The sequence below is a fragment of the Hemiscyllium ocellatum genome, chromosome 1, assembly GCF_020745735.1.
Source record: "Hemiscyllium ocellatum isolate sHemOce1 chromosome 1, sHemOce1.pat.X.cur, whole genome shotgun sequence".
Lineage (NCBI taxonomy): Eukaryota > Metazoa > Chordata > Chondrichthyes > Orectolobiformes > Hemiscylliidae > Hemiscyllium > Hemiscyllium ocellatum.
In genome coordinates this window covers 103,155,956-103,410,108 of record NC_083401.1, presented here as the reverse complement: position 1 = coordinate 103,410,108, position 254,153 = coordinate 103,155,956, and the positions used below count along the sequence as shown (strand labels likewise).

The 254,153-nt window shown below is 41.0% G+C and overlaps 1 protein-coding gene across 4 annotated transcripts; it reads left to right on the top strand.

Moving 5' to 3' along the window:
* Positions 1 to 91,215: 91,215 nt before the first annotated feature.
* slc30a9 (solute carrier family 30 member 9) lies at positions 91,216 to 240,310 on the top strand. Of its 4 annotated transcripts, XM_060824518.1 has the most exons (21): positions 91,216 to 91,394; positions 94,583 to 94,668; positions 99,316 to 99,411; positions 117,745 to 117,865; positions 129,903 to 130,094; positions 138,040 to 138,096; positions 145,098 to 145,197; positions 151,737 to 151,829; positions 159,586 to 159,668; positions 162,983 to 163,041; positions 169,819 to 169,886; positions 171,359 to 171,461; positions 179,046 to 179,101; positions 179,365 to 179,500; positions 185,147 to 185,186; positions 196,719 to 196,790; positions 208,567 to 208,674; positions 211,312 to 211,477; positions 228,032 to 228,161; positions 233,865 to 233,978; positions 237,923 to 240,310. In XM_060824518.1, exons 2-21 carry the CDS (start codon positions 94,657 to 94,659, stop codon positions 237,965 to 237,967), a joined length of 1,851 nt encoding a protein of 616 aa, XP_060680501.1. In that variant the 5' UTR covers positions 91,216 to 91,394; positions 94,583 to 94,656; the 3' UTR covers positions 237,968 to 240,310. The 4 variants fall into 4 exon arrangements, with proteins under 4 accessions (XP_060680501.1, XP_060680526.1, XP_060680509.1 ...); XM_060824543.1 differs by lacking the exon at positions 94,583 to 94,668; XM_060824526.1 differs by lacking the exon at positions 99,316 to 99,411.
* The last annotated feature ends 13,843 nt before the right edge of the window (positions 240,311 to 254,153 follow it).

Genomic DNA, 254,153 nt, shown 5'->3' with positions numbered 1-254,153 from the left:
GCAAGGCAACCACTAAGTTGAATCCACCAAGAACCTACTTTGAGTTCCCCGTTAAGGTTTTTTGATTGCTAGTTTTGTATTATGAACCTGTTATGATCATGTATTTGGTGTTTAATCATGTTAACAAGGCATTTAACAACCAATAAAAATGTCAATTGAGAACTTACCACTACTGAGCAAACTCTTGCCATGCCACTTGAGAAAAGTGTGCAAAATGATCTTGATGGTGATCACAGAACCTCTCGATAGATTCTACTGCTTATCTCACTGTGGCTCATGCTGTTCAGTGCCTGATAAGATTCCCCAGACTCCAGCTAAAATATCAGACATGTCTGAGAGTTGACTTTATGGCAGTTATGTAGCCAAACATTTTTATCTTGATTTTCTAACTGGAGTTGTTTTAAAATGATGCTTACCAAAGTGTTTACAAGACAGTGGTACATGATAAAATTCTATTGCTAAAGCACTAATGTCTAATGTCATTTTCTTTTCTGGATGTGGGTGTGATTGGCTGGGCAGCATTTGTTACCCAACCCTGATTTTCCTTGAAGGTTCAGGTGAGTTGCCTTGAGCTCTACATTTCATTTAGTGTAGGTGCACCCACAATGCGGTTAAGGACAGAGTGTGCAAGATTTTGATTTTTGGACACTAAAGGAACAGTGATATTTTTCCAGGTCAGGAGGATTTGTCCCGGAGAGGATTTTGTAGGTGGTGATGTTTCCAGGTGTTTATTGCCCTTGTTCTTTATAGATGATAGTGATTGTTGGTTTGGAAGGCAGTGTCGAAGGAGCTTTATTGAATTTCTGCAGTGCATCTTGAAGATGAAGCACTCATTCTGTGCTGGAGATGAAGGTAGGAAATGTTTGTAGACATAGGATCAAACAAGCAGGCTACTTTGTCCTGGATACTGTCAAGCTGCTTGAGTATTATTAGAGCTACACTCATCCAGGCATGTGGGGAGTATTCTGTTACGCTCCTGATTTGTACTCTGATGGCAGTCAGGCTTTGGGAGATAGGTGAGTTACTCGGTGCAGGATTCTTAGCCTTCGATGTGCAAGAGCTTGTATCCACAGTATTTACATGTCTAGTTCTGTTCATTCTTCTGGTTAATGGGAATCAATGGTATGTGAATAGTGAGTGCATCTGTGATGGTATTGCAATCGCATGATAAGGAGCAATGATTAAATTCTCTCTCATTGGGAATTGCCTGGCACTTGTGTAGTATGGATGTTACTATCCACTTCTTACCCCAAGCCTGGATATTATCTAGGTGTTGCTGCATGGATATAGATGACTTCAGTATCTCAAGGAACTACAAATGGTGCGGAACATTTACACAGTTGTTAGCAATCATTTTTGCTTCTGACTCTGATGAAGGAAAGGTCATCAATGAAGGAGCTGAACATAGAAAATAGGAGCAGGAATGGGCCATTTGGTCCTGAAATATTTTTGGAACTAGGATACTGCCTTTATTAATTCTTTGAGATTGCTGTAGCTGAGGTGAGTGACCTCCTACAACCACAAGCATCTTTCTTTTGTGGCATGTATGACTGATGGATTGTAATTTGGTTCATGGGCTAGCTGACAGCCTTGTTTGGTACTTGGCTGGATTTTGAATATCCATGTTGGATCTCCCAGCCTTCTGATGATGTCACAAAGCAGTTGCAGCTTTGCAAGGAAGCTCCTTATACACAAATCTTTTGACGTCAATTCACAGCCTTAAAATGTACTAAGTCAAATGTTCATGTCACTGAATACAACAAAGTATTTCTGGTGGTGTGTTCAATAGTTTTACTTGATTGTGTTTGGCAGTTTTCTTAAAAACTACCCTAATGAAAACAATCTCTGCACTACTAATTTATTCACATAACTTAAGTTCCTCATCCCTTGGACCTTTCTGGTAAAATTTTTTTGCACTTTTACCAATCCCGCATCATCATCTCTACAGTATAGTGCTATTAATCAGACACCTTGTGCTGGCCATAACTCAACAATTGCTTTATAAAGAGTTATCTTACAAGCTTTTGCATTCCAAGCTCGTGTGTGTGCGCGACTTCAAAGGCAGCAGTTGACTGATCGGACATCCAAGAGCACAAGCAGAGCAACACTCACTGGTAGTTGGGTGTGGAAATGAAAACCTATTGCACTCATGCGCACCTCACTCTGGAATTACCATAAGATGTAGGAGCAAAAGTAGGCCATTCGGCCCATTGAATTGTGGAGCAGAATCAATGAGATCATGCCTGATCTGATCATTCTTAACTCTGCTTCCTGGCTTTTTTCTTATAATTCTTGATTCCCTTGCTGATTTTTTTAAAAAAAATTGTTTTCTCCTTGAATAAACAATGAACCAGTCTCATTGGCAAAGCCTGCTGCAGTAAAGAAATTCCAGCCTCTGGCGACTGTCTGTGTGGAGTTTGCACATTCTCTCTGTGTGTGGGTTTCCTCCTGATGCTCTGGTTTCCCCCCACAGTCCAAAAATGTGTAGGTCAGGTGAATTGGCCATGCTAAATTGCCCATAGTGTTCGGTGCATTATCAGAGGGAAATGGGTCTGGGTGGGTTACTCTTCGGAAGGTCGGTGTGGAATTGTTGGGCTGAAGGGCCTGTTTCCACACTGTAGGGAATCTAGCCTAATCAAAAACCTAATCTAATTCCCCAGATTTACTGTTCTTAAAGAAGAACTCTGTCTTAAATATCGAGTGTGGTGCTGAAAAAGCACAACAGGTCAGGCCTCATCCGAGGAGCAGGAGAATCGAAGTTCGGGCAAAAGCCCTTCAGGAAACCCTGATGAAGGGCTTTTTGCCCGAAACATCGATTCACCTGCTCCTTAGATGCTGCCTGACCTGCTGTGTTTTTCCAGCACCATACTCTCAACTCCAGTTTCCAGCATCTGTAATCCTCACTTTTGCCCTCTGTCTTGAATGTAACAACCCTTATTCTAAGATCATGCCCTGTGGCCCTAGACTGCCCCACAAGGAGGAAACGCCTTTCTCCATCTACCTTGTCAAGCCGTTAAGAATTATGGGTGGTTCAATAAGCTCTATCCATTTAAATATACTCCACAAACACCATGGGTTCTTATTTATGAAGTACAATTTGCTAAGTATTTTTTTAATAATCAAGTGCCTTCTGAGAATGCAAATTATGTTATATCCACTGCTTCTCCTTTATCAATTTTGCTTGTTACTTTTTAAAGCATTCCAGCTAATTTGTAAGACTTGCTTTCCCCTTCATGAAACCACGCTGACTGTATTGTATTATGTATTTCTAAATGTTGTGATCGTACAGGCTTTAGAATAGACTGTAACATTTTCCCAATATCAAACAATAAGCTAACTGGTCAATATTTAAATTTTTTTTGAATTCCTTTCCTACTTAAATGAAGGTGTTACATTGACAATTTTACAACCAGCTGGGACTTTTTAAGAATTTAAGGATTCTTGGAAGATTATTACCAGTGCTTCTGATATCGCAGTAGCTGCTTCCTTTAATTCATCTTTATAGGATGTATCCCATCACTTTCAGGAAACTAAGTTTGGGCCAAGACTCTAACAAGCTAAGGAGCAAAATGGTTTTCACAAAACCCAATCAGTCAATTAGTTATTGCTGAGCAAATGCTGCTTGATAGCACTGTCACAAACCGCATCGCAATACTTTCCTGATGATTAAGAATGGATTAAAGGTGGGTTGGGGGATAATTGACCAGGTTGGATTTCACTTGAGAGTGTGGTGCTGGAAAAGCACATCAGGTTAGGCAGCAGCCGAGGAGCAGGAAAATCGACGTTTCGGCAAATGCTCTTCATCAGGAATGAGGCAGGAAGCCTCTGGGGTAGAGAGATAAATGGGAGGGGGTGGGGCTGGGGGGTAAGTTAGCTGAGTGTGTGATAGGTAGATGGATGTGGGGGTAAAGGTGATAGGTCGGAGGGGAGGCTGGAGCAGATAGATGGGAACGAAGATGGACAGGTGGACAGGTCCTCAGGACGATGCTGAGCTAGAAGGTTGGAACTGGGATAAGGTGGGGGGAGGGGAAATGAGGAAATTGGTGAAATCCGTATTGATGCCATGCGGTTGGAAGGCCCGAGGTCTAAGATGAGGCTTTCTTCCTCCAGGCATTGGGTGATTAGGGATTGGCGATGGAGGAGGCCCAGGACCTGCACGTCCTTGGTGGAGCGGGAGCGAGAGTTGAAGTGTTTGGCCACACGGTGGTGGGATTGGTTGGTGTGGGTGTCCTGGAGATGTTCTCTGAAGCGTTCTGCGAGTAGGCATCCTGTTTCCCCATGTAGAGGAGACCGCATCGGGAGAAACGGACACAATAAATGACATGTGGAAGTGCAGGTGAAACTTTGATGGATGTGGAAGGCTCCTTTGGGGCCTTGGACAGAGGAGAGGGGGGAGGTGTGGGTGCAGGTTTTGCAATTCCTGCGATGGCAGGGGAAGGTGCTGGGAGGGGAGGGTGAGTTATTGAGGGGTGTGGACCTGACTAGGTAGTCACGGAGGGAACAGTCTTTACGGAAAGCGGATAGGGATGTGGAGGGAAATATATCTCTGCTGGTGGGGTTTGTTTGGAGGTGGCAGAAATAATGGAGAATGATGTGATGTATACGGAGGTTGGTGGGGTGGAAAGTGAGATTCTGTCCTTGTTGCAGTTGGAGGAATGAGGTTTGAGGGAGGAGGTGTGGGAAATGGATGAGATGCGCTGGAGGGCATCATCAACCACATGGGAGGGGAAATTGCTGTCTTTAAAGAAGGACCCCATCTGGTGTGTTCTGTTGTGAAACTGGTCCTCCTGCAGGCAGAGGCGGAGGAATTGGGAATAAATGTTCACATTTTTGCAGGAGGCAGGGTCGGGGGAGGTGTAATCCAAATAGCTGTGGGAGTCGATGGGTTTGTAGAAAATGTCCGTGTTCAGTTGGTCACCGTTGATGGAGATGGAGAGGTCCAGGAAGGGGAGGGAGGTGTCAGAAATGGTCCAGGCGAGTTTAAGGTCGGGGTGTAATGTGTTGGTGAAGTTGAACTGTTCAACCTCTTCATGGGAGCACGAGATAGTGCCGATACAGTCATCAATGTAGGGGAGGGAGGTGGTGCGTAGTGTCAGTGTAACTCCGGAAGATATACTGTTCCATGTAGTCGACAAAGAGATAGGCATAGCTGGGCCCATGCGGGTGCCCGTGTCTACCCCTTTTGTCTTGAGGAAGTGGGAGGATTTGAAGGAGAAATTGTTGAGGGTTTTCTGGAGGAAGTGGGAGGATTTCAGTTGGTTTGGTTGACATGACATACCCAGACACTTTTCCATATTGCCATATGGCCAGGGGTCAACTATCTCTGGAGCACCAGTCTTCAATATTGTTGCCAGAGCCAACAGCACGTGCAGTTCATTCTGCCATCACTTGATATATGGAGTGAAGTACATTGGCTGCAGATTGGTTTCTGTGATGATGGGGACCTCTGGCTGAGGCTGAGATGGTTCTTGAACTCGACGTTTCTGGCTAATAACCAAAACGATTGCTGCAAATGAGTCAGCCTTTTACTCTGGTTTTGCTGATCTCTCCCATTTTGAGAATTAGGGTATTTAAGGAACATCCAGTCATGAATGGTGATAGACAATTAACAACCCACTGGGGAGTAGGCTCCACAAATATCTCCAGTCTTAATGATGGCATCCTAGGTGTATATACACAAAATAGACTGCAGTAATTCAAGAAAAGGTTCACCACTCCCTTATTTAGGGTAACTATGCATAGACAATAAATGTTGGCCGAGCTATCAGCACCTACATCCCAAGAATGAACTAAAAAAAAAATTCCCCTTCTAACAACAATTTCCCACCATTAAAATGACAGCCTTTGTGCCCCAAGAGAATTGTTTATTTCCTTTCTTTCCAAACCACATGTAGAGGAACTGATAAGCAGGAAATTTGCTTTCCATATGAAGTAGTGTGGTTCATGAGCTTTTTTTTTTGTGTGTGCTTTACCAAACTAAATAAATCATTGGAATAATGTCACATGAACAATCAAGGCATTGCAAGTGGGAACAGATTAGGCCATTCAATCCTTTATCATTTAACAAGGTCTTGCCTAACCTAATCCGCTGTTTTTAATGTGTAGAAATCAATCAATCTCTGCTTTGAACACAATGAATGACCAAGACTCCACAGTCCTTTGGGCTGAGATTTACAAAGATTGCCTGACCTGTGAGTGGAGAGTTACTCTTTCCCAACAATGAATTCTGACGATGTTTGTCCTGTGTCTAGATGCTACACTCCCCCACCTCAGCCAATAACTTTATTGAAGTAATCTAGAAATGTGGTGGTATATGGGAGGCCAATTTTGATGGTATTAAACAGAAACTTTCAAAGGTGACTGCGGGAGGCAATTCACAGGTAAAGTGGGAGGCCTTTAAAAATGAGCTAGTGAGACTTCAGAGACAGTATGCTCCTGCTAGCTCAAAGGGAAAGGCTGGTAAGGAATTCTGGATGATTAGAGAAATTGAGGCATTGGTCAAGTGAAAAGAAGGAAGTATATGTCAGGTATAGGTGGCTGGGATCGAGTAAATCCCTTGAGGAGTATAAGAGTCATAGGAGTATACTTAAGGAAATTAGGAAATAGCTTTAGAAAATAGAGTTAAAGAGAATCCAAAGGGATTCTATGAATGCATTAAGGGCAAAAGAGTAACTAGTGAGAGAATAGGGCTTCTTAAAGATCAATGGGGCCATTGCGGTGTGGGACCATGGTGAGGTGGGGGTGGTGTGCATGAGAGATGGGTAAGATATTAAATGAATATTTTGCATCTGTATTTATTGTGGGGAGGGACACAGAAGCTAGGAAACTTGGGGATATAAACAGTGGTGTCTTGAAAAGGTTTAATATTACAGAAGAGGAGGTACTGGAAGTCTTTAAACGCATAACGAAAGATAAATCTCCAGGACCTGATTAGGTGTTTCCCAGAACTTTGTGGGGAGCCAGGGAAGAGATTGATTGGACCCTTGCTGAGATATTTGCGCTATCAGTAGCCACAGGTGCCAGAAGACTACAGGGTGGCTAATGTGGTGCTATTATTTAAGAATAGTTATAAGGAAAAACCAGGGAATTGTAGATCGGTGAGCCTTAGGTGGGTGGTGTGTAAGTTGTTGGAAGGGATTCTATGGAAAAGAACTAAAAGCATTTGGAAAGGAAAGGATTGATTAAGGATAGTCAATGTGGTTTTATGCATGGGAAATCATACCTTACTAATTTGATTGAGTATTTTTGAAGAGGTGACAAGGTCGATGAAGGCAGAGCAGGAGATGTTGTCGATATGGACTTCAACAAAGTGGTCAACAAGGTTCCACGTGGTTGATTGGTTAGTAAGGTCTGATCACATGGGATCCGGGGGAGCTAGCCAATTGAATACAAAAATAAGAGACAAAGGGTGGTGGTAGTGGGTTGCCTTTCAGACTGGAGGCCTGTGACCAGTGGTGAGCCCCAAGAACCAGTGCTGGGTCCACTGCTTTTCATCAATTATATAAATGATTCAGATATCAACATATGAAGTATGTTTAATATGTTTGCAGATGAAACTAAATTGATGGTATTGTGGACAGTGAAGAAAAGTATCTCAGAGTACGAAGGGACCTTGATCAGGTGGGCCAATGGGCTGAGGAATGGCAGTTGGAGTTTTAATTTAGATAAACGTGAGGTGTTACATTTCGGTAAGGCAAACCAGGATAGGACTTATTGTGGTTAATGATAGGGCCATGGGGAGTGCTGCTGAACAAAGAAACCTAGGAGTGCAGGTGTATAGTTCCTTGAAAGTGGAGTCACAAGTAGCCAGGTTAGTGAAGAAGTTGTTTGGCACATTTGCCTTCATTGGTCAGTGCATTGAGTATAGGAGTTAGGACATCATGATGCAACCGTATAGATCATTAGTGAGGCCACTTTTAGAATACTGCATAGAATTCTGTTCATCTGCTATAGGAAGGATGTTATTAAACATAAGAGGTTACAGAAAAGATTTACAAGGATGCTGCTGGGACTAGACGGTTTAAGATAGGGAGAGGGTGAATAGGCTGGGACATTTTTCCTGTAGCGTCGGAGGCTGAGGAGTTACCTAGCCTAGGTCTTTTTCTTAGGGTGAGGGAGTCCAAAACTAGAGGACATAGGTTTAAGGTGAGAGGGAAAAGATTTAAAAGGGAACTGAGGGGTATCTTTTTCATGCAGACAGTGCTGCATGTATGGACTGAGCTGCCAGAGGAAATGGAGATGGGTACAATTACAACATTTAAATGTGCCCATGGGGATAGCCTCAACTGGGACCTTGGGTTCATGTCACACTCAAGGCGACCCCATTACATTGTATACTCGTGCTCACACATACACATACACGCACTCACACAGGCCCTCTCTCATATACAAGCTGTCTCTCATTTGCTCACACAAGTACCCTCTCACAGATGTAGACCCCATTACATTCAACGCCCAGTCTTTCACACCCACATGCTCACACTCACTTGGTCTCCCCTACACACACACCTAAATTTGTGGGGTGAATTTGTACTTATATTTTATTTTGCTCAAAAACTACATAAATCCATGTAAGATTCTGTAACTCCCACTTTAGAAATAGAATCAATCTGACCTAACATTGGGACAAAGACAAACTTCAGACCTTCAATACATTATCTGAGCAGAGATGATATCTATTGTTAAAAGCTCTCTTGAGAATGTAACTTTGAAGAAGTTCTGTGATTTACATATGAAGGAACCGAAGGAACAGTCATTCTAAAAGATGAAAGACTTAAGCTAAATTTGTTTAATATTTCGTTCCATGACACTGCAATCCTATCGCTATAAAGCCTGTGCCTTATGATTCTGCTCCATCTGATGAAGAAGCAGTGCTTTGAAAGCTAGTGCCTCCAAATAAACCTGTTGGACTATAACCTGGTGTTGTGTGATTTTTAACTTTGTCCACCCCTGTTCCGCACAGGCACCTCCACATCACAACATTTAAAAGACAACTAGATGGGTATATGAAGAAGAAGGATTGAGAGGGATATGGGCCAAATGCTGGTAAATGGGACTAGGTCAGATTGGGATGTCAGTACAATTTGGACTGAAGGTTCTGTTTCTGTGCTGTTTGATTCTATGACTCTATTGACTGGACGTGATTGGACCTAAGCTGTCTCTGGGTTCTGATTGCATAATTGGGAGCTGGACAACTGCGAGTGAAACCACAACACAGGATTACACGCATTGCTAAATAGCAGAAACAGCATTCTATAGACAGCTGTAGGCAGTCTTTTAACTAATGGATCACATCTACAGTCTTGCCATAACCAATCATAAATGGTAGTGGGCAGCTGGAATAAGCAACGGGAAGATGAATGTCCATGAACACCCCCTTCCTCAATGATAGTAAAAACCAATATATAAGTGCAAAGGAAAAGGGTGAAGCATTTTCAGCTATCTTTAGTCAGAGCTTCCCCACTATCACACATACCAGTCTTTTGGCAATTTGGTTCTTTCCATGTGAAACCATAGAATGACTCAGTGCACTGAATACAATAAAGGATATGGATCCAGTGGTAATGTTAATGAATTATGCTCCAGAATTAGTTGTACCTTTGCCAATTTGTTCCAGTACAGTTACAAAACTAGTATCCATATGCAAGTGTGGAAAATTGCCCAGATATGTGCCTGAAACATGGGAAAAATCTAAACTGTCCAATTACTGCTCCACCAGTCTACTCTTGATTATTAGCCAAGTGATTGAAGCAAGTTACATTGACACAACATAAATACAACAGATAGGGTGAATGACTGACCTTGACATATAGGAAGCTTTTGGCTGAGTGTGGTATCAAGGAACTCAGAGTAAAGTTGATCTAATTAGCAATCGGAAAACCTGGCAACAGGTAGAAGGCATTCCTGATCAAAGGAAGATAATTTAAATTGCTAGAGGCCAATCATCTCAGGCCTAGAACAACAGAATGGTGTATAGGCCCAACAACATTCATCAATATCCTTCCCTTCACCATAAGGTCTGAGATGTCCTGTTCTTTGCAAAATATTCAATTTCATTTACAGTTCCTTAGATACAAAACCAATCTTAGATACAACAAAACAACTTTCTGGCTTGGACTGCAAAGAAGCATGAATAATTTGTTCCACACAATTGACAGTCATAGAATCACAGAGATGAACAGCACGGAAACACTCCCTTCAGTCCAACCCGTCCAAGCCAACCAGGTATCCTAAATTAATCTAGTCCCATTTGCTAGAACTTGGCCCATATCACTCTAAACCTTTCCTATTCATATATCCATTCATATATCCAGTTAGGTCTGAAGGCTGATAAATCCCCGGGGCCTGATGGTCTCCATCCCAGGGTACTGAAGGAGGTGGCTCTAGAAATTGTGGATGCGTTGGTGATTATTTTCCAGAGTTCAATAGATTCAGGATCAGTTCCTGCAAATTGGAGGGTGGCTAATGTTGTACCACATTTTTAAGAAAGGAGTGAGACAGAAAGCAGGAAAATATAGACCAGTTAGTCTGACCTCAGTGGTGGGAAAGATGCTGGAGTCTATTATAAAGGATGAAATTATGACACATCTGGATAGTAGTAACAGGATAGGTCAGAGTCAGCATGGATTTATGAAGGGGAAATCATGTTTGACTAATCTTCTGGATTTTTTTGAGGATGTAACTCTGAAGATGGACGAGGGAGATCCAGTAGATGTAGTTTACCTGGACTTTCAGAAAGCTTTTGATAAAGTCCCACATAGGAGGTTAGTGAGCAAAATTAGGGCACATGGTATTGGGGGCAAAATACTGACTTGGATTGAAAATTGGTTGGCTGACAGGAAACAAAGAGTAGTGATAAACAGCTCCCTTTCGGAATGGCAGGCGGTGACCAGTGGGGTACCGCAAGGATCAGTGCTGGGACCGCAGCTTTTTACAATATATATTAATGATAAAGAAGATGGTATTAATAGTAACATTAGCAAATTTGCTGATAATACTAAGCTGGGTGGCAGGGTGAAATGTGAGGAGGATGTTAAGAAATTACAGGGTGACCTGGACAGGTTAGGTGAGTGGACAGATGCATGGCAGATGCATTTGAATGTGGATAAATGTATGGTTATCCATTTTGGTGGCAAGAACAGGAAGGCAGGTTACCACCTAAATGGAGTCAAATTAGGTAAAGGGGCAGTACAAAGAGATCTGGGTGTTCTGTTCTTGTACACCAGTCAATGAAGGCAAGCATGCAGGTACAGCAGGTAGTGAAGAAAGCTAATAGCATGCTGGCCTTCATAACAAGAGGGATTGAGTATAGAAGCAAAGAGATTCTTCTGCAGCTGTACAGAGTCCTGGTGAGACCGCACCTGGAATATTGTGTGCAGTTCTGGTCTCCAAATCTAAGGAAAGACATTCTGGCTATTGAGGGAGTGCAGCGTAGGTTCACAAGGTCAATTCCTGGAATGGTGGGACTATCTTATGTTGAAAGATTGGAGCAACTGGGCTTGTATACCCTTGAGTTTAGAAGACTGAGAGGGGATCTGATTGAGATGTTTAAGATTATTGGACACTCTGGAGGCAGGGAACATGTTTCCACTGATGGGTGAGTCACGAACCAGAGGACACAGCTTAAAAATAAGGGGTAGGCTATTTAGATTAGATTAGATTAGATTAGATTGCTTACAGTGTGGAAACAGGCCCTTCGGCCCAACAAGTCCACACCGATCCACCGAAGCGCAACCCACCCATAGGACAGAGATGAGGAGAAACCTCTTCACCCAGAGACTGGTGGGTGTGTGTAATGCTCTGCCCCATAAGGCAGTGGAAGCCCAGTCTCTGGATTCGTTTAAGAAAGAGTTGGATAGAGCTCTCAAGGATAATGGAATCAAGGGTTATGGAGATAAGGCAGGAACAGGATACTGATTGAGGATGATCAGCCATGATCATAATGAATGGTGGTGCAGGCTCGAAGGGCAGAATGGCCTACTCCTGCACCTATTGTCTATTATCTATTGTCATCCAGATCCCTTTTAAATGCTGTAATTGTACCACTTCCTATGCCAGCTCAGTCCATCGATGCACCACCCTTCATGTGAAAAAGCTGCCTCTCAGGTCTCTTTTATATCTTTTCCCTCTCATCGTAAACCCTTACCCTATGCCATCACCATGGGGAAAAACAACCTTGTTTACTTACCCTATCCATGCCCCTCATGATTTTACAAACCTCTATAAGGTCACCCGTCAGCCTTCGACGCTCCACGGAAAACAGCCCCAGCCTGTTCAGCCTCTCCCTATAGCTCCAACCCTCCAACCTTGGCAACATTCTGTTAAATCTTTTCTGAACACTTCCAAATTTCACAACATTCTTCCTAAAGAAGGGAAACCAGAATTGTACACAATATTCCAAAAGTGATCTAACCAGTTTCTTGTATAGCCGCAACATGACGTCCCAACTCCTATAGTCAATGTTCTGATCAATAAAGAAAAGCATACACTTTCATGCTACTATGAACCTGCACTCCAAAGTCTCTTTGTTCAGCAACACTCCCCAGGATCTTATCATTAAGTCCTGTCCTGATTTGCTTTCCCAAAATGCAGCACCTCACATTTATCTGAATTAGACTTCTTTTGCCACTCCTCAGCCCATTGGCCCATTTGATCGAGATCCCTTTGTATTCTGAGGTAACCTTATTCACTGTCCACTGCAGCTCCAATTTTGGTGTCATCTGCAAATTTACTGAACATTCCTCCTTTGTTAACATCTAAATCATTCTGTAAATGAGAAAAGCAGTGGACCCAGCACCGATCCTTATAGTACACCACTGGTCACCAGCCTCCAATCTGAGAAGCAACTACCCTTTGTCTTCTGCCTTTGAGCCTGTTCTGTATCCAAATGGCAGTTCTTCCTGTATTCCATGCGATCTCACCTTGCTAAGCATCTACCATGCGGAATCCTGTTGAATGCCTTGCTGAAGTCCATACAGATCACATCCACTGCTCGTCCTCATCAATCCTCACCATTACTTCTTCAAAAACCTCAATCAGTGACCATTTGTGGAACAAGAGAATCCAGTCAATCCCCATTGACATTCAATAACAGTACCATTGTTGAATTCCCACTATCAACATCCTTCGTATACCATTAACCAGATACTAAATTTTACCTCAAGAGGGTTGGTATGTAAAAGCAGCGGTGTGCTACTGAGATTTTATAAACCTCTGGTTAGGCCCCATTTAGAATACTGTGTCCAATTTTGGGCCCCACACCTCAGGAAGGACATACTAGCACTGGAGCGTGTGGAGATTCACATGCATGATCCCTGGAATGGTAGGCCGAACATATGATGAGCGGCTGATGATCCTGGGATTGTATTCATTAGAGTTTAAAAGGTTGAGGGGAGATCTGATAGAAACTTACAAGATAATGCATGGCTTAGAAAGGGTGGACGCTGGGAAATTGTTTCCGTCAGGCAGAGATACAGTGGGCACAGTCTTAGAATTAGAGGGGGTCAATTTAAAATGGAAATGAAGAGACACTTCTTCAGCCACTTCACAGTGGTGGGCCTGTGGAATTCATTGTCACGGAGAGCAGTGGAGGCCAGGACATTAAATGTCTTCAAAGCAGAGATTGATAAATTTTTAATCTCACAAGGAATTAAGGGATACGGAGTGAGTGTGGGTAAGTGGCGTTGAAATGCCCACCAGCCATGATTGAATGGCAGAGTGGACTCGAAAGGCCGAATGGCCTTACTTCCATTCCTAGGTCTTATAGTCTTATGGTCTAAATTGGACTAACCAGATAACTACTGCGACTACAGGAGCAGGTTGGAGGCAGGGTATTCTCTGATGTGTAACTGAGTTTATGATTCTCCAAAGCTTGTCCACCATTTATGAGACAGAAATCAGGAGTGTCATTAAATATTTCCCACTTGCCTGGATGAATGTAACTGCAACAACACTCAATATGTTCAACACCATTCAGGACAATTTAGCCAACCTAAAGTTGGTACCCCATCCATCATCTTAAATAATCACTCCCTTCACTTCCAATGCTCAGTCTTTGCAATGTGTACCATCTATAAGATAACCTGCAACAACATGTCAAAGTTTCTGTGATTGCATCTCCCAAATCTACAACATCTACTATCTAGAAAAACAAGAGCAGCAGTGATATTTGAACAGTTCCACCCTCAAGTTCCCCACCAAATCACAAAATGTGCTGACTCTGAATATGTTAGCATTCTCTCACCAGCATTGAGTTAAAAACCCATAATTTCCTGCTAAGTGTCAATAGGAAAGTACTTAGTTCAAGCAACTCAAGAAGGACCTTCTCAAGGACAATTATGAATGGGCAACAAATGCTGTCATGCCAGTTTTTCATAAATGGATAACAAAAAAACTCAACCTTTTGCAGCCCTCCCATCCACAAAATATCTGATTCTAGCCTCCTGTGCTAGAATTTCTCCATCACTGGTGCTCTGACCTTCAACTGGTTAAGCCTTAAGGTATAGAGTTTAAACTATAATCTCACATCCCTCCCACCCCATTTCATCAAATGCCGCCTATATTTCTGTCAGATAAGACTATTGTTGCATCAATTAGTGTGAATTTGAGCACAGATCTCAAAGGCGTAATGACAATGTCTAACCCACTGCACTACCCAGTGCCTGAGTATTTAACTTTTTATTTGTTTCAAACTCTCAAAGTTGAGCTTCATATTATAATAACATATCTATAAGAATATATTTCAAACAGTCACAGCAGAAAAGAAAATATGTCTCATGGGAACACTATCAACATATGAAGGCATTTATGAGAAGGAAATTTGGATGGCAAGGGAATATTGTCTGACAGATGGCATACAACTCTGTGGATGAATGATGGAATGACTTATGTAATCAACTGATTTATATTAGAACAGGGTGGAGTCTGTTGAAGAGGAAAGATGATAAGGTCTAACAGACAGTAGCATGAGTAAAATATATGTTATAATTTACAGCATCATAGTCCATTAATATACAACAGGACCTAAGACAAATTCTTTGATTGATCAATATGCAATAAAGATAATGCATTTGTTATGTTATTCACCATTTTTTAAAAAAAAGTCATGATTGATGTTTGTCATTATGCTCTTATGTCTGTAGGAATATGTAACTGCCTATTTGTAAAGCAGCCGCTAATTCAGTCACAACTGTCCTGCATTACAAGGCACCTCATACTGCGCATCATTAGATGCAAAAAAAATCTTACTCTGCCTTTAACCTGCACAAAAATTACATAGTGCTGCAGCCAGTTTAAAACAGATAGGAGTCTTGGTTGTTGGATTCAAGCCAATTCAAGCAATTTGATTTGACCTTCCATTTGGCATTTCTCTCTGTAACTTCTGGTTGCTGTTCTCATGTAGCAAGGAAATAAGGTTGCCAGTAATTTGACTCAAGCACAAATTTGAAAGGCAGAACTGTGTATCTAAGGTGTGTATAAATTCAAATTTAACACAATCTTTTGTTTGAATGACTCAAATTTTATAATTAGATTACATCACAAATTTGGGTTATGCTTTTAAGGTTCTTTCTGGTGCAAATACATTTCATGTGAACATTTCCATACTTGTTTAATGACTAGTTAAATTAATATTTATCAAATGTTTCCAACTATTGCAAAAGTACAAAAAAACTGATAAACAATATGGATAAATTATTATCATTGCCAACATCACAATTTCTTGCATGAGCAATCGATTGATTAAAAAATACTTTAAGTAATAAAATCATTCACGATAGTGCAATATATAATTGGGATTATCAAATTGCCCATCAAAGAAACAAAATCTATTTTTGGTATAAACAACACTTTTGAAACAATCAGCTGAAAATACAAAGGGAATCAATTTCAATGCATTGATTTTTTTTAACCTAACAAACTGGTTTTATTGATGTAGATTCAGATTCAGATTTTAAACAGTAACACTGGATTCTGTCCTGAAAATATGATGTCCTCTTGTGCATCCTAAGTTTTATTTGGTATACCATACTTTCAGCTTCCTGCAACCTAAACTCTCAAATTCTAAATCTAAATGTCTTTGAAGCTCTCCCCATCTTCCCTTCAAAACCTACCTCTTTGCCAAATATTTGGCATTTCATTTTAATATTTCTTTACGTGAATTGATGTCAAATTTTGTTTGGAAATAGTATTGTGCAGTTCCTTGGATTATTTAGATTTGTGAAAGGTGCTATAGAAATGCAAATTGTTGTAGACATCACTTCTGTTATTCTGATGTGAGGTGGATGTACAGTAACAGTGAAGACTTCCATCAGATAAATGGTGCTAAAATATTGATTGCTATAAACAAAATGAGTAACTTTTGCCAACAGTATGACTCATACCTTTGATTAAATATCATTCAGGCCTACTTTAACAGACTTAAAAACAGAAAACAAGAAAAAAGGCAGATTAAACTATGCTTAAACTAATTCAACTAAAAGTCAACATGTTCCTATGCTTCATTAAATGGTGTCTGCCAAAAAGATGGTGTAATCTGGTAAAAGAAATAATTTCATTATTAAACACAATCGACATTTTGTACCTCCAGTAACAAAGACTGCTGCCTAACAGTGTTGTCTTATAAAGCAATGCTTCATTCATTGATTATGTTGATATTAGAAAAATAATGTTTAATCAGCTAAATATACAACAGCCATGAAACCAAACAGTAGTGCCAACTTAATATTCCAATCCATTTTGAGTTTATAAATAATCCAGACATTTTCAGAAATGAAGAAGAGAAGTAAGTATGGTAATAGTGTAAGGGGTTTGGGGAAGAAATGAGAAAAGTCAATTAAAAAGAAAGTAGAATAATAATCATGGCAGATTCAGCTTTCCTGATATGTATTGGAATTAAAAAGTAGTTAAAGGGAATAAAGAAATGGAGTCTCTACATTAGGCACTGGACTCCTTTTAAATCCAATATCTAAAAAAGGCCTAAGGTTTGGGTAAGATTCACTATTTGATCTGGGAATGGGGAATGAAGCAGAACAGATTCAAGAAGTAAATATAGGCAAACATTTGGAAAATAGTGACCATAATATACTTTAAGGTGATGATAAGGACTTAAGTATAATAAAAATACAGGGAATTTTTCAGCACCATTCATAACTTCCCAGGTAATGAAATTATCCATGTTCAAATGCAGTTAAACTCGGACAATATCTTGCTTGGGCAAGTGACAAGTAACAGTCACATCAAATAAATGCCAGGCAATGACCGAGTGCAACAAGGGAAAATTGACACATTGCCCTTTGACATTACCATCACAGAATCCCTCACTATCAACATATGGGGTATTTCCATTGACCAGAAAATGAACTGAACCAGCTATATAAATACTGTGGTTGCAAGAGCAGGTTAGAGGCTGAGAATTCTGCAGCAAATAACTTAGCTCCTCACTCCCCAAACATTGTACACCATCTACAAGGCACAACTCAGAAGTGTGACGGAATATTCTTAATTTCAGCACAATCCAGCTTACATGGAACTACCACAAAGCAGCTTGTATGGAAATACCTATATTTGCAAATTCCTCTCCAATAGACACATGATTCTGACACGGCATATGTTAACAGTTTTCCATTTGCTGGGTGAAAATCCTGCAACTGACTAACAGCATTTCACGTTCCTCAACCACATGGACTGCAGCGGATTAAGGCCACCTCCTCAAAGGGCAAGTAGGGATCGGTAACAAATACTGTCCCAGCCAGTAATGATCCCTATTACTATAACTATTAACAAATCATGACGGTTTAATGTAACTGAGAACAAAACTTTGGGGATAATGCACCATAATATTGACTACCATTTTTATAACTGTTCATGAGTAATTGATAACTCAAGAATGTTTATGCATTTTCTACATGGATCCTGCCATTAACCTATCAGTAACCAACACCACTAATTTACAATATCTTCATCTTTTTCTTGATTCCTCATGTGACTCTCAGACTCCTGACATGCCCATTTTTCCCAGCACTGTCCTTCTCGACTCACAATGAAAAATAAATCCTTGATCTGGGACCTGTGAAACAGTTGGCCTTGGTGGTCTTGACAGTCATAGTCATTCATGTCTTGGCAGCAATTGCATCCTGGGATGAAGGAATGTCACAACTCTTTGAGAATGGCCTTGAAATGTATCTTCTTAGCTACTCATATTTGCAAAGTGAAGCAGCAAAGTCCAACTTACTTTATTTCATAAAGATAGATAACATATTGCTGGCCTTTATATCTAGAGGACTGGAGTATAAGGATGCAGAAGTTATGCTGCAGTTAGACCCCACTTAGATACTGTGTACAGACCTTAGATGTGATATATTGGCCTTGGAGGAGTACAACTTAAAAGGACTTGAATGATATTTGGACTTTGGAGGTTAAGTTATGAGGAGTGATTGGACAAATTAGGCCTGTTTTCTCAAGAATTTAGAAGATCTAGAGGTGATCTATTTGGAGTCTTCAAAACATTGGCAGGAACAGAGGGTAGGGAATGATAAACAATTTCCACTGGTTGGAGATTCTAGAACTAGGGCCATAGTCTGAGAATAAGGGCCAGACCATTCAGAAAAGATATTAGGAAGCACTTCCACACACAGAGGGTGGTAGAAGTTTGGAACTCACTTCCACAAATGGAGTGGATGCTAGCTCAGTTGTTAATTTTAATGAGATAGATACATTTTTGTTAAGCAAAGGTATTAAGGGATATGGGCCAAAGGCCTAAGGAGTTAGGCCAGGGATCAGCCATGGCCTCACTGAATGACCTACTCCTGTGTCATAAAGGGAGTGCTAGAATATTGCAGAGATGCTGTTGTCAAAAGGCAGAACATACTTCTTCTGACAGTCTGCGTGTTTATTCTTACTCTATTTTCTCTCTGTTAGCCAATTCTCATTCATGCAATATGCGCCTCTCAATTTAATGAACCCCACTTTTTTGCAACAACCTCATTTGTGGTACCCTTTCAAATATATTTTTTTAAATCAAAAACATTTCATCCACTGATCCCCCCCTTGTTTATCTTAACAGCATTATCCTAAAGAAAAGTCTAACAGATATGTCAAACGTGATTTCCAATTCATAAATTTAAATGGACCCGGCTTAATCATATTATGATTGGTTAAGTATTCTATTACTAGATTCTTCAGAATAAATTCTAGCATTTTGCCTACTACTGACGTTAGGCTTGCGGGCATGCAGGTCCCCATTCTCTCTCTTGCTTAATTTTTTTAAAACTCAGAATGTTAGATGTGATTCCAAAATTGGCTCCTTCTTCCATTAAAATTATAACAATAAGTCTTGGCAGTTAACTGTTAGTTATTATCTAACTAGTGCATTCTCCATGGCAATGTGTGTACCAATCATTGTCCACTTGATAAACAATCACAGTCTCTTCTGGTAGATGTGGAAATGTTATTCTCATTCACATTGTTTTCCAGTGAATGGCCTGATCTATACATGATATCATTAAATGAAACAGTAACATTTTTGGGATGGTTCCAGGAGGAGTGCAGCTTGACCTCCAGTCCATTCCTTTCATTAGAGTCATAACAACAGATCTTAACAGTTAACTGATAGTCAATATCCAAGTTGATACATTCTCCATGCAGCTGCCTCTACCAATCAGACTCCACTTGACAACCAATCAGGAGGAGGAGGTGAGGACCACAGATGTTGGAGATCAGAGTCGAGAGTGTGTTGCTAGAAAAGCACAGCAGGTCAGGCAGCATCCGAGAAACAGGAGAATCGACTTTTCGTGCATAAGCCCTTCATCATTTCTGATGAAGGCCTTATGCCCAAAACCTCGATTCTCCTGCTGCACAGGTGCTGCCTGACCTGGTGCGCTTTTCCAGCACCACACGCTTGACAACCAATCAGTTATGTCTTCTCACGCAATATAAAATGTTCTTTTCCTTCACATTGGTATTTTTGTGAATGTCTTGATGAATGCAAGACATAAAGCTCAACAAATGACCAACTGACTATTTGAAATAAATGTGTAGGTTCAGAGTGACAACAGTTCTATAATTTGAGATCATTAGATCATTAATAGAGAAGACAACGGAGCAATCTAAATTGTAATTCTAAATGGGAAGAAGGGTAACTTTAAAGAGATCGAAGGGGATCTAGCTTGGACAAAATGGAGCTGAAGGCAGCAGGAAAATCTGCAAAGGAACAAATACTGTTTTAATAACAGACAATTTGAAAAGGCATTTTGTGTTTCATGGAACTTAAGATGACAACTAATTCATAATTGTTGATGTTTTATCACAGAGATAAATCAAGACTTTTTTAAATGTGAGAATGATAGACTGCCTGAAAACTTGCTCTAAATAAAGTAGCTGAAAATGTAGAAGAGCTGAAACTGTTCACACAGTAGATTGATGAAGGACTTCTGCCCAAAACATTGATTCTCCTGCTCCTCGGATGCACCCTGATCTGCTGCGCTTTTCCAGCATCACATGCTTGACAACCAATCAGTAATGTCTTCTCACACAATATAAAATGCTCTTTTCCTTCACATTGGTGTTCTTGCGAATGTCCTGATGAACACAAGACATAAAGCTCAACAAATGAACAAGTGACTATTTGTAAGAAATGGCTAGGTTCAGAGTGACGACTGTTCTATAATTTGAGAAGAGATAGGAGCAATCTAAAGTTGTATTTCTAATTGCGAAGAGGGGTAACTTTAAAGGGATGGAAGGGGATCTAGCTTGGACAAAATGGAACTGAAGACAACAGGAAAATCTGCAAAGGAACAAATACTGTTTTAATAGACAATTTGAAAAGGCATTTTATGTTTCATGGAACTTAAGATGACAACTAATTTATAATTGTTGATGTTTTATCACAGAGATAAATCAAGACATTTTTTAAATGTAAGAAAGATAGTTTGCCTGAAAACTTGCTCTAAATAAAGTAGCTGAAAATGCAGAAGAGCTGAAACTGTTCACACAGTAGATTGACCATTTAATCATGCTTCTCGTTAGGCAGAAGTGTAACAAACATATTTGGGAAACACTAACTCATGCTGATAAAACAATTTTGCAATTAAACAGTAAGGGAGCCAAACAAAAGGAGCACGTTTAATTGCTTTCTTTTTGGCAGCAAGTGTCTGAAACATTAACTGACAAACAACAGGGAAAGTAACACAGTGCAAAAACACCAAGATTAATGGTTATGACCATAAATCAGCAACCTGATAGCAAACATAATAATTTTTGAATTTTTAATTTTTTTTTTATTTTTCCCCATTAAACTGGCAGGATTCTGTCTAATAAAACATTTTTGCAATATTGTTGTTGTTAATGACCATATTTCCATGTTGTATTTAGCAGCCAGGCATGGACAACTATTGTCACTTCCTATTTTTCACCAGTTGGAATGGGATTTGTTCAGTCCACCTGGAATAAGATTAAGAATTGGTTTCAGAAGATTTAACCCACAAAGGTGCCTTAAATTTTCTTACACTAAGCCTGCTACTTTAGTAGACTCTTATTTATAATTCTTTTCACATTTCTTCTGAATTTGTGAATTTGGCTTCACAAGTGAAGTTATTTATCATCATCAAACCAAAGAATGAAGTAGGAATTTTACAATAAACCAGTAATATAAATAATCCTTAAGAAAATAAAGAAAATTCTTGAAATACCTTTAAATTCTGCTGTCATAATACATTTTAATTATGTCCTTAGAATTGCTGCATTTAGAAATAATGCAGGATGGGAAGGACATTGTACAGCATCAATGATGAATTTAAAAGGAATTGAAGTTAAAGAGCAGTTACTGGAATGTATATAAACACATGCGTGCATGCATAGAAACATATGCACTGAAGTTCTTGCAGTACAAAATACACAAACACATGCATACATACATACACACATTAGGCAAGCGTACACAACAGAAAAACACTGACAACCACATGCATACCCAAACATACATAAGTTGATAAATACAAGCACATATCCATACACATACACATACACACAAACAGGCACAAATATATATACATATACACAAATGCTCATATACAAACATGCACAAGCACAGATCATTAGCTGCCACCACCAAAAAAAACCTATATTTAAATCACACTTTATCATCTAGTATCTCCAAAGGCACTTCATCCAAGAACAACAGACACTGAGTAGTACAAAGGAGATGGAGCAACAGAATATGGAAGAGTTACATTTTTGAGGAATTTTTAATGGTGGGGAAAGAGTTAATAAGATGGCAAAGTTTATGGATGGCACTCTGAATAAGGCCAAGATGCTAATAGCCATCCACATGTTTGATTCTAATTTATTTTTAGTAAAGCAACTACAAATACAAGAATACTATCACAAAACACAAACAGGATTTCTATCCTCCAAAGGGAAATAGCTATAATGTTTTAAAAATCTTGTTTTACTTCATGTCAAAACCTAGTCCTGCGCATTGGGTTCCTCAGGAGAATAATACAAAACAAGATATTTCTGTTGGTTAAATGTCATAAAAAGGACTGTGATACTTCTTTAACTTTAAAATAAAAGTTATACAATAATCTGTCAAACATATTTGTTTTAGAAAATTAGGGCCCAAGTGGAGACAAATCTATACCTTATTTAAAAATTAATAAAATTGTCTGATGTAATTGACAAAAGCAGGAAAAGTTTTTTAAAAATATATAAAATTCCTATGACAACTTCATGACTGAAGACTATGTTGTGGTTCTGTTCGCCGAGCTGGGAATTTGTGTTGCAGACGTTTCGTCCCCTGTCTAGGTGACATCCTCAGTGCTTGGGAGCCTCCTGTGAAGCGCTTCTATGATCTCATTTACATTTTGAACTGCCTGACCTGCAATTGCCAGTCCTAAAGTGAGCTTAAGGGGAGGGTTATGAAACTCAAAACAACAGAGGGAGAGGAGCCATTTTTTAACTGGCACCCATTGTCTACTTGGTACAATCTTAGGTGAAGAATTTTTAACCAGAAGTTTGAATAGAGTAAATGCAGAGCCTGGCCCACTTAACATTTTAGAATTTGAGTATGGACACAGATTTTCTGTAGGCTTGGCAAAATATGACTTGTGCACTCTTATTGTTTCCTAACTACACACTCAACTTTGCCTGGAAATTTTCTTTCTTCAAGTAGGGTTGGGGTTTGCAGCACAGTTTGCATGAAAGAGAGTGGATGCAGAGCTGGACAATTTAGAAGGTCTGCCACCTTTGTACAACAAAACAGCCCAGCTCGCAACTGTTTATAGGTCCTGTGAGAGACTTCCTTTAATATAGCTTGGTGTCTCCCATCAGATCCAGGGGACTTAGGAATTTTTTTTTTAATGAAGGACTCACAACATGTATTTGTACATCTGGGACTGAATTCTCACCTCCCAGTGGAGTTACGAAGTGAATTTCAAAACATTAGAACTTAGCTTTTTTTTAGCTAGAAAAGCAAATTTTCTCTGTTAACCCAGCTATTTTAATGAGAAGTTGTAAGAGGGTGAGAAAGGCTTGCATGCAAAATGTAGGAAACCTACAAGAAAATTATATGGTCCACTGACAAATATATAAATATGTATATATTTACAATACATATTAATGACGTTGATTAGGAAAGTGAATGTATTATTGCCAAGTTTGTGGATGACATAAAAATAGTTTGGAAGGCAAGTGCTGAGGATGACACAAAGAATCTGCAGAGAGGTATAGCTAGGTTAAGCAAATGGCCAAAAACTTGACAGATGATTTTTTATTACAGAAAATGTGAGATTATTCATTTTGGCAGGAATAATAGGGGAGCTGAATATTATTCAAATGGAGAAAGACTGCAGAAAGCTACAGAACAGGGAGATTTGGGAGTCCTCATCCATGAATTACAAAAAAACCTAGCATCCACGTTCAGTAGGTAGTAGGGAAGGCAAGAAGGTTGGCCTTTATTTCAAAGAGAATGAAGCATAAACATAAGGAGGATTTGATAAATATATAAAGGCACTAGTCAAGGTCATGGCTATAATACAGTGAACAATAATGGACTCCTGATCAATTGGAGGCAGTTCAGAGAAGGTTCACTAGGTATGGTGGGTATGGAGGGTCTGCCTTATGAGGAGAGGTTGAGTAGGTTGGACCGATATTCATTGAGGTTTAGAAGAATGAAAGAATGTAACATACAAGATTCTTAAATGGCCTGACTGAGTAGATGCAGAAAGATAATTTCCCCTAGTGGGAGAGTCTAGGATCAGGCATAATGTCAAGATAAAGGGCTGTATATTTTAGACAGAGTTGAAGATTTTGTCTCTCAGCAGGAAGCAAATCTGTGGAAAATTTTTATTGCAGAGGACTGTCAAGGCTGGGTCATTAAATATATTCAGGGCTGAGATAGACAGATTTTAATTCCTTTAGGGAATGAAGGATTATGTGGAAAAGGCAGGAAAGTGAACTTAAGATATGTCAGATCTACCAAAGTTTCATTAAATGGTGGAACTGATTCAATGGGCTGAATGGCCTACTTCTGCTGCTCTGTTCTACAGACTTGGTTTACAAGATGTGGGTGTTGTTGGCTCAGTCAATATTTATTCCCAACCCCTTTACGTTTTCTAAATAATTGATTTTGAGAGACCTATTTCTGCTTAATTAGTTCATGCAAAAATATCTTTTCTTTAATTCAGTGTAATAAAGGTCTCTCAAGCAACGTTTGATCCATATTGATTTTTATTTTGTTTATTAGAATAAAAGCCTGAAGAGATGACATCTTGTCCTTCAGTTCTTTCTGTCAGTCACTGTGAATGTGAAATTGATTTTTTTCTTCAGTTATCAGTCTCAGTGGGGATTGGAATTCTATATTATTATATCTAATTGACACATGGCATGACATTACACAGAAATTTCAAAGTGGAAAGTGGCCATTTGGCCTTACCCGACTTTGTTGGTTTCCTTTGCTCTGTATAATCAGTAATCCTAATTTCAAACGCTTTACCTCTTTCCACACAGCTTTACCCACCTTTCCATTAATCACGTGTCTCATCTAATTTTAAATGTTGACATGGGCTCCTGGTTTCAATAATCAACTCCATTCTACAATCTCACAGCCCTTCTAATATATTAAAAACAAAACTTGCTCTCTGCCCTAAATTACATGAATTTTAATTCAAATTGAAGGTCCCTTATTCCAAATCTGTAGTTCGCTAGAAACGGTCTGGGAGCAATTTTACTATGCACAGTGTGATAAATTGGGAGCTGTGTCAGAAGATTCTGTGACTCAGTCTTACCCCGGGAAAGTCTCCAGCTCATCAGTCCACTGTTTAAAAGCAAGCAGTCAATATGAAGTGCTCCCCACTGGAGCAGCCATCATCCATCTGCAAAGGCTACCAGTTGCATGAGGGCAGCAAACTGCAGCAGGCTAACAGAGCCAGAGGAGTCCAGGGAGTGGGTTACTGGCAGCAAAGAATAAAGTTGTGTTCCAGAGTCGTTGAATATCTATTGTCTATCTAATTTGGAAATGAGAGGTTTGGGTTAACACTCCATCCAAAATCTGGCAAATCCAATAATGCAGCAGTCCTTCAGTACTGCACTGCAATGTGAACCCCAAGTATTGCACTCAAGTCTTGGAGTGGAAATTAACCCAGAGCATTATGAGTCAGAAGTGAGAGTACAAACTGAATCATGGTTGTCAGGGCAATAAATGAAAGCTACATATACAAATGTAAAAAGACATTAGCAAGATTTGAGATTTGTTTCCTTTAAGGAGCGATGTGAATTGTGCTGTAGGACATTCTTAATAATTGCTGAATAAACACTCTGAGCAAGAACAGAACTGAAAATTAAAAGATTAAGTACAGTACCTTGTGGAATTTGAATGATTCCTATGACTGTTGGCACTATGAAAATAATAAATGCAGCTTGCGTTATGTAACATTCCAGCATGCCAAACCATATCAAAGCGCTTTGCACAATTAATTGCTTCTGGCATTAGCAACTAATGTAATATGGACAGAAACAACAGTCATGGTGCACTAGTGAATTTTTATAAGCTGTAAAGACAAAATCTGCTTTTAGGTCACATTGGTTGAGGGATAAATGTCGGTGAGACCTGTTGTTCCATTTGAATAGTGTCTAAGATGCTTAATCTAAACTTGAAACAATGCAAAGGACTACCATTTAGCATTCATTCACTTTACATGTTCGCATGTTTTTCTGATTCAGAGTCAAGAATTGGACCAACTTAAGGTAAACAGCTATAGATTTACCTACCACTGCTGAAAAATTTGAAGTTAACAATTAGCGAATGATGGAAGAACTGCTGCATTTACGGTTAGGTTTGGGAGGTGCTTTCAAGGCACCTTGACAAGTTGCTGCAGTGCATCTTGTAGATGATTGACACTGTAGCCACTGTACACTGATGATGGAAATACCTTAAGATGTAAGATATTGGTTGTTTGGGGCAGCACGGTGGCTCAGTGGTTAGCACTGCTACCTTGCAGCACCAGGAACCTGGGTTCGATTCCAGCCTTGGGTGACTGTCTGTGTGGGTTTCCTCCGGGTGCTCTGGTTTCCTTCCACAGTCTAAAGATTTGCAGGTTAGGTGAATTAGCCATGCTAAATTGCCCATAGTGTTCAGGACAGTGTAGGTTAGGTGCATTAGTCATGGGGAAATATCGAGGAATGGGTCTGGATGGGTTACTTTTCAGAGAGTTGGTGTGGACTTGCTGAGCCGAAGGGCCTGTTTCCACATTGTAGGAATTCTAATGTGGATAGATACCAATAAGTGGACTGTTTTGTGTCAAATTTATTATGTGCACTTTTCCAGGAAAATGGGCAGTATTCTCACTCCTTCCCTTTGCCATCTAGTTAGTGAAGAGGATCTGAGGAGTCAGGAAATGTGTTACTTGCTGCAAATTTCCAAGCTTCTTCAATGGACTCATTATCACGGCATTTGTTTAATTGCTCCAACTGAGATTCTGGTCAGTGATGATCACAACAGAGTGTTGATGGTTGGGTAGTTTGTGATGATCATGCCTTTGAAAGGCAAAGAGATGATCTTACCTTTGTTGGAGATAGTTATTGCTTGCCATTTTGTGATATGAATATTACTTGTTATTTATTAGCTTAAGTCTGAATGTTCCTAAAGTGTTGCTGCATATGTCTCATTAGCTCAGGAGTTGCAATTGGAAACAGAGAGCTGTGCAATCAGTGTGAATATCTCCACTCTGATCTTATGATGAAGCTCATTGCTGAAACAGCTAAGGATGATAGCAGCTTGGACTCTGTTTTGAAAAACTCAAGTAATCATATCCTTTGTTTTACATGATTGAATAGATGATTCAGCGCAGCCTTCTCAGAGGCACCCAGCATCACTGATGCCAGTCCATAGCCAATTCAAATTATTCTATGTGACTTCAAAATTGAATGAATTCACTGGATACTGCAAAGACCCTAGTCCTATCAGCATTATGGTTTTCTACTAAAAACTTGGGCTTTGAGCTCATCGTGCCCCTAGCTGAGCTGTACCAGTGCAACTGCAACTTTGACATCCAACTGATAATGTGGAAACTTTTCCAGGCATGTCCTATACATAAAATACATGACAAATTCAACCAAAAATCACCACTTTATCAATCTACGTTTTAAATGAACAATAGTGATTTAAATAGTGGGCACAGTGTGACAAACAATCAAGAGATCAATGGAAACTTAAAAAGGGAAACTTCTCAAAATTAAGTCAAAGTATTATTATGATGCACTCCATTTCAGTGGCAACTCCAGTCTCTAAAGGCCTATATTATGCAGGTGGATTCCACATTTTTTATCTCCATCGACTCTCAAACGTAGACATAACAATGGAAGAAGGGCAACAGTAAGGCAGAACTACGTGGCTTTGCACCCAGTCAACAAGCTCAAATATGTATTGCATGAAACTGCCACATGCAGCACTCTCCATCCCAGATGCTTGGTAGAACCCTATCAAGACTGCTCTTGATCATCAGTAAAGTGGTGGAAGGTGTCATCAAATGCGCTATCAAGCAGCACCTGCTCAGTGACACCCAGTTTGGGTTCAGCCAGGGCCACTCAGCTCCTGAACTCAATACAACTTTGGTTCAAACGTGGACAGAAGAGCTGAATTCCAAAGGTGAGGTGAGAGAGACAGCCCTTGGCATTAAGGAGCCATAGCCAAACTGGAGTCAAAGTGCCACAATTCACTTGGGTGCCATGTTGGAAATCAAGCCCTGCTATTCTCAAAGTTATAGAGTCATAGAGTCATACAGAAAGGAAACAGATCCTTTGGTCCAATCAGTCCATGCTAAACATAATCACAAAAATTAAATGTTTTACATTAAGTAACCAAAATTTACCCAAATTTTGCTGATTTCTAGACCTGGATTGATTAAAACAACACAGACCAGGTTTCTATATTTAACAAGAATTACTATTTTTTACAAGTAGTTAAACTCTAACTACAGGTTAGCATATAACAATAATATGTTAATCTCCTTAAACACCATCAGACATACGCTCATATGCACATGCACACCCACCTTGATCACAAGATTTGTTGGATTGGTCCTTTTTGCTCAGAAGGCTTCTTCACAGCCTTTCATTTCCAAATGCATCCATTGCTTTGTAATAAGTAGAGGGTGACTGGTTCACAAGGTTTCTGATTTTTCAAATAAAAGTCATAGCTCATTGCAATTGTTGAAAATAAGAAAACTATTCTTTTTTTCAGACTTAAAGTGGATTTTGACTGCAGAGAACAGAGAGATGGATCCTGAGCTGTCAGAGATCTGATCATATATCTGCCTCTTATTCCGAGCCCCAAGCTGGTTAGTTACCTAAGAACCAATTACGTGTTGGTAGTCAATAGGCCTTTGTCATCAATGACTTGTTACAAGTCCATAGATCAATCAACTTCTTGTTGCCACCCAAACCTCCATCTAAAATCAACCCTTGATTTCAATTTATCTGTAACCTAAACTTCAATTACTGCTTCTTTAACCGATTGTTTAAATAATGCTTGCCCTGAGTGTCAGACTACTTGCCTTCAAAATGTGTGGCAATCCTTGCAAATTAACAGTTTTAAAAGCAGTTCTAAAACATCAGTCTGCCATTTTAACAAGGCAAAATTAAAAAGCATGGTCTTTATAGACTGGAATCAGAGAAAAACTCTGCTACTGGGGCCATGCCGAGCATGAAAGAAGTTGGTTATGGTTGTTGAAGGTCAGTCATCTCAGCTTCAAGACATCTTCACAGTAGTGGAGAGTGTGGTGCTGAAAAAGCACAGCAGGTCAGGCAACATCTGAGGAGCAGGAACATTGATGTTTTGGGCAAACGCTCTTCATCAGTACATTATTTTTACCATAGTGTTCTAGTCCAAACTTCTTCAGCTGCTTTATCAATGACCTTCCTTACATCATAAGGTACAAATAGAAATGTTCTTCATTGATTGCATAATATTCTGCACCACTTGCAACTACTCATATACTTAAACAATCTAAATCTAAATGCAAAAGACCTGTACAATATCTAGGCTTGGACTGACAAATGCCAGGTAATGTTTGCACCACATAAATGCCAGACAGCACCCATCTCAACGAGAAAGAATCTAATCATTGTACTTTGATAATCAAAAATATTATCATCACTGAATCCTTCATTATCAACAGCCTGGGATTACTTTTGACCAGAAAATGAACTAGACTCACCATATAAATCCAGTGGCTACAACAACAGATCAGAGGTTAGGAGTGCTGCGGTGAGTGACTCATCTCTGACTTCTAAAAGCCTGTCCATTATCTACAAGGCACAAGTTGAAAGTGTGATGGAATACTCCTCTCTTACTTGGATCGGTGCTGCTTCAATAAAAGTTACGAAGGTCACCACCATCCATGACAAAGCAGCCCACATGACTGGCACCACATCCACAAATGTCTTGTCCCCTCCCACCACTGACAATCAGTAGGAGCAGTGTTTACCATTTACAAGGAGCACTGCAGAAATTCACTAAGGTTCCTGAAATAGCACCTTCCAAACTCATGACTGCTACCATCTAGAAGGACAAGAGTTGAAGACGCATGGGAACACCAGTGGCTATAGTATCCCTTCCAAAGCACTCACCATCCAAACTTGAAAATATATCACCATTCCTTCAGTGTCACTGGGCCAAAATTCTGGAAGTCCCTCCCGAACAGCATTGTGGGTGCACTTACACAAAACGGACTGCAAAGGTTCAAGAGAGCAGCTCACCAACACCTCAAGAACAACTAGCTAGCGATGCCCGCATCCCATGAATGAAAACCATAAATAGAAATTGCCTTAAAAACCACAAGCAGCTTCTATTGTGCTTTCAAAGACTCCAGCTAAGTTACACGTTTCCCTCTGGCACTAATTGACTTAAATTTTAAACAGCTTACTTATGTCACAGTTGCTCATATGTTCCATTATTGTTAAGGGCAGTACTCTCACCTCTATATTTGAGCTCTGTTGTTCTAGTTTGGACCAAAACTGTAATGAGGTCAGGAACTGACTTGTGGTAAGTATCAAACTAAATATGGTTGAGCTGGTTATTAGTGAGTAAATGCTGCTTGGTAGCATTGTTGTTTCCATTCTGATGCTTTGCTGATGATTGAGAGTAGTTTGCTGGGGCAGTAATTGGCTGTATTGGACTTGCCATGTTTTTGGTGGGCTGCAAAAACTGGACAATCTTCCCCATTTTTGGTACCAGTACTATGTTGTAGTCACACTAGAACCACTTGAGTAAGGGCACAACTAGTTTTGGAACTCAAGTTTTCAATACTACTGCAGTGATATTGTCAGGATCCACAACCTGTTCTGCATCCAATGTTCTCAATGGTTTATTGCTATTCCATGGAATGATAAATTGGCTGAAGACTTGCTGCTGTGATGATGTGTACCTCAAAATAAGTTGAGATGGATATTCACTGAACATTTCTGGCTGAAGATGATTGCAAATGCTTCAGCTTTTTCTTTTCGTTTGGTGTATTGCAGAGGGGTGAACTTCATAGGATGAACAGCCTTTTTTAACATTATACTTTTTCACAGTCTCACAAATGCAAAAAATAAAATTACTTTGTGGGTTTTGGTATCCACAGATATTTTGGCTCGACAATGATGTTCAGAAATTGCTTTGTGATTTCTTCAATTAATAAGCAAAAAGATAGAGCCAGTTTTTTAAAAATAAATATTTTTCTTGTAACCCAACCTAACTAAAGTTGAACAATGCTTACCACATGTCTTCATACATCTGAGGAAGGCATTCTCACTTCAAGTGATATCAACGATCTTAACTCTCCTTTTGTAAAATAGTCCATGAAAATATGTAAATTTACTTAATATTAGAGTCTGCAATTCATGAAATGTCACTGAATGTGTATAAATTTACTAAGCCATCTGTGTTGTGAGACCATTTTGTGATTAGCACATAAAGAAATAACCCCCACATCCAAAGCAAAAAATTTTGTATTCAGAAAATAGAACTCTGCTCTTCTAGATCAAAGAAGTCAGACTTCATAAAATAACTATGGCTTGGGATTTCAAATATCCAATTACCTTCAACCTGGAATTGAAAAATTACTTTGGTTTATCTACTGTTATGGTGCAGAAATGCTAATGCAGGCCTTAGAGGGCAGGTATATTTCCCCTGCTCATTTGACAAAATGTGAAACCCATTCAGTAAAATCCAATAAATGCAATAATCACAGTCTGCTGACACTAAAGAAAAAGGACTTTATTTGCTGTTTCTTTTATGCAGCAATTACAGGTCCCCATAGATTTCCAAATTGGATCAGCACAGTGAATTAGACTTGCCATTACCTGTGAATGTGAGCCTTTGGATCCATATTTGTTTTAGGTTCTGCTTAAATCAGCAAGAATGATAAATCTGATGGTGTAAAATTGGAAATGTCAAGGGCATTCTGCAATGGCAGCTGTAATTTATTGTGACCCATCTTTGTACATGCATTTTATTGCAAAATATGAGACAATGTTTGTTTCAATTTAAATTAAATTATCCTTTTCATTTTTTGTCGCTGTTGCTGTCACCACTGTCAGATTTTTATATAATTTTTATTTTAGAATTCCCGATTTGTTCATTGTTTATATGCCTTGTTCAAAAACATATACATTATTTAACAGTTCATTCCTCTACTGGCCAAAATGTATAAAATCTTTCAACACAATTTGAGGTAGTCACTGAACAAGAATTAGATTTCATCTTAGATAATTGTGAAATTATTTGCTCAAAAAATTAAATGAACAAATCAGTGCTTTAATATTTATGATTGTTCAAGTCTTAATATTAACAATACATTTTCAGCTTCATATCTGAGAGGCCCTCTCAAAACGTGATGTGAAATGAGGTCAGATATGTCAGAGTGATGCATGGGATAGTTCAAGAAACAGTGCCTTAGTGTGGAATGCAGTGAAGAATTGAACATGATCACTGTACATTAAGTATCATTAATCCATGACTTGCTTAAAAATATGGAATGCTACTGTGTCTTGCAAAACAAATACAGTGATTCATATTTGGAGAATTAAAACACTACACAGTACTGATGACCCAAGTGATAAAGCAGCAAAACCTACACTGTTTGTTTTAAAGTTGTTAAGAAAATAACAAAAATCCCATTATTAAGATTTGGAATCGAGTTTGTAAGAGTATTTTTAGGACCAAATGTGTTGAGGAAGGAGCATAATTAGTCATTGGCACTTTGTCAATGTCTTTATGAATAGTATGTTGGATTACATGAGGAACTAAGTCAAAAGCTGAAATTTTTGGACAGTTTATTTCATATACATTTTGTAATAGAAAGCTCTTCATAGCTGCCAAATAGTTTGAATAACAAATGAATTTTCCACACTTTATTCTTCAATGACTATGACATAATTGCAGTGAGCTGTAAAAGCATTCTTTTGGAGCATTCTGACATTTCAATAGAGGTGGACTGGAACTCAAAATATCAGTTCTGGCCGTATCAGTTTCTTAATCCTGTTCCTGAAACGGACCATTTTAGTGGAGGCAGGTTTGGGAACTGCAGATACTCATATTCATGTGGCTGACAGCGAATTAGAGGCTCTTTAAGATTAGGCTTGTTAAGGCTGTTTAGATTGAAGTGTATTTAATGGCTCCCCACAGACTATTACATCAAAGTAGAGGTCAACATCTATGGCAAGCCAACCTGTACACTTACTTCAGTTGCATTTCTCAGCTGGCTTGCATGGATGCTTCAGCATCGCTATCCTTATCTTCTTGGTGATAATGATTCTATTTCATTTGGACAAGGTGCTATCTTAAGTTACTACTTTATTTCAGAATCATAGAACTGTTACAGCATAGAAGGAACCATGATTTGGTCCATTGTGCTTGCACTGGTTTTATTACCTAGTGCCAATCTCCTGTTTTTCCCCATGTCCCTGCACACCATTTTAATCCATCTCTGCGTACCCCCTGCACTCTTATAGAAACAGGTGTGACCATGACACTTTCAGACCATCCTTTCATTATACTTTCCTTCAGCCCTTGGAGAATTGGCAAACTTGATTTTGGCGAGATGATTCTCTGTCATTTTCAATACCTCCTCTAGATTGATGACTTTGAAACGTAGGAGCAGGAGTAGACCATTCAGCCCCATGAGCCTGTTCCATCATTCAATGAGATGATAGCTGATCTGAGGCCTAAATCCATTTAACTGCCCTTGCCGCATAACTCTTATTACCTTTGCTTAACAAAAATGTATCTGTCTCAGATTTAAAATTAATGACTGATCCAATATCAACTGCTATTTGTGGAAGAGAGTTCCAAACTTCTACCATCCTTTATGTGTAGAAGTGTTATCTCTCCTGAATGGTCTGGTCTGCCCTAAAGTTCTAGAACCTCGAACCAGTGGAAATAGTTTAACTTTGTCTATCCTGACTTTTCCTTTTAATATCTTGAAGACTTTCACCAGATCCCTCTTTGACCTTTTAAATTCTAGAGTAAACAGGCCTAAATTTTTATAATCTCTCCTTGAGTTGTTTCTTCTGATTGAATCTGGAAGGTTTCACATTCTGTTGTAGCATTCTTAACTTTCTTCATAAGATTGCTGCTCTTGACAGAACATTGGAAATGTACAACTGTCTCCTTTGCTCCCATGTCACATCCAGATGATGAACATTCTTTAGAGTAGATAGAAACATTTGAAGTAGTTTGAAGTTTGGTTCCACTGTCAATTGTCTCTCCCAAACATCGACTGATTAAAATGTGCACAAGCAAAGACAAGAGGATTCATTCTCAATCTCAAATTGTTCTTGTTGCATAAGAGATGGTTAAGTTTTGTCTTGCTGACATCACACTGCTTGGTGACTTCATCATTGGCAGTGTAGTAGCTCCGTACTGGCATTGTCAGAATTATTTGTTCAATTCTGGTGTAAGCTGCTCCTTCTTCTATGGCCCAATACTACTGCATTTTCTTAGCAGTGAGTTTGTATAGTGGTTCACACACCTATGACAAAATAAATTAGAACCATGCTAAAAATACAACAAATAAAAGTAATATTTTCACACCTTTGATCACTGCCTCTGAGCAACTGTTCTCATCTGTTCCTCTATTCAGTGAGGTCATGGTTAATCTGTAAGTCTACATATCCACTTTTGTTTTGTATATGTGGATTTTAAAAAATCTTAATAACATCAATGGATCTGGCTGTGGCCAAGGAGAGTCCAAACTTCTTTGAGTCTTTGTGTAAAAATATTTCTTTAGTTAACAGACATCAATGATGTCATTAGTAACCAGAAATGTACCAATCTCTATCTTGAACTTAATGACTGAACTTCCACAGCCTACTGAGGTAGAGAAATCTAAAGACGTTCTCATAAAGCTATGCGGTAACAAGTTTCCTGGTCTGGATAGATTTCATCCTCGGGTCTTATAAGAATTGGCCAATGAGGCAGCAGTTTCATTGGTGTTCATTTTCCAAGATTCATTAAGTTCAGGAGAGGCTCCATCGGACTGGAATATAGCAGACATAAGCTCTCTATTCAATAAGGAGAGAGGCAGAAACAGGAAACTATATGCCAGTTAACTTGACATCTGCTGTGGGAAAAGTGTTGAAATTTATCACTAAAGAAGTTCCAGCTGGACATTAAGAAAATTTCAGATTAATTGGGGAGAGCCGGCATGGTTTGTAAAATATATCATGTTTAATTAGTTTATTAGAATTCTATGAAGGAGTGACATAAGCCATGATAAGGGGGAGCCTATAGACACTTAGATTTCCAGAAGGCACGTGATTAAAAGGTAAAGTACTTTAGCCGGACCTCTCCAATTTTGAAAGCTTCTATCTAATCTCCTCCTCAAGTGGAATAGCCAAAATATTTCCAATTTATCCTTAAAACAGAAGCTTCATAAACCTGGCACCATCTTGTAAATCACTTCTGCACTCTCCCTAATGCATTCACATCCTTCATATAGTATTCCACCCAGAACTGCTGACAACATTCCAGCTGAGATCTAAATACTGTCCTTTGTAAGTTCAGCATAACCTCCTTGCGTTTGTACTCTGCACCTCTATTAATTAAACTTAGTATACAGTCGACCCCCGTACCCCTGGGGCTTACATTCCAAGACCTACTGCAAAAGCCCAAACCCAGGGATGGGAGCGAACCCATTCATTTAAACTGGGAATTTTCCTTCCCAGCAGCTCCCCCTCCCTGGTTCTGGAAGGTTCACTGTAATATGTTTGGGCTGCGGAAAACGATTCCGCGGATATGGGGGTCGCCCTGTACTGTATGCTTTATTCACTGCTCTGTACGCTCAAGGTCACAGAGTCTTACAACACAGAAGGAGGCCCTTCATCACACCATATCTATGCCGATCAACAAACACCAAACTAAACTTAAACCCTTTTATCTTCAATTGGTGCCCTGGCATTTTAGGTGCTCATCCAGCTGGTTCTTAAATGTTGTAGTACATTCCATATTTCTACCACCCTCTGGGTGAATAAAATCTTTTTTAGATCCCCTCTAAACCATTTGCTCCTCACCTTAAATTTATGTTCTCTGATCTTAGACACATCCGCTATGGGCAGAAGAATCTCACAGTCTAGTCTGTTGATAAGTCTCATAATGTTTTACAACTCAATCAGTTACCACCACCACCACCATCTCCACCACACCCTCGCCCCAACCCCTTCCCAGCCTCCTTTGCTCCAAGGAAACCAACCCCAGCCTATCTTCATTACTGAGACTTCTCAACCCAGGCAGTATCCTACTCTTCAGTAAAATCATGATAATGTGACGGCCAGAATTAGATTATGTTTTCTACCCGTGGCCTAACCAATGTTTTATGAAGTTGTAAAGGCATCCTTAAATTTACATAGGGGTGATACGGTGACTCAGTGGTTAGCACTGCTGCTTCACAACTCCAGGGTCCCAGGTTCGACCCCAGCCTCGAGTAACTGTCTGTTTCGAGTTTGCACATTCTCCCCATGTCTGCGTGGGTTTCCTCCGGGTGCTCCGGTTTCCTCCCACAGTCCAAAGTTGTGCAGGTTAGGTGAATTGGCCATGCTAAATTGCCCGTAGTGTTAGGTGCATTAGTCAGAGGGAAGTGGGACTGGGTGGGTTACTCTTCGGAGGGTCGGTGTGGACTTGTTGGGCTGAAGGGCCTGTTTCCATGCTGTAGGGAATCTAACCTAATCATCTATATTCTATGCCTTAGCTAATGAAGATAAGCATCCCATGTGTTTTCTTCATCACTCTGTCTACCTGCACTGACACCTTCAGGGATCTGTGGACTTATACACCAAGATCCTTTTGTTCCTCAGTACCCCCTAAGGACCTACCATTCATTATGGATATCTTTGCCCTCTTAGACCCTGAAATGCATCATCTTGCGCTTAGCAGGATTAAATTCCATCTGCCTTTGCTCTACCAATTATAAAATCAACCCTCCACCATCACTCTTTGTCTCCTATTTGTACAAATCACAAATTCACCTGCACCTCCACACACATCATCTATTGCATCCGCTGCACCCGATGTGGCCTCCTCTATATTGGGGAGACGGGCCGCCTACTTGCGGAACACTTCAGGGAACACCTCTGGGACGCCCGGACCAACCAACCCAACCACCCCGTGGCTCAACACTTTAACTCTCCCTCCCACTCCACCAAGGACATGCAGGTCCTTGGATTCCTCCATCGCCAGAACGTAACAACACGACGGACGAAGAGCGCCTCATCTTCCGCCTGGGAACCCTCCAACCACAAGGGATGAACTCAGATTTCTCCAGTTTCCTCATTTCCCCTCCCCCGACCTTGTCTCAGTTGATTCCCTCGAACTCAGCACCGCCCTCCTAACCTGCAATCTTCTTCCTGACCTCTCCGCCCCCACCCCACTCCGGCCTATCACCCTCACCTTGACCTCCTTCCACCTATCACATCTCCATCGCCTCTCCCCCAAGTCCCTCCTCCCTACCTTTTATCTTAGCCTGCTGGACACACTTTCCTCATTCCTGATGAAGGGCTTGTGCCCGAAACGTCGAATTTCCTGTTCCTTGGATGCTGCCTGACCTGCTGCGCTTTAACCAGCAACACATTTTCAGCTCCTATTTGTAAGCCAATTATGGATCCGCTTATAGAGTCATAGAGAGGCATAGAGTTGTACAGCATGGAAACAGACCTTTCAGTCCAACTTGTATCTGCTGACCAGATATTCTAAATTAATCTCGTCCCATTTGCCAGCATTTGGCCCCGATCCCTCTCAACCTTTCCTATACTCATATACTCATCCAGATGTCTTTTAAATTTTGTAATTGTACCATCCTCCACCACTTTCTTGGTAGCCCGTTCCATACGTACACCATTGTTTGCGTGAATACGTTGCCCCTCAGGTCCCTTTTAAATCTTTCCCCTCTCACTTTAAACCTAAGCTCTGTAGTTTTGGATTCCCCTGACCTGGGCAAAAGACTTTGGCTATTTACCCTATCCATGCCCCACACGATTTTATGAACCTGTATAACGTCACCCCTCAGCCTCTGATGCTCAAGGGAAAATAGCACCAGCCTATTCAGCCTCTCCCTGTAGCTCAAACCTTTCAATCCCAACAACATTCTTGTAAATCGTTTCTGAACTCTTTCAAGTTTAACAGCATCTTTCCTAAAGCAGAGAGACCAGAATTGAATGCAGTTTTCCACAAGTGGCATAACCAATGTTCAGTACAACTGCAACATGATCTCCAAATTCCTATATTCACTACACTGACCAATAAAGGCAAGCATACCAAATGCTACTTCACTACCCTGTCTATCTGCAACTCTACTTTATCCAACTTGCCTTGGATCCTATTGGTTCAACCTTTGGACCAGCTTTCCATGTGGGACCTTGTCCAAAGGTCTTCCAAACATCCATGTAACATCAACTGCACTATCATCATGAATATATTTAGCCACCTTTTCAAGACACTAAATTATATTGAATGGTGGAGCAGCCTTGAGAGATTGAATGGTCTACTCCGACTCCTATCTTCTCTATTTCTATGGTTCTATGATCACGAATACATCTACTATCTCTGTAGCCATCTTTGTCATTCTTCTTAGGTGAAGGTCATTGCATTCCAGGGAATTATCAACATTCAGTGTCATTAATTTTCCAATAGTTTTTTTTTAGTAATAGTAATTTCTTTCAGCTCTACACTCTCACTAGACCCTTATACCTTAATTATCTTAGGGAGAGTTCTTGTGGATTCCTCTGTGAATACAGAGACAGAGACAAAGTACTTATTTTGGTACTCTGCCATTTCTTCATTTTCTATTATAAATTCTTCTGTTGCTGCCTGTAATGGACCCACATTTGTCTTTGCTAATCTTCTTTAAACACACTGTTAGAAGAATAAAACAAAACCTGAAGTGTATTTTTCAAATATATAAAAAGCAACTGAATAACTCAGAGAAAGAATGGGACCCATTAGGAAGCACGAAGGTAATGTGTGTGGACAAGGAAGACATTGACATATTTCGTTAATCAATGTGCAGATAGTATTCAAAGAATGCAATTTGATAGCCATTACAGAAACAGACCTGCAAGGTAACATGAGTTGCGACCAAACTTTTGAAGGGTACAGGGCACCTAGGAAGGCCAGGATGTTCGGAACAGGCAGAGTGGTGGCTTTGCTAGTTAATGGTGGCATTAGCACAATAGAGAGCGACGACCGAAGTTCACAAAACTGGGATGCAGAAAAAGTTTGGGTCGAGAAGACAAATAACAAAGGCAAGATGCCACTTGTAGGAGTGACGTATCGGCTCCTTAACAACAATCATACAGTTAGTGGGGGATAAAGGCTTTTCAGAAAAGCATGGAAACAATCCTGTGGAATTTAAGCAACATATTGTCTGGAAATGTTAGTTGAACAAAGTTAGACTAGTAGAACAGTTCATAGAATGCTTTCCTGATAGTTCTTATTGAACAGCACTTTCTAGGGCTGACCAGAAAATAGGCTTGACTAGATCTGTGATTGTACAAAGAGGGCTAGGATTAATGAATAATGTAATAAATACGCTCCTTAGTAGCAGTGACCATAATATGATTACATTTTATGTTGAGCTTGGGGGAGAGAGGTTTGGGTCTGAAACATTTTTTTTGGAATTAAAAGAATGGCATGGAAGCAGAGCTTGCTTAGAGGCAGAAAAACTGCAGAAGCTGGAAACCAAAATAGATGAACAGGAGGCTGGAAGAACACAGCAAACCAGGCAGCATCAGGAGATGCAGAAGTCAACATTTTGGACATAACCCTTCTTCGGGACTGGGGGTGGAGATTGGGGGAGGCAGAGACAGGTTGGTGAAATGGGGATAGGTGAAGACAGGTAGAGGGTACGACCTGGTTGGTCAGTGGGAGGAATGAATCCGGTTGGTGGAGGGAGCAGCGGAAGGGAGGGGGTGGGGCTGGGAAGGGAGTAAGGCAGTGGAGAGAGAGGTTATTTGAAATTGGAGAACTCAATGATGAGTCCTCCGGGCTGCAGGCTGCCCAGGCGGACGATGAGGTGTTGTTCCTTCAATAGGAGCTGTGGTTTATTTTGACAATGGAAGAGTCCAAGGATGGTCATGTTGGAATAGGAGTGGTTGGGGGAATTGAAATTGGCGGTGACAGGGAGGTCCGGTTGGCCACGGCGGACCTGGCTGTGATGCTCGGTGAGCCATTCCTGAGTTTATGTTTGGTCTCCTTGATGTAGAGAAGACCACATTGGGAGCACCTGATGTAGTAAACTCGGTTGGAAGAAAAGTAGGTGAACCTTGGTCTCACCTGGAAGGACTGTTTGGGGCCTTCGGTGGGGTGGAGGTGTGGTTTACTGGCAGGTTTTGCTTCTTTTCTGATTGCAGACGATTCAGTGGTAGAGGTGGTGTGAACCAAGAACTGTTGGAGGGAACGGTCCTTGCGGAAGGCAGAGAGTGGTGGGGAGGGGAAGATGTTCTTGGTGGTTGGGTCTATTTGGAGTTGGCAGAAGTATTTGAGGATGATGCTTTGGATTTGGAGACTGGTGGGGTGGGAGGTGAGGTCAAGGGAGACGCTGTCTTTATTGCGTTGGGGGATGCATTTAGAGCGGCAGAGCAGGGAATGGAGATGGTGTGGCGGATTCCTCCCAGTTCCTCCGCCTCCACCGCATCTGCTCAGATGCGGAGTCATTCCACTCGCGAGCATCCCAGATATCCACCGATTTTGAACAACATACTTTCCCTGCCTCTGTAATCCAAACAGTCCTCCACCGCAATATCGCCATCATGACCATCCTTTACCAAAACACATCACAGCTCCTATTGGACGAACAATACTTTATCTTCTGCCTGGACACCATACAGCCCGGAGGACTCAGCATTGAGTTCTCCAATTTCAAATAACCTCCCTCCCCATCCCCAACTTCCTTCCCATCAGAGAGACCAAGCGCGGGCTGAGGGATTGGTTTGCGGAGTATCTGCACTCTGTATGCTCCAATAAACATCACCTTGCAGTTGCCAGGCATCTCAACTCGTCCTCCCATTCTCTTGGTGATATGTCCATCCTGGGCCTCCTCAGGATTGATGAGCAACACTTCATATTCTGCCTCAGGAGCTTACAGCCCAATGGCCTTAACATAGAGTTGCCAGCTTCAAAATCTCCCCGCCTCCAATCTCATCCAATGTCCAGCCCTCCCTTTCCTCCCTACCCCCTTGACCTAACTGAACCTGTCCCTCTTCCTTCTCACCTATCTGCTTCACCCTTCCCACTGACCAATCACAATACCCCCCCGCCCACCTGCATCCACCTATCACCATCCCACCACCCAGCCCCTCCCACCTCAGTCCTGATGAAGGATCCTGACCCAAAATGTTGACTTGCCTGCTTCTCTGATGCTTTGCCTTTACAGCTGCATTTTTTATTGACCTAAATCAGTTCAGTGAGTGTGCAAAGATCTGTTAAATGGACTATAATGTGGGTAAAAGTGAAATTGTCCATTTTGGCAAGACGAGTAAAATGAAGCATATTTGTAAATGGTGAGAGATTACAGAGTTCTGATGTGCAGAGGGATCTGGGTGTCCTTGTGCATGAAGCACAAAAGACTTAGTATGTAAGTAAGTTCATAAGAAGGAAAGTTAATAGAATGTTATCACCTATTACAAGAGGAATTGAAAATAAAATTTGGGAGGTAATGCTTCAATTATATAGACTGCAGATGGGTCCACACCAGGAGTACTGTGAACAGTAGTGTTTACATGAATGAACGAAGGATGTAAATATATTGGAAGCTATTCTGAGAAGATTTACCAGACATTAACTTGGAATAGATACATTATATTATGAATAAAGTGGGCAAACTAGGGTATATCCACTAGTTGAAAAGAGTGAAGAGTTGCTTTGTGTGAACCATAATAAATCCTGAGGGCACCTTGACATAGAAGATGTGGAAAAGATGTTTTCTGTTCAGGTAGAATTCTGAACTCAGGGCCAAAGTTTAAGAATCAGGGCTCATTCATTTACAACAGAGAAGAGGCAAAATATTTTCTCTAAGAGGGTTATGAATCTTTGGAGATCTCTTCCTGAAACATTGCTCTAAGCAGAGTCCTTGAATATTTTTAATGCAGAGGTCAGTATATTCTTATTGAAAAAGTGGTGTATGGTTATTAGGGGTAGGCTGGAATGTGGATTTGAATTTACAATCAGAATAGCCATGATTGCGTTAAATGGTAAAACAGCATTGAGGGGCTGAGCAGCCTTTTCCTGTTCCTTGTTTGTATGTGTGTACAAGGCTATGGGCCACATGCTGGAAAATGGGATAAAAATAGATATATGCTAGATGATTGCTGTGGAACAATGGGCTGAAAGGCCTCTTTCCATGGTGTAACAACTCTATGGCTCTATATAGCCATATCTGGTGAATTATGCCTTGCAAACAATGTCCCAGACTCCTCCTCCACCATCATTCCTGGGTTTGTTCTGCCCCATCACTCAGACAGACTCAGCAGTGACTCAATAATATCATTGTTTGGCAGTACCACTCAGTTGGCAATAGCTACGACTGGTAATTCACCCATCCAAGACCGAGGATCACAGAACGATTCAGATGAATGATAGTGGAGCAGGGGTTGAGGATGGATAGCATGGGGAGAGGCATTGGCAGTGGCAGGAAGATGATCCTTGCTCACCATGTCACTCCTTTCCAGTGCAAGGGCATTTGGTCAGGAACTGAGAGCCTGAAATGAGGACACCCCCAGGGTATCCACCACAAACCTGAGAGGGTTTGTTTATTGAACTCCATGGGAGGAGTTTCTCCTGCCTGCCACTGGGTAGATAACAATTGCTGGCAGGATGAGTCCTTGAATTAGTTCCCTGTCCACCACCCTTCCACCTTATTTAATGACCCTCTGCTATCAAAGCCAACTTGGGAGAGGATATTAAATTCCTCGTCAAGTGTAGCTCAGTCACAGCACTACTGACCAGACTGGCCAAATCCTGAAGGGTATATCTGGAACTCTGCATCTACAGCAAGTGGTGAGGGAATCAATAAGAGGGAAAACCATTTGACCTTATCTTCCTCAATCGACTTATCACAAATGGATATTTGCATAGATATATCAGTAGGAGTGACCACTGCATGACCCTGATGCAGACCAAGTCCCACCTTCAGACTGAGGATGCCATTTATTGTCTTGCATTGCACCCCTACCATGCTAAATGAGATTGATGCAGAACTGTAGGCATCCACAGAGCACTATGGGCCATCAGCAGCAACATAATTTATTCAACAACAGTTTATAACATCATGGACCTGCATAACTCCACTCCATCATCAAACCAAGACAACTAACCCTGGTTCAGTGAAGAATGCAGCATTGCAACAGGCATAACTAAAAATGAGGTACCAACCTAATGAAGCTACAACTTAGACCACATGTATGCTAAACAGCTTAAGCATAATGCAATAGAGTAAGTCAAATGATTATCCAACTAATGGATTAAATTAAAGTTTTGGAGTCATGATATAGTGTTACCATTGCTGAATCTCCACCATCAAAATTCTAGAAGTCAGCATTGATCAGAAAATTTGCCTGAACAGCCACATTAATATTGTGACTAGAACAGCAGGTCAGAGACTGTGAATTTTATAATGAGTAACTCATCTGACTCCCCAAAGCCTATCCACATATTAACAGGCATATGTCAGGACTATGATGGAATACTCGTCATATATCCAAGTTGCTGCAGCTCCTAAAACACTCAAGAAGCTTAACATCATCCAGGACAAAGCAACCTATTTGATCAGTACTCATTCCACCTCCTTCAATATCCACTCCCGTCACCAGTGGCATACAATGCTATTTACAAAATGCATTACTGCACCTCGTCAAGAAACAGGGGTAAGTGATCGCTGAGTGGTATTATTGCTAGACTATTAATCTAGAGACCCAGGTAACATTCTGGAGAACTGGGTTTGAATCCCAACATGGCAGATGGTGAAATTTGAATCAATGTCAATTTGGAAATAAGCGTTTAATGATGACCATGACACCATTGCTGATTGTTGAGAAAAACCATCTAGTTCACTAATGTCTTTAGGGGAGGAAACAGCCATCCTTACCTGGTCTGGACTACATGTGACTCTAGAGCACAGCAGTGGGTTGGCTCTTAATTACCTTCTAGATAGGCAATAAGTGTTTGCTTAGCCAGCAACACCCTCATCCATGAATGAATTTTAAAAACCCTGTCAGCACCTTCCAGTATATGAGTTTCCAAACAGGACAAGGGCTACAGATACTTGAGACCTTCACCAACACCATCCTGATTTTGAACCATATTACCATTCTTTCATCATCACTCGATCAAAGTCCTGGACCCTCCTACCTAACAGCACTGTGGTGATGCAACATTAGATGGACTGCAGCAGTTCAAGAGGGTGGCTCATCACCACCTTTCAAAAGGCAATTAGAAATATGCTTCCAGCAATGTTAACATCCCATGAAAGACTCAAAAAATGGTAATTTGGTGGTGGGAGCTACATTATTTTCAATGAATTTATTATAAATATTATTGGCTTTAAAACTACAGATGTGGGAAAACTATCTTCAAGAACTATGGTATATTAGATATCATTGGTTTTAAAATTACACTGTGGAACAATAGACATCAATGTATAGCATGTTTATCTGTGATTTTTTTTTTCTCTGCTGTTTTGGCAGAGGCGTTAGCCACTCGTCATAAATTGGTTAATGTCTCCATTAAAAGCACTGAGAAATTTCAGATAAATTTGTTAAGCACTCATGCCTTTATCCTGCAGTGTAACTTCAAAACATTGATCTTCGCTATAGATTTTTCTTATTTCCATTAACAAAAGAGTGCAACTGGTGCATTTCACCACATATGTAGTAATTGAGGAATAGAGACTAATGAGAACACTTAAGAGTGCTGCTAAGAGTGAAGGATTTCCTGAGGGACTGTTGTAATTGGAGGCCAGACAGGGAGAAAAGATAGCGATATTTTGGAGAGACAGTAGTCCAGATGGAGTGTTAATCATGAAGTGCACTTATGGGTAGCATTATCCAGCTTGTTTTAATCTGAAAATGGAACGTTTTAGTACTTATGCAGCTTTATAGATTGTGCCTACATTGGTCAGATCATAAGACAGAGGAGTAGAAATAGACCATTCAGCCCATGACATCTCCTCCATCATTCAATTAGATCATGGCTAATTTGATAACTCTCAACTCCACTGTCCTGCCTTTCCCCCATTACCCTAGATTCGCTTAATTGATTAAAAATCTATCTATCCCAGCCTTGAATAAACTTAACAACCCAGCCTCACAGCCGTCAGTGGTAAAGAATTCCACAGATTCACCACCTGCTGACAAAAGATATTCCTCCTGATTTCTGTTTTATGCATGTCGTCGCTAATTTTGAGATTATGCCCTCAGGTCCTTGACTGTCCCATAAGGAGAAACATCCTTTCTGCACCCACCCTGTCAAGTCCTTAAAATCAACTCTCATTCTTCTAAATTCTAATGAATATAGGCCCAAACTACTCAACCACCTCTTGTTAGTTATCCTCTCCGTGCCCAGAATTAGTCTTGTGAGCCTTCTGTGGTCTGCCTCCAATGCCAGAATATTTTTCCTTAGCTAAGGAGCCCAAAACTGTTCATAGTATTCCAGCTGTTGTCTGACTAGTACTTTCTCCAGTTTTAACAAAGCCTCCCTACCTTTATACTCCACTGGTTTTCAAAGCAAACATTCCATTTGCTTTCCTTTCACCTGCTGAAATTGGATGCCAGCTCTTGTGATGCATTCGTGAGGACTCCCAAAACCATCTGTTCTGAAGCTTTCTTTAATCTTTCTCCATTTCAATAATACTCATAGAAAAATCCCTATAGTGTGGAAGGAGGCCGTTTGGCCCATTGAGTCCATGCCAACCCTCCAAAGAACATCTCTCCCAGACTCATCCCTACCCTATCCTTGTAACCCTGCATTTCCCATTGCTAATCCAACTAACCTTCACATCTTTGGACCATAGGAGGAAAACCATACAGACATGGAGAGAATTCTCAAACTCCACGCAAACAGTCACCCAAGTCTGGGATTGAACCCGGGTCCTGGTGCTGTGAGGTAGCAATGTTAACCATTGAGCCACCATGCCACACCAATAACGTTCAACTCCCCTATTCTTCCTGCTATAACCTGACATTTTCCCACATTGTATTCCATCTACCAAGTGTTTGCCACTGCCTTTACCTGTCCAAACACTTCAACAGACTCTTTATGTCATCTTCTCTACGTCTCTGTCTTCTATTAATTATATCAATCCGTACTTATTAGTGGTAATATATTGCCTCCAACACCATGGGTCTTATCTTATTAAGTAGCGTAATGTGTGGTACTTTATCAAATTTCTAAAACTCCAAATATATTATTTTAATCTTCCTTTGCATTTATCCTGCATTATGATAATATTCCTGCTAACCTGTGTCACCTACAACAATAATGCAGAAAATTAATAATTTTAATTTGGGGTCAGTGTCAATAAGTTGATTGCTTATTTGTCTGTTAATTTAAGATACTAATATGTGATTTTTCTTACTTTTATTCTGATACATGAAAGAACCTTAAGAATTACATTAGGTAATTCATTTTGTTATTTAAAAAGTACTTTCATCTATCTAAATAGCAGATAGCAAGCAAGCTTTGATTGAAATGTTGGTGAAAACACTGGCAATTTATATTTCAGCATAGTTTTATTTATTCTAAAGGCATGGAAAGGTATCCATTAATGTGTGGAGGAGACCTTAGAACTAGCCTCAAATCCATTTTGAAAGCCAAGTCTACAGTAGACGAACAAACCTGTTCATCGCTTAGATACAGTGGGATCTTTGTATATTTAAATGAAAAAGGATGAGTTTCTTGAGTGTAAAAAAAAACTCAGACTTTTGATAGCTCCTTTTATGTTGCTGGATTAAATCCTGAAATTCCCTTTCTAACAATTTTTTGGATCTCCCGACAGTCCAGGGACTGCAGTGATTCAGGAACATGGCTTGCCACTATTTTCTTCAGGGTGATTAGGAATAGGCAATAAATACTGATCTAGCTCACAATGCTCACATCACATGAATGATTTTAAAAATGTCCAATGCAGTACGGTATCAGTTAGAAGCATAAATTGGCACCAGTGAATCCAGCAATTAAATTCACAAAATTAAAGGATGAATTTTGCCAGGGGAATTAATTGCTATACAGAGTTTCCTGACATGCATTTCTGCAAATACATAAACTCTGTCCTTCCATAAACATAACAACTTGTATTTATCAAGTAACTTTAATGTAGCCACATGCCATGAAACAGGAAATGAATGAACCTGACCAGTGTGTGCAGGGAAGTTAGGGAATGTGATTGAAGTCACGCTTAGCAAGTTAAATTTTGAATGAGGTTTGAATAGGTAGCAAGGTAACAGTGTGAAGGTAGAATTCAGAGATCAGGCATGAGACCGCAGAGGATTTGATAGATGCCGATACTGATTTTAAGATTAACGTTGGGAGATAGGGAGCCAATAGAGATCAGCAGCAAGAGTATGCAGGAATTGGCAATGAACTAATAAGACCATAAGGCATAGGAGTGGAAGTAAGGCCATTCAGCCTTTTGAGTCCATTCCACTATTCAATCACGGCTGATGGGCATTTCAACACCACTTACCGCACTCTCCCCATATCCCTTAATTCCTTGTGAGATTAAGAATTTATCAATCTCTGCCTTGAAAGCATTTAACGTCCTGGCCTCCACTACTCTCTGTGGCAATGAATTCCACAGGCCCACCACTCTCTGGCTGAAGAGATGTCTCCTCATTTAAATAGACCCCCTCTTATTCTAAGGCTGTGTACACAGGTCTTAGTCTTCCCACCTGACGGAAACAAATTCCCAGCGTCCACCCTTTCCAAGCCATGCATTATCTTGTAAGTTTCTATTAGATTTCCCCTCAACCTTCTCAACTCTAATGAATACAATTCCAGGATCCTCAGCTGTTCATCGTATGTTAGGCCTACTATTCCAGGGATAATCTGTGTGAATCTCCACTGGACACACTACAGTACCAGTATGTCCTTCTTGAGTTGTGGGGCCCAAAACTGGACACAGTATTCTAAACAGGGCCTAACCAGAGCTTTATAAAGTCTCAATAGCACATCGCTGCTTTTACACTCCAACCCTTTTGAGATAAATGACAACATTACATTTGCTTTCTTAATCACGGACTCAACCTGCAAGTCAACCTTTAGAGAATCCTGGACTAGCACTCCCTGATCCCTTTGTACTTTGGCTTTATGAAGTTTCTCACTGTTTAGAAAATAGTCCATGCCTCTATTCTTTTTTCCAAAGTGCAAGACTTTGCACTTGCTCATGTGGAATTTCATCAGCCATTTCTTGGACCACTCTCCTAAACTGTCTAAATCTTTCTGCAACCTCCCCACCTCCTCAGAACTATCTGCCTGTCCACCTAACTTTGTATCATCGGTGAACTTCATCCAGTCCCTTCATCCAGATTATCAATACATAAAGTAAACAGTTGCGGCCCCATCACTCAACCCTGTGGGACACCATTTGTCACTAGCTGCCATTCTGAAAAAGAACCTTTTATCCCAACTCTCTGCCTTCTGTCAGAGACCCAACCCTCAATCCATGCCAGTAGCTCACCTCAAGCACCATCAGCCTTTCACCTTAGTCAGCAGCCTTCTGTGAGGCACCTTTTCAAAGGTCTTTTGGAAGTCTAGATAGATAACATCCACTGAGTTTCCTGGTCTAACCTTCTTGTTACCTCTTCAAAGAATTCTAACAGGTTTGTCAGGCACGATCTCCCTTTACTGACTTGTTCTAATCTGACCCTGCACTTCCAAGAATTTAGAAATCTCATCCTTAATGATGGATTCTAGGATTTTACCTACAACCAAGGTTAGGCTAATTGGCCTATAATTTTCTATCTTTTCTCATGATCCTTTCTTGAACAAGGGGCTACAACACTGATTTTTCAATCATCTAGGACTTTCCCTGACTTCAGTGATTTTTGAAAGATTACAATCAATACCTCTGCTATTAATTCAGGCATCTCCCTCAGAACTCTAGGATGTAGCCCATCGGGGCCAGGAGATTTATCAAGTTTTAGACCTTTCAGCTTTTCTAGTACTTTCTGTTTTGTAATGGCTACTATATTCAACTCTGCCCCTTGACTCTCTTTAATTGTTGAGATATTCCTCATGTCTCCCACTGTGAAGACTGACACAAAGTATTTATTAAGTTCTTCAGCTATTTCCTTATCTCCCATCACTAGCTTTCCAACATCAATTTGGAATGGACCGATTTCTACTTTTGCCTCTCTATGGCTTCTTATGTATTGAAAGAAACTTCTACTATCATTTCTAATAATACTAGCTAGCTTACCTTCATATTTGATCCCCTCCTTCCTTATTTCTTTCTTTGTTGTCTTCTGTTTTTGTAGTCTTCCCAATCTTCTGACTTCCCAGTGCCCTTGGCCACTTTATAGGCTCTCTCTATTTCTGTGATAAATTTCCTGACTTTTTGTCAGACATAGCTGTGTCCCCCCTCCCCCCAACCCCCGGATAATCTTTCTTTTCTTTGGGATGAACCTCTGTACTGTGTCCTCGATTACACCCAGAAACTCCTGCCATTGTTGCTCTCCTGTCTTCTCCACTAGGGTCTGCTTCCAGTTGATTTTTGTCAGTTCATCTTTCATGCCCCTGTAATTACCTTTATTTAACTGTAACACCATTACATCTGATTTTGCCTTCTCTCTTTCAAACTGCAAACTGAACTCTACCATATTATGATCGCTGTGTCTGAAGTGTTCCCTTACTTTAAGATCTTTTATAAAGTCTGGCTCTTTACATAAGTCCAGAATAGCCTGCTCCCTTGTGGGCTCCATCACAATCTGTTCCAAAAAGGCATCCTGTAAGCATTCCATGAATTCCCTTTCTTTGGATCCACCAGTAACATTATTCAGCCAGTCTATTTGCATAGTGAAGTCCCCCATGATCATCGTGACCTTTCCTTTTTGACATACCCTATCTATTTCCTGGTACATCTTGCGCCCCTGGTCCTGACCACTGCTGGGAGGTCTGTACATAACTCCCATTATGGTTTTTTTTGCCTTTGTAGTTCCTCAACTTCACCCACACAGACTCCACATCATCAGCCATAGATTTAATTTCATTCTTAACTAACCCCACCCCCTCTGCCCACCTCCTTGTCTTTTCGATAAGTTGTAAATGGATGTTTAACTGCCAGTCCTGAACACCTTGCAACCATGTCTGTAATGCCTACCACATCATAATCATTCACGATGATTTGTGCTGTTAATTCATCTACTTTGTTACTAATACTCCGAGCATTCAGGTAGAGCACCTTAATGCTAATTTTCTTTGCCTCATGATTTCCATCAGCTCTAGTAATATCTCCTAAGTTATCCTTCCTTTTTGCTTCATTCCTAGTCTGCCTCGAATTTAAACCCTGCACACATGCTAACCTGCTGCTTATTTTCCTACTTGACTCCATACTCCCTATTTTTTCCCTTTCTCTTCCCCCAAATCACAGGTTTAAGTTCTAGTGACCACCCTATTGTTCCTTTTCGCAAGAACACTGGTTCCAGATCGGTTCAGGTGAAGACCGTCCCATCGATACAGATCGCCCAGGTTCCAAAAGTGATGCCAACGTCCCATGAAATGAGATCCCTCTTTCCCACACCAATCTCTTAGCCACATGTTTACTTCCCTAATTTTCTTGTCCCTATGCCAATTATCACGTAGCTCGGGCAGTAATCCAGAGATTATGACCCTCGAGGACCTGATCTTCAATTTCCTTCCTAGTGTTTGATGGGGTTGACAGGTTTGAACAAGTTGTGACTTATGGAAGGTGGAGAGTAAGACGATGAAAGAAGACATTGGAGAGACTGAGTTTGCATATGACAAAAATATGGAGAAATGACTGTTGTTCCATGCCAGCTGTGAGGGGAATTGTAGCTGCTTCACAGGCCAATGGCCCATCACAAAGCACCTAACAAAAAAGGACTGTGAAGTTGAACACTATTTCTTTATTTTTTTTTCTGCCTTTGTGTTCTTCATTACATAGAACATAGAACATAGAACAATACAGCACAGAACAGGCCCTTCGGCCCACGATGTTGTGCCGAACATTTGTCCTAGCTTAAGCACCTATCCATGTACCTATCCAATTGCCGCTTAAAGGTCACCAATGATTCTGACTTTGCCACTCCCACAGGCAGCACATTCCATGCCCCCACCACTCTCTGGGTAAAGAACCTCCCCCGACATCCCCGCTATACCTTCCACCTTTCACCTTAAATTTATGTCCCCTTGTAACACTCTGTTGTACGCGGGGAAAATGTCTCTGACTGTCTACTCTATCTATTCCCCTGATCATCTTATAAACCTCTATCAAGTCACCCCTCATCCTTCTCCATTCCAATGAGAACTATCCTCGTACGACCTATTCTCTATTCCAGTCAATATCCTGGTAAATCTCCTCTGCACCCTCTCCAAGACTTCCACATCTTTCCTAAAATGAGGCGACCAGAACTACACACAGTGCTCCAAATGTGGCCTTACCAAGGTCTTGTACAGCTGCAGTATCACCTCACGACTCTTGAATTCAATCCCTCTGCTAATGAACGCTAATACGCCATAGGCCTTCTTACAAGCTCTATCCACCTGAGTGGCAACTTTCAAAGCTCTATGAACATAGACCCCAAGATCCCTCTGCTCCTCCACCTTACTAAGAACCCTACCGTTAATCCTGTATTCCACGTTCTTATTTGTCCTTCCAAAATGGACCACCACACATTTGACAGGGTTGAACTCCATCTGCCACTCCTCAGCCCAGCTCTGCATCATATCCAAGTCGCTTTGCAGCTGACAACAGCCCTCCTCACTATCCACAACTCCACCAATCTTCGTATTATCTGAAAATTTATTGACCCATCCTTCGACTCCCTCTTCCAAGTCATTAATAAAAATTACAAACGGCAGAGGACCCAGAACTGATCCCTGCGGAACTCCACTTGTAACTGGGCTGCAGGCTGAATATTTACCATCTACCACCACTGTCTGACTTCGACCAGTTAGCCAGTTCTCTATCCAACTGGCCAAACTTCCCACTATCCCATGCCTCCTGACTTTCCGCATAAGCCTACCATAGGGAACCTTATCAAATGCCTTGCTAAAATCCATGTACACCACATCCACAGATCTACCCTCATCCACATGCTTGGTCACCTCCTCAAAGAATTCAATAAAACTTTTAAGGCAAGACCTACCCTTCACAAATCCATGCTGCCTGTCCCTAATCAAGCAGTGTCTTTCCAGATACTCACAAATCCTATGCTGAAAATGTGTTGCTGGTTAAAGCACAGCAGGTTAGGCAGCATCCAAGGAACAGGAAATTCGACGTTTCGGGCCAGAGCCCTTCATCAGGAAGGGCAAGGGCTCTGGCCCGAAACGTCGAATTTCCTGTTCCTTGGATGCTGCCTAACCTGCTGTGCTTTAACCAGCAACACATTTTCAGCTCTGATCTCCAGCATCTGCAGACCTCACTTTTTACTCACAAATCCTATCCCTCAGTACCCTTTCCATTACTTTGCGTACCACCGAAGTAAGACTAACTGGCCTGTAATTCCTGGGGTTATCCCTATTCCCTTTTTTGAACAGAGGCACAACATTTGCCACTCTCCAGTCCCCTGGCACCACCCCTGTTGACAGTGAAGACGAAAAGATCATTGCCAACGGTTCTGCAATTTCCTCTCTTGCTTCCAACATAATCCTAGGATATATCCCGTCAGGCCCGGGGGACTTGTCTATCCTCAAGTTTTTCAAAATGCCAAACACATCTGTTTTGGTGTGTTTTTCTGTGTTATAAAATGGGGCTGGTGAGTGGCGACATTGTACACTACTTTTCACTGCATTTTGAAACAAAATACATGTGACAATAATTAAATAGATAGGTAGCTAAGTAAAAAATTCTGTAGTGGTGAGTTAGGGCTGAAAGCAGGCAATGTTATGGGAATGAAAGAAGTTTTGCTGAAGAATACAATGTTGGTCTGAAGGTCAGCTCTGTATTAAGCAGGGCAGCAGAGTTTTACACAGATCAGTTCAATCTAAATGAGTGACCCCAAAGTCGATGGATGATATTATTAGTAAGGGAGCATGGTTTCTGCAGAGACCAAAACATTCAAGCTTTCTCCCCAATATATAGTGAGAAACGGATACAGTGATCCAGGAATCTAGTCCTTCCTCCTGAACCAATTCTTCAAACACACATTCACCTGTTCTATTTTCCCATTCCTACACTCACCAGCACATGGACAACATCAGGAGTAAACTCAAAATGAAGAGCTACTCTACCAGCTCAATTCAATGTGTCTGTGTTTTTCAATCATACATTTTAAAATAGTTCTGCTCTACGAGTTTAGCACAAATATATTTGCAATCTGACTGAGACTGCTAATGCCATCTTGTGGCCACATTAAATAAAATCATTAGAAATACTGAACTTATTCAAAGCACTGGCCTCTGCTGGTAAAAGCAAAATGTACCTAAAACAAGCCAGATCAAAGATTTTCAAAGCTGTGCACCAGTATTATTCAGAATAAGTAGCTGGCATTATCAATCTTTTAAAGTTTCCATCAGAAACCACAAGTATGAAGTTTCAACATGTTTAGAGTTTGCAACTCTTTTGATATGTTTTGGCAAGTCCTCTTATAGAAATAATTGTTGACAATTACTCATGAGCATAAAGTTAAAAATCACACAACACCAAGTTGCAGTCCAACAGGTTTATTTGGAAACCACCTGATGAAAGAGCAGCGCTCTGAAAGCTAGTGCTTCCAAATAAACCTGTTGGACTATAACCTGGTGTTGTGTGATTTTTAACTTTGTCCACCCCAGTCCAACACCGGCTCTTCCAAATCACGATTCATTACTATAATTGTCTACCTCATAAATTCCGTGTCATTGGTCATGTGTTCTGTTGATCGTTGAATAGCTGATGAATATGATTCTAGAGCCACATCTCTGACCATTTATTTGTGGAATTGGTCCTTAGCCTCAAGATCATTCCTTTCTCAGGTTTCCTTTCCCTCTTACTGATGGGTGTTCTTGAAGAATTATGTCCCCTCACAAACAACGTTCCTCCAAGTTGGCTTATTCTGGGCGAGGGTCTCCCAGGTATTGTCGTCTGGGTTGCATTTCTTAAGGTGAGCCTTCAGGGCTTCTGTAGTACTGCCTTGATTCTTTTCTTACTTGACTGCCTTCATTGAGGAAGATGATTCAATTTGGCAATCAAAACTCGGGCATCCTAAGCACATGGACGCCCAGCAGAGTTGGTTTTGGATGATCACAAGCTTGATAGTGGTGCTGTTAGATGCTTTAAGGATGCTGATTTTAATGCCTGAGCTCCCAGCTGATCTGGAGAATCTGTCTCAATCAGCATTGATGGTACTTCTCAAAGGTCTTGAGGTGGTGTCCATATATAGTCCATATTTTGGCACTATTGGGAACTTATGTATTGATTATGATTTTCTGCCTAATCATTTTAATCAGAAATTTTGCAGCTGGAAAATTCACTTTTTCCTGACATATATCTCTGACATGCTTTCGCCTCAGTGGTCCATTTTTCTACACAATCTGGACTTGTATCAGATATGCGTGTTTGTGCAGCAGGAAGACGTTTACAGTTTGGAGATACAAACTTTTTTTAAAAAATCAATTCTCATCTTTCCTGAGTTAGGAACAAATTAAGTTTTTACTGTTTAATTTTGTTTTCAGTGTTGGTTCAAAATGCTTCACCTGATCGATGTGGGCAATGGCACCTCAGTTCCAAAAAATGACAAGCGTGGAAATATTGTCCAGAAGGAGAATCTTGCTAGTGAGTGATGAAGCGTCTACTTGCCTGCCTTAATATTTCATCATTATCCAGTCTTACTGCACTTATAATGCAGTTTGCTACTTTTCCAAGCATTGGAGAGAAACCAGATGGCAAAAATTCCCAACATGAAAATCAGACCAGGTACCTGATGGCATTCTCTCTGATTATCCATCTTGTCCAGAATTCCCCAAGATCTCAGGGAATGCTGTTTGGGCCGCATAGTGATTCCATTTTGTGATTTTCCATGATCATGCCAACTCACCTCAAACCCATACATTACTAACCCTCACTGCCTACTCATTCACTCACACCCCTCAATAATTTTCCTGCAGCTGGACCAATATTGGCAGCTGTACCATCCATCTTCGTCTCACTCTACCCCCAATTTCTCTTATTCCAGGCGAAAACAATCATAACAAGGCTGAAAGAGCTAACATATGTGTTGGGGTGTCCAATGTTCATTTCCTCGCCCCGAAGTCACTATGAGGAGATGATCATGGCAATGATCGGAGAAGAACAGGACCAAACTACTAAAGATGCTGTAATATCCGTGTCCTGGCACCAAGTAAGAAGCATTGTCCAATGCTGTACAGATCTTCTATTATTCCTACTAGGTATTTAACATGCCGCAACTTCTACCCTAATTTCACAACACTTTCCCTTTTATGTCTTGCACTTAAAACTGGCATGTCCACTTTTATGGGGAAGAGATCATGGATGCCTCAGGAAGTATCTACAAGACTACCTCACACAACATGCCCCTATCCAACCCTTGACCACCCAACTGCACCTCCACCAGCCCAGGCACTGACACCTCAATGGGTTCAGGTTGTAAGTTTGCTTGATGAGCTGGAAGGTTTGTTCTCAGACATATTGTCACCATGCTAGGTAACATCATCAGTTAGCCTCCGGTGAAGGGCTGGTGTCCTGTCCCACTTTCTATTTATGTGTCTTGGTCTGCTAAGATGGATGATATCATTTTTGGTTCTTTTTCTCAGGGGTTGGAAAATGGGATTGAGATTGATGTGTTTATTGAGGGAGTTCCAGTTAGAATGCCAGGCCTCTAGGAATTCCCATGAGTTTTTTGTTTAGCTTGTCCTAGGATCGATGTATTGTCTCAGTTGAAGTGGTGTCCTTCTTCGTCTGTGTGTAAGGATACTAGTGATAGCTGGTCATGTCTTTTGGTGGCTAGTTAGTGTTCGTGTATCCTGGTGGCTAGTTTCCTGCCTGTATGTCCGATGTAGTGTTTGTTGCAATCCTTACAGGGTATTTTGTAAATGGCATTTGTTTTGCCTGTTGTTGGTTCAGGGTCCTTTAAATTCATCAATAGCTGTTCATGTGTTCACAGGTTGTGGACTACCATGATGCCAAGGACTCAGAGTAGTCTGGTAGTTATCTTCGAGATGTCTTTAATATACGGTGGTGTCCACTGATTCTTAAACCACAGACCCAAACATGAAGACCCAAAACGCCCAGAGACTCTAGCCAGACTACCATACATCAAAGCCATCTCGGAGATGACTACCAGACTACTCCAACCCTTTGGCGTCATGGTAGCCCACAAACCCATCAACAGCTACTGATGAATCTAAAGGATCTTGTACCACCAACCAGCAAAACAAATGTCATTTACAAAATACCCTGAAAGGACTGCAACAAACACTGCATCGAACAGACAGGCAGGAAACTAGCCACCAAGATACACAAACACCAATTAGCCACCAAAAGACATGACCAGCTATCACTGGTATCCTTACACACAGACGAAGAAGGACACCATTTCGACTTGGACAGCACATCCATCCTAGGAGAAGGAAAACAGAGACACACGTGGAAATTCCTCGAGGACTGGCATTCAAACCGGAACTCTACTAATAAACACATTGATTTGGACCCCATTTACCAACCCCTGAAAAAAAAACAGAAATGATATCAACCACCTTAACAGACCAAGACACATAAATAGAAAGTGGGACAGAACACCAGTGCTTCACCAGGGGCTCACTGATGATATTACCGAGTGTGGTGATGAAACTTCTGAGAACAAACCTACCAACTCAGCGAGCAAACATACTACCTGAACCTCAACCTGAGCTATAAATGTTCTCAAAAATCACAAAACTCAAAGAGGATTTAACTAGGTTGGGGATGGGAACACTAGCTCAGCCCCAGGCAGGAGATAACCCCATGATAATATAAAATGAACAACTGCAGATGCTAATGGTCTTAAACACAAAAAAAACTAGAGAAACTCAGCTAGTCTGGCAGCATCTGTGGAGAAATGTTTAATGGTATTGCTCTTTGAGAGGCCTCACATTGCATTGACTTGCAGTGACCTCCATCTCAATGCAAGACATTGCCATGCCCACTCTGGGTGGCCACTTTCATCTCCATTGTGCACTTTTGTGATTGACAAGATGATGGAAAGCAACAACAACTAGTCCACATTCTAAATAAGAGTTGTATTGGCTTGAAACATTATCTTTGGTTTTCTCTTCACACATGCTGCCAGACCTAGAGTTTCTCCATCATTTTCTGTTTTGATAACCAATTTTCTTTCACTTCCTAGCCATTTTAGTTACTATTAGAGTGCAGCAAGCTAACATGGGCCTGCTTCCACTTCTAAACAGATCCACTCACTTACCCTTGTTTCCAACCAGAAGTTAACATCAAAATTGTAATGTAATTTTCTTCTGTATTAAATAGAACAACACAATTTGTGTTATTAAAAAATTTAAAACATTTTGTGAAGCCGTGGTTCTAAGTTTCTAATTACTCTCAGTGAATAACTTTTAGAATCATAGTCATAGCCAACTCTGGTCCAACTTGTTCATGCCAACCAGATACCCTAAACTAATCTAGTCCCATTTGCCAGCATTTGGCCCATATCCCTCTAAACCCTTCCTATTCAGATACCCTTCCAGAAGCCTTTTAAATGTTGCAATTGCACCAGCCTCCCCAGCAGCTCATTCCAAACACACGCCACTCTCTCTGTGAAAATGTTGCCTATAGGTCCCTTTTAAATCTTTCCCTTCTCACCTTAAACCTATGCCCTCTGATTTTGGACTCCCCTACCCTGGGGAAAAGACCTTGACTAATCACCATAATCATGCACATCCATTTGCTCAAATACTTTATGTAATCCTTAATATACAGTCTTAAAATGTAATTTTTTTCCAAAAGTAAGTTAATGAAAAAATGTAATGCATACCTTTATTGCTTGTATCTTCATCTCCTTAGCAAGAAAACATAACTTTATTAATTTTGCAATGAACTGTATCTTCAAATGGGGGTGCCCAGGGGTGCAGTTGCATAGTTCCTTGAGAACGGAGTCGCAGATTGAGAGGGTGGTAAAGAAAGCATTTGGCATGCTTGTCTTCATTAGTCATAATGTTAAATATAGAAGTTGGCATGTCATATTGTGGCAGTACAGGATATTGGTGAGGCCAGTTCTGGAATACTGCATACAATTCTAGTTGCCTTGGAAGAATATTGTTAAACTTGAGAGGGTGCAGAAAAGATTTACAAGGATGTTGCATGGAATGGAGCATATGTGCTATATGAAGAGGCTGAATAGGCTGGGGTGTTTTTCACTGGAGATCGGAGACTGAGGGGTGACTTTACATGAGGAGCATGGATAGGTAAATAGCCAAGGTCGTTTTCCTAGCATGGGGACAGGGGGTGTTCAAAACTGGAGGACATAGGTTTAATGTGAGAAGGAAAAAAATTAAAAAGGACTGAGGAGTAACTTTTTGATACAGAGGGTAGTGCATGTCTGGAACACACTGCCAACCGAAGTGATTGAGGTGAGTACAATTACAACAATCAAAGGCATCTGGGTGGGTTTATGAGTGGGAAGGGTTTAGAGGGGTATGGGCCAAATGCTAATAATTGGACTAGGTCATAATGGGATGTCTGATTGGTGTGGGTGAGTTGGACTGAGGATTTGTTTTCATGCTGTATGACTCTATGACTCCATGACTGTAATGTATTTTCCACTGGTTAATTTAAAACAATTCACTGAACTCAGTTTTAAGTATTTATTAATTTTGACATGGATGGCTAAGCTCCAAATATCTTTTTAGTGAATATTTAAGGTGAAAGGGTCAAGGATTCATTTTTTGACCTTTAATAAAAATTTTACTAGAGATTTCCAAGTCATGAAATTCTTATGTAAGGTCTTCTCAAGACTTTTTAATATGAATCTTGCACATAATTAAGTCCTTTGAAATTAGCTATCAATTTTATGTCTTCTTGATAAAAACAAAATAAATATTTCTTTTATGGTTCAGTGGCTAGAATTGTATATTACTCAAGTCATGCCATTACCAGATTCAGCTTCAGCATCACCATTTTGTTGCTAACTTCTCTGATCCCATGCTCCCATGAATAGAGATAGGATAATAATGTTACAGCACTGATTCTATGAACAACACACCTTCAAATGTGGTTTCTATCTAGCAGCGTGGGTTTGATGAATTTACTCAATATTTATTGATTTGGCAGTACAGTTGTGTAGGTTTGAATGACATTAGCAGAATATAGCTACCATAGACATTCTGGTTTTGTGAAGTTAGCTGAAGTTAGGATATCCAAACTGTCATATCTTGAGCTGACAACTGATCATGGATAGTAGTGACAGCCAACAAGAGTATTTTACTGAATAGTGAAAAAAAGGTATGTGGGAATCACCAACAAGGCTGGCATCTGTTGAGGAGAAAGTGAGTACTGCAGATGCTGGAGATCAGAGCTGAAAATGTGTTGTTGGAAAAGCGCAGCAGGTCAGGCAGCATCCAAGGAGCAGGAGAATAGACGTTTTGGGCATGAGCCCTTCTTCAGGAATCTGTTGTCCTTGAAGTGAGTAGCTTGTAGGCTGTTCTGTGTTAATCACATTAAACATAAGAAATAGAAGAAGGAGTAGGCCATTCACCCCTTCAAACCTGCTCACCATTCAACAAGATCATGGCTGATCCACTGTTGCTATGATGGGGAGGTGTAAAATGCATGGCCTTGGGCACTGGCTGGACATAAAAGGTGCCAGAAAGCCTGAATGAATCTCCTTCCATACAGAACCCTCAGGCTAGTTGTAACTGGTTTCCTTAAAACCATGTGACCTGTTTGATCTTAGTTTCCACTAATCTCTTAACCTGCTAGTTGGTTTAATTTAGTTTGGCAAATTTTCTGTCCAATTTCTCTAGCTGTGGGTCAATTTAGAATGTTTAAATGAAAATGCCCCTCATTCTGTAACTATTTTGCTAATTCAAGACTCCCCCACTAATGGAAACATTCTTTCAACGTCTACCCTGTCAAGAATATTGTATGTTTCAATAAGTTTGCCCCTTATTCTTTGAAACTTTAATGAATAAAGCCTTAATCAGTTTAGGCATTCTTGAGAAGTGAACCATTACATCCAGGAGTCAGTCTTCTGAATCTGTTCTAAACTGCCTCCAATACTAACACATACTTCTTTTATATATAAGGACCAAAGCTGTTCACAGTACTCCAGGTGAAGCCTCACCCCAAGCTGTACAGTTAGTAACAAGACATCCCTGTTTTTAAACTCCAGCATCCTTGTTGGTTTAAAATCAATTTTATTTCTTAAATAATTTCTGCACCTGCATGCTAGATTTTGGTTTTTCATGTACGCACATCCCTCTGCACTGCACAATTTTGGAATCTCTGCAGTTAAATCATAGTCTGGCTGCCTTGTTGCTGAGGCTCATATATTCCAGAACAAGTAAGGACAGTAGTATTCTTCCCTGAAAGGTATTAGTGAACCAAATGATTTTTACAGTCGTCAATATTGCTTATATATATATGCCATTAAACCAGCTTTTATTGAATTAAAATATCATCATCAGTTTTGGTAGAATTAAAACCATTCAAACCAGAACATCAAACTGGGGCTCTGAATTACTATACATTGATATAATACTGCTACCTTCACTTAATTACCTAAATGTAGCTATTGGAGAATGAACCACAAATTACCACATGATACTAAGATTTGTGCAAAGGTCAGAACTATGCACGATAGTCATAAAACAGGCCTTGTGATTGGAAAATCATTTCTGACTTAGAATGACAATGTTTAACATTAAAAAATGTATTGTTAAATATAGTATACAGGCCAAATTTTAAGTGTAACTACCACTTCAGATAAGAATTCTACAACAGGTAGAGAAAGAAAGAAATACTACAGGAGTACCTCAGGGTAGTATCCTGCATCCAACAATTTTCAGCTGTGGAGTTGACCATTCTTATGACAATAGTTTGGAATCCCAAAATATTATAGACATTTTTAGTTTTTAACTCCAAAATCTTTTTTTTTAAAAAGGGACTGCTATATAGTCAAGATTTTATATTGCCAATGTAAAATATTATTTGTGGGATCAAAGGAATGTAATACCTTTATGAAAGAAGTATCAAAACAGACTAGACAATAATTTCGAGAATACTCAAGGATGAGGGTTAAAAAGCCAATATCAACACTACTGGAGGTTACAAGTAGGACTGAATGCTCATATGTGTACCACCCTGGTGAAATTCGAGCTCCCAGATGAAGGGAGTAGAATTAGCTCCCCTTCTTTTCTCATCAATCTCCTCAGTTGGTTGCAAAGTAGTGATGGGAAACAAAGAACTGTCAGAGGAACATATTAGATACTTTGCATCAGCTTTTACAGTGGAAGACACCAGCTGCATACCAGAATTTCACTCAGGAGAAGGTGCTGGGGAGGCTGACAGGTCTGAAGGTTGACAAGCAACCTGGGTCTGATGGACTGTACCTCAGAATTTGGGCATTAGTGCATCATGTTAGTCGCTATTCCCTGGTTACCCTCATAGATGGGATAGATATGGAGGGATATGGACTGAACCCAGGGAAATGGCACTAGTTTAATTGTGAAAACTGGATGGCATGGACAGGTTGGACAGAAGGGCTTGTTTTCATGCTGTAAACCTCTATGGTTCTATGACTCTGTTGTGTTGTAGGGAAAGACATTCACTCACTCCAATTCTGCAAGCCTGTTGTTTAAAAAAAAAATTAATCAGGACAAAGGAACTTCAATCAGCCTACAAAGCTAAGAATCTCAAAAATATGAATGTTCAACTGTTAACGTCAATGTTATTTGAACCCCCACTACAATGGCGGTAATGTTTAACTAACTGCCCTTTGCGATTAGTTCAGGGATTGAACACTTTAAAAAAACTTTTATCCCTTTGGACTTACCTCTTATTTCTAATCTGTTTTTATATGTGTTTTGCTAGCATTTATTCTCGTGTAGTCATTAGTAGGTTCTTTCTTTTTGTCAATTTGAGAAAGTCTGTTTAAACTGGCTCCTTTTAAAACATATTCAGTTGGTGCTGGGAGAAAATTATTCAACAGGAAAGAGATTCTTTTTGAATTAACCTTGTTGAGACCATAAGACTTGGGAGTAGAATTAGGCCATTCAGCCCATCGAGTCTATTCACCATTTAATCATGGCTGATACGTTTTTCAACTGCATTCTCTGGCCTTCTCCCCATAACTCTTGATCTACTTGCCAATCAAAAACGTATCTTTCTCTCTCTTAAATATACTCAATTTCTTGGCCTCCACAGCCTTCTGTGTCAATCAGTTCCATAGATTCACCACTCACCTTTGTGACTCGTTTGATTTTAGATTCTACATATAGCTTTATATATAAATTGAAAATTAGTTGCTATTTACAGATAATGGCTCACCGTCCACCTTGTTTGACAATTAGCTACACTCGATAGAGTAAAATTCATACTGTTCAACAATTTGCATAGTCCTTTCTGTTCAGGTTCATTCATCTCTTGGCTCCTGCTGTAGGAGCACAGATTCCATTGTTATTTTCTGGATGTTTTTTATTCCAGTGGATGAATGTTACCATGAGGACAGTGGAGTAGATCGTAGGAAATAGGATGAACAACACAGCCAGGTGTGATGGATGACATATCTGCATGATTGAGCCTCCGAAATAGCAGTCATCCCACCAATTCACTTTGACTTCCCTGAAACCTCTTCTGAATTTGCTCTTGCTACTGAATAACAGTTGCAAAAATGTTATGTGCATTTGTCGATTGTGTCTGGTCTTGCTGGTAGGAATTCAATGCTAGTGCTATATTTTTCCCAGTAATCCCCTAAAGTTTGACTGAGGTCATCACTGATTCTGACAAAGATTTCACTACTCCTATAATGTTTATGAGCTCAGTGAGGTCTCTTCTGGCTGGAATGTGTGGCCTAACACAAAAGGTGGTGTTTTGGATGTTATATGCAAACATCCCATACTTGGGGTGTTTTCCAAAAGTTGTGTTGCAGTATTCTTCCTTTCCCCATACTTGACCCTGGTGACATCTGTGTTCAGTCTCTGGATCTTATGGAAAATAAATAACATGAAAGCATGGGAAGGGTTAAAGCATGAAGACCACCGGCAATCTGTGGTCTGTGGATGTCAGGATGGGATAAGAATAGTTGAATGCTCTTACACCAATTAGCAGAGTAAGATTAAGGCTGAAAGGTGAGATGAGATAACACAAGTAATAAAGCAATTTATTAAGTGTTATTATGTCTTATTATGACAGGATTGGAACCATAAATATTTGAGATTTGACATTAAAATATTTAATTAATAGTTAGTAGAGTCAGCTTGAGATAGGAGACTATTGTAATAGATGGAAGAGCTAAATATCTATCATGACAGATTAGTCTAGAATGGAAGATCACTGTAGCAGAGTTAGCAATAAATATCTAACCGTGACATTAGAATAACATTAAGTAGAATGTACAACTAAAGAGATGATGGGAACTAACATCATTGGTTTATTGTGTAGCTAGAGTGAGGTACTTTGATTAATATAGTTGGACATGCAGATAAGCTAACAGAAACATGATAAAAAAAAATAAAAATCCATGGACTCTGAGGTTCGTGGGCATTCGAGAATCTGCTTTCTCAGTGTCTCGGTTTCTTGTTTGCAAATAAAAGACCTACTTCCTGAAGTACTCTCTGGGTCTCCTGATGATTCTCTACATTTTCTCCACAACAAATTTGGTGCTGCAAGCAGTCGTGCAGAGAGCCACCTGGACAGAGGGCAGCAGTAACATGGCCTTCTTGGTCCGCCGGGGACACTCCCAAGACTGACAGAATAAGGGTACCCAACCAAAAAGAAGTTAGTGTTTTTGCTGTGAATTTGGACTATATTCTGTTGGCTTGAAGTGGTCCTTGGGGACTCAGAGGTACGGGAATCTGCCAGAGGGTCTCTCCGATCCAAGATCCAAAGGTGAAGAGTAAATTGCTGCTGAAGGAGACATGGAGAACTGGTCAAGAAAACTGCGCAGTGGGGCAAAGGGTGAGTAAGAATAGAACGTAGCAATTGTCTGAGTTAAAAAGTCCATGGTGGTGTATATAAGGCCCTATAGATAGATAGGGCAGAATAAATAAGGGGAAATTGTTTTACTGTAAGTGCTGATAGACCTGTTTAGAAAGCTGGTAGATTGGTAGTGGATGATTAAAAGAAAAATAGCAGAGCATAGTCATAGTGTAATAGTGTTACCCGACTGTTAAATGTTTTAGATAAGGCCTGTAGGATAATAGGACTTTTGGAAATGAACAAAGGGTCTGTTTAAATAAGGCTGTTCGCAGCAAGTGTGTGTGTGTGTGTGTGTGTGTGTGTGTGTGTGTGTGTGTGTGTGTGTGTGTGTGTGTGTGTGTGTGTGACAGAGAGTGAGAAAGAGCAACTGTAGCTTGCAGAATGTCTGTGTGTGTGTGTATGTGAGAGTGTGAGGGAGAGAGAGAAAGAGAGAGAGATTATAGGTTAATCATTCTGATCTGATTTGTGTGCATAATTGTTTGTTGGTGGTTAAGATCATAAGATCATAAGACATAGGAGTGGAAGTAAGGCCATTCGGCCCATCGAGTCCACTCCGCCATTCAATCATGGCTGATGGGAATTTCAACTCCACTTACCCGCATTCTCCCCATAGCCTTTAATTCCTTGTGACATCAAGAATTTATCAATCTCTGCCTTGAAAACATTTAGCGTCCTGACCTCCACTGTACTCCGCAACAATGACTTCCACAGGCCCACCACACTTTGGCTGAAGAAATGTCTCCGTATTTCTGTTCTGAATTTACCCCCTCTAATTTTAAGGCTGTGCCCACGGGTTCTAGTCTCTTCGCCTAACGGAAACAATTTCCTAGCGTCCACCCTTTCCAACCATGTATTATCTTGTAAGTTTCTATTAGATCTCCCCTCAATCTTCAGAACTCCAATAAATGTTTGTGTTTTGTTTCCCTGGAGCTCGAGATCCAGGGGTATTTTGATTTTATTTTGCACTATAAGAATTTAAGATAGTTTTTTTTTGAGAGAGAAATTTCTCAAGAAACCGTTAGTGATTGGTGCATTTTGAAGGTGCAGTGTTGGATTAGTTTAGGCTGAGTGAATGAGAATATGTTGTTTGTATTACCTAGCTGCAATTGAGGATGCTTAGAAATTGATAGTTTGGTAAGGGACAATTGCAAGTATAAAGTTAGGGGTTGCTTATACTATTGACAAAGCACTACTGGACTTGAATGGTATGAGGACTTGATTTATGAGAACAAAGTTTATACATTAGCTGGACTGAAATATATGTTAGAATGGATAAACAGACTGCAGTTGAGATACTGAGTAAGAAATTTCCAGTGGCAAGAAATGATATTGTAAAAAATAACTAAGGATTTATTGACTAAATGGCCAAAAGAAAGTAACTTTGATATACATATGTACAATGAGATGGAAGGACTAATTAAGAACTATAAGTCGAAAGCTAAATCTAAAAATAGAAACCAAACGAGGGATCAGGAGATGGAAATACTGAAACTTTTCAGGAAAGAGGGTGAGGAACTGAAGATAGCTTGTCAGGCACCTGTGGTGACTAGGGAAACTGCAGAAGAACAAGCTGAGCAGTTAAGGGAAACAGAAAAGCGGAATCAGCCCCCCTCTATACCCAAATGTGGAGGAGTTGAATAGACCTTCTCCCTACTCAAATTAAGAGGCATTGAAGCAGTGTCCAATAATAAAGGGAACAGTAGAAATAGAGGGGCAGTTAGAACGGGATGGAAGTGTGGAAGACAAAAATGAACTGAGTGAAAGAAGAGAAAGGGAAAAAAGGGATAGGCAGGAGCACATAGAAGCCATACAACGAGAGCAAGAAAAGCTGAAACATCAGATTAGCGTGCTGAGTGGGCTAAGGGAACAAAAAGCAATTGTGATACGAAAGAAGGGCTGAAGAGAAAAGCAGTGAAAGTGACGCAGAGCAAGCAGAAAGTGATGATAAGAGACAAGAAAAGAAAAAGGCCCCAGTACCTAAAGAATGGGAGAATTAGAAATAGCATCGGATTCAGAGCCCGAGGGGGATTTATTGAGAAGTAGTGTCGGGAAAGAGAAAAAAGTGCCAACAGGGAAGGATGCTACCGCTCCTTATAAAAGAGGGAAGAAACCCACAATACATTCCTTGGGGAACTCAGGATCTGGAAGAGCTGAAGAATGTGCTGCCCAGTTGGGAGCAGGAAAGTGGATCAGGGCTTTTGAAGATGAAACCACAGGGCGATTGCTGGCTATAGGAGACTTGAAGGCACTGCTGGTGAGGTTGGTAGGGCTCCCGGAGTTAAAGGAAATCATGGTCCAAGCCCACTTGAAAAATGCGGCAGACAATCTAGTGATTGACGGGGTCGGATTTGATTGAGTGAGACAAAATGGACCCCCAGGCTCTGAGAGGGGATCCACTGGGAGAAAGTGAAAACCTGGCTGCCTGCTTGGAGAAACAGGTAAAAAGTGGAGGCTGGAAACAGAGCAAGACATAGAGACTAATCAGTTGCTGACCACAATATTCTGAAATTCCATCATTGAGGCAATGCCCTCCCAAGTCAGGTCAATACTGGAGGAGGTGGTGGGTCTGACATCATCAATGAGCCACCAGGAATTTAGAGATCATGTAGCTCATATAGTTGAAAGGTTTCGAAAAGACAAAGAGAAACGGTCTGAACAGCAGGAGGAGGTGCAAAGGAAGCTGATGCAAATGTGGCTTGGAGAGCTTAAAAAGAAAGAAAAAGAGAAGGCTAAAAAGGTATTGCCAGTAAGAACCAACACAGTAATCAACACTGGCGTGAACTAAGTGCCGGGGCAAGGGGGGTCCTATCAGGTAGCCAGACAGGGGCCAGAAAATCTCATGCCAGCAATGGAGATTCTTAGAGAAGCTTTCTCTTGGATGACATAATGGCGACAGGGCAGATTTAAACAACAGCTTAAACAGAACTGGAGCTCCCAAGGACAGGGATGTAGGAATGGGGGATTAAGGTACATGATAAATAACCAGGCTCAAGAGTGGCTAGAAATGATGTACTGGGGATATCATCAACCAGGCCACTTTAGGAGGAATTGCCCTTATAGGGCCAGGCCCTCTCTGCCCTACAGCGAGCATAGACGGTGGGAATCCCTAGTGGCCACTTCCCAGACACCTACAGACCCAGCAAACCTGTTAACCCATCTGGGATGTGTTAGGGATGCCCTGAGAACCTGGGTGGGAAGGGGCACTACCCTGTAGTGGCATGGGAGGCTGATCAAGAACCAGTAATACAAGTTAATTTAGAAGGGCAGCAGACACACCAGTGATGATAGATACTGGAGCCACATATACTTGTGTACAGCCGCGGTATGCCTCTCACCTTCCCATGTCAAGTAAATTTGTTAAAATTGTAGGGTTCTCATGGAAATCACAGTTAACTCGATTTACAGCTCCAGTAAGATTAGAAGTGGAAGTTAGGGAGATAGTTCTGCCAATACTAGTGTCTGAAGAGACGCCAATTAATTTGTTAGGTAGGGATGCTTTACTACAGTTAGAGGTAAGATTGGAGTGCACACAGCAGGGCTTGGTCATAGAAAAGACCAATACACAATTAGTGATAGGGGATACAGCAAGTGATATTCAGGACATTTGGGGGATGTTGAAACAGAAGTGTTGACGATGTTGACTAAAGCAAGACCATCTAAGTCTGAGCTGCACTGTACAGTGATATTTGATGAGTCTTAGGGTGAGGTGATAGAGAGGCAGTGGCAGCAGGAAGTCACTACTCCACAACATTTGAGAAGTGAAGCAATAGTATGAGGGAGTGATCCTGCAAATAGAGAGAAATGCGTTCCTGGAAATGTGGTATAATGTAACCTTACTGGTAAATAAGGGATATCAATCTAAAGACTTAGGACCTATGGCCAGGCATGTAGAAACAGTTAAGGAATGGCACATGTTCACAACAGGGGTTTGGGAATCCGGGGATGGCAGCTACATTAAAATCCTGGCATGCTGCAATTTGACAGGGAATCCGAAGGAAGTCAAGGTAACACTCCAGCAGAGCACGCCAGTGACAGTGGAGGAAGGTGATCAATATGGTACTGAGCAATTGGATACATTACCAGCCACTTTGTGGTCACAGCATAATACAGATGTGGAGAGAATGAAATCAGATGGCTCAGTGGAAATAAGGTTGAAACCAGGAGCTGGGACAGTAGTAAAATTTCTGACAAATGAAGTTATCCCAAGGTTTGGTATACCGTTGGAAATTAGTTCAGATAATGGGTCTGCCTTCATTCAGAAAATAGTTAAGTTGGTGTTGCAATCTTTGAGAATCAAACAGAGGTTTGGGTGTGTGTATCATCCCTAGTCACAGGGTATGGTGGAAAGGATTAATGGGACATTGAAAGCCAAATTAAACAAGATCTGCGCAAGCACAAACCTTAATTGGGTTGATGCGCTGCCACTGGCACTAATAAGCTATCGCATGCAGACTAGTCACATGACTAATCTAACACCTCATGAGATGTTCACAGGTAGACCTATGCCAGTGCTCGGGTGGAGAGGTCCATATGAAGGGTCTAGCTTGGAGCAGTTAAGCTTAGAATTTAAGCAATATATGCAGCAGCTAACTATGATACATGAGACTATCCACCTGCAGGAAACACAAAGGGAACTGATACCTGTCACCGAGGAAGGACCTGTTAAACCAGGGGATTGGGTGTACATGCGGGTTTTTCGAAGACGCTGAAATGAGCTGAGGAGAGAGGGACCTTTCATAATGACTAAGGCATCACCTACTGCATTCCAAGTGGAAGGACGACACACATGGTACCACCTTAATCATTGTACTAAAGCTCTCCCACCAGCACAAACTAACTCTAACACTGAGGTAAGAGGAGTTGAGGCTGAGGAACTTGGACACGGGCAGGCCACACAGGAGGCTAGTACCCCTCAGCAGGGTTTGGAACAAGGGACAGGTAAAGATCTTGGGGATACTGATCATTCAAGAAATGATTGTGATGGAGATGTGGAACACAGTTCTCCTGGCAGCAGGGATGGGGAAGACATGGGGGTTGTCCCTGATATCCTCTTTCTGATGCCAGGTCTGCATACTCAGACTTGGAGGCCATTAACTTGGCAGACCTGGACTGGTAATGCCAGGGTCATTCAAGCTGGGAGGCAAAGATGTATTAGAAGAGCAGACCTTGCTGCCCTAATATTGGTACGTGCCCGTGACAATCACTGGTATCAATGGGCAAACTATACGGCTGTAATGATGGCTAGGCAGGACTGTTTATTGTGTACTATGGCAACCCCCTCATACTATATTGTCCCTATGCCTTATAACTCGACCACCCGTACTCAATGGAGTTTGCAGCACTCTAGCCGACCTCTTAATCCAGATGATTCATCAATTTACAGGCAACCCTATTGCCCGTTTTGGTGCCTCCTACTTCAGGCCTCTATGTTCTATCAGCAGGATGATGTGGGCAGGTAGCAACTCCAACAATGGTATGGCTATAGTACCCCGTGGTCCCCCAGTAAGACTAATTACACGTTCCCCGTGGCTGCTTTCAGGATACAGGAAGGGTTGAGTTTTGAATGCTTTAAGTGAAATTGCTGCACACCAGTAGGCTATTTTAAGGGTCTTTGCGGGAATAAGATTGAACTAGAGGTGGGCACCATATTTGGGAATGCTTTAAATGCTCAACGCGTCCCAGATACTTGGTGGCTATATGGTAAGAAAGGAGGGTTGCGCCCAACACTACCTGCTGACTGGAGTGGCAGCTGTGCCCGTGTAATGCTCCTACACAAGGTAGTTATATTGTCACACACGCAGCTTGATGCTACGCCACAGTCAGCTTTGCGCCGAACTAAGCAACAGTATGTCCCTGATCTGACAATTCCGACTGATAACATAGCATAGTCAAGAGGTATTCCTAATGAGTTTAAGGCCCGCAATGAGATTGACGCGGGCTGGGAGACTCTCATCCCAATGATGGGGTTAGTAAGGATGCTGAATGGATTAATTACATTTATTACAACCAGCAGAGATTTATCAATTATACTAACGATGCCCTTGTGGCCTTGGGAGAACAATTGGATGCTGCTACTAAAATGACATGGCAAAACAGACAGGCCTTAGATTGGATACTGGCAGAAAAAGGCGGGGTTTGTGTGATGTTTGGGGAATATTGCTGTACCTTTATACCTAACAACACTAGCCCTGGGGGATCTTTTACTAAGGTAAAAACAAGGACTGCAGATGCTGGAAATCAGGTTCTAGATTAGAGTGGTGCTGGAAAAGCAGAGCAGTTCAGGCAGCATCCGAGGAGCAGGAAAATCGATGTTTTACTAAAGCAATGGAAAAACTAAAGAATCTAAGACAGGAGCTAAAAGACAATGCGGGGTTTGGTCATCAGGCTTTCGATTGGCTGAATAATATATTAGGATCTTGGGGAGCATGGTTTGTTAAGATTGGTCTTATTGTAGGTGCGGTTTTGCTTGTTGTCGCCTTCGTCTTTTGTTGTGCTTTACCTTTTATTAAGTCCTTTTTAGTTTGTGTCACTACAGGGCAACTTGTGGTCATTTCAGCTACCCCAGGAAGCACTTACTCCTCTGATGGAACCCCACCGCTCTACTATTATGATCTGACAGCCATCACGGTGCAAGGAATATGTTCACGTGGGGATGTCGATGATACTTCTGAAGAATGTGCGGGTCCTAGATTGTGAGGGATCTTGGTCTTTTCTCCTATTCTGGTTATTGGAGGACAGGTTTTTTGGCCCAAGGGACCCCAGGAATGGAGGAAGAACCATTTATGTCTCAGACTCCGAAAATTATTTAGACCGTGTTGGGACCTATATTGTTTGTATAGGGCACAAGAGGGGCTGAGCTTATTGTCATCTTTCTCTAGGTGAGACCAGTAGGTCTCAAAGTGGGGGGGGGAATATGGAAAATAAAGAACATGAAAGCATGGGAAGGGTTAAAGAAAGAAGACCACTGGCAATCTGTGATCTGTGGATGGCAGGATGGGATAAGAATTGTGGAATGCTCTTACACCAATTAGCAAAGTAAGGTTAAGACTGAAAAGTCAATATGGCAAGATGAGATAACACAAGTAATAAAGCAATTTTCTCTGTTAAGTGTTATTATGACAGGTTTGGGACCATAAATATTTGGGACATGACATTAAATTATCTAATTAATAGTTAGTAGAGTCAGCTTGAGACAGGAGACTATTATAATTGATGGAATAGCTAAATATCTATCATGACAGGTTAGCCTAGAATGGAAGATCACTGTAGCAGAGTTAGCAATAAATATCTAACCGTGACATTAGAATAACATTAAGTAGAATGTACAACTAAAGAGATAATGGGAACTAACATCACTGGTTTATTGTGTAGCTAGAGTGAGGTACTTTGATGAATATAGTTGGACATGCTAATAAGCTAACAGAAACATGATAAAAAAAAATCCATGGACTCTGAGGTTTGTGGGCATTCAAGAATCTGCTTTCTCAGTATCACGGTTTTTTGTTTGCAAATAAAAGACTTACTTCTTGAAGAACTCTCTGCGTCTTCTGGTGATTCTCTACATTTTCTTCACAACAATCTCTACATACAATTTAGAATAACATTTGTCTGAAAATCACACATGGCACTTTCAAATGCTCAATCTGCTGATCCAAATACTGATCCAAGACAGGACTTGTTCTTGCTGAGCCTTCTCGAGTTTCAACTGTTCAATCATACACTGGCTATGGGTAGTGCAGAGGGTCCTATTCTGTAATCCACTGTCACCAGATGATCTCATTTACAGTATCTTTGCATGGCCTTGTAGTAACAAGTGTTGGTATGCTTGACCTTCTTTCGTTTCCTCATTTGCTGACTGTACAGATTAATTTTCTAGGGGGTCTGTTTAACTTACTGGGTTATAAGTCTGAGATTATTATCTAAATTAGTCAAATTAAGAGTATTGATTGTGGACAATTCTGCTCTGTAAGCTGTTGCCAAATTATGCAATACATCTCTTTTATAACATCACATTAGTCTGGGTCTAGTTGACCCTGAGTCAATCCCTGTTTTCCATCCTTATTAGATTCTCTACAGTGTAGAAACTCCCCTGTCCTGGAGAAAAGATCTTGGCTATTTACCTTATCCACGCCCCCCCGTGATTCTATAAACCTCCTACATTCTAGAGAAAACAATTTGCAGCATATCCAATCTCTTCTCGTAACTCAAACCCTCCAGTCTTGGTAACATCCCTGTAAATCCTTTTTATACCCTTTCCAGTTTAATAACATCCTTTTTATAGCAGGAAATAGAAGAAGTTTATAAAGTTAGAACAAAAACTCTACAGGTGGAAATGAGTGGGGAGATATTTAAACTTGGTCAGCTATAACGGTAACAAAAGATGCCACTGTGATCCCCTCTCCAGGATGATGATATACATCTTCAGCCATCTTTGGAAGTGCTAATTGAGCAAGAATACACACATCTTGGCTGTATGTGGTTTTCCCCACCGGAGACTGGCGGATGTGAGCATGGTGTTTTACAGGTCCATTCCAACAAATTTGATGGATTTGGGTGGAACAACCAGTGGAAGAAAGTGAGGACTGCAGATGCTGGAGATCAGAGTCAAAGATTGTGGTGCTGGAAAAGCACAGCCGGTTAGGCAGCATCTGAGAAGCAAGAGAGTCAACTTTTACAAGCCTAAGCTCTTGATCAGGAACAACCAATGGGTTGAGTACAGGGAGACAAACAGGAGCTCAGATTATTGCAACTCAGAGCACACACACCAACAGTTGTTGGTGGGGTTTTTTCCACAACTGGAAATGGGAGGTTAGGCCACTAGCCCGGAGAAAAGACCAGAAATCGGATATTGATGCCCCAGGAAAGTCATGGGGGAAACTGTATTGTACTGTATTAGAAATGGACTAAAACCAGCCACAATGCAGCCCTACACATTTTGGCAAAGGACTACTCCAGGACCATAAAATGGGGTGGTTTTAAAACAGAGAAGAAATACCCAGTATAACAACATACACCACTGATTGGTACTGGTGATGTTAGATATATTCCGAACCCTAGCTGCCAAAATGGTGCCTTTGCTAACTTCAGAAATTATACTTGTATTTGACTCTGGACTGGGCAGCATGGTGACTCAGTGGTTAGCACTGCTGCCTCACAGCGCCAGGGATCCAGGTTTGATTCCAGCCTCGGGCGACTGTCTGTGTGGAGTTTGTACATTCTCCCCATGTCTGTGTGAGTTTCCTTTGGGTACTCCGGTTTCCTCCCACAATCCAAAGATTTGCAGATCAGGTGAATTGGCCATGCTAAATTGCCCATAGTGTTAGGTGCATTAGTCAGAGGGAAATGGGTCTGGGTGGGTTACTCTTCGGATCGTCAGTGTGGACTTGTTGGGCTGAAAGGCATAAAAAGGATTTACAGGGATGTTACCAAGACTGGAGGGTTTGAGTTATGAGAAGAGATTGGATAGACTGCAAATTGTTTTCTCTAGAGTGTAGGAGGCTGCGGGATGAACTTATAGAGGTTTATAGAATCATGAGGGGCATGGATAAGGTAAATAGCCAAGATCTTTTCTCTAGGATAGGGGAGTTCAAAACTAGAGAGCAAAGGTTTAAGGTGAGAGGGGAAAAATTTCAATGGGACCTGAGAAGAAACTTCTTCGCACAGAGGGTGGTGCGTGTATGGAATGAACTGCCAGAGGAAGCAGTAGAAACAAGTATAATTACAACATTTAGACAGGTACATGGATAGGAAAAGTTTGGACGGATATGTGCCAAACACGGACCAATGGACCCAGTTCAGTTTCTGAAACTGGCTCAACATGGACAAGTTGGACTGAAGGGTCTGGTTCATGCTATATGACTCTAAGGTTATGACCTATGCTCAACCAAATTCCTCCCAAAAATTGTATTATCTCAATTACTCTTTTATCATAGAGTCATAGAAATGTACAGCATGGAAACATAACCTTCGGTCCAACTCATTCAAGGCCAACCAAATATTCTAAATTAATGTAATCACATTTGCCAGCATTTGTCCCATATCCCTCTAACATCTTCCTATTCATATACCCATCCAGATGTCTTTCACATGTTGTAATTCTACTCGTATCCACCACTTCTTTAGATTAGATTACTTATAGTGTGGAAACAGACCTTTTGGCCCAACAAGTCCACACCGACCCACCGAAGCACAACCCATCCATACCCCTACATTTACCCCCTACCTAACACTGCGGGCAATTTAGCATGGCCAATTCACCTGACCCGCACATCTTTGAACTGTGGGAGGAAACCGGAGCAAACCCACACAGACACGGGGAGAACATGCAAACTCCACACAATCAGTCGGCTGAGGCAGGAATTGAATCCGGGTCTCTGGCGCTGTGAGTCAGCAGTGCTAACCACCACCGTGCCACCCTAAGAAGAAGTACCAGTTCTTCTGGTAACTCATTCCATACAAGCACCACCCTCTGTGTGAAAACATTGTCCCTTAGGTCCCTTTAAATCTTTCCCCTCTCACCCTAGACCTATGGCCTCTAATTTTGGACTCCCCTATCCTGAAAAGTCAATTATGTGTGTGTTAGACCTCATCTCTGGCCGAGGCAATAGAGAGGATTGCAGATGCTGGAGATCAGACTCTAGATTAGAATAGTGCTGGAAATACACAGCAGGTCAGGCAGCATCTGAGGAGCAGGAAAATCATCATTTCGGGCAAAAGCCCTTCATCAGGAATGAAGGCAGGGTGCCTCCGGGTGGAAAGATAAATGGGAGGGGCTAGGGAGAAGGTAGCTGAAAATGTGTTGCTGGTTAAAGCACAGCAGGTCAGGCAGCATCCAAGGAACAGGAAATTCGACGTTTCGGGCATAAGCCCTTCATCAGGAATTCCTGATGAAGGGCTTATGCCCGAAACGTCGAATTTCCTGTTCCTTGGATGCTGTCTGACCTGCTGTGCTTTAACCAGCAATACATTTTCAGCTCTGATCTCCAGCATCTGCAGACTTCACTTTTTACTACTAGGGAGAAGGTAGCCAAGAGTACAATAAGTGGTTGGAAGTGAGGATGAAGGTGATAGGTCAGAGAGGAGGGTGGAGCAGATAGGTGGGAAGGAAGATTGGCAGGTAGGACAGGTCATGGGGATGATGCTGAACTGGAAGGTTGGAACTGGGGTTAGGTGGGGGGGAGAGGAAATGAGAAAACAAGTGATGTCCACATTGATGCCATGGGGTTGAAATGTTCTGAGGCGGAAGATGAGGCGTTCTTCCTCCAGGCATCGGATGGTAAGGGAGTGGTGGTGGAGGAGGCCCAGGACCTGCATGTCCTCCACAGAGTGGGAGGGGAGTTGAAATGTTGGGCCATGGGGTGGTATGGTTGCTTGGTGCGGGTGTCCTGGAGATGTTCCCTAAAGTGCTCTGTGAGAAGGTGTTCAATCTCCCCAATGTAAAGGAGACCGCATCGGGAGCAACGGATACAATTAATGACATTGATGGATGTGCAAGTGAAACTTTGATGGATGTGGAAGGCTCCTTTTGGGCCTTGTGTGGAGATGAGGTGGGAGGTGTGGACGCAGGTTTTGCAATTCCTGCGGTGGCAGGGGAAGGTGCCAGGAGGGGAGGGTGGGTTATTGGTGGGCTTAGACCTGACCAGGTAGTCACGGAGGGAAGTTTTTGCAGAAAGCGGAAAGGGGTGGGGATGGAAATATATCCCTGGTGGTGGGGTCTGTTTGGAGGTGGTGGAAATGTCAGTGGATGATGTGGTTTATGGGAAGGTTGTTAGGGGTGGAAGGTGAGGACCAGGGGGGTTCAGTCGTGTTGCAGTTGGAGGGGTGGGGTTTGAGGGCGGAGATGTGGGATGTGGATGAGATGCGTTGGAGGGCATCTTCAACCACGTGGGAAGGGAAATTGCTTTCTTTAAAGAAGGAGGCCATATGGTGTATTCTGTGGTGGAACTGGTTCTCCTGGGAGCAGATACGGCGGAGGATTTGGGAATACAGAATAGCTTTTGCAGGAGGTGGAGTCGGAAGAGGTGCAATCCAGGTAGCTAATTGCAAAACCTGCGCCCATACCTCTCCCCTCACCTCCATCCAACACCATCCTCATGACCTGTCCTACCTGCCAATCTTCTTTCCCTCCTATCCGCTCCATTCTCCTCTCTGACCTATCACCTCCATCCACCTTTTCTACTCTTGGTACCTTCTCCCCAGTTCCAGCCCCCTCCCCTTTATCTCTCCACTCTGCAGGCTCCCTGCTTTCATTCCTGATGAAGGGCCTTTGCCCAAAACGTCGATTTTCCTGCTCCTCAGATGCTACCTGACCTGCTGTATTTTTCCAGCACCACTCTCATCTATACTCACCTCCGGCCTGACATTTGTTAATCTATAATTAGGGTTGAGAAGTGGAATTTTGCATTTGCACAATCAGAGGTCTGTATGATTAAAATTTAGCCAACACAAAATGGCTAAAGGATAAAAATGGCCCAAGGAAAAACAACGATGACGATGGCTTTCTTTCATATTGTATGGAGTTGCAGCCCTGTATGATCAGGATGGACTGGTACTACAATGGTAGCAGAGGTTAATGACAATGTGCTTCTATTACCAGGATATTAGCAGAACTAGGAAAAATTAGCAGAAAACCAGGGATTGGGTGCAATGGAAAGTGCATGTGTGAGATATAAAGAGAATCACACGCCCCCTCTCCCCACTCTCTCCTATGTAGGGACTTGCTCCTCCACCACGTCTTGGTGGAAGCATCAGAATGACTGCCTTTGCAAAAGGGTTAGCTCTGTCTCTGGCTAGAGCACTGCAAAAGACATTTTCTTGGTGGGCTGTCTCTAACCATCCCTTTTGCTTCAAGTCTTCTGCACACCAAGGCCTGACTCTTCTGGCTGGAATTGGTGGGGCCAATCCCTGAGACTGATGCCTCAGAAGGTACATTAGAGCTGGTTCAGGATCCTGGTCTGGCTCAGTAACTGGGGCTGGTCTTGGGACAGGATTGGAATTTGGATTGGGTCTGGATTAATGACTGGTCCGGGATCTGAATCAGGACTCAGTTTAGGGTCCGCTTCCCCAGTTCCCCTAGAAGCACATGGAATTGGTAGCTGGTCCATTGGGCTTCGTATGCCTTTTACTGATTCATGTGGAACCATCCAGTTTTTCCTGTATCTGGCAAAATTATATACACAGACAGTTGACCTTGTCCACCACAGAGTGTGGACCTGAATATCTAGGAAACAGGAACGTTCCTGTTTGGAAAATTTGTAACATCACTCACTGCCCTATCTTGTACTCTATCTAATTCACCTTCCGATCAAAGTATGCCTTGCTTCACTTTTTCCTTTTCACCGTGCTGATGGCCACTGTTTTGTGTGCAGCCTGAACATTTCTAACAGAATGTTCAATTTTCTTTGGTAGAGGGCTTCAACTTTGAGCTCTATCAATTCCAGTTCTGTTATGGCCTGATACCTCTCATGGGCACCCAGCTATTAGAACAAGGTGAATGAATCCAATTGAACTAGAGGGGGAGTTCATTATGAGCATGAGGACAAAGGGTAAAACTAAAGCACCCTGTAAAAGCGTTTCCTTTGAATTCTGCTGATTTCACTTTAGGTTTTTGCAAAAAGGAATAGCTTTTTTTCCACCATTTGTACCCATTCAGCAAAGCTTTTGAATGGTATGCACAAAGGTGGGGATATAAGAATAAAGCTCCATAGTCAGGGACAATTCAAACTGTACCATGAATACTTAAATAACCTAGGGTACATTAACAACATAGATTCAATAATGTTCCAGGTCAAATTGTTTTGTTTGATGACTTTTCTCATCATCCCTTCAAGGGTAGGATTTATTCTCTCTACAATCCCATTGGATTTAGGATAATAGACAAAGTAGAATTTTTGGCTGATGCTAAATGTATTCATCACTGCCTCCATTACCTGGACTGTGAAATGTGTTCCCTGGTCCGAAACTATACTCTGGGTAAGACCGCATCTCATGAAAACATGTTGATTTCAGAGGTCTGCTGCAAATTTAGCAGCGTTTATTCAAGTAGGCAATGCCACAACCCATTTCCTAAAAATGTCCATTGTGACTAGGATATGCAGATATCCCAAGGTGGAGGTGGCTGATGTAGTCCATTTCTGTCAGTCCATCGTCCTGCTACTGTCCTACTATGTCTTCAATCTCCTTTACTAGCATTATTGAATCTATATTGTTAATGTATCGCACCTCTCGCGAATTCCTCAAATCATCTTGGGCACCAACTCTACAGCAGGCACCACAACCTTGAAATTAAGATAGAGTCCAAACTCTTAGCCTGCACTTAGGATATAGCAGTACAGTTATGGGACATTACCAAACATGCAAGGTGACAAAACTACACCACATATATGCACACCATATACTGGAGAAACTGGAGAAACTTGGCATCATCACCAGCAGAAGCTAAGCCCACCCTGGCACCACAATGGAAAACGTTATCACCACGGGGAAGTTGATCGTCAAATTATTGGACCACACATTTCAACTGGAAGAGATTGAAGTCCTTAGCAGGGGTCTCAATTTCTGCCCCACCACCAAAATAGACCCCATGATTGTTGCAACAGACGTGGAGGAATTCTTTCAAGATGCCAGTAGTGATCCCAGTGAGCCCACCGAGGAACCAGAACAGTAATCACAGGGATCCGTAGAGGAGCAACCAAAGAAGGAGTCAACTTGGACCTCACCACAGGGCCACTGCCCTGGGCTTGACATGCATTTGCAAACTGTCAGGAAATATATAAATACTAGATTCATCAGCTGTATCCACAAGGTAGAGCAGAACATCACCCAATTACAACACTACACCATCCATGCTCTCAAAACCAATCACAATATTGTCACCCAACCTGTAGATAGGAGGACCCATTGTCATTCAGAATAGAACAAACTACTGCAAAGAAGTGTACCGACAACTGAATAACCAGGAACACAACAAGCAACTACCAGCCAATCCGACCAAAGAGCACACCCGTGAACTGAACACATTGACCAGGACTTTGGATCCAGTCCTTCAGAGTTCCCTCCACAGCCTCATCCCATGTACTTCTCGTGTAGGTGTCTTCTACTACCTTCTGAAGATACACATACCAGGACGTCTCATCATATCAGGCAATGGGACCCTGTGTGAGAACCTCTCTGGCTATGTCGAAGGCAATTTGAAACCCATTGTACAGGGGACCCCCAGCTTCTGTCACGACACTACAGATTTCTTACAGAAACTCAGCACCCACAAAGCAGTCGAACCGCGAACATTCCTTGTCACAATGGACGTTTTAGCACTCTACACCAGCATCCCCCACAATGACGGCATCGTGGCAACAACCTTAGTACTCTTTATCAACAACTGTCAATCTCTGAGCATTGACCGACAACTCATCCGCTTTATTCTTGACCATAACATTTTCACCTTTGACAATCAGTTCTTCATACAGACACACAGAACAGCCATGGGGACCAAATTTACACCCCAACATGCCAACATTTTCATGCACAGGTTCGAACACGACTTCTTCTCTATACAGGACCTACAATTAACACTATACATCAGGTACTTTGATGACATTTTCTTCCTTCGACCCATGGTGAGGTGTCACTGAAACAACCACACAGTGATGTCAATGAGTTTCAACCCACCATTAAACTCACCATGGACTACTCTCTACTATCTGTCTCATTCTTGGACACATGCATCTCCATCAAGGATGGGCACCTCAGCACCTCACTCTACCCTAAATTCACTGATAACCTCAAGATGCTACACTTCTCCAGCTTCCACACGAAACATAGTAAAACAGCTATCCCCATGGACAAGCCCTATGCATACACAGGATCTGTTCAGAAGAGGAGGAACGTGATGGGCACTTGGAAGTACTCAAGGATGCCCTCATAAGAATGGGGTATGATGCTCAACTCATTGACTCCCACACTCAAACACGCACCCTCTCACAGATTTATACCCCTTTACACTTACACTTGCACACATACACACACTATCTCACAGATACTTATAACCCCAAACCCCACCCCCTCACCCACACATACTCACACATACACACACCAGTTTGTGGCACAGACAGTCTCACACAGGGCAGCTCACACCTTAAATGCATTATCTGGGCCGACATGACGCCAATTATTAAAGTTCACTTGAGAATGTAACTTTTAAAAAAGTTTTGCGATTTACCTATGAAAGAACTGAAACCAACATGGCCATTCTAAAAGATAAGAGACTTAACAAACAATCCAGGTCTTTTTCAATATATAATTTCAGATACAACACACTATAAACATTTGCTATAAATTCTGTGTCTTACAATCTTATACTCCACAACCACCTGATGAAGGAGCAGCGGTCCAAAAGCTAGTGCTTCCAATTAAATCTGTTGGACTATAACCTGGTTTTGTGTGATTTTGTATTTTTTTTCCCAAAAGCCCTAAATTGAAATCAGCAGAACACAAAGGAATGTAGTTCCAGAGTGCTGTATTCCCAGAACTCACCAAATATTTGGTCATCAACCTGTCAACCCAAAACCTAGCTGCTTAATATTAATATTATGTTAGAAGCACCCTTAATTGTTTCTGATTTGGAGATGCCGGTGTTGGACTGGGGTGTACAAAGTTAAAAATCACACAACACCAGGTTAAAGTCCAACAGGTTTAATTGGAAGCACACTAGCTTTCGGAGCGATGCTCCTTCATCAGGTGATTGTGGAGGGCTCGATCGTAACACAGAATTTATAGCAAAAAAGTGTGATGTAAATGAAATTATACATTGAAAAATTGATTGTCTGTTAAGCCTTTCATCTGTTAGAATACAGTGATAGTTTCACTTCTTTCATGTGTAAATCACCAAACATTATTTTTTAAATTGCATTCTCGGGTTAGCTGTTAACAATGGTGATAGTTAGACAATATGTTGAAGGTGTTGGCCCCCTGTGTTCTCTGTCTATGCCATGATGTTTAGATTGATTTTAATCTAAAAAATTAGATAACAGAGTTTTACATAAATTCATGCAGTTTTTGAGCTCAGAGTTCTACATGAATGCATGCAGTTTTTGCAATATTCAACATATTGCCTAGCTATCACCATTGTTAACAGCTAACCTGAGAATGCAATTTAAAAAAAAGCTTGGTGATTTACACATGAAAGAAGTGAAACTATCACTGTTTTCTAACAAATGAAAGGCTTAACAGACAATCAATTTTTCAAAGTATAATTTCAGTTATATCACACTGTAAATTTTTGCTATAAATCCTGTGTTACGATCGAGCCCTCCACTATCACCTGATGAAGGAGCGTCACTCCGAAAGCTAGTGTGCTTCCAATTAAACCTGTTGGACTATAATCTGGTGTTGTGTGATTTTTAACTTAATTGTTTCTAGGAGTCTGCTTTCATCCATCAATAAATCAATCATTGATTGCCCTCAACTGCTCTCTTGAAAATCCTCCCAAACTGTCAGAAACAACAAGCATAATCAAACACCTACATAAGTGCAAAGCTCTAGAAGCTATGACTGTTCCAGCTGAGATCTACAAGGCTGGAGGTCAGCACCTGGTCATGAAGCACACTGCACTCTTTTAGTCAATGTGGAAACAAGGAACTGCACACAGGAAACAAATACAGTTCCATTGTCCACTTGTATTTGATTTGATTTGCTTTATAATTGTCACATGTGAAAAGTTTTGTTTTGCATGCAGTACAAGCAGATTATAACATACAAAGATCGTAGGGTAATTGAACAGAGCAGGGAATACAAAGTGACGGCCACAAAGAAAATGCACAAAAAGCAAGATCAACATTAGATTTGAAATTTGAGAGGTCCGTTCTGAAATCTAATAACAGCTAGAAGAAGATGTTCTTGAATTTGTTGGTAATGTGTTTAAGCTTTGTATCTTCTGCCTGACAGAAGAGGTTGGAAGTGAATATAACTGGGGTTGGAAGAGTCATTGATTACATTGGCTGTGTTTCCAAGGCAGCAAGAAGTATGGATAGAGTCAATGGATGGAAGGTTGGCTTGCGTGATGGACTGGGCTCTGTTCACAATTCTCTGTAATTTCTTGTGGTCCTGGGTAGAACAGCTGCTGTACCAAACCATGAAGCATCCAGATACAATGTTTTCTATGGACATCTATAAAAGTTGGTGAGGGTCCTTATGGACATGCTGAATTTACTTAGTCTCCTGAGGAAGAGGAGGCGTTATTGCACCTTCTTAACTGTTGAATCAACGTGGGTGGTTCAGGACACATTATTGCTGATTGTCACATCTAGGAACTTGACAGTATCAGCCACCTCCACTTCAGCTCCATTGATGTAGATTGCCTCCTCCTTGCTTCCTGAAGTCGATGATCAGCTGTTTAGTTTTACTGACATTGAGGGAAAGATTATTTTTACACCATGACACCAAGCACTCTATCTCTTTCCTGTATTCTGTCTCGTCGCTGTTTGATATCTGGCCTACAACGATGGTGTCATCAGCAAACTTGTAAGATGGATGGAATTTGGCCTCACAGTCATGTGTACAGGGAATACAGTCAGGGGCTGAGAATGCATCCTTGCAGGGCACTGGTGTTGATGATTGTCATGGAGGAAATGCTGTTGCCTACCCTCACTTATTGCAGTCTGTGGGTCAGAAAGTCAAGGATTCCATTGCAGAGGGTGACCTAGGTCTTGGAATGTGGGGATTAGTTCTTTTGGGATTGTAGTGTTGAGGGCAGAACTGCAGTCAACAAGTGGAAGCCTGACATCCTTATTATTCCGATGTTCCAGGAATGAGTGTCGGGCTTACGAGATGGTAACTGCTGTGGACAGTATATGAGTAGAAATCTCCGAACCTACAACAATCACAGGGAAATCTCACTCCTCTCAATTGCCAGAAAAATTATGAAGCAATATCTCGAACATGGGGTGCTGTCCAGAGTCAGCCAAGTTTCTGAAAAGGTCGAGGAACTATTGATTCTGTGTTTGTGACTGAACAGCTGCAGGGATATCACAAGAACAGAAAATAGTCTTCAACTGCACAACCCCCTCAATTAAAAGCAAACTCTGAAGGCTTTCTTTAGAAATATATCAATTGTGAGTTATGGGAGAAGCTTGGTCAGGATTATTGCACATGCTACAAAAGCAAGCACGTATCAGAGATAGAAAAAAAAACAAAGTGTGGAAATCTCAATTCAGAAACCTGTCAAGAACACAATTGTCTATGATTTCCTGTTCAATGTAGAGGTGACCTTCTCAGTCCCCGACATATGTATCTGAATCCTACGCAACATCTTAAATGGCAAACACGATTGTCCTCACCTCATACATCAAATTAAAGCAGTAGCATTATAATTTGCAGCTATTGTTGATTGCCATAAAAATCTAAGTGGTTCATTAAATCTTTTCAGGAACGGAATCTGTCATCCTGACTTGGTTTAGTCTATATGTGGCTTCAGACCCACACGAATGTGGTTGGGTCTCAGTTGTCCTCTGGGCAATTAGCAATGAATAATAAATGCTGCTCAGTCAGCAATGCCTACAACTCATGAAGAAATTTTAAAAAATGTTGTGCACATACAATTTTAAGAATTATGCATTTTATTTGCTAGGCCTTTGTAACATGCACAGTCCTCAATTCTGGTTCATTCAGCCTGTACACCAATTCCTTAGGAATAATTTTAACCTAAGTAATCTGATGAGGGAACTTTTTTGGGGAATCCTGGTCCAATTTGATTGTGAGAGGGAAATGGCAAAGATAACCAATTAAATGCATGAGAAGTTTTCACTTGTGGTCATAGATGAGACTATTTTCCGAAGTGATTAATTCCACACTAAATACCACATGACATATACTCAACAAATGGCAGGGCATGAGGAAGCTCAGAGGAACACAGCAATCTTAGGAAGCTTGACTACAGGTCCCAGAAGGCAATAGGACAGATTAATAGGTTAGTTAAGAAGGCAAAATGGGATACTTGTCTTTGTCAGTTGTGACATAGATTATAAGAGCGGGGAGATTTATGTTGGAGCTATAGAAAATTTTTGATTTGGATTACAGTGTCCCCTTCTGGTCATCTCATTATCAGAAGGATTTGAGTGTATTGGAACAATTGTAGAGGAGGTTCACCAGGTGTTACTTGAGATAGAGCAGTTTTGTGATGAAGAAAGGCTGGATAAGCTCAGGTTGTCACTTAGGAGCTGAGAAGCCTGAGTAGGGAAATGGTTGAGGTACAAGATTATGTGGGGCTTGGACACGGTGTACAGAAAGCAGCTGTTTCCCTGATTTTCCCGAGGGTGCGTAATTGTAAAGTGAAAGGCAGGTTCAGAGGGATTTGAGGAAATTTCTTCTCACCAAGAAGATGGTGAGAATTTGGAATGCACTGCCTAGGACTGTGGTCAGGAGAGGAAACCTCACAATCTTTACAAAACTACCTAGATGAGCTCTTGAAATGTCATAACATTCAAGGCTGTGGGCCAAGTGATGGAAAGTAGGACTAGTGTAGATTTAGTTGGTGCAGATTCGATGGGCTGAAGGACTTCTTCTGTACTGTATGAATCTGCCAGTTTTGTCCACACACTGAATCAATCAATGTTTCTTTAATGATTTCTGACCCTCACTATATTATCAATGTTTCTGCAAATAACATTTCATCTTAATTCCAAAGCTATGCACACGGACTTTGCACATTTTTAAAAAAGTCTTTATTTTTTGCTATTTCTACAAAGAGTATGTTTCTCAGCATTTTAACTACTTTGTTGTGTACTGTTTCTTTGACATGCAGTAATGACTATCCATGAACCTTCCTAAACTGACGGCCATGAACCTGTAAATCAATTCATAATCTCCTACTTTGATTTCAAACAGGCCAGTTGTTGTTAGCATGCCTGTTTGCTTATCCAGTTATCCATTGTTCAATTATATCTCTTTACCTCCATTTTTCTGTCTCCAAATTCAATAAAATGCTCATATTTATGGAAATTGCCATAATCCATTTCTAGAACTTTCAATTTTGATTCATAAAACTTCGTTTAAATATTTCAACTTCAGCAGATTCAGCATTTGTCTCTGATTCAATGTGTTGCTGCAATCCTCAATCACACATTCATTACCTCTAGAGTCGACTATGTCAATGGACTCCTGGCTGGTCTCTGAGATAATATCTCCCAGTAAATTGAGACCACCCAAACTCTACAGCCTATGTCTTAATTTGGAACAAAACCAATTTCCATTTTCACCCTGTGTTTGCTGACCTACATTGAGGCCTTGTCAAGATTTGGAAATCAAGTGTTGCATTTTGTTGAGCTATCCAGTGCAATGTTACATTTCAGAAGCAATAAGATGGGGAAGTCAAGACTGAATGGAACCAAGAATTTTTTTCAGTAAAGGGGATTATGCCCTCTGAACAGCTGAGTTGCAGACTGTTAAAAGTATTGCAGAGCAGTGGTAATGCCCCTACCCCTGGACTGGGAGGCCTAGGTTGAAGTCCCACCTGCTCCAGTGGTGTGTAATACCACCTGTAAGCGGGTTGATTTCAAAAATGTTTAATTTAAAAAAGCTATAAGTACCAAGATCAGGAGAGAATGGAAAACATGCAGAGCCTACATACAGAAAGCAACCATCTCGCCCTCTCTCCACATCAGGAAAAATACATAAAATCAACAAAGCTTAAAAAACAATTTGTTCAAAGTCCCAATTTCACCACATCAAACAGTGAATTGAAGGATGACCTTTACCCCACATACAAGTGTATCAGCATTGCAAAAATCAAAAGGATTTTTGAGAAAAGATTTGTGAGAAAAGTCTAGACTTGATCTTCAGAATTTGTTTAAACTATATACATTCTTTGTCCAATGACAGTACATGTGTGAAAGCATTCATCTTTCTTAATAGTGATTAAGTGTATATGTGTTGACACTTTTGGACCAGTATTAGAATTAGGTTTTAATGTCATGTGTACTCAAGTACAGGGATACAGGAGTCTAGTGAAAAGTTGGAGAAAGTGAGGACTGCAGATGCTGGAGATGAGAGTTGAGAGGAAAAAAGATAAAGTATCGGTATAAAGTAGTAAATAGGAAATAAAGTTAAAAGTTACAAATTGTAGTCATCCTTTAGCCATGGGCCCACAGTTGCTCCAGCTGGACTTTCCCCACAAGGGCTCAATCTCTCTCATAAGTTGGGCTTGATCTCTTGATCCCCACACCTCTGAGCTGCTGTTGCATGACCAACCACCATCTGGGTTCACAAGCTGCCTCACCACAGATTGTCAGAGTGCTGTTTTGGTCTCCCAGCCACTACCACAATGCTGCCAACTATGAGTTCTGCCCGGGCACACTAACCACCTTGCAGCCGACTGCCAATGTCGCTACTCTGGGTTCCCAGCCGCTGCCATCACCACTGCTGCCTCCACAACTAAACTCCTTCCAGAAGGTAAGTAGAGATAAAAATATATTAAAAAAGCAAGAAGAAAGAAAAGTGGTCGGAGCCGACAAGCTGCGACTCAGGGGCCCTACTCCATCTTGCTCCAAATGTAACCAAATATAGTTTAGTTTGTCTTAATTATAAATCCTCTGGTTTCACAACTCTTGCTAAATAAGAATAAATTTATTATTACAACAAAGTCTTTTTTGTGACTAAAAGAACATTGTGTGAATAGCATTTATCATTAGTAGCAGTCAGTCAAACAAATTTGTCATCTTGATGATCTTATTGACATTTTACTCATTTTGTAGCATTTTGTAGAACAACATTGTATTCAGTTTGGTGACGAAATTCCTCCATGACCATGAAATCACACCTCTGTTATTCACTCCAACACCTCTTCCTTAGATGACTTTATCCTTTTGAATATACACTGTAAAGCCAAAGTCTTTGTCCCAGTTTTTGATGATCTCATCTAATATCTCCTTAAGTGGTTCCCTATCCTTTGCTGTATGATAATCCTCAGAAGCACTTAGGTTAGATTAGATTAGTTTCCCTACAGTGTGGAAACAGGTCCTTCGGCTCAACAAGTCAACACTGACTCTCTGAAGAGCAACCCACCCAGACCCATTCCCCTACACCTAACACTGCGGGCAATTTAGCATGGCCAATTCATCTAACCTGCACATCTTTGGATGGTGGGAGGAAACCAGAGCACCCGGAGGAAACCCACACAGACACAGGGAGAATGTGCAAACTCCAGACAGTTGCCTGAAGCTGGAATTGAACCTGGGTCTCTGGTGCTGTGAGGCAGCAGTGCTAGCCGCTGAGCTACCCTACCACCTGTGTTACACAAATATGTTGCTGTTCTTTTTATTCGTTCATAGAATATGGGTGATGCTGGCTGGCTAGCATTTATTGCTCGTCAGACATCGCTGTTGAGAAAGTGGTGTTGACGTGCCATCTTGAACAACCGTGGTTCACATGCTGTGGATTGATCCACAATGCAATTAGGGAGTGAATTCCAGGAATTTCACCCAGTAACATGAAAGAACAGTGATATATTTCTAAATCAAGATGTTGAAGGTTTTGGAGCAGAACTAGCTGTTGGTGGTGCTCCTATGTATCTGCTGCCTTTATCCCATTTGGAAGAGGTTGTTGGTTTTGAAGATACTGTCTAAGGTTCTTTGGCTTTGAATTTCTCCTTTGAATTTCTACACACTGCTACCAATGAGTGTTGGTGGTGGAGGGAGTGAACATTTGCTAATCAAGTGTGTTGCTTTGTCTTGGACGGTGTCAAGCTTCTTGAGTCTTTGAGCTGCACTCATCCAGGAAAGTGGGGAGTGTTCCATCACACTCCTGACTTGTGCCTTGTTGTTGGTGGATAGGCTTTGAGGGGACAAGAGATGAGTTATTGGCTGCAGTATTCCTAAACTCTGACCTGTTCTTGTAATCACAGGTGAATACAGTTGAGTTTCAGGTCAATGGTAATCTCCAGGATATTGATAGGGGACTCAGTGATAGTAACACCATTGAATGTCAAGGGGCTGTGGTTAGATTGTCTCTTACTGGAGATTATCATTGCCTGGCATTTGCATTTGCCATTTTCTCAATCCAAGCCTCAATAATGTCCAGACCTTGCTGCATTTGAACATGGACTGCTTCAGTGTCTGAGGAGTTGCGAATGGTGTAGAACATTGAGCAATCATTGAGCAAACCTTTCCACTTCTGACCTTATGATGGAGGGAAGGAAGTTGATGAAGTAGCTCAAGATGGTTAGGCCCAAGGCAGAACACTGAGGAACTCCTGCAGAGGTGTCCTGGAGCTAAGGTAACTAACTTTCAACAACCACAACCATCTTCCTATGTGCTTGGTATGTCTCCAAATAGCAAAGAAATTTTGTCCCCTGATTTCCAAAGATTTGCGTTTTGCCAGGGCTCCTTGATGCTCTGCTCAGTCAGATGCAGCCATTATGTCAAAGGCTGTCACTCTCACCTCACCTTTGGAATTCAGCTCTTTTGTCCATGTTTGAACCAAGGCTGTATTGAGGTCAGGAACTGTGTGGCCCAGGCGGATCCCAAACTTAGCATCATTGAAAAGTTGTTGCTGAGTAGGTGCTGCTTGATAGCACTGTTAATGACATCTTCCATCGCTTTACTGATGATCGAGAGCAGACTGATGGGGTGGTAACTAGATGGATTGGATTGTCCTGCTTTTTATGTTCAGGGTATACCTGGGCAATTTTGCACATTGCTGGGTAGATGCCAGTGTTATTGCTATACTGGAACAGCTTGGCTAGGAGTGCACAATGTTCTAGAGCACAAGTCTTCAGTCCTATCGCTATATGAAGGCCCATAGCCTTTGTTGTATTAAGGGCCTCCAAACGTTTCTTGATGTCAGGTGGAGTGATGCTGAGGACCACTGGTGGATCCTGATTGCGACTTCATCAAGACCCGGAGCATGCAAGCAGCTGGGGGCCAAAAGTGGTACCAACGTGTGACTCTAATAGGAGTGCTGGAGCAGCTAGTGGTGAGAGCGGGAGTAGACAGCCTGAGGTAGCCAGCAGTTAGAGCAGGAATAGCCAGCCTGGGGCAGCTGGCAGTGCAAATGGGAGCAGGGAGTCTGGGGCAGCCCGTGGTGAGAGCAAGAGTAGGCAGCTCATGGCAGTGGTAGAGGTGAGGTTGCGTCCTTGTGAGGAGTGTGAACCCAGTATGGCAGGCACTTATGGACTGTGATACTGAACTGTTAGCTGTGTTTCTTTGTTCTTTTACTTTTTAATAGGAAGGATTGTATTGTTCAACTTCTTAAATTTTGTTTTCCTTATTTTTCTGCTTTCTCCGATTCTGTACTTAGGTACTTTTATACCTAATGTGGCACTGTAAGAAGGGCTTGTGCCCGAGGCGTCGATTCTCCTGTTCCTTGGATGCTGCCTGACCTGCTGCGCTTTTCCAGCGGCACATTTTTGGCACTGTAAGTGGCAACTTGTAAACTTTTCACTGCACTCATGTGAGTACATGTGACAATAAACCTGACAATAAACCTAACTCAACTGCAGAATTGATCTGATCCATTGGTTGTGGAAACATTTAATTGTATATTACTTGTTGCTTATGTTGTTTTGCACACAAGTAGTCTTGTTTTGTAGCTTCATCAGCTTGACAGCTCTTTCTTAAATCTCCATTGAACCAGGGTTGATCCCTTTTAATAGTTGAGTGGAGTATATGCTGGGCTTTCAGGTTGTATTGGAGTTTGATTCTGCTGCTGATGGCTCACAGCATCACAAGGATACCCAGTTTTGAGTTGCTTGATCTGTTCAAAGTTTGTCCCATTTAGCATGATTAAACTGTCACATAACATGTTGGAAGGTATTCTCAATATGAAGGTCAGACTTTGTCTCCATGAGGACTGTGTGCTGGTCACTCTTAACAATACTACCATGGACAGGTGCATCTGCAGCTGGCAGATTGGTGAGGATGAGATGTAGTATGCTTTTTTCTCTCGTCAGTTCACCCCTCTTGTCACAGACCCTTTCTAGTAAATATGTCCTTTAGGACCCTGCAACTCGATCAATGTGCTACTGTCAAGTCATTCTGGGAGCTGGACATTGTAGTCCCCCACCCAGAGTATTTTCTGTGTGCTTGCCATCTTCAGTGCTTTCTCCAAGTAGTCTCCAAAATGGAGGACTAATTCATCAGTTGAAAGACAGTATGTAGTGATCTGCTTGCCTGTGGTTAACCTGATGCCAGGAGACTTTATGGGTTACAGGGTTGATGCTGAGGACTCCCAAAACAGCTTCCTCTTGACTGTCTACCACTGTGCTACCACCTGAGCTAGACTGTCCTGCCAGTGGCGGGAGGACATATTCAGGAATGATCATGGTGATGTCTGGAACATTGTTTGTAAAGTATGACTGAGAGACTGTCTATGCCTGCCTAGTCTGTGAGACAAAATGTAAGAGCAAATTAATGCAAATCTGTACTGAAAAGAACAATTGCTGGAGGACACAGCGGGTTAGGCAGCATCCATAGAGAGAGAGAGAGAGAGCAAGCCAACGTTTCGAGTCTAGATGAGTCTTCATCAGAGTTCCGATTATCTGTGATCTCCAGCAATTGTTTTCACTATTCTGTGAGGCAGCTCCCTCAAATTTGGCGCTCGTCCCTGCAAGTCTGTGTGTACAGTATTTATATCGCAGTACTTCAGTCCTCTGTTGTCAGCAATATCCATTCCGCCTAGCAATATCCATTGTCTGCCGATAGATGAAATCCCTCTTCAAACACGCGGTACTTTAATGTTGATGGATAATACTTCAACCCGGATCCCTTGCACCTTGAGCAATGAAGTCCGTTGTCCGGCAACCATCACCTGGGTGCTCAAAATGCTGCAACGCTAGACCCTCCAATCAGAGCTCACTACGCCATCGAGAGGCCGCCTGTTCCCATTGTGACGCAAAGAGAGGAGGGCTGTGATAGGCTGGCGGCGGAGCACTCTCGCGAGGTTCGGCTTCTCCGGGAGGGTGTTCCGCTGAAGTGGAGGCTGCTGGCAGGGAGGCGATGACAGGGCAGGCAATCAGTCAGGGGGAGAGTGCGCCATGAGCCGATTTAAAGAGGGACAAGCGGGTGTTACTTACTGGCAGGAACACGCAGACAGGTGAGCGGGCGAGACACACACACACAGGTTTGGAGGAGGAGGAGGAGGAGGGGGTTTCCAATATCAAGCGGTACGCCATTAAATAGTAAAGATGGGGCACGTCAGTGGATGGAGAGCTTCTGGCGGTTTGGGCTCGCGCTAGGCGGTTCGACTGATTCAAATGTTTAAACGCAACGGCCGGCGGCCCTCGAGCTGAAGGAGGAGGAGGTGGATCCGACCTCCCTCTATTTATTCTAGTCGGGTTCAGCGCACTCCGTCCGCGGAGAGATTGCCAGTGGTTTCTTGATTTCCCTGTTTCGTTTCGCAGAGGCGCTCAAGTACTTGCTACTGTCGGATTTACCTCCCTTTTTGTCTGTTTTTTTTAAAAAAAATCGCCACTGGAATGGCTAGACTACCAGCCCCGCACGCAGCGGCCTTAGCGCCGTGCCCTGAAATCCGCAGGAACCTTCTGAACTGGTAAACGTTAGAAAGGTTGACCAACTCCGGTCGGATGTCCGCAAGGCTTGATCATGTGACATCTCATCACCTGATATGGAAACACTGCATTTAGCTTTTTTATTAAAAAAGCATAAGTCTTTGAACCCTGTTAAGTCAGGCAGACCCCAAACGTAGGCACTGCACTTTGGATGCTGCCTGAACTGCTGTGCTCTTCCAGCACCACTAATCCAGAACTAAGTGTATTTAGTCAATCGGGACAGCATTGGACTAAGCATGAAAGCAAATAGCCCAAACGAAAACGGAGTTGATTAGATTTTGGCAAATCTCTAATGGTTGGAGTCATGACTATTATAAAAGGTAGATGGTTGTGGTTGCTGGTGATCACTTTTCTCAGCCCCAGCACGTCTCTACATGAGTTCCTCGGGCTAGTGTCCTCGGCCCCACCATCTCTAGCAGCTTCATCAATGACCCTCTGGCTGCCATGAGTCAGCTATCAGAATGTTTGAAGATTGCGCAATGTTCCATATCAATGCAGAAAGACCTGGAAATTTACAGGCTGTCAGAGGCAAGCAACATTACCTGGCAATGGTGCAGCACAATAACCATATCCATCCAAAAAAAAATCTAACCCTTCACATTTATCAGCATTTCAGTTGCTAAATGTCACATTGTCAACATCAATGGTGGGGAAAGGAGTGGGAAGAGGAAAAAGTGGTGTGCATGTGGAGTTTGTACATTCTTCCTGTGTCTGTGTGGGTTTCCTCCCACATTCCAAACTATGCATAGGAAAGTTGAATTTGGCAATTTAGCGTTGGCATAGTGTTAGGTGCATTAGGCAGGGGTAAGTGTAGGGAAATGAGTCTGGGTGGGCTATTCTTCAGAGGGTCAGTGTAGACTTGTTGGGCCACAGGGTCTGTTTCCACACTGTAGGCAATCTGGTCAATTCTAATGTGTGGTCACTGGCTTGATAAACAGCACTTCAAGAACACAGCTAACCACCATTTTTTTGTTTTGAGCAATTTGAAATGGGCAATAAATGTTTACTTAGCTAGCCATCTTCAATACATTTAAAAATTTAAATTGGACCATTCACTATCAACAGTTTGGTAAATCTTTGCACTCCTTCTATAGCCAGAGGATCTATTCTCTGATCAGCAGACCAAAACTCTAAACAATACTCCAGTTTTGGTCTCTCAAGGCCCTGTACAATTGCAACAAGATATCTCTGCACCTATGCTTGAATCTTCAACCTACTGTATCTGCATGCTTGCTTTAAGCGACTTGTACAAAGCCTTTTTGCATCTTTCCCCTTTCTCAATCTTTTGCCATTTAGATAGTAATATGCCTTCCTGTTTTTGCTACCAAAGTGGATAACCTCATTTCTCCACATTATATTTTGCCTGCCATCCAGTTTCTCTCTAACTCAATTGGTTCAAACAACACTGAAGCACCTCTGCATTCTCCTCACAGCTTGCTCTCATCCACCTTTGTGTCAACTGCAAACTTTTAATTACCTTCCATTAATGTATATTGTGAATAGCTGTGGTCCATGCAGTGTTCCTCTAATCACTGTTACCAGTTCAGGGAAAGACCTGTTTAATTCTACTCTGTTCCCTGTCAGTCAAACCAGTTCTCTGTCCATGCTAATTACCCTAAATCCCTTGTGCTTTCATTTCATGTTCTTAAGTTTTGTGCTTCCCAGGTAAGAATTCTCTATTTCCCCTGCTTTTCTACAAGCCTTTTCTTGGTCAATTTACCTATTTTCCTTGATGACCCTATTCCATTGACTTTGTTGAAAGCCCTCTGAAAATCCAAGTAAGCCACATCTGCTTTCTTCCCCCTTCAACTCTCCTAGTTACAAACATCTTCAAAATTGCAGCTGATTTTTCAAATGTGATTTCTCTTTTGTAAATTTATGCTGTGTCTGATCTTGTCACTTTTCTAAATAAGCAGTGTAGTGACTGACATTCACTTGTAACTAATAGTAATCATAACCTGCTATGAAGCAAAAGATGGGCTTTTGTTGAGATGGATTTGACAGCCCAGCTGATACTACATTTAACATGCTGTACCTGCTGGTCATGCCTAAACATGTTTTGGGGTCAGGTCTTACTTTGATGTATGTATGAATTGAGCTGTCAAAATTGCCTGAATAAACTGACATAAATGAAAAGCAGAAGTTGTTCAAATGAATCAGACCTTTTCTAATCAACCTGCTCAGGGTTGAACCCAGACATCCTGGTTTAGAGGTAGAGGCACTACCACCATTCTTTCACTGAGTTCGATTCCAGTCTCTGACGACTATCTGTGTGGAGTTTACACATTCTCCCTGTGTCAGTGTGGGTTTCCTCCCACAGTCCAAAGATGTGCAGGTTAGATGATAAATTGTCTGTAGTATTCAGGGATGTAGGTTAGGTGCATTAGTCAGGGGTAAGTGTAGAGTAATAAGGTAGTGGGTATGTGTCTGATTGGACTTGTTGGGCCAGATGTCCTGCTTCCACACTGTAGGGATTCTATGAAGCCTTCTCTTATTTTCCTATTTTACTTGACCCTATTCCATAGACACAGATAGATGAGGTTAGATAAGGAATATAAACTTTTAAGAATTAGGTTTTATGGTCTTGTGCACTCAACTTACAAAACTGTGTAGAAAACTTTTCTGGTGAGATGGTGCTGGAGTAGCATTTCTGAACTTGTCTCATCTGCTCTTTCCACTTTTTTTTGTTTTTCTTTTATCTTGCTAATTGAAGAGCTCGATTGTGGCAATAGCATTGGCAGTGAGTGATCCCAATGCAGACTCGAGTAGATCCAGGAGCATGGACTCATGGTGGCAGTGGTGAGTCTGGGTTCTCAGTAGTATCTGTGTCCAGCGCATGTTAATAGAGGTGGCGGAGAGTTTGGGTCCATTACAAGACCTGGTGGCAGCAGCAAGGTGGGCTCGTGGTAGTGACAGAGTTGAGTTTGGGTTGCCTGTGGCATTGGTGGGGTGCAGGTGAGATGACAAGAGTAACAACTTGCATTCCAATAGCAGCACTGTGAAGGGGACTCCTGCCTGGCCACCAGGTCCATGGTGGAGTACTTAACAAGAACAACTGTAAAGTTGAAGACTCTTTTTTTCTTTATTTCTTAATTTTTCTGCCTTTATGTTCTGTTTTGGTTTATTTTTGTTTTAAGATTGACATTATGCAACACCTTTCAATATTTTGTAACAGTAATACATGTAATATAAAATAAAATCCAGTGTAAGAATACAGGACTGCAATTAGAAGTGTATAAATGTGCCATTCTCTGCACCATCTTGGTTACACATTTGATTACGCACCTGGAATTAAAAGAAAAACAAAGAAAACACACACAAGTACAGCTCGATAAACTGCACCAGCATCTAATTAAGGAGTGCCTTAAATGTTCAATCTTTCTATGACCTTCCGTAGTAGCAACAGCAGCTAGAGATGAGCGATTAATTTTGGCCCAGCCAGCAACACCTGTGTGATGATCAGTGATCTAGGATGTTGAGATCGTGGTGCTGAAAAAGCACAGCAGGTCAGGCAGCATCCGTGGAGCAAGAAAATGAAGGGCTTTTGTCCGAAACATTGATTTTCCTGCTCCTCAGATGCTGCGTTACCTCTGCTTTTCCAGCACCACACTTTCTACTCTAATCTCCAGCATCTGCAGTCCTCACTTTCACCTAGTGATCTAGGATTTACTGCTTAGATGGATAGTGAAAACCGATTCAATGGCAACTTTCAAAAGAATGTTGTTTTTGTTACCTTTTGAAGGTAAAGGTAATTACAGGGTTACAGAGAGGAACAAGATTCATTATAAAAGAAACATTTTCAGAGACATTATTTACATTGTGTGCTGAATGACTACCTCTGCTATCTTAACAATTTCTCATCAACTTGTTCAGAAATCTTATTACCCAGCTCTGGAGCAAGTGGGGTTTTTAACTGGGCCTCCAGGTTTAGCGGTGGGGGCACTGCATCTCAGCATGCTGCTGGTACACTCTCATTCCATGTGAGATGATGATAATTCATCTTTACCTCTTGGTTTCTACACTTTCTTTGCAAGATATCTAATTATGAATCCACTACAGTTTCTATTAGATGTACTTTTTGACAGAAATATCTCATTTGAGCTGAATGTCAACTCACCCGTTGTCGCATTATAACTACTTTTCATGTGTCTCCATTGCATATCTTGCATCTGTCCCACCATATGTTTGACTAATGAAATGCCTTCCAATCTTCATATTCTCTCTTTTTCAATGCGCCCCAAATTCTGCTGTCTATCCAATTCGTCACTTAAGCTCTATCACTTCTGTCCTTGCTGGTGTATATTATTTGCCAGTCCCCTAATTTCTTGTTTAAACCTTTTTAAAATCTCACTGTTTTATTACTTAATGTCTTCCAGCTAAAATTGTTGAAACTTGAGATAAAGTATTTTAAAATATGCTTTGCTATTACAGGTGCTTTAAAAATGCAATTTTGATCAACCAAATCTCACAATGTATGCTGGTTTGATTATAGAACATTTTTTCCTTTAGTTCTGAATTTTTGATGTCATGTCGGATGTGTAGTTCCATTGATGTACTTTTAGAGTACATATGTGGACTGGGGTGGGTGATGGGGAGGGTGCGAGCGGTCTCTGGATTAACAGTAGTGCCCCCACCTCTGGGCTCGAAGAACTGGATTCAAGTCTCACCTATCGCAGGTTGAGACATGTCAGAACAGGTTGATTAGAAAGATCTAAATCAACGAACTGACAATCTTGAACAGTAGCACTGGTAGATTTGTTTTCCTCTCCTAAGCTGAACCACTCTTCCTTGATTGTTCACTATATCTTATTGCTATTTGTTTATCTGCTGACTAATTCCCTGTGGATTGTACTTCAACAATGGTTTATTACAGTGACTGCCATGATCCAGCAATGCACACAAGATTTTTAAATTTTTCTCATTACTTAACTGATTCTTTTGAATAATCATCACTTCTTCATAACACTTTTTAATTTGTTTATTGGCTCAGCCAGTAATCCTGCCCTTGCAGATAGAAAATCATAAAAGCAAAAGAAGTAGGAGTAGACTAGATGGTTTGTGCGAAGATTTGTAGCTCGGGTGCTTGTTGTTGTGGTTCTGTTCGCCGAGCTGGAAGTTTTTGTTGCAAACGTTTCGTCCCCTGGCTAGGCAACATCATCAGTGCTTTGGAGTCTCCTGCGAAGCGCTTCTTTGATGTTTCTTCCGGTATTTATAGTGGTCTGTCCTTGCCGCTTCCGGTTGTCAGTTTCAGCTGTCCGCTGTAGTGGTTGGTATATTGGGTCCAGGTCGATGTGTTTGTTGATGGAGTTTGTGGATGAATGCCATGCCTCTAGGAATTCCCTGGCTGTTCTCTGTCTGGCTTGCCCTATGATAGTAGTGTTGTCCCAGTCAAATTCATGTTGCTTGTTGTCTGTGTGTGTGTGGCTACTAGGGATAACTGGTCGTTTCGTTTCGTGGCTAGTTGATGTTCATGTATGCGGATTGTTAGCTGTCTTGCTGTTTGTCCTACATAGTGTTTTGTGCAGTCCTTGCATGATATTTTGTACGTTACATTAGTTTTGCTCATGTTGGGTATCGGGTCCTTCGTTCTAGTGAGTTGTTGTCTGAGCGTGGCTATTGGTTTGTGTGCCGTTATGAGTCCTAAGGGTCGCAGTAGTCTGGCTGTCAGTTCAGAAACGCTCCTGATGTATGGTAGTGTGGCTAGTCCTTTGGGTTGTGGCATGTCCTCGTTCCGTGGTCTTTCTCTTAGGCATCTTTTGATGAAGTTGCGCGGGTATCCGTTTTTGGCCATTCCTAGACGTGATAGTACAGAGAACACCGAACGGAGAATTCACCACAAGGGTATACAGGAAAGCAACACACACAGACCAAGTCCTAAACTATGAAAGTAACCACCCCAACACACACAAACGAAGCTGCATCAGGACACTATTCAAAAGGGCCACAACACACTGCAGCACACCAGAACTGCAAAAAGAAGAGGAACACCTATACAAGGAATTCACCAAAAACGGATACCCGAGCAACTTCATCAAAAGATGCCTAAGAGAAAGACCACGGAACGAGGACATGCCACAACCCAAAGGACTAGCCACGCTACCATACGTCAGGAGCGTTTCAGAACTGACAGCCAGACTACTGCGACCCTTAGGACTCATAACGGCACACAAACCAACAGCCACGCTCAGACAACAACTCACTAGAACGAAGGACCCGATACCCAACATGAGCAAAACTAATGTAATGTACAAAATACCATGCAAGGACTGCACAAAACACTATATAGGACAAACAGGAAGACAGCTAACAATCCGCATACATGAACATCAACTAGCCACAAAACGACATGACCAGCTATCCCTAGTAGCCACACACACAGACAACAAGCAACATGAATTTGACTGGGACAACACCACTATCATAGGGCAAGCCAAACAGAGAACAGCCAGGGAATTCCTAGAGGCATGGCATTCATCTACAAACTCCATCAACAAACACATTGACCTGGACCCAATATACCAACCACTATAGCGGACAGCTGAAACTGACAACCGGAAGCGGCAAGGACAGACCACTGTAAATACCGGAAGAAACATCAAAGAAGCGCTTCGCAGGAGGCTGCAAAGCACTGATGATGTCACCTAGCCAGGGGACAAAACGTTTGCAACAAAAACTTCCAGCTCGACGAACAGAACCACAACAGACTAGATGGCCATTGATCCTGCACTGCCATTCAATAAGATCATGGCTGATCTTTTTCATGGACTTGGCTCCACCTATTTGCTTACTCACCATATCCTTAATTCCTTTACTGTTCAAAAATCGCCTGCCTTTGCCTTAAAAGCATTGAGCAAGGTAGCCTCAACTGTTTCACTGAGCAGGAAATTCCACACATGCACAACGCTTGGGAGAAGTTCCTCTTTGGCTCAGTCCTTAATCTGCTCCTTGTTGTTTTGAGCTAAGACCTCTAGTTCTAGTTTCACCTGCCATTGGAAATAGCCTTCCTGCTTCTATCTTATCTGTTTCCTTCATAATTTTAAATTTTTCTATAACACTCCTGCCTTATTCAAGGTTAAGTTGTTGTCGCTAGTGAATGTGTTGCATCTCTTCATTGATTTTGTTCATACAGCAAGCTAAAAATAATTGAAATTATTTTTTTCAATTTGTATTTCTAAATCTGACTTTTTTTTTAAAAAATGAGAAAATCTGCATAATCTGTCTAGAAATTGTTACAAAACTTGATTTGAGTGCTATAATATAATTTGGTTGCTCCTTGTGTTTTGTCTTAACTTGCCATCTACTTAATCATCACCTGTATTATGAGCATTTCAAAGTATATTCTGGTCCTTCAGCTCTACAAACAATTGAAATTAAGTGTTTGCATAATTGTCAGGTGAAAATATAATAGATTAGAATTTCATTAATTTCACTTGCGCTTGCCCACAGATCTTTTGTGGATTATTTGCATTTGAGATTCTGGTCAACTGCCTGTCAAAAGTGTGTCCCACTTCCTACAGTATCTTTGGAATCAATGTTAGCAGGGTAAGCAATTATCTATTCTTTAATTAGATTAAATTGTAAATAAGTTGGAAAGTTGCAAGCTCTAATTTTAAATCTCATCAACACGACATTGAAGTCCTGATAAGGACGGAGAGGCCGAGTCTCTTTTTCTCTTGACTAAAAAGAAAATGCTGAGTTGTGAGGTGGTGAATGGTTTTAAAATTAAGGATTTTGATGGTTCACACAGAATGTTGTCTCTTGTTGGGGGGTGGGGGGGTGTAACTACTTAATTACTGCAATTGTTGAGAACATTTGCAGCTCGGGTTGAGCTGGAAGGTTTGTTTTCAGACGTTTCATCACCATGCTAGGCAACGTCATCGGTGAGCCTCTGTGAAATGCTGCTGCTCTGTCCCGCTTTCTATTTATATGTCTTGGTCTGTTAAGGTGGATGATATCATTTCCAGTTCTTTCTCTATGGTTGGTAAATGGTGTCCAAGTTGATGTGTTTATTGATAGAGTTCCGGTTTGAACGCCAGGCCTCGAGGAGTTCCCATGCGTCTCTTTGTTTAGCCTGTCCTAGGATGGATGTATTGTCCCGGTCAAAGTGGTGTCCTCCTTGGTTTGTGTGTGAGTATACTCGTGATGGTTGGTCATGTCTTTTGGTGGCTAGTTGGTGTTCATGTATCCTGGTGGCTAATTTTCTGCCTCTCTGTCTGATGTAGTGTTTGTTACAGCCTTTGCATGGTATTTTGTAAATGACATGCGTTTTGCTAGTTGTTTGTTTGTATAGGGTCTGTTAGGTTCTTGAGCCGCTGTTTGTGTGTTGGTACATTTGTGGGCTACCATGATGCTGAGGGTCAGAGTAGTTTGGTAGTCATTTCAGTGATGTAATGTGACTAGAGTTTCTGGGCACATTGTCTGCTTGCTTGGCTTTGCTCTTTAGGAATTGGTGGACTATGTTTATTGGGTGCCATTCTTCTTGTATAGGTATTTTTCTTAGGCTGTTCATAGTTCCTGGGTGCTGCAGTGTGTTGTGGCCTGATAGTGTCCTGATGCAGCTCCATTTGTGGGTGTTGAGATGATTGCATCTGTATTTAAGTATCTGGTCTGTGTGTGTTGCTTTCCTGTAGATGCCGACCTGAAGTTCTTCGTTAACTATTCGTTCCACTGTGACATCTAGGAAGAGGAGTCTGTTTTTCCTCCTCTTGTGAGTTTTATGCCAGTAAGGACATTGTTGGTTTCCTCTAATTTGTTCCATTTTGTAATGACCAGTGTCATCCTCGTAGCGGACCTAGTGTTTGGGTTGGATAGTGGGAGAACTGTTCATTTGAGTCTGTGCATAACTATATCTGCTAAGAAGCCTGATATTGGTGATCCCATGGGTATTCCATTGATTTTTGTTTGTCATTGAAGGTGAAGTGGGTAGTGAGGCACAGGTCTATGTTGCTTGATGTTGTCCTTGCTGATGAAGTTGGTGCTGTCTGGTATTTGTGTCCTAGGTTCCTCTCATAGTGTGGTCAGTGTTTCTTTGGCCAGGCTGATGTTAATTGATGTGAAAGGAGACCATTGTTTTGTCCTCTTCTACCTTAGTGTCTTTGGTGTTCAGGAATTCTAGGTATTTTAGTTTTCCGTGGAGTTCATTGGCTAGTCTGCATGTCGGTATTTCAAATAGAGGCTATGGGTCTGAGGGGAGCCCCTGGTTTGCGTACTTTAGTGCATAGAAACTGGGTGAGTTGGATCTATCCAGTTTCATTTTCTTGAAGATCTGTCTCGTTAATTTATTCTGATTTATGAAGTTTCTTCAATGTAGTTGAAGAAACTTCATGGTTTTCTAGCTGTGTGGTTTATTTAATTACTAGTTGCGCTTGAATTGTCGTCTTAACTGCTGCAACCTATGTGTTATTAGCCATTAGGCAGACTGATCAATAATTTGACCCACTACACTGAAGGAACAGCAATATATTTCCAAGTCAGGATGGTGAATGTTTTGGAGGGGAACTTGCAACTGTTAGTGTTCCCATGTATCTGCTGCATTTATCCATCTGTATGGTAGGATAGTTTGGAAGGTGCTATTTAAGGATCTTTGAATTTCTGGAGTGCATTGTAGACAGTACACATCTACAGAGTGTCAGTGAGAGTGAATTTGGTACCAAATCAAGCAGGCTGCTTTTGTCCTGGATTGAATCAAGCTTCTTGAGTGAAGTTGCAGCAGCCACTCATCCAGGCAAGTGGGAAGTACTCTATCACGCACCTCTGCCTTTTAAATAGTAAACAGACATTGAGGATTTAGCAGATGAGTTACTTGCACGATACGTGGTCTGTGACCTACAGTTGTCGCAGTTATATTCAAATGGCTAGTTCAGTTCATTTTCTAGTTAATGGTAACCCCAGAATGTAAATAGTGGGAGATTCAGTGATGGCAATAACATTGAATGTCAAGGGAAATGGTTAAATTGTCGTCTCATTAGAGAAGATCTTTGCCTGGCATTAGTGTGGCATGAATCAGACTTGCCACTTTTGGATAGAGGGGTGGATATTGTCTAGGTCTTGCTACATTTCAACATAGACTGCTCAAATATCTAAGGAGTCACAAATGTTGCTGATCTTCGCTAAACATCCCCTGCCCCATCTCTGATCTTATGGTGGGGGTAAGGTGATTGAAGCACCTGAAGACAGTTGAGTCTAGGGTGCTACCTTCGGGAATCCTGCAGAAATGTCTAGATCTGAGGTCACTGATGTCCCATTGCCACAACTGTCTTCCTACATGCCAGGTATGACTCCGACTACGGAGAGCTTTTGCCTGTTTCCCATTGATTCCACTTTTGCCAGCGCTCCTTAATGTGATATTCTATCAAATGCAGTACACGCACTACTCATCTCCTAGAATTCAGCCCTTTTGACCATGATAGAACCACGGCTGTCCTATGGTCAGGAGCTGGTGGCCCTGGTGGAACCCAAACTGGGTGACACTGAGCAGGTGCTGCTTGATAGTACTGTTGATAATTGTTCAAAAAATGATGAACATTTTGTAGAGACAATGTAATCATGCAGCACGGTGGCTCAGTGGTTAGCACTGCTGCCTCACAGTGCGAGGAACCTGGGTTTGATTCCTGCCTCGGGTGATTGTGTGGAGTTTGCACATTCTTCCTATGTCAGCATGGGTTTCTTCCCACAATCTAAAGATGTGCAGATTAGGTGAATTGGCCATGTTAAATTGCCCATAGTGTTCAGGGATGCCTAGGTTAGGTGCATTAGTCAGGGGTAAATGGAGAGTAATAGAGTAGGAGAATGGGTCTGGGTGGGTTACTCTTCAGAGGTTCGGTGTGGACTTGTTGAGCCTGAACGCCTGTTTTCACACTCTGGGGATTCTATGATGCAGTCAATGTACAAATATGTAGTGACTTAAAAATCATGATTGAGTCTTGGATTTCTCCTAATCAGAAACTATTTCCTCGTGGTTTCTGTTATAAGCAGCTCAGAATCAATTAGTTTTGTCTGCTTTGGTTTAGCTTGTTTGCTGTCAGTCAAAGACTGTCTTTGTTCCGTCCATTCCAAATTTTTGTCTTGATCTAAATAACAGTTAGACATTGAGAACTTGCAATTTCTTTCAGATTAGATTTGATAAAATTATTTAATTTAACTCAAATTTGATAGTATCTCACTGCACTTCACATTATTTAATTTCTGATCAACCATCTTTTTGGAAAATAATGGTCCCAAGTAATACTTTTAATTATATTCTTACCAATATTGGTTAATCTGAACATGTTAAATTCAACATATTTGGTTTCTTATCTTTATCTTTAATAGAAAAAATATCCTTCTAGCTCGGATCTCTTAAAATGCAATAATGGTTTCTTAAGTTGGCTAAAATGTGCAACGATAGTTTACACAATATAGCAAAACAACTAAGGTATTTTGTAAGAGAGAGCGAGAGGCTGACCAATCAAGGCTTGAGTTAACTAATTGAAAACGTGATTTAGGTTATAAATACTGGATTGTATTTCTGTTTTTAATCTATTCTGATCAATCTGTTCAGAGGTGTTATTACACACCTCTGGAGCTGGTATGTCTTGAAGTGTTAGGGACACTACCACAATACAACAAGTGCTTTAGGAGAAAGTTTCACCTGTGGCCCCTCATGGGTTTAAGCTCTACTGCTTGTGGAGGTGAATGGGCCAAGTAGTTGAGTTGGGGAAAAGAAAACAAGATCTGTTTGTCACATGACTGAGAGGTTTTCTAGGTGGGCTGACATTAAAAATTGAGTGAGAAATTAGAACAATTATTTTAGTCGTGTTGCTGGCACAGAAGTTTGCAAATGTGCACAATAGGAAGAATAATTAGCACAGTGCAGAATGTGGTAATATTTTAAGTATACAGTTTGGGAGACGAATTAGAGGGGAGACATTGGAAAGATTAAGTCCTGTGGTGGTAAGAGAATGTTAAGTTTTTTTGTTAAACGTATTTAAAAATATTTAACATCCCCTATTCTCCCTTTCCTGACTAGTTTGAGAGATCTCTTGCAATGGCACATTTTTTGCCTAACTGGAAAATTAGCATTTTTCGCTGCTTAGTAATGAAGTTTGCATAAATCAGTTAACCACAGCTATCAGTATAGTTGGAAGAAAATCTACCATTAGGTTGACTGTGTGTTCCCTGTCCTTTTTTGTACAGAATGTTTATGTAAATCCTCTAATTTACTTAAAGAATTGATCCACATTGTTGAGACGGAAACCGTATGGTCTCGTCTCCACGTGTTCGTTGGAAGGAGAGATCAAACCGGCTAGAGTTTGGAGCAAAAAACACCGTTTATTACAGAATCAAGACTGGCAAACTATACAACGAATTCAAAAGCATGCAAATTCGTTGGAGAAGGCGTTCTGTCTCTCCCTTCGGATCTGGTGCAGTTATACTTCGCGCTTCCTCAAGTTCCCGGTCAGTTTTCCCTCGTTCAGTCTTCTCATTGGTCGGTTCACCTGTCTGTGAAGGGATTAGTGTCTCTATTGGCTGCCCCGAGATACCTGTCCAGCTCCTGCTGTGCTGAACAATGGGCAGACATCCTGGGTTCAGCAGTTTCCGATCTTGTAAATTAAGAGTTTATTGTTTGGAAGGGTTTCCTCATTGCCATGCGTCTGGCTGTCTGGGCGTTCACAATAGTTCTTCATAGTTGAATATACAGGTATTATCATTTAACACAGGACCCGAATGAGTTTGACGTCAGCGGAGGCATTAGCAAGTACTTTATCAATCAAGTGTAGTATCGGTGCGATTTACACTATCCGATAGTTACCGGTTTCCTTTATTAACAATGAGATTGTAACAGGATGATCTGAAACTGACGGACATGTTCTAATCCCCAAGGAATGTGGCCTGCAGTGGCTGCGTTTACTTTACATGGCTGTGTTTTAGCTGGTACCTGACAGTGTCTGCTTTAATAATGGTGCTCCCCTCCCTAGCCCCAATGTAGGTACCCCGATAGCAGATTCTCCCCAACATTCCCTCCCTTGGCCTCGAAAGAGGCTACACCCCCTTATCCCGTAAGGAACGCAACCCCATGAGGCCACCGGTGTCCGGTGTTGTATCGACCAGACTCACCGGTTCTAAGGAGACAGTCATATGGGGATGAAGGGTGCCCTGAAAAACGCGCCGCTACACAATTAAGCAATAGATGGTCACAGCTGCATGCTAAGCTAAACTAATAGTTGAAGTAATTGAGGCAGTGTCTGCAGAAATAACGAAAAGCACAGGATTAGACAAGCATTGCAATAAGTCATTCAGAGCTGGCAAAATGTACGCGAGTGCGTTAGAATGAGTAAGCCGTTTAGTAAACGCAAGTCTGTAGTCCAAAGAGCCGGCAAATGTAAGTAGGTGTTGTAAGTTTGGAAAGGGAGTAGGAACAGCCTGGTACCAGCAGCTAGGTACCCGCTAGAGATGTGAAACCCAGTGTGAAACTGTACTGTGCCCCGGTGGTCCCGTAGATCAGTATGCTCCAGAGAGCAGCAGTGCTGTCCAACCATCCGACACGGATGCAAGCAGGCAGAAATCGCATCAAATGGAGACGAACGGAGGCCACGCGTTCCGATGTCAATGCGCGACTGTGCCTGTCTTAGGTTGTCCCTCGCCCGAGGGATCTTACCCGTCATTGGCTAACCAGTCGTGCTACATTGAGTAATCGACGCCGACATCCGTTTCACCACCCCAAGGACAGGCGTGGGCAGCTCAGTAGCATGGTCAGTGGCCTCCGAGGGTGGCTGAGGCCAGTCAGGAATACTGGACAGTCCGCAAAGGCCGCTTGCGAGAACAGGAGTGTCTCAACTGCTAAGGCACGCAGTACATCTCACCCACCCGCTGTTATGGAAGGATCAATTCACATATCCCCAATTTGATCGGGCAAAATAAATAAGTGGGGGCTCTTTGGACAACCAGGCTTCATTTAGCGTGCATGAAGATGAAAAGTTAGTCATGAGTACAACAGGATCAGACGAATTCGAAAGAAAGTCATTGAGGGAGCTGACACGCACTGGAGAGATAGCATCTACTACGCCCGAACCGCGAGCTCATGTAAAGGCGGTAGTAGACCAGTGGAGAGACTAACTGGCGGGTCCCCCATCGCCCGCCCTTAATGCAACCGGCCGTAAGCAAAAAACCCGGTATCATGGCTCACGAGCGGAAGTCGCATTACAGCATGTATTGGATATGTCCCTGTCTGTTTGTAGGAGGTCACACACAGGCTGTCGTGTTGTCGGAGTTGGTGGCAGCGGCGTCTCCTGGTGGAGCTCAACGTATGGGGGTCCGGTTGAAAAAGAATGATACCTCATCACCTTTAAATCAGTGAGATGGGGCTGTGGGAATGCAGTAAAAAGGAGTCCCCGCATCACCAGGGTGATATATGGCGGGGTCAGTCAGGAACTATGTGACTACTATGGGAAATAAAGTGTTGTGTTGTATGGGGTCTTTGGGGTGGCATGTCTGGGAGACCGGAATGGACGGGAGGCAGTCCCCAAAGTCTCCAGTCAGTACTCCTGAACATAAGGTCTGTGCTCATGTGGACTGTCAAATGCAACCAGGAAGAGTGTACTCAACCATTTGTGTAAGAGGAATGGGGGGGCAGATATAAAAAGACAATGGTGAAAATAATGAAGGTAGTGTGAAACCCTTAACCATTCTTATGAGTTGCGGACCTGTACGTGGCAGTATTTCAATGAAAAATATCCACAAAAAGGAGTCACATCAAAATAGAGAGAACTCTGTGTGAGGTAGAAGGAGTGGTTTCATGTAAGGGAAAGGGTACAACTTTACACCAAGGAAGTCAGAGGGATTCGTGATCTCAAATCAGAGAAAAAGGCTCCCCAGCACGGGCTGCTACAAAAGGCAGTCGAGGCAGGAGTAGCCAGATTATCCTATAGGTGTTTTAATGTTCATCGAATTACGAAGAGGCAGAAGAAAAATGTAAAAACGTAATCATGACACTGGCCCAGTGTCGGTGAGGTAATTGCGGGGAGCAGTCACGCAAACGGTGTCAAGTCGCAATATTCTGACAAAGTTAAAATTAAGTGTGCGCAGACTGTAGAAGACAATTAATAGGATAATCCGTGTCCATTTGAGCAGCAGCACTCCGCACACTGATACAAATGCAAGATAGTACGAGTGGCAGTTATGACTCGATGGGAATGTGTGTTAGCAGCTGCAGGAGCGCAGGCGCCTGTATGTTTTAAAACGCAATGTTTGAAGTGTAAAAACATTCGTCCAGGAGTTGTGTCGAAAAAAATAGAGTAAGTCCCTCGAGAGGGAAGTGGGATTGGTAATAGTGAGAAGGGAACTGCAATAGACTGCATAGGGGAAGGCCTACGGTACGCCTTGATACTGCGCGGTAAGGGGCGCAAGCAATTTTGATTTGCACCCCGGGGAACTGCCCGTGCTGGGGGCGCCCAACCAATGGGGTTGTCGTAGGACAATCGTTTGATGAGTCACCCATGGAGACCGTTTAGGATAAGGGTCATTAATGTGGAAATGATGAGGATCCCCATCACCTCTGTGGCAACAGGACAATAGAGCAGGTAAATTTCCACCGTGTGGTTAGGGAAGACACAGCGCAGGAGATCCCCCTAACCTCTCAGGGCGCGCAGCGTAAGCCTCAAGGCGGCCGGGACCCCGTCTAGCGGGCAGGGCGGGGATTTTCGCTCCCAGACACTTGGGTATGATATTAGAGCGAACCGCGACTGTGATTCGGAAAGTATGGGTAACATCAGAAAAAGGCGCCTACACAAGGGATAAAGACAAATGTAGACAAAAAGGAGGTTGAAGCACCAACTGAAGGGCACAATCCTATCCTGATGGCTATTTGCTCGCTCGCAGCGGAGTCCATGATAAAAAAGGTGGATCTCTTAAGATAAGGCTGAATGAAGAGTTTAGACAGCAAAGTAAAGTACAAGAAGAGCAAAGATATCAGTGAAATGGACCCATGTCGGGTCGTGTCAAGGTGGGGCTGCATGTTCCCATCTCAGTCTGCACCTCCCCGCGAGGTCCTGTCTCATCGAGTGATTTTAGGGATATATTAGGTTGTGCTGACCTGGAGCAATGAGAGAAGTGGTGCGTGTAGTGGCCTATGTGTTTCCAGCCAGCTCAGTATAAGATATGATGATGATGATTATGGAGAGGGGGCCTTTCTCACTGGGACCCTGATGAGTAAAGCAAAACTCTGGGCAATTAGGAGATTTGCGGTGGAACGAAGTTGGACTGTTTGCCTGGGGGGGCTTGTTTCCCTGAATGAGGGACAGAACGAGAGGTGCAAGTACAATCCTTGTATATGCAAGAACCTGCTTGTGTGAGGGGCCGTGTGCCCTAGCCGAAAGAGTGTGCGCAGGTGCTGCGGGCATGTTGGGAAGGAGAGAGAGAGAATTACAAAAGGCTGGTCAGACAGGTCAGGACAGAAATTGTCGGTGTAGCACTTTCCTCCGTTTAATACTTGTGGATTTGATTAGTTTGAGGGAAGTAACAGACTTTAAAAGATACCCCGGGAAAAGGATCATAAAGGAACCTGGTGACCCTGCCGTTCTCAGTGCGTACCTGTGCGTTGCAAAAGATATGAACAGATGAATTGGAGAGGACTACTCGCAGTTGAAGAGACTGAAGGATTTGGGCATGAGCTGAGTATTGATCCCTGTGGGAGGCGATTGTATGTATAATGCCTTCAAGCAAAAGGCGACGGCAAAGTGCTGCCGATAGTGTAGGTGCGGTGGAGGACAAAAGAGAGCGTTGGCCAGGAGTGTAACAGAAAAAAATGAAAGGCAGGCGTGAGCGCCCACAGTGCAACAGAGGAGTCGGGAACCTTTAAGTTTGCAGTGGCGGTGGCACCATTTAGTTTTTTGGAGACGACGTGACGAACCCTGGTAGGAAACCTCAGGGAGCATAAGACTTTGGAAAGAAGATGGGGCGCAGAGCACGGCAGTGGAAGCATAGTGAGTGAAATGCCCTAATGGAGAGATGAGGCCAGAAGATGAGTTACTGTGTCCTGGTAGAAAACCTCAGGGAGCTGAAAACCTTAAAAAGAGATGGAGCGTAAGGATCCGCGGATCTTCTATTCAGCAAGACCCAGTTGAATTCATGCAAGCTGAATGAAAGACAGAACTAAGACAACCTCAGATCCGGCGGTGAACATAAAGTGTGTGGGTTTGGGAGAAAACGATGAAGGGGCGTGACTATGGCGTGGGGAATGGGGAGCGGGGTTGTAGGATAGGGCAGTACAATCGGCAAGAGGAGTCTGTACGAGATTTCAATGGGAAGGTTTGGTACTGACTGGCAGTTTCAGGTTGCATGTTCAAAGCATTGGAGAGTGTAGCCTCAGACAGGTAGAGGCTACACTCTCAACCCCGCATGGTTGCCAATACCCGCTTTAGGGACTGGAAATGGCAGTGTCTGTGGCAGCAGTTGCTCAACCCTCCCTAGCCGCAAAGTTGAGGAGGGGGGGACAAGTAGCAGGAGGAAATTGCTTTAAATGAGCGTCCATAATGCTTTAGCGAAAGAAAAAATCTGTGGACTCGGGAGAAGAGATAAAAATGGGTCCGTGAGAGGGGGCAGAAAAATGTGGAGGGCATAGACGGAAGAAGGAGTAGGTGGGCCCCCCCTCGTTCTTGGCACTTTGTGAACACGAGGGGAAAAGGGATGGCCTAAACACCCATGTCGGCGGACAAAAAGATGAGTGAGCGGCCGCGAGGAAGAGAGATGGGCCAAGCACCCTGCTGTGTGCTGAGTAGCACGTCCTAGTTGGAGGCCTGAGGCCTGTGACCAGCGGGGGAAAAAGAGAGACAAAATAAGTGGGTTGGGGGATATTCGGGCAGTGGGACGGCCAAACACTGGACATACAAAACGTTGTAAATGAAAACGCACAATATGGCGATACGGCAATGCGCATGTTGTTGGTCGGGACGTTAGAGTTAGAAAGGTACAACCTGTCAGAGAAGATGTGGTTAGAGGCATGATTCATATCGACATCCCAGTAACTGAAGTGGACCTGTTCATCGAGTAATCCCATGAAGTAGGGCAATGACGCTTGAGAGACCCATCGGTGTAGTGGTGGCGCGGTAGTTGAGCTAATAGGGTGGCGGAACGTCCGCAGGCGAGCAGCCCCTTCTAGACTGTGCAATCCTGCCAAGAGTGAGCATTCGCGCCAAAAGCGAACGGGCACCGCCCCAACTGAGCGTTCGCGCCAAAAGTCAGCTGGCCCCGCCCAACCTGAGCCTTCGCGCCAAAAACAAGAAAGCCCTCCAAGAACTAAGGTGACCCGCCCAGAGAAGGGTGACCCGCCAAAACTAGGGTGAGCACGGGACACCCCGGGATTTACCGTCTTAGGATTCCACAACCGTAGTGTTATTAAAATAAAAAGCTCAACCATCCCTTCCTGCGCCGCCTCCCTACATTCAGGTATTCCTTTCCAAGTATAAGAGTAATTAAAAGTGATAGTGGGGGGACAAGCGGCATTTAATCCTAAAAATCAAGACGAGACTATGGAGAAAAATCCCAGACCGTTAAGTTATCAATCCCAAACCGCTAAGTGTAGAGAACAACACTCACGTACACCGACACCAGTAAAACTGCTTTCGGCTGCTGGGCGGCTTCCCACGGTCCCTGTCCGTCACTCAGGCTGTTGGTGCCGGTCCACTGTGCACCGAGACCTGGGATGAAACATTTGTTGCGACACCTCCGTTCGCCACATCTGTTAAAATCACTGCACTCACTCACTCAGTCCCTCTCTCACTGGGCCGGCCCCACACTGGTTTTCATCCACATACATGCCAACCCACGCATACTGTCGGTGTGTCCGTACTCTCGTCTCAGTCTGTCGCAGTCCCTTGTCCCCAGTTTTAGTGACATGTATCGAGGCATTACATCCTCGCAGAAACTGACAATCTGTGTGAAATCGTAGCCTAATACCGGTTTCTATTGTTTGCCGCACTGAATATTGCGGCGAGAGTAGGAGACTGTTTAAATCTTGGTCATTAGCGCCGTATCTGTGAAGGCCTCTTTTAGTCTCGTCAATATTAGGTCTTTTTGGGCGGGCGCTTGGTTAAACACTTGATCCAGTGCTGTCTTGTGCACTGTTACACTGTCCAGTAATAAACGGGCATGCCAAGTTACGTCTGTGCCAACCGTGAGGTGCCACCAGGGCACTCCGGGGCGTATTGGTCGACATTGGGTCATTTTTGGTGGTCCAAAGTTCAAGTTCCCCCATGACGGATCTCACCTGGTGGGTACCGCTTTAAACCCAGTGCGTTTTTCAAAAGCCTGACCTTCGCGTGGCAGACTTCTGCTCTTAACAACCGGTCTAAGGCAAACGCCTGTGCAGGTAAACCCTATCCAGGAGATGAGATCCGCCCTCTGTCCCCTTAGGATGCTAGCAGTGAGTGTGTCTATCGATAGTTATCGGAGTTAAAGTGCTTATTAAAAAGAGAAAGGATCCAATCAGTCAAGTGTGGTCAGCGCTGTATTAATTAATTTCAAAAAGCGTCCAGGCTCCGTAAGCCACGCTTTACCTTAACTCAAAAAACTGCGTCCAGGATCCGAAATCCACGCATTAACTTAACTCAAAAAAACTGCGCATTAACTTCAGGCTAGCCATGGATCAATTAGTCACTTTAGTACTGCGAAAACAGGCAGGTATTAGTGAAGAAGTGAGAAAATAGCTTACCAGTATGGACTCTGCAACGTTGCTGCCAAACTGATTTAAAAGTACTGTTTGTGTTGGTGAGGATCAGGGAGCAGACAAAGACTGTCTAACTAAAAATTTTACCTACTGGAAGTCTTTGCTTTAACAGGCGCTTCCTCCCCTTTTAAAAGTTCGGCCGAAAGTTTGTCTGCCCTCTGGTCCGCCAACGTGGCCAACTTGCGGTCGTCTCTTTCCCTTATCACGTCGGGCTCACCATCTGTTGAGACGGAAACCGTATGGTCTCGTCTCCACGTGTTCGTTGGAAGGAGAGATCAAACCGGCTAGAGTTTGGAGCAAAAAACACCGTTTATTACAGAATCAAGACTGGCAAACTATACAACGAATTCAAAAGCATGCAAATTCGTTGGAGAAGGCGTTCTGTCTCTCCCTTCGGATCTGGTGCAGTTATACTTCGCGCTTCCTCAAGTTCCCGGTCAGTTTTCCCTCGTTCGGTCTTCTCATTGGTCGGTTCACCTGTCTGTGAAGGGATTAGTGTCTCTATTGGCTGCCCCGAGATACCTGTCCAGCTCCTGCTGTGCTGAACAATGGGCAGACATCCTGGGTTCAGCAGTTCCCGATCTTGTAAATTAAGAGTTTATTGTTTGGAAGGGTTTCCTCATTGCCATGCGTCTGGCTGTCTGGGCGTTCACAATAGTTCTTCATAGTTGAATATACAGGTATTATCATTTAACACAGGACCCGAATGAGTTTGACGTCAGCAGAGGCATTAGCAAGTACTTTATCAATCAAGTGTAGTATCGGTGCGATTTACGCTATCCGATAGTTACCGGTTTCCTTTATTAACAATGAGATTGTAACAGGATGATCTGAAACTGACGGACATGTTCTAATCCCCAAGGAATGTGGCCTGCAGTGGCTGCGTTTACTTTACATGGCTGTGTTTTAGCTGGTACCTGACAGTGTCTGCTTTAATAATGGTGCTCCCCTCCCTAGCCCCAATGTAGGTACCCCGCTATCTGGCAGTGCCTCCCCTGCACCCATCTACCAGGCCGTAGTGCTACACCATTCACCTGATACGTCCACTTCCCAAACTTCTCGGCCGGAACGCACAGCATCTTCCTGTGCGACCCGTACTACGGTTTACGATTTTCCCTCTACATCCTGAACTATTATGGCTGTCACGAATTTGACTACCCCATCTCGCGAGGCCCCCTCCACTCTAACCTATTGCTACACTTTCCCTCACTGCATCTCCTGCACATTAAGCCTCGATTGACCTGGGGTGGGATACTTCGGTCGTTCGCGGTTATTTCTGTGTACATTTCTCAAGGCCCTGCCATTCCAGAAGTCCCAATGACTTCCCTCACCAGCCACTGGCTCTCACTACCAGCAGGACACCCCTGCTGTGGTGCGGTGATGCCTGCTGTTCTTGCCTTGAGCAGCGTACATGTGGTTTCGGTGCTTATTCTCTATGCTCCTCTCACCCGGTCAGTCAGCAACGTTACGTCTCTCCCCCACTCCTGCCCTATCCTAACCTCATACCCCGGGGATGCTTAGGTCGACAGTCTACGAACGCCTTCGCTCATTGGCAGCCTACATCAGAAACTACTGTGTGCCCCGACGACTCGCCTACGAAGGTCACATCACCCGACATCGCTGAACGAATTCGCCTCGCATCGACACTGACCAGCAGCAGGCCAGCACCCGGTAGGGTGACGACTGGTTAGCCAATGGCGGGTGGCCCCACACGGATGAGGGCACACCTAAACCAGGCTCAGTCTCAACTCGTGGCCCTGCTCTACACCACTCTCGATCCATGTCTGTGCCCTCTGATGTGCCGGTGAAGTTCTCTACTCTACATCACGACCGGGCCACAGTACACTGCGCTCTGATCACTGCCGAGCCTGACACAACTGCTAGCCACCTGAATTTACCTTTGGATGTTCCGTGGACTGCAGACCTAACTCCCGCACCGACACATCTCTACCTCTCCCTCCCGACCCCACCCCCTTGTTACCTCAACCCCATCACACCCCTTCTCCGTGGCTGACTTATCTGTCTTTCTTTGCAACCCTTGCAGGATCACTATCTCCAGGCTCACACTTCACTTTACAACTAAGGGAGGGCACGATGTACCCCTATACTATAAGGGGGTGTGGCCTCTTTCGAGGCCAAGGGAGGGAATGTTGGGGAGAATCTGCTATCGGGGTACCTACATTGGGGCTAGGGAGGGGAGCACCATTATTAAAGCAGACACTGTCAGGTACCAGCTAAAACACAGCCATGTAAAGTAAACGCAGCCACTGCAGGCCACATTCCTTGGGGATTAGAACATGTCCGTCAGTTTCAGATCATCCTGTTACAATCTCATTGTTAATAAAGGAAACCGGTAACTATCGGATAGTGTAAATCGCACCGATACTACACTTGATTGATAAAGTACTTGCTAATGCCTCCGCTGACGTCAAACTCATTCGGGTCCTGTGTTAAATGATAATACCTGTATATTCAACTATGAAGAACTATTGTGAACGCCCAGACAGCCAGACGCATGGCAATGAGGAAACCCTTCCAAACAATAAACTCTTAATTTACAAGATCGGAAACTGCTGAACCCAGGATGTCTGCCCATTGTTCAGCACAGCAGGAGCTGGACAGGTATCTCGGGGCAGCCAATAGAGACACTAATCCCTTCACAGACAGGTGAACCGACCAATGAGAAGACTGAACGAGGGAAAACTGACCGGGAACTTGAGGAAGCGCGAAGTATAACTGCACCAGATCCGAAGGGAGAGACAGAACGCCTTCTCCAACGAATTTGCATGCTTTTGAATTCGTTGTATAGTTTGCCAGTCTTGATTCTGTAATAAACGGTGTTTTTTGCTCCAAACTCTAGCCGGTTTGATCTCTCCTTCCAACGAACACGTGGAGACGAGACCATACGGTTTCCGTCTCAACAACATTTAGCCATACAGCAAATGGTAGCAATAAACTGCTTAAGGATTCCAAATAATTGGATAAAAATGAGTTAATTTTAATTTGATAGACTGTGCTTTTTTCGCCACAGAATTCTTAGGTGGTTGCTTTGTATTTCTTCACTCGGTTTCTTGCTATTGAGCTACTGTTAACAAAACAGTTATGGAAGTCATAAGAAATGAAAGAGGAACACAAGTAGGCCATCGAGCTTGCTCTGCCGTGACTACACTTGGGTTTCGACTTTTTCTTACCTGCTTCCCCATATTTCTTAGTTCCTTTGGAAAAATTAAGTATCTGCTGATCTAAGCTATAAATATTATCAGTGATCAAGCTCTACAGACTTGAGTAACAAATCCTTCACTCAAAGGGCTGTGAATCTTTGGAATTTCTCATCTCCGTTCTAAATGATTGATCCATTATCCTGAGACTGTCCTTCTTTGTTCTAGGATGAATATTTTTGGCATCTGTTCTGTCAAGCCTCTTTGGAATTGTGCATATTTTGATCATGTTGCTTTTTGCTCTAAATTGCAGAGAATATAGAATCCGGTTACTCAGCCTTTCTTATTGGACCATCCTCTCATCACAGGGACCAATCTAGCAAATGTTTGGTATACTGCCTGCAGTACAAGTATCTCTTTCCTCAAATATGAAGTGCAAAGTGCATACTATGTTCCAGTTTTGGTCTTGCCACAATACAATAATAGTATGATTTCTTTATTCTTCAAACCAATCCAATAGAGGTCAATGCACCATTTGTTTTCCTATTACCTGCTGCATCTGCTTGCTAACTTTTCTTTCCTTGTACAAATGTACCCAAGTCCTTCTGAACATGAGCATTTCATGTCTTTTGTTTAAAAAAAAATCTACTTATGACTAAAGAGGATAATCTTACACTTGTTCCAAGTTTTACTCCATCGTCCCCTGTGTAGTATACTTGGATTTCTGAAAAGTAATGGATAATTTGTCCATTCATTAACTTGTCTTTATCTCTTTTCAACTTTTCTGCATTGCCCTCATAGCTTGCATTCTGATGTCGCTATCAATCTCTGTAAACTTGGCCACGTTATTCCTACCCTTTTAAGTGATTCATGTAGATTGTAGATACCTGAGGTCTGCTGTTGATCCTTGAAGCACTAGTCACAGCTTGCCAACTTAAATTCTCCACTTACCCCTATTGTCTACTTCCTGTTGTTAATCAATCACTTTGTGCTAACCTATGACACAAGATAAAGTATGTCATCTTATTTAATGCCTTTTGGGGATCCAGGTACATTAGATAAAGGAGAACCAGTAATGTACATTCAGTTACATGTTCAAAAACTCTATTTTTACCCTCAAATTGTTTGCTTTTTGTGAAATAAGGTAATTCTTTTCTGATAATCTCCTGTTTTTCGAAATGTGTGAAGTCTTCTGAACAATAGATTTCAATACCTTTATTGACTGATATGAGGCTAAGTGGCCCATAGTTTCCTGTTTTCTCTATTCCTTTCTTGAATCATGGTGTTATATTCGTTAACTTCCATTCTGTTTGGAGAATGAGAATTTTGGAAAATTGAAGTTAGCACGATTGATTTTTGCAGTTAACTTAAGCTGTGGGTGATCAGGTCCTGGGGATTTCAGAATTTTAATCGCTCAAGTTTTTCTAACTTTTTGTTTCTAATTCCAATAATTTCTTTGCTCTTCAAAGCCTCTTGCTTACCGTCTTGTATGTAACTTTAATCTTCTACTGGGAAGATGGATACAAAATATTTCTGCTGTGTTTGTATAATTTCTTAATTTCCCTATGATAAGTTCTCCTGTCCCTTTCTAAGAGCCCAACTATTACTTCAACTACACCTTTGCTTTTTATGTATTTGTAAAATCTTTTGCTACTTGTTTGTATTTTTTCTACCTGGTTAATTAATGTTCTATTCATTTTTTGTAGTATTAGTGACAATATGTGGTCATTTAACCCTGTTTCCGTGGACTTCCTTTATTTAGCCTGCTTGCTTACAAGGTCTTTTGCCTACGCTTGAGCACTCAGACTTGAAGTCTCCAGCTTTTGGTTAGCAGCTGCCTCACAGCGCCAGATACCCGGGTACAATTCCTGCCTCAGGTGACTGACTGTGTGGAGTTTGCATATTCTCCCCGTGTCAGTGTGGGTTTCCTCCAGGTGCTCCGGTTTCCTCCCAGAGTCCAAAAACATGCAGGTTAGGTGAATTAGACATGCTAAATTGCCCGTAGTGTTAGGTGAAGGGGTAAATGTAGGGGAATGGGTCGCACTTCGGTGGGTCGGTGTGGACTTGTTGAGCTGAAGGGCCTGTTTCCACGCTGTAAGTAATCTAATCTAATTTCTTGTTTCTGCTCCTGCACCAAGTCAGCCGTGCATCTGTCACCTCTCCTTCCTAGCTCCTATCATGAGCTGGCATTAAATCCTTGGCTCCCCCTAGTGGAAGTAGTTGTGATGTAGGTAGCTCTGAACGTCAGCTTACTGGTGCATTGTCCAGCTTTAGCCACCAGATGGAGCCTTCAGGCAACTAACTTCGAGCAAGCAATTCTAATATTCTTTAGTGCTTTCATTAACTTTGCCTTTTAGACTTACACTTATTTTACTTTGAAGGTTAATTTTTTTAAAGACTAATTGCCTACAGTGTGGAAACAGGCCCTTCGACCCAACAAGTCCACACCAACCCTCCAAAGAGTAACCCACCCAGACCATTTCCCTCGAAGGCACTATGGGCAGTTTAGCATGGCCAATTCACCTAAACCTGCACATCTTTGTGACTGTGGGAGGAAACCCGCACAGATATGGGGAGAATGTGCAAACTCCCCACAGTTACCTGAGGCTGGAATCGAACCTGGGACCCTGGTATTGTGAGGCAGTAGTGCTAACCACTGAGTCAACGTGAATGTAGACACTTTGGAATGTACAGCATTTCACCCTAATGTTTTAACACTTGTTTTCTCTAGCAGATGTCTAAAATGTCTATTACTATGAATGTCTGGGGTTCTGTTTTAGCTCTACCTGGGCCTTGTAGTACCTGTTCTCAGTCTGATTGTGTCGAAACATCGTCCTTGTTAATTGTAAGAAAGTTCTGTATACATTTCATACTCATACTGTATGATCATGTACAGAATCTTGAAGTGAAACATTATAGTTTTATGTATTTTACATATGTGCCGCATGTGACCCATTGGGGAACATGATATAAGTATATATAAAGTACTTTACAATTAAAATTACTTTTTCCTTACAGGGAAACATCTCCCCTAAAAATTCTATGAACATGTTACTTGGACTAACACAGAAACCATGGCAGTCGCTGTGCAATTTCTATTTCCGGAAATATGCCTTTGGAGGCAGTCAAGGCCATTGCAGTGAGTCCAGCATGATTTCAGAATGCTCTTCGATATCTGTTCCAGTCCTTGTTTTTAACCATACCAGGTTTTTCTGTTTAATAGACCAGTGAGTTATACCTAACCAACTAAAATAGTTGTCTCACTGAGAACAGAATATAACAGTATATTTTTGTTGAAGTATTTTATTTAGAAACGTGTATTAAATTTAAACTCCTCCACCTTGATTATGTTAATGCATCATTGTTACAATCTGTTATTTTAAAATTTGACTTTGATTTCTTTCCAGGAAACTGCTTTTCAAGTTTTAATTTTGTAAAATATTAATAGTAATTTGCAGATGGTTATATCCAAACACCACAAAATCCAGTCAGACTCTGGCCCCCACCCACATTCTCTCTCTGATATATTGATGATCTAATCAGTGCAACTTGCCTCTCTTTGCCAGAATTGGAAAAGTTCATCGATTTTGCTTCCAGTTTCCACCCTGCCCTCATTTTCACCTGGTCTATTTCTGACTCCTTCCTTGACATCCGTTTCTATTTCTGGCAATAGATTGGCCATTAATATCTACAAATAAGCCCACCAACTCCCATAGTTACCTGGACTGCACATCTTTGCATGCTATTTTCTCGAAGATCTCCATTCCATTCTCCCAGTTCTTCCGTCTCTGTTGCATATGTTCAGATGAAGCCCACTTAGGTAAGGGAGCCTCTGAAATGTCTACCTTCCTCAACCAGGATTCCCCAGCACTTTATTGACAGGGTCCTCAACTGGGTGCGAACCATCTCCTGCACTTCTGCCCTCCCCCTCTCTGTTCCCTTCTGCAACAGCAATAGGGTTCCCCCTGTTCTTACCTACCACCCCACCAGCATCCTCATTCAGAAGATCTTCAGGCACCATTTCCACCAACTCTAGCGAGAAGCCACCACCAAACACCTATTTCTGTCCCCCGCTTTGTCCACCTTCTGAAGGACCATTCCTTCCTGGACACCCTGGTCCACTCATTCCCAACACTTCCCTGTAGCCCCAGTGGCACCTTTCCTTCAACCGACTAAGGTGTAGCACCTGTTGATCTGTCTCCAGTATCCAAGAGCCCAAATGTACTTTCCAGGTGAAGCAGCACTTCACCTGCACTTCCCACAATCTAGTCTACTGCATTTGCTGCTCACAATGTGGTCTCCTCTACACTGAAATATGAAGCCTAGACTGGGTGACCGCTTCACAGAACATCTATGTTCTGCCTGCAAAATAAACCCCATGCATCCAGTTGCCTGCCATCCTGTTCCCTAGTTGATGTCTCTGTCTCAGGCTCGCTGAAGTGTTCGAGCGAACTCAGCACAAGTTGGACGAACAATGTTTCATTTTCTGCTTGGATACCTCTGGACTCAGTAGTGATTTCAGTAATTTTAGGTCCTGAACTCTTCCAAGTCCCCTTACTCCACACACAGACCTTGTAATCACATAGGTGGCTTATGCACTACCTATTGTTTGTCACTAACAATCCTCATTAACAGCTATTCACCCTCCTAGCCAGATCATGACCAACTCCTTTATCTGTCCAACTATTCTTCTCTCTCTTTTGGGCTCTATCCCTACCTATTGTTTGCCTCCTATCCCTTTGGGCTCCTCCTTGCCCTCCTCACCCTCCTTTGCATATAAACCAAAATTTTCCAAGCTACCATCCGTTCTGAGGAAGGGCCACCAGACCTGAAACATGAACTTTGATTTTTCTTCGCAGATGCTGCCAGAGTTTATAAGCTTTTCCAGCAACTTTTGTTTTTGTTCAACATTTATTAGAGATCATTATTTGGGCTCTTAAAGGGCTTCACAGAGTAAGTGCTGACAGGATGTTTCCGCCATGGGTGGCTAGAGGGCCAGAGTGCATAGTCTCTCAATAAATGGCACCAATTTAAGACTGAGATGAGGAATTTCTTGAGGGTTGAGAGTCTGTAGAACTCCTTGCCACAGAGCTGTGGTGACAGAATCCTTGTGTGTATTTAGGCTGAGATAGATTCTTAATCAGAAGGGGGAATCAAGGGTTACAGGGAAAACACTGGAAAGTGGCCATGTGGGATGTCGGATCAGCAATCTTCGTATCTTCCAGGATCCAGGACTTGAAGAGGTACTCCTGTTCTTATTCCTAAACAATCATGTGTTTCTATTCGATATTCTTAAAAGCTTAGAGAACATTTACACTCCAGTTTTAAAATCCTTGTTTGCAACATAAATTTGAAGCCAAGGAACAACTTCATTCATTGAGATCTGGATTCTTTTGACCAGTCTGCAAACAAGGTGATTGGCAAAAGAATGAAAGGTGCAAACGTTTTTTTGAAAAACTACTTCTGATCTGAAACAAACTGGCTGAAAGGTTGGTGGAAGCAATGTTCTTAATTGTCGAAAACCTGCCATTGACTGATGGACTGAATGATTTTTCAGAGCCCTTCCTGATGAAGGGTTTTTGCCCGAAACATCAATTTTTCTGCTCTTCGGGTGCTGCCTGACCTGCTGTGCTTTTCCAGCACAACTCTAATCTAAACTCTGGTTTCCAGCATCTGCAGTCCTCACTTTTGCCTGCCTGAATGATTTTTCAGTACTGTTTAATTCTGTTTTGTCTTGTTTTTGATTGTCCTACAAGAGGAAATCATTTCTCTGAATTTAACCTCTAAATAACTTTATTTTACCAATTCATCAGATCACTACTTAAATTTCTAAACTCAAGAAAATGCAAATTGTTTATGCAGACTGTACATAATTTAGCCAATTCATCATGGTATAAATCTGATTCACTTGCACAGCAGCATCTTCCAAGCACCTTTCTCTTGAGTGCAGCATTTAAAGTGCATGTGATGCTCTAGATGATGTCTATGCAACTGAAATTTAACTTTATCTCCTTTGTGCTTGGCTCCCATGAGCTAAGTTCTAATATTGCCTGATTGGGAAGTCTAGAACAGGGAAAAAAAATTCAAAATAGACTGTAGAGTCTTCTCAGCATGAATAAGCCAATATGCCTAGAGTTATTCTCTCAGATATGCTTAAATATTTGGTGGAGAGATGTTAGCTAACTTTCGAAATATATAAACACAAAATTGTTAAAGTACAGATTTGAGACAGCCTAGGGAATCCCTTATGGACTCAGACCTGTAAGCCTTTCTCTTGGTTCATCCTGGAGATCGTACTCTTTTTGGAAGTCTGGAATAAAAAAACCCTCTTAGAGATTAGTTTAATTTTAGTAATCCTCTTTATTTACCAATACCATCACTGTTAGAACATAACACTGATGCCTAGAAGCTAAACTAACTAGCCTCTAATAACCTAGGACAGTAGGGTACCAGCTCTTCAAGTGTTCTAGCAGGCTACTCCGATATACTGATACAAAGTGGCTTGCTTTATACAAAAGTTTGGAAAAAAAATGCATGTTCTAAATTAGACATAACGGGGAAAGACTATTCATAAGGAAGAAAAGTTAATTGACAGATCTGTGTGCGCTAGACTGATCACTCCTACAGGCCTTGAGCTATCCATCAGGTGGGGAAAAACAAATCCAGCTGAGTTAGGCATCTGCTGGCGAGATAATTTCTTATAAAGAAGTACTAGTCTAAATTAAGATATCATAAGGTAACCTTGCACAGCTCACATGTCTGGTATCACTGTTTTACGAAATGGCTCCTTAGCAAGGAGGCCAAATTTTTGACCATAAATGGCTTCCCGACAGATTGTGTCAGAATCTCTTCAACGTTAGGTTTCAAATAATTTTAAGCAGGGAGCAGATTCCTGCTTTTATCTTGAGCACAGAATCATTCTGTACCTGAGGCTGAAATGTTACTGCAAGGTTGGATTTAAAATGATGAATTAGTCTTGAATTAAACATGCCTTCTTTTCAAGCTTGTGGTTCAGATTCAAATAAGACCTAAGATCTGGCTAGTTAGAATTGACAGTGGGGCAGTCATGGTCTGTAAAAACAGCAAGTAAGTTATAGCTTTATCACGATTACCTTTTGCAGAGTTTGCATTTCATAACCAGTAATGGCTACGCCAAAATCATCAAAAGTCTCAAAATGCAATTAAATTCAATCCATAGCAAGTAAACACGGTTAATTTTCTACTGGCTCCAACAGCCTCAGATCTAAAATGGGGTCTCTTTCTCTAGTGTCCTTTTTGAACTTTCAAGTCAGGGTTTTGTAACAGCAAAGACTTTTTTCTGTCTGCCCCACTTGTAAGGAGTAATAAGAATCCATTACAATTAACAGCATCTGACCGTTAATTACAAAGCTTTTGATAGTACAGAGTTTCGTTTCAGGGTCAGAATCAATCACTGTCCTTAATTTCACAAGGGAGTGGCTTTGAATGTTATCACTTGGTGTCCTGTTCACGCAGATTCACCGATGCTAAGGCAAATGTTCTTAATTGCCTCACAGCATCCTGTTACCACTTGGTGAGCCTAGATGTCCTTATCTTCTGCATTCCTTAAGTTCCCCCCTTCTGAGCCTGCCTGCCTGTCTAATTTCTAGTGCTGTAAATGTGTTCTATGATTCAGCATTATATTTTAGTCTGCATATTTAAAGACAAGCTTTAAGGCTATAGACTTTCTCAAAAGGAGTTAAAATACTGTGACCAATGCTGCTGCATTCTCTTCCTTTACTTCGGGATGGAAACCAGCAAGTTGTGGCATTGGGTTTCTCAATTATTTTTCGATCTTATCGAATCTAGAAAATTCCACACAATGTTTAATTTTTGTTGCCCTTCTATCCCTAATGTTTTATCCTCTCTAGTGTTAAAGCGGGTCAAATGAGTGTGAGGAACTTGGAATAATTCATCTTAAGAACTGGAAAGATGATGAAATCAACAGCTGACAAATCTCTTGAAGCTTGATGGCTTAGAAGGAGGTGGCATTGGAGGTGATGGATGCATTGGTTTTGATCTCCCAGAATTCCCCATGTCCCCATGTATTGGAAGGTAACAATGTACCCATTTTCCTCAAGAAAGGAGGCAGGAGTGAAGATGAACATCTACAGATTAGATAGGTTTTCTCTCCTATGGCTGCAAGACTGGAATCTATAGATCACAAAACTGTATTAACACTCTAATCATTATGAAGGGGACATTGTTTGACAAATACTAGATTGTTTATCAATATACTTAATGTGCAGGGGACATTGTACTAGTGTGGATAGAATATTGGCTATCCAACAGGAAACAGTATGAATAAATGGTTATTTTTTACTTGGCAAGATGTAACGTGATGAGCCTCTTGGATCAGTTTTGGGGCCTCAGCCTTTCATAATTTTATATCAATCAGTAAGGTAAAGGGACTGAAGATAGTTGCTAAATTTGTTGGTGAGACAAAGACAAGTAGGAATGCAAGCTGGAAAGAGGACATCAGGCTACTAAGGAATTGAGAGGTTAAATGAGTAGGTAAAGATCTGGTAAGCCGTATTCCCTAAACCTTTTGCCACTGCATGAACTTTTTGAGGGCCATGTGTAGCAACAGCTCCCAGAGCGGAAGCTATTCATTGGCACCACATTTGCCATGTGTAGAGCTTCCTGGTAACTATGCAGATGAGAAGGGCAGTTGCTGACAAATGGCATATAATATAGGAAAATCTGAAATTATCCATTCTCCCGGGGAGAATTTAGTATTTTATCTAAACTGGAAGGCATTGCAGAAATCTGAGGTGTGTAAGAATCCGTGTCATTGTGCATGAATTGCAAAACCTTAATATGCCGGTTCAACAGGTAATTAAGAAAACTGATAGAAAATTATCATTTATTGTGAAAGGAATTAAATCCAAAAATAGAGGTTATGCTTCAGCTATATAGGCAGTCACTAGGTTACGAATAGGTTCTATTCTTGAGTACTATCATAAGTCAATTGTGTGCAAGTTGGAACACCACTGTACAATATAAAATGGCTGCTTGTAAATGTAAGCAAAGGTTTGCATGCTGGGTGTTTTAATATTTATACACTCTTGTCAGGGATCATGCTCATAAGTATGAGCATTCAAACTCTAATGCTCATAAATCGGGCACCTCTGTACAGGGCATTGGTGAGTCCACATCTGCGTTATAATATGGGTCTCTTTATTCAAGTTAGGTTGCAAGTGCATTGGACGCATTAGAACGTAGAACATAGAAAAATACAGCGCAGTACAGGCCCTTCGACCCTCGATGTTGCGCCGACTGAAGCCTACCTAACCTACACTAGCCCAATAATCTCCATATGCTTATCCAATGCCCGCTTAAATGACCATAAAGAGGGAGAGTCCACCACTGCTACTGGCAGAGCATTCCATGAACTCTCAACCCGCTGAGTAAAGAATCTACCCCTAACATCTGTCCTATACCTACCAGCCCGTAATTTAAAGCTGTGTCCCCTAGTAACAGCTGACTCCATTAGCGGAAAAAGGTTCTCACTATCAACCCTATCTAAACCCCTAATCATCTTGTACACCTCTATCAGATCTCCCCTAAACCTTCTTTTCTCCAATGAGAACAGCCCCAAGTGCCTCAGCCTTTCCTCATACGATCTTCCTACCATGCCAGGCAACGTCCTGGTAAACCACCTCTGCACTCGTTCCAATGCCTCCACATCCTTCCTATAGTATGGCGACCAAAACTGCACACAATACTCCAGATGAGGCCGCACCAGAGTCTTCTACAACTGCAACATGACCTCAGGACTCCGGAACTCAATTCCTCTACCAATAAAGCCCAGTACACCATATGCCTTCTTCACAGCACTATTTATCTGGGTGGCAACTGCATTCCAGAAAACCTTTTACTAAATGCACAGCCTGAAATAGGTTGTGGATATAAGTTTGCTCGCTGAGCTTGGAGGTTCATTTCCAGATGTTTCATTACCTTACTAGGTAACATCTGCAGTGGCTTCATGTGAAGCAATGCTGAAAATTCCTGCTTTCTATTTATATGTTTGGGTTTCTTTGGGTTGGTAATGTTATTTCCTGTGGTGAAGTCACTTCCTGTTTTCTCAGAGGATGATAGGTGGGGTCTAACTCGATGTGTTTGTTCATAGAGTTCCGGTTGGAATGTCATGCTTCTTAGAATTCTCGTGCGTGTTTTTGTTTGGCTCATCCTAGGATGGATGTGTTGTCCTAGTCGAAGTGGTGTCCTTCCTCATCTGTATGTGAGGATAGTGAGAGAATGTCATGTCTTTTTGTGGCTAGTTGGTGTTCATGTATCATGGTGGCTAGTTTTCTGTCTGTTTGTTACAGTCCTTGCATGGTATTTTGTAAATTAAGTTAATTTTGCTCATTGTCTGTATAGGGTCTTTATAGCTGCTGTTTTAGTGTGTTGGTGGGTTTGTGAGCTCCCATGATGCCAAGGGGTCTGAATAGTCTGGCAGTCATTTCTGAGATGTCTTTGATGTAGGAGAGAGTGGCTAGGGTTTCTGGACGTGTTTTATCTGCTTGTTTGGGTTTGTTGCTGAGAAATCGGCGGACTGTGTTCAATAGGTACCCATTCATAAACCTACCAACAGACTAAAACAGCAGCTAATGAACTTAAAAGACCCCATACAGACAATGAGCAAAACTAACATCATTTACAAAATACTGTGCAAGGACCGTAACAAACACTACATTGGACAAACGGGCAGAAAACTAGCCACCAGGATACATGAACTCCAACTGGCCACAAAAAGACATGACCGTCTCTCGCTAGTATCCTCACCTACGGATGAGGAAGGACACCACTTCGACTGGGACAACACATCCATCCTAGGACAAGCCAAATAAAGACACGCACGAGAATTCCTAGAAGCATAGAGTTCCAGTTGGAATGCTATCAACAAACACATCGAGTTAGACCCCATCTACCACCCCGTGAGAAAAGGAACAGGAAGTGACTTCACCACAGGAAATAACATCACCAACCCAAACATGGAAAGCAGGAATTTTCAGCATTGCTTCGCATGAGGTCACTGAAGATGTTACCTAGTAAGGTAACGAAACATCTGGAAATGAACCTCCAAGCTCAGCGAGCAAACCTACATCCAAAACCTCAACCTGAGCTACAAATCTTCTCAGAACTTGCTGAAATAGGTTGTCATGAGGAATAGTTAGACAGGCTAGGTTTGTTTCCACTGGACTTTAGAGGAGTAAGAGAGAACTTGATTTGAAACATGCAAGATCCTTGATTGGGTGTATTAGTGAGAAGAAATGGAATCTTGATTAAGCAGGTCTGTGAAAGTTTAGGGGTAAGTCGTGGAGTAATCAGATCAGCCATGATGTTATTGAATGGTGAAGTACATTTGAGGACCAATAAGATATAGAGGCAGAATTGGGCCATTTGGCTCATTTGAGTCACCTCCCCCATTCAGTCAAGTGGCTTACTCATTTGTTGCATACCTTTTTAAAAGAAGTACTTCGAGGCAATGCAACTATATTAGGAGTACAGTAAATTGATTCCCTGAATGATGAGGGTTATTGTTGTTTGTGAACAGTGTGGTACCGAAGATGTTACAGGAAGATCTGAGATGCTGTGTGCATTGGAATTGTGTAGAATGTTATCTTGGTAAAGAGATTTGTCTGCATAATAGTGCCCACCAATTATTGGCACTTTGCAAAATTTCAAGTTGAAGATGCAAATTCATTCAATGTCGACTTGAAACTACCATTGCCATTTTCTAACTATGCACTCAAGTCCATATCCTGCCTTCAATTCATGCAACTGAAAGCATGGCAAATGGAAGCTCCTAACTGCTATGCAGTTTAAGGGGACCAGCATATCATGGTCACAGTTATCACAGTTTAAGTTTACCAGCTTGGATTCTAACCTGTGTTTTAGTGTTCTTAACTTTTGAACTGAATTTTTTTTTTGAGGTAATTTGGTCTTTTTTGCATCTCTTCTTACCAACTTGCATCCTTTTTGCTGAAGTCTGTAACCTGTATAACATTTCAAGTTTTTTTTTGTCAGTTCTGTTTTGTGCTTAACAAAGCTGAAAATGTGTTGCTGGAAAAGCGCAGCAGGTCAGGCAGCATCCAAGGAACAGGCATAAGCCCTTCTCCAGCATCTGCAGTCCTCATTTCTCCTTGTGCTTAACAAAGCCTTATTTTGACATTTCAGCACTCAAGTAATTTTACTTTGTGTTCTAACCTGTCTGCTTCACCTTTTTTTGTATCCCTGATGTATTCAGTATGATCCTGTAAATTCCAATGTTTATATTTGAATTACATTGTGTTCCTGTCTCTCTCAATTGTAAGTATAGTAATCATGTTACTGCACCAATAATCCAAAGAATGCACTTTTTAAATGATACCATGGCAGTTTGAGAATTATATTCTGCTTTTGTTTAAGCAGTTGGAGATAAGATAGTGTTATTGGCAAAATTACCATGAAGCTGTTAGTTTATCATAAAAACGTAATGAGAGAATGGTAGGATTGGGCAGAGTCAGTGTTAATGGAAGGGAAGGCTCTCTTGACAAACTTGAATTTTTTTGAGGCATGCTACTTGGAACACAAACAAGGGAAAACCAGTGGATGTGGTACATTTGAATTTTGATAAGGCTTTTGATTAGGCTCCACATAGGAGGTTAATATGAAATTGCAAAGCATGTGATTGGGGGGAAAGGTAGTATATATTTCGAATTGGTTAATGAATAGAAAGCAGAAAAGGAATAGTGTTCTCAGGATGGTGGGATATTACTAGTAGGTGTGGCAAGGATCAGTGGTAGGGCCATAGCTTTTCACAGTCTATATCAACGATTTGGATATGGTGATGACACAAAGCTAGGTTGGCGTATTAAGTTGAAGAAAATGCAAGGACATTGCAGGAGGCTAAGCAAATAAGCTAGATTGTGGCCGATGGAATATAACTTTGGAAGAGAAAACAGAACAGAATATTTCTTAAAAAGGTGGAGGTTCAGAAGTGCAGGTGACTAATGGGATTTTGGTGTCCTTGTCCAGGAGTCGCTAAAAGCCTGCAAGTGTGCAAGTACAGCAAGCAGTGACAAAGTGAAACAGCATGTTAACATTCATTTTGAGAAAATTTGAGAAGTAAAAGTGTCTTGCTAGGTTGTATAGTGCTTTGGTGTGACCGCACCTGGAATGATTTGTTTTGATTTCTTTATCCAAGGGAGGGTGTACTTGCTAGGAATGCAGTGAAAGTTCATTAGATCAATCATTCGGATTATCTTGAGGAGGTGTTAAGGAAACTGTGTGTCTGTATTCCTGAGAGCTTTGAAGAATGAGAAGTGAACTTGTCGAAACATTGAAAATTCTTACAGGGAGTGACAGTCCATGTAGATAGGATGCTTCTAGTAGTAGCAGAGATATAATTTCATAATAAGGGGTAGAGCATTTAAGATTGAGATGAAGAATTTCTTTACTGAGTGTGGTGAATATTTGAAATTCTCTAGCCCAGTGACCTGTGAAAACCCAGTCATTGAGCATGTTCAAGTGAGAAATCGATAGATTTCTTGATGTCTGACATGAAGGGGTAAGGATGTCGTGCAGGAAAGTGTTATTGAGATCAATCAGCTGTCATCTAATTGAACTGTGTGGTATCTGTGATCTAATTGATGGGCTGAATGGCCTCTGATTCATGTGTTCCAGTGTTTTTCTATTCCTCTGTCAAGGAAGAGAATCTTGCAGCCCTTACCAAATCTGGCATACATGACTCCAGTCTCACTAGTCTGGTTGAGCTGGATTATTAACTAATATTTGAAATATATTCACATCTATTGACATAGTCAAAAGTGTTGAAAACAAAGCATATTAACATTGCAGATTTTTTTCTGAAAGCATCCCTTAAGTTAAACATGGTAAGGGTCCTTGGGAGTGTTGCTGAACAAAGAGACCTTGGAGTGCAGGTTGATAGTTCCTTGAAAGTGGAGTTGCATGTAGACAGGATAAGGAAGGAGGTGCTTGGCAGGCTTGCCTTTGGTCAATGCATTGAGTGTAGGAATTGGGAGATCATGTTCCAGCTGTCCAGGACATTGATAGGCCACTTTTGGAATACTGCATTGAATTCTAATCTCCCTGTTATAGGAAGGAAGTTGTGAAGCTTGAACGGGTTCAGGAAAGATGTAAAAGGATGGTTCTATGGTTGGTGGGTTTGAGCTAGAGGGAGAAGCTGAATAGGCTTGGGCTATTTTCCCTGGAGTATTGGAGGCTGAGAGATGACCTCCAAGAGCTTTACAAATTCATGAGGAGCATGGATACGGTGAACTGCCAAGATCGTTTCTTCAGGCTAGGGGAGTCCAAAACTAGACCGCATAGATTTAAGTTGAGAAGGGAAAGATTTAGATTGGATTAGATTCCATACAGTGTGGAAACAGGCCCTTCAGCCCAACAAGTCTACACCGACCCTCCGAAGAGTAACCCACCCAGACCCATTTCCCTCTGACTAATGCACCTAACACTATGGATAATTTAGCATGGTCAATTCACTTGACCTGCACATCTTTGGATTGTGGGAGTGAACCCACGCACCTGGAGGAAACCCATGCAGACACTGGGAGAATGTGCAAACTCCACACAGACAGTTGCCTGAGGCTGGAATCGAACCCGTGACCCAGGCGGTGAGGCAACAGTGCTAACCACTGAGCCACCGTGCCGCCCTTTAAAAGGGACCTAAGGGGCAACGTTTTCATGCAGAGTGTGGTTTGGGCAGGGAATGAGCTGCCTGAGGAAGTGATGGAGACTGGTACAACTACAACATTTTAAAGGCACCTGGATGGATATGTAAATGGGAAGGATTTAAAGGGATATGACCCAATTACTGATAAATGGGACTAGATTAATTTAGGATCTTTGGTCAGCATGGACAAGGTAGACCAAAGGGTTAGTCTCAGCTGCACAGCAAGGAAACAATGTTGAGAAATTCATGAAGGGTATTCTCTACCTATTTCTGTAGTGTTTCTAAGTAAACGAAATTTTAATTTTTTGTTTTCCAGATAATATACTGAGACTGCTATTGTTAAAGTGTACTGAACAGTCCTGTGGATATAATTTTTGCTCCAATATAATGACTGTTTGTTCTACCTCTGGAAATTGTGATTCAGAACTAAGAATTAATTATATGGTTATTTTTATTTCAGTACGCAGAAGTGTTATGACCAACCCAAGTTTCTGGCATGGTATGCGTTCTAACCTACCAATCAGCACAGACATCCAGCTACGTTTATATTCCTCAAATGACAAAAAGGATGGAACCTATGAGTATGGTGCCAGCAGTAGCTCCGCTTCCTTGGGAATGGAACCCAGCACTCAACAAAATTCTAAAATAGTTGGTAAAAATCACACTTCTATTTTGTAATTTGCTAGAGACTTTGCCAAAGGCTCACTGTAACCAGTACAATTTTTCACGTGCTTCTTGTGAATTAACCGACATAGTTGGTGTGTTTTCCAGACTACCTTTGCACTTAGCTTCATGTAACATTGGGAAGAGTCATTGCTGCTACACAGCATCTCTAATGATATTATCAGCACCGTTTAAGTGTAATTAAACATTTCTAAGGAAGGACATTTATAGTTCTGTCCATTCTGTCCTAAGTGTTTATGCTATGAAGAGCATCAGTGAGAAATTGCATTAGTGAAGCACAATCTGATATGTTGGAATAAGCAGTGCAGCATTTTTGTATCTTGCAAAGTGTACACAAATAAAATCTTAAACCGCAGTTTAGTTGTATGAAGTTAGTATTTCAAACCTGCAATTGCCCAAATGAATCTCCAATTGTCATTCTTAACTGCAGCAAGTTCATGCTACAACCATATGCTTTTAAGAACCGCAAGAACAACAAATGCTGGAAATCAGAAACAAAAAAGCTCTGCAGATCAGGCAGCATCTGTGGAGAGAAATCAGTTAGCATTTTTGGGTCAGTTGACCCTTCAGAACTGATGGTATCTAGGGAAAAGTTGTTGTTTTTGCCAAAGATAGGATGGAGGGAGTGAGTAAAGGAGTAAATGATAGGTGGAGAAAGAGCCCGAAGAGAAAAGAACAATTGGACAGACACAAGAATAGATAACCATCATCTAGGAGAATGAATAGCTACTAATGCGGACTATTAGTAGTTAACATAGGTTGTGTGTAATAGCAGACCATGTGATAACAGGGCCTGGTGAGTGTGTTGGGATAAGGACATTGGAGAAAGGTTACATTCCCAAATTAGACCTCCCAAAATGTCCCACCTTGCATTTTCAGGATTAAATTCCATCTGCCATTGCCAATTTACCATTTTAAGAATGTAGTCTGAGACCACCCTCCTTGTCAACAGCACCACCAATTATCGTATCATCTGCAAACTCTCCAGTTAAATCTTCTACATCTACATCCAAGTTAATATAACAAACAGCACTGATCCCTCAATATGCTGCTGACCACAGGCTTCCGATCATAAAAACATCCCTCCAACATCATCTTTTGCCTTCTATTGGCTTTTATGTTTTGGACCAGCCTTCATGTGAGACATTGTCAAAGGCTTTACTGAAGACCATGTAAAAGACATCCACTGCACTACTGTTATCAATCTATCCAGTCAGCTTTTGAAAATAATCCATTAAATTAATCAGACAGGCTCTGCCTCTTAGAGTCATAGAGCATGGAAACAGACCCTGTGACCAACTTGTCCATATTGACCAGATATCCTAAATTTAGTCCCATTTACCAGCATTTGACCCATATCCCTCTAAACCCTTCATTCCATACATATACCACCCTCTGCATGAAAAAGTTATCAATTAGGTCTCTTGCAAATCTTCCCTTTCACACCTTAAAGCTACACCCTCTAGGTTTGGACTCTCAGGAACAGACCTTACCCATTCACCCATCCATGCCCTTCATGATATTATAAATATTTATAAGGTCACCCCCCAGGCATTCAATGCTCCAGGGAAAATAGTCTCTCCCTATAGCTCAAATCCTCCAATGCTGACAACATCCTTTGTAAATCTTTCCTAAACACTTTCAGGTTTCGCAACATCCTTCCAATAGGGAGACCAGAATTACACTCAATTTTCCAAAAGTGGCCTAACCAAGGTGTAACCAATGTCCTGTATAGCCACAACATGACCTCCCAATTCCTATACTTGGTGTACTGACCAATAAAGACAAGCATACCAAACACCACCTTCACTATCCTGGTGCAACTCCACTTTAAAGGAACTATGAACCTGTACTCAAGGTCTCCTTGTTCAGCAACACTCCCCAAGATCTTACCATTAAGTGTATCAGTCCTGCCCTGATTTGCCTTTTCAAAGTGCATCACCTCCCAAATTAAACTCATCTGCCACTCCTTAGCCCATTGGCTCATCTGATCAAGATCCTGTTGTGTTCTGAAGTAACCTACTTTGTTAACCACAACACCTCCAATTTTTGTCATCTCCAAACTTACTAATCATACCTCCTCCTATGTTCATGTCCCAATTATTTACGTAAATGACAAAGTAGTGAACCCACACTGATCCTTGTGGCTTATTGCTGGTCACAGGCCTTCAGTCTGAAAAGCAACCCTCTGCTACTACCCTCTCTCTTACCTTCAAGGCAGTTCTGTCCAAATGACTAATTATCTGTGTATTCCAGGTGATATAACCTTGCTGACCAGTCTACAATGAGGAACCTTGTCAAGTACCTTTTTCAAGTCCGTATAGATCATGTCCAATACTCTGACCTCATCTGTCCTCTTCAAAAAGCTCAACCAAGTTAGTGAGACTTGTCCATTTGCAAAGCCATGTTGACTAATCATTCCTGCTATTCCAAATGTGTGCAAATGCTGTCCCTCAAGATTCTCTGCAAACACTTGCCCACCACCAACTGAGAAACAAAAAAATTTGCATTGACTATCCCTGCCATTCCAAGTGTTGATTAATCCTGTCCATCAGAATTTTGTCCAGTAACTTCCCAACCAATAACATCAAACTAACTGGTCTGCAATCACCTGGCCTATCCTTGTTGCCATTCTTAAACAAAGGACATACATTACTCTCCTCCAGTTATCTGGTACTTTATCTCTGGTCAGCGAAGTATTAAATATCTTCACCAGGGTCCAAGCAATAACCTCTCTTGCTCTCAGATCAAGATGAGATATATCTCATAAAGACCTGGGGATTTATGTCTTTTATGCCCCCTAAAACATCAAATACCTCCTCTTAACAACATGTTCTAGAACCTCAACATCCTAACTGAAATTCTCCGCTGCAATGTTTTTCTCCTTTGTGAATACAGATGAGAAGTATTCATTTAAAATCTCACTGGCTGCACACACCGGTTATTCCTTTGGTTTCTAATAGGCCCCATTCTTTCCATGGTAATTATTTTACTCTTAATTAAAATATCTTGGGATGTCCTTGATCCTATGTGCAAAGGTGTTTCCTTTGCCCTCCTAATTTATTTGCTACTCCTTAGACTCTATAATAGGATTCTGTTATTTTTAAGAGACTGTACAGAACATATGCTTCCTTTTTCTATCTAACTCTCACTATGACTTGACATCCAGGGTTCCCCGGATTTGATACTCTTGCCCTTCAATCTTCGGGGAACACTAAACCCTGGATTCTCACTATTCTACTTTTAAGATTCCCATTTTCCAAATATAGACTCACCTGCAAATAGCTTCTTTCGGTCAGAACCCATCCAATGATATTGAAATTGGCCTTTACCAAGTTTAGACACGTAACTTCTACACTACCCTTGTCCAATTTCAGAATGATTTTGAAACTTAGAGTTAAGGTCACTATCCCCAAAATGTTCACCCAATGAAAACACTTGATTGACTTTATTCCCTCTGATTTGGTCTAGCATGGCCCTATCTCTATTGGAACTATCTGTGTGTACTGGCACAAAAATCTCTCCTGTATGCAGTTAAAAGTTCCACTCCTTCTAATCCTTTCACACTCTCTATTGATTCCAGTGAATATTGGCAAAGTTAAAATCTCCTACAATATAATCCTGCTTCTTGCACACTTTTGTGATTCATCTGTGTATCTGCTTTGTCTCCCTTTGACTTTTGGTAGGCCTGTAATATAATCCCAACAAAGTAATTGCTTCCTCCTTATTTAAAAGATCTGCCCAGTGACCTCATTTGAAGACACTTCTTGGACATCCTCCCTCATTACTCCAGTGATGGTTTCCTTTATCAGTAATGCAATGCCCCCACCTCTTTTCTACATTCCCCACCTTCCAATGTTCTTGAAACTTCTATACTTTGAAATGCTGAGGTGCCAGCTCCCTTCAACCATGTTTCGGTGATTCTAACAATATCACAATCCCATGTATTGATGAATGCTCTTCAGTTCATCTGTCTTAACAACCATGCTCCTTCTGTTAAAATATATAGATATGCCTTCGTTTTCTGGACCTCCCATGCACCTTATGCTGTCCATACATTCTCTGGCCTGTGGAATTGGGCAATTCAGCCTGTCAAGTTCACACGTGACCTGCTGCAGAGCATCGTATCCAGACCTCCCAGCCCCATAACCCTGCATTTCCCATAGCTAATTCATCTAGCCTGCACATTCCAGGAAATCATGGGCAACTTAGCATGGCCAGTCCACCTAACCTGCACGTCTTTAGACGACTGTGGGAGAAAACTGGAGCGCACGGCAGAAAACCATGCAGGGAGAATGTGCAAACTGCACATAGCTAGTCGCCCAAGGATAGAATTGAACTCAGATCTCTGGGTGATGCAGCAGTGCTAATAACTGAGTCACCGTGCCACCCTATGAATGATTTCCTGTCCTACATTGCATAAACTGCAACTTTTTAAATCCTAACACTATGGTATTTTTATTAAAGAAGGGAGTAAGGGGTAAACAAGAAACTGAATAAAATGTTAGTGCTTTCCATCTCAACATAAGCTGCCAAATCTGCTGAGTTTCTCCAGCACTTTTATTTTTGTAATTCAAGCATAGATGGAATAAATAAATATAAATCTATGTAGGAAAGTAAGCCGTGAAGTATACACATCTACAAAAGGATATAAATTGTTGTATGAACAAATATCTGGCAAATGTAGTCCAGTGTAAGAAACTGTAAAATTGTCCATTTTGGCAGAAAGAATAAAACCAAAGTATATCTCAATGGTGTGAGATTGCAGAGTTTTGAGATTTAAAAGGATCTTTGTGTCCTAGTACATTAACCACAAAATGGTAGTACGCAACTAATTTGGAGATGTAACAGATTATTATGTTTATATCAAGGAGAACTTAACACAAGTTTGGAGTTAATGGAGCAATTATACAGGCATTGGTGAGACCACTTGGATTCTCGTTGAAAGAAATTGTCAACACTGTACATAGTACTCCCAGTGAAGCCTTGAAAACAGTTCAGCAAAGGTATACAAACAGAAAATAGAAAAAGGTGCAGGCTACTCAACCCATTGCACCCTCTTTACCATTTAACATGATCATGGCTGATCAGCGATCCCAATGCCATAATCCTGCTCTGTCTCCATACTACTGGATACCAGTAATCTCTTGGAATCTTATCCATTTCTTAAACCTTCAGTCGCTTGGCCTCCACAGCCTTGTGTGGTAAAGAATTCCACTGGTTCACCACTGTCTGAGTGAAGGCAAATGGCCTGGAGATCACAAGAACTGCAAATACTGGAAAGTCAGACTCTATGAAGTGTGGAGCTGTGAAAAGCCCACATATCTTGAGAGAGCTCATTCCTGTCTTGGGCCACCCAGCCAGGGGAAATGTAATTTGTGCATCCAGTCTGCTCAGCCCTGTTAAGTTTTTTTTTATATATACTTTTTACCGCCCCTGATCTTCTGAATTTCAGTGACTGCATATTTAATTGACCTATTCTGTCCTCATGACAAGCCTGCTATCCTTGGAATTGGTCTGATGATCCTTCTCTAAGTCTACTGTGGAAAGTATATTTTGTTTCTTGGGTGAGACCAGAACTGCATACACTGGTGAGAACACACTTGGAGACAATGTCCTGTTTAGCTGCAGTCATATATCTTTGTTCCTGTAGTCCTCTTGTAATAACATACCATTTATAATCCTAACTGCATACTGCACATGCATGTTTGTTTTCAGTGACTAGTGTGCAAGGACACCCAGGTCCCTTTTGTGCATCCGCATTGTGCAATCTATCACTATTTAAATACACTGCCATTCTGATTTTCTGACTAAAGTGCATAACATTACACTTAACCCCAGGTATCATTTCTCCTTTCACAAACCCATGTTGATTGTATAATCCTGTTGATATTTTGAAAATCTCCTGTTATCACAGCATTTGTAATGAACTCGACTTTTTTTCCCTACTACTAATTTATATATATGTTCCTTTTTACACTGAGTTACATCTGTCACTCTTCAATTTGATCTGTTCTATGTTCTCAGAATTTTAGAAGCTGACATTCAGCACACTTACTACCTCCGTAGCCACTACCTTTAATATCCTGCAATGTAGACCACCTGAGCCTGAGGATTCATCAGCTTTCAGTCCCATTAATTTTTCCACTAATTTTACAAATATTAATTTCCTCCAATTCCTCCTCCTCGATCCTTGGCTCTCCAGTGCTTTTGAGAGGTTAACTGTTGTCTTTTATGAAGGTAGAGCTAAAGTGGTTGTTGAATTTCTCTGCTGTTTGCTTGTTCCCCATTTATTAATTCTGTTTTATACTGGGGGCCACATTTATTTTCATTAAGATTTCTCTTTTTACACAAAAGCTTTTGCAGTTTGCTTTTATATTGATTGAAAGTTTGCTGTTCTTCTTTATTCTTTTCCTCTCTTGGTCCCCCTTTGAATTGTGCACTGCTGCCAATCCTCAGACTTTCTGCTTTTTCTAGCACCATTATAGGAGTCCTCTTGGGATCAGATATTATCCTTAATTTCTTCTATAAACCATGGTTGGACTTGTCATGTTTTTGTTTGAAAAAGATGCACAACCAAACATGTTCCCAGGATGGTGGGACCGTTCTTTGAAGAGAGCTTGGATATATTGAGCCTGAATTATCCAGAGCTTTAAAGAATAAGAAGTAAACTTATTGAAACTTACAAAATGCTTAAAAGGATAGATGTAGGTAAGATGTTTCCTTGAGTAAGGAGTCTAGAACCAGGGGTACAATTTTAAAAAGAAAGGATGGCAAATGATGGAATATGAATTCAATTTAAAAATCTGGCGTTAAGAGCATAATGATGACCACAAATTCATTGTCAATTTTTTGGAAAAACCCATGTGGTTCGCTTATTCTCTTTAGGGAAGGCAACTGCCATCCTTTACCTGTCTGGCCTAAATGTGACTTCAGACCCACAGCAATGTAGGTGACTCCTACCTGCCTTCTGGCTTGGCTAGTAAATGCTTGCCCAGCCAGTGGTGCCTTCATCTTGTGAATGAATTGGGGGGAAAGAAGTAGCTTTTCAATTCCTAGTCTCCTTGAAGTTGAAGATAAAGAAGGAAAAAGAAAAGAGCATCTTCCTACTCTTGCTCAACAAATGATCAATGGTTTCACTCAACCAGGGCAGTCTGATAATTAGTTTTAGATTAATACCTGGAGTGGTTGCGTTACCTTATGAAGGCAGGCTGGATGGACCAAGATTGTATCCATTGTTCAGAAGAACAAGTGGCTTGATTGAAACGGATGAGGTCATGATGAAATTTGAAAGGATGTTTCTTTTGATGGTAGAATCTATATTTCAAATAACTATTTCAGACAGATGAGAAATATTTTCTAAATTGAGTGTTTTGAATTTTCTTCTTCAAAGGCGGTGGAGACAGGACCTTGGAATTTTTTTAAAGGCTGATCTAGAGCAATCCTTGATGAGCAAGGGTGAGGTTATTGAGATAGACAGGAAAGTTGGAGTAATCAGTTCAGTGATCATATTGAATGACAGAACAGGCTGGAATGATGAGTGTCCCAACTCCTGAGCTTAGTTCATATCCTTTTCCACATTTTTCTGTCCCTGAAAAATTGTGCCAAATTTTCCTTTGCCTTACCGCTAGTTCTGCAGAACTGTCTGTTAATCGACTTTTTGTCTTTTTACTTTCCTGCCCCCTAAAATATGTTGAATCCATTTTGTGACCAAGCTTTCCAATTCTCCTAATTAACATATTGTGGTTTGACATCTGCTTCTAGATTTGTTAGCGTTTTCCCTTTCCCCTCAACAAAATACTATGATGTTTTCATGCTAAAATATGTAGCATAGGTACTTTTGGTTGCAATTACTATTATCTGCAGGTTTTAATTTTTAACCTGAATGATCCTGTTTCCTAAATTTATTTTAGCAGCTCCAGGGTCCAGTGCTTCAAGTCAACCTACTTTGGAGCAAATCCAAGTGAAAGGTAAGCTACTTAATTGTGGACTAATTAAATAGCAGTTAGAGTCTGCACATGCTGTTGTTGACTAATCTAGAGACCACCTGAATAATCCAGAGAACGTGATTTGAAATAAAGTGTACAATGCAGTTACACTTCTGACTCTGTATCCATCGCCCTATTTAGTGCTTTCCAAATTCTAACCATATTGTTTTAACGAAAGCAGCTCAGTAGTGACTCATTTACTAGGAACACTAATCTTCATTCTTGGAGATGTTCCAGATGGATTCCTCCTCCAGTGTCTTCACATAGTTCTTAAAATGTGGTAGCCAGAAATTTGGATAAAATGCCCCAGTTGGGACTGAACTAGTGTTTTATATAGGTTTAGCATAACTTCCAGGCCTGAACCCTATATCCCAGATGTTTATTCCACTGCTTTATCAACGTCTTTCAAGGTTTGAATATGGTTGTGCTCTGGTTTCTTGCACTCTTTTTTTTTAAAATTGTGCCATTTAAATTGTATTGTTTCTTCTCCTTATTTCTATCAACATGCATCATATGACCATTCCATAATCCTAGCACAGGATTGTTGCACAAAAGGTGGTGATTCAACCAGTCTGAACTTTCTGCAAGAGCAGTCCGCCAGTACCATTTTCCACATCCTTTCTTGTATTCCTGCAAAATGTTCATTTTCAGAATATAATCGACAACCTTTGTGGGATTTACGATCAAATCTACTTCCCCAATCCCCTCAGGCAGTGCATTGCAGATGCTGAGTGTTCAATGCATTTAAAAAATATCTTTACTACTTGTAGCCTTTTTGGTTCTTTTGCCAGTCACTTTAATTTGATGACCTCTGGCCCTCAACTCTTTTGCCAATGTGAACAGGTTTCCCTTATCTACTCATTCCAGATCACTGACTATTTACATTTTTGTTCATTCATGGGATGTGGACATCACTGGCTAGGCCAACGTTTATTGCCCATTCTTAATTAGGAGTCATTGCTGTGGGTCTGTAGTCACATGTAGGCCAATTTCCCAAAAGAGATTAGTGAACCAAATGGGGTTTTGTTGACAATCAATAATGGTATAATTTCCTCTTATTTCCAGTTTGTTTTAATTGAACTCAAATTTCACCATTTGCCATGCGTCCCCAGAGCATTCCCTGCATCTCAGGATTAACAGCTATCACCTATCACAATCGACCACTTTTAAGGATGGCCAACTTCTCCAATCTATTCCTGAAACTGAGTCCTTGGTCCCTGGAACCATTCTTGTTTTTTTTTTGCACTCTCTTTGGCACATTCACCATCTTTCAAAAGTGCATTGCTCAGAATTGGAATGCACTTGTGGGGCTATGAACCAGTGTTTTATAAAGATTCATCTTAACTTTCTTGTTTTTGTTCTCCTGATTACAAAATCCATTTTCACACATACCATGTGAACCATATTCTAAACACAATTCAACAATTTGTACATACAAAGCCTCCAATTTCATAAAACTCAACAGCACAGAAAAAGGACTTTGGCGCCTCAAGTCTGTGCCAGTCAAAAGCAAGCACCTAACTGTCCTATTCCCATTTTCCAGCACTTAGTCTATTGCTTTGTATGCCTTTGACATTGCAAGGATGCATTTAATTACCATTAAAATGTTATTTTGGTAATGTTACGAGGGTTTCTGCCTCTACCATCCTGATGGGTGTGACTTCCAGATGCCTGAGTTCACTGAAGATTTCTTTTCCTCATCACCTCCTTTCCCTTTAAGTCTATGCCCCATGGCCATTTATCCCACCACTAAAGGGCAAAGCTCCTTTCTGTACGCAATATCCATGTCCCTCATAAGGTTATACATCTCAATCAGCAACTTCCTTAGTGTCTTCTGTTACAAGGAAAATAACTCCAATCTATCCAATGTGTCTTAACTAAAATTTTCTAACCCAGGCAACATCCTAGTAAATCTCCTCTGCATCCTTCCCATTGCAATCACAACCTTCCTATAGTGTGGATTCTAGAATTCCATTTGTCACTGATCAGCCCGTCTGTCCAGCACTAATCGAAGGCTTTTTTCCTCACTATTTACCACTCCTTCAATTTTCACATCATCAATGAACTTCTACGTTAGGGCCTAAATCATTTAGTTATACCACAAACAGCAAAGGCTCCAACACTGATCTTTGCAGAACTTTGGACACTGGCTTTTAATCATACAAACATCCATCACTCAACTACCACCCTTTGCTTCCTGTCACTCTGGATCTAGTAAGCCAAATTTCTTTGCTATCAGTCTCCCATGTGAGACCTTATCAATAACCTTGAAATCCAAAATGGTTATGTCCTGTGCCTGTTCCCCTTTTTAGAGTCGTATCCCTCATTCTTTGTAACAAAATAGAATACTTCACAGTTCTTTGCATTAAGTTTCATTTGCCAAGTATTGTCCATTCCATTAGCCCATCTAATTCTCTTGAAGTCCATCTTTATCTATCTTGTAATTTGCCAGTATTTAAAAAAAAATTGTGCCACCAGATTCATACTAGTGCAAGGCAGATGTAAAATTCTCACTTAGTACCTAGAGTTGGAAATCATAGTCAGCTCATTCAATTGATTTGAGTACATGATGGCAGAACTTGGGTGCAAATCATCTTTAGGATCCCCATGTAATCCATCTCTCCTTTTTATGATCATTTATCTATTTAGATGCCTATAGAGGTCTTTGACAGCTACTGTAAAGGGGAATTTGGTCTCTTCTCATTTGGTCTGTCTTTCTAATTTCACTTTTCCCACTTCATCTCCGCCCTTTTTATTCAACCTTATTCCCTTTGGTAATATCAGCCTGAAATTTGTCACGTTCACATTTTACCGGTTACATCTTTTTCTCTCTCTCCTCATCAAGCCACTCTTTGACTGCAATTTAGCTGCATTGTCTCTCATTCAGAATTAATTGTTGTTATTGGACTCCAGTAAGGCATTCAATCAGGTTTCCCATGGGAGACCGGTGAGCAAGGTTAGACCTCGTGGAATACAGGGAGAACTCATCATTTAGATACAAAACTGGCTCAAAGGTAGAAGACAGAGGGTGGTGATGGAGGGTTGTTTTTCAGACTGGAGGACTGTGACCAGTGGAGTGCCACAAGGATCGGTGCTGGGTCCACTACTTACCATTTTTATAAATGATTTGGATGTGAGCATAAGAGGTATTGTTTACTGATGACACCAAAATTGGAGGTTACCTCAGAGTACAATGGGATCTTGATCAGATGGGCCAACGGGCTGAGAGATGGCAGATAGAGTTTAATTTACATAATTGAGGTGCTGCATTTTGGGAAAGCAAATCTTAGCAAAACTTGTACACTTAATGGTAACATCTCTAGGGAGTGTTGCTAAACAGAGACCGTGGAGAGCAGGTTTATAGCTCCTTGAAAGTGGAGTTGCAGGTAGATCGGATAGTAAAGAAGGCATTTGGTATGCTTTCCTTTATTGGTCAGAGTATTGAATACAGGAGTTGGGATGTCATGTTGCGGCTCTACAGGACATTGGTTAGGCCACTGTTGGAATATTAAGAACAAAGAAAATTTACAGCATAGGAACAGGCCCTCCGACCCTCCAAGCCTGAGCCGATCCAAATGTACTGTCTAAACCTGTCGGTCAATACCTAAGCATTTGTATCCCTCTACTCCCCACCTACTCATGCATCTGTCCAGACACATCTTAAATGAATCTACTATGCCTGCCTCTGCCATGTTTGCTGGCAACACGTTCCAAATGCCCACCACACTCTGAAGTAATTGCGAGCAAATCTGATCTCCTACCTATTGGAAAGATGTTGTGAAACTTGAAACGGTTCAGAAAAGATTTACAAGGATGTTGACAGGGTTGGAGGGTTTGAGCTATAGGGAGAGGTTGAATAGTCTAGGGCTGTTTTCTCTGGAGCGTTGGAGGCTGAGGGGTGACCTTTATAGAGGTTTGCAAAATCATGAGGAGCATGGATAGGATAAATAGGCAAAATCTTTTCACGGGTGGGGGAGTCCAGAACTAGAGGGAATAGGTTTAGGGTGAGAGGGGAAAGATATAAAAGAGACCTAAGGGGCAACTTTTTCATGCAGAGGGTGGTGCGTGTATGGAATGAGCTGCCAGAGGAAGTGGTGGAGGCTAGTACAATTGCAACATTTAAAAGGCATCTGGATGGGTATATGAATAGGAAGGGTTTGGAGGGATATGGGCCGGGTGCTGGCAGGTGGGACTAGATTGGGTTGGGATATCTGATCGCCATGGACAGGTTGGACCAAAAGGTCTGTTTCTGTGCTGTACATCTGTGACTCTGACTCTTGGATGTTCCTTGTCCTTTTCTATAAATAATCTTTTTGGTACTACAATTACTGTTCTCTAAATGTTGCCCAACTGCTACTTGACTCACCTTATTTCTTTTAATTCGCAGCAGTGAAAACTGATGGATAAAATTACCTGAACATACATGCAAATCACTGCTGTACTCAATATTTTGTTAAAATCTCCAATTATAAGTCCTTCTGTAGTCGAGCACATATTTACAAAAGAGCAGTTATGACTATGTTCCTCTATCTGTGTTTTAAAGCTGAAATGAGCTCTATCATAACTTTTGTATTCTGTTACATTGTTGATGTCACAGTCATGGGTTTCACTGATTTCATTGTGGGCTACAATTTTGAACTGTTTTAGCAGAAGCTGCTAATCCCATGATCCTCCTGTACAGAATGAATGTTAGTGAGTTGTTTGAGAAGTTTTGTAGCTCAGATTGAGGTTCTGGATGTAAGTTTGTTCACTGAGCTGTAAGGTTCATTTTCAGATGTTTCTTCACCATATTAGGTTATCAGTGAGCCTCCGGTGAAGGACTGGTGTTAGCGACCCGCTTTCAATTTGTGTTTAGGTTTCCTTGGGTTGGTGATGTCATTTCCTGTCCGAGGATGGATGTGTTGTTCCAGTCGAAGTGGTGTCCTTTCTCCTCTTGTATGTAAGGATGCAGAAAACTAGCCACCAGAATACATGAACATCAACTAGCCACAAAAAGGCATGACCCACTCTCGCCTCTGTATGTAAGGATAGTAGTGAGAGTGGGTCATGCCTTTTTGTGGCTAGTTGATGTTCATGTATTTGGTGGCTAGTTTTCTGCATCCTTACATACAAGAGGAGAAAGGACACCACTGCGACTGGAACAACGCATCCATCCTCGAACAAGCCAAACAGAAACACGCAAGAGAATTCTTACAAGCATGGCATTCCAACCAGAGCTCTATCAACAAGCACATTGACTTGGACCCCATTTACTACCTTCTGAGAAAAAGAACAGGAAATGACATAACACAAGAAAACTTAAATACACAAGTAGAAAGCGGTCGCTAACACCAGTGGTTCACCAGAAGCTCACTGAAGATGTTACCTAGTATGGTGATGAAATGTCTGAAAATGAACCTTCCAGCTCAGCGAACAAACTTACATCCAGAGTGAATGTTTCTAAAGGGTGAGACCAGCTTTTCAAGGCCACTTGATTTGCATGACCTCACAGATGGTTCATTGATATAACATCAGTTTTTGGGCTACATTGAAATGTTATCTGTTCCTGAGACAGACTTTCAGTTGATGCAAAATATGTGATATGACAGAATTCATTAGTGAAGAATTTTAAGCCTTTAAGGATTTATTCATTGCAGATGCTTTATAGCTAAAACATGATATAGTTTAACTTTTGAAACTTCTGACAGCATTTTGCATTGCAGCCATTTTTGTATTCAGTATTTCCAAAGCTTTCTCGAGTATGAGGAGCTTAGGCCGTCAGTAGGAGATAGTGTGAGTGTGTTTAATATATATTGTGTGTACTCTTACAGCACAGTGGTGAACCCTCCTGCTAATTAAACAAAACATCAAAGCTCATCTCGCTTCGTAATTTGTTAAAGTTTGAATGACTGGGATCTATCCAAATTCCACTATTTAACTCCAAAAGTGAACATTAAACAACAATTATTTACAACTTCAAGTCTCCTTTGTCTTAAAGATTTGTTATCTACCTCACACTCTATAACAGCATACTGATCCGATAAAGCACCTATTAAATTTACAGCAAAACAATTTTCAAAACCAAACAATGGCTGTCAACTCTCCTCTGTTTGTAGATTTAGATTAGATTCCCTACAGTGTGGAAACAGGGTATTTGGCCCAACAAGTCCTCACCGGTTTTAGTATCTTGGGGCATAATTTAAACAGATTAAATTTGGACTGCTGTGAAAGCAACTCATGTATCTAGGTTACCACGAGGTTACATCTTTCAATTTTCCCAGGACATTCTGCTACCAGTCACATGACAGGTACCTGCATTCTCACACTCTAAGGTACAGTACATGTCTTCAACTTAACTCTTGTCGCGGAGTCCTCCACTCTCTCTCCGATCTTACCTGCACCACATATGCAAATTTATGGTTTGAATTTATGGTCTTCAACAGGGTATCTAGGTATCCAAACTTTACTGCTTAAAATGAGTCTCATTTGGTTTTCTGATGTCATTATAGTGGAGTTGACTAGGTTCCTATTGTCTGTTTCCTGTAGAAACAGTATCATCTCTCAGTTTCTGTCTCCAGATATGTTATTTCTGCTGGTCTGGTCAGCTTGTTTCTTAAGCTCAGCAGTACTTAACCTTTAGTCCTGTTTAGCAACTTTATTGTCTTATTTTGATATTCCTTTTTTAAAGAAGAAGGTTTTCTGAGAGATGCAAATCACCTATTGCCTTCTGGTACTTAATTTCAAGAATATCAGTTTGTCACATCTGATTTTTTGCACACACTTTGGAATTGGGTTCCATATATTATCTGTTTCTTGAGGACATCAGGTGTATATGACCTAGCGTGCTTGCAGGAGAGGTATTTGTGCCTTACTTCTCAGTTGAGCTGTGAGGTTGCTTGCTCCCCACTGAAACTTGTACCCTCAGCAGAAGGTCAAACAGGAGTTAGGTTATTGTTATTATTCACACTGCTTTTAATTAAATTTTTCTTCCCAATGTTTTTCAGTTAAAGCTATTCTGAAGAAGAGAGATTATGGGTCCACATACACTCAAAATAATTTCATCACTGGCGTGCGAGCATTGAATGAATTCTGTCTGAAACCCAGGTATTTAATATCATTGCTAACAAATTGTTTGTTTTGGTTCTTTCAAATTTATGCAAAATATTAGGACAAAAAAGACCATCTAAATATACTAATTCATATACTTTCAATGGAGAAAAGGTATATAAATGTGGCACATAAATCAAGAATTGGGTTATGAAATCTGCTACACAAAAATCTTCTTGATAAGAATTGAATTGGGGGAAATCTGAGATGGTGGCAGTCTGAGAAGATCACACTGCAGAGCTTTGCATCGCAGTAGGAGCATGATAGTCCTTTAAACCACCCAACCCAGGTCTTCAGGATTTCTTGGGGCATTGGAAAGATTGTGGAGCCACAAGAAACATTTAAAAATTGACTTACTTGTATTTTTAGCTGTCCAGAAATGTCTAAAAAGGGAGGAGCAGCATCCGAGGCCAGGTCTGCAGCTCAGCCTGCAGCAGCCTCTGAGCTGATTACTCTCCAGGACCTGGTGAACTAGCTCTCAAAATCTTGCGAGATGCTGCGGAAACAGATTGAAGAGAAGCTGGCTCCAGTCTCTCTCATGCTCCAGAAGCATGAGCAGCAGCTGGGAGACCTGGAGAAGAGGGCGGATGAGGTGAAGCACAGGGTCACAGTGGTGGAAGCTCATGCCAGTTCATTCAAAGATGAAATCCAAGCCCTGAAGATGCAGGTTCATAATTTGCGTGACCAAGTGGATGATCTTGAGAACAGGGGAAAATCATTCGGATCATCGGTCTGCCTGAGGGTAAAGAAGGTGAGTGGCCTGTGGAATTTGTTGAAGATTGACTTCCAAAATTCCTTGACTTGGAGACAGGCATGAGAGGATTGAAGATAGAGAGGGCTCACAAGGTCGCAGCGCGGAGGTCGGGTCTGGGAGAACGCCGGCGTCCTTTCCTGGTGCAGTTCCATCATTATCGGGCTAACCGGGCTAAGGAGAGAGTCATGGAGGCTTCAAGACTCCAGAAGAAGAATACAAAGACCCTAATACACGAGGGGTCTAAGATCGTGTTTTTTTCAGGACTTTTCAGCAGCAGTGATCCAGAAACGAAAATCGTATGATGGTGTCAAGAGAAGACTGAAGGAGCATGGGATTCAATACTCCAAGATATCCGGCAGTGCTTCGGATCACCTCAGATGGATCCATGCATCTCTTTGACACATCGGCGAAGGCAAGAGACTTTGTGGACAAACTAACCTAATTTAAACAATTGTAGTATGTACGAATATTGTTGCTTGGGTATGCGTTTATCATTCTGCAAAAGAAATGAAGGAAATCCGGTTGGAGCTTTGTTTTTCCCCCTTTTCTTTTACCTCTATTGATGATAATTTGGTTCAAACTATGTCTGGCGTTGTTTAAGATGTACATTTTAAATTTCTAAGTTAGGACATACCAAAGGATGGGTGGGGTATTTATTCTCCCTTTTTTTTAATAAAAGAATGTCTTTTTTATTCATATTGATATTCTATGGGGTGTTTATTCTTTTTAGCTTGTGCTTGCGATGCGGCTCAAGCTGGGAGAAGTGAAGGTGGTTGAGATGGTTAGATGCCTATTTATTGGCAGTTCAGGACAGGTAATTGCCCCCTCTGGACATGGGTTGAGTTCCCCTACTCAGTGCTATTGGCGCTTTATATGTTGGTTTGTTTTCTAGTTGTTTTTTACTTTTTATTTTTAATAATTTTGTATGTTTGTTAATGTAGTGGCTTTAGTTCATGTAGTTTTTAGATTTGGTGGGCCATGCGACACGAAGGCTCAGCAATTTGTGGTTCTGGTTCCTCCTCTCTGGAATTCAAATGTAATTGCAGAAGATTATGGTTAATGATTTGATTAAATAGTGTACCTGGGATATCAAGGGAAGTCACTCACCAGTTAAGAGGAAGAAGGTACTCTTGTGTCTTAGAAAGGAGAAGGTGGATATTGCTTTGTTACAGGAGACCTATTTGGATGACAAGGCGCATCTGAAATTGCAGGAGAATGGCTTTGAGTTTATTTTTCATCGTTTAATACTAGAAGTAGGGGAGTGGCTATATTGGCTAGGAAAAATCTCATTTAAATTGTTGGAATGCGTTAAAGACACATACGGGAGGTTTGTAATTCTTAAAGCTTTGGTCAGTGGGGAAGAATATGGTATTTTAAATGTTTATTGTCCCCCAGCTCATTCTCTTAAATTCTTGGCAGGTGCTTTTTCTAAACTGATAAGTCTCAAGTCTCGGCACATCATTATAGGGGGAGATTTTAACTGCCTCATGGACCCCACAGTAGACAGGTTGCCTAAAGGTCCCTCAATATCCTCCCCACAAACTAAACAGTTATTGGGTTTGTCTGGGGAATTAGGGTTGGTGGACGTCTGGAGGTGTCTCCATCCTACAGGCAGGGATTTCACGTTTTTCTCCAATCCGCATAGATGTCACACGAGGATTGATTTTTTTTCTCTGACACCTGCAGTAACCCTGGATCTGGTGGCATCCTGTACGATTGGTAATATTGCAATGTCTGATAATGCTCCAGTGGACCTCATGGTTAAGATTAAAGATGTCACGTGGATTCAAGGTGCTGGCAAATGGACCCCTTTATTCTCATGGACAGTAAGTTTGTGGAGTACTTGTCTAGGGAATTTCAGGCATTCCTGGGCATCAACATAGGCTCGGTTGATAGCTCACCTTTTATCTGGGAAACAGCCAAAGCTTATGCCAAGGGGTTAGTTATTTCATATTCCACCAGTAGGAAGCAACAGAAGGATGAGCAGCAATGTCTTCTTGAAGCACGGTTGAAGGCAGCCGAGATGGCCTATTTTGACAGACCCTCGGTCAAATTGCAGAGCATTACAATACTGCGCTGTGCACTAAATTCCATGCTCACGCAGACGACAAAGAAGGAGCTGGCTTTTGCAAAGTAAAGGTTATACGAGCATGGTGACAAGCCAGGCAAATACTTAGCATACCTTGCCAGAAAGAGAAGTGCCTCACAAACCATTACAGCAATTAGGGAAAGGTCTGGGAACCTAACGTGATTCTAAAAAGATTAATATGGCATTCCAGAGATTCTATTTGAAGTTATATCAGTCTGAGAATTGTGAGGAGGGGCAGGCCAAAATGGAATCCTTTTGTTTAAAGAGGTCTGAAGCTCCCGGGTGTGACTCCCAAACAACAGTCCTTTCTCAATGCCCCATTATCAGAGCAAGAAGTGCAGGAAGCTGTGAGGCAGCTTCAGAGTGGAAAGGCGCCCAGTCCTGACGGACTTCAATGAATTCTATATAAGGAATTTATAAGTATACTGTCAGGCCCAATGCTGAACATGTTTAATGATTCATACAGTCATGATTGTCTCCCACCATCTCTGAATGAGGCCAATATTTCACTTGTCCTTAAAGGGAAGGATCGGAAAGACTGCTTCATACAGGCCCATTTCGCTCTTAAATGTGGACTTTAAGATCCTTTCTAAGGCTCTCACGTTAAGACTGGAGACTGTAACTTCTATTATTAAAGAGGATCAGATAGGCTTCATAAAAGGTCGCAGATTCTCCAATAATGTTAGGAGGCTGCTTAATGTAATTCAAGCATGCCAACAGCAGTCAATACAGGGATTGGTGATTTCTTTAGATGCAGAGAAGGCATTTGACCGAGTTGAGTGGCCGTACCTTTTCTATACTCTAGACCAGTTTGGTCTAGGCAAAAGTTTTTCATAAGATGGGTAAAGGTTCTCTACAGTGTACCTCTCGCTGCGGTCATTACCAACGGGTACGATCAAGCAATTTAAATATTTCTAGGGGCAGCCGGCTGGGCTGTCCTCTTTCACTATTACTTTTTATATTGGTGATTGAACTGTTGGCAGATGCTACTCGTGGAGATCTCAATATATCAGCTCCAGAAGTGGGGTCAAAATTACACAAGATCGCACTGTATGCAGACGATGTTCTAATTTTCTTGACAAATCCAGCAGTTTCAGTGCCTTGCCTGATACAATGCATTCACGCATTTGGCGCTTTTTCAGGGTATAAGATTAATTTTGCTAAATCAGGGGCTATGCTTATGGGTGGTCTGACGAAAGAGTTCACTCTTGAGAGTGACTATAGATTCCCATTTAGGTGGTTGCAGGGGGATTTTGTGTATTTAGGCATATTCGTTACTCCGGTTCTGGATTGGCTGTTCAAAGCCAATTTTACTCCATTATTTGAAAAAAATTAAACAAAGTCTTCAAAGTTGGGACGTACTTCCAGTCTCATGGTTGGGTCGGATAGCACTTATTAACATGAATATTCTCCCTAGTTTGTTATCCTATACAGATGCTCCCCCTGATTTTCAATAAACAAACACTCAGGAGACTGAACGGTTCAGCTCCTTTTATCTGGCAGCGTAAACGGCCCCTCAACTAAATTAGCCAAACTGCAGTTGCCGCTCAGATTGGGGGGAGTAGAACCTCCGAACATTAAAATGACCAATTAAACTCGCTTTTGACCTATGCGAGGTGATTCGGTTTGTGGGGACCCTCTTTCAATATGGCTAGATATCGAAGCCTCCCAGGCAAGGTGCCCCCTTACTAGTTTGCTGTTTTTGGACAAGGTGAGGACAGTTAGGAAACATTGTCATAACCCAATAGTCATCAATACTGTTAAAGCATGGAGGGCAATTCAGCAGAGGGAAGATAATATTGGCTAAACATCTTTGTTCATTAGGTATGCCGGCTTTTCAACCGGGTATGATAGAGTCAGTATTTAAACGTTGGGCAGGTAGGGGTATACCTTGCATGGGTGATTTATTTGAGGAAGATGTAATGATGTCCTTCAATCCGTTAATACGGAAGTACGAGTTACCTAATAGAGACCTCTTTCGTTTTATTTTCAAGTTCGGGATTTTATTCAAAAAACAGACCACACTTTTGACTGATCCCTACAAATCTGACATAGAAAGAGGGGTACTAAGGGCTAAGAGTATACTCTGTCGGTACTTTATATCTCCAATTGGGAGGTGCCACCTCCGATGAGTCTGATCGACTCTGCAAGATGTGGGAAAGAGAGTTGGGTGTTGAAGTTTCTTCAGAGGCATGGGAGGATATTTGGGAGAATGCAAGGAAGATATCAATTTGCAATAGGACCCATGCTTTACAGTTGAAGAGTCTCCATAGGGTCCACTTAGCCCCAGACCGTTTGTCAAAATTTAAACCAGGGGTATCTTCATGTCCCAAGTGCAAGGTCAGCATGGGCACTCTTACCCATTGTGTTTGGTCTTGTGACAGGCTTCAAACATATTGGAGCGCTGTGGGGGGTGCAATGGAGAGGATTTTAGGTGTAGGGGTGGAGAAGGACCCTATTTCTCTCCTTTTGGGCCTACCCATTGTATTTCCTGCAGACGTGCATAACAAAAAAACTTTTCAATATTCTTACGTTCTGTGCAAGGAAGAATATCTTGCTAGGTTGGATATCCGAAAACCCCCCAGGCCTATCGGGTTGGCGGAAGATTGTTATGGAGCATATTCCCCTGGATTTTCTCTCAAATATGGTACACCACAAAACTGAGATTTTTTACAAGACATGGCAACCCTTTCTGAAATACCTGGACACAGATTTATCTGCCACACTAACAAGGGCTTTTATATAGCTGTAACAATTGTTTCATGAGTCCAATATCCAGGGAGGAGGAACTGTGAATGTATGAGTGTTTTGTTTGTTTGTTGTTAGGTATTTGTTTATTTACTTAAATAGCTAGTTTAGATTTCTTAATTTTATACTTGTATATATGTTTTATACGTTTATATAGGAGGATGGGTTGGCGAATTTTTTTATTATTTGGGTTTAGTTTTGTACTATTTTTGTACTGTTTTGAATTTGTATTATTTTAAAATCTCTTTTTTCTAAATATAAATATATTATTTAAAAAATGAATTGAGAATGCAGTCATATGATTTAGTTTCAAATAGAGCCTATGTTTAGCCAAACTTAATGGATACTAATATCCTTTTCAAAAGGATGCTGGTAACTGAAGTTTTGTATTCTAGTAATCTTTCTTTTCACTTTTGTGGCCTGTGCGATTAGCTTGTGTTCTATGGTATGTAATTTTTTTAAATCTCCAAATATGATGTACTTTTCTTTTACTTTCTGCAAATCAGCAGAGTATAAGGCTTTGGTTCCAAACTCCCACATGTCACTATATTATGTATAGATTAGTATAGCAACTCTCCAAAATCCATTCAATAGTAGTTTTCAAATCTGCAACAGTTTAGAATTACAAGGCAACAAATGTGGGAACATCCAATTCAAGTTTCCTTCCACCATCCTGACATAACTGTATCACTGTATAACCTCTGCCACTGGATAAATATCCTGGAACACTCTCTTTTTATAAGACCGCTGGGTGTACTTTCACCTGTTGGACTGCAACCACTCAAGAAGGTTGTTATTACCAGTTCAGGACAATTAGGCAAAAGCACTGCTCACATCTATTTGAAGGAATAAAATAAAATTGGTTGCAATATTGGTTGCAGTACTGCAATGGTGTACATAGTAAACCGTTTTGATAAAGCTCTGACATTCTCACTTTGCCCACAGTGATCTGGAACAATTAAGGAAGATTAAACGGCGAAGTCCTCATGATGATACAGAGACGTTTACTGTATACTTAAGATCTGATGTAGAAGCCAAGTAGGTATAGCTCGTTTTTATTCCTAAACTAATGGCATATCAGCATTTATTAACTTTAATGTCTGTGTACTTAATTTTAACTTTGAGACACTTCTTGCATTATTTTCTTAATTTCAGGTAAGTTCCTTCATATAAAGTCATGGCTGCAGTATTATTGAGACTGCAAGTTGAATGAAGTGAGGATTTAGTTTGCAGCCTTCTGATCTTTTGTACTAAGTGTAAATGTTCTAATGCTCCATGCCATTCCTCAGTTAACTATATTCTGAGGAGGGTCACTCAACCTGAAACATTAACACTGATTTCTCTCCACTAATGCTACCAAAAATGCTGAGATTTACTAGCATTTTCTGTTTATGCCTCAGTTAATTATGGCAGTTTAGCTATGAAAAAGAATAAATCTAAGCTTTGTTTTTTGCTTGCGGTAATAGTCCCCTTTTACTATGCTGATGTTCTACAATGATTCTTTTTCTTCCATTTTACCCATTATAACATTCCAAGTGAGGAGTCTCATGTCTGAAATCAATAGAATGTTGAGATCAACTGGTTTTCTCAGTTAAATAGAGTAACTTTTGTGTGCTAATATGTGAGTAAACTGTCTAAGTTGGTATTTCCATATCATTTTTAGTTTTGGAGAATCGGCTTAATGTTTGTTGGAAATTCAAAACTAATGCATGCAGGTAGAGGTACAGGTGTGGACTGTTATCTAAGGAATTATGTACGTGAATGCATAAGATCTAAAATTGGTGCAAGTACAAATTATTATGAAGGTGTAAGGGGCACTGTACCTTTTTTGAGTTAAAAGTTAGTAGAACTACCTGACAGCACCAAGATTTCAGAACAAGATATAATGTAACCTTCTGGTCCAGTAGCTAGGGTAGCTGGTGCCTGAAAACTACAAAACCGATTTGAATTAGGCCAATCAGTTTGAATTATATCCTGAAAAATACCAAACTCCAATCAAGTTTGAATTTAGTATATTGACAATCTTAAAAGCCATTCACACAATCCGATGCTTTGGGTGGTATAAGACTGGTGAAAATTGAACAGTTGAGAGGAGAACTGTCAAGCTACCAGCATGTACAGACTGCCTGAAAATAGCTCTCTTAACAATATCTTTATCAATCAGTAACCTGTGAAACCGAAATCCCTAAGAAGCAGGAAAGGAGACAGAGGAACATATAATGAGAAGATTCAACATCTGGCTGGTTTTGAACATTTGAATTTCTGGTAAATCTTAATAGGGGATTTTATTGGGCTCGTATTGTAGAAAGGGAAGGTAAAAACATAGGCGAGAGGAAGGAGTTGTAAGTAGCTAATTGTTCTCTCTTGTACTTTAAGAAATAAAGTTGTTAATTTTTACTTTAAATAGTTCTTGACCCCTCATTTTCACAGATTACTGCACAGGATAAGTCTTTTCTATGTTGTTGGCTTAAATTAAGCAGGAGAGTTACCCCATGTTGTAACAACATTCAGGTTAAAGTTAGTTATTTAATCACTCATAGGATGTGGGAGAAAACAATTGTAGTAGCAATGTTATTAAAATACATACTGATAGTAGAAAGGCTTTCAGTTTGGGCATTGCAACACTGAGTAACATGATGGAATTGCTGAGGATGTGATACTTAAGAGAGAGTTCTTACAAAGCTGATATGATGTACTAGGATTGTATAAGAATGCAATGCAGTGAAACTTGGAAGCAATATAAGAGAAAATATTCAACTTTGACAAGGAAACAAAACAACTCTAGTGATAAATAAGTTCTTAGAATGATTCGGCACCATTGTTATTTAGTGATGAGTAATGAACCTGTCAGGTTCCCACATTGGCAGATTGTGAACAATTATCATAACATTGTTAGAATTAGAGAGACTGATTTACAAGACCTTTTTTTTTAAGAAAAGCATTTGGATTAATTTCTATAGGGATACAACTGGAAGCAGAGAAATTGTTTGATCTGTTTGAACCTTAGACCACATTGAAGTACTTTGAATACTTCTGATACTCGCTTAATAAATAGGCAATATTATATCTAGAGAAGGGACAAAAGTATTTTCTACAATTTTTTATACAAGAAAGGAGAGGTGACTGTCAGAAAAGGTTGAAGAATCAAGGGCTATTTATTTGGAAAAGAGACAATGACTGGTTCTCGAGTATGGAAGCATTTCATAAGGCAGGTGTTGGAAAGATGTTTATACTTGTGATTGACACCAGAGCCAAGAGCCATAAATGTAACACTCAGCAACAAATCCCACTGTTGCTAGAGAACCCTACAGCACATGGGAAGGATTCATAGTAGTAATTGAAATCAATATCACTAAAAATCAAAGGCTCAATTTCTGTGGTAAAGTGACCATAATTACTGGTAACAGTTGAGATACATTTCAAACTAAAAATACAAGCTTGCAACAAAAATGTGTGTGGGAAAGTGAAACTCCAGCCAACCTGGAGAGCAGTAATAGACAAAAGGATATAAAAGTTTGAGGTCCAAAAACCTAGATTAGTCAAAGCTATCAGGTAAGGATTGTGTTTTTTTATTATATTAAGGAAAAATTATAAAGAGAACTATGAGCCCAGTAAAGATTGTTGGTGAGACATGATAGCTAATTTAGAACTGACAAAACTGTTATTTTTTTAGCTGCTTTGTCCACTATGAAGATGAATACAAAATACAAACATTGCAGGGTTTTTGAAATTAAGTCCAGGGAGGCACTAAGTGGATTTATTTCTAAATTAGAAATAGTAGCGAGAAAATACTGAGACTTATAATGTATCAATCTTTAGGAATTGATGGTCTACACCGCGGAGTCTTAAAACAAATAGGTGAAGGTATTGTAGGTGTATTATCCATGACATTCCAAAGTTCTCTATATTTGGTAATAACGTCCTTATTTGCACTGGAAAATTAAGCTTCAGTTCTATTTAAGGAGTCCAGAAAGAAAGTGATAACTACAGACCTCTGTCTAACATGGTGGAGGTGAACAGAATGTATAATTTCATAGACTCATAGAGTTGTGGCAGCGCAGAAGGAGGCTGTTTAGCTTGTGCTTGCATTGGTTCTGTACAAGTGCAAATCACCTGCCTTTTCCCCTTCACACTGTTTCTAACCAAGTAATCATCCAATGACTTAATAAAATTTGCTTTCACTACATTTCTAAAAAGTGCATTCTATACCCTAACTACTGGCTATGTGAAAATGTTTTTTTTTCCTCTTGCATCACTCTTGTTTATATATCACTTTACATCTGTGCCCTCTATTCTTTTCTTTTACATTTGGGAACAGCTTCGTCCTGTCTACTCACTCCTGCCTGCTCATGGTTTTGAAATCTCAATCAAACCTCCTCTCCAATTCCTTGTCTCCAAGGAGAACAGTCCCAGCTTCTTCAATCTATCTTCATAACTGAAGTTTCTCATTTCTGGAACCATTCTTATAAACCATTCTTGTGCACTATCTGTAATATATTCATACATTTCCTACAATGACGTGACCACACTGCTGACAATACTTCAGCTGATGTTGATCAAATGTCCTGTACAAGTTCAGCATCACCCGTGTACTTTATGCCCCGTTACAAAAGCTGAGAGTACTGAGTTTTTTTTTAAAACTCTCCCTCCACTTGTCCTGCCTGGGCTTCAGTGATCTGTGCACTGATTTAGGCCACACTATTTTGAGCATTTGGGAAAGAAAGCAATTCAACACGGGTTTGTGAATAGTAGATTATATCTGATAACAGAAGATTCTTGAAACAACTTATTTTAGAAACATAAAATCATAGAATTTTATAGTCCAAAAGGAGGCCATTCTACCCATTGTCTGTACTGACTCCTGAAGAGCTTACCCAAGTAGCTCTCCAGCCCTATCTCTATAGTTCTTTAAATTCACTTTCAAACATATATCCAGCTGTCTTTTGAAACCTCCTGAGGCATCTGCCTCCACCACTCTCCCAAGTAGCACATTCCGAATCCTAACACCCGAGTAAGAAGTTTCTACTCATCTCACTCCTAGATCTCTTGCTGGCAATCTTGAAATTGTGACCCATAGTTAGTGTCATAAAAATTTCTTAAAATTAACTCATTTTTAAATTTCAATTTCAATCTTCAAAATCCAAAAGTTATCCGTTTTAGCCTTTTGAGGATTTAGCTGTAGTATGTTATAGAGATTAATGACTGTTTTGACTCTTGTGAAATGAAATGCTGGCCAAATTAAGACAAGTTCAATCATGTTATAGAAATTATGCCAGTTCAGATCACTCCATTGACATCACAAACACCGAAGATATCTGCTTTACGAAGACCACAGACTCTGGTAACATCCTGACTATTTATACTAAAAATTAATGCTCCAGAACCAGTTGATCCAAGCAGTAACTATTTGAATAGTTTACTCTCTGCATTGTTGACCATGAATTAAATGGAACTTTATATATGACAACAGGGACTACATTCCAAAGTGCTTCATTGACTTTAAAGCACTTTGCAACATTAGTGAGTTTTGAGAAGATTTGTAGCTCCAGGTTGAGGTTCTGGTTGTAGTTTTTCTCGCTGAGCTGGAAGGTTCATTTTCAGACGTTTTGTCATCATACTAGGTAACCTCTTCAGTGAGCCTCCAGACGAAGCTGACGGCTTTCCATCTGAAGGGCTTATGCCTGAAATGTTAATTCTCCTGCTCCTTGGATGCTGCCTAACCTGCTGTGCTTTTCCCTCACCTCACACTCTATTCTAATGAATAAAAGCCTAGTTTGCTTATCTGTTCATGATATTTGGACCTCTTCATCCTAGGAATCAGTGGCACAGTGGCAGTTTTGAACTGCCTCCAGTGCCAGTACATCTATTCACAAATGGGGATCTAAGACTGTATGCAGGACTCCAAGTATCATCAACTCCTGGTACAGTTGTGACAAACTTCTCTTATTAATCTGCTACTCCCTGGCAGTAAAGAACAGAATTCCATTTGCCTACATAAGTTAGTATGTGTTAAGTAATTATGTTTCATGCACAAAAACACCCAGATCTCTCTGCACTACAATAAAAATTTTTGGAACGTCTCCCCATTTAAATAACACTGTGCCTTTGGTTTCTACCTCCAGGATTCTTGCCCAGGGTTCATCTTCTGTTCTTTTGTTTCTTTTGCTTCTACTCTTTTATCTTATTTTTGTTTGTTTTTCTTGTTCTGTGGCAAGTTGGTTGGCAGTGAGATGGAGCCACAAGCAGAGTGGTAGATTTGGCTCCTGGCGATTTGGAGGTGGCCGCTGCAGCAAGGACATCCTCGTGATGTTTGGGACCGGCGGCAGTAACGCTCCTCCAACAATTGGAGGTAGTGGCACAGTGGCAGTCTATTTAAGGTGGCAGCGCTGACAAGACAACATCTGCAGCCAAAGCAGGACTCGCGGTGTGTTGGCAGCCTGACCTGGCAGTGGATCCAGGGACTCTTGATGGCAGTATAGCCAGAGCAGGGACTCCTGACCTGCAGGTTGCAAAGTGTCCAAAGCGGCGGTTCCTGGTGTAACAGTAGCAGCATGTTTATGCCCAGAGCAGGGGTTCCTGGGATCATTGAGGCAGCAGCGGTGCTGGGGACTTCAGGCTTACCATGAATGCAACCAGAAGTGAGGCAGCAGTAGCAGAGTTGGGGACTCCTCATTGTGGGACGTATGTGGGTTCAGTGGCATCAGCGAGGTGGGCCCAATGGTGACAAGGTGGCGCCTGAAGTGTGGCGACTCCTATGGTGGGTCCAGAGGAGGTGGCTGCGAGATAACAGATCTCTTTCAGTTACTGGAGGCTAGGTGCTAGATTGGACCCAGTTAGAAAGACTGTTATTCTGAATTTCTATATTTCTTGATTTTTCTAATATTTTTCCTAAGAATATGTTTTTAAGAATCTGTAACTCTGTACTTTTATACCTAAGATAGCGTCATAACGTGGCAAATCGTAAACTTTTTCACTGTACTCAAATGAGTACATGTGGCAGTAAAGCTTAGATTAGATTCCCTACAGTGTGGAACCAGGCCCTTTGGCCCAACCAGTCCACACTGACCCTCCGAAGAGTAACCCACCCAGATCCATTTCCCAGCTAATTCAGTTCTTTTGTCAGAGCCTGTTTTGTCCTTTCTTCTGTAATTCCGTTTGTTTAAATTGAACACATTTTGAGACCTGAACATTCTCCCTCAAACTGAATTTGAAATTCTAACGTGTTATGATTTCTATCCCACTAAAGAAACATTAACTACATAAGATCTCTTGTTAACCCTATCTCATTACACATTACAGGTAGTTCTCCTATTACGCGCATTTTGTAAATGTGATTTGGCTGTTAGGTGATTTGTGAATTGTGGACTTTTTTTTATAATTCAAACTCCCTTTTGCTGTTACGCAGTTCTAGCCTTTGTATTATCAGCTGGCTGTGATTTATTCTGCTGGCGCATCTATTGCAACAGATTGTTTTGTGTGTTTTTTTTGCTTCTAAGGTAGGGGAAGCAAACATTGGAATATTTTGCTGGAATGCTTACTGGGATCATGCATGGAGTTAGTGGGGTGGGGGCTGAAGAGCAGAAATAGAGGGGGAAATAGGGAGCTAGAAAAGGCGCAAATACAGGGATATCCAGTGAGTGTTAGAGAGTAACCAGAGGCTCAGTTGTTGGCTATCTGAAGCTTCAATACGGTGACTTTACAAGTGGGGGCTGTATATGTATGGAAGGGGAAGGTGTGAAACTAAGGATGGATCACTGGTGACCCTCCTCTCTCCCCACCCCACCTATCCTCAAGTAATGGCCGATCCAAGGTCTCTCAGTCTCCGTTTGAAAGCCGGGGGGATGATCTGAGAGTCTCAGTCCCTCATTATCTCTGAAACTAGGGACCCATCAAAACCTCCAGCCATTCAGAGTATCCCAGCCCTTTAGCTTCCCCCTCAAAAAAATTTATACCAATGTTTGAAGGTAGAGAGCTGGGTTCTGGACAAACTCCACAAGGAACAAAGAATACAACACTACATTGGGAAATTTTGCTTGTAACATCTTGGTATTTCAGTAACTGACTAGGAATGGGCGAGTTCGCTAAACCAGAGCCCCTCACCCTGTTTTTTTTCCCATAGGCCCCATTACTTACATTGCATGACTTCCTATAACACGATGTCACACGGGAACGCAACTACTGCGTTATAGGAGAACTACCTGTACTAGATTTAAAGTAGCCTGTTCCCTGGTAGATTCTGCAACATACTACTGCAAGTGCTTTATATTTGTGTTCACTGCTATTCTGCGCTCTCCTGCTGAATGTACAGTAATTAGAAGCAAAACATACATATATACATCCTAAGAGTGCACAATGTTCTGTTTAGCCAATAAGAAAGTTAATGTATTCAACCTATGTTTTCTGTCACAAAGCACATTGCTATCAATTCCTTAACTTCTGCAAGTAATATCACTGTATTATATCACTGTAACTGTAAAGAAGTGGAACAAAAGCTTTCCAAACACTTTCATGAAAACTCTTTTCACTGACCAATTAATGAAAACCATTTAATAATTGGAAATATTCAAATATTTGCAAATATTTACACTCCATGTCTGTTGAATACAAACTAAAAAATGCATGTTCCTGGCATTAGGATGCTTAACAAGAATTCTGTTAGCAAACTTGTATATGTGATCATTCTAAATAAATAACTTGATCTACTTTTCTTGAACGTTTTAAATTTATCATACAAATTTCAATAAACATATGAGAGATATTTACAGCAGTTCAAACAGATGTTTGTTTTTTCAAGGGCTCTTGATGTGCATGGTAGCCTAGAAGCTCTTGCACGGGCAAAAAAACAGCGTCAAAGTGAAGAAATTGCACATAAAGAAAGTAAGTCTATGTGAGAAACATTTCTACAATGTTTGAATATGATTGAGATATGCATAATCTGTTTCAGAAGAGCTGGAAAAAAAGCTGATGTACATTGAATGTATTTGACCTTCGTTTCAATGGAGTAGCAGATTCCATTGCTTATGATGGCACAAGGTGCTAATTTTGAAACCTGCAGATGAGTCAAAATGTAGCTTTTTCCATTAGTATATCTTGGGTTCTGGCATTGTAAATCTGCTATAAATCTTACCTGGAATGAATATTACATTTGAAGTTGATTCAACTTAAATGTTTTCAAAAACATGGGAATATTGTGTAAAAATATGGTTCAAATATAAGTCATATGGAGCATTTTATAAAACCATAGTGGTGTTGGGTTTATACAAATTAGTGTAAGATTAGATGGCCTCACAATTGTATCTATATTTTTATGAAGAAATAAAGATTTAGCTCGGCCTATTTAGGGAAGTTGGGCAGGTGGGAGGATAAAGCAAGTTAAGGAAAGTAATTATTTGGAGAAGAATGTAATGATTTGAGGTACAGATGGGAGAAAACAGCAGTTGTGGTAGAGCACAGGATGTGGATGAGCATAAATAGTATTTTGCAGAAACTATTAATGAAAAATTTTGGGTAATCTATTTGCCAGTTAGGAAGTAATCAGTTATGAATGAATACCTTGTACGTATTTGTAAAAGTACCTTGGGAGAATTTGCAGTGAATATTGTAGGAGAGGGAAACTGAGGAATAATTTTATTATCAGTAGAGAAGAGTAGAATGGAATAGGTGAATGGATGGGGACAAGTGAATTGCAGAGTATCTAAGTCAGTGTAGAGAGCCAGAGAAGACTGAAGTGAGCGGGCATGGAAGAAATTGAAACAATGTTTCAAGTGGGACTATATGGAAGTGAAAATGAGATGGAAATGCACAGCAACCTACCTGGAAGATTAGAGGAGCTACTAGATCTAAAGCAGATAAAGGAAATTGATGTGCATGCTGAGATTGCAAAGAAAGCAGAAAGTAATAATCACTGTTAGAACATGATTCATCAGTTCAAAAGGTAACTGCAAACTAATGTAATTCTTTTTAAACCAAGGAAAAGATTTTCACGCAATTAAATAAAATAAGCATTTTGTGGTATAATATTTCACAGTAGTAATGAAATAATTTGACATCAGTGAATCTGTAAGGATGCCTAAATAAATGTAACAGAATCTGTGGATCAGTAAATGTCCCTAGGGTTAACTTTTTAAAAAAAGACAATTGTGTTAAATCAACTGAGTTGTTAGGAATTTTGGCAGAGATGACTGGAGTGAGGCTGCAGTAACTCCTGAAATAGGAACCACCAGGCCCCGCAAGCCTACTCCACTATTCAATGGGATTATGGATGACCTGATTATTCTACGTTGCTTCCCTTGAAAGCTTCTCACCCATTAGGAAAAATCTATCTACCTCTACCTTAAAAATATTCAAGATCTCTGCTTCCAATATCGTTTGAGAAAGAGACACTCAATCCTCAAGGGAAAAAACTCTCCTCTCAATTGATTAACTTTTTTTAAACAATGACCACCTCTTTTTAGATTCTTCCAAAAGTCGAAGCATCCTCGACACGTCCCACTCGGGCCCGCAGTGTTTTATGTTTCAATTATGATACCTCTTACTCTTGTAATCGTAAGTGGATGCAAGTTAAACTTGTTCAATCCTTACCCTTAAGTCAACCAACCTGTTTCCAGATATTAGGTTAGTAAACTTTCTTTAACTGTTTCCAGCAAATTTTAATCCATCCTTAAATAAGGAGGCCAGTACTACACTCTTTGCCAATGCCCTAAATAACTGAGACATAGCCTCCTACTTCTATATTCATTTCCCTATGCAATAAATAGAATATTCCATTGGCTTTCCTAATGATTTGCGCAACCTGAATTTTAGTCTTTTGAGATTCAAATGCCAGGAAAGCAGATCTCTCTGGATCTGATTTAGAAACAGTAGAACATCTCAAATAAAACATTTAACTGGCAAGGGTGGGTGAATTGCAGTGTTTGCTTTTCTGATCTATGTTCCATAAATAAAGCCCATGAATCATGCTGTATGACTCTATAATTAGTGAATTTGAAAAAGATTTTCTTTCAATACTACAGCCAGCAGAGGGCATGCAAGTGAACAACACACTTGTGTATCTACACCATTTAATGATCACTTATTTAATCAGAAATAAAAGCAAGCTGGCACAAATTGAAGAACAAGAATTGAGAAATTGGGTGATCATTAAGCAGAAAGTAGTTAATCGTGAATTTGTTTTGCTTCAAACATTGAAAAAATGTACTTTAATTCTTTTTGAAATGAGAAATGGAGATTTGCTTGAAAACATGGAATGCTGCATTGAAGAATATGGTGAGCAAGCAGGAGTGGTTAAAAGTCACTGTTGTGGGAAAGAACTCTCACTGAATTGGTGGGCTAGTTGATGTGTTTCTTTACAATCTTCTATGATATGTGCTGCAAAACAGCATACAGTAGGATCTGCAAGTCAAAAGGTCTTCTCATGGACCTGTTCTTGGGTCTGGCTGCAATAGTTTGTAGTTCAATGATGAACTTTTCAGTTGCTGTCTGCCGCCTTTTTGTGGTCTACTCTACCCACAACTGAGTAGAGTGGAAGCATGTGGTACTCTCCACTAAACAGTATTGAGAAAGCAAAGACATGTTTGTTGAGCCCCAAATGACCCAGACTTAAATCCTTAGCAAATTATGAACAAAGTTCTTTATTGGCTTGCGAATCCATCTATTTCTAGGAGGTCCATTATAATTCTAGTATTAAGAACTGCATTATATGGAAAACGTGAAAATTACAGAGCACTGGTTTACTTTTACTGTCAAATAAAATATCCAAATTTAATGTTTAAAGTATCAATGCAATCATTGTTTGTTAAAACAGATTACTATAATACAGACCTTGGACTCTTCTAGCCATTCCTGTCAACATTTCCAAAATTTGATTTCGGCCTCTGTGTACGAGTCAGTGTTTGAAAGGTTGCAACAGCTGACCTTTTTTTCATGAACTGAAAGCACTTTTGTTTGCTTCTAGCTCCCAAAGTACGATTCCAGATTGGAGTCTTGAGTCACTGCATTTCTCTTAGGTTTATACACTTGAGCAATTATGGTATATGAAAGATGTAAAAATTAGTCAAAACACTTGCAACGCTATCTCTAAAAATACCCTCTGTTAATTGCCAAATCAAGTCATTAGTTAATGACCTACAACACTCTACTTCAGTATATTGAATTCATAGCACAAATTTGCTATCGCTTTTTTTCACTTGCAGATCTTTTCAGGAATCAGAAGTTAATGCGGGAATATCGGGAGTTTCTAGGTAACACTATGGTATGACTAATTAACTAAGTGTATAGATTTTTTAAAAAGAATGGGGTCTGAGTTTTTGTTTTTTATATGCCAAGCTCTGGGAAATTTAAAACCAGACAGAGTTGGACTTGAAAGTACTCAGTCTTTTATGCTAGTTCAATGTCTAGTACATTTGAATAAAACCCTGTGTCCTAGTTAAAATTGTGATTTTGCTGATTTATTCAGCTTGTGGAGTGTCTTCAAATTCCCACGACATCGTTTCAGTCTCTTAGATGCGTAAACACTAACAGGCCAGTATTAAAAAATTTATTTGTATCAAAAATTGATTTACTATGAAACTGAGTGGAATTGACTAGTGTCCACCAATCAGGATTAAATACATTTACACAGAGTGTGATGCCAGGAGTTGAGTGAGAAGTTTTGAGGGTTATTCCTTCTTTGAAGTTTTAATTCTTGTTTACGTTGAACAATTAACTAAAGTTGCAGTTTAAAAGAGGAACATTGTTTTTTAAAATGAATTGTTTCTTCATCTGAACAGGGACATACAGGGTCCCTGAGAGCAACTGTAAATAATTAACAAACAAATTAGCATAAGCAGTTTTCTTTGTTGTAGCTGAGCTGACTCCATGGTTTTTGAAAGGGGGTAAGTACAAGAGTTTACTATCGTGCCACAGTGTCACTGCTGCTGAGCTAGGTGTTCCAGGTTCACATTCTGTTTGCATTCATTGATATGGGTGGGTAGTTAGTTACCTGAACAGGTGACTGACTTTCTTTAAGAAAGCATTATAATACTTTTTGGTTTGGTCAGTGAAATGAAAAGGTGGCTGTAGCTGAAAGGCAAACAAGGGGATCAAGAAGTTTGGAGGGAACCTCCAGGTCTTGCCTTGACAATCAGGTTTGAGGTCCTTATGTTTTGTGAGAGTGTGTAGTATTAATGATCAGAATGACCATGATAGAGGAAGTATTCAAGATTGGCACAGCCATGAGCACGAATCCAGAAGATTACATTGCCCATGAAGTGCAAGTGCTGGAGAGGAACTTGTGTGGGAATGGGAGGATTCAATTGTCATGAAGCTAACAATGCAATAAGTTAGACCAGAAATGAGGTTCTGTATCGGTAGCACAAAGAGGTTAGACACTAAATTAAGACACAAAGTTAAACCTCAAAAGGTTTAACCTGATCCATGTCCAAATAGGCATAAGGCAAAGAAAATTAGGAAGATGAATGCAAAGTTCAAATATTGGTGAAGGGTAAGTGTGAGACTGCAACTTGGGACATCTGGCTCAGAAGTAGAAAGTCTGTGGCAATAGGTTTAAACAGTCTGTTGGTTGTCAGTTGGTAAACTATTCAAATGAACCTTCTCTGTTTTGTTTCCAATGTCTATATGTCATCTTGAATAAGGAGACGAGAAAAGTATGTGCTATGTAAAACGTTCTCAACTATACTCAACAATTATAACAAACTCTTCCACCTCCTTTCCATTTTCAGTACATGAACATTCCATTTATCTTCTCATCATTTGTGGAACTTGCATACTAACTTTGTGATTCATTAAGTGGGATATACAGACCCCTTTGTACTCGAGATTAGAGTGGTGCTGGAAAAGCACAGCAGGTCAGGCAGCATGGGTGGAGAGATAAATAGGAGGGTGTGAGGCTGTGGAGAAAGCAGTTGAGAGTGTAATTGGTGGATAGAAGGAATAAAGGTGATAGGTCAGAGAGGAGGGTGGAGTGGATAGATGGGAAGAAAGATTGACAGGTGGGACAGGTCATGAGGATGGTGCTGAGCTGGAAGTTTGGAACTGGAGTCGGGGGGGTGGGGGGGCGGAAAATGAGGAAACTGGTGAAGTCCACATTGATGCCCTGGGGTTGAAGGGTTCTGAGGGAGAAGATAAGGCGTTCCTCCTCCAGTCGTCAGGTGGTGAGGGAGTGACTGGTGGAGGATGCCCAGGGCCTGCATTCCTTGGCAAAGTGGGAGGGGGAGTTGAAATGTTTGGCCACGGGGCGGTGAGGTTGATTGGTGCGGGTGTCCCGGCGATGTTCCCTGAAGCACTCTGCGAGAAGGCGTCCAGTCTCCCCAATGTAAAGGAGACCGTGTCGGGAGCAACAGACGCAATAAATGACATTGATAGAAGTGCTGGTAAAACTGTGATAGATGTGGATGGTTCCTTTGGGGCTTTGGATGGAGGTGAGGGGGGGGGAAGATGTGGGCGCTGGTTTTGCAATTCCTGCAGTGGCAGGGGAAGGTGGCAGGAGGGGAGGGTGATTTATTGGGAGGCGTGGACCTGAGCAGGTAGTCAGAGAGAATGGTCTTTGCAAAATGTGGATAGGGGTGGGAAGGGAAATATACCCGTAGTGGTGGAGTCTGTTTGTAGGTGGCGGAAATGTCAGCAGATGATGCAGTTTATGCAGAGGTTGGTGGGGTGGAAGCTGATGGGGGTGTGGGATTCTGCCCTTGGCGCGGTTAGAGGGGTGGGGTTTGAGCGCAGAGGTGCGGGATGTGAATGAGATGGGTTGCTCGGCATCTTCAACCAGATGGGAGGGGAAATTACGATCTTTAAAGGAGGAGGCCATCTGCTGGGAGCAGATACGGCAGAGGTGGAGGAATTGGGAATTAGGGATAGCATTTTTGCAGGAAGTAGGGTGGGAGGAGGTGTAATCCAGGTAGCTTTGGGAGTCGGTGGGTTTGTTTTTAAAAAAAAAAGTTTGTGTTGAGTCGGGTCGGAGTTTCTTTTGAGGTAGCAAGAAAGGTGGCTAAATTGTGCGAGAGTTCAATAATCAGATTCTCGGCTCACTAAAATATCTATGAGAAAGTGAGGACTGCAGATGCTGGAGATCGGAGCTTAAAAATGTGTTGCTGGAAAGACGCAGGAGATCAGGGAGCATCAAAGGAACAGGAGAATCGACATTTCGGGCATAAGTCCTTCAGGAATGATGAGGGTGTGCCAAGCAGGCTAAGATAAAAGGTAGGGAGGAGGGACTTGGGGGAGTGGCGCTGGGAATATGATAGTTGGAAGGAGGTTAAGGTGAGGGTGATAGGCCGGAGATGGGGTGGGGGCAGAGAGGTCGGGAAGAAGATTGCAGGTCAAGAAGGTCATTCCGATCGGAATGCAGATTTCCCCAGCTTTCTCATTTCCCCTCCCCCCACCTTTTCTCAGTCCCAACTCTCAGACTCAGCACCGCCTTCTTGACCTGCAATCTTCTTCCCAACCTCTCTGCCCCCATCCCCTCTCTGGCTTATCACCCTCACCTTAACCTCCTTCCACCTATCGTATTCCCAGCGCCCCTCCCCCAAGTCCCTCCTCCCTACCTTTATCTTAGCCTGCTTAGCACACCCTCCTTATTCCTGAAGAAGGGCTTATGCCCGAAATGTCGATTCTCCTGTTCCTTTGCTGCTTGACTACCTGCGCTTTTCTAGCAACACATTTTTCAGCTCACTAAAATATATCTCCCAATTTAAGTCCTCATGCCTTGGGTAGTCAGTTTTTAATCTGTCATGAAACCTATTTCAGGCATTTACATCTAAGACAACCAACTCAATGCATTTGAGTTTGCAGTTCCACTCCTCCTTTCTACATTTGACAAACTCTGTGCTGAGAAAATCTAACTGGTGAAACAAAATGGGTACTTGACAATTTGGTGGTCTTCATGCATGAGTCACTGAAGGTTAGTATGCAGATACAACAAGCAATCAGCAAAAACCACAATGTTGAATGTAAGAGTAGGGAGATTATGATTCAGATATGCAGGGCATTAGTAGGGCTGCATCTGGAGTTCTGCGTATAATACCATTCACTTATGGAAGAATGATAATGGTTTGGAAACAATTCAGAGAATGTTTATTAGAATAATAACTGGAATGAGTGGATTGTCTTATGTTGAAAGACTAGATACAGTCAGAGGTAACTTAAATGTAAGATCCTGAGGGGACTTCATGGGGTGGCTGTTGAAAGGATGTTTCCTCTTGTGGAAGGATCTTGAAATAAGAGTCATGTGTATTAAAATAGGGGTTTGTCCATTTAATACAGGTGAAGAAACATTCTTTCCTTGAGTGTCATGAACAAAGAACAATACCGCACAGAGCCTTTTGACCTATGAAATTGAGCACATGATGCCTTTCTAAACTAAAAGCCTTTTGCCTCTACATGGTCTATATCCCTGTATTCCCTGCCTATTTATATATCTGTTAAGATGCTTAGATGTTGCTTTTGTATCTGCCTCAACCAGCTCCTGTGGCACTGCATTCCAAGCACTTATCACCCTCTGCTTTCAAAAAAGGTGCTCTCACATCTACTTTTTAAACTTCCATTTTAACTCAATATTAAGTTTTAAATCTATGTCCTGTAGTAATTGACATTTCTAACCTGGGAAACAGACTTTTGACGATCCATGCCACTCACTTGAGTCCGTTCACCCTTATCCTGCAGTATTCAAGTGAAAAAAAATCGAAGTTTATCCACTCTCTCATTGTAGCTAATACCCTCCAAACCAGGCAGCATCCTGATAAACCACTTCTGTACCTTCTCCAAAGCCGCCTCAACCTTCTGGTAGTGTGGTGACCAGAACTATATGTAATATTCCAATTGTGACCTATCTAAAGTTCTATACTACTGCAGCATGACTTTTATTCTCTGCTCTATCCGATAAAGGCAAGCATGCTATGTACCTCCTTGACCAACTTATCCCCTTGTGTTGCCACTTTCAGGGAACTGTAGGCCTTTTTGCCTAGATCCTTCTGTTGATACGACTGCAGGTTCTGCCATTTACTGTTTACTTCCTTTTTGCATTAGATCTCCCAAAGTAGATCACGTAGCATTTGTCTAGATTAAGCTCCAACTGCCATTTCTCTTCTGTATCCCCTCTCAATCCCCTCCACTCACCTTATTAATCTTAATACATTCTCCACCCTATTACAAGCAATGGGGTCCCAGCACTGATACCTGTGGAACACAACTTGCCACCGATCTCCAGTCAGAAAAACACCTTTCCAGTACTACTCTCTTCTTTTGATTAAGCCAGTTCTGTATCCATCTTATCAGCTCACCATGTATCCTTGTGACTTCACCTTTTGTACCAGCCTGCCTTGAGGGACCTTGTCAGAAGCCTTGCTAAAGTCCATATTGACACTATATGCTGCCTTACCTCAACAATCATCTTCGGCACTTCATCAAAAAACTCAATCCGCGTTTGAAAGCCTTTGCAATCCCTTTCCTCTGAGGGTGCTGGATGCAGAATATTTGAATAATTTTAAAGGCAGTGGTAGGTAGATTCTTGATTACCAAGGGCTAAAAGATTATAAGGACAAGCAGGAGTGTAGAATTTAGGTTAAAATTAATTCTGTCTAATTGAATGATGGAGGAGACTTGGAAAGGCTTAGTGGCCATCTCTTGTTCCTCGTTCGTATGCAAATTGCGCGAAATCTTGCTTTATCAGAACAACAGTCAACTGAGATCAAGAATCTGTCCACCTGTCAAGAAAGAGAACCAACCAAGATGAAAGACCTTGTGGTGGTAGAGAGGACATATGAACACTTTAGCACTGCAACTTATGAGGGTTCTTAGTCTCAACTCCAAGGTGGAAGCATATCACTGAAGGGTTCAGGCTGTGACCTTTTTACTTGAGGTACCCAGAGTGCAACTCAAAGAAGAGCAGAAAAGCTTGTACAGAACAAGAATGAGATAACATCTGCACTGTGATGTGAAGGTGCCAGTGTTGGATTGGGATGGACAAAGTTAAAAATTGCACAATACCAGGTTATAGTCCAACCTGTTCGCCCAGTTGTGGACCACTTTTTTCCCCAGCAGTGAAAGACAGGAGGATTGAGTGTAAAGAAAGTGTATGTAAGTGCAGTTCATGACTTTTTGTGTACACTAGATGAATAGGTGCTTCCAATGAGTGAGTATGAAGCACAGAGGGCAGCAGGGTTTTCATAGTGATAGTGAATGTGAATGCTGGAGTGGAGGCTGATGTGTGAGAGAGGCTGAGGCGTGAGAGAGGCTGAGGCTTATAGTCCATCTCCCTTGGTGAGGTGCAGTCAGTGTTTTGGTAACGGCCCCAAGCAGATGAGTTAGCAGAAAGAAGATGGAGCTGCTTGGAGAGTAGGAGGTCACCTTGTGATACTGTTCATTCTTTTTGACTATCACTGCTTGATGTGGTGGGGTGGTTTCTTGTATTCAGTCACACTGTCCACCAGTGCCTTGAATCCTTCTCTTTCGACTAGGAGAGTGAGTTTAGTTTTCACCTGTCACCTGTTGTGACCCTATAGTGTTGGGAGCATTTCTTGGCTTGCACTATCTAAAATATGGCTGAAAAAAATTGAAGGTTCTGACAGTGGTTAACACATTCATCTTGGTTGCAACACCACATGCCAAGTGATGAAGCTGGCATCTGACTTGTGTAAATCATGAGCTGAGAGCCACACGATTGCATGACATAATTTGCTCAGGGTATGATTGAAATTATGCTGTGGCACTCAACACCATCATTGTTCAATTTTTAATGGGATAATCAAGCCCCATATCTCTTGGTTATTGCTGCTGTTAGATTATTCATGCCTTACACCAATAAATTTTCAAGAGCAATCTGACTTAAGCTCCTCCTTTTGCCTTTCAAAGGAAAGTGAGGTGATGGGACATACAAATAAACAAAATATGTAAGTGTGGGATTCACTGGCTTTCTTTTCATTGGTTAAAAAGATAAGTGAGGTACTGCATTTTGCTAAATAACGGATTGTGTAAAATTAAATGTTTACAATAATGATAATAGCTGATACTAATTGTTTTCAATTGTTCCTTTTAGCCTCGCTCAACTAAGTCAGCAAAGTTTTTCCAGGGCCCAGGAAAAGTTGTAATGGTTGCAATCTGCATGTAAGACCTTATTATGCATTTAGTGTTTGTTGGTTTTGTCTTTAACTGAGATTGGATAAAAATCTGCATTTAAGAAAAATGGTAAAGAAATGTCGCAAAAAGAAATAAGATAATGGTAAATATGTATCTTCTCCACCACCTCTTTTTCCTCCCTGTGTTGTGGGATGCCATAAGATATAGGAACACAATTAGGTCATTCAGCCCATTGCAATTCTCTAGCATTCAATTATGGCTGATATGTTTCTCAACCCCATTCTCCTGCCTTCTTTTCATGACACTTGATCCCCATACTAATCAACTTATTAGTGTCTTAAATATGCTAATGACTTTGCCTTCATCGCGATCTGTGACCATGAGTTCCACAGAGAAATGACCCTCTGGCTGAAGAAATTCCTTGTTATCTCAATTCTAGAGAGTTGTCACGCTGAGACCATGATCCTGGGTCCTAGTCTGCCATGCTAGTGGAAAAATCTTCTCCACATTTGCTCTATCCAGGCCCCTCAGTATCCTGTAAATTTCAGTCAGATCCTCCCTCAAACTTCAAAACTTCATTGTGTACAGACCCAGTGTCTTCACCTGACAAGCCCATAATCTCCGATATCATTCTGGTAAACCTTCTCTGTCCCTCTTCCAATGCCAGCACATCTTTTCTTAGATAAGGGGTCCCAAACTGTTCACAATATTTCAAATGTGGTCTGAACAGACCTTTGTACAGTCCCAGCAGTTAATCTCTGTTCTTGCATTTTAACCCTCTTGAAATGAATGCCAACATTGCATTTGCCTTCCTTGCCGCCAACTGACCTTGCATGTTAACCTTAAGGGAATCCTGAACCGGGACTCCCAAGTCCTGTTACACTTCAGATTTCCAAAGCCTTTCCCCAGTTAAGTAGAGTACACCTCTATAATAATTCCGACCAAACTGAATAACTTAACACTTTGCAACATTGTATTCCATCTGCCACCACTGTGCCCACTCACCTAGCATGCCCAGGTCCTTCTGCAGCCTCTCCGCTTCCTCGTCACAAGATAGTTGGAGGGACCAGTAGTGTTATCTGCAAACTTACCAACAATGCCCTTCAGTTCCTCCTCCTAGATCATTAATGTATAATGTGAATAGTTGTGGTGCCAATACTGACCCCTGCAGACCCTGTGTATCTTGTAATCTCCCAAAAGGCTGTGTTTGCAATACAAACCAGAGAATTGTGGAGAAAATGTTACAATTTTGTGCCAAAAAATTATAGTGACTGTCTTTTGAGAAAATAGTTCCTGTGACATTTGATTCTGAGCCAAATTGGAAGTTGACGTTCCTTTTCTAACTTATTTTGCACTTCGGTTTATTTTCACAGTGAAGTTTCTTGTCTTTCTTTAAATTTAAAGCATACTTCTTTTTGAAAAAAAAAATTAAGTGCTTCTTCGAATTTAAAAATATCCACATTTCTGTCAATATTATTTTTCTTAATCCCACTCTCTAGCAATGGGCTGAATTTTATCTTCAAACTGCTTGCCTGGATTTATACAGGGTCTGCATCAATGTTCTCGGAAGCTATACATTCACTGGCTGACACCTGTAATCAAGTAAGGATTTTCTAAATGTTTTCCTGAATGATTTAATTTGTTGTAAAATTGCCTAAATCTGTTTCACTTATTTTTGTTTTATGCAAGAAAGTTCTCCATATGTAAAATGTATTAAATATTAGTGAGAAATATGAATGTATGTAATAACAATACACAATTATAGCTGTATTTGACTTCACTTTAGTAGTCTGGACTTTTAAGGAGAAAAATAATCTGATGCCTGCTGTTATTTGTATGCTAACAAAGTCTTTGAATTGATGAATACATTGAAATTTGCACTTATGCAGACCTTTCTGTGGACTTTTGCCATTCCATCACTTGCTTCACATAAATTGCATTACATCCTGACCTGTCTTAGTTTTGAGAATTTGCTATATTTGCTGGCTAGCCTTGGGCCTCTGACCCAATAAGGGAACAATTTAAAGTTAATAGTTATTACTCCTGACAATAAATTGAAGATTTAAGGAATATAAAATTATATTTTAAAAATTTGGTGTCTCCTTTTCTCAGTCCAGTCATTCTTTATATTCCTGAATACGATTTCACTCTAATTCACTTGCTCTAATTTAGACTTTATTCAATTATTTCTTTCTTAATTGTTAGTCATTGTCATTAGTGTGATCGCAATGACTGTTAGTTATGATTCTGTGAAAATTTTAACACTATGGAAGGAGGCCATTTTGTCCATTGTGTCTGTCCTAGCCTTCTAAGTTGCTTTGTGCCCCTTCTCCATCTTCTCCTTGGAGCTCTGTGCACTCTTCCTTTTCGGATAACAGCCTAGTTCTTTCGAGCAGCTTGTTTGATCCTGTCATCTTCATGCTTTCAGATCCTAACCACTTGCACCACAAAAATGTTTTTCTCATGTTGCCATTGTTGCTTTTGTCAATTAAATTTAGATTAGATTAGACTAGACTTACAGTGTGGAAACAGGCCCTTCGGCCCAACAAGTCCACACCGACCCGCCGAAGCGAAACCCACCCATACCCCTACATTACCCCTTACCTAACACTACGGGCAATTTAGCATGGCTAATTCACCTGACCCGCACATCTTTGGACTGTGGGAGGAAACCGGAGCACCCGGAGGAAACCCACGCAGACACGGGGAGAACGTGCAAACTCCACACAGTCAGTCGCCTGAGTCGGGAATTGAACCCGGGTCTTCAGGCGCTGTGAGGCAGCAGTGCTAACCACTGTGCCACCGTGCCGCCCACTAATTTGTGCCCCTATTTTTCAGTCCTTTCACTACAGTTTCTCCCAACATATTCTATCAAGAATCCTCATGATTAGACCATACTTGGAATATTATGTTCAGTTCTGGTCGCCTCATTATAAGAAGGATGCGGAAGTTTGAAACGGTGCAGAGGAGATTTACCAGAATGCTGCCTAGACTGAAGGGTAGATCTTATGAAGAGCTGGAGCTTTTCTCATTGGAGCAAAGAAAGATGAGGGGTGACTTGATAGAGGTGTACAAGATGATGAAAAGCATAGATAGAATGGATAGCCAGAGACTTTTTTCCCAGGGTGAAAATGGCTATCACGAGGGGGTGTAATTTTAAAGTATTTGGAGGAAGATTTTGAGGATATGTTAGAGGTAGGATCTTTATATAGTGTGTGGTGGGTGCAAAGAAATGAACTGCCAGCAGAGGTAGTGAAGTCAGATACATTAGGGATATTTAAGCAACTCTTGGATAGGCACATCGATGATAGTAAAATGAAGGGTATGTAGGTTAGTTTGATCTTAGTGTAGGATAAAGGATTGGCGCAACATTGAGGACTGAGGGTCCTGTACTGTGGTGTTACGTTCTATTTTGCATACCTCCATCAACTGCCTTTGAGGAAAGCAGTTCCAATCTCTTCAGTCTGTCTCGAATTGTCCGAGCGATAAAGACTTCATTTTGAATTTTATTTGCAGTATCTCTTGATCCTTCCCAAAATGTGGTACTTAGAACTGATGCAGTGTACCAATTGAAGCCAAACCACTGTTCTATCAGAATTTAACATTTATTTCACAGAATCACAATTTTTATAGTGGTAAATGAGACCATGCAGCTCATTGTGCCTGTACCAGTTGTATTACCTAATGGGAATCTCCTGTCTTTTTCCTCACATCTTTGCACACCATTTCTGTCCAACCTCCTTCCTTTCTTTTTACATTTTGTTCTCCTCTTATCAAACCTTAGGATGCTTTCAACCCAGTCCTGCCTCTTTCCATAATTTGTGCATATATGCCCAGATCCCTCTGATCTTGCGCACCCTTCAGAATATGTAGCCTTTAGGTAGTGTGTTTTCATTTCAAAATGGATTATTGCACATTTCATTCAATCTCTAATGGAGTTTGTTTTTATATTTTGGTTAGCATAGTGTTGGTAGGTTAGAAGCTAAAATATTAGGAATTTGCTAGACTTAGTAAATATTTGCTCAAAACAGAGGAAATTTTATTCCATTAGTAAAACTGCTAATATAACTGACAGTCTTTAAATTCTTGAACTGTTTAGAAGTATCTATTATCCTGATCTGTGGAAGCTTTGATTTCACAAGGGCTTAAATAATTAGATGTAGGTTAGATGTTCAATTGTAATTGGAATCTTGTACTTTCGTCATCTGGTAGTTTGAGGTATGGCGAAGCTGTGTTTGCATTGTCAAAATTGTTAGCTTGACTTAAGATTGTAAAGTTAAGTCTTTTGTGCTAGTTTGTACTTGCAAATGTGACAGATGAAGAAATTGTTCATTGTAATGCATATAGGCCCATCCTACCAACTTGGATATGAGGCAGTGCAGTTCAGGTGCAACACTTTTGACCCTGTTGGGTAATAACTATTTAGAATCCATTTCCCATTTGTTCTTGTGTCAAAACTAAAAGCAAAAATTTTTGATTTGATCATTTAAAATTGTCGATTAATATGGTGTTCACTGTGATAGCTTAAGAGTATGCAATATTGCCTCTCTCTCGGTAACTTCAATTTGTTTGCAACATGCTTCAGGACAAAGTACCAGTGCTCATCACTCGATTTATCCTGGAGTGAGAGCCAGGTCACTGTGACCATTGGTCTGGGCAGCTGGAATGCATCTGGATGGTTAATCCATCCTTGGCTGTGCTCCGTCCTGTGTAGGCACAGGCTTACTAATTGTTAACAATAGTCGTCAATGCTCAGAATACGGAGAAGATGCCTAATTCAGGGCTTGTGCAAATCTGTGTAGAGAAGGATGACCAATTGGAAATAAGTCCTTGTCTTTTGAGATGATAGTTGTGGTGAATTTGGAAAAGGCTAACTAAGGATTTCTGCAGTATGTCTTGTAGATCGTACACACTACTGCTGCTGCTGAATGTTAGCAATGGAGGGACTGAATGTCTGTGATGTGGTGCTGATTAAGTGGGCTGCTTTGTCCTGAATGATATTAATCTTCATAAGTGTCGTTAGAGCTTCGCTTGCCAGACAATTTGGAAGGATTCCATCACACTCTAGCTTGTGTATTGTAACTGTTAGAAAGGCTTTGGGAGCTACAAGATGACTAACTTGCTGCAGGATTCTTGGCTACAAGAACAGGTCAGAAGACACTATTTATATAGCTCATCTACTGCAGTTTCTGGTCATTGGTAGTTCCTAGCGTGTTGCCAATAGTGGATTCAGCAATGGCCATGCCAATGAATGTCAAGGGAGTTATATTTTCTCTTGTTAAACATGGTAATTGCCTGACATGTCTAGTGTGAATGTTATTTGCCATTTGTCAGCTCAAAGCTGGATATTGTTTTGAGTTTTGCTGCAGTTAGATATTGAAAAATTCCATGTCTGACAGTTGTGAATGGTGCTGCACACTGTGCAGTCATCAGTGAACATCCCCAATCTGACCTTGCGATAAAAGGAAAGTCATTGATGAAGTAGCTGTAGATGGTTGGGCCAAGACACTACTGAGGAGCTCTTTCCATGATGTCTTAGAACTGCGATGGCTGACCTCCAACAACTACGATTGTCATTTTTCTTTTGCTAGTTATGATTCCTGTGAGAAAGATGTTTATGCATGGAGTGGCCTAGTTAATATAGTCCTTCAGTCAGTATCACAAAGGCTGTACAAACATTTTGCTGTAACATGCATTTCATCAGCATGAATTGAGAATAATGCGATTGACGAGTTCTGGACACTGTTTGGATAACGCAAACTTTCTACTGAACTGGTATAGCGATTTTTCTGTTAGTCACTTTCTACAGTACAACTTTCCAGATTCCATGGTGCGAGGTTGCAGACGAACATAATTGTGGTGTTATAGCCGAACAACCTATTTATGAAGGTTTGCTCTATCCATATTGGCTGCCTCATTTACTGCATTCTTTTATTCTTTGTCCGCAGCAAAATATACTATTTAATGCCACCACCTGCCAAAGGTGGTGCAAATAGCAGAAACAAAGTCAACGTAATCAAGTGAAATGAAGCAGTGACCTGTATAAAGATAGAGCTGTAGGAATTAAAATCAGTACTCTGTATGACAAAATAATGGTTTTATTTTTAAGTTAATCTATCCCAGCTGTGTGTGGCTCACTCACACTCACTCGCTCAGTCCCTGTAGCCTCTACATCTCCTCCTCTGTCTTCCATTCCTCTCCCACAACCTTATAACAAGATCCACTCCTTTGCTAAATATCATCCCTGCACATGCTCACTGTCACACACCGAACATAATAATCTTAGCTGTGCCGATTCATCCTGACATAGGAGATATCTGTAGAGTATAAAGGCAATAGGAGTATACGTAAAAGGGGAATCAGGAGGACAAAAAGGAGACATAGCTTTGACAAATAGAATTAAGGAGAATCCAATGGGCTGAGAAGTGACAGATGGAGTTTAATTCAGATAAATGTGTGATGTTGCATTTTGGGAAAACAAATCTTAGCAGGACTTATGCACTTAATGGTAAGGTTGCTGAACTAATGGAATGTTGCTGAACAAAGAGACCTTGGAGTGCAGGTTCATAGCTCCTTGAAAATGGAGTTGCAGGTAGATAGGGTAGTGAAGAAGGCATTTGGTATGCTTTCTTTTATTGGTCAGAGTATTGAGTACAGGAGTTGGGAGGTCATGTTGCGGCTATACAGGACATTGGTTAGGCCACTGTTGGAATATTGCATGCAATTCTGGTCTCCTTCCTATCAGAAAGATGTTGTGAAACTTGAAAGGGTTCAGAAAAGATTTACGAGGATGTTGCCAGGGTTGGAGGATTTGAGCTATAGGGAGAGGCTGAACAAGCTGGGGCTGTTTTCCCAGGTGCGTCGGAGGTTGAAGGGTGACCTTATAGAGAGGTTTACAAAATCATGAGGGGCATGGATAGGTTAAATAGACAAGGTCTTTTTCCCTGAGGTCGGCGAGTCTAGAACTAAAGGGCATTGGTTTAGAGTGAGGGGGGAAAGATATGAGAGGCCTAAGGGGCAACCTTTTCACACACAGGGTAGTACATGTATGGAATGAGCTGCCAGAGGATGTGGTGGAGGCTGATAACTGCAATATTTAAAAGGCGTTTGGATGGGTATGTGAATAGGAAGGGTTTGAAGGGATATGGGCTGGGTGCTGGCAGGTGGGACTAGATTGGGGTTGGGATATCTGGTCGGCTTGGACGGATTGGACCGAAGGGTCTGTTTCCATGCTGTACATCTGTGACTCTATGGGTATGTCTGAGTTCATGTACATGCCTTCCTTATGCCTGAAATGTTGAATCTCCAGCTCCTCAGATTTTGCCTGACTGGCTGTGCTTTTTCAGCACCACACTCCTTGACAATATTGATGCCAGTGGCCAATTTAATGGTCATGTTTGGAATTGCACCAGTTATTCCATTCCTGCATTGCAACAATGACTACACCTAATAGCCAATAACCTGCTTTTTTATGTTTGAGACATTTGGTGGCCATGAAATATGCCATCAAAGTTCAAATGTTTGCTTGCTTTCTTTTGAGATATACTCAGCTTTATTTTTAAAAATAAAGCTGAAACTTGTCTTTTCAAGTGCAATGGCTGTTTAAGATTGTGTTGTGACTTAATTATTACAAAATGGTATCTCTGGCAACAAGATATGCTGGAGAGGTGGTGTCATAATGGAAATATCACTGGATATGTGTTCATATCACACCATGGTTGACCGTGATGTTTGTTTTTAAAAAAGTTATAATCCAGTTGCTAATATATCTCACTGTTTGACTGTCATAAAAATATGACTGGTTCGATAATGGCTTTTAAGTCAAGAAATCATCCTTCCTTAACTAGTCTGGTCTGCATGTGACTGCAGACCTACAGCAATGTTTTTGACTCTTCACTGCCCTCTGAAATCACCAGGCAAAACCACTCATTCCAACAGCAGCTAAGAATAGATAATAAATACGTCCTTGATGGTGATGTCTATGTGCTGTGGAAAAATAAGACCAAAATTAGATTTACTTTTAAAACATGGAAGCTCTTTAAATTTCCAACATTCATTGAAATCTTAAAACAATACATTATCTTTTCTCTCTCATTCTCTCCATCTCACCTTTTATTTCCCTCTCTTCCCTAAGTTTGTTTCTGTATGTTATTTGATATTAAATTGGCTATTCTGGCTTACTTTTTTGTTTTAGACACTTACGTGGATGTTTATTTGAGATAGGTGGTTACTTTGGGGGCTGTGGGGTTCGGTCTGAGTTTTGGATGAAAATGCCCCAATGCTGTGTTATCTTAACTGCTCAGCATATATTATGGCTTTGGCAGATTCCCTGGCCAAGACAATAGCTTGGTTAACAGTTGGCTCCTGTACAGACAGTGGGGAGGATTTGAGCTAGGTAGTTCCAATCCACCTCTGAATGATTGCTGGTAAAGTTTCAAGTTAGAGTGGTCTGTGGCTTGGAGTGTAGCTTACAGATAGTGTTCTCATGAGCTAGCTGTCCTTGTCCTTTTAAGTGGTCGACATCATTGATTTTGATCTTAATGAAGCCTTATTGAGTTGCTGCAGTACATCCTGCTTGTGGTACACACTGTCAGTGTGTTGAAGTGGAGGGAGTGAATGTTTAAGATGGTGGATGAGCTGCCATTCAAGATTTCTGCTTTGATCTGGATTCGTTTGCAATCATTTTATACTGCTCGAACCAGACTCATCCAGTATTTCATCTCACTCCTATCTTAATATCTCAGATTGTTGATGGGCTTTAGGAAATTAGGGTGAGTTCTGAGCCTTAATCCTGCTTTTGTAATCACTATTTGTATGGGTTCTGGTCAATCTCCCAGGATTATAATGAGGATTCAACAATTTGTATGTTGTTAAATATCAAGTGGAGATGGTTAGTTTCTCTCCCTTTTTTGAAGATGATTGCCTGTTGCTTTCAGATTTGGGCTGCTAACTGGAATGGTGTCCAGCTTTTCCTGTGTGTGACTGTGTCAGCATATCTAGTATTGTGAATGGTGCTGCTTCACTGTCCAGCTGGGCCAATATCTGTGGTTGCCTTTGTTTAGAAATTCAATAGAACTGATTTACTGATGGGATTGCTATTTGTCTTGTTTTCTTGTGAATTGTTCTAGCCTTGTTCTAGCCTTACTCCCAAACCTAAAATGATACTTTTTTTTTAAATCCCCATAGGTTTTATTAGCAGTGGGTGTCAGTCAATCTGCTAGGACCCCTGATTCCAGTCATCCGTAAGTTTTTATTTAGAAAAACATTGTAGTGAACTGGTGCCTTTGCTGGAGTGAAAATAAATGCACATGATTGATTACTAGAAGTCTCTGTAGCAGGGTTTGTTATAGATATGCAATTAATATTATTAATTGCAGTAGTTGTCATCATTTTAAATGTGTTTGATTGGCACAGATTACCGAAATTTTATATTTGCCTATTCACAGAAATGTTGCAGTTCATGTAACTGAATTTGCATTTAATTTTTCTCTTATTTCAAATTAAGGTATGGATTTACAAACATGCGTTACATTGCTTCCCTCATTAGTGGAGTTGGCATTTTTATGATGGGTGCAGGACTGTCCTGGTACCATGGAATTATTGGACTCATACATCCTCATCATATTGAATCATTAACATGGGTAAAGTTTGTTTGCTGATACTTTAGAAATAAGTTTCTGTCTTAGAGAGCTACAAATGTGGTGCCAAGTGCATATTTAAAGCAAACGCTTTCTCTTTGTATTAGCCAATTTCTAATTTCTGTGTGGCAGTCTGAATTGATTTGTTTGACTAGAATTTCAGAGTAAAAGGTTTGCTAAACTACCTGTGTCATAATTTCCAAAAAATTTCTGTCATCTTCCTACCAGACCTTCAACTTTAATTCTCTTTCTTCCTACAAATGCTGCCAGATCTGCTGACATTCTGTCAGCAATTTGTTTGTTTCCAGCATCAGCAGTTCTTTGTTTTTTGTTTAACTTTAATTCTGGACTGGTTTGAAAATGTTAATATCCTATCTTTTGTGCTGGACTGATCATGAAAATGATCAATTATTACAATAACCATTTGATCATAGTCAGTATATGCTTTATTGTATTATTGATTGTCATTTCCATTCAGACTGATTACTAATACTGAGTGGAGTTGATCGTCTGAATTCTCATGTTAAATGTAGATATTTATCCAACTGAAAAATGTATTTTACAGAGCAACGACTTGAGAGGTTTTTAAAGAGTGCGGTTTAGTTTTGTTTATTTCTACAGCTATAAAGCATTAACAGATCTTTCGTTTAAATTGGTTCCTGTCCCACCAAATTTTTTTCTGAAGTTGTGAAGAGGACTCGATGTTGAGTTTCTCTCACCACAGATGTTGCCATATCTGCTGAGTTTTTCCATCATGTAATATAGATTTCCAGCATTTTCTGTATTTTGCCATCTGACCTGAATAGTCAACATTACTACTATCCTCATTCACTTGGCTGAGCTCATTTTTAATTTGAACAATTTTTCCTTTAACTCGACCCACTTTCTCAAAGACAAAGGTGTAACAATGGCTACATGCGTAGATCCCACTTATGATTCTTGGTTTGTGGAATGTGGAACATTTGTTCTAATTCTACTCGGCCCCTACCTACAAGCTTCTTTAGTACGTCAATTGCTGCTGCTTTTAAGCTGTCATTTAAAATGGCAAAAAAATAATCCGTTGTGCTTCCAGTTTCCACCCATCTCTCGTCTTCACTTCTAAAATTCAGTCGCAGGATGTGGGCATTGCTGGCTAGGCCAACATTTCTCATCCAGCCCTAATTGCCCAGAGGGCTGTTAAGGATGAACTGCATTGCTGTAGGTTTGGCGTCTCATGTCGACCAGACTGAGTAAGGATGGCAGGTAACTTTCCCTAAAGGACATGAGTGAATCAGATGGATTTTCCTGGCGATCTGTTTTGTGGTCATCAACAGGTTTTTAATTCCAGATTTTTTCTAAATTCATATTCCACCGTTTTCCATGGCAGGACATGAATCTGGGTCCTCAATGTTATCTGGATCTCTGGATTAATTGAAACAAAAAAAAAGCTGAAGATGCTGGAATCCAGAGAAGATAGGCAGGAGCCTGGAAGAACACAGCAAGCCAGACAGCATCTGTGTTCTTCCAGCCTCCTGCCTATCTTCTCTGGATTAATAGTCTAGCAATAATATCAGTAGGCCACCACATCACTTCATTCTATCAACCTGACCCTTCCTTTCCTTCATTGGTTTGATTTCTGGTGCCACTCACCAACTCCCAAAGTTAGACTGATTTGTACTTCCTCATACCCTGGTTTCTGCAAAGACTTCATTCTAGAGTCATAATGTCATTAGTCAGAGATGTACAGCTCGGAAACAGACCTTTCGGTCCAACTTGTCCATGCCAACCAGAAATTCCAACCCAAAATAGTCTCACCTGCCAGCACCTGGCCCATATCCCCCCAAACCCTTCCTATTCCATATACCCATCCAGATGCCTTTTAAATGTTGCAATTGTACTAGCCTCCACCACTTCCTCTGGCAGCTCATTCCATCCACGTACCACCCTCTGCTTGAAAAAGTTGCCCTTTTAGGTCTCTTTCCCCTCTCGCCCTAAATCTATGCCCTCTAGTTCTGGACCCCCCCACCCCAGGGTGTAAATACTTTGTCTATTTATCCTAGCCATGCTTCTCATTTTGTAAACCTCCATCAGGTCAGGTCACCCCTCAACCTCCGGCGCTCCAGAGAAAACAGCCCTAGCCTGTTCAACCTCTCCCTTCTAGATCAACTCCTCCAACCCAGGCAACATCCTTATAACTCTTTTCTGAACCCTTTCAAGTTTCACGACATCTTTCCAATAGGAAGGAGACCAGAATTGCTCGCAATATTCCAACAGTGGGCTAATGTCTTGTACAGCCGCAACATGACCTCCCAACTCCTGTACTCAATTCTCTGACCAATAAAGGAAAGCATTCCAAAGATCTTCACTATCCTATCTACTTGTGACTACACTTTCAAAGAGCTATGAACTTGCACTCTAAGGTCTCTCTGCTCACCAGCACTCCCTAGGACCTTACCATTAAGTCCTATAAGTCTTGCTAAAATTTGCTTTCCAAAAATGCAGCACCTCTCATTTATCTAAATTTAAATTCCATCTGCCACTTCTCAGCCTATTGCCCATCTGCTCAAGAACCCATTGTAATCTGAGGTAACCTCCTTTGCTGTCAACGACACCTCCAATTTTGGTGTCATCTGCAAACTTACTAACTATACCTCGTGTTCAAATCCAAATCATTTATATAAATGATGAAAAGTTGTGGACCCAGCACCAATCCTTGTGGCACTCCACTGGTCATAGGCCTCCTGTCTGAAAATCAGCTCTCCACCACCCTCCATCTTCTACCTTTGAGCCAATTCTCTATCCAATTGGCTTGTTCTCCCTGTATTCCATGAGATCTAACCTTGCTAACCAGTCTCCCATAGGGAACCTTGTCAAACACCTTACTGAAGTCCATATAGATCGCATCTACTGCTCTGCCCTCATCAGTTTCTCTGTTTCTGTTGTATCTGTTCTGATGATGCCACACTTCTCCAGGGTGAGTTCAAAATGTGCTCCTTTTTCCATAAATCAAGAATTCCCCCCACTATCCCTAATGTGGTTCACCGGATCCTCAGCCATGTGCGAACCATTTCCTGTACTTTTGCCTTTGTCCTTCACTACCTTCCTAGATAAGGTTCTTCCTTACCCTCATTTTCCACCCAAGTGTCTGCATTCAAACCTCCAGTGGAAAGCCAGCAACAATGCATCTTTTGCTCCTATCCCTCCTTAGCATTTCAGAGAATCTTCCATCTGTGACACCCTAGGGCAGTCTCAATGCTGCTTTTCCCCATACTACCATCCCATGAATCACAAAACGTATAATAATTCTCAGAGAATAATACAATTCAAGGCCCCAAACATAATTTTGCAGGTGAAGCAGTAATTTACTTAATGTTCTTCCAATCTAGTCTACTATATTCACTGCTCCCAGTGAGGTTTCCTGTACATTGGTGAAACCAAATGCAGACTAGGTTAATGCTTTGCGGAATATGTCTTCTCTGCCCATAAAAATCTAATCCTGCCTTCCCAGCTGGAGGGACAACACCTCATTTTCTTACCTAGGTTTTTGGACTCAACATAAAGTTCAGCAACCTTAAAGCATGACCATGGTGCTCCCATCCCCCGAATCTATTTATGACTGTCCACATCTACAATTAGCTTCTATTTTGCATGTTAATTGCCCCATCACTACTATTACCTATCTTTTGCTAGAAATGTTCTCACCATCTGTTTGACTTATTCCTCCTCCACCATCATTTTCCATCCCTCTCAGAAGTCACTAAATTTGAACCATTAGCCCTCCACAGATGCTTGGGAACCTGCTGAGATTTTCTAGCACTTGTTATTTCAATCTTGAACATCCACAGTATTTTGCTTTTGTGTGTGTGTGTGTATATAATGTGCCTCATACTAAACATCTATTCTCTGCTTGAGATTGCTTTGGGCATTCAGTTATTAAAGTAGGTTCAGGAGGTTGATAGATTTCTAATTGCTAATGATGATATCATGAGATAGGAATTGTGTGAATATGACTTTGAAATAGATTAGCCATAATCTGGAATTGTGGAGCAGGCTCAAGGGGTTGATTGGCCTTCTCCTCACGGTGGCTCAGTGGTTAGCGCTGCTGCCTCACAGTGCCAGGGACCCGGGTTCGATTCCAGCCTCTGGTGACTCTCTGTGGAGTTTGCGCGTTCTACCCATGTCTCCGTGGATTTCCTCTGGTGCTCAGGTTTCCTTCTACAATTCAAAGATGTACAGCTTAGGTGAATTGCCCATGCTAAGTTGCCCCATAGTGTTCAGGGATGTGTAGGTTAGGTGCATTAGAGGTAAATGTAGGGGAATGGGTCTGGGTGGGTTACTTTTTGGAGGGTTGCTGTGGACTTGTTGGGCCAAAGGGCCTGATTCCACACTGTAGGGATTTTGATTTTTCCTGTTTGTGTATAAATAGTTTGTTTACATTGAGGCTTATATCTAGATCCCTGTGAAGTGGTTTGTGTGATTTGCAGAACAATTCTGCTGACTTTAAAGAAGTAGATGCTGTCTTCAGAGACTAGGCTGATCTGAAAGATGAGGAAAAAATGCTTCATGCTGTTGCATTCTCAGTGGGCAGAAAGCTTTGTAGATGATACGCAAGTTGTGCAATGTATACAAATTTCAATAACTGTTTTTGGTATTCGGCAAACAAAGCTGACAGTTGATTTTGGCTTCCTGCCCCTTGCTTGTATCCTTTGTGCCCTTTTCTCAATCATTTCTGCACTAAGCATCATTCTACTCAACAGGGAGGATGCAGTCCACTTTGAGACGTCAATTAATGTTGACTTGCAGTTGTCATGCAATAGCAGCACAAACAAAATCTTTCGGCCCCCCCCCCCCCTCACTGAGGATGTAGAAAACGTCTGGCCTTTCTCTGGACTTCTCTGATGGTCTGTATATGATTAGAATTTACTTATAGTTGCAACTCTTCTGAGGGGACAGATATTTCAGCTGAGAAATATGTTTTTCCACAAGATCATAGAATTCAAGACCTTCATGGACTTCTGCAGGATCTAAGCAAACAGTGTTATCTGTTACTATCAACAGTTGCATATGTGCAATTATAATGGTTGTAAGGAGTGCTGGTCAGTTAGAAATATGAAATATCTATTTTAATATTGCTCTATATTTTTTCTTCACTGATTTACATGAAAATCTGTGCATTTTCAAGCATTATTTCATCAAGTTAGATGGACTTCACTTAACAATAATTACAACCTGATTCACAGTCTCAAGTACCATTTCAAAGCTAAAGCAAATGAAAATTTTTTTGTTGTCTTTGTTGAATTTTTTTCTGCCACTACTCCTTGACTGAAATTCCAACTACCAAAACGTTCTTAAACACTCACTCCAAATCTAAACTTAATACAAAGATGTGCAATTCTTTAGGATTATAAATTTAGTGATGTCCATTTGGTACAAATGCTTTATGTCAAAAATGACGAGTTTGCATTGTAGTTTGTCCGATGGAACACCTCGACTAAAGTGCTATAAAATTGGTTAATTTTATTGGCTGCTGTGTTTTAAACATTTAAAGTGAGATTTTAAATTTCATGTTAAAAGATTAATATGATTGAGGCATTTTCAAATATTAGCCATACTTAAATGTGTTTTTTTTTAAAAAGTATTTTATTTACTATTTAATTTATCCTTTTTCAGGCATATTTCATCCTGGCTGGTTCACTAGTTTCAGAAGGAGGTATGTGCACTCATTTGGAACACCTCCATTGTGTTGCTAATTATTTCCATCTGTGGCAGCTTAAACTTGTCTTGCATTTTTCAATATTACTCAAAGGCATGATTTTAAATTTTGATCATGTGAAGACTTTTTTTGTGATATTTTATTTCGATCATTAAATTGAAATTTACAATTTAATTCTGTACTTGCCAACCTTAAGCAGAGTTTTAACAAGGCTTCCAGAAAGAGCAGCTCAATTAGAAAGCAGTTGAAGCTGGGTCCTCATTAATTGTGGCAGCTAGGCCTTTTGTATTAAAGTCAACTAGCAAAATCAGTTTATCCTAGGACTAAAGTGAAGTTGTTTGGTGAGGATGTCTAATTTCTTTTGTATGTGTCATTTAACTGAAATCTATAGTTTAAGCTCCGTGGTTGTCTGTTTTAAGCAATTTTAACAAGGCTACCAGTGAAGAAACTGCTGAGACAGAAGACAAAAGGCCTATCTCACTGAATTTGGAGCACAAATCTGGCTACTTTAGTGACTGAGCACTTGAGTGTGACTTACAATAGAGTGCTGGAGTTAAGTGATTAAAGGAATGAGGAGAATAAGATTTTCTTTTCAACTCCAGAAATTGATTCGCATTCTTCTATAGGAAAACAAGTTGGTTATTTACAGTTACTAACCAAAAGACAAAGGAGCAGAATTGGCTTTTTGAGTCTGTGCTGCTATTTGATTCTGTCTGATGTTTCCCAACTACCTTCTGCCTTCACCTGAGAGCCTTTGATTCCCTTAACCAATCAAGAGCCAATATATCTCTTTCAAATACATCGTGACTAGGCCTCCGCAGCCTTCTGCTGCTGTTAGTTCCTCAGATTCATCACTCACTAGCTGAAGAAATCCCTCCTCATCTCATTTCTAAAGGGTCATGCGTTCACTGAGGTTATGCCCTTAGTTCATAGGTTTCCCCTAAGAGGAGAGACTATCTCCACATCCACCCTATTCAGGCCTGTCAGCATTCTGTAAGTTTTGATGAGATTTCCCCAGCCTCGTGCTTCTAAACTCTACTGAGTGCAGACACAATGTCCTCCACTCTCGTCATATGATGAGCCCTTCAATCCCAGGATCATTCTTGTAAACAACCTCGGAATCCTCTTTAAGAGCAGCGCACCCTTAGATATGGGGTCCAAAGCTGCTCGTAATATTCCAAATGAAGTTTGACCAGAGCATAATGCAATCTTAGCAGTACAGTTGTTGCTGTAGTACAATGACATCTCAGCTCTTGTATATTAGCCCTCTGAAAATGAATGCTAGCATTGCATTTGCCCCACTAATTGCCAACTGAACCCGTATGTTGATTTTGAGGGAATTCTGAACTGGGATTTTTAAGTCCCTTTTTGTTTCTTTATGAAACATTTCCCCATTTAGAAAATAGCTTGCACCTTTATTCTTCCCATCAAAGTGCATAATCTCATGCTTTCTTACATTGTTTTCCATCTGCCACTTCTTTGCCCACTCTCCTAGCTTGCCCAAGTCTTTCTGCAGCTTCTCTGACTCAACACTACCTGTCCCTGCTCCTATCTTTGTGTCATCTACAAACTTAGCAGCACTGCCTCTGATTCCTTCGTCCAGATCGTTAACGTATAATGTGAATAGTTGTGGTCTAAGCGCAGATCCCTCTAGAACTCTGCTGGTCATTGGCTGCCTCCCTGAAAAAGGCCTCTTTATCCCCACTCTTTTCTTGCTTTCTACCAGTAAGCCAATCCTCTCTCCATGCCAGTACCTTGCTCTAAAATCATTGGCCCTTAACTTAGCAGCCTTCTGTGCAGCACCTTGCCAAGTCCTTCTGGAAATCCAAATAGATCAATTCCATGTATTTCCTTTGTCTAACTTGCTCATTACATCCTCAAAGAAGTTTAGCAAATTCGTAATGCTTGACCTTCCCTTGATGAAGTCATGTTGTCTGTCCTATTTTACTATAAGCTTCCAATTGCTCCACACTCGTTCTTAATGGACTCTTAAATCTTACCAATAACTCGAGGTCAGGTTGACTGACCTAATTCCCTGTCTTTGTCTGCCTTTCGTCTTAAACAAGAGTATTACATTAATTATTTTCTAGTCCTCTGGGACCGTCACTGACTCCAGTGGTTTCCTGAAAGATCACTGCCAATGTCTTCCTAATCTCTCCTGCTATCTCCTTCAGGATTCTCCGATGTAGTTCTTTCGGTCTGGATGATTTTTATTCACCTTTCAGACATTTCAGCTTCACCAGCACCTCTTTTTAGTGATAGATACTACACTCATCTCTGCCCTGACACGCTAAATTCTGTTATGCTGCTGGTGTTCAGTTCTCTACCTCTTGTTCACCATTGTATAGCACTTGGTAATGTTAATAAAATGTTTTTTTAAATACCCAAATATAAAGCTATATAAATTAATTCAGTAATCCTTTAAAACGCATTGAGGATTGCAAGGCAGGAAATGTGCCGCAGTTACAGCATGTCAAAGTTTGTGGATGCCAGTTCGTCCAGACCAAATGTTTGAGCAGCTCTGGCTCGGTATTTCAGTTTGAGCTGAACTGCAGACACTAACGTATCAGGAAAGGGAAGGTTATCTGAATTATTTGTACTAAGAGGCTGGGTGGTCAGGTTGGTCATTGTTCAGTGACAGGAGAGTGTGTCTCTACGTGAAGCAGATAAAAGAATTTTGGTGAGAGCAACCTCATCCTTTGCACTCATCCAAAAAGTTTATTTTTAGCTTCTCTGGTTGAGAATAGGTGGAGAAGATGATGGGTGTAATAGTGGATTCAGTACAGAGAGGAGGATTGACACCATTATCTGCAGCAAAGAGTAAAAGTCCAGGTGGCTGTCTTTGTTGCCTGATCCCAAGGTTCAGGTTGGAAAGAAACTTGCAATAGGAGGAAGAGGAGGATCTAGTCATTGTGGTCTATGCAGGTACCAGTGACCTAGGCAGGACAGAGAAGCTGGTTCTTCATTGTCATTATGAGGACTTAATGCCAAATATAGAAGCAGAATCTCAAAAGTCATAATCTCTGCATTAATACCTGAGCCATGTGCAAATTATGTACAGCAAATCAGGTTAGGGAATGATGAATGTGTGATTCAAAGACTAGTGTAACAGAAGTGAGCTCTGGCACCAGTGTTGGGGAAAATGAGATCTCTGATGGGATGGTTTCTGCCCAAAGTGTGTTCTGTGTTTTTACCAATCATCTAGCTAGTGAGTAGAATTTTTAACTAAATTCTGGGGGCAAAGGGATCAAATTTGGAAAGCTTTGGTAAAGTGAAGATTAGAATCAAGGCTAAAAAGAAAGTTATTTAATTTGGAAAATGACAGACCATGACAGGAAGGGATCAACAGTGCATATCCAATGGTAAACCTTTTAGCAGGTAAGACTAGAACTTATGAAGAGTAAAATGATAAAAATAAAGCCTCTGTACCTGAATGCATGTGGCATTTGAAACAAAACAAATGACGCCAATAGAAATGATTTATGATCTGGTGACTATTACAGAAATATGGCTGCAGGATGTCATGGATATGGATGTGAATATTAAAGGGTAAAGGACATTTAAGAAAGTCAGGAACTTGGAGCCAACTTTTTCCTGATAGCACAGTAGAAAGGGAAGACCTATGTTGAGGAAACCAAGATGTGGAAAGAGTTTGGGAAGAAACTAGAAAGTCTGGAAGTCATTTGTGGGAGTTGTAATGAAGGTAGGGTAAAGCAGAAAGACAGAGAGATAATCATGGGTGATTTTAATCTATTGGAAAACAGGTTCACAAGATGTTTTTGGAGTTGCTTCCTAGTAAGCCATGTTCTGGAGCTGACCAAAGAATAGGCTGTACTAAATATGATATTGTGCAATGGGGGAGGATTGATTGGTCACATAGTGAAGACACCCCTAGGTAGCATAACAATAGAAGGATTGAATTTCATTTTCATATTGAGAGACAGAGGAATGGAACTAGAACTTCTCTTTTAAAGTAAGGACAATTATGAGGGCATGAAAGCAGAGCTCGGTCGAGTGAATTAGCAAAATAAATTAGAGATGCAAAGACAAAAATAAGGAGTATTTCAGAATGCACAGAATATCTACATTCCAACAAGTTAAAAAAATTCTAAGGGACCGATCCAGCATCCATGATTAACCAGAAAGCTTAGAGATCAGTTTTGTTTTCATTCATTCAGTGATATGGGCATCTTTGGCTAGGCCAGCATTTATTCCCCATTCCTAATTAAGAGTTAAAAGTGAACAACTTTTGATGTGGGTCTGGTATCACATGTAGGCCAGACTAGGTAAGGACAGCACATTTCCTTCCCTAAAGGACATTCATGAACCAGGTGGGTTTTTCTGACTATGAATAATACTTTCATAGTCAGTAGACTCTTGATTCCAGATTTTTTTAATTGAATTCAAATTCTACCATCTACTCTGGTGGGATTTGAATCCAGATCTCCAAAACATTAGCAGAATTTCTGGATTAATTGTCTGATAGCATTAGACCATTGGCTCCCCCTATTAAAATATCACAATTAGAGGGGGAATGGCCTGGGAGGAGTGAAACATTAAGCTTGCAAAGTAAAATAAGTGCATTATTGGCACATAGAAAACGGACAATATTTTGGCCTTAACCACTTTCTGTGGTTGTGAATTCCACGTGCTCATCACTTTCTGGGTAGATAAAGGGGAAACAATAGTTGTAATATGTTTGGGTATGCTGAAAGCATTTAGTAAGGGACCACACTAAAGACGACTACTTAATAAGATAAGGGCCCATGTAGTTGAAAGTATTTTGGCTTGGTTTTATTAGCCCACTAATAAAAGATAGAATTGGAATAAAGAGGGCAAATTTCTCCTCATCAACCCTAAAAGGGTTAACCTGTCTAGTCCTGTTAGTATTGTACAGTTTCTATGAGAAATCCCCACTCCCTCTGTTCCTCTGAGCTCTAGTGAATGCAATCCTAACTAACTCAACCTCTCCTTATATCAGTTCTGCTATTCCAGGAAATAATTTGGTAAGGCTTTTTTGCAGTCCCTCTGCAACAAGAACATCCTTCCTCTGATGAGGAGACCAAAACTGCGCACACTATTTCAGGTGTGGCCTGTCCAAAGCTATGTACAGAAATCCTTGTTCCTATACACATCCTATTGCTATGAAGACCAATGTCTTGTTAAGCATCCCTCCTGCCCCACACACACAATGTACAGCCATTGCAATGAAAGCTTTCCTATTTTTCTACCGTGGATAACTTTATATTTATCCAAATTATACTGCGTTTGCCTATTCATTCGGCCTGTCTAAATCCTCCTCTCTGCTTATCCTTCCACATAGCTTTGTCATCTGCAAATTGAGGTGTTACATTATTCCCCTCATCTGAATCATGAGTGTTTGTTATGAATAACTCAGGTCCTAGTACTGATACCTGCAATATTCTGTTAGTTGTCACCTGCTAGTCAGAAAAAGACCCATTTATTCCTGCCCTTTGTTTCAGTTTGCTAACCAATTTTCTGTCTATCTCAATATACTGCCCCAACCACACATGCATCTCTTCTGAGACGTCCAAAGCCTTCCTAATGAGCTCCTGCTGCTGCTATGTTTTAACAATAAGTGCAAGCGTCTTTAGAGAATGTAGCTGAAGGAAGAATAATGGAAACTGGAAGAGTTGAGCAAATACTTTGCACTGGTCTTCACAGTAGAAAATGCTAATAGCATTTTGGAATCACTAAATTATCAAGGGGCTAAGAGGGAGTAGAAAATAATAATCACCAAGTTAATAAGTACTAAGGAAACTAATGAACCTAAAAATTGCTCAGTCCCCTAGAACTGATGAGTTACCTTGTATTTTAAAGGAAGTAGCTGCAGAGAGCGTGAATGCATTGATTGGAACCTTACAAGAATTTTTATATTCTGGAAAAGTCCCAGAGGATTGAAAAGCTGCCAGTGTAACACTATTATTCAAAAAAGGAGACAAAAATAAATATAACAATAGGTTAATGCCATTAGCTTAAACCTGCTCTCCCTGCTATAGGAAAGATGTTGTTAAATGTGAAAGGATGTTGCTGTGATTGGAGGGTTTGAGCTACAGGGAGAGGCTGAATAGACTGGGTCTATTTTCCCTTTGGTATTGGAGACTGAGGGGTGATCCTACAGACGTTTAATGTCACGAGGGGCATGGAGAGGGTGAATAGTCAAGGTCTTCCTCCCACAGTAAGGAGTCTGAGACTGGAGGCCATATATTTAAGGTGAGGGGGGAAAGATATAAAAGGGAACAAAGGGGCAACTGTTTTATGCAGAGGGTGATGCATATATGGAATGAGCTGCCAGAGGAAGTGGTGAAGGTTGATACAATTACAACATTTAAGTCATCTGGATGGGTATATGACTAGAAAGAGTTTTAGAGGGATTATTGGCCAAATGCTGGCAAATGAATTGGATTTGGGATATCTGGTTGGCATGGATGAGTTGGACCAAAAGCTCTGTATCCGTGTTATGACTCTTAGGAAAATATTAGCGTATATAATAAAGGATGTGATAGAGTATTTAGCAACACAGTATGATCTAGCAGAGTTGGCATGGATTCATGAAGGTGAAATCATGCCTGACAGATTACAATTCTCTGAAGAGATTGCAAGCAGTGTGTAGATAAAGGGGAAACAATAGTTGTAATATGTTTGGGTACGCAGAAAGCAATTGGTAAGTACTGCACTAAAGACTACTTCTTAATAAGAAAAGGGCCCATGTAGTTAAAAGTATTTTGGCTTAGTTTGATTAGCTCACTAATAAAAGATAGAATTGGAATAAAGAGGGCATTTTCAGAATTACAGACTGTACTTTGTGGAGTGCCTTGGATGATGGAAGGGAATATGTTTTGTGGATGACACAACATTAGGTGGCAAGGTAAGGAGTGGGAGTGATGCAAGGAATCTACAAGATATAGATTGAGTGAGTAGGCAAAAACATGATGAATGGGTATAATGTGGGACATGTGAAAGTATGCAATTTGCCAGGAAGAATAGAAGAGCTATTATTTAAATAGGGAAAGATCCTGAAGGCTGCAGAACAGTAATTTAGGGATCCAACTGCATGAATCCTAATAAGAAATGCATCATGGTTTGGTAAATTATAGGAAAGTAAATGGAATTTTGGCCTTTATTAAAAAGGAATGGACTGTAAAAATAGCCTTACTCAATATACAAGGCACTAAGCAGAACAGGACTGGAATACTGTGAACTGTTTTAGTCCCCTTATCTAAGGAAAAAATAGAAAATAGGAACGTGACTAGGCCATTCAGCAGTTCTAGCTTGCTCTGCTATTCAATATGGTAATGGCTGATCATCAAACTCAGTACCCTGTTCCTGTTTTCTACCCATACCCTTTGATCTCATCAACCTTAAAAACATGCAATGTTTTGGCTTCAACACTTTTTGTGGCAGAGAATTCCACAAACTTACCTATCTCTCTGTGAAGAAATTTCTCGTCTTTTCAGTCATAAATGGTTTACTCCATATCTTTGAGGTTACAGTCTGAAAATTACTGGACTCCTTTGTTATTGGGAATATTCTTCCTGTATTTATCACGTTTATCTGTTAGAATTTTCTAGGTTTCTCTGAGATGCCCTCTCATCATCTAAATTTGATTGAATATAGACCTAATCGAGGGATTTTCTTGCTCTGAGAGGTTGAGCAAGTTGTGCTTGTAGTCATTGGATTTTAGAATGAGAGGAGACCTTATTGAAACACACAAGCTTTTTTAGAAGGCTTGGCAGGAGAGGTGTGGGGAGGTGGTTTCCCTTATTGGAGAGTCTAGAATTAGAGGGATAATCTGAGTATAGTGTTGCCAATTTATCAGAGATTAGAAGGAATGTTATCTCTGCAGCTGGTGAATCTATGGAATTCTTTACTGAAGACTTGTGACTGGCTATATTTAAGTGTTTTGATGGCTGAGATAGCTGTCTAGCATTAAGGGAATTGAAGGTTTGCAATATAGAAACAGGAATAGCCCATTCGGCTTTCTGAATTTGACCCATCATTCAAAGCGATCATGGCTGATTGACCACTTCAATGCCTTTTACTCACTCCATCTTTGTAATGGAGAGGTGATGGCCTAGTGGTTTTATTGCTGGACTGTTAAACCAAGTATTGTCCTGGGGACACTGGTTTGATTCCCGCCATGATAGGATTTGAATTCAGTCAAAATCTGGTATTAAGAGTCTAATGATAACCATGAATCCATTGCTGATTGTCAGGAAAAACTGGTTCACTAAAGCCCTTTCAGGTCTGGCTTACATGCGACTCCAGACCCCCAGCAATGTGGTGACTCTTAACTGGGGCAACTCGGGTTTGGTGATAAATGCTGGCTTAGCCAGAGGTGCCCACATCCCATGAATGAATTAAAAAAAAAACGCTTGTACGCCATTCATTAATCAAAAAGCTATTATTGTTTACTTTCTTTATATTCAAAGACAGTGCTTCCACAGTACCTTGTGGTAGAAAGTTCCAAAGGGGTTATGAGAATAAAGCAGGAAAATAGAATTGAGACCATGTCATTAACTTAGATGAAACGATCTTTCCATTAAGAGCGAAACAAACAACTGAGGTGCTGTCAAGGTTAGAGGTTTGTGCCCAATCTGGATCTTTTGAGAAGAGGGAATGTTGTTCGGAGGAGCAGTGCCGATTTGATGGGCTAAATAGCCACTTTCTGCACAGTGAGCCTTCCAAGATTCTATGAAAAGCTATTAGCATCTACAGAGACTGGAGAATTAATGATGTAAGATAAGGAAATTACAATAGATTTGGATAGGTACTTGCTTACTGTAGAGGAAACAATTAACATTCAGAAGGGGCAATAAATCAGGAAATGGATGGGAGGGAGAGCTAATGGTGTACGTTTGTAATCATGGTGACCATTAAAATGGGAGAGTAAATTATTGGAATTGAAGGTTGAAGTGCCCTGTTAGTGATGGACTTCATCCTCTGGTCTTAATTGGTAAGACTAGTGAGACAGTTGATGAATTGAGTTTAGTTTTCCAAAATTCCCTCAACTTGGGGATGATCTAATTTGATTGGAAGATAGAAGTGAGAGTTTTTATTTAGTAAGGGGTTGGGAGACAAAAGGCAGGAAATGACAGAGTTCAGTTAGCTGTTGCCATGAGGAAAATTGTGAATTATTATTTAAGCAAGTGATAAGAAGTTTGGAAAAATTCAAGGTAATTGGGCAGTGATTTTGTGAAAGGAAAATCATATCTGACCAATGACTTGGAGTTCTTTTGAGAAGACAAATCATGCTATGGATAAAGGGGAACTGGTACATGTGGACAACTAGAAGGCATTTGATAAGGTGCCACAACAAAGGTGATTGGGCTAAGTAAGAAGCTCATTATGTAGAGTGAGCATATTGGCAAGGACAGAAGATTGGCTGGCTAACAGGAAATGCAGTTTGGGTCCTTTCACTTTGGCAAATGTGGGTAGTAACCAGTATAGGAACCTTAACTCCTTGTAATTGGTAGAACTGACTTTGAAAGGATAGATGACCCACACAATGGGAAAACAAGTTGCAAAGAGGAATAAAAAGATGTAAATTGAGTAAGTTGGCAAATATGTGGAAATGGAGTATAGTATGGGAAAATGTGATATTGCCTGTTTTGGTAGAAAGAATTTCTAAAATCACATTGAGTAATTGCAGAAATCCTGAATTGCATCTTGGACTCGTGATACTTGAATTGTAAAAAATGCATATGCAGGCACAGTAAGTAATTATGAATTCTAGGCTTCAGTTTATGAAGTCAATGATAAAACTGCATCCGTACACCGTACAAGTCACTATTTAATGAAGGATGTATTTGAAGCAGTTCAGAGAAAGTTTGCCAGATTAGTACCTACATTGAGAGAATTCTGATGAGTGAACTTTGAACAAGCTGGGCTTCTATCTGCTGGAGTTTAGAATACCTACAATTGGCTTCATTGAAACATGAAAAAACCTGAGGAGTTTTAACAGTGTAGATGTAAAGAGAATATTTCCTTTTATGGGAGAATCTAGAACTAAACTAAATGGAGCAATTTTGTTTGTGGCTCATGAATCTTTGGAACTCTGGTCCTGAAAAGGTGGTAGAAGTAGAATCCATGAATATTTTTAAGCAAGAGTATATAAAATTCTGTCAAGCAATAGGATGAAAGATCATCAGGAGTAGACAAGGATGTGACTGCTACCTGGAGGTGACAGTTTGATCAGCTGTCATCTTATTGAATGATGGAACAAGGCGAGGAGCTGAACGGCCCACATCTACTCTTGATTCTTTTGTGTGTTTCTGCTACGCAATCCTTTAGTTCAATGTTTAACTGCATTTACTAATGTGATTGAAACACAATTTGGAGTCAATTCTAATATAACATGTTAAATCAATCTCCCTGAATAGTAATTTAAAGCATATCAATTTGAATTAAGATACATTGAGAAATATTTTCAATTGCCAGATGTTTGTTTTTAAAAAGCTATTCGCGAGCTTATTGTTATGATCTCGGCTAATGTTATTACAGACAATAACCTGGCTTAATGGATCATATTTTAATTTCCTTCACAAAGAAATTTATTACCAATAGAAATAAAGATAAAATTCTATTTATTAGTAAATAGATTTATTCAAAGACAGTAGGCACAGTAATACTTGTCCCAAAGTCCCTGTACCTAATCTCTAAATTTAAGTTGCTTGTGATTTTAACTTTTAGATTGGTATTATAGCAGCTGCTTGGAGTTTATAATCTGCTAGAATGTATTCCCCTTTAAGTAATCTCTTCAGTGTTGTATCCTAAAACTTCTGGTATAGGACTAACACGAACTGTTCCCTCTAAGACAACCAAGTTCACTATATATCCTTCCCTTTTGAGGAACACCTGAAAACACAGCCAGCCTATTCCAAGAACTTCATAGGACTGCTCCAAACTCAGTTGAAAACTGAAAGAAAACACTCTAAACTATAGGTGTTTCCAATAGATCTTTAAAAAAGTTCCAAAAATCTCTAACAAATCATGATGGCCCATTATTTATAATTGTTGAATCTCAAAGTATTCTAAAATAAATTAAAGTCCATAGTGGTGCATAGTAAAGCTTGGTCTGAAAACATATTTAAAGTAATCACCATGGCTACAGAATTGCTTACAAGCATAGGTTTAATTATTAACTCCAGAAACATAATCTACTGGTTATTAACTTTTTTTTTAAAAAAAAACCCAAACCTACAATTAATAATAAAATTTTAGTTTACACCACATTCTAAGTGGCACATTTTGAGATTATGGACATCCTGCTCATGATCCTACTTTGTAATCCAATTATATTTCACACTTAATTTTCTTTTGTTTATTGTTCGAAAATGAAGTTTGTTTTATTAATGCATACTTTTCAATTACATCTTTTTTGCTGTAGTATTTTTTAAAGTTCCTGTTTGCTTAGCTTGTTTTTCTTACATAAACTATGATGTATAAACGATATTTGATTCTCTGAGTAGTTTATGTTCACAAATTTCTATTGTATTTTCTTTACAGCAACACTTATAGTTGCAGTAAATGAACTCCGAAAGAGTGCTCGAGCTAAAGGAATAACGTTATATCAATATGGTATGCCAATTTTATATTAAATATAATTGTACACCGTTCTTTAAAGAGCCCCAATTGCTGTGCATTATATGAAGCATCCTGATGGAGCAGGGAAAATTTTCAAAGCTGAATAGCTGTTTATTGGAGATGTTGATGTCAATGGTTTAATTGACAAAAATTAAATACAGACAAAAGTACTAGATATCCATTCTTTTTGCACATGATTCCTTTAGTTAGAGGTCTAGTAAATATTCTGTTCCTCCATTGATTTGACTTCCAGGTGAGTATTTTAAAGGATAGAGGAGGGAATGCAAGAAGTTTTACAAAGGAACAATAACAGTCAGCTGGAAATAATCTTCAGCTCCTTCACTCCTAAGAAGTAGGGATGTTGTGTGCTGTTTCATCAGTGTTCAGTACTATCATAACACCTTGAGTAGTGAATCAGTCCATACTTGCATGCAGTAGGGCCTGAAGAGCATTGAAGCTTGGGGTGTGTTATACAAGTGCTAGGCAGTAACCAGTTCCAACAAGGGAAAATGGAGCCAGCTCCCCATGATTTCATACCAGCATCATCAGTTCTTTGTTGTAAGGAAGCAAGCACAGAAATTGCTGGAGAGGCAGTGGCGTACGAGGTGATGATGTGTAGGTATTATTGCTGGACTATTAATCCAGAAACTCAGCAAATGTTTTGGGTACCTGGGTTCCAATCCCATCGTAGCAAGCAAAAGAAAAGTTGGAATTAAAAATCTACTGATCATGAAACTATTGTTAGAAAGGCTCATTTTGTTCACAAATCCGTTCAGGGAAGAAAATCTACTGTCCTTACCTGCTGTGACCTACATGTAACTCCAGACCCACAACAATGTGGTTGACTTTCTCAATTTCAGTCTAGCAAGCCACTCAGTTGCATTAATTGCACAAAGTCTCTACAAATAAAACTGGAAAAGGCACCAGAAAAGACAAGAGTAGAAACAATCCTCACACTAACATTAGGGGCTAGTGCCAAAGTTGGAGAACTGTCTTTCGGGCTAGTCAAACAACAGCCTGACATAGCCATGCTCATGGAATCATACTTCTTGGATAAGGTCCCAGATATCATCATCAGTCCTGTGGTAGCAAAGCGGTATGCCGTTGGGCGGGAGCTGCCCTGGGAGTCTTTAACATTGACTTCAGATCCAATGAAGTTTCATGGCCTCAAATCGAACCTGGGCAAGGAAACCTCCTGATGATTACCATGCTGCGCCCTCCCTCAACCGATAAGAGTACTTCTCCATATGGAACATCACCTGAAGAAAGCACTGAGGGTGGTAAGGGCACAGAATACACCTTGGATGGGGAATTTATGTCCTCTACCAAGAGTGGCATGGCAGTAGCGCACTACTGGTCGAGCTGGTTGGGTCTTAAAGGACAGCTACTAGACGGAGTCTGCAGCAGGTGGTGAGTGAAGTAACAAGGAAAAAAAAAATACTACTTCCTTAGCAACATGCTGGCTGCTGATTTATTTGTCCATGACAGTATGAGTAAGAGTGACCACTGCACAGTCCTTACGGGAACAAAGTGTTGCTTCATATTGAAAATATCCTCCATTGTGTTCTGCTAAATAGTGAAAGTTTGCACACTTATCAGCATGCTAAATGGGCCAGACTTCAAACAGATTTAGCAACTCAAGATTGTGCAGCCATGAGGTACTGTGGGCCATCAGCAGCATAATTGTACTTCACAATCTGCAACCTCATGGCCCAGCATATCCCCCATTCCTCCATTACCACCAAGCGAGGGGATCAACCCTGGTTCAGTTGAGAATGCAAATGGATGTACAGGAGCCAGGCATACCTAAAAATAAGAGGTCACTCTGGTGAAACTACCTAACGGTATAAGCAGCGAGTGATCCCTCAATCAGTTGATCAGACCTGAGCTTCACAGGCCTGTTGCATCCAATCATGGTGGTAAACAAATAAACAGCTCACCAGAGGAAGCAGATCCACAAATATCTTCAACCTCAGTAGTGGGCCAGCCCAACACGAGTGCAAAAGGTGAGGTTGAAGTATTCGTGACAGTCATCTGTTTCCTCCAGGTTCGTAGCATCAAAGATGCCAGTCTTCAGCCAATTCAATTCTCTCCACATGATATCACAAAAGCGGTGGAGACACTGGATACTACCAAGGCCCTGATAAAATTCTGGCAAAATTCTGAAGACTTGTGCTCCAGTATTTGCTGCTCCCTGAGTCAAGCTGTTCCAGTACATTTAGAACATGGGCATCTCCTGACAATGTGGAAAATTGCACAGGTATGTACTGTATACACAAAGATGAACTATTCCAATATAATCAAGTATTTGCCCCATCGGTCTACTGATAGCTATTAGTAAAGGGATGGAAAATGTCATCAACAGTGCTGTTAGCAATAACCTGCTCACTAGCACCCAGTTTGTTTTTTTTAGGGCTATTCAGCTCCTGACTTCATTACATGGCATGGCACTGTGGCTCAGTGGTTAGCACTGCTGCCTAACAGCACCTGGGACCTGGGTTCAATTTCAGCCTTGGGTGACTGTTAAGTTTGCACGTTCTCCCCATGTCTGCATAAGTGTCCTCTGGATGCTCCAGTTTTTTTTCCCATTTTTCAAAACTGCAGATTAAGTGGATTAACCATGCTAAATTTCCCCGTGAGGTGAGGTGGATTAGCCAGGGTAAATATGGAGTAACAGGTGTAAAGTGGAGGTGGAGGAAGGTCTGGGTGCCTCTGCTTTTTGGTGGGTCTGTGTGCACTCTTTAGGCTGAATGGCCTCTTTTTGCACTGTAAAGATTCTATGATTCCAAAGGTGAGGTAAGTGACAACCCGTGACGTCAAGGCTGCATTCAACCAAGTGTGGCATCCATGAGACCTAGCAAAACTGGAATCTGCAGGAATCAAGACAAACTCTCTGTTGGTTGAAGTCATATCAGGCACATAGGAGGTTGTGGTTGTTGGAGGTCAGTCATCTCAACTCTAGGGCATCTCTGCAGGTGTTCCTCAGGGTATTATCCTTGGCCCAACCAACTTTATTTGCTTCATCAATGATCGTCCCTCCATCTTAAGGCCAGAAGTATGGATGCTTGCCAATGATTCACAATGTTCAACAAAACTCACCACTCTTTAGAAACAGAAGCGGTTTGAATGCAGAGCCATGTTCAAATGCTGCAAGACCTGGACAATATCCATTTCATGTCACAGAAAGGCCAAGTATTCACCATCTGCAATAAATGACTTCTAACCATCATCTAATCTCCCACTAATGACATCTTGAGGGTTACCATTGACCAGTCATGTAAATATAGTGACTACAAGAGTATATTTGCTGCAGTGAGTAATTCACCACCTGACTTCCCAAAGCCTGTTCACCATCTACAAGGCACAAGTCAGGAGTGTGATGAATATTCCGCACTTGGCTAGATGAGTGCTACTCCAACAACACTCAAGTTTGACACCATCCATGACAAAGCAGCTCGCTTGATTGACAGCACATCCACAAGCACCCAATCCCTCTAACAGTGGTGTGGCCTATCTACAAGATGCACTGCAGGAATTTACCCAAAGGTTAGCACCTTCTAAACCTTGACCACTTCCATCCACAAGAACAAGGGCAGCAGAATACATGGGAACAGTGCCACTTGCAAGTTATCCACCAACCTGAATTGGAAGTATATTGTTATTCTTTCACTGTTGCTGGGTCTAAATCATGGAACTCCCTAATGGCATTGTGCGTGTACCTACAGCACGTGGACTGCAGCAGTTTAAGAAGGCAGCTTATCATCACTCTGTTTTTCAAGGACAACCGGAGACGCAGCAAGTCTGGTCTAGGCCAGCTGGTGACACCCACATTCAGAGAAAGAAAAATCTCAGCAAATCTGATAGCATCTGTGGAGAGAAAATGGAGTTAACGCTTCAAATCCGTCGACTCTTCACAACTCCTTTCTTCTGCAGAAAAGTCATTGGATTCTTTTATCTTCACATGTCCTTATGATATTCCACTGCATTACCAAACTTAAGTCTGCACATTCTAGGGATTGCATTAGCCAGCAAATTGACTGGATCAGTCATGTAAAACTCACTCTAATAGGAACATACTGTCTCTGGACTCTTATTACCTCATTTTTGAATGCTTCCCATTTTCCATACCCCCCCACCCATCATCTTTTGAAAGTTATTTCTTAATACCATCAAAATTGGCCTTTCTCCAACTTTAACTTTTAAATCCAGCCCCTACTTTTCCATCACTATTTTAGAACTGTTAGAATTATGGTCACTGGCCCCAAAGTGACATCTGTTGATATCTGTCATCTGCCCTGCCTTACTTCCCAAAGTCAGGTTTTGCACTTTTTCTGGTAGGCACATCCTCATATTGAATCAGAAAATTTTGTGGTATACATTTAACAAAGTTCTCTCCATCCAAGCTCTTATGGCAGTCCCAGTCTATATTTGGAAAATTAAAATCCCTACCATAATCACACTATTATTTTTACAGATAGCTGAAATCTCCTGACAAATTTGTTTCTCAATTTCCCACTGACTTTTGAGGAGGTCTATAGTACCATCCCAATAAGGTGATCGTCTTTTTCCTATTTCACAGTTTCACCCAAATAACTTCACTGGACAAAGTCACAGGAATATCCTCCCTAAGTACAGCCATTATATTATCCCTAATCAAATGCCACATCCCCCTCCCCTCTCGCCCCCCTCTCTCTATCCTTCGGTATTCTGGAACATATAGCTGCCAGTCCTATTCATCCCTGTGCCATGTCTTTGTAATTGCTATGATATCCCAGTCCCGTGTTCCCGGCTTTCTTCTGTTTTCCTCTTGCATTGAAATAAATGCGGTTTAATTTATCAATCCTACCTGGTTCTCCGCTTGTTTCTACCTGCTCTGGCTGTTTGACTTGCTCCTTTTTCACAACTGTACCAGTCTCAGACTGATCTCTTTCCTCACTATTTCCCTCAGTCCCACCTTTAATAGTTTAAATCCTCCCAAGCAGCTGTAGCAAATCTCTCTGCCAATATATTAATCCCTTTCCAATTCGGGTGCAATCCATCTTTCTTGTACAAATCACTTCTACCCCAGAAGAGATTCCAATGATCCAAAAATGTGAACTCGTTTACCCTGCACCAGCTCCTCAGCCATGTTTTCAAACGTTCTATTCTTCTGTTCCTACCCTCATTAGCTCATGGTGCTGGGAGTAATCCAGATATTACTACTCTTGAGGACCTTTTAATATTTCTGTCCAACTTCCTATATTCTCTCTTTAGAATCTCCATCCTTTTCCTATGTCATGAGTTCCAATGTGTAGAACGACCTCCTTGTCCCTCTCCCCTTTTTAAGAAAACTTTTGAACCTGGTACCAGGGAGGCAACATGCCATTCTGATTTCTACTGTCGGCCACCGAACCATCTGTGCCTCTGACTACAGAGTCCTCCATCACAATCAATTGCTTGGAACCTGGCATACCCCTCGTTACATTAGAGGCAGACTCTGTACCAGAAACTTGGCTGTCTGTGCTGTGTTCCCCTGAGAATCCATCACCACCTACATTTTCCAAAACAGCATACTTGTTTGAGATGGGGATAGCCACAGGATACCCTGCATGACCTCCCCCTCCTACCTTTCCTGAAGGTAACCCATCTACCTGATGATCTGTAGTTTTTCTCCCTTCCAGTAACTGCCATCCGTCATACCCTCAGCTTCTGTAAATTCCTTATTGTCTCTAACTGCTGCTCAAATCAATCTGTGTGATCTGATAGGATTTGCAATGAAATACATATCCTGCAGACATAATCATCAATAAACTGGAAACTGTGCCTAATCTCCCACATCTGACAGGAAGAGCGCATCACTCTACTAAAGGCCATCTTTGCACCTTAACGATCTGCAGACCCAGAAATTAGCATAGTCTGCCTGCTCTAAAAAAGCACTGCTCCAGGCTAACTTTGTACATATGTTTTATTTTTATTAAATTTAATCGAGACAGATCTCCAATGAAACATAATCTAAAAAGAACCCAGTCTACTTACTATTATAGATTTCCAAATCAAAAGAATAGTAAGGTTTCACTGTTAAACTATCCACATAGCTGTTTAAGACAGCAGTATGGATTTCTTTCTCATTTGAGTCATTTCTGATGTGATCTGTGCCTTTGTCTCTCTCCTTCCTTTTTAAAATGCTGCTATTTTGATCTATCGTTTCCCCAACATTCCAAAACAATGCAACAGCTTATAATAGTAATTACTGCTTCTGGAATTTGAGGAAATCAGCTTAAATATCGAAAATACCTCATAAAAAGTAACAGCTCTTACAACCATAATTTTTTTTTCCCAGTCCTCCATCTTTGATTACCCAGAATTATTTTTCACTCTTCTGACCTGAACCTACATTGCTGCTACTTGAAAGTCACCAAGTCAAAATCCTGGAATTCCCTGGCTAGGGTGGCACGGCTCTATGGTTAGCACTGCTGCCTTACATTGCAATGGAGCAGGGTTCGATTCTAGCCTTGGGTCACTGTGCAAACTCCACACAGGCATTCTCCCCATGTCTACGTGGGTTACCTCCGTGTGGTACAGTTTCCTCCCGCAATCCAAAAATGTGCAGGTTAGGTGAATTGGCCATGCTAAATTGTCCATAGTTTTCAGGGACGTGTAGGTTGGGTGCATTAGTCAGGGGAAATGTAGAGTAATAGGGTAGGGGATTGGGTTACTCTTTGGAGGGTCCGTATGGACTTATTGGGTGAAATGGCCTGTTTCCACACTAGGGGTTCTGTAGGGATTCGAACAACAGTATGGCAATCTATCTGGTACAGATAAAACTAATGAGTGGAGAATGCGTTTCACCATGTCTTCTAAAGACAAGTTGGGAATGGGCAACAAACACTGGCATTACCTATACTTAATGCTGTCATCCCATGCACAGTTTTTATAAAATTAATAAAATAAATAAAATTAACATTAATTTACTTTTCTTCCTAATCAATTTTTGGCCTCTGATTTTTAATAAAATTCCTTATGCTGTTACTTTTGTTTTGAAGGCCTTGACAGGATTCAAATGTTTCAACCATATACTATTCATTGCCTGCAATCATTTTGTTATATTTCAGGCACACAATATTTCCCAACTCACCACTTGCACTTTCCCCACCATCATCCCAACCACTGTGGAGGCTATGGACAGAATATAACCAGGACTTTGTGTATGATTGTACAAGTAAGAAACTTGCAATTAGAAGAAGCTTGAGAGACCAGGAATGGGGTGCAGTAGACCAGTTTGTGTGATCAAACTATTCTCATGCCATCTTACATTGAGACAGTTGGAGTACAGAAGAACCTCAATTATCCAAAGGACACGGATGGGGAGTATTTCATTCGGTTAATCGAATGCCGGATAACATAATTTAGCAACATTGCTAACATTGACATTTATCTGTATTTCAGATTCACTGACACTTTTCAACTGCTGGTTGACGTTTTTGTTTTCTGCTGATGTTAGGCAGCTAGAAATTGAGCATCGTGGAATCCATTGATAAATAGAATCCCAACAAATAAACTGGCTCTGGTCTTTTTCAGCCAAGAAATACTCTCTCTTGTGTAAAAGTAAAATTTCTACATTGTTTATAGGACCTAGCTTAAAACTTCGAATTTGGTGGCATCGTGTACAATCTGTCCAATTTTTCTAGTCATTGGGCGCTCACAACAGCCAGTTTTTAAATGGACTGTTCTTGGTCACTTAAATCACAGATTATTTTAGAAGAATTTCTCTGGGACTAGGAAGAGCATCACTGTCATTTTATGCTTGACCTCAATCAGTATTGTTGTTCTTGCTATGTTAATATCAATGAATGGAAGGTAATTCAGTGACCCATGAAATGCTGAGTCTGCCATCAATTATCATTTATAAAGGGCTGTGATTCCTACAAAGCAAAAGCATGACTTTAGTATTTTTAATTCTAGCAGATCAGTTTTACAAATGGTACTGATAAACACTTTTTATCTTGGGCAGGTACTGAATCAATGACACATTTGAATTGCATTTCATCATTTTCTTTTGCTCCAGGACTTGATGCAGTGAAACTGTAACGCCACTTGAAAGCAGAATTTATAAGACTATCAAAATCAAAAATATTTTTTGGCATAAAGCTCACCATCACCCTCTTGAGGACAGTTAGAGATGGGCAATAAATGTCAGTCATGCCAGTGAAGCTGACATCCCAGTAATTTTTTGTTTAAAAGTTAAATAGGATTATAATTATTGGCCTAAGTAAACTAGAATTGATGGACAAGATTTTCATCAGACAATGGGTTCTTGAGTTGCAAATTTTTTCAATTCTGTCTCCTTTTTGAAGAACCCTGCTCACCTGCTGGTTTTGTCAGTAATGTGCATGGGTGGGCATCATCTACCACCTCTGAAGGCTGGCATGAAGGTCCATCTCAATTTGTTGTGACATTCGCTTACTTGTAATAATTATTTGCACTCTATTTGTAACATGCATAATTTATTTATACCTACGCCATTTCCCTGCCATTTTCATTTTGAGTATCTGTTGTGCACAGAATGAATGAACCCTTGGCAAATGTTTGACATGATCCTGAGACACAAGCAGACGTATTCAGAAAATCATCTTTAAAATAAACTGCTTTTTCTTTAGGCACAATGCTGTCAATTGTACAGTCTTTCATGTTGATTTTTATTATTAATGATGAGCCTCTAATCCATTTATAGCCCTCTGACAATCTAGAATTTACCTTTATTGCACAGTTTTGTGCTCCAACAGCAGACAGCAGCTTGAGTCGAGACTTTGTGATTGAGAGGCATGTGTTCTACTAACTGAAACATAGCTGACACTTGAACATTGTAGGGTTGCCTTTCAGACTGAAAGACAGTGTGGTGTGCAGATGCTGTAGATCAGAGTTGAGTGTGTATTGCTGGAAAAGCACAGCAGGTCAGGCAGCATCTGAGCAGCAGGCAAATTGACGTTTTGGGCCAGAGCCTTCCTTCAGGAAAGAGGCTGGGAGCCTCTGGGTTGGAGATATAAATGGAAGGGGGGTGGGGCTTGGGCTGGGGAGAAGGTAGCCGAGTGCAATAGGTGGATGGAGGTGGGGTGAAGGTGATAGGGCGGAGAGGAGGTTGGAGCAGATAAGTGGGAGGGAAGATTGACAGGGAGGACAGCTCATGAGGGCAGTACTGAGCTGTAAGGTGGGGGGAGGGGAAATGAGGAAACTGGTGAAATCCACCTTGATGCCATGGGGTTGAAGGGTCCCGAGGTGGAAGATAAGGCGTTCTTCATCCAGTATTGGATGGTGAGGGAGTGATGATGGATGAGGCCCAGGACCTGCGTGTCCTCAGCAGACTGGGCGGGGGAGTCGAAATGGTCTGCCATAGGGTGATGGGGTTGATTCATGCGGGTGTCCTCCCGGAGATGTTCTCTAAAGTGTTCTGCGAGAAGGCGTTCATTCTCCCCAATGTAGAGAAGACTACATCGGGAGTAACAGCTACAATAAATGACATGTGGAAGTGCAGGTGAAACTTTGATGAATGTGGAAGGCTCCCTTGGATGGAGGTAAGGGAGGAGGTGCGGGCACAGGTTTTGCAATTCCTGCTGTTGTGGGGGAAGGTTCCAGGAGGGGGCGATGTGTTGTTAGGACCTGACCAGATGGTTGCCGAGGGAGCGGTCTTTGTGGAAAGCAGGTAGGGGTGGGGAGGGAAATATATCCATGGTGATGGGGTCCATTTGTAGGTGTTGGAAATGTCGGCAGATGATGCGATTCATGCAGTGGTTGGTGGGGTGGAAGGTTAGGACTGAGGGCTTCTGTCCTTGTGGTTGGAGAGGTAGGTTTCGAGGGCAGAGGTGCGGGATGTGAATGAGATGCATTGGAAGGAATCTTCAACTACGTGAAAGGGGAAATTTCGGTCTTTAAAGGAGGATGTCATTTGGTGTGTTCTGTGGTGGAGTTGGTCCTCCTGGGAGCAAATGTGGTGAAGGAATTGGGAATATGGGATAGCGTTTCTGCAGAAGGTAGGGTGGGAGGAGGTATAATCCAGGTAGTTATGGGAATGGTAGGTTTGTAAAATGTCATTGAGTCTGTCCTCGTGAATGGAGATGGAGAGATCGAGAAAGGGGAGAGAGATGTCAGGTGATTCAGGTGAATTTGAGGTCGGGGTGAAATGTGTTGAAGTTGATGAACTGTTCAACCTCCTTGTGGGAGCACAAGGTGGCACCGATGCAGTATCAGTTCAGCGGAGGAAGAGGTGGAGAGTGGTGCTGGTTTAACTCTGGAAGATGGACTATTCTACGTAGCCGATGAAGAGACAGGCATAGCTGGGGCCAGTGCAGGTGCCCATAGTTAGCCCTTTTGTCTGGGGGAAGTAGGAAGATTGGAAGGAGAAATTGAGGGTGAGGACCAGTTCAGCCAAACGAATGAGTGTCAGTGGAAGGGTACTGGTGGGGATACCAGGAGAGGAAGACTGGAGGCCTGTGACCTGTGGTGTGCCACAAGGTTTGTGCTGGGTCCACTGCTTTTTGCCATTTATATAATGATTTGGATGGAAACATAGGAGGTATAGTTTTTAAGTTTGCAGATGAGTTAGAGGTGTCGTGGGCAGCGAAGAATGAAACCTCAGAGTACAATAGGATCTTGATCCAATGAGCCAGGGAGTGGCAGATGGAGTTTAATTTAGATAAATGTGAGGTGCTGCATTTTGGAAAGGCAAATCAGGGCAGGACTTAATATATTCAATGCTAAGATCCCAGGGAGTGTTGCTGAACAAAGAGACCTTGGAGTGCAGGTTATGTTCTTTGAAAGTGGAGTAGTCGCAAATGGATAGGATAATGAGGGATTGGTATGCTTTCTTTTATTGCTCCGAGCATTGCGTATAGAAATTGGGAAGTCATGTTGTGGCTGCACAGGATGTTGGTTAGGCCACTATTGGAATATTGTATGCAATTCTGGTCTCCCTCCTATAGGCAGGATGTTGTGAAACTTGTAAATCTTTTCTGAACCCATTCAAGAATGTTGCCAGGGTTGGAGGATTTGAGCTATAGGGAGAGGCTTAATAAGCTGAGGTTGTTTTCCCTGGAGCTTCAAAGGCTGAGGGGTGACCTTGTAGAGGTTTATAAAATCATGAAGGACATGGATAGGATAAATAGATAAGGTCTTTTCCCTGGGATGGGGGAGTCCAGAACTAGAGGACACAGGTTTAGGGTGAGAGGGGCAAAGTTTAAAAGGAACCTGAGGGGCAACTTTTTCACAGAGTGATCTGTTATGGAATGAGCTGCCAGAGGAAGTGGTGGAGGCTGGTACAGTTATAGTATTTAAAAGGCATCTGGTGGGTATATGAATAATAAGGGTTTAGAGGGGTAAGGGCCGAGTACTGGCAAATGGGACTCGATTAGTTAAGGATATCTAGTTGATGTGGACAAGTTGGACCAAAGGGTGTGTTTCTGTGCTGTACATCTAAGACTTCAGGTACTAAGAACAACACTTTAGGTACAGACTTTATACTCCAGTTTGTTGATGGTGAATCTTTTGATTTGGATGTGAAAGTATTATAAGCTTCACTATGTTTGTAAAGTTTATACTGTATTCTACTTATTTCTTTGGACTACTATAAAGCAGCAGATATCCATTATTTCTCTGACATTTATTAGTGTAGACAATATATTGTAATAATGTGACACTTTGATTCTAAAATAAAGCCTTCATATTTTAGCAGTATGTTTGACTGATAAACTTGCTCATTACGTCACCAAAGCATTAACAAGCAAACATATTTGTTTCCTAGTGATGAATGGCCATGATCCAACCACTAATGTTGTTTTGCTGGAAGATGCAGCTGCTGTGTTGGGTGTGTTGTTAGCAGCTAGCTGTATGGGGCTGACATCACTTACTGGTAAGATATTGTTAAAATTATCACAGGGTTGACAATTCAATTATTTATTAATTTCCTGCCTTGAAAAGATACTGCACATGTCTTTATGTATGTCTAACAGCATAGGAGCTCCATTACATAGTTCGGCGATATCAAAATTCATTGCATTTGTATTTAACTTTGCCAGGGGTCCTTATTACTGAATGTTGCTGTAAAATACCTTTTTAAGATCATGAACAGAGTTATATGCAACGTTAACTAAAATTATATTGGTTTAGCTAAAGCCATATGTTAGGCCCTTTGCTCAATTGGTGGGCGGCATGGTGGCACAGTGGTTAGCACTGCTGCCTTACAGCGCCAGAGACCTGGGTTCAATTCCCTCCTCAGGCGACTGACTGTGGATTTTGCACCTTCTCCCCGTGTTTGTATGGATTTCCTCCGGGTGCTCCAATTTTCTCCCACAGTCCAAAAATGTGCAGGTCAGGTGAATTGGCCATGCTAATTTGCCAGTAGTGTTAGGTGAAGGGATAAATGTAGGGGAATGGGTCTGGGTGGGTTGCACTTCGGCGGGTCGGTATGGACCTGTTGGGCCAAAGGGCCTGTTTCCACACTAAATAATCTAATCTAATCTAATCTAATTTGACAACTAATATCACTGTGTATCCTTTTTGATAAAAGGATTTTTCCTTTTTTGAATTTCTTTTCTGTCACCTATACTGGTAATATATGTTTAAAAGTTCAATTCCCCTCTCAATCAAAATGAGTGAGTTACCTCAATTTACCATTATCCTGTGACTTTCCTTTAACCTCCAATATATCCAAAATTCTTCAATTCTCGACCGAATAGAAGGTCTTTTCTGAATCCAATTTCCTATTTTCTTGATATATTAAAGACCTACTGAAGATCTCTCACCAGCAATAAAGCAGTTAAATTGGAGAAACGCTGAGAATCCTAATTTATAAATTCGTAGGGTACAGTGTGTTTTTGGGGAAAAAAATAACAAACGCAGTATGATAAATTAATATTGAAGTGTATCTTTCGATTCAGCATGTTTTTACATAGGTCTTAAGAGTTGAAGTGAAACCAAATAGCCTTTTGCTTTAGTTTAAAACTTCTACCCTTTATTATTAGCGCAGATTTCAATATGAAGTCACGCAAGTTACTGTACTTTTTAAATTTAACATTCTCATCAAGCTGTTAATAAAAACCTTTACTAAATGATGCAACGATACTACGTTAATTTTTTTATATACTAGCCTTTGTTTCTAGTGAGCAGGGCCTTGCCACTGGAAGCATGAAGGCAGTTGTTCCTTCTATGATTTAGGTTATTATAGAATTTGATGGATGATCCATTAGTTGGTATGTCATAATTAGGGGTCACAATTTCAAAGTTGTCAGCAAAAGAGCCAGGAGTGAGATAAGGAGAAGCTTCTTACTCAGTTATTAGAAATTGGAATGTGCTGCCTGGAAATGTGCCTCTGGTACAGACATAAGTTGAATGGCCTCCTAGGATGTGAAATTCCATGAGAAATCAAATGTATTTTGAAAATTTTGAAATGCCATTAAGGTGACCAAATAATAAGTGAATGAAAGTAGGCTCTTGTGACTAATTTATTTTTCACAACCTGATGTTTTGCTTCAGTCACCTAATATGAACTAAATATTTGTAAAGTTGTAAAGCACTTTTTAAAGTTTACCTAGTTTATAACCAATAATTGTACCTTCCAAAAACACATGTAGATGCTGGAAATACAAAATACCTGCAGTAGCAAGTCAGGCAACATCTGTCAAGGTGGAAACTCACTTTGGATCATAAGCTCTACTCCAGTTTTTAACATCAGCTTCTCCAGAGCCATATTTTGTTCTTTTGCTTGTCCTCTTGTTGCACACCAATATGTCTTTTGTCATTTAATCTCTTTTGCCTTTAATTCTAATAATTTTGTTCTTACGTCCCCATTTGCTTGAAACCTGCTACACCTTTAATTTTTAACCTTTTCAAATTCCAATGAAAAAGCATCACCGTTGTACGTTAACTATTCGCTTTTCATGAATGTTGCCTGATCTGAATAATACCAGTATTTTCCATTTTTATTTCCATATCTTCTATTTTGGTGTCTCAGTTAATGTTTATCTGTATGTAATACTTGTTCCATGTTCTTAATGGGGAGGTGATGGCCTAGTAGTGGTGTTGCTGGGCTGTCAATCCAGAGACCCAGATAATGTTCTGGGGACATGAGTTCGAATCCTGCCATGGCAGGCAATGAAATTTGAATTCATTCTTAATTTCAGATTTTTAAACTAATGAAGACCATGAGTCCATTGAAGATTGTTGAAAAAACCCATCTGGATCACTAATGCCCTTCAGGGAAGGGAGCTGCCAACCATACCTGGTCTGGCCTACATGTGATTCCAGATCCATAGCAATGTGATTGACTCTTAACTGCCCTCTGGGCAATTAGGGATGGACAATAAATGCTGCACAGCCAATCCATGTCAACAAATAAAAAAAAATGCAGAGTAAAGGTTTATTGATCTGCTTTCAGTAGCTGCCTGACATGTATAATTATTATGTTCTCACATATAGGATGTTCGTTTTGATGCTCATACTACTGAGTGGTTTAAATAGTTGTTCATACTGTGCATTCTTTTTACTCCAGGTAATCCCTATTATGACAGCATTGGTTCCCTTGGTGTTGGAACACTCTTAGGTGCAGTTTCAACATTCTTGATCTACTCAAATACCGAGGCTCTGATTGGACGATCCATAAAGCCTGAAAATGTACAAAGGCTTACTGAACTTCTGGAGAATGACCCTTCAGTAAGGTAACCGGGTGGGTTACTCTGTCTTTCATAAAGAAACCATCAATGACTGCCGAAAGAAGAATTGTTTTAAAGAGGTGCTTCAAGTAAGCTATAAAGTGTGCGGGAGTGGGTTTCCTTATTAGATACAGAATATTCCTTAAGTCTGCCCCACTTCTGTCCTTTTAAGTTATTGGATGAGAAAAAGGGTCAACTGTGTTTCAGGCATTTGATCCCTTTTCATAGTTTGTGCGCAATATATTAAGACTCTATTCAAGTGCCATCAGTGCAAACCATTCAAGCTTGGGCTAAGAATATAAGTAATGCTTATACCACACAAACAGGAGGCAGTTATCATTTCCAGCAAGGGAGGATCCAACCAACTCCACTTGTTATTCAGTGGCATTAATATCACTGAGAACCCACTATCAGCATTTTAGGGATTGCCTTTGACAGACACTGAACTGGACCAGGTAGACAAACAGTAGGTTAAAGGCCAAGGGTTCTCCAGCAACTCACTCATTGGCAGGCTCCCTACCATTTGCAAGGCACAAGTCAGAATTGAAATGGCGTATTCTTCCATAATCTCTTTTTCAAGTGCAGCCTCAACAACACCACCTCCACTTGGGGCAAAGCAGTTTTCCAAATTGCACTTAGAGTCATAGAGATGTATACCATGTTCAGCCCAACTAATCCACGCTGACCAGATATCCTAAATTAATCTAGTCTCATTTGTCAGCATTTGGCCCATATTCTTCTAAATCCATCCAGATGCCTTTTAAATGTTGTAATTGTACCAGCCTCCGCCACCATCACTGGTAGCTCATTCCATGTATGTACTAGCCTCTGCAAAAAGTTGGCCCTTAGGTCCCTTTTAAAACTTGCCTTCTTGCCTTAAATCTCTGCTCACTAGTTTTGGACTCTCTTATCCTGGGGAAAAGACTGGGCTTCCTATCTGTCCATGTCCTCATAATTTTATGAACCTTTATAATCATTCCTTCAAAACTTCAAGGAAAATAGCCACAGCCCTGTATAGCTCAAACCCTCCAGCCTTGGTAACATCCTTGTATATCTTTTCTGAAACCTTTCAAGTTTCACAGCATCTTTCCTGTAGCAAGGGGACCAGAATTTAAGTCTCCTAAAAGTGACCTAACCAATGTCCTGTACAGCTCCCAACATCTATACTAAATTTACTGACCGGCTAGGCAAGCATTAACCTATGTACCTGCAACTCCACTTTCAGTGTACTATAAAACTACATCCCAAGATCTTTTTATTTTTGGCAATCTCTCCAGGTTCTTAGTATTAGGTGTACAAGTCCTGCACTGATTTGCCTTTCCATAATGCAGCACTTCATATTTATTTAAATGAAATTCTATCTGCCACACCTGATCCATTGACTCATCTGATTAACGTCCCATTGTATTGAGGTAACCTTTTTCACTGCCCACTTCACCACCAGTCTTGGTGTCATCTGCAAACTTACTCACCATACCTCCTTTATACACATCCAAATCATTTACAGTAGGACCTCATTTATTCAAACATCAATAATCCAAATTTCGGATTATCTAAGCAACATCTCAAGGCCCCATAAAAAGGCATTAGGCAACTCAGCATTCAATTATCAGTTAAAAAGTGTTATGACGTGCATTGCCAGATAATCGAGAAATGTTCGGATAACCGGCACTCATAAGTTACTGCTTGTTTCCAGTTATCCGAATGATCAATTATCTGAACAAAATACTCCCCGGTCAACTCATTTGGATAATCGAGGTTCTAGTGTATTTAAGTAACAAAAGGCATGTGAACCCAACACCGCTGGTTATGGGTTTCAATCCGAAAAGTACCTTTCTGTTGCCACACTCTGTCTCCTATCTTCGAGCCAATTTTGTATTCTTTCGGTGGAGCAGATAAGGGCTGTTTGGCAGTGTCTGTTTGTAGACGCGGTTTCGTTTGTTTAATGGTTTAAATTTAAAAGTTTTTTTTAATAAAGCGCGGAGCGGATCCGGAAGCTGGTGTAGCGCAAGCTTACCTGGTAGGTTTTCCCTATAAAGCCGCGCAGGAGAGGAACCCGAGGCACTACAGGGGTAGTGCCTCCCACCAAGCAGATAAGTGCTGCATTTTGCTTGTTCTATTGTTTAGTCCTAGTTTTTTTTTAAAGGCTACTTTTAGAGGGATGGCAGTGAAGGCAGTGCAATGTTCCTCTTGCAACATGTTTGAGGTGAGGGATGCCATGGTCGTCCCTTCTGATTACACTTGCAGGAAGTGCACCCATCTCCAGCTCCTCTAAGACCGTGTTAGGGAACTGGAGCTGGAGTTGGATGAACTTAGGATCATTCGGGAGGCGGGGGGGGGGTGAGGTCATAGATCAGAGCTTTAGGGAAGTAGTAACTCCAAAGATTGCAGACAGATGGGTGACCGTGAGGGGGACTGGGAGGAAGCAGCCAGTGCAGGGACCCCCTGCGGCCGTTCCCCTCAAGAACAAGTATACCTTTTTGGATAGTTGTGGGGGGGAATGACTTACCAGGGGTAAGCAATGGGGTTCAGGCCTCTGGCACGGAGCCTGTCCCATTTGCTCAGAAGGTAAGGATGGAGAAGAGCAGAGCAATAGTTATTGGGGACTTGATAGTTTGGGGCACAGATAGGCGGTTTTGTGGGGGCGAGAGAGACTCACTATTGGTATGTTGCCTCCCAGGTGCAAGGGTACGTGACGTCTCTGATAGTGTTTTCCGGGTCCTTAAGGGGGAGGGGGAGCAGCCCGAAGCCCATCGACATAGGTAGGAAGAGGGATGAGGATGTTAGGCAGGCTTTCAGGGAGCTAGGTTGGAAGCTCAGAGTTAGAACAAAGAGTTGTTGTCTCTGGTTTGTTACTCGTGCCACGTGATAGAGAGTTGAGGAATAGGGAGAGAGAGCAGTTAAATGTGTGGCTACAGGGATGGTGCAGGAGGGAGGGATTCTGGTATCTGGATAATTGGGATTCTTTCTGGGGAAGGTGGGACCTCTATAAACAGGATGGTCTACACCTGAACCTGAGGGGCACTAGTATCCTGGGGGGAGGTTTGCTCGTGCTCTTTCGGGGGGTTTAAACTAACTCTGCAGGGGCATGGGAACCTAGACTGTAGTTTTAGGATGCAGGACCTGGCGTGTAGGGAGGTTAGGAACCAGGCATCAGTCTCGAAGGAGGGTGCCTGTAAACAGGAAGGTGACTTGAAGTGTGTATACTTCAATGCGAGAAGTATACGAAATAAGTTAGGTGAACTTGCAGCGTGGGTTGGTACCTGGGATTTCGATGTTGTGGCTATTATGGAGACATGGGTAGAACAGGGACAGGATTGGCTGTTGCAGGTTCCAGGTTTAAATGTTTTAGTAGGGTCAGAGGTGTGGGTAAAAGAGGGGGAGGTGTGGCATTGCTTGTCAAATATAGTATTACAGCGGTGGAAAGGACGATGGATGAAGTCTCGCCGTCTGAAGTAGTTTGAGCTGAGGTTAGAAATAGGAAAATTGAAGTCACCCTGTTAGGAGTTTTCTATAGGCCTCCTAATAGTCCTAGAGACGTAGAAGAAAGGATTGTGAGGATGATTCAGGAGAAGAGTGAAAGTAATAGGGTGGTTGTTATGGGGGACTTTAACTTTCCAGATATTGACTGGGAAAGCTATAGCTCGAGTACTTTAGATGGGTCGGTGTTTGACCAATGTGCGCAGGAGGGTTTCCTGACACAATATGTAGACAGGCCAACAAGAGGTGAGGCCATACTGGACTTGGTTCTGAGTAATGAACCAGGCCAGGTGTTAGAATTGGAGGTAGATGAGCACTTTGGGGACAGTGACCACAATTCGGTGACTTTCCCTCTAGTGATGGAGAGGGATAAGTGTGCACTGCAGGGCAAAAGTTCTAGCTGGAGGCAGGGAAATTATGATGCGTTGAAGCATGACTTAGGATGCATGGCTTGGAAAAGTGGGCTTCAAGGGAAGGGCACAATCGATATGTGGAGCTTGTTCAAGGAGCAACTACTGAGTGTCCTTGATAAGTATGTACCTGTCAGGCAGGGAGGAAAGGGTTGTGTGAGGGAGCGTGGTTTAATAAGGAATTGGAATCCCTTGTTAAAGGGAAGAGGGCGGCCTATGTAAAGATGAGGCATGAAGGTTCAATTGGGGCAATTGAGAGTTATAAGGTAGCCAGGAAGGATATAAAGAGAGAGCTAAGAGCAGCAAGGAGGGTACATGAAAAGTCCTTGGTTGGTAGGATTAGAGAAAACCCAAAGGCTTTCTATAGGTATGTCAGGAATAAAAGAATGACTAGGGTAGGAATAGGTCCAGTCAAGGATAGTAGTGGGAAGTTGTGCGTGAAGGCTGAAGGGATTGGGGAGACACTGAATGAATACTTTTCATCAGTATTCACTCAGGAACAGGACATTGTTGCCGATGTGAATATTGAATCACAATTAATTACAATGGATGGCTTTGAGGTATATAGGGAAGAGGTGGTGGAAATTCTGGAAAGGCTGAAAATAGATAAGTCCCCTGGGCCTGATGGCATTTATCCTAGGATTCTCTGGGAAGCAAGGGAGGAGATTGCAGAGGCATTGGCCTTGATTTTTATGTCCTCGTTGTTTACAGGAATAGTGCCAGAAGACTGGAGGATAGCAAATGTGGTTCCCTTGTTCAAGAAAGGGAGTAGGGATAACCCTAGTAACTATAGGCCGGTGAGTCTCACTTCTGTTGTGGGCAAAGTCTTAGAGAGAATTGTAAGGGATAGGATTTATGAACATCTGGATAGGAATAACGTGATCAAGGATAGTCAGCATGGTTTTGTGAAGGGCCGGTCGTGCCTCACAAACTTTATTGAATTCTTTGAGAAGGTGACTAAGGAGGTAGATGAGGGTAAAGCGGTTGATGTGGTGTATATGGATTTTAGTAAGGCGTTTGATAAGGTTCCCCATGGTAGGCTACTGCAAAAATTATGGAGTTATGGCATTGAGGGTGGGTTAGAGGTTTGGATTAGGAATTGGCTGGCTGGAAGAAGACAGATGGTAGCAGTTGATGGTAAAGGTTCATCTTGGAGTGCGGTTACTAGTAGTGTTCCACAAGGATCTGTTTTGGGACCATTGCTGTTTGTCATTTTTGTAAATGACCTGGAGGAGGGGCTAGAAGGTTGAGTGAGCAAGTTTACGGACGATGTGAAACTCGGTGGAGTTGTTGACAGTGAGGAAGGATGTGGCAGGTTACGGTGGGATATAGATAAGCTGCAGAGCTGAGCAGAAAGGTGGCAAATGGAGTTCAATGTAGCTAAGTGTGAAGTGATTCACTTTGGTAAGAGTAACAAGAAGATGGAGTACTGGGCTAATGTTCGGATACTTGGTAGTGTGGATGAGCAGAGGGATCTTGGTGTCCATGTATACGGATCTCTGAAAGTTGCCACCCAGGTAAATAGTGCTGTGAAGAAGGAATATGGCGTACTGGTTTTTATTGGTAGAGGAATGGAGTTCCGGAGTCCTGAGGTCATGTTGCAGTTGTATAAGACTCTGATGCGGCCGCATCTGGAGTATTGTGTGCAGTTTTGGTCGCCATACTATAGGAAGGATGTGGAGGCATTGGAACGGGTGCAGAGGAGGTTTACCAGGATGTTGCCTGGTATGGTAGGAAGATCGTATGAGGAAAGGCTGAGGCACTTGGGGCTGTTTTCATTGGAGTAAAGAAGGTTTTAGGGGTGACTTGATAGAGGTGTACAAGATGATTAGGGGTTTAGATAGGGTTGACCATGAGAACCTTTTTCCACGTATGGAGTCAGCTATTACGAGGGGACATAGCTTTAAATTAAGGGGAGGTAGGTATAGGACAGATATTAGGGGTAGATTCTTTACTCAGTGAGTCAAGAGTTCATGGAATGCCCTGCCAGTAGCAGTGGTGAACACTCCCTCTTTATGGGCATTTAAATGGGCATTGGATAGGCATATGGAGGATAGTGGGCTAGTGTAGGTTAGGTGGGCTTGGGTCGGCGAAACATTGAGGGCCAAAGGACCTGTACTGTGCTGTATTTTTCTATGTTCTATGTTCTCGCTGTATTCCATGTGATCTATCTTGTTAACCAGTCCACTGTGCAGAACCTTGAATGCCTTGCTGCAGTCCATGTTGACAACATCTGCCATTATGCCTCATCAGTTGCCTTTGCCACTTGTTCAAAAAACTCAATCAAGTTAGTGATACACTATTTCCCACGCAGAAAACTATAGGACTATCCCTAATCAGTCCGTACCATTCCAAATGGATGTAAATATTATCCCTCCTAATCCCCTCCAAAAACTTAATTACCACTGACATCAAACTCACCAGTCATTCATGTTCATCATTCACTTCCCCTAACATAAATATGCCGTGCTAGCAGTTTCTAGCAAATACAAAATGCAAGGTAGCAATATTTCTTCAGAGCTCTTTTCAAATCTCTGACTTCCACCATCTAGAACAACAAGGGTGATAGGCTTAGGCGTTTCACCATTTTCATGTTCCCTCCAAGCTGCACGCAAATCCAACTTAGAAACTGGTTGTTCTTTCATTGTCACCAGATCAAAAAACCTTGATCTCCCTTTCTACAGCACTATTAATGTATCTACATCAGATGGGCTCAGTGATTTAAGAAGGGGCTAACCACTTCCAGGGCATTTGGGTCTGTGCAACAAATGGTGATCTGATGACAATCACATTTCTGAAAGAATTTTTAAGAACTTTGAATCATAGAATGATTACAGAACGTACAAAGGCTAATTTCTGTATCAACTCAGTGTATGCTATGCTCAGTCAGTTATACTGCTTTGCCTTTTCCTGGAACCCGAAAGTTATTTTCACCTTAGATAATCGCCCAATTCTCTTTTGAAATACATGATTGAATCTACGTTTACCAAACTATCCTGAAGTATATTCCATATCATAACGACCTGTATTTAAAAAAAAAAGTTCTCCTGTCATTAGCTCTTTTCTTTCACCAGCCACCTTAAATGGGTGACCTCTGGTTCTTTATTCTTCCATCACCAGGGCAATTTTCTCTGAAAGTTTTGAGAGATGTCTGGTTTCCAACACCTTGGATCAAAATTCCTCTTAATCTCCTTTTTCTGTACAGAGAACTGACCTTGCTTTGTCAACCTACTCTTGCAACAGAAGCTTTTCATTCCTGAAACTATTTTAAAAACTTTTCTGGACCTCTGCAGTGCTTCCATTTCCTTCACTCCACGGATAGCAGAATTTGATTTCCAATGCACTACCCTACTGAGATGCAACAAAGTTTGAGATCTCATACAGGATGATTTGAAACAGATGCAGCAGGGATTTGGGTGTGGTAGTTGTCAATAAATAAAGTGGAGGAACCTTTCATATTCCGTACTACGTATAAGACATGCCTCGGACACACGGAAAAATAGCCTCTGGATGCCGGAGTTGTCCCTGACAGTCTTAAGCGAGTTTTCAAACACCAGGTTGAATGATCTGGCAGGTAAACTAGAGGGTAGCATTGCCCGAGATAGCTTAGAAGGCAGAAGTAATTGAGATACTAGCTTGGCACTTGGATGTAAAGGAAATGCACGAAAGAACAGGTATTCTAGGAGTGAAACATCAGAATCTAGTGATATTCAGTTTAATAAAACAAAGACCTGCAGATGCTGAAAATCTGAAACGGAAATTACTGGAGAAACTCAGCAAGTCTGGCAGTATCAGAACTTGAAGGATCATTGGACTATACGTTAACTCTATTTTCTCTCCACAATTGCTGAGTTTCTCCAATGTTTGTTTTTGTTTCAGATATTTAGGTTAAATCAGCTTGAGTGCGAAAAGAGATTGAAGAAACTCGAGCTGGCAAAGACCAAGAATTAACAGAAAAATGTATAATAAGTGATATAGAATTAAGAATATCGGACATGTTAATGAAAGTACACAAAGTGGAAGTGAAAAACATCCAAATTAGACTCCCAAAGAGAAGAGAAAACCAGGGAACATAAATATAATCTTAAAATGGTGCCATTGAACAGGAGATGTCAGAAGCTGATGCAGGCACCGGTAGGCAGAATCTGAGTCATAATTTGAATCCTGAGAAGGAAATGTTTTAAGTTTGCATAAGCCCAACCACAATTTGAGGAAGCATTCTTCATGTCTCTTCAGAAAATAGTGTGATGCAGCTCAAAGTAATTTCACAGGTGAAGCACTGGAAATATGTGCTCAATTGTCAGGGACTGTTTCTTGGGATAATGACAAAAAAATGTTCACTGCATGCAAGTTAGTGCCTGGTACGTATGGACAACTTTTCAAAATTTAAGAATACAGTCTGGGCAAGACTATATAGAATTTGAAAGGGTTAAACAAAGTAATTATAAGTAGTTATTAGCATTAAAAACCGAAACAGGATCTTAAGTTTCACTTTGTTAGAATTAAAATCTCATTTGCCTTCCATAATAAGAACCCATGTTGAGGACTGGAGGACTAGACCTGCAACAATAATGGCTTCTGATTATGGACTAGCCAACCAGGTTTAACCTCTTTTTCTATCACCCTCTTAAATTTGAAAGGGATAGAACGTGGGATAGTGAAGGGGAGGCAAGAAGTCAAGTTAAAGAATAGATAGCTGGCGATTCTCCAAGGTCACTACCTCAGATCAGAAGGGAAAGGAGTAAGGGTGGAGGTGAAATCAGAGGCTGATGTGCTTCTATTATAACAAGATGGAATGTATTCATTCAGAATGTTGGAGGTTGTGGTGGAAACCCATGGGATTTGTTAGTATTTGTAAGAATGAGACCAGAAACAAGACTGCGAAGGAAAAGGCCATGGATCAGGTTGTCAAGTTTAGTTGTAAGTAAAAACTGGATGCAAACACAGTTTAAAAAAAAGGTCGCTGAGAGATAGAAGGGATTTTGCCTAAAGGAAAGGTAACCCCTTTTTCCTCAAAGGAAGCATCCAAACCCATAACAATGCTAACATACATGGGCTACTCAAGTTCTCTTGCTAGAGAAGGGCGGTACGTTGGCTCAGTGGTTAGCACTGCTGCCTCACAGCGCCAAGGACCTGGGTTTCATTCCACCCATCGCGCGACTGTCTGTGTGGAGTTTCCACATTCTCCCTGTGTCTGTGTGGATTTTCTCTGGACGTTCTGGTTTCCTCCCACAATCCAAAGATGTACAGATCAGGTGAATTGGCCATGCTGAGTTGCTAATAGTGTTGAGGAGCGTATAGATTAAGTGCATTAGTCAAAGGTAAATGTACAGTAATGGGGAATGGGTTTGGGTCGGATGCTGTTCAGATGGTCGATGTGGACTTGTTGGGCCGAGGGGCCTGTTTACACTCTGTTGGAATTCTGTGATTTTAGATTTTCATCCTGAGAATTCAATGAAAGACAAAATGTTGATAAAAGGGTATGGTGAAGTGTATTCCCTGTTCCTTTGTATAAAATCGGACTGTCTGTGACTTGTTGTCTGGATTACTGGTAATCAGGGTAGTTATTAACTTCCATGTTAATAGCGTTTTTGTACTACTGAGGAATGATTTATCAGGAGTGAAAGTTATAGCTTTACCTATAATTTCAAAGTTCACTTGAGGGTAAAATGATGGAACAATTTCCAGATATTTTCCATCGTGTCCAGTGACCAGAGCAATGGCTCAACACCAGCAGCGCTTACAAAAGTTACTCCAGGCAGATGTTAGGGACTGAAATTCTGTTTAAGTATGTGGATAATTCAAAAGAGGTGTTTGGTATGTCTTTGTTAGTTGAACCAAATGCAGAGTTAAGTTGGTTAGTAAGTAGCCCAAAAATGTGGATTGCTGGGGAATCAGCAGATCTGAAAACATTGTGGAGAGAAAGCCAAGTTAATTTTCGGATCCAGTGACCCTTCTGGAATTCCTGTTTTGTTTTCTGATTTCCAGCAAGTGCAGTTTTTTTTTTGTTTTAGCCAACAGTCTACACTGATGCTGAGGCTGAAGGAATTTCAGAGTGCTTCACGTTATAGCAGAATTCTGGTGAGAAAGTGGAAATATCCTTTCGCATCTGTATTAAGAATGGACAGATATTCCACTAATAGTGGTACTACCTAGACATTGTGAATAGCGCATTAAATTATTTTGGGTAGGACATTTAGAAATATGGAAAATGCAGGCATTGATAAGCAAGTCCAAGATTTTACATGCCAAAACTTCATAAAGACAAGTGTGGTATTGTAAAGCATGTTACATGGCGGGAAAACCTCAACATGTAATTAAGCACCTTTGTCGGCACCAATGTTCGAGGAACTGTTCAGTGGTGCTAGTAGAATGTGTAACACTATTAGATCCTTTGTTCAAGGAGGGCAGCAGGGATAGATCAGATAATTATATGTCTATACACTTAATGGTAAGGTTCTGTGGAGTGTGGCTGAACAGAGACTTTGGAGTGCAGGTTCATAGTTCATTGAAAGTGGTGTTGTAGGATGTTGTGAAACTTAAATAGGTTCAGAAAAGATTTACAAGGATATTGCCAGGATTGGAGGGTTTGAGCTAAAGGGAGAGGCTGAATAGGCTGGGGTTATTCTCCCTGGAGCGTTGAAGTCTGCGAGGTGACTTTATAGAGGCTTATAAAATCATGAGCATGGACAGGGTAAATTGACAAGGTCTTTTCCAAGGGGTTGCAAGTCCAGAACTAAAAGGCATAGGTTTAGGTGAGAGGGGAAAGATTTAAAAGGGATCTAAGGGGCAGCACTTTCATGCAGAGGGTGGTGTGTTTATGGAATGAGTTGCCAGAGGAAGTGGTGAAGGCTGGGACAATTGCAGCATTTAAAAGTCATCTGGATGGGTATATGAATAGGACAGGTTTACAGTGATATCGGCCAAGTGCTGGCAGATGGCACTAGATTAATTTAGGATATCTGGTCAGCACTGACGAATTGAACCAAAGGGTCCGTCTCCATGCTGTGCATCTCTAACACTTATTCTGATGTCAGTGGTAGGGAAATTGTTTGAAAAACTTAAGGACAGGATTAATTAACACTTGGAAGGGCAACACTTGGGATTGATCAGGAATACTCAGCACAAATTTGTTGGAGAGAGATCTTGGTCTGACTAATTTAATTAAGTTTTAAAAGTTGACTGAATGTGTTGATGTGGTTAATGTGAACTTCAGTAAGGCTTTGATATGGTCCCACTGGAAGGCTGGTCAAAAATCTAAGAGCCTGTGGAATCAAAACCAAGTTGGCAAACTGGATCCAACATTTGCTCACAAATAAGCAAAGGGTGATGGCAGATGTGGTTGGGAGCCTGTGACCAGCAGTGTACCACAGGGATCAGCGCTGAGACTCTTGCTGTTTGTTATGAACAGTAAGAACTTAGATGTAAATATAGATATAATCAGTAAGTTTGCAGATGACGTAAAAATTGGTAGAGAGGAGGATGGTCTCAAACTAGAGTCTGATATTAATCAGCTGGTAAATTAGGCAGAACAATTGGAAGGGTTCCTCAAGATAGTGTCCTCAACACAACTGCTTTCAACTTCTTCATCAATGACCTTCCCTCTATCATAATATCAAAAGTGGGGGTGTTTGCCAGTGAATAGACTCAGATGCTGAAGCAGTCCATGTTCAAATGCTGCAAATAACTGGACAATGTTCAAGCTTGATCTGAAAAGTGTCAAGTAACATTCATGCCACACAAATGCCAGGCAATGACAATTTTCAATAAGACGCAATCTAACCTTAACACTAGTGGCATTATCGTCACAGGATTCCCCCTTTATCAATATCCTGGAGATTACCATTGACCAGACACTCAACTGGACACACATTTAAATATAATGGCTACAAGAATAGGTTAGAGGCTAGGAATACTGCAATGGGTATCTCATCTACTGAATCCACCTACATATCAAGAGTGTGATGAAATATTCCCCACTTGCATGGAAGAGTGCAGCTCCAGCAACATGACACAATCCAAGATACAGCTGCCCACTTGACAGTAGACTCATTCATAAATGTCTCTGTACACCATTGAGCTTGAAATGCACTACAGAAATTTGCCAAAGTGGCTTGGGCAGCATCTTCTCAACCCATGACTGCTGCTACTTGATAGCAAAGGGCAGCAGGAATGTAGTGACAATACTACCTGCAGGTTCCCCTCCAAGCCACTCACCACCTTGACATATCAGTCTTCCTTCAGTGTTAGAACGTAGAACATAAAGTACAGCACAGAACAGGCCCTTCAGCCCACAATGTTGTGTCGAGGATTATTTCTAATCTAAAATAAAATAACCTAACCTATGCACCCCTCAATTCACTGCTATCCATGTGTATGTCCAGCAGTCACTTAAATGTCCCCCAATGACTCTGCTTCCACACCACTGCTAGCAACGTGTTCCATGCATTTACAACTCTATGTAAAGAATCTACCTCTGACATCTCCTCTATACCTTCCTCCTAATATCTTAAAATGATGACCCCTCGTGCCAGTCAATCCTGCCCTGGGGAAGAGTCTCTGGATATTGACTCTATACATGCCTCTCATTACCTTATATACCTCAATCAGGTCACTCTCTTCGTCCTTCTGTCCAGAGAGAAAAGCCCAAGCTTAGTCATCCTGTCTTTGTAAAACAAGTCCTCCAGTCCAGGCAGCATCCTGGTAAACCTTCTTTGCACCTTCTCCAAAGCCTCCTTACCTTTCTTATAATAGGGCGACCACAACTGGACACAATTTTCCAAGTTTAGTCTCACCAGAAACTTGTAGAGCTGCAGCAAAACCTCGTGGCTCTTAAACTCGATCCCCCTGTTAATGAAAGCCAAAACATCATATGGTTCCTTAACAGCCCTATTCACTTGGCTTGCAACTTTGAGAGATCTATGCACTTGAACACAAGATCAATTGGGTCAAAATCCTCTAACTCCCTTCGTAACAATATTGCAGGACTGACAAGTGTACAGGTAGTTCTTCTATAATGTGATGGATTCATTCTTGTGCATTCCTGCATTATAGAAAATCACGCAGTTAGTGTTGCCATTATATCCAACACATTTTAAAAGTTTGTACATTAGAAAGTATCTGCAATTCATCAATCGTTGACAAAACCTGCGTTATAGCAGAACTAGCTGTACATGGACTTAAGTGGTTCAAGAAGACAGCTCACCAGCACCTTCTCAAGTGCAACCGGGGGCGGCGATGCCCATATCCCAAGCATGAATACATTTTACGAAAATGGCAGCTGATGGTACTATTTGTCTTTCAGAGGGTTTGGTGAAGGAGGAAATATTGATTGGAATTATAAAAGGAGTTTGCAAACCAATCTGAGTTGGATTAAAAAGTGACTTGGTAAATTGAGAAGTTGTAGTGGAAATAACGAAACAAATACTTATGGCAGGAATTGATTTTATTTTGGGAAATGACCTGAAAGGTTTTAAAACACAACATTGGTTTCACAAAAGATTGTGGAAAACCAATAGCACTGAAAGAAATTCATGTGTTATGAGATGAACATCCTGGACTATTTCTTAACTCTATTGTGACTGCAGGTCATTTTGCTGTAACTCAGTGCAAATTCACTGTTACGTGATTGACGAATTGGGGATGCTGTTTGTGAAGCGTGAACATTTTAAAATGTATTAGCTGTAATGCATTTACACCACCAACACTTCAAGCACTGTTTCTAAAGTGCAATTTTTCAACAATGTGCAATCACGCAAGAATGCGACTATTGCGTTATAGAAGAACTGACTACATCTTAAGGCCATAAAAATAGACAGCAAGGAACATAGAACATAGAAAAATACAGCGCAGTACAGGCCCTTTGGCCCTCAATGTTTTGCTAATCCAAGCCCACCTAACCTACACTAGCCCACTATCCTACATATGCCTATCCAATGCCCGTTTAAATACCCATAAAGAGGGAGTGTTCACCACTGCTACTGGCAGGGCATTCCATGAACACACGACTCGCTGAGTAAAGAATCTACACCTAACATCTGTCCTATACCTACCACCCCTTAATTTAAAGCTATGCCCCCTCGTAATAGCTGACTCCATACGTTGGAAAAAGGTTCTCATTGTCAACCCTATCTAAACCCCTAATCATCTTGTACACCTCTATCAAGTCACCCCTAAACCTTCTTTTCTCCAATGAAAACAGCCCCAAGTGCCTCAGCCTTTCCTCATATGATCTTCCTACCATACCAGGCAACATCCTGGTAAACCTCCTCTGCACCCGTTCCAATGCCTCCACATCCTTCCTATAGTATGGCGACCAAACCTGCACACAATACTCCAGTTGTGGCCACATCAGAGTCTTATACAACTGCAACACGACCTCAGGACTCCGGAACTCCATTCCTCTACCAATAAAAACCAGTACGCCATATGCCTTCTTCACAGCACTGTTTACCTGGGTGGCAACTTTCAGAGATCCGTATACATGGACACCAAGATCCCTCTGCTCATCCACACTACCAAGTATCCGAACATTAGCCCGGTACTCCATCTTCTTGTTACTCTTACCAAAGTGAATCACTTCACACTTAGCTACATTGAATTCCATTTGCCACCTTTCTGCTCAGCTCTGCAGCTTATCTATATCCCACCGTAACCTGCCACATCCTTCCTCACTGTCAACAACTCCACCGAGTTTCGCATCATCCGTAAACTTGCTCACTCAACCTTCTAGCCCCTCCTCCAGGTCATTTATAAAAATGACAAACAGCAATGGTCCCAAAACAGATCCTTGCTGAACACCACTAGTAACCGCACTCCAAGATGAACCTTTACCATCAACTGCTACCCTCTGTCTTCTTCCAGCCAGCCAATTCCTAATCCAAACCTCTAACCCACCCTCAATGCCATAACTCCGTATTGTTTGCAGTAGCCTATCATGGGGAACCTTATCAAACGCCTTACTAAAATCCATATACACCACATCTACCGCTTTACCCTCATCTACCTCCTTAGTCACCTTCTCAAAGAATTCAATAAGGTTTGTGAGGCACTTCACAAAACCATGCTGACTATCCTTGATCACGTTATTCCTATCCAGATGTTCATAAATCCTATCCCTTACAATTCTCTCTAAGACTTTGCCCACAACAGAAGTGAGACTCACCGGCCTATAGTTACTAGGGTTATCCCTACTCCCCTTCTTGAACAAGGGAACCACATTTGCTATCCTTCAGTCTTCTGGCACTATCCCTGTAGACAATGAGGACATAAAAATCAAGGCCAATGCCTCTGCAATCTCCTCCCTTGCTTCCCAGAGAATCCTAGAATAAATGCCATTAGGCCCACGGACTTATCTATTTTCACCCTTTCCAGAATTTCCTATTACTCTTCCCTACATTACTCAAAGCCATCCATTCTAATTAATTAGAAAGGGACCATATCCAGCAGGAAGATCATTTGGAAGTTGCATTATTGATTGCAAATTTCAAAAGCTTAACTAAAATGGATGAAAATAAAGAGAGGTTTTATGAATTTAGTCAAATTCTTCAATAGCAATGCTAAAAATTGAATTCAAAACGTTATACCAAACAGCCTAGTTGAAAATTTAATGAGAAACAATGCCTCTGTTTTGTTATTTGAAAGAGACAGTATTTATGAGGAAATAGAGATTGTGGTATCTGAGGCATTCTGGCAGGGTTTATCAGGTAGTATTTTCATCTGAGTATCATAATAAAATTTTACGTGACTCTCTTTCCAGTAGCAAGTGTGTTAAGTATTAGATGAACACAGGCCAATTTTTATGAGCTCGGTGTAAATGAAAATATAATCAAATTCTGCCAGACATATTATTTATGTCAGGTAGTGGGGAACTGTGCCCCTTAATTAAACTTCCATTTTTAATTCTGACAGTAGCTTTTGAAGAACCATTTAATCATCTTAACAGAGTTATCATTTATTCTACGTGGTGCAGCAATTATTTATCATGAAATGGGAGGTAATATGAAAATTTTGATACAAGAAATGCATTGCTACTTGATCCCTTATGGTTTGGACATTGACATGCAATGAAGCTGAATTGCATCTTCCCAAATAGTAACTGTAGTTCTGTGTATGGCGAAATCACTGAGGACGCATTTGAGCTGCAGACAAATGTTCCATTGTTACAGCATAATGTCTGCTTGTCTGTGTTTGAAGTACAGCTAGCATCTTCAACTTTAATGGAGTAAATTTTAACAAATTATTGCAGCAATTTTTAGGCCAAAAGTAGTTTTGACAATTAACGTATTATAAATGAGTATAAATCTAATCATACACTGTCAAGATATGCAAAAGATAATGAAAATACCTGTATCTTACAGTGTGGGCTTTCCATATTTTGTTCTGTTGGATCCATTTTGTTTGTGATAAATTTTGGATATTCAAACAACTAGTGTTGCCTTTTATGGTGAGGAGCTGCCTCAGTCTTTGCTCTATGTCTCAACTATGCAACTCACCTAACATTAACTCCGAAAGATTGAAAACAAATGTTTGTTGATGCTCTGATCTAATGTTTTGCTTCTCTTGCATGGTTAACTGCAGTATCATGTCTATTCTTTTGATTCTTCTTACCATTTATTTTAAAGAATGTGTGATTAATATTTAAAATAGTCTTGTCTTGTATTTTCATCAGGGCTGTGCATGACGTAAAGGCTACTGACATGGGTCTGAGCACGGTAAGATTTAAAGCAGAGATCGATTTTGATGGAAGAATAGTGACAAGATCTTACCTGGAGAAGCAAGACATTGACGTTGTCTTAAATGTATGTGATATATTAAAATAATCAATTATATAGACTTGTTATGATATCGCTTGGGGGGGGGGGGGGGGGGGTTGATCTTATGGAAACCTATAAAATTATTAAGTGAATAGATAAACTTGAAGCAGGGAGGTTGTTTCCACTGATGGCTGAAAGTAGAATTCGTGGGCATTCTCAAAATAAGGTGGAGTAGATTTAGGACTAAGTTGAGGAGGAACTTGTCAATATGTGGAATTCCCTGCCCATTGAAGCAGTTGTGGCTACCTCGCTGAATATTTTTAAGGCAAAGATAGATTTTTGAACAGTAAAGGATTTGAGGGTTATGGTGAGTGAGCAGGTAAGTGGAGCTTAGTCCACTGAAAGATCAACCATAATCTTATTGAAAGGCAGAACAGGCTTAATGGGACTGCTCCTATTTCTTATGTTCTTATCACACAAAAGATGCAAAATCTGTTCAAGTTTAAAGACCAGGAAGGGATGAGGTTTTAGTTTCTATCAAACATACCTGATGGAAAGTATAGGCACACCATGCTGAATGTTTGTGGCCTGTAGTTCGCTGTGTTCTGTTTTCCTCCTTTCCTAAACAGCATGGATTTTTAAAAAATCTTTTCATTGACAGACACCATTCTAGAATCTAAGGAACTTTGTAAGGTCAAACCATCACCATTTTATCTTTTAAAAATATCTTTGTAGGCCCCAGTCCAGAAGATTTGTCAGCTTTTCATCCGTTAATATATCCTGTAGAATTTCTTCATCAATATTAAATTCCTTTAATCTTGTTGATCCTCACTGTTTTCAATGAAAAATGAAAGACATATTTAATGCCTCTGCCATTTCTTTAACCTAGTCCATGATTTTTGCTGTCTCTAAGATTATAAGCTTCTAGTTTGTTTTACATATTTTGCTGACTTAGTATCATTCTGTTTTCCCTCTCTCCACCTATTTCTTGATGCTTCTAACCCTTTTGATGCTCAACATCTTCTCAGAAACACTAAGCTCCTTTAACCCGGTATCATAACTTTTAATCATGGTAGTGTATTTTTCAATGACGTTTTTGTCCTCGGATGATGTATATTTATTGCAAATGGTGAAATATTTCTTAATTGTTTGCCATTGCTTACCTGCTACTATCTTTCTCAATTTCTTAGTCTACTGTAGCCAACTCTTTATAATTTCAGAATTAAACAAATTAAACAAATAATTCTCAAACCTAATGGAAAAATGCAAATATTATATTTACTCTTCTACAAGTGATATTTTACTGTAAGATTTATTATTAACCATGTTTGATTTAATATTTTGCAATGAAACATTAAGCATGCTCCTTTAATTGATGCTTTAAAACATTGAATGCATTCAAGGTGAATTTCAGGAACAAGGAACTTGTCCTTCTATACCTACAACATTTTTACACCATTTTTTCTGTACCTTCAGTTTCTTCTGTTCCTCCAATACATTTAAACATCAATTTTCTAAGGAATATCTGACTGCCTTAATATGCATAGTAAAATATACTTAAAAGTATACACTTGTGTATAGATCGAACTATGCAGACTTTTTAAGCTGAAGTTAGGGGGTCACCTAATACACAAGGTATTGTTTTCAAGGCTTTGAAATTCATACTTGGTATGAGTCAAAAAATGGACAAACGAGAGCCAGATCTCTACATAAAATAATAAACAATAAAAGGAAAAAGAATTATGGACATTATTGAATATTTATCGACAAAATAACTGTCTCTGTTCTGCGTGCTACAATAGAATGGGACAGTAGTCCCCCCTACATGCAAGGATCCAAGATCTACTGCAGAAGCCCAAAACCACGGATAGGTGCGAACCCATTCACTTAAATGGGAAGTTTTACCTTCCTGGCAGCCCTGGTTCTGGAACATTCCCTGTAGTATGCTTGGGCCATGGTAAACCGTGGAAACCAACTCCGTGAATACGGTGGCCGCACTGTACCGTTACAGTCATTCTGAAAACCTGGAGCAGAATGTGACTGCTGGCAAACTGGAAGACATTGAATGGAGCGGAATGGCCAGCAGACTGGAAAGCAGGAGCAGAGCAGAATGGGCAGGCACAATGACTCAAATGTTGATCTGTAATTGTGAAGAACTAGGGTCTACTAATACACAAGATATATGGAAATTACAAAAATTGGCCAAAAATAAGGGGTTTACTTATACATGAGATCGACCTATATACAAGTATATACATTCCACATATTGATGTGGAGATGCCAGTGTTGGACTGGGGTGGACAAAATTTAGAAATCTCAACACCAGGTTATGGTCCAACAGGGTTATCTGGAAGTACAAGCTTTCGGAGCTCTGCTCCTTCGTCATGCAGCTAGAATTTATAGTAAAACATCAATGTCTTACAACTAATGTGATGTATTGAACAAACCTAGATTGCTGTTAAGTCTTTAATCGCTTAGAATGGGTTGCAGGTTTTGATTCATTAATATGTAAATTGCAGAACTGCTTCCAAGTCACATTCCTGAGATAACTTAGGTTTTATGGAAGAAAAATTATATCTCAACTCAGCCAATGCATTAAAGGCATGAAGTTAGAGTCTCTATATTCCAACCTTGAGTCAGACCAGTTCTATTCCCAGAGTAGGAATTTATAAAATATCACATGCACTGACTGCCTACAGATAGTGCTTTTTGAACAAAATAGAATGTATCTGCAAATGCAAATTCACTCCATAGACTGACTTATGTGTGTTGTGTGCGCACATGAGGGCAGCACCACCTCAGGAGACAGGTGGGATGCGACCGATAGGGTACACTTCATTGCCCAGTACTTCCTGGGAGCGGAGAAACTGCGCCATGTTCTTTGCAGTGTGCAACACATTATTGATGAGAATGAGCACCCTGTCAAGATCTTTCCTATGTCTCCACTTCTCATCTTTAAACAATCACCAAACTTTAAAGACCATTATTCCCATGGAACTGCCCAGCCTTCAGGACATCAGTCAGAACACCATACTACTGTCATGGCAACCACTGCAAGACGTGTCAGTGTCGTCATAGATACTATCGTTGCACGTGAGGAGACACCATACACCACGTGTGTGGCAGGTAGTCATGTTGCCTATCTCATGGGCTGCAGGCAAGGATATCCTGAGGCATGGTACAGTGGCGAGACCAAGCAGATGCTACAACAATGAATGAATGGACACTGCAACGATTGCCAGATTGGGATGTTCCCTCCCAATCAGGGAATATTCCAGGGGTCAAGGACATTTGGGACTTCGGGTGACTGTCCTCCAAGGCGGACTTAAGGATGCATGACAATGCTGAGCAGAGGCTGATAGCCACATTCAGCACCAATGAAGGTGGTCTCAACTGGAATCTTGGGTTTATGTCACATCACAGGTGACCATATTGCACTATACACACTCTCTAGCACACATTCACGCACGTGATCTCTCCATTGAGCTCATGCACGCTCGCTCTTGCTCACTCCCTCTCGCGCTCGCCCTCGCTCGTGCGTATCCCCTCGCCCCCGTCCCCTTTGCTCGCTCACCCTTGCATGCACATCCCTCCCCCCTTGCCCTGTCCTCTTCCCCCACCTCTCGCTTGCTCCCGCCCACCTCCGCTCTTCCTCTTAGTGCCCTCTCTCCCCGCAAACATGCACACATATATAAGTCTGTGGGATCAGTTTGCATTTGCAGATACATTCTATTTTGTTTAAGTATCATGTACTCTGTAGGCTGTCTGTCCATGTGACATTTTATAAATTCCTACTTTGAGTCAGACCAGTTCTAATTCCAATGTTGGAATACAAAGATTCTAACCTCACACCTTTATTGCATTGTCTGAGCTGAGATGTCACTTTTTTACATAAAACCTTAAGTTATCTTGGGAATATGACTTGAAAGAGGTTCTGGGATTTACATATTAATGAAGCAAAACCTACAATCCATTCTAAGTAATTAAAGACTTAACAGCAATCCAGGTGTGTTCAATACATTGCATCAATTTTATGACACTGCGATCTTTCATCATAAATTGTGTCCTGTGTTCCTGCCCCACTAGATCCCTGACGAAGGTGCAGCACTCCAAAAGCTTGTACTTCCAAATAAACCTCTTTCTCTAGGCTGGTATTGTGTGATTTTTAATCAAAAATATTGAAGTTGCTAATTATGTCAGTTTATTTTTGTAGTTTTGTATAAAGTACTTCCTCCAATGTGGTGTCACTTTTTGAATATTACTTTTGACTCCTGATTCTAAATCAGTTATAAAAATGTGAATAAAGGTGTCCTAGCACTGATGTTTGAACACATTTCATGTCTGGTAAGAATCTTAATTAACAACCTCAAATCACTACTTTGAGGGTTAGGAAAGAGGCAAATGTTAAGTACAGAGTCAGTGGAGGAGTCTGAACAGAGGATATACTGACAGATTATCAATGACATCAAAAAATAGCAAGGAAAAGAGTAACTACAAAACTAAGTTATCAAGGAAGATGAAACAACAGTGAAATAATTAATTGGCACATCATGGAAAAATAGAGTTTTATAATGGGAAGTGGACTAATGAGGTGCAGAAAGAAAAATATAGTGAGTAATAAAGAAATGACAAATGTAAATACAAGCAAATAATATTTAATAAGTGCAATGCAACAGTGAGGCATGATAAATTATGAAATTAATGGGATAAATTAATTTAAAATAATGAATAAAACAAAGAATTGCAAATGTTGGAAATCTGAAACAACAGAAGTTGTTGGAGAAACTCTACAAGTCTGGCAGCATCTATATACAGCAGTAAAAAGCAGAGTTAATGTTTGGAGTCTAAACGTCCAAACTGATTCTACTAGAGAATTGTTTCTCTACTTTTCCTCATTTCCATTCAAGCTGATTCTTTATCTTTAGAAGTATGATATCAAAGGAATGGACAAGTATGTGCATGAAGAAAGCATTGACCGGCTCATGCTGTCTTTCAGTAAGGATGAAGGCTAAGGGCTGAGGAAAGGTTTTTGGAAATCAGACCCTGCATATTTCCTCGTTAGGGAAGAACCGTTAAGGCCTTCAACACAAGATCGTCACAAAGATCCAAAACGAAATTCAGAATAAACCACTTCTGGTGAATAAAAGCAAAAGTACTGCAGATGCTGGAAATCTGAAAGAAATGCACAAAAGAGCTGGAGAAACAGGTCTGACAACATTCACAGGACAGTTCTGAAGAAGAGTCCAATTGGACTTAAAACATTAACTGTTTTTCTTTCTTCTCAGATAGTGAGTTTCTACAGTTTTTTTGTGCTTGTAACTTAGTGGGAATGTGGAACTCTATATCATGAGCAGCAGTTGAAGTAAATCATTTAGATGCACTTTAGGTGGAAGCTAAAGCACAAACACCTACATAAATTGGTTGAACTAAATGGCCTGTTTCTGTAGTATATAGCCAATGTTGTAGGCATTGTTAAAGTTGCAGCTTGGGTTTTCTTTAATAGTTCCTTTTTACTTCGCTTTTCAATCATGTTATACTATTTTTACAACTTTGCTTGATTGTTTGCTATATAGAACTTTGCCTTATTACTTCATTCAATCTGTACTCATGTTAGCAATTATGTTTGTCTTATGTTATTTTGTCCACTATTCTGTCAATGTTTGATAGATCATTTTGCAAAATATCACCACTATTTGAACTAATGTAATAGTTCAAATAGGGTTTGAATGTTTCCTTTTTTTTCTACAGGAAATTCAGCAGGTAAGAACTCCTGAGGACTTGGAAGCATTTATGTTGAAACATGGAGAGAATATCATTGACACACTGGGAGCTGAGGTTGACCGGCTAGAGAGTGCACTCAAGGTACTATCTATTTAAACCAAGTATTTGCATGGGCTTAATTTTTTTTGTCCAAATTTTTCACCTATGTGATAGTGCAAGAAACAAAGGAAAAATAACAGAAGTTGCTATTCTTGTGGACTTGATGAAGAAATTGATCTGTTGCTGAATCAAAGAAAACCATTCAGGCCACTGAGTTCATGCTGGCTCTTTATAAAACAAGAGTAAAAAGTGAGGTCTGCAGATGCTGGAGATCAGAGCTGAAAATGTGTTGCTGGTTAAAGCACAGCAGGTTAGGCAGCATCCAAGGAACAGGAAATTCGACGTTTCCTGATGAAGGGCTCTGGCCCGAAACATCGAATTTCCTGTTCCTTGGATGCTGCCTAACCTGCTGTGCTTTAACCAGCAACACATTTTCAGCTCTTTATAAAACAATCCAATTAGTCCCGGTGCTCCACTCCATCTCCATAACCCTACGGTTTTGTTTCTCCAGAGCCCAATCAGTTTCCTTTTGAAATTATTGATCGTCTGTACTTCTGTAGGCTTTGGGCTCTGTCTTTTCCAATTTCTGCAAGAAGTTCTTATCCCCTGCATCTCTCAATCAAAATCTTAGCTTGTACCTTCAAGTAATAGAAGCTTATCTTTGCTAAAATTCTTTTGAGGTATGGATACGACAGCAAGGTCAACACTTGTTGATCGTCCCTAAGTCCTCTTCAGAAGGAAGTGGTAAGCCACTGCCTCGAATCACTGTCATCCATGTGGTGTAAGTACACCCACAGCACTGTTGGGCAAGGAGTTCAAGGAGTTTGGCCTGGCAACAATGCAGGAATGTTAGGATTGACCCAAGTCATGCTGGTGTGGGGCTTGGAAGGAAGCTTCATTTCAAGTGGTAGAAGTCAAAAGCTTAGAGACTGTTGAAGGAATTCCTGCAGTACACATTGCTGCCGTTGTCTCAGTGGTAGAATAAATGTTGAAGTGGTGAATGGGGTGCTTATCATGCTTGCATTTGTGCAGAATGGTATTGAGTTTTTTGGGTGTTTTGGAACTGCACTGATCCAAGAAAGTGGAGAGTGTTATATCACCTGTCTGAATTGAACCTTGAAGATGATGGACAGACTTTGCGGAGTCAGGGATTAGTTACTCACAATAGAATATGTAGCCACTCACCCCCTGATGTAGCCATAGTATTCACATGGTTGGTCTAGTTTAGTTTCAAATCAATGATAACTCCCAGAGTGTTAATATGAAGCGTTCAGCAACGTTAGACCATTGAACATCAATAGGACAGGGTTAGATTCTCTGTTTTTGTAAATAGGCATTGCATATCACTTGTGACACAACTGTCACTTGACATTGTTATGAAGATGTGGGTATACCTTTTTAGAGAATTAAAAGCAGCAGAACTGCCAGACACAGCACCAAGTGTTCTCAATAAGGTAACAATGTAACACTCACTCAAACAACTTGATTAGCTTGTTGCCTATTCAAATTCGGCCAATCAGTTTAAACTGTACCCTGAGTATATTGACAATCTTAAAAGCGAATGACATAATCTGATGCTCTGGGGTTTAAGACCGGAGGAACCTTGAACAGGTTGAGAGGAGAACTACCAAATCCTTGCATGTAACAAACTGCTTGAAAAAAGAATATCTCTTAAAAGTACCTTTTTCAATCAGTAACCTGTAATGCAAAAATTCCTAACAAGGAGAAAAGAAGACACAGCAAGATCCAAAGACAAGAACCTGGTTTTGAGATGTGTTGTTTTGTAAATCTTGGGAGTTTTATCAGACTTGTATTATAGAAGGAAAAGTAAAAGATAGGTTTTAGAAAGAAATTGTAAATAGTGGTTAGTTAATTATTCTCTGTCAAACTTTATTTCTTAATATTTCTAATTTTTACTTTACTTAGTTCTTGGCCACTTGAATTTTTACAGATTACTGCATAGGATAAATCTTTGTGTTGCTGGTTTTAAATTAAGCAAGAGAGTTTACCCCATGTCGTAACACCATTTATCAGCCCAAGCTTGAATGTTGTCTTGTTGCATATGGACCTGCTTCAGTATCTGAATCACAAATATTGTGGACACTGGGATATTTTTGAGTGCACATTCTGACTTTGACAGAAGCAAGATTGTTGGTGAAACACCTGAAGATGGTTGGGTGCAGGACATTACCCTGATGAACTGGGCTCTGATAATGCATTGATAGTGTCTCTACCTCTAAGCCAGACTGGGTTCAAGTCTCACCTTCTCTAGAGGTGCATCACAACGTGATCCCTCAGGAATTGAGTCATGTTGCGACATGGTAATTGTGTCCTTACCTCTGTGCCAGAGGACTAAGCTTCAAATCCTACCTGTTCCAGAGGTGTTTAATGGATTCTGCGACTAAGTTGTTAAGTAATATCTACCCTGAGGATCTCTTGCAGTCACGTCAAATGGACTGGGATTATTAACTTTCTACAACAGCAGTCAAGCCCTTTGGTGCTAAGTATAACTACAGCCAGTGGAGAGATTTCTTCCTTATTCCCATTGACTTCAGTTTTGCTGGGGCTTTTTAATGCCTTACCATCAAGGACAGTTGTGCTCACCTCATTTCACCTGAGATAGATTCAAAACAGGTCTAGCAGTTCATGACTGGATTTGCATGCATTATTGTGGGCTATCAGCAGTAGCAGGATTGTATTCATATTTCACCAATTTATTGACCGTCTTTGGGGAAATAATGTGCTTTGAATAAAGGGCTACAAATGGATGTACTGTACTTAAATTTCTAGAAGGCATTTAATACAGTGCCACAAAGGTTATTGTAAGAAATAAAATGTCAAGGTCTAGGGGTAGCTTATTTGTATGGATAGAAGATTGACTAGTTAAAAAGAACTGTTTGGCATGAATGAATCACTTCCTGGTAACTAGTAGCATGCTACAGGGATCAACTTTGTAGCCTCAGCTTTTTGCAGTTATATAAATGACTTAGATGAAGGAGCCACATGTATGGTTATTAAACGTACTAAATATTACAAGGGTAGAGAAGTAAGTGTGAAGAGGAAATGAGGCTGCAGAATAGTATAGATACGGTAAGTGAGTAGGCAAAAGTTTGGCATTTTATGCAGGAAATGTGATATTGTCCACTTTGGCAGGGAAAATCAAAAAGCAAAATGCTATCTAAATGATGAGTGCTTACAGAGCTCTAAGATGTATAGGGATTGTAGTATCCCAGTTCATGAATTGTAAAAATAGTGTGCAATTGTGAAAAGTACAATTAATTATGAAAATTAGTAGAATGTTGGCATTTATTGCAAGGAAAATTGAATGCAGAAGTATGCTCTGTTGTGCATTGCATTTTGAGACTACATCTAGAATACTGTGTGCAGTATTAGGCTGCTTATTTAAAGAAAGACGTGAAAGTATTGGAAGCAGTTCAGAGAATGTTTACTGGATTAACACCTAGATTGGATGGGTTTGATACAAGGCCGGAGTGGATACTTAAAGGATGCTTCCTCTTGGGAGAAAAATAAGGGATCATCCGTTTAAGATGGATAAGAATGTTTTTGTCTAAAACATGAGATTTAGAATCTCTCTACTTGAAGGCAGTGGAAACAGTATCTCTGAATACTTTTATGGCAAATAGTCTTTCTCCCTCCTGCTTGCAAAGAATCTATCAGGGCAGGTGGGATTGTGAAGTAATCAAATCAGCCCTGATCTTCCTGAATGGAGAAACAGGCTCTAGAGGCATATGTGCAATGCTGGCATCTACCCAAAAGTGGAAAATTGCCAAGGTGTACTCTGTCCACAGAAAGTTGGAGAAAGCCAAACCAACCAATTATTGTCCTGTTAGTCTATTTTTGATGATCATCAAAGTGATGGAAGATGCTACAAAACAGCATGTAGACAGCAATAACGAGCTTTTGAAAGTGTACTTTTTTTAAAAAGAAAACAACATTTAGCTGATTGTGTACCATTTTTATTTCAGCAAAAATATCCTGATGTGCGTCATGTGGACTTAGAAATTTTATAATTACTATGGACTATGAAGATGCCTGGCATATCTAATGAAGAGCACTGGGGATACAGAGATGAATATTACTTCCAGCCAGTACTGTAATGCTATTGTGATTATTACAAGCTATTAGCATCACATGCTGTTATGACTCTAGTGCTTTAAGACATCGCACAGTTAAAATATGTAAAATTGGCAGACTTCAGAATTACAGTGCTATGGAGTGATCTACTGTTATGGGACTTCCATATGGCTGAAGAAGTAGTTTTAATATTATATATTAGCAGGACAACTATTTTGAGTTAATGGAATGTTATCAGAATGCCTGTTCTAAAGTGGTGGGAGGTTAGCAACTTTGTTTTCAAGTTGGATGATTGCATAACTTTCTATTGAAACATTTTAGTTGTTTTTGTTGACTTATGTAAGTTATATACTGAAAAATCTCTCAAATTCAAGCTGTATACTATTCAGACTGTCTATTTGATAATGTTCATCCTTGACATAAGAGCAGAAGAAGTAAAAGTTAACTGCAAATAAACCTTATTTGTGGATCCATTGAATTTACTGGTCCCATAACTGAATATCAAATCTAAAGTTAATGTTGTTTTAATCAAGATTTTTAATCATACGCATGGAAAATTTTAATTTGAAATTGGAAGGATTTTTTGAAAGAAATTTTTTTATTAAGTTTAAAGTGTTAATATGCCAAACAAATGGAATTAGATCATGTTTTATTAATTTAGTTATACATTTATTAAATGACAAAAGACCTCACCACATATAAAATTAGAAACCCACAAGTTAACTTGCTTTGAAATTGATTAAACCGAAGTCTATTTATGTAGCAGTCATATTGGTAGTTCAACAGCTGTGCTTTACAGAAGAAGGTCGAATTAGTTTCTATTATTTCATCCTTTCACCAAAATAAGTATAGTTTTTTGAACTATTAGAAAAATAAAGGTGCAAGCATTTAAATTAAAAAATAACTTGATAATTTAAATTATGTATCTTGTATTTGTGGGATGAATGCACGTTATTTGTCATTTGAGTCCAGAGTGATATTGCTATAAGCATATAGCCATCTGTAACATTGAAAAATAACTAGAATACACTAGAATTTACAAATGCTGTTAGAGCATGGAAGGCAATGCTGTTGAAGTTACTTTGTGTTTTATTTCGTTAATCTAAATTGAGAAATAAATTTAGGTGGTTTACTGAAAACCTTTCCTATGGATCTTAGACAAAAAAAACCTGTCTGCTAGTTGGGTAAGGGTCCTAAATAAAAAAAGATGTAGACAGTTTCTAATGTTTGTGCTTCCAATTTATCAGTGAATTTTGACACAATGTGCTGAAATAGTCACAGGATAGTTGTCATGGAAAGTTTACAAGAAATGATACTCCTTGAAGTAGGAATTCTGGTCTGAAATTCAGGGTCATTATTCTGGCAGTGATGAAACTATACCTTGTATCCAAATCTGGTAATACTGTCATTGGAAATTTAAACTGCTAAGTTCTTCAATAATAGTATCCCTCACATTTAGCCCATAATAGATTGGAAGGTTTTATATCTAGTCTTCACCAAATATTCTATAGCATTTTTTAATTAGATTGAGAAATGACTTTTTTCAAGCAGTAATTTTTTTTGTGAAATGCTCTTATAATGTTTTTGCTTTCTTTTAAATTTGTCCAGTTTAGACTGGCAAAAGAATTGTATTACTAAAAATAATGGACTTCTGTTGAATGTTAATTATTTTTGTTCTACATAATGTAGAGGAATAATTTTCTTTAAATTTTTATACTTTAAATTTAGCAGATAAATTTGGATGATTAAGAAAATATGTTTATTTCTGGAAAAAGAAGAGCATTCTCTCTTTTACTGTGGAGTATAAATATTGGCTTTCCCTTTAAACTGGTATTTCTGTCCTGATCCATGCATGAAGGAAAGCTTTGACAAAATGTCATCTTTCAGCAATATTCATTTAATAATCAGTTAACTTATTTCATCTTCTCAAGAAATGAAGTCCAACTAGGAGGTTTGTGGAGGAGGGTAATGGTTGGGGAAGACACGACCTAATGCAAATATCTTAATCTATTTACCTAAGCTTGTACATCTTGTCCATCTTTTCTTACAGTTTCCTTTAGAATCAGACTGATTTTCAGTGTTATATTTTAGAAGTATGTCTGTTTGTGAAATTAATTTATTTAAGGATCTTGGTATGGAATCCTTTGCCTTTTCAAGCAGTAATGCAATTTATTTTTTTTTACTGATAAATGTACTTATTCTGTCAAACCCTTTGTTCTTTATTGAATTGTAATTTCATTATGCATTACCAAATTGGGCTTTGTAGGATTCAAAGATCCTGAGTGCAAAATATGAATAAATAATTTAAGCTAAAAAAGCCTTGTCTGAATAACTTATTTTAAAGAAATTGGCTGAAAAGTTTGGAGTGTCCTCTATCATGAAGAGTCATTTGAGTTATGTTGGCTTTCTGTACAGCAATCTGATCAGTTCTGTCTCGCTCTTCTATCCCTGTTACGTTGCAAGTTTATTCCTTCAAGACGTAACCAATTTTGTTTTTGCTAGCGCTGTCAATAAACCAACAAAATATACCTCAAATGTCTCAAGGTTTGTTGTTTTATCACGCCCTCCGTGAAATCTGAAATCAATTCAGGATGCGAGCGAGAAGGCGCTCTACTGTTAAATTTATTTAAGTGATTTATTCTGTTGTTTTTTTTTTAAAGAAAAGTGCATGCCTGCTGCATTACATTTCTATTACTTAGTGTGTGTTTTTACAGTGATTATGTGGACCCTGTTGAACAACCAGAATACTTGATGACCAGCACACTCCTGGTCTCATAGGTACCAGTTAAAAGAAGGTTTGCTATATTTAAATTATTAATCTCACAGCCATCGTCCTTGTTGGTAGCAGGTTGTATGTTGCAATGCAGTTGCTGTGTAAGACTATAACTTTCCTCTTCCCATCCCCATGTATCTCTTGCCCAAACCATTACTTGTGTGACCTAGCCATTGTACCAGCTACGTTGCCTGTCTTTGCATGCTTTTTCTTAATTTGTAATAGCTTTGTACACTTCTATCAAATCCCCCTTGGTCTCCTTTGTTCCAATAAGAACAGTAAAACTTTAGAGTCATAGAGATGTACAGCACGGAAACAGATCCTTCGGTCCAACCCATCCATGCTGACCAGATATCCCAACCCAATCTAGTTCCACCTGCCAGCGCCTGGCCCATATCCTTCCAAACCCTTCCTATTCATATACCCATCCAAATGCCTCTTAAATGTTGCAATTGTACTACATCCTCTGGCAGCTCATTCCATACACGTACCACCTTCTGCGTGAAAAAGTTGCCCCTTAGGTGTCTTTTATATCTTTCTCCTCTCGCCCCAAACCTATTCCCTCTAGTTCTGGACTCCCCGACTCCCCCTGTCCATGCCCATCATAATTTTGTAAACCTCTATAAGGTCACCCCTCAGCCTCTGACGCTCCAGGTAAAACAGGCCCAGCTTGTTCAGCCTCTCCCTGTAGCTCAGATCCTCCAACCCTAGCAACGTCCTTATAAATCTTTTTGAACCCTTTCAAGTTTCACAACATCTTTCCAATAGAAAGGAGACCAGAATTGCACACAATATTTCAACATTGGCCTAGCCAATGTCCTGTACAGCTGCAACATGGCCTCCCAACTCCTGTACTCAATACTCTGACCAACAATGGAAAGCATACCAAACGCCGCCTTCACTATCCTATCTACCTGCGACTCCACTTTCAAGGAGCTATGAACCTGCACTCCAAGGTCTCATTGTTCAGCAACACTCCCTAGGACCTTATCATTAAGTGTATAAGTCCTGCTAAGATTTGCTTTCCCAAAATGCAGCACCTCGCATTTATCTGAATTAAACTCCATCTACCACTTCTCAGCCCATTGGCCCATCTGGTCCAGATCCTGTTGTAATCTGAGGTAATCCTCTTCACTGTCCATCACACCTCCAATTTTGGTGTCATCTGCAACTTACTAACTGTACCTCTTATGCTCGCATCCAAATCATTTATGTAAATGACAAAAAGTAGAGGGCCTAGCACCGATCTTTGTGGCACTCCACTGGTCACAGGCCTCCAGTCTGAAAAACAACCCTCCACCACCACCCTCTGTCTTCTACCTTTGAGCCAGTTCTAAATCCAAATAGCCAATTCTCCTTGTATTCCATGAGATCTAACCTTGCTAATCTGTCTCCCATTGGGAACCTTGTCGAACGCCTTACTGAAGTCAATATAGATCACATCTACTGCTCTGCACTCATCAGTCGTCTTTGTTACTTCTTCAAAAAACTCAATCAAGTTTGTGAGACATGATTTCCCACACACAAAGCCATGTTGACTATCCCTAATCAGTCCTTGCCTTTCCAAATACATGTACATCTTGTCCCTCAGGATTCCCTCCAACAACTTAGTGGGTGGCACGATGGCACAGCAGTTAGCACTGCAGCCTCACAGCGCCAGAGACCTGGGTTCGATTCCCGACTCAGACGACTGACAGTGTGGAGTTTGCACGTTCTCCCCGTGTCTGCGTCGGTTTCCTCTGGGTGCTCCGGTTTCCTCCCACAGTCCAAAAATGTACAGGTTAGGTGAATTGGCCATGCTAAATTACCCGTAGTGTTAGGTGAAGGGGTAAAGGTAGGGGTAGGGGTATGGGTGTGTTGCGCTTCGGCGGGTCGGTGTGGACTTGTTGGGCCGAAGGGCCTGTTTCCACACTGTAAGTAATCTAATCTAAACTTGCCTACCACTGAGGTCAGGCTCATTGGTCTATAGTTCTTTTACCGCCCTTCGTAAACAGTAGCACCACGTTTGCCAACCTCCAGTCTTCCGGCACCTCACCTGTGACTATCGATGATACAAATATCTCAGCAGGAAGCCCAGCAATCCCTTCTCTAGCTTCCCACAGAGTTCTTGGGTACACCTGATCAGGTCCTGGGAATTTATCCACCTTTAACCATTTCATGACATACAGCACTTCCTCCTCTGCAATCTGGACATTTTGCAAGATGTCACCATCTATTTCCCTACAGTCTATATCTTCCATATCCTTTTCCACAGTAAACAATGATGCAAATATTCATTTAGTATCTCCCCCATTTTCTGTGGCTTCACACAAAGGCTGCCTTGCTGATCTTTGAAGGGAGAAAGTGAGGACTGCAGATACTGGAGATCAGAGCTGAAAATGTGTTGCTGGAAAAGCGCAGCAGATCTTTGAGGGGCCCTATTCTCTCCCTAGTTACCCTTTTGTCTTTTAATATATTTGTAAAACTCCTTTGGATTCTCCTTAATTCTATTTGCCAAAGTTATTTCATGTCCTCGTTTTGCCCTCCAGATTTCCCTCTTAAGTATACTCCTACTTTTTTTATCTCTTCTAAAGATTCACTCGATCTATCCTGTCTGTACCTAACGCATGCTTCCTTCTTTTTCTTAGCCAAACTCTCAATTTCTTTAGTCATCCAGCATTCCCTATACTTACCAGCATTCGCTTTCACCCTGACAGGAATATACTTTCTCTGGATTCTTGTTATCTCATTTCTGAAGGCTTCCCATTTTCCAGCCATCTACAACCTAATCTTGTATCTAAAATTCCTCCAACCAGTCTGGGTAATCTCTGCATCCTCTTGTGGATCTGCACATTTTGCTTAAGATATGAGGGTCAAACTAGCCAAAGTACTCCATCCATGGCCTAACGAGAGTTTTATAAAGGTTACCATAACTTATCTACTTTTGTACTCATTACATCAATGAACACACAACTCTTATAGGCTTTGAGAGTGATTCTCTGAATATGTTCTGCCAAACTGCATCCCCTCTCAGTTCTCTATTTAAATTCCATCTATTGGTTGTCTGCCCATTCCACTAGCCTATTTTTGCAGTTAATTGGTTTTATTCTTTCTTTTTTCCACTTCTCAAAGTTTGATTTGATTAGTAAGTTTTGACATTTTACACTATTATATTGTCTGTCATTTATTTATAAATCAAAAATATCCTAAAAAAGACTTTTGGAAAAGCTTTTAACCTCCTGGCTGAAAGTTTATTGCAACTTGCTCTTTTCTGCCCTTAAAATTGTTTTAATAACAAACTTATAACAGTAACTCTTCTATTGTGGGTCTCTATTTTATTAACCAGCTTTTTATATGTTCGGTTTATCATTTCTGACAGGCCTGCTGTTACGAAGAATAACTTTTTTAAGTAACTGGCACTTTCACATCCTCTGGTATCTCCCCTGTTTTTGGGGAAGATAGGAAAATTCCAGCAATTCCTTTCACTTTCTCCACGTTTGCTTCCCTGCACAACTCAGGATGCAAGTCTTAGAAAATCTGCTATATAGGACTGGATAGGACCCATCCAAACACTGTAAAGGAAGAAAGTGTGGGAACTAGAAGGTGCTGGCTACAATAATCTAATTCTCTTTGGATACAGGCTTAGTACCAGAGAACTGGAGAATTGCAATTATTAAAATATCAAAACCAAAGGACAGGTAAGATTGTGTTCAGTGTTGGTCATCTTGCTATAGGAAGGATTTTATTAAACTGGAAAGAGTGCAGAAGAAATTTTTAAGTATATTGCCAGGACTCAAGAATCTGAGTTACAGGGAGAGGTTGGACAAGCTAAGAATTCTTTCTTTAGAGCATAGGAGACTGAGGGAGGTCTTACAGATGTCTATCAGATGATGAGAGGCATGGATAGACTGAATGCAGTTGATCTTTTTTTCCCAGGATTGGGGGTTCATGGCCTCGAGGGCATCAGTTTAAGGTTAGAGGTGAAAGAATAAAAGGGTAATCTGAGGGACAACTTTTACAGAGGTTAGTATGCATATGGAAAAAGCTGCCAGCAGAAATGGTTGAGACTGTTACTTTAACAACACTTAAAAGGCATTTGAAAAAATACTTAGATAGGAATGGTTTATAAGGCTATGGGCCAAGTGCAGGGAATTAGGGTTAGTGTTGATGGACATTTTGTCAACATGGATCAATTTGGGCCAAAGAGCCTGTCTCCATGCAGCAGAGCTCTAAGACTCCAAGGAGTTCAAATATATGCACTGAAGAAGTCGTTGGATTTGAAACTTTATCTCTGTTTCTGTTAACAGATGTTTCTGGGCCTGCTGAGTTTTTCCAGCACTTTTATTTTAGGTCTTCAGTATCGAAGCTTTTCTTTGTGGCCCAGGGGTACATGTTCACAAATTTGGCAGGTCTAGGGACTCGGGAATTTGGGTTGTATAAGCCGAGTGAAAAGAATTCAATAGAACTGGAGAATGTCTTGATGGAATAGGAACCATCTGAGTTACAGGGCTGCATTGTTAAACCCCTCCTGTTAGCTTTGAAAGTAAAAAGCAAGTAAAATTCAGCCGATATATCTGCTTGCTATCTACTCAACCATTCCCATCACCACTCAATTTCAAAAGCTGGAGGATGGGAATAGGGAAGCATGGTGTATGGGCAGTCCACACCCTGGTCCCCTATAGCCCTCACTGCGGCTTTTAAACTTGACACTGGCTAGGTCTCCAATTGCATGCAAAGTCGCAATCCGGCACACCTTCCCCACTTCAAATACTGAATGCACTACCAGAGACATAAACCCTGGTGGTGAGGTGGCACTTCTTAACTCTAAAAGATGGAAGACTCATTTCCAGTCTAGAAACATCCAGAGCCTTTGCAAGGCAACTGTTTTCTGTGAGAACAATGCTCCCACGGGTTGGGATGTGGGGACCAAAGGGCCTGGTAAAATCCAGCTCACTTCCTGAGACCCATATAGATGCAATAAGGTGAATGGTTGCCTGTACTGTAACCATGCTATAATTTATTGTACAATAGTTTCTAATGTAGAGGAAAAAAAACAGGAGGATACTTGTCTCAAATTAAACTTATGTACATTCTACACTAATACTGAAACTTTGGTCTGTCCAGTTCTATTGTTAAAACCATATAATTCTTTTATGTGAAGGATCAGGTATCCAATTTGTCATAAGAAGGTGAACTTGAAGAGCTCAATGTTTGGAGGCACCATGGTGTATCTCGTGGATACCATAGTGAATTCCTGGACTTGGTAGAGGATGTACCTGCTGGCTCATTAGATGGCAGAGAAACTCAACAGATCTGAAAGCAACTGTGGAGAGTGAACAAAGTTAACATTTTGAGGTGACCTGGGTGCTGTAGGTGGTAATAGCTGTGGGTCTGCAGGCCAACACTGAGATAAAGCAGATACTGCAGAGCAAGTATATTCTATACAATGCCCAAGGGTGTTCTCTTCCATTGATAGCAAGAAGTGGCTGTATTACTGCACAAAAAAAAATTAAAGCCAGCACTATTAACTCTAATATACTTAATTATAAATCCAGTTTATTTTTTAACTCTGCCCAAGCGATCACTTTGATGTCATGAAATCTTGACAGTCCATTCACTCTGTGCTAGACTCATCTTGAATTCCATTTAATTTCTCCTCCGTTTTTTCATATATCCATCTGGTGCAAGGTATCTTTGGGGTTCCTTCAACTAATTTTGGCTGAATGATCCTCCTAACCTTCTTTTTGTTTGGAGACCTTGCAACTTTGGACGACTCATCTTCAGAGTGGATTTCACTGCCTTGTCACTCAGATATTAAATAGTAGAGAGATCTTCATTACCTAATGGTCTTCATGTTCCATGTCCTCGCTTTGGGCGGATGCAAGATGCTGACTTACTATCTTTTAGAACTTGCAAATATGTCAAAGGCCTCAGTTGCGAGAAGGCTTAGAATCATATAATATTGAAGAGGTCCACCAAGTTTGTATTGCCAAAACTCTGCTACTATCTACACCAGCGCTGAAAATGTGTTGCTGGTTAAAGCACAGCAGGTCAGGCAGCATCCAAGGAACAGGAAATTTGATGTTTCGGGCCAGAGCCCTTCATCAGGAATCTACACCAGGCCTATAGCCTTGCATATTTTGACAATGCAAGTGCTCATCCAAGTACTTTTTAAATGAGGTGTCAACTACCCTCCTAGCAGATCCCCATCAACCTCTGGATGAAAATATATTTCCTCAAATATTCTCTAAACCTCATGCCTTTAATTTTAAAATTAATGCCCCTCACTATTGACCCTTGGCCTAAGTGGAAAGCTGCTTTCTATCACTCTAGCCGTGCCCCTCATACTCTTACATACCTTTTAGCAGGTCTCCCTCTGACTTCTCTGTTCCCAAGAAAACAATGAGTGTATCGAGTTTCTGTTCATAGCTGAAATGCTCCATCTCAGGCAAGAGCCTCATGAATCTCCTTTGCATCCCTTCCAGTGTAATCATGACCTTCCTGTTGTGTGGTGACCAGAACTGCACACACTACTATGTCCAAGGGCCTAACCAAAGTTCTTTACAGCTCCAACATGATCTGCTCATATAATCTATGCCATGACTGATAAAGGCAAGTGTCCATTATGCTTTCTTAGTTACCCTATTAACCTGTCCTGCCACTGTCACAGATGTGTGGGTAAGCATCTCAAAGTTCCTCTGAGCTTCCTCGTGCTCTGCCGTTCATTGAGTACTCCCTTGTCTTGTTCCTTCTTCCAATGTGCATCATACACTTACCAGGATTAAATTCCTTCTGCCATGGACCTGCCCATCTGACCAATTATCTTATGGCCTTCTAACAACTTCCTCTTCACTGTCCACTACCAGGTTAAACTTTGATTAGTAAATCTGTAGATGACACATTCTCCCCCACATTTTCAACTACATCATTTATGAGTTTCACAAACAATAAGGGACCTCTCACTGATCTGTCTGGTGTGTCACTGCTTATCAGGCTCAAGTCTCTCAGACAGCCTTCTATCACCGTTTCCTGACACTAAACCGATTCTCACCTTCTTCAAATACCAACTGCAACTCAGGCTGTTTACTGTGAAATTTCCCCAAGATATATTTTATTCATAAAATTTATGCAATCACATTACTAAACATTCCAAATTGAATGTTTGGCAGGTATAGTGCAATGTGCAGGAATGAACGACTATCCACTTTGGGAAGAAATACAGAAAGTTTCTTAAATCGTGAGAATGGAAAATGCAAAAGTGTAGAGATTTAATGTTGCAGCTGTAGACAGCCTTGGTGCTATCACACTCGATGTACATACACCAAACTAATTTGTGAGATGGAAGGTTTGTTTCATTTATTCAAATTAAACTCTATCTGCCACTCAGCCCATTGGCCCAAATGATCAAGATCCCTTTGTAATCTTAGATAACCCTTCTTTATTATCGAATATACCACCAATTTTGGTGTTGTCCACAACTGTACTAACTGTGCCTCCTAAATTCTCATTCATATAAATGACAAGCAAGAGTGGACCCAATACCAATCCCTGCAGAATGCTTCTAGTCACAGCCTTTCAGCCCAAAAAACAATCCACCACCACCCACTGTGTCCCACCACCTAGTTAATTTTATATCCAATCAGCAGGTTCTTCCTGAATCCCAGGTTACTAACTTTACTAATCAGTCTACTATGTGAAACCTTGTCAAACATTTGACTGAAGTTCATGTAGACAAAGTCTACCACTCTGCTCCCATCAATCTTTTTGATTTTGTCCTCAAAAAGCTCAATCAGGTTTGTCAGACACTATTTTAGTTTAGATTAGATTAGATTCCCTACAGTGTGGAAACAGGCCCTTCATCCCAACAGTCCACACTGACTCGTTGAAGAATAACCCCCAGACCCATTTCTCTCCAATTAATATTTCTAACACTTTGGGCAATTTAGCATAGCCAATTCACCTGACCTGCACGTCATTGAACTGTGGGAGGAAACCCCTGCAGACGGGGCAAATGTGCAAACTCCACACACAGTTGCTTGAGGCTGGAATCGAGCCTGGGTTCCTGGTGCTGTGAGGCAGCAATGCTAATCACTGTGCTTTCCCCACACAAATCCATGCTGACTATCACTAATCGGTCCTTGCCTCTCCTAAGTGCATGTAAATTCTGTCCTTCAGAATCTCCTCCAACAACTTACCCACCACTGATGTCAGACTCACCAGCCTGTAGTTCCCAGGCCTTTCCTTACAGCCTTTCATAAATCAAGATACAACATTAGCCAACCTCCAACCCTCGGGCACCCCATCCATGTTGTAGATGATACAAATATCTCTGCCAGGGGACATGCAATGTCTTCGCTAACTTCCTGGGATACACTTGATCAGGTCCTGGAGATTTATTCACCTTTCTGTTTTCTTTAAGATCTCCAGCACCACCTCTTCTGTAATGTGGGCTGTTTCCAAGACATCATCATTTCCCTGAGTTCCCTAGCCTCCGTGACTTTCTCCACAGTAACTACGAATGTGAAATTTTCATTTGGTGTCTCTCCCATCTCCTGAGGTTCCACAGACCAGTGAATCTTGGGAATTCTCTGACCAGAGGGATGTGGAGGGTCAGTCACTAAGTTCAATGATCAATTTCTATATTTAGAAGTATCAAGCGATAATGTAGGAAAATGGCATTGAACAGTTGCTCCTTTTTTGAGGTATTTTAGATGCTGGGGGTAATTTCCTCAAATTCTAGGAGCAGCAATTATGGTTTTATATGCTGTTGCATTGTTTTGGAACTTTTGGGGGAAAAAAGTCAAAACAGCGGCAGTTTTAAAAGGGAGAAGTACAGATGAAGGTAGCATATTATGAGGTCAGTGCAGGAGAGAGAGAAAAAGAAACTGACACAGCAGTGAACCTGCATAGTTACTGCCTTTGCTGTTTGAATTCACGTATCGCTGGATATCGGAGTGTGCCTGGGAAAATTAACAAACAGTAAAATTCACAACTGATCTTAGAGGAACTGTTTGGGCAAAGTTCACAGCACAGAAGCAGATAAGTGTATTCTTTTTAAGTGTTACCTACAGAAAGTCTGCAGTAGTGAGTAGAGTGGGTTACTTGATTATATGTTTTTTGAGATATGTCTCTTGATTAAACTTAAAATATAAGCCGTAACTATTAATCTAACCTGGGGCAGTGTTTTGCAGAGGAAGGAGACGGTGTTATTTTCTGGGTCTGTTGATTGTGAAGGAGCAAAAATGGCCTTTTGTAGAGTGATATGTGCTTCTTGTCAGATGTGGGAGTTTAAGGGTTACTGCGGATTATATCTGCAATAAATGCTGTTGAGATCGAATGGATAAGTTGGAGAGACAGTTAGAAGCAATGAGGAATTTGCAACAGCAACAGTATATGATGGATGACAGTTACAGGAAGTGGGGAAAGTCTCAGATACTGTGAAATTGACAGGTTAACTCCAGGAAGGGTAAGAGTAGTAGATACCTGGTGCAGGTGTGTTCTGTGGTTATACCCATTTCAAACAAGTATGCTGTTTTGGAAAATGTAGGGGGTGATGGATCCTCAGGGAAATGTAGCACAAACAGCCAAGTTTCTGGTACTGAGACTGGCTCTAATGCAACGAGAGGGATATGTCGGGTTCCAAGAGATCAATTGTATTAGGGGATTCTCTAGTCCGAGGTACAGACAGACGTTTCCGTGTCCAGCAGCGAAAAATCAGAATGGTGTGTTGCTTCTCTGATGCCAGGATCAAGGATATCTCAGAGAGGATGCAGAATGTTCTCAAGGGGGAGAGGGGCCAGCAAGAGGTCATTGTTCACATTGGAACCAATGACACAGGAACAGAAAAGATTCTGAAGGGAGATTACAGAGAGTTAGGCAGAAATTTAAAAAGGAGGTCCTTGAGAGCAGTAATATCTGGAATACTTCCGGTGTTACGAGCTAGTGAGGCCAGGAATAGGAGGATAGAGCAGATGAATGCATGGCTGAGGAGCTGGTGTATGGGAGAAGGATTCACATTTTTGGATTATTGGAATCTCTTTTGGGGTAGAAGTGACCTGTACAAGAAAGATGGATTGCACCTAAATTGGAAGGGGACTAATATACTGGCAGGGAAATTTGCTGGAGCTACTCGGGAGGATTTAAATTGGTAAGGTGGGGGTGGTGGTGGTGGTGGTGGGGTGGGTGGGGACACCCGGGGAGATAGTGAGGAAAGAGATCAATCTGAGACTGGTACAGTTGAGAACAGAGGTGACTCAAACAGTCAGGGCAGGCAGGGACAAGGTAGGACTAATAAATTAAACTGCATTTATTTCAATGCAAGAGGCCTAATGGGGAAGGCAGATGAACTCAGGGCATGGTTAGGAACATGGGACTGGGATATCATAGCAATTACAGAAACATGGCTCAGGGATAGACAGGACTGGCAGCTTAATGTTCCAAGATACAAATGCTACAGGAAGGATAGAAAGGGAGGCAAGAGAGGAGGGGGAGTGGTGTTTTTGATAAGGGATAGCATTACAGCTGTACAAAGGGAGGATATTCCTGGAAATACAAACAGGGAAGTTATTTGAGTGGAACTGAGAAGTAAGAAAGGGATGATCACTTTATTGGGATTGTATTATAGACTCCCTAATAGTCAGAGGGAAATTAAGAAACAAATTTGTATGGAGATCTCAGCTAACTGTAAAAATAATAGAATAGTTATGGTAGGGGATTTTAACTTTCCAAACATCGACTGGGACTACCATAATGTTAAAGGTTTAAATGGAGAGGAATTTCTTAAGTGTGTACAAGATAATTTTCTGATTCAGTATATGGATGTACCTACTAGAGAAGGTGCAAACTTGACGTACTCTTGGGAAATAAGGCAGGGCAGGTGACTGAGGTGTCAGTGGGGGAGCACTTTGGGGCCAGTGACCATAATTCTATTAGATTCAAATAGTGATGGAAAAGGATAGACCAGATCTAAAAGTTGAAGTTCTAAATTGTAGAAAAGCTAATTGTGATGGTATTAGGTAAGAACTTTCGAAAGCTGATTGGAGGCAGATGTTCGCAGGTAAAGGGATGGCTGGAAAATGGGAAGCCTTTAGGAATGAGATAACGAGAATCCAGAGAAAATATATTCCTGCTAGGGTGAAGGGAAAGGCTGGTAGGTATAGGGAATGTCGGATGACTAAAGATATTGAGGGTTTGTTTAAGAAAAAGGAAGCATATGTAAGGTATAGACAGGGTAGATCGAGTGAATTCTTCGAAGAGTATAAAGGCAATAGGAGTATACTTAAGAGGGAAATCAGGAGGGTAAAAAGGGGACATGAGATAGCTTTGGTAAATAGAATTAAGGAGAATCCAAAAGGTGTTTTACAAATACATTAAGGACAAAAAGGTAATGAAGCAGAGAATAGGGCACCTCAAAGATCAGCAAGGCGGCCTTTGTGTGGAGCTGCAGAAAATGGGGGAGAGTAATTTGCATCAGTATTTACTGTGGAAAAGGATATGGAAGATATAGACTGTAGGGAAATAGATGGTGACATCTTGCAAAATGTTCACATTACAGAGGAGGAAGTGCTGGATGTCTTGAAACGTATAAAGGTGAATAAATCGCATGGACATGATCAGGTGTACCTGAGAAATCTGTGGGAAGCTAGAGAAGTGATTGCTGGGCCTCTTGCTGAGATATTTGTATCATCGATAGTCACAGACTGGAGGTTGGCTAACGTGGTGCCACTGTTTAAAAGGGTGGTAAGGACAAGCCAAGGAACTATAGACCAGTGAGCCTGACCTCAGTGGTGGGCAAGTTGTTGGAGGGAATCCTGAGAGACAGGATGTATATGTATTTGGAAAGGCAAGGACTGATTAGGGATAGTCAACATGGCTTTGTGCGTGGGAAATCATGTCTCACAAACTTGATTGAGTATTTTGAAGAAGAGAATTGATGAGGGCAGAGTGGTAGATATGATCTATATGGACTTCAGTAAGGCGCTCGGCAAGCTTCCCCATGGAAGACTGGTTAGCAAGGTTAGATCTTACAGAATACTCGGAGAACTAGCCATTTGAATACAGAACTATCTCAAAGGTAGAAGACAGAGAGTGGTGGTGGAGGGTTGTTTTTCAGACTGGAGGCCTGTGACCAGTGGAGTGCCACAAGGATTGGTGCTGGGTCCACTACATTTTGTGTCATTTACATAAATGATTTGGATATGAGCATAAGAGCTACAGTTAGTAAATTTGCAGATGACACCAAAATTGGAGGTGTAGTGGACAGTGAAGAAGGTTACTTCAGATTACAACAGGATCTTGACCAGATGGGTCAATGGGCTGAGAAGTGGCAGATGGAGTTTAATTCAGATAAATGCGAGGTGCTGCATTTTGGGAAAGCAAATCTTAGCAGGACTTATACACTTAATGATAAGGTCCTAGGGAGTGTTGCTGAACAAAGCTGGAGTCACAGGTAGATAGGATTGTGAAGAAAGCATTTGGTATGTGGGCGGCACGGTGGCACAGTGGTTAGCACTGCTGCCTCACAGCGCCTGAGACCCGGGTTCAATTCCCGACTCAGGCGACAGACTGTGTGGAGTTTGCACGTTCTCCCCGTGTCTGCGTGGGTTTCCTCCGGGTGCTCCGGTTTCCTCCCACAGTCCAAAGATGTGCGGGTCAGGTGAATTGGCCATGCTAAATTGCCCGTAGTGTTAGGTAAGGGGTAAATGTAGGGGTATGGGTGGGTTGCGCTTCGGCGGGTCGGTGTGGACTTGTTGGGCCGAAGGGCCTGTTTCCACACTGTAAATCTAAACTAATCTAAAAAAAAATGTTTTCTTTTATTGGTCAGAATAATGCGTACAGGTGTTGGGATGTCATGTTGCGGCTGTACAGGACATTGCTAGTCCACTGTTGGAATATTGCATGCAATTCTGGTCTCCTTTCTATCGGAAAGATGTTGTGAAACTTGAAAGGGTTCAGAAAAGATTTACAAGGATGTTGCTAGGGTTGGAGGATTTGATCTATAGGAAGAGGCTGAACAGGCTGGGGCTGTTTTCCCTGGGGCGTCAGAGGCTGAGAGGTGACCTTATAGAGGTTTACAAAATTATGAGGGGCATGGATAGGATAAATAGTCAAAGTCTTTTCCCTAGGGTCGGGGAGTCCAGAACTAGAGGGCGTAGGTTTAGGGTGAGAGGGGAAAGATATAAGAGACCTAAGGGGCAAATGTTTCACACAGAGGGTGGTACGTGTATGGAATGAGCTGCCAGAGGAAGTGATGGAGGCTGGTACAATTGCAACATTTAAGAGGCATTTAGATGGGTATACGAATAGGAAGGGTTTGGAGGGATATGGGCCGTGTACTAGCAGGTAGGACTAGATTGGGTTGGGATATCTGG

Coding starts and splice junctions, on each gene's coding strand:
- slc30a9 (XM_060824518.1), top strand. Junction 179,501..185,146: donor ATATTGAATCATTAACATGG/GTAAAGTTTGTT, acceptor ATCCTTTTTCAG/GCATATTTCATCCTGGCTGG. Junction 208,675..211,311: donor GGGGCTGACATCACTTACTG/GTAAGATATTGT, acceptor TTTTTACTCCAG/GTAATCCCTATTATGACAGC.